This window comes from Epinephelus fuscoguttatus, linkage group LG9, assembly GCF_011397635.1.
Source record: "Epinephelus fuscoguttatus linkage group LG9, E.fuscoguttatus.final_Chr_v1".
In the NCBI taxonomy this organism is placed as follows: Eukaryota; Metazoa; Chordata; class Actinopteri; order Perciformes; family Serranidae; genus Epinephelus; species Epinephelus fuscoguttatus.
This window is the reverse complement of record NC_064760.1, coordinates 3789106-4077463: the sequence shown is the minus strand read 5'-3', so window position 1 is coordinate 4077463 and position 288358 is coordinate 3789106. Positions and strand designations below refer to the sequence as shown.

The window sequence follows — 288358 nt, the reverse complement described above, 5'->3', positions numbered from 1 at the left end:
AGCTCTGCTTCTGGAAGCTCCCTTCACAAGTGCCGAAGGAGGTGAAGAGTGGACTGATGTGTAGGTATTGTGGGTGACTCATGTTGGTGCTCCAGCCACAGCTACACCTATTCGGTTGTGTCTGCGCACCTGGTGTCATAAGACGAGCGTTATCAACTGTTGCAAGAGTGAACGATGCTCACTTTCATGTTCAAAAGTTGCAAACTGAGGCGTTTAGTTCACCATTCAACAAAAGCATGAACACTGATCACTCTCATGTCTGTGTGCTCAATATAAAATAGGAAATTATTGAATGTAAAGCTCAAAAAAACTGGTTACATTTGACCAACAGCTGAAGTTATAATTCTTGTAATCAGAATGACTCCCACAATCAGACTAAGCAAAGATAACTACTATAGTTCATTTAATGTTTAAGTCGAGGCTTAAAACTGCTGCAGTCGTGGTGACATTCACCTGAATAAATCACTGAAAAACATGTGTTGTATTTAAGGTTTTGGTAACTGGTCACTCAAAAACATCTCAAAACAAAGACAAATCTCTAAAAGTGCATGGCGATAACTCAAACGGTGATGTCATGCTTGGAGAGCCTCTGCACTGAACTGAAACTGGATTAGTCATCGAGGACAGCTAGCGAGGCTGGCAATGATACCAGTCTGTGTAAAAGGCTGTTGGTAGTGTGGGATGACTAACGTTTCATATTATTTTCTGGTCAGTGCACAATGTTGTCATCTTCATCTCTGCAGAGAGGCAACACAAACACAGTAAAACATCACTGCCTCACATCTGAATCCACGGTAGAAATCAGCAACAATTTTTTTTTTTTTAAATCAACCATCTCCACGGTTTGTTCCAGGATAAGGACTTTGGGAAACAGACCCTCCATAAGGGTCACGCCAACCCGCTGGCGGAGGTGACGACCAGCCTGAAGACCTACCAGCACTTCACCCTGGAGAAAGCCTACCTGGGGGAGGACTTCTTCTGGGCCTTCACCCCCGTAGCGGGGGACTTCATACGGATACGATTCTTCACACCTGTTCGCATCGAGAGGTGGGTATGAGCGTGTTACAGGGTATAAGGTCTAAGGTTACGAGGGGTCACAGGGTGTTAGGGGTATCAGGTGGTACCAGAACACTGCAGGTTTTTAAGAGTACAGCAGATTCAGTCTCAGCAATACCAGAGTGGACCAAGGGGTGCATCGTGTAAGGGTACCAGAGGACACCAGGGTCCTTTGGGGTCAGTCTTTTTCAGAGAGACCAAAAGGTACAAGAGTAACAAGGTCTTAGACATTACAGGAGATTAGAGGGTGTGAGTGGTACCATGGTATAACAGGCTATTTTACCCTTTTTCTACCAAAATCAGCGCATGTGTACAGGTTTTTTTAAACAATGGAAAATCCAGTGCAGTAGACGAGTATGCCTTGCTGTTGTGTTACTGATACATTACATTTGATATCATGAATGCACCAGAAAACAGGTTATCAAACAGAGGAAATCAGCATGGAGGCCGTGGAAATGGTTGCTTTTTCAATATCTATACTTATTCAGTCTGTACTGACTAAGTTGGAAAGATGTTCAAGCACTGCTCGGACTGACAGGGACGGAAATTGGTGACAGCGTTGCATCATGCTGGAAAAGGAGCACAAATTAGCACATCCACCCAGGTGTCATATTTTGATCGAAGCCGATTGGAGCTGGAGCCGATAAATACCCATGACTACTGCAGAGTTATTGTCTCTGGAATGAAGTGCAGTGAATTTCTCACAGTGGGACTAACACGCCCAGATCATGTGACTCCTACATGTATACAGTCAATCAGACCCAAATGGCCGAGGCGCTCTGAGCATGCTCCACAGTTTCCGCCCCGGGCTTTGACCCTGAAGTCCAGTAGCATTAAATGTGTAAGAGAAGAAGAAGCCGGTAACAACATGGAGAAATCTACATCCAGAGCCGTGACTTTTTGGACGGACCAAATGTACAGAGCTGTAAAGTTGTCCACCATGGTAGCAGTTAGCTGCTAGCTAACCATAGCTAACTTGTTTGTCCATTGTTTGGTGTGTGACGTAATAGGTCAACAGGAAAAAGGTCCAATACTAACAAGCTGAAAGGGGGCATATCTCCACCTATCGTAGAGGAGTCGCACATACTTGGCTCAATAAATGGATTCCCCTCCCGTGCTTGTGTACTGGGACAAGGACAGTAGGCCAGTTAGATGTCCTCGTCCAGCTGGAACTGTAGGTCCACTCAACGTACTGATTGTGAAGACAGCAGCTCCAACGCTAAAATGCCAAGCCTTAGCGTTGACTGCATAGACGCTGCAGGCTCGAATTCCATAGCAGCTGCTGAGGTGACCCTGAGCAACGACCTGCTCACTGATTGTTGCTGTTGTTCCTTTGTTCTGTCCTTTCTTCATTCTTTCCTTTATTTGTCCCGTCATACCTGCCTTCATTTTTGTTTGTTCACTTTTTTGTCCTTTTATTTGTTGCCTTTGTTCCCTCCCTTGTTCCTTTCTTTGTTTGTTCTGTCTGTCCTTTGTTCGTTCCTCTATCTATTTTGTTTGTTTCTTCGTTCCTTTCCTTGTTCATTCATTCCAACGTAAGTCCCCTTCTTTGCTCCTTCCTTTGTTTGTCTCCTAATACGTTCTTTTGATTGTTCCTTTGTTCTGTCCTTTGTACATTCTTTTGTTTGTTTCTTAGTAAGTTTAATTTTTTGGTTCCTTCCTTTGTTCGTCACTTTGACCCTTTGGACATTTATTCATTCACTCCATTATACGTTCCTTCCTTTAATGGCCTTGACTGCTTATTTTGCTCACATGTCCTGTAGCATATTAAGAGCACCATATGGACATGATGACAAGGTTAAATACTTGATTTCAACAGGAGGAGGCCTTACATACTTGTGTGAATGTACAACTACATCTTTGCTGCGCACTAAATATCAAAAACAGTAACGTACTGAAACTCAAAGGTCAGATCAGATTTCTTTATCAGATTACAGACTTTGTGCAACATGTTTAGTCACTGCTTTACTCATTTAACTCATTATCAAATTATTAATTAATATAGTTCAAGTTCTTGTACAGCTAAATGTAGGTCGACAACATGTAACAGTTTTGTTGCATTTCTCAAAGTGAAGAAGAACTGAAACTCAACCCTGATAATTTCCACGAGAACATCTTAAACTCACGTCTCCCGTCTTTGCCCTTCTTCCTCTCAGGTATTTCTTTCGGAGCGGGAACATTGAACATCCGGGAGACAAACTCTTCAACACATCGGTGGAGGTTCTGCCGTTCGACGTGAGTCTTTGAATCCAGTTACTGAACCTCTGACTTTACTTAGAGACTGCATGTGTGTGGCGTCTGTATCAAGTGACCACGTGTCACACCTCATACGACTGAGAACAGACTCAGTTTGTGGTCCCTGAGAATGAAAGCAGAGCGATGGATCACTGCATCCTCCTTCTCTGTGGTCGACTGTAAGACGAAGGCTGATTAAGACTGAGTGTCGCAGCAGGACAGAGTGAGATGTACAGAGAGGAAGAGGAGCTCCTACTGAGATCAACCTCAGCGGAGGGGACAGGGAGGAAGGAAAAAATCAACCGATGCTTAAAGAAGAGGAGAGGGAGATTTCTGTTTTAAATCTGTACTTAGTCTTTTCTCTTTCCGTCCTTTTTTATTCATTCTCTCATCTTTCATTTTTTTCCTTCTATTGCAAGATAGACATTTATTTATTCTGAAGGAAAGTTGGAATGGAAATATTAACTTCAATTCAAGAAGGTGCAAATCCCAAAATATACAAAGTCCCTTTTCTTCTTATTTAATTTGATTATTGAGTAATTGTCTTTACTGTAGTTGTGAAATGAATGTGAGGTTGTGTGTGTGTGTGATTTGCAGAATATTCAGGCAGAGAAAGAGGCCTTGACAGAAGGGAGAGAGAAAACACCAAAGTACCATCGGACAGAAGACGGATTCATCAGAATAGGTGAGTGACGAGACACACGGAGACGCCACAGGTTCAAATCCCACAGCGACTGCCGAGGTGACCCTGAGCAACGACCTGCTCACTGACTGTCACTCCTTTGTTTGTTCCTTTGGTCTTTCCTGTCGTGCCTTCCTTCGTTTTTGTTCCTTTCTTTCTTTGTCTTTGTTTATACGTTCATTCCTTCCTTTGTTCGTTCCTGTATCTACTTTGTTTTTGTTTGTTCCACTGTAAGTTCCTTCCTTTGTCCCTTTATACGTTCGTTTCTTGCCTCTTTACTTTGTTCTTTCCTTTTTTGTCCTTTCTTAATTCCTTCGTTCCTTCGTTCGTTCATTCCTTTGTTTATTCCTTCATACATTCTTTACTTTGTTCCTTTCTGTGTTTGTCTTTGTTTAAATGTTCATTCCTTATTTTGTTCATTTCTTCTTCATCCCTGTATTTATTATTTGTTTTTCGTTCCTTTCTTTGTTTGTTCGTCCCATCTTAAGTTCCTTCCTTTGCTACTTCCTTCTTTTGTTTGTCTCTTTGTCCCTTTCTTCATTCATTTCATCATATGTTCCTTTGTTCATTCCTTTATACGTTCCTTCCTTCCTTCTTTACTTTGTTCTTTTCCTTTGTTTGTCCCTTCATACTTTCCATCCATTGTTCCATTGTTCATTCCATCATGTATTCCTTCATCTTCATCTTTCCTTTGTTTGTCCCTTCGTACCTTCCTTTATTTTTCGTCTTTGTTCCTTCATTACTTCTTTTGTTTGTTTGTTCGTTTCTGTCTTCTTTTTTTCCATCTCTCCTTTGTTTGTGCCAGAATTTATTTTGTTTTTCGTTCCTTTCTTTGTTTGTTCATTTCATCATAAGTTCTATCGTTTGTTACTGTCCCTTTGGACGTTCCTTCAATAATTCCTTGATTCACTCCTTTGTTTACTTCTTCGTATATTCCTTTGTTTTTATTGTTTGTTCCTTCCTTCTTCCGTCCTTTCTTCGTCACTTTGTCTGTCTGTATCATACGTTTCTTCAATTGTTCCTTCATTCCTTTCTTTGATCGTTTCGTAGTCTTCTTCCGTTTTTGTTTGTATGTTCCTTTCGTCATTCCTACCTTTGTTTGTCACTTTATTTGTCCCTTCGTACATTCCTTTATTTGTTCGTCACTTGGTTTGACCATCGTACGTTCCTTCCAATGTTCCTTAGTTCATTCCTTTGAGTGTTTCTTCATACAGTCTTGTCTGTTTTTTCATACGTTCCTTCCTTCATTCCTTCCTTTGTTCATCACTTCTTCTTCAGTTCTTCTTCATTCATTTTTTGTGTGTTCATTCAGTCTTTCTTCAGACTTTCCTTTTTTCCTTCGCCAGTGAGGAACTTGATTGTCCACACTGCGGAAATCTGACGATATGTATGTAATTTTCAAAATGACACAGTAAAACTTAAATTCTTTAGCTACGGTTGAATCAAATGTTTTTTGCTGTTGTGTTCTTACGAGAATGAAGCAAAATGAAACATGACGCCCAGTCTGTTCTCAGGCGTTTGAGATCTCACTGTGCGTCAGAATAATTCAGACTGAGGAGACAGTTTAATATGTGTCCTAACGATCTTAATGAGCTGCATGTTAACAAGAGAAACGTTATTCAGGTCAACATTCCTCAGCTTTTGTTTTCCTGCAGCAATGAGGGCACAAGCACACACACACACACACACACACACACACACATATTTGTGAGGACTCTTATTGACATAACCCTCTAACTCTAACTTTAACCCTAAAACCAAGACGTAACCTTCGAACAGCCTTTAAAGAGGACGAACTCAAGTTCTCACAAAGACCAAAATACACACACACACACACACACACACACACACACACACACACACACACACACACACTCACACACAGTCACTCGTATTGGATTTGTGGGACATTTACATGTTTGGCCGCTGATGTAAAGCTCACTGTTTTTGGAAAAATCTCATTTTATTTTATGACGGTAATAAAAGCAGTAAAAACAGAAGCAGCAGCAGGTCGACTGGGAGCAGAAAGAGTTCTGAAGAGTTTGACTTGTTGACAGTAAATCTGCAGCGGCCAAATAAAACTGAGTACATTTACTCAAGTACTGTACTTTTTAAGGTAATTTGAGGTACTTTTACTTGAGTATTTCCATTTTATGTAACTTTCTACTTCTCCTCCACGTCAGAGGTTAATATTGTACTTCTTTACTGCACTGCGTTTGTCTGACAGCTGTAGTCACTTTTCAGATGACAGTAAAACATTTATTGGTTTGAAAGGCTCCGTACATGGCATACAAATATTATTTTCTGGGCATACAAGAATACAAGGCACATGTTTCTTATAATATGGAGGTGGACTCTAGTACATAAAGGAAAATTAACAAATAAGTCCAGAAGGAAAGAGAAGACATCAAACTAACAAACATTCTGATTATAATACTTTTAAGTAAGTACAGTTTGAAATGCAGGACTTTTACCTGGAGTGCAGTATTTTTACACTGTGATATCAGTGAATGAATTAATTCATTTTGATAATTGTGTCGTGCAAGCACTTGCGCTCAGCCCACATTGGCTTACAGACACTATAACTTTGGTCCAGCAAACACAAATTCAGTCGGCATTAAAAGGAAAGAAAATGGAACGAAGCAGCAAAAGCGTCACACATAATCAAATCATCATTTTTGGAGGACCAAGTTTGTGGCTCACTCACAAAGACATTTATTGTGTGAAACTGAAAATCAAAATAAATACTAATGAAATAAACTTTTTTGCCTTCTCTTTCAGACTTTAGCAACAAAGTTGGAAAACTTAAGCACATCAAAATTAAACAACCATTCTAGCTTTGGCCAAATGTCCACCAGAAAATTCAGACGAGCCATTTCATTGAACGTTATCTCTCTTAAATCATCATAGTTTGTTCAATATAAAAGAAAACTAGAGAATGCAGTTTCTAAAGAAATGAATGCTGCATGTTGAAAAGCTGACGCTACACCACAATGCTGGCTTTAAATGTTGAATTATACCATTAATGTATGAACGCTGTGGACATCTTATCAGAGTTCAGTGGCGTCAGTTTGTGGAGGTTTTTTTTTCACTTTCAGTCTCACTGTGCCAAATGTGTAAGTCAGATTGCTTCCATAGTAACAATGTTGGAAAGAGCATAAATTGTACTCCGCTTTGACCAAAAATGATGTATGTAGAGTGAAAATTGTGGGCGTGACAACAAGTTAAAGAGAAATGTTTAAGAAGCTCTCTCCGCTCCAGCTCTGAACATTCTGTCCAGTACAAACCAATGTAAAAACCTGAGAAGGGCATTTTTACCAAGCTCCACACAAGTCTGAATATTTCAAAATGTTTAAATGGGACTTTAAAGTTGATTACAACCCAGAATGTACAAAAGATGTGCAATATTTTAACGTTTGAATGGAGTTTCTATGTGAATGTATGAATGAAGAAATGGGCTTTGAAAATGATTGAAAAACCTTGAATTTGGTTCGATTTTGAACATTTGAGTGGTGGAAAACTTCCCAGAAAACTATGAATATTTCGGAAAATTTGAAAGATATGAATGATAAAACAGACAAGCACACATGTCCTAATTGAGTTGAATATTGTGATGTTTGAATCAAGATTCTATGTTGAGAAATGTGGAGGGAGTGACATGACAAAAAAGCAGCATTCATTCCTTATGAGATTCATTTTCCACTTCAACCAAATCACACGCTCACAGATTCTGTTTTCCTCCTGAATATTGTTGAATCGTCTGATGTTAGTGGTCAGATGAAGAATATCAGCGTTCAGCTGTGCAGCTAGAGATCGTTGGCTTTTAGATAAACGGGATGTTGCAGATGGTTCAGGACCAAACTTCTCTTTATATGCACGTACGTCCTTAACTAAGGCACTGACAGAATGTTTTCAAACCATTTCTCTTTAAATTTCAGTGACAGCTTTTTCGTAATAGAGTAAACACTGCAGCAGAAGTTATTCCTGTAAATGTACAACATATCGACCTCCTCAGAGATTAAACAAAGCTCTTTCGCCCATGGAGAACTATGAACTTTTACTGCATCATCAAAATAAACAATGAAAAGCAGTGAGAGGAGGAAGTGTTCCAGCAGGGGGCGCTGCCACTGATTATTGAGATATAAAGAATATAAATAAATGAATGAAGAATAACGGCAGTGAAATGGATATGAAATGTAAATAGATACATTTTAAAAAAGCAGAAGAGACATAAATCCATAAAACAGATAAATAAATGACACATCTGATCTTTGTGTAGCTTCAGGGTTCAGTCGTCCATCAGCTGAATGTAGGATTAATGTTTTTCATTAGCTGAACTTAGCTGATTTTATCTGACTTACTGTAACCGTCGATAAATAAATAAATGATGTTCTGATCTGCTGAGTCTCTCTGTCCCTGTAGATGTTATTACAAAGATAACAAAATGAAATAAAACCAGATGTTCTCATATAGAACCACTGGAGTGAATGTGAAAAATCAGATTTACAGGGAAAAGGACTCATTAATAATTGTTTTGCTGATGTAAGAAACATAGAAACAACATTAAGAGTTTTTTTAGACTTACAGTTTTATACACAATCACTAAAAAGCAAATAATGAGCCAAAGAGATACACACCATAGTTTTATTGTAGTTTTTGATTTATTTTGTAATTTATTTTGTTTTGTTCTGTTTCATCTGATAAAAGATATTTTAAAGTTTTTCCTTTTTATTTCCTTTTATTCCAACATATTCGTACCAAATATGTTAAAACTTAATGCACCTTTACATTTAACATTGCTGTGGTTAATGTGTAGTTAAGTTTAGACACAAAAACCACTCAGTTATGGTTAGAGAAAGATCATGTTTTGGCTTAAAATACCTGCTTTTGGTGGCACAAACTCCGCTGGAAACACAGCTAAGGGTCATGAAAATACATCCGTGTCTAGTGGCTAAAAAGCTGCAGGAATATGCACTGATGTCTCGCTAAAGAAACAACCAATTTTTTTTTGTTGGTCTTGAACAGCGGTCTGACGGTTGGCAGGCATCTACCCGAGGTGTCACACCATCCACCATCCCCTCCACCTCCTGTTGACAAAGTCAGCTCACATACTACGTCACTTTAGACACATTGAAATGATAATGTATGAAACGTACAAATGTAACGTAGTCATGGTTTACAGAAACATATGATGCCAACACTTTCTTCTGGTGTGAACATTTGACTGCTCAATACGATGTTTTTTTTTATCTTCTTTCAAAAACTGTTACTATAAATTTAATAGAATTTACTTTAGCACCATATATATCAATACTGTGACATCATATTACATATCACCCAAATCATTTTTTGATCTGGGTCTTGGACTGAGATATGTGGAGTTTCTTGAGGTTTAAACTAAAAAGCTGCTGGTCTCCATTTGTTCACATCACCTTCTGTCCTTTCAGTCCAGTTTTCTCTGCACCATCTCAGGTTTGTTTAAGTATTTAAATCCACCTGGAGAAATTCAGGATTTCAGGATGGAAGAAAAGAAGACATTCGTGCAGTAGAGAAAGTTTTAAGAAACAAAAGATATGAAGGGAAGGATCGCAGGAGGAGAGGAGGACCCCTTTTAATCTGACATCATAAATTACCAGCAGCTCTTTATCCCCTTCATCAATTTTTCAGATGAGTCGGTGGATCGATTCGGCTGGCTCTCCTTCACTCTATTAATTTCAGCGTGCTGCCTTCGGATGTCCGGCAGAGAAACAGTTCAGCGTCTGAGATCTTCTTACACGTCGTTTAATCCGTTAAATTACTTAAATGTTTTCATTAAATACAAATGTTTCTTTAAAAGTGCCTTTAAAAGCTTTATAAATTTCAGGGTTTGTTTCAGGGGTTTAATCATGATTTAAGTCTTAGACTGAGGGATCTTTGAGGACATCTGCAGGTTTACAGGGTTATTTTGTATTTATTTGACTACACATTTTAGGAGACATCATGCCTTTCAAAACTGTATCACAGCCAGAAACTGAAAACAGAAATCATCGTTGGATTTTCACATTTCCAATGGTCCTTGGACACATCATGTGCTTAAAAACCTGAATGAAAGTGATATAAAGTGAATAAGACAAATATTATTGGTAATTAATTTAATATATCACAGTAGGTCTAGGAGAATTAATTATTGTACAGCTTTATACCGATGGGGAGATACATAACCGACGATTAATAATTTATGGAGAAGGTGTAGGAATAAATAAGTTTGTACTTCCTCCCACTCCTTTTTGGACATGTAAATCAAATCATTTTACGTTTTCAGTTTTCATGCTTCCTTTAGTAACTTGTTTTTTATGTCTGTCTACTACTGGATGATTATTTTGTTTATTTGCTACTTATATGTTCAAAATAAACTGCGACTAACTAATTAACTAACTAACTAATATTTCATCAAAATCATTTTATTCTACATCTCATTAAAAATTCGGCAAAGAAATAAAACATTTGCACAAATTAAACAAAAAAACCCTGCTTTTTTCAACTCCAGGATTTCATCTTTAACTTTTAACTTTCAAACAAAAAAGGGTTGAATTTAAAAACTAATAACTCATTCATGGTGGAGGGAGGGTTGTGCATTTTCCGCTTGTCACTCAGCGGAAAATGCACATTTTATTAGTTGTTTGGTTTATAAAATGGAAGAAAATTGTTCAAACTTTCGATCAGTGTTTCCTTAACGCCCAAAATAACGTCTTCAAATGACTTGTTTTGTCCACAACAAAATTATGCCATTTACTATCAGAGAGGGGTAAAGACACCAGAAGATATTCATATTTAAGATGCTGGAATCAGAGAATTTAGATTTTTCTTTTTTTTTTTCCCCTAAAAAACGTACCAATTATAAACTTAGTCTGTGTTTAATTTAAAGGTCCAGTGTGGGATTTTGGGGGATATGTGGGCAGAAATGAAATATAATTGAATACGTATGTTTTCTTTAGTGTATAATCACCTGAAAATAAGAATCATTGTGTTACCTTAGATCGAGACGTTTATATCTACACAGTGAGCAGGTCCTCGTCTACACAGAGCGCCATGTTGTACTGCCATTTTTCTACAGTAGCCCAGAATGGACAAACCAAACACTGGCTCTAAACAGGACCTTTCACATTTTTGTGTTGTGCGTCAACTGTTGTTAGCAGCCCCTCTGCAACAGGACATCTGTTTCATTCAGTGTTTTTACGGGTTAAAATCACCTGATCTATTTGTTCTGGAGAGGAAGAGACTTCTGTGGATAATTTGGTTGCCTGCAAAAACCTCCCGAACAATCAGGAGAAGTTTTCAGCTGGTTATAATCCACAGTCCTTACCACTAGATGCCACTATATCCCATAAATCTTACACACTGGACCTTTAATAGTTGAAGACTAATCGATTCATCCTTGCAGCTCTTTGGTCCAGACGGAAATATCTCAGGAAACACTGGATGGATTTCCATTAAATGTAGTTCACATATTCGTGTTCCCTGGAGGATTAACCCTCTGACTCTGGTGATCTGATGACTTTACCTGTAGCGCCATCATCAGGTCAACATTTGAACTCCAATTCAGTTTTTCATTGTAACCTCCGGGTTTCATTCTCTCCATCATCTGTCTCTGTGTGATCTTTGTTTCTGAGAAAAGCTCTAAGGCAGCCGTGCACAAGTCTCTGGATATTGAATGAAAGCCATAATACCCACAATAATAACAGATAATACCCTGTGATAAACAATAACACACACACGCCCCGGACGCTGCTCTTTGTTGGGATTACAGTCAAACACACGTACCTGGAAGCATCGCTGCCAGCATGATAATCCCAGTAAATAAATCCTCTGAGGGATTATTGCTCTGTTGAGGTGCAGTCACACCGAAACCTTCACTGAGCCGAAGTAAGACTGAACACCGGCTCGAGGCCAGATGGGCTCTGATGGAGATGAATGAATGTCGGGATAACAAAAAAAAAGAAAAGAAAAGCATCAAGGAAATTATCAGAGAACCACAGGGGTCAGTTAATGGACTTTGGATAAATGTTAATGGGTCTCAGTAACCATTAATAACCCTGTAAATCTGCACAAAAAGCATTAAATCCCTTTAATTACTCACCTCCATCAACAAATGGATAAATAAATTATAACCCAAGAACAAATCCCTTAAAAACCCGGACACTAACTCTTACTGTTTTTTTTAGATACGGACGTTTTAAATGACATTTCAGGGTTAAATACGTTTTTGTGTGAATTACACTAAGTTCATGAAAAGTGAGGAGTCTCTGAAAAATGAAGATGACTCCCCTGAAACGCTTTAAAGTTTTGTTTCTGTGGCTTTAATAAAATAAGTGGCAGCAAAATGCATCATTAATGAGAAAAACAAATGATGATGATGAGTGATTAATACAAAAGAACTGCACTAATTAGAATGCAGAATCATTTATAATTACCATATAAATGGAAAACAGTGAGCAAACACAGTGAATATTAATAATACCTGCAAATTACTCACAACCATCAACAAATAATAACGGACGATCTCAGGAACATTACATCATAATGATGAACCAAGTGTAGTTAGTCTCATCGGCAGTGGTAGACGAAGACGAAGTGTTTAGATTCTTTACTGCAGTTAAATTAAGTCCTGCGCTGAAAATATAACTTTAATAACTTTATCTATATATAGTTATTATCATTACAATGACTTTAAAGGGACAGTCTCACAAAATACACATTTTCCCTCTTACCCGTAGTGGTATTTAACACTCTAGATAGTTATGGTGTGAGTTGCAGAGTGCTGGCGCAATGTCTCTTTCCAGAAATCATGACCTGGTTACTCAAGATAATCCACAGACCTTGTTGTGAGCAGTTTCATGTGGGAACTATTTTATTTCTACTCAACTACACCCTCCAATCGCAACATTGGGCAGAAGGAAGCATCTACTGCTAGCTCACATAGCAACACTGAGCTAGCTAACGTTACAGCTTAGCCGAGGCGGACGCCATGACAACACATTCTCACTCCGACCTCGCCACATGTCCACGTTTGGTCATGGACTTTCCACGTCCACATATAACGTCCAAGGTACCCTGGGTGTGTTGGTTGTTGACGTTCTGGGACGCTGTGTCAACTTCAGCCTGTTACATGCATTGTCTGTTTTCAAAATACACTTCTGTTTTCACAGGAAATGAACAGTTTGATACAGTCTCTTCCAAAATAAAAGCACTACGTCGGTACAACACTGTGAATTGACTTTTTTTTTCCTCCAACAACAAAGCAGGTGTTTGGGTTTAGGGGAAAAAAGGAACAGGGTTTGGCTTTACAACATTATGGGACACAAACACGGCTCTCCTGGGTGAAAGTCAGTGGTTGTTGGATCCACCCACCCTACTCAGACTTTCGCTGCCTTAACTTTCATTCTTGTAACGTCACGTTTCCCCCTGACGCCAATGCGCACCGTTAAACTATAACAGCAACCGGCCGTATATCATGCCGACGTTAAAGGATTGCGGGACAGTCAGATAAGCAACTCCAGTAGAGAGAGGCAAAGGACGAAATGTGTCTTTTCATTTTGTCACGTGTTGCGAATTGTGACAACAAATAGAGCAATAAAATTCATCTGAATCACTTGCAAGGGCCCACTCTCTCTACGGGCCCCTCCACCCCAGGGGCCCCAGTGCATCCACACTGCCTGCACTGTCTATATTTACACCCCTGGCTCAAGTGATTCCTCACACACCTTCTCCTTCTTCTCTTTCTTGTGTCAGTAGTCTGTCTTCTCGTGCTTGTCATGTTCGACAGAGCGGGCAGCGCCCCTCATTGTGTTGAGTGCACATGGCGGTCCATGGTGATGACACTGATCTCTGCTGCATGTTCTGCGTATCTCTCTTATTGCTGGGGGAGCAGAGGCAAAATCTGCCAACCAAGTTGCCTGGCCGCTCCTCTGTCTTTCTCTTGTTTCCCATCTCTCTGGTGTGCACGCTCTTTCTCTACCCCATTCGTCACTTTCCCTCTCTCAGTCGCAGTCCCTTGGCTTCTCTCGCTTTTCCTCTTAAATCAGTCCAATAAAACTCCTGCCATTTATGCACAAGAACTGCCAGTTTCATCAGAAATAAATAATTAAATAAAAAATAAAAAACTCCAGTAACTTGGCAAATCCTGACCCGATTTAAACCCGGGGGAAATATGAGAAATTAAAGCCTGGCCCAGCCAAAACCTGGCGGATCAGGTCGGACCAAAATGGACTCAGGCAGAGAATCAGAGTTCTGGAGTGGATACATTCGGTTGGCGGGTGTTGTTCAGTAGAGAGAAAATAGTTCTGACATGAAACTGCTCACAACAAGGTCTGTAGATTATCTGTATGTATGTATTTTTTGGAACTTTGAGCTGCGTGTCATCTAGTTCCATTATATTCAAGAGAAGGCAGACAACTCTACAGCTAATATCTCCAACACTACACAAATAATATTAACTGTTCTAATGGCTCTGTGTTTTTAGACGTGGTCACAAAGCATTCTGGGAAACAGACAGACCTGAAAGTCAGTAAACATCAGTGTTTCTAGTCCATCAGGTTTATTGATGTTATTGACCTCCATCTCTTCCAGGAACGTTCAAGAACGGGATCGCAGAGGGGGAGGTGGACCCCACCTTCGGGCCCCTGGAGGCCATGCGCCTCTCAGTGTTGACGGACTCGCCGGTCTGGGTGATCCTCAGCGAGGTGAGACTGCCTTGACTGGAACCAGATTAAATTCACTGTGACCCACAAGAACTCTTTTTCTCATTTCTGAATGGATTTTAATGAAGAGATTCAAAGTTACTGACTATTCTTGTAGAAAAGGTCCTTGAGGAGGTTTCTCAGGGCACTGAGGGGGTAATGAGTTTCTGAGTCCATGGGTACCTGTTGAGGTTATTGAGGGTTCAAGGACCCTCAAGGGGGTTCAAAGGGTCCATGAGGGGATTCCAATGTCTTAAAGGATTTCCCGGGAGTGGAGGTTCAAGAGGTCACTGAAGAGGTTTCAGGGGTTCTAGAGGAGGTTTGCACAGGTTCAGAGAGGTTTCTGGGATTCTTCAGTTGGTCTTGGATGAGGTTCTGAGCACCCTGGAGAAAGTTCATTAAGTCCCCCAGGTCCCAGTGATATTGTTAAAGGCCCTTGAAGAGGTTCCTGGAACATTGACAAGGTATCTATGTGTGTTACAGAAGCGTCAAGAGTGCTTGATAAGCTTCCAATGTGCCTTGTTTAGGTAGGAGTACAGGAGGATGATGTTGGGGTTCTTTACAGTCTTTCTTGATGTTCCTTGCATCCTTGGTTGGATCTGAGAGGTTTGTGAAAGGGTTCAGTTCTTGAGGAAGGCCCACTGGGTGTTTGGGTGCAGTAGGGGGTTGCTAAAGTGCCTTCAGTAGGTTTCAGGGGGTGCTGGGATGTCCCACAGGTTCAGCCAGAGGTATCAAATGTCAAAAAGTTGTTTATGATGGGGTGTTGGGGGTGTTCCTTTTGCTTGGGTGGATTCACGGGATACTTGTAGAGGCTTTAGTGATTTTGAAGAGGCCCTCAAATCCATGTTCAAGGGCTTGTTATGAATGCCATTCCAGAAGTGCCTAATATTATTTCAAGGATTTTGGGAGAAGGTTACAAGAGTTCTGAAAGGGGTTTCAGAGGACCCAGGCATCCCTAAAAATCCCTGGGCATTATGGAAGATTCTAAGTGTTTGATGGAATTCCAGGCATCCTTGAGGGGGTTTCCAAGATGGCACTTAAAAGAGATGCAGGAGACTGTGGCTGAAGTCAACTAATAAAAAAAAAAAAATCATCTTATGACTTTTCCCAAACACTTTTCCAAGACCTCAGTGGAAAACTTCATGAGGTCAAGGAAAGATGTGAAAGAGAGTTCATAAAGACTTTGGGTGCTTTCAGCCCTAGAGTGGTCTCCTTTGGTCTGAATCAGGGACTCATGTTGTTCCAAAGTTGTATAATTGCCTAGAGTTGGTTCATGTTCTCACGGCAGCATTTACAAGAGGACCAGATCAAATGCCTTGTGTGAGAAAGCTGCTCTTGATTGGTCAGAATTTCCATGTGGGAAAAATCCAGGAAGTAAAGCAAACGTTGAAGAAGAGTACACTTGCAAGATAAATGTGACACTTTCTAATGTCACAATGGAGGGACAACTACGCAGGTTGATTTTAGCGCTGCTCATCGTGGACTATATTGCTGTCATTGAATGGCGCTTCATTTTAAATGGTACTGCCGCAAAGAATTCCAGGACAGCATTATGTCCTTTCCTTGGGCAAAGAAAGATCTAATGTTTCCTGTGCTGAAGGAGATAATAAAGGAAGCATTGAAGCTCCTTTCCTTGGCATTTAGAGAATTTGACCAGCTCCTAACATGGCTGCCACTTTGATTCTTACGGGTCATTTCACTCAGTTAGGAACCTTCATAAGCAAAAAACACTATTAGGCTGTAGCCCAGGAGATGTTTCAGAGGTTATGAAAAATTCTCAGCAGTCTTTCCGGTGTCTTTTAAGGGGCCTTTGATGTAAAGGGTTCTTGAAAAGGTTCCAGGGGATGTAAGATTTAGGAGAATATCAGATAGTTCAGATTTGTCAACTTGGTCACTGAAATGAAAAGTGGAAATAATTTTCAGAGTGGGTTCACGTTCAGACTCTGTCCCAGGTTCAAACAAATACACTTTGGTTATGGTTCGGGAAAAATCTTGATTTTGGTTAGATATTATATACAACAAAGAAAAATGCTGTTGTAACAAGTGATACTGAATTGCAAGATTGGCTGAACATTTTGCTGATTCGTTCAGTATCAACATCAACATAGCATCATTCCCCTCAAAATGTACTTGCTGTTTAAAATTAGTCGTATATAAATGTAATTTTTAGTAAACAGAGCTGCCTGCCAAGCTGCCAAACAAACAACAAAACCTGTTGTGATTTAACAAGTCATTGTTGTGTTTCTAGTGGCTCTGCCGTGCCTAATAAAGTGGACAGTGAGTGTATTTTAACATAAAAGAGTAGACTTCAGACACCAAATGTATTTTTTCACATTTGAAATAGTTGTAGACCAGAAGAAGAAGAATTAAATGAATCAAACCTCCATTTAATCACTGTCTTCACGGTGTCTCTTGACCGGGGAGAATATTATGTGAACTTGAACAGTTTCAGAAATTGTTGTTCAGATCCTCTTTGATTAATTTACAGGGGCACATGGGGTCCAGGTTGGAAAATACTGAAGGTATCCTTTAAGTTGGTCCGTTTTTCTTTTGACCCTCAACAAAACCTGTTGTGATTTAACAAGTCATCGTTCTAGCGGCTCTTTAGCCCCCAACTGTGGGTGATATTTTTAGAGACCTGTCACTGTTTTTCCAGGTGTGATTGTGGTCCCCTATACCGCATATTTTAAGCCAAACGTCATCTTTTCTGAACCATAACCAAATGTTTTCTGTGCCTAAACCCAACCACATGTTAACCACAGTGTTGCACAAATGTAACCTGTCCTTGGTTTGCTGAAACGTGCACTGCACATTTTTAGAAATGCACTCTCGAAAAATAGTTGCAGGTAGTAAACAACTGAAACCTCTGAAACAGCTGGTGTCTCTGCACATTCACAGCAGTCCAACAATGTAACACTGAAGTCCAAATCAACTGTGAGAGTCTCATAATCAAAACTAGTCAGCTTGCTTTCATCTAAGCAGAGCGCCCTCAGAGTGAGGCTGGTGTTAAAGGATTAATTCACCACACCAAAGAGCAGAGCTGTGGCATGTGAATGTTTCACTCCTGACCTCTGACCGTTGAACTCTCTTTGAGGGTTGCTGAGGAGAAAGTGTCTCCATGTTAACCCTTTAAAGAATGCATCCATCTGGGTTCAGAGAGGCGTTTTGATCGTTTACAGACGGAGCGTTTTTAAAGGAAACACTGAATATTTAACAGAGTTTAATACAATTGAATATTAAACTTAAATCCAGAAATCCTGACTCACTATCAGGTCTTAAAAATCAGTATTAGTCAGACTCTAACAGGCTTATAAACCTTCATACTGGATCATTTAACAGTGTGTTTTAATGCTGACTGGTTCACACTGGTTTCTGTGGTCTCTCCTGTCTCAGATCTTCATAAAGAAAGCAGAGTGAAGCCCCTCTCCCCCCTCAGTGATACCTCAACACCTCCGAGCGTTCAGCCGAGCTGACCGGAGGCTCGTCAGCTGCCGTCCTGCTCCTGTCCTGCTCACCAGATTCACACCGCGGTGCCACAGCACCGCCGTCTGGCCGGACCTCGCCACTGCAGGGCTGAACAGATGAGAAACTGAAACACAGATCACACAGACAGACAGACAGGCAGGGGTCTCCTGGGTTTGCACAACACGACATGCAAAAAGAGAAGATGCTCTCAGATGATGCTGTAATTAAGAATCTGTATTTATGTGTACATACAGGAAGGTAGATGTTGAAAACACTGGTAATTGTCGAGGCGGTGGCGACCGCGCCGCGTCCACTGAAACTGCTGCTTCAAAATCAAAGACTCAAAGGCCTCTTTCTATCAGCAGACGGTCGATCCGGACCTTTCTACCAACACTATCCCACCAGTATACCCCCCCACAGTAACCATGTATGTGCATATATGCATAGAGATGTACACACTATCATATGAATGCCCTCTCAGTGTGTTGATATGTGTCTGTAGTTGCTGGTCGGGGTTCAGACCGTTTCCCTCCATCTGAGAGCGATTTGCCTTAACAAAGACGAACAGCAGATTTACTTCAAACAGAAACGAGCCCCGGACTGATGAAATGTAGCCACAATAAGTACCCAGAATCCTTTGCTGCAACCTTGGACCTTCTCTCATCTTTGTGGCTTGAAACTACTGACGACAGCTGGTATTTTACTTTTTTAACGAAGTCTTTTAAAGTTGTTTAATTTTGAGTTTACTGAGGCCTTGTTACTGTCCACTGCTCTCCTCTACTTCACAGTACTCTACTGTAGGTTACAGTACTCTACTGTACTGTACAGTACTTCACAGTACTCTACTGTAGGTTACAGTGCTGTAACATACTCTACAGTATTGTGACATACTGTACAGTACTCTAATGTACCCACAGTACTCTAGTTTCCTCTGCTGTGCTCTGCAGCACTTTAAGGTACTTTACAATACTGTGACATACTCTGCAGTACTCTGACGTACCTTACAGTACTCTAATGTACTTTGCAGTACTTCACAGTAATCTGCTGTACTTTAGAGAGCTGTAACATACTATACAGTACTCTAATGTACTCTACAGTATGCTGGTTTCCTCTGCTGTGCTCTGTAGTACTCTGTAGTACTCTAAGGCACTCTACAGTACTTAAATGTACTTGACAGTACTCTCATGTACTTTACAGTGCTGTAGTTTCCTCTACAGTGCTCTGCAGTACTCTAAAGTACATTACACTACTTTACAGTGCTATGACATACGATACAGTACTCTCGTTTCCTCTGCTGTGCTCTGTTAACTTTACTGTACTGTAGTTTTTCAGTCCAGTGCTGATTCACATCTGAACAGAGATTCACATCTTTTCTTTTTTTCCATTTTCAGTCTCTCATTGACACTTTTGGTAATAAATACTATAAATTATAAAATACGTCAGATGGTTTAATTTTCATTTCTCTGTAAAGACAGTGTCTTGTCTTGTCATATTAATATCACCTGCTTCAGTCCACGTCTCCTGATACTCCCTCAGATTATTAATCTGTGCCCTTTTCACACTTGGTTTGTTCCCTCGGTTCAATAATTGGTGCCTTCAAAATGATGAGTCCACATGTCCTCGTCCTCGTGTTGCTGTTACGATCATGTGTGCAGAGAGATGATTATCCAGGTTTCATATCCTATAGAAAAACCAGGAGAAGACTCAAAATCAGGAAACTAGTGTGCATATAAATGCACTCATATTCAACATGCAAGAAGGACCTGCTTCAAATTGAAATGTAGCCAGTTAAGCCAGGTGTTTTTGTGAATTTCCCCTCAAAAAACATTCACTTTCAACTAAATTTAGCAAGAAATACTGCCACCTTCAAATCAACAATTCATTGTTGTGTTCTCAGCTCTGAAAACGCACCGATTATTAATTTAATGGGAACAAACAAGGTGAGTCAAGAGGACAAAATTACTCTTTTAAGGGATCGATTTAGTAAAACATTTCCCCCCCAGCACCTCCCAGAGTCAGAAACTCAAAACTGGACTTCATTCATTCATTCGGGGGTTCAGATGGAAAACAGACCGAAGAGAAGTTTTCATTTAGTTCAGATTTGAAGTGAACAGAGCGTCTTCAAGCGTCAGGAAACATCCCGAGTTTTCTTTTCTTTGTAAGATGCACTGGAATGCATTGCTATAATCTTGTGTTTGTCTTTTGTATCCTTTAGATAAACTCTATTTAAATGATCTTAAACTTCTATCCAATCTGTGACTTGTAATAAAGACAGAAATTTAAATGATTTGTGTTTTCTGGGACGGAGGTTTGTTGTGAGTGGCTCTCTGGTGTGGCGGCTCGGGGAGGTGTGGGGGAGGATTTCTGTGAGTGTCATCAGGTTTCATCAAAGAGAAAATGATGAAATACCAACATCACTGCACTGGTAAGAAGCTGCTTAATCACAGGAGAAGCTGTGAAGTTGGAATTTCTTTCAATTTCATGCAGGAAAAAAAGTGAGGGGACAGGAAGTGACCCAGAGCGGCCCTTAAAACTGCTCTCCACAATAAAAGTCTTCAATCTTGCATGTTACAGCCAAATTAAGTGTGTAAGTGAGCAGTTTAATCAGCTGTTATATTAATGTTTCTCTTCTTTGCTTCAATAACTACACTCACCAGCCACTTTATTAGGTACACCTTGCCAGTACCAGGTTGGACCCCCTCTTTAATTCTTGGTGTCACAGATTCAACAAGGTGCTGGAAACATTCCTCAGAGATGTTGGTCCATATTGACATGATGACATCACACAGTTGATCCATGATGAGAATCTCCCGTTCCAGCACATCCCAAAGGTGCTCTATTGGACTGAGATCTGGTGACTGTGGAGGCCATTGGAGTACAGTGAACTCATTGTCATGTTTGAGATGATGTGAGCTTTGTGACATGGTGCGTTATCCTGCTGGAAGTAGCCATCAGAAGATGGGTACACTGTGGTCATAAAGGGATGGACACGCTCAGCAACAATACTCAGGTAGGCTGTGGTGTTTAAACCATGCTCAGTTGGTACTAAGAAAATCTCCCCCACACCATTACACCACCAGCAGCAGCAGCCTGAAGTGTTGATACAAGGCAGGATGGATCCATGCTTCCATCTGAATGTGGTTTTTCCAATCTTCTATTGTCCAGTTTTGGTGAGAAAACCCGTGTGAATTGTAGCCTCAGTTTCCTGTTGTTAGCTGACAGGAGTGGCACCTGGTGTGGTCTTCTGCTGCTGTAGCCCATCTGCTTCAAGGTTGGACAAGGTGTTGTTGCTTCAGAGATGCTCTTCTGCACACCTTGGTTGGAACCAGTGCTTATTTGACTTCCTGTTGCCTTTCTATCATCTTGAACCAGTCTGGCCATTCTCCTCTGACCTCTGGCATCAACAAGGCATTTTGGCTCACTGGATATTTTCTCTTTTTGGGACCATGCTCTGTAAACCCTAGAGATGGTTGTGCTGAAAATCCCAGTAAATACTCAGACCAGCCCGCCTGGCACCAACAACCATGCCACGTTCAAAGTCACTTCAATCACCTTTCTTCATCATTCTGATGCTCCGTTTGAACTTCAGCAGGTCAAGAGTTTTATGTGAAAGGAATTTAAGTCCTGTCCCATATATAAGTCTGTTGATTTCAGGGATTTAAGCAAATAATAGCCCACACTACTAATTGCACTACTCATTGCCAGTGAACAGACCTCACTGTAATGTCATATATTTTAAGAGGGGTGGTGAAACAGTGGTAGAATAGGAAACACCCAATGGGGTCTAGATGCTGATGGTGGTGGTGAGATGAAGAAGGAGCTAAAGATCTGGATGTGATGAGGAGCAGACTTTTGATGAGCTCATCCTGGGTCTGGATGTGATGACTGGAGGCGGCGGCGAGGATTCTTCCTGAAATGACAGCTCACAGCATCAGAGAGAAGAATAGATCTTAAGTTTGACAGCAGCGACATGGTTGGCTGATAAAGATCATGGCAAAATTTGATTGGTCCCACTGGAAGGACGAACGCCCATAATCAGCTGACTGGAAGAGGCAGAGGGAGGGAGACAGACAGAGAAATGTGAATGAATGAAACATAGAGATTGTCTTCCTGATTCGCTGAGCTTCATTCAGCTGTGGCTCAGAGGGATCTTTGTCTCTTTCAGTCTGGTCGAAGCGTTGCGTTCGTGAACAAAATAAACCATTCATACTAAATAGCATCTCTTTGTAAAGAAGATTTTCTACAATCTAGAAGCATTAAAGACCGTTCAGACATATAGAGAATTCCTCTCACACATCTGACTGAATGTTTGTGGCTGAAACCTTTCAGTAGTCGTGCACATCCAAACAGAAACTGAGCGTAATGATGGTAAATGTAAATTTTAGGGGTCAAAGACGTTTGACAGCGGCTCCGTGCTTCATCTCAGTGAATTAAAGACATAAAAGCAGCCAGTTGTTCAGCCGGTCCAGTGAGGTGACTGTCACATAGATGAAGGTCACATGACTCTCACAGCTCTGCCCTGACATGCTGAGAGAATTAAAGGAATAGTTCAGCATGTTGGGTTGAACTGAAAGTGTGACTTAGCTTGTAAAGTGCTGCTTCTCCCCTGATTCTCATGATTGTTTGGTTTGTGTGTTTGATGAGCGGAGTTAGCGGTGAGCAGGTAAGCTCCAGCTGCAGGCTGGTGACTGGTGGGCGGGGCTTATCTGTATATTCATAGATCATACATGCATATCTAATTGAGGAAAAGGTGTAGAGTTACATCTGAGCCATTTAAAGCACTGGAAAAAACGTAAAACTGAATTGAGCTCAGTTATAGTGATGGGCAAAGCAGTTCTTTAGATGTTACTGAATCACTAGAATCAGTTCATTAAAAAGATTCGTTCAAAAGATTCGTTCACTGAATTGTTCAGTGCTTGGTGGGAGGAGCCCTGACTGTGTACTGCATAGTCCGACTCACTGGTGAGTCTCATTACTGGCCAGCCTAACGTTTTAAGTTTGTTTATCTGGAAACTAAGTCTGTTAAAACAATGGGGAGGTGTGTGATTGTGTTCATGGGGCTTGACTCCTGGCTACATTAGCCGTTAGCTTGGAGAAAACGGTCCCTATGAAAGTGTATCCCTGAGAAGAAATTATTTGAATCACTCAGGGATCGGGGTTACGTCGTTCACCGAGTGATTCGTTCACCAAGTGATTCGTCACACGGTAGGCAGTCCCTCCCTGCAACCTGGCTGCCTTGTGATGCATCGTTCACACGGACCGAATCAGCAGTTCCCCTCCCGGTCTACACACTTGCTGTTGAGCTCAACTTAACTGAGAAATGAACGAATCAGTTCCGGAAGTGATTGAGTTCAGTATGTTCACTCAACAGATTCGTTCGCCAACGACACAACACTACTCAGTTACCTAATTCACATTTGGTTATTACAAAGCATTTTTCTATATTTTGCATTTAAACTGCTCTGATAGGTATGTAAAAATAAGATAAGAAATGCTTTGATCGATTTCCAGAGGGGAAATATCTGTGTGGCAGCTGCACAAAGACAGAATTGAGTACAGATGCATAGAGAAAGGTAAAGAATTTAATAAATAAATAATTAAAAGTACACAAATAAAGTTTTAAAAAAAAGTTGCATTTACAGTGGAGCAAAAATAAAACATTCTCGCGTACTTAAATGAAGAGTTAGAGCTTTGACACTGTACTTTGTATACAATTTGGACAGCATATTTTATCACCTGTCATGTAAATACAGCATATGAAGTTCACAAGACAAAGAAGTAAAATAGGACAGGCTTTAACTGGTGCTGTAATATATGTATATAGATATATAGAGAGACAGATATAGCCTACCTCAGGATGAATGAAACCACTAAAAACAAGAGTCATATCAGCTCGGACGTCGCCCAGGTTGACAAGGTTCGAGTCAGGTGGGAACAAATGAGCCACTGGAACAAGACATAGATGGACAAGACCAATATGGGACTGTTGGGATGTTACTGTACGTGTAACCCCATTGAGGGGCCACACGCAGAGGATGTAGGATATACGGATGCTTTGAGACCCAACATCCAGGCTGACAAAGAGCCAGCTCATGGCCAAGTGTTCCAACATCCACAAACAGCAACTGCTATCACAACTAGAGATTGATGATATATTGTACTGGGACCCTCTTGTTTAATCTCTGTTTGCTTCCATCAGACTAAATCATACAAAATAATGAGGTAGCCTACCATAATTATGCAGATTATGGACCTGTAGAACGTCCGTGTCACTGCACTGACCAAATCAGTGATTGGATGTGTCAAAATGTTCTCTAACTCAACAGAGATGAGACCGACATCATTGTCTTTGGGCCACGGACAGAAAGACTCATCTCTCACCTTGAGGCCCTCTCTCCTAAACTAAGAGTCACACAGAAACCTTGGTGTTATCTGTAACATCTGCCTACTACCATTTAAAAAACATTGCTAGTGCCTTTATTTCCTGTACATTAGATTATTGCAACAATCTGTTCAACAATCCTTACACTGGCTACCTGTCACTCAGAGAATTAATTTCAAAATCCACTTCCTCTGTGGCCCAGCACCCAGATATATCTCTGACATGCTTGTGACATATGAACCTTCCCGGATTCTGAGGACATCTGAGGCCAGTCTACTGACCATCCCAAGAGTCAGAACAAAACAAGGCGAAGCAGCATTTTGTTATCAAACAGCACAAACCTGGAATAACCTCCCAGATGATGTTTGACAAACCCCGACTCTGAACACCAGTTAAAGCTGAAAACATTCCTATTTTACACTGCCTGCTCCACCCTGTAATGACTGCAAGCTTTTTATTTAAGCACCATCTTAAATCATTCTACTGGTGATTTTTTTTACATTGTAAATCATTTAGTAATTAATTTGACCTTTTATATCTTTTTGTCCTTTTTACTCATTTATTACACATCTGTATCCTTTATTCTGTTTTAGGGGAGACTGGGGTTGGTTGTCACACTTTTTACTCTTGTGTGAATTGCTCATCATCAAAACATCTTTAAATATTTTTTTGTATTTGGGAACTGTTTAGTTGAACTATTAATATTTTATACAGAATCTGAATCTCACTCTGAGTCACTGTTGTTCCCAAACCAAAGAAATTAGAGGTCAGTTTCTTTAGTTTTTAATGAATATTTGAAGGCTATCTGTCAGGTTGACATGTGAAACTACATCACTTATTTTGTTGCAATTCTATTTTCTTAAATCTATCTATCTATCTATCTATCTATCTATCTATCTATCTATATCTATATGTATGTATATCAGAAACACCCTGAAATTTAAGGATATTATTTTAGGGCCATATCGCCCACCCCTACTACTCCTGTGTGTGTTCCACACAAGCGGCAACCTTGCCAGGGATGACGAGTGAAGCCAATGCAGAAGTGCCAAAAACTGCAGTTCGTTGAATGGCCACTTGAAGCAGGCTCCAAAAGCGAGTCAATCCCCGTAGACCCCCATGTTAAAATGCTCAACTTTACAGCAGAAATAAACATGTTTACGGCAGACAGTTCTGGTTTCTATAGCTAATTTCCCCTTTCATTACAACTGGGGGTGAATTTTTTTATAACTCATTCATTTAAATTTCATTAAGGCTTAAAGTTGCACATAATTAAGGGCGTGGTCACTTTGAGTGACAGGGGGCGCCATCACGGGTGGCTAACTAGCCGCTGGGTGTCTGCTAGGCCTCATCTGAGCTAATTTGCAAGTCACTGAACCTGACCTCTCAGTCGTGTTTGTGCCTTTTGTATATTTTGTTTCGTGAAGGAGCTGGCACCAAGCAGGAGCAACCAACACCACAGGACTAGCCAAAGTAGCCTAGCTTGTTAGACTTAGCTAGAGGTGGGCGTGTTTAAGCAACCAGGCTTCATTTGGCCCGCCTCTTTGCCCATTTTTGATTTGCCGGGTTGGGTGGAGTCAGAGCCAGAGCCGCCTACTTTGAGCTTCAAACTCGCTCCTCAGAAACCAATGGGTGACGTCACGGTGACTACGTCCATATTTTTATACAGTCTATGGTTCCACAAAATGACCAGTAGCAAAATTAGCAGGATCTCAGACCATCCACAGCGCCCTCTAGTGTTGCTGTAAGAAGCACTGTGACAACTAAACCCGGTCTCCCCTATATTTTACCCTCCTGAAACCCTGTGTCCTCATATAAGGACATCGCGTTTTGGGTTTACTTGACCTTATACTTCATTCTTCTTCACTCAGACCCATCGTCTCTGTTTGTGGACACTTTGTTGCGCCATCTAGTGGTAATAAAAGCACAATACACTCATCCATGGAAAAACAAGATGGCAGCCGTCTTTGCCAAGTCAGTCTGCAGCTGATCCCGACACAAAAGTGGACAAGGTCCAAAACCTGATCACATTTACTGGTTGAAACTTGTTTATTTATGATTAATAATGTTTATATATTGATATGGCAACAAATTTGACCAAATTTATCGACAGTAACAAGTTAAGACACTGTTAATTAATTAGGTAGTACTCATTTGACATTGGGACTTTATTATCATCTTGTTTGAGGACATTGGGCCTCAGCTATCATTGACAGTGTTTTGTTTTTCTATATCTATTGGGTATGAAATGTGCTATATAAATAAAGCCGCCTTGCCTATATTATGATTACAGCACTTTAATCAGCAGGTATTCTGTATTATATAGTTGATATTCTATTGTAATCTCATTCCAAACCTTTGAATCACGGCCAAAATATCTCATTACTTATAGAAACAGGTTCTGGCATTGTGCGTGAGGTCAGACTAAACAAAATGCATCCCTTTGTGGTCTTTGGGGAACTCGTGATAAGCATTTCATATTATTTTTAACAGTGACTTTTAAGGACGAAATGTTCAGCACCCTGCAGACTTCATTCAAGAGACATTAATGAAGACACTGAGTGAATTAATTGTTAAATCCAGGCCTAAAGTCAACAGTTAGGCCCTGTTTGCCCGAATTTTTAAGGGTCTTGCTTTGTATTTTTCTGAAGAATGAGTCTTCTGTGTTGGCATTATGTTAAATGTATTAGACTTTTAACCATTAATCACTACTTAAATATTACAATTTGAACAAGAAAGTGAAATGATCCTTTATAGCTTCTGAGTTAGAACATTTTATCACTTTAAGTATCTGATATTCTGAATTTGTGTGTTTCAGCACTTCATTAAATGCATGATATTTACAGTAAAATAAAACAGTAGTAGAGAATAAACTATTCAAACAAGGCCATAGTTTGAAGGCTGCATGGTTGAGTCCGAAATAAATATCAAAAATAAATATAAAACTCTATGCTTTATTGGTGTATTATACTGTACTTAGGCTATACTATGTTATATTACTGTGTTTGTTATGTTAAAATACATTACTGCTAAATTAACTGCGCTATTACATCATGTATTATGTCTCTATATCATTAGTGTATTTTACGTTATGATCTAATCTGACATTACAATCATCAGTCTAACAGCTCTTTTCATCAGCCGCGCTCCAACCAATCAGCGCACACCTCTCCTGCCACCCCGACCAATCAGCGCTGTCCACGAGGTTCAGCTCCAGAGGGGGCGGGCACTCTCTAGTCCGGTTGAGATTTCCCTTCGACCAATCAGCGGTTGACAGTTGACAGGACACGTCAAACATTCCTTCTCGCTGGCCAATCAGCGGCCGAGGGGGGAGGTGGTCTCTGCTCCCCAATATCCCATGTGACGCTCCTCAGTAGTTCCCAGGCGGTCACATCCAAGAGCCGGAGGTGAGTAAAGAGACCGATAAACGTCACTTTTTACGGTGAAACACAGCGGGAGAGGAGCGATTTATGAGAAACGCTGATTCATTTGAGCTGATTATTTAAATAGCGTCCGATTTTAGCCGTTAAAAATAAAGCTAGGTGTCTCAGAGCATGCTGTTAGCATTACGCTGAGTGGCTAATTAACTACAGGTGAATTCAGCTAGCCTGTTAGCCTGCTGCCTTGGCCTACACTAACATTTACGTCACATATTTAATAAAATATTAAATGAGACTACTTCTTACGCAGCTCTTTAAAAGTCTACTTGTGTTTACTACATTAGAAGATGAAGTTTATTCAGCTCGAGCTTCGTTTCGTAAGCAGCATCGCAGCTAAGCTAAGCTAGCTGAATTAGACGTGTTCGTAACGGGGGAAAGTTGTTCCTCTAAGGAAACTCACAAGAGATTAATGTGTTTATTAAGAACATAAATGTCGGTAGAAATGTTTTTATAACGTGGTGTAAATGACAGGCTGGTAAAAATAAATGATTAAGTGTGTGAGGAGTCAGTTAGCATGTTAGCTTCATCTCTTCTGCCAAACCTAGTGGTGTTTTGTAATCAAATGACAGTTAAAACACACATCACCTTATTTAAAAAATGTAAAAGAGAAATGTCTAAAGATACCAAATGCGTGAGGATTTCATGGAAACGAGTACAAAATGAAGCTAGTAACTAATAATTATTTACAACCTGACAGTTAGTAATCTTGATTAATCATTCACTTTCAAACCTCCACCACTATTTCACATTTTCCAAAGTGATGTCTTCGATGTCAAGTCAGTCCCCACCCCCCAAAAAATATATTGAGTCACGATGATTTAAAGCTAGAGAACAGAAACAAAAACTGGAAAAGCTGCAATATGAAAAGGGATTTGTGCTTGTTTAGATAATTAAAGAATAACTAGTCATCACTAATAAGAAATAATGATAAGACGATTAATTTATCATTAAAACACTTCACTTTTCTGTCAATCAACTGATTGTTTCAGTTCTAAAATGATGCACAAGACATCTAGAATATTTATTTCGGACTCAACCATGCAGCCTTCAAACTATGGCCTTGTTTAAATAGTTTGTTCTCTACTACTGTTTTATTTTACTTTAATTATGCATTTAAAGAAGTGTCGAAATACACAAATTCAGAATATCAGATACTACTTAAACCGATAAAATGTTGTAACTTAAGAGCTATAAAGGATAGTTTTACTCGCTTGTTCAAATTGAAGTATTTAGTAATTACTAATGGTTAAATGTCTAATATTAATCAAATATCTGATAGCAACACACTTATTTTTTCAAATAATACCCGACTAATTGTGATTCACTAGTTGGTTGCGATCTCTCTGAAGGATGGCACACATAGATGGCCCCTTTTTTAGAAAAATACAAAGCAAGACCCTTAAAAATTCAGAAAACAAGAGGTATTTAAGTGTTGGCATTAGGCCTGGATTTAACAATTAATTCACTCATTGTTTAATGTCTTCATTAATGTCTCTCTAATGAAGTCTGCAGGGTGGAGAACATTTTGTCCTCTTAAAAGTCACTGTTAAAAATAATATGAAATACTTATCACAAGTTCCCCAAAGACCACAAAGGGATGCATTTTGTTTAGTCTGACCTCACGCACAACGCCAGAACCTGTTTCTATAAGTAATGAGAAATTTGGCAGTGATTCAAAAGTCTGGAACGAGGTTATTGAAGGCTGTCAGTCTGCTGTTGCAATAAATCCTCACATTTAAAAAGCTGGAAGCAGCACTTAATCATCACTCGTCTCAACAATTGATAACTAATGAGTGTATTTCCTTTAAAACAGTAAATTAGTTTTATAGGATGGCCTTAGCTGAAGCTCCAGCCCCTTAACAAAGTCAGAACCAGGTTTGTATGTCAGAAATGAGCTTTAGTGAGTTGATTTGTAGCCTCAGGTTGGGACCCAGTATTTCCAGTGAAGGCTGCGGCAGCCTGACTGGTTCATCCTGCTGGTTTCTCTCAGAATTATTCAGGGGCTGTGTCAGGACGCCGCCCGCTTTGATCTGAAGTCATTCAAGTGGAAATTAGCTCCACAGATTACTGTGGGATTACAGTTTTTCACCTGAGTGTCCAGTTGAGCTGCATAGTTAAACATGTCAACACTGGATGGCAGCACTCTGCAGAGTTTCACCCGTTAATTACGTTTTCAGGCTTACGCGCCTAAAATTCGCCGACCTGAAAATGACTTTTAATAAGAGTGATCAAAATCTTTCCCATGAATTAATGTGAAGCCATTTGGATTCCAGTCACTACACCGACACCCAAATAAATCCACAAATTGAGTTGCATTGCTGCTTCTTCTGTAAATTCGCTGAAGTCTGAAGGTACACCTGCAAGTTTGATGACAAGGTCCTAAGATCTCATTTAACTCAATAGATAAGCTGAGAGTGGTAATCAGTTTTGCGAAGTAAATAAGCATTTCGCAACTTGTGTGTCAACATCAGCTTTATAAATGTTTTCATTTGTTTCTATAATTGTCGTGAAACGTATTGTTTTCTGCTCAGTAACAGCACATTCAGTCGTTCTTGTTCTGAAGATACAGTTATTAGAAAATTTATTTAATTTCTTTCTCTATTTTATTGTTTATTGTGACCAGTGCTTGAGAAGAAACACCTTTTTTTCCGGTTGCAAATTGAAAACTGTATGAAACCAACATTTTAAAATGATGTTTAAAGTACAAATGGCAAAAAACGGCAATTACAGGCATCAAAAACTGTGGCTTGATCTCCTCATATTTTCTCATTCAGCCCTGGAAATTAAATGCTGGAGGAGATGAAGAGAACGATTTAAAACATCTTTTAGCACCTAATTGGGATATTTAAATCGAAAACAGTGGTGTTTTCTTAAGCTCCTTAGAAGTTTGTAAAGTAACTGCTAAAGGGAGAGATGAGTGACAGATTTGTGGCCGAGGAGCACAGTCAGTCATTCAGTGTTTATATTCCTCACTTCATGAAGACGAGGGCTCCTCACTGTTTATTTCTGTTTAAATAGTAACCTGCCCGTCCTGTCTGTCTGGCGGTTAACTGATGCAGGCTGATAAAGGCTCACTCCACTGTTTTTAATGAGCTGCTCACAATGCTGGTAGATTTCTGTCAATCATCTCCACGCCCAGAAATTACTCAAACAGGTTGATTTAAGTAAGAAATTTCTCTCTGTTCAAGAAAATAATCAAATTCTCTCAAATGAATCAGACATTAATACAAAACCAGATATGAATTTCACCAGGATAAAATGCAGGAGAGTTTGAGGAAGCTGGTGCATTGTTGGTTATACAGTCAGTAGATATATTGTGACTAATATTGTGGTTCAAACGTCTCAACGTTAGTCTTCCTCTGCATATACACAGAGATACAGAACAAATGTGGCTGTACTAGGGGAGTGATATGATGCTGCTTTTTCATCGGTTTCTAAATATCTCACATTTATAATCATGTCAATAAGAAATAAAATAAAGTCTAGAATCACCAAAAATTCAGGATTTAATTTGGTGAACATCTTTACAGAGAATAAATAAGCCAGAATCAGAGCAAACATTGGTTCGAGTTTGTATTATATTAACGTAGAGATTAAACAATTAAACAATTGAGAGCTTAATAAATTTCAATGTTTTAAATGCAAAAATGGCCAAATATCATGTTGGTTCCAGCTTCTCCTGTGTGAGGATTTTATGTTTTATATCAAAGTGAACTGAATATCTTTTAGTTTTACAGATTTAAAGACGTCTCCTTGAAGTCTAAAAAATGGTTGTATGGACATTTTTAAACTAATTTTATTGAATCATTTTTAATATGTTGATCTGTTCTGTACATACGACAACATTTCCTCCACTTTTTCCCGCCCGTTAAAGAGTTTTTTGGGGGAGTTTGCCCCGTATCGCATGTGAGGGTCAGAGGACAGAGGGTGTCGTGTGCTTTAAAGCCCTCTGAGACAATATATCAATGAAAATAATTGTTGCAGCCTTCATATCAAATGCTGCAGACACATTCGAGTCACTCTTCAGAGAGCACTTTTTCCCTCCCATCAAACCCAGTTAGCAACCAGTTTAGTTATCAGACTGTGAATCAGAGGAGCAGCAGATGTCCTGCAGGCTAAACGCACTCTAATATCAGATTAACTGTAACTCCAGACCTCCATCAGTCTGGGTGGAGAACAGCAACTTCAGCTGGTTTCACTCAGATGATTAAAGACAGGCTGTTGTTTTATCAGCCCGTCACAGAGACTCTAAAAGCCTTTTACTGTAACAGGATGTGGAAAACCATATTTTAATTTATTTCAATCCAACGGGCACCATCCTGCTTCCACAGATACTCACTCTGGCACCAAATGTGGATGAATCTGCTGCTGAAAGTAGTCCCCACAAATGCACCATTTCCTCCTGTGTGTTTGATAAAACCTACAGGGGAAATTACGAAGACATTTTAAAGAGAATCATATTAATCTTTTTCATACTTTAATCACAATTTTAAAAAGTATAATTTTTAAGATAGCTGAATCCCCAATTTCAAATACGGAATCGATAAATAACAGTCAATAGCAGCAGTTTGCCTTTAATATGATAGTTGGACAACAGGTTGTGTGATAAATAAATGAAACACTGCTTTTGAATGTCGTTAATATATATAAATATTATTGAGTAATGACTAGTATACTACTACTTGGTATTTATTTTTATGATGTTTAGTGAGAAGCTTACTTTCATGTGAGAACCTTGACAACAACCAGCTGCATTATTCGCTAAATAAATAAATAAATCTGTGATGATGGTGCAAACATATCTTGTGCAGGATTATCTAAATACAACCCCAAAGTTTAAATTATAGAGGATTTTATTGCAATGTAATCACAATATTGGTCAGAAAATCAAAAGGATTTTCCCAGTTGAGCCTCAAATGAGATTTGTTGATGATAACAAAAAATAAATAACACCAGACTGATCCTTTGAGATGACGCTCACATGAGACTGGGATTGTTTTGTGTCTTGTTGCTTCATGGAGCCGATTCATGGTCAGCAAAACCTAGAATATATATAACCTGCAGCCCAGCAGGGTAAAAGTTGGTCTAGTTAGTTGGTCTTAAATAAGGAAATAATTGATTTTCCTTTTTGAGGATTAGAAAATAGAAATTTTATTTTTCAGTTTGCTTGATTAACAAGATGTTTTATAACAAAGCTTCACAGGCGGATTTATTTGAGCTTCAACTAACAATCATTTAATCATCGTTGAAAATGATTGTTAGTAATCATTGCTCGTAGTTGTTTGGTCAGTAAAATATCAGAAAACACCAATTTAGTTTCCCAAAGCTAAAAGCAACGTCTTTAAATGTCTTGTTTTGTCTGACCAACTGTCCAAAACACAAAGATACAGACTGAATCACAATCTGTATTTACAGTCACTTAGAGCTAGAAAATCCCTGCGTAACGTACATAAAATCCAACTGCGCCGAGCAAACGCTGCCTCAATTAAGTTTTTAGTGACCTAAAATAGGCCCACCAAAACAAAACTCAGTTTAAATGTAAGCTACATTCAGAATATTTTCTTTACCTCGCTGTCAGACAGCCTTTCGACTGGGAATCAAAGCCGTTATCTCAAAGCCACCAACCGTTTTACTTAGTGGAAAACTGAATTGGTGGTAGACTTTTTTAAGGTGGGTTAAAATATTTTTTTTTCTGTGGCCCTGTCCCCAGCTGTACATTGTTTAGTGTCCGTGCCGGTAGATTTGGTTTTTGGACGGTTGCAAAGCAACACAGTACACAAAGTAAGTACAGTAGGAACATCAGATAGGTTAGAACACTGTGTTTAACTTTATGTTTTTAAATGTTAAAGACATCATGGTACTCCAGACTGTACATTTTTAAAGGAGGTGTAACATTTTCACTCTGACGGTTTTCACTGCAGCTAATTCCTTCAAACGGCACGCCGGCACCAGGCCAGATGGCTTTGATGCTAAGCTAACAGCTAGTGCTGGTGGTCAGAGTCATCACTTCACTGCCAGGCGGTTAGCAAGGCATGCTAATCCTGCTGCAGGTTAATCTGATTAGCTGCCAGCAGTCTGCTGAGTGAGATGTGTGGCAAGTTAACACACTCAGACAAAGACCAAAGAACTGCAGGATGATTATCCTTCTTTTATAAATCAAGATAATATTTATCTGCATGTATTCAATGGGTCCTTTTTGTCAGTTTCCTTGAATGAAGTTGTGAGTAATTATTTTCAGGTTATGCTGGGTTGTCCCTGCAGAAATTTGTTGTGCTGTCCATTTTAAATGAGAGTATTTACAACATGTTTTGTGGACTCTGTTTCACTGTTCATGTACATGCACAGGATAACTGATACAAGAAAACACTGGCTCCTAAAACAAGTTAAAATATGTCTTTAATTAGTTTAATTAAGACTGATAGGCTTGAAACTTTTTCAGTATAATAAACCTTTAAAAAGCTAACAACGGAGAGAGGAGGGACACAAACTCAGCACAGCACGTTTGCCGCAGCAGAGGGCATCCATTATAATCAAATGAAGCTGCTACACTGATCACAGGAGCCGCGCTGGCATCGTGTGGCTCTTCTCTATATTTATGTGGCTTGTCTATTATTGTTTTTCTCTGTGCGCGGCTCCGCAGCTCTCCAACAGGTAAAAACTACCCCCAAAAAAAGAAAAATTAATACGTTATTGTACCAAGGGTAAAGTGAAGCAGCAGAGCAACCTTGTGGGTGTTTTTACATTTCACATTAAAATAAATTAAATCAGTACATCCTGTAGTTAAAATGATCCAGCCTATGTGCTTCATAACCCACCATAACCAACTATTTTATCACTTGGCAAAACTCAGTACGCACAGGGAGGATGGCAGCAACCACATGCTGCAAAGACGGAGTCTGTGTAGCAGGTAAAAACCCAGCTCCACCTACAGTGTGTGTCACGTCTATACCCCGTGTATTTTGGCTGTACAGTGGATATCTGCACATCGTTTCTACTTAGGCTAGGTACCAAAAACAGTACTTAAAAGGGTGCTGACCCAATCACGATGGTACGATTGTGTACCGATTCACATTAAATCAATCAGTGCCAAATTTCGTTATTTAAGAGTGCACCTGGGTGAGAATGCGAGGTCCATACAGGATGTGAAGTTACCGCATAGCACCCCAAAGCTCAGAACGCTATTCAGTGAGCTGAAACTACTGTGTCTGGTCTAATTTTTTAATTTTTAATTTTAGTAATAGCCTTGTTTAACTGCTGTCTGTGATTGTGTTCTTTTAAATTATGTTCTTATTCCACATATTTGTTAGTTGTCTACACAGAGAGCGAGAGTCAAGCAAACAAACACATTCACACAGACAATCGGAGACTTAGCTCTACCTGTGATTAGAAAAGAGCAGAGGAGGAAAGAGACAAAGGAAGACAATGTCATCCCTCCATCTTGTTCAGAAATTGCAGTTTTGTTATTACAGAGTGTAAAGTATTAAGAAAAGGGTACTGTTGGGTACTGGATCCGAGTTCTAGGTATTAGTATCTGCTGAAATGTGAATGGTATCCAACCGTAGTTCCCACTGAGCAGATTCTCCCTATTTTGGGCATTTGTTTATGTTTCAGTAGCAGTTACAAGAAAGGTATTCACACATCCAGCTGTGTCAGACTCAGGTGGGAAAATGTACTTTGAGCTGATAATTACAATAATAATGTGGAGCCTTTTCTATAATACCTACAGTTCTTTTATGACTGTGAATTAATATTTCAAATACAATCAAGTTGCCAGCAGTCGAGTGAATGTTTGTTTATTCTGTTGCGGCGTGTTTAAGACACAAAATATAAATGTTTTTCATGTTATTGTGTTAGTTTGTTTACAAAATATGATCGCAGGATAATAAGCAGGTCCGTTATAGTTTACACAGCTCAGGAAGTTATCTGTTGTTGTTATCGAGTCTGAAATTTTCTGTAGATGCATCTTTACTTTATTTACCTGTAAACAAGACGTTTGTGTAAACCTGCCACAGGTGTGTGTGTGTCTGTGTGTGTTGGTGTAATGAGTAACCTGCAGCTTCAACAGTGTTAATGTGCAGAGTAAATTGACCGTGCTCTAAATGTGTGTGTGTGTTGTGGGGCGCTGCAGTAATCCCATGGGGTGTAATCTCATTAAGGTTGCGTGTCCTGTGGGTGCTGGTTGGTCACCGTGGCGATGGATGGTTGCCAGAGAAACGTTAACAGCCTGTGTGTGTTAATGACGGAGGGACAGAAGTTTTTTACTGTCTTTTATGAAGCAGTTATTTATAGAGAAGTCTGTGGAGAGTTCGTCGAGCTCTAAGATGCAGCAGGAGACGTGAGGTGTTGTGCAACATGAAGACAACATGAAGACATCCTGCTGGCTGCTTTGATGCTATTTAACCTGCTGAGAGTAAAAACAAGCAGCTGGAAACAGATGTGCTCACTCCCTCCTCTTCCTCTCTCTCTCTCTGCAGACTATGGATCAGAAGGTCGGGTTGTTCGTTCTTCTGGCAGCGGGCCTCCTCTGCCTCAGTTTGGCCCCTGTCTCTCGGGCCGAGGAGGACCTGATTGAGGACGGTCTGGGTGACGACATGGACGTGGAGGACGAGCTGGATCTGGGTTTGGCCGGAGCTGATGATGAGGAGGAGGAGCTGGAGGGGGACATGCAGGATGAGGCTCCACCTGAGCCTAAAACTCCTCCCACACCAAAGGTAAGACGCACTATGAGAGACCATACACATGCTGCGACTTAAACTGCCTGTGTGCGACTCTTGTGCCCAGTAACAGCCTACTTATCAGAAATCCTGAGTGCAGAGCTGATCATCTTCCAGGAGCTGTTTTGTAAGTGTGTATCGGCCTAAAATGTTCTCCATGGGACTGATGTAAATCTTTTGCAGCCCTGCCCTCCATTTTTATCATGGACTTAGATGCTGCTGTGTTCCCAAAGTTCAACTCTGTTTTTCAGGGTGCAGCTGTTGCACCCTGAAAAACAGACGCTCAGGAACGTGTGCGCATCACAACGGTGTCACTCTGAGCGCGCCTGCTGTGCGAATGTTGTCGGTGAGGCCAGCTGCAGACAGCTGGCGTGAGGTTTTGGTCCTCTTGCCATTGCAAATACGCAAAATCTGTATTGTAGAATAATTTATATGAAACGACAAAAATGCAGATCTTTTAATATCAGTGATTTTTTTTTTTAATCTTGTTGAAGTTTATTTGTGTAGTTTTTCTGAATAAAAGGAGTCGTATGTTGGAACACCCTCTGAGGCAAATGTGTGATTTTGAGGCTGTATAAATAAAATTTCCGTCACTTACTGCTATCAATGGAAAAAATACCGATCTGCCGTAATTTCTGAACATTTCATTTAATCCATGAGGATTTTTTTTATGTTTCCTCAGGAAATGTTTGTTACTCATTAACCAGCCACATCAGGAAGTCAGTTTGATAACACAGCAGTGATCTGACCTGCTGATCTACTGACCCGCATTCACACTGGAAAACACCAAACATACACAACAGACTCCAGTTTGATAACAAACCGGTTTCTTTTTTTAGAAGTAGAATAATTCAGTCTAAAATGACAGCCTGAAACTTTGCTTCCTGAAACTTAAAGACAGTTTAAATAATTTCTGTTTTCTTGACTGAACAGAAACTGCCGTAACAGCAATGTGCCTAAAAACCAAACATTTCTTAAATTATTGAAAAATTGGGTTTTGAAGAAGAAGAGCAGATCGTTTCCAGAAGCCAGAAAAAGATTATTAATGCTAACATCAATAGTAAATGATTTATTCAGAAATTTTGCACATTGGAAGTTACAAATGAACAGTAAATGGAGAGAAAATGCAGTTTGGAACAAGAACAAAGAGCTGACTGTATTTTATAGCATTTATGGTCTTAATTAGGGTCATTTAATTAACAGCAGACGTCAGATTTGCTTCTACGGGAGCAAACAGAACAAAATAAATCTGCTGTTTGTTATTTTAACATCAACTCTGTTCTTTCTTCTTCGTGTGCAGGTGACCTACAAGGCTCCAGAGCCGATGGGGGAACACTTCATCGCTGAGTCTTTCGACCGGGGGACACTGGACGGGTGAGCACATGTTACACAGTCATTAAGTGTTTAGATTTTAAATATGAATGTATGATTTTCTCCTGTGTGTTTTGGAGATGTGAGACCTGCTGCTTGTCTTTGATCCTAAACTCAGCTGTGTGTTGGTTTCAGGTGGGTGCTCTCCAGCGCCAAGAAGGAAGACGCAGATGAGGACATCGCAAAGTATGATGGTAGGTACAAATCTACACTGTCTTAATGACGATGTTTGCATGAACACTGTAGTTTCACTATTATCCACTGTTATGACAATATTCTGAATTTGATGTGGGTCAGGGTTACTAAATTTGGCCAAATGAAGCATTTTCCAGTTGAGACATGGGGTTTTTAGCACAGTTTACAGCACAGTTTACACCTCTTGCCTGTTTACAGTCAGCTCTGTGTGTTGCCATGGATGCACTGTACACAAAGCAACTAGTCGACAGTTTGAAGGCTGGGGTAGAGATACACGCCCACAAAGAGAGCACAGTCTTCTGGTTAGAAGGAGAAACACACCTTCTTGTAAACATTATGAAAGACTTGGAGATGAGCCGTTTTTTGGATATGCACAAATGTGACAACACCGACCTTTTCAAGAGGGTGGATGAAGGAATGGAAGAGGCAGGCTGTGTTTGTATGATCCAGCATGTCGGCCACCTGTGAGAACCCAAACGCAAAGACACAAACTGACCCAAGCGGCTTCGGTTGTTTGACGTGACATTCAACATCTTGGGGTCAAAGTAGTTTTACATTCATTCACATGATGACGATGGTGATGATGTAATTAACAGGTAAATGGGCGGTGGAGGAGATGAAGGACAGCAAGCTGCCCGGTGATAAAGGTCTGGTCCTGAAGTCCCGAGCCAAACATCACGCCATCTCAGCCCAGCTGCTGCGACCTTTCACCTTCGACAACAAGCCCCTCATCGTCCAGTAAGAAGACGACTTTCTCCCTTGTGGTTTTCATAATGATTCATTTTACCTGTCAGGTGTTTGCATCGCTCTCATCTCTCTGTCTGATTGTGTTCAGGTACGAGGTGAACTTCCAGGCGGGAATCGACTGTGGCGGCGCCTACGTCAAGCTGCTGACTCAGACTCCGGAGCTCGACCTGGTCAGTTTGACTCATTACGCACAACACACACACACACCTGTACAGGCTGCTGTTACTGCACTTACAGCTGTGATGTAATGTGAATCCCTCAGAGGGTTACCTCAAACTTCATCTGTCGACTGAGACACTGCTCAACCGTTTGTACACAAGAAACTGTGTAATTAGGTGTTGAAATATGACACAAGATGTGCAACAACATTCAGTAACTGCAGTTTTAAATATAGAAACTTAACAAAAACAAGAACAAGATTTTACTTGTAAAAGAGTATTTACGAACTGTGGTATTGCTTCTTATACTGAAGTAAAAGACCTGAGTACTTCTTCCACCATGGTGACAGAATACTGTTGCATGACTTTGATATTTAAGTTATAATGAGTGAATTAAACATGCAGAGGTATAACACAGACTTTAAACTTCCAAGCAGTTAAATTAAGTGTCTGTGTTTTTGTGTTTCTTCAGCACCAGTTTGTGGACAAGACTCCGTACACCATCATGTTTGGACCTGACAAGTGTGGAGAAGATTACAAACTGCACTTCATCTTCAGACACCAAAACCCCAAAACTGGAGAGTACGAAGAGAAACACGCCAAGAAACCCGACGCCGACCTGAGGACGTACTACACCGACAAGAAAACTCACCTCTACACACTGGGTAATACACACACACACACACACACACCTCTAAAACGCATCTCAGCTCAACTTTAAAGGATAACCTCAGCATTTTTGAACCTGGACTGTATTTCCCCGTGTAAATTGATGGAAGAGACTGATGTTAACAACAGCTTTCAAATTGAGTGACAGTTAAAAAGACACTTTAGCCACTTATGATAATAATCTGAACTTTTCAATAGTTAAAATAACCACTTTAATGGACATACAGTGATGGTTTTTAGTTGCCCCTCGTGCTTCCATTGCAGCTCGTACTGTAGCTACCGGCTGCTGCCAGCTCCATCAATGCTGGACCAATTTCAAAAATTGTCTCTTTGATGAATTAACACGAGGAAGTCGAGTCCAGGTTGATAAATGCCGAAGTTATCCTTCAGTTAAACAGCACCTTTCCTACAAACATGCAGCCTAAAGTGCTTCACAAGGCAAAACTGGCAAAACTGGAATGACAGACACAATTTAAAGGATAACACAAACAACTAGACATAAAGATTGCAAGACAAAAAACAATTAAAACAAAACAGAACAAACCAATAAAATGAGATGATTATACTACTGATTATACTATATATATATATATATATATATATATATATATATATATATATATATATATATAGATATAGATATATAGTAAATAAATAAAATTGAATTAAAAATAAATGGGAGGGATAAAATAAGGTAAAAACCAGTGGTTAAAACTTAAAAATCAAGACTGTAGTGTTGTTCCACATTAAAAAGATAGGTCTTTAATTTACACACTGGGTTAAGACGCTCTGTGGACACACACGTGTGGTTCCATTCATACTACAACCGAGAGTCCGCATCACTTCATCGTTCCAAGGACGTGCATCTTTCCATCCACTCCATTTCAGTTGGTGGCAGTTATTCCTTTAAAGATAAATTATATTAGGCGGATCTTCTTGCACAACCTCTCTTCAAAATAAGCATCCATTATATTATCTGTTTGCTGCCCAGTCGATTTTGTAATTGGAGCATGTGCAGTCGTCGTGCTCACTGCGTACAGTCCGCACAGACATATGAGGATAAAGACATTCATATCACGCGGACCAAAGCCGACCCTCGCAATGCGCAGGCGTGGAAAATATGAAGCTAGCTCAACACCCACTCACATTAATGACCGTCCAGGTGTGTAACTCACCTCTGTGTCGGCCCCCAGTGGTGAACCCTGACAACACCTTCGAGGTGCTGGTGGATCAGACGGTGGTGAACAGCGGCAGCCTGCTGACAGACATGACCCCTCCTGTGAACCCCCCCGCTGAGATTGAGGACCCCGACGACCAGAAACCAGAGGACTGGGACGAGAGGCCCAAGATCCAGGACCCCACCGCTACCAAACCTGAGGACTGGTCAGTGCACGCATGTACACACACACACACACACACACACACGCACACACGCACTTTATCCACCATTCATCATTTTGTCCGTTGATGTTTGATCAATCTTGTCGTGTGTCGTCAGAAAAATTGTTACGAACTGAAGTTTTGGACAAACACGTTTGACACAACATGAAGTCATATTTATTTTTAGACGTGCGACAGTGTGGGACGACAAACAGACTCAGTGTGCAGAGGCCTTGACTGTCAACCTGTTTTTAATTCTCGCATTATTTACATTTAGTTTTTGCACCTTTATTGATAATTTTTTTTATTCGCACTCGTATTTACACTATATACTCTCACTTTGTGCTGCAGCTGCTGCCCAACAGTTTCCCTCAGGATAAATAAAGCATCAGCTTATATATAATACACGATGAAGATGATGTGTTGTTGCTGAAAGCTCCAGAAAGAGATCATTAGTGAAAAGTTTGGTGACCTGTTCGCTTCTCTTCTGCACGAGCACAACATTGTGAAAATAACTGGAGTTAATGAAGTCTCGCTGGAGGGACATTCTTGAGCTCTACATCATGTTTCATCACACAGTAATGTGTATTCATATATTTGTCTGCAGGGACGAAGACGCTCCCGCTCAGATCGCAGATGAAGATGCAGTGAAACCAGACGGCTGGCTGGACGACGAGCCGGAGTACATCGGAGACCCCGACGCCGTCAAACCTGAAGACTGGTGAGTCGTGTTCACCTGGTGTCATATCAAAGTCAGAAAACACTGATGAATAAAAACTCCAGACCCTGCTCACCTGTCTGTCTGTGCTTCCTGTCTGACAGGGACGAGGACATGGATGGCGAATGGGAGGCTCCTCAGATCCCTAACCCCGCCTGTGAGACCGCCCCCGGCTGCGGCGCCTGGAAACGACCAATGATCGACAACCCCAACTACAAGGGCAAGTGGAAGCCGCCTATGATTGACAACCCCAACTACCAGGTGAGTTTGTGAACCCCCTCCTCACAGAGAGGTGTTCAGGTGCAGCTGTATTTGGATCAACAGGTGATAATCACATTATTTCCCTGTGACCTAACCTCGTCTCTGTCCTCAGGGCGTGTGGAAGCCGAGGAAGATCTCCAACCCGGCGTTCTTCGAGGACCTGCAGCCATTCAGAATGAGTCCGTTCAACGCCGTGGGACTTGAGCTCTGGTCCATGACCTCCGACATCTTCTTCGACAACTTCTTCATCACCAACGACCGCAACACTGCCGATCGCTGGGCTGCTGACGGCTGGGGGCTGAAGAAGGCTGCAGAGGGCGCCGCTGAGGTGGGTGCAGGAAGGGAACTACACAGCCACCTGCATAAGACATGAGGTCATCAGTAAATGTGCAGTGAACAGGGAAGGTGGTTTCAGAGAGGGAAAGTGCAGAAGTTATATTCTGTCCTGCCTTGGAACAACGTGCACAAACTGAGGTGTTGAAAAAGCAAACAAAATAAACTTGCAGTTAAGAAAGGGTCAAGGTTCAGCTTTATCGTCCTCCCTGCCGCACACAAACAGCAGCCAATTAGCTTGCAGTGAAGTTCGCTGGTCAAGTCAAAATGACCTTCCTGTCAACGTTACAGATCAGAAGCACAGAGAGTTGTTGACTAGAGATGATACGCCGTCTCATGGTGGTCACTTCCTGTCAACGTTACAGATCAGAAGCACAGAGAGTTGTTGACTAGAGATGATACGCCGTCTCATGGTGGTCACTTCCTGTCAACGTTACAGATCAGAAGCACAGAGAGTTGTTGACTAGAGATGATACGCCGTCTCATGGCGGTCACTTCCTGTCGACGTTACAGATCAGAAGCACAGAGAGTTGTTGACTGGAGACGATACGTCGTCTCATGGTGGTCACTTCCTGTCAACGTTACAGATCAGAAGCACAGAGAGTTGTTGACTAGAGACGATACACCGTCTCATGGTGGTCACTTCCTGTCAACGTTACAGATCAAAAGCACAGAGAGTTGTTGACTAGAGATGATACGCCGTCTCACGGTGGTCACTTCCTGTCAACGTTACAGATCAGAAGTACAGAGAGTTGTTGACTAGAGATGATACGCCGTCTCATGGTGGTCACTTCCTGTCGACGTTACAGATCAGAAGTACAGAGAGTTGTTGACTAGAGACGATACGCCGTCTCATGGTGGTCACTTCCTGTCGACGTTACAGATCAGAAGCACAGAGAGTTGTTGACTAGAGATGATACGCCGTCTCATGGTGGTCACTTCCTGTCAACGTTACAGATCAGAAGAACAGAGAGTCGTTGACTAGAGATGATACGCCGTCTCATGGTGGTCACTTCCTGTCAACGTTACAGATCAGAAGTACAGAGAGTTGTTGACTAGAGATGATACGCCGTCTCATGGTGGTCACTTCCTGTCGACGTTACAGATCAGAAGCACAGAGAGTTGTTGACTAGAGATGATACGCCGTCTCATGGTGGTCACTTCCTGTCAACGTTACAGATCAGAAGCACAGAGAGTTGTTGACTAGAGATGATACGCCGTCTCATGGTGGTCACTTCCTGTCAACGTTACAGATCAGAAGCACAGAGAGTTGTTGATTAGAGATGATACGCCGTCTCATGGCGGTCACTTCCATGTGTTTGTTTTTTTCAACATGTTAAAGACTGGAGGTTTAACTGATCCAGGTTTCTGTCTTCCTCCTATAAAACATGACCGTTAACACTGTGATCTGTTTGTCCTTTGTTGATTAGTATTCATGTGTGTTTATATTTCCTGTTTTTGTGTATTTGTTAATGTTTTTGTATTTATGATGATGTCGTTGTTGTTACAGCCTGGTCTGGCAACTCAGATGATGAACGCAGCAGAGGAGCGTCCATGGCTCTGGATCGTCTACGTCCTCACTGTGGCTTTACCACTCGTCCTCATCATTGTATTCTGCTGCACTGGCAAGGTAACACACACACACACACACACACACACACACACACACACACACAGAACTGTTAGCTCGACAGATGAACCCTTGTATCTTGAGGGCAAGGCAGTGATGACATCACTTAAAGCTTAATGTACCTGGACTGTTCTGTGAAGCATCGTGCAGCCTGCTGTCAGATGTCTCAGCCTTGTGTGTGTGTGTGTGTGTGTGTGTGTGTGTGTGTGTGTGTGTGTGTGTGAGACTGTCCACAGAGGTCCTCAGGATCAGATCAGGGTCAGTTGAGTCTCACCAGCTTACAGGAAGAGTTTAAGGAAGTCGGATGCCCAAACCAACCCAGCACCGCCTCCTCAGGCCTGGTGACTGACGCTGCTGCTGTTGTTAGAGTAGCTTCACGTGTTTGTGTCTCTGTGCTGCTGGAGTCTGTTTGTGTTTCTGTGGTGCTGTAGTGTAGTCAGATATCTGCATTTTTGTCTGGTCATGTGTTTTCCTGGAAAGTCCTCGGTCTCCAGAAACAGTCAGCTGTAGGGCTGGGTTAAATAATCGATTCATCCAGTTCAAATCGATCATTTGTGTGACCTGATATTGATTCATAAAATCTGAGATCTTTTAATATATGTTTGTTACTAAGGATCTGCGAAGCCTTAATCCCATTAATCTCGCTGGAAGTAAACAGGCTGTAGCGTTAAATTATTGATGACCTTAGTATTGAGAGGCTCCGGCGTCACGGGCTCTTATCTGTAACTGTTAGCTTACTGTTTTATATTTTGGTGTCAGTTATTATATTGCTGCAGCAGCCTTCACTCAGTATTGTGATGTCAGGAATATGGTTTATTTTATTTACATTTTAGACTTGTTTCCAGTGAGATATTAAGTTTATATTGTGACTTTGCTGTTTTTTAATATTACTATTGCTGCTCCAGGAACAACATGTAGTTACAAAATATTCAGTTTTAATCCTGTTCTAAATTTATTATTATTTTTTTTTTTAAATAATTCCTTGTAAAATTTACAGTGTTAGTCCTCTGAGAATCTCTTTCACATTTTAGCAATAATTGGTGTTGGAACTGAAATTTCCGTAATCAAATCAAATTGAATCGAATTAGAAATCGAATCAATTCAGGAAAGCAGTGGCGATACCCAGCCCTGGTCAGCTACACGACTTTATTCATTTTTCTGCTACAAGACAAGAAACTGTACAGATTTTAATTTGTTGGAATATAACTGGAAAGTACTTTTACATAAGTACTGTACTCAAGTACAAATTTGAGGTATTTGTACTTTCCATGAGTATTTTCTTATGTTACTTTGTACTTCCACTCCACTGCATCTGTCTGTTGGTGCTGTCACTATCGTCTTAAAAAAACAATATTTAAAAAGTAATCATGTCTGCTACAAAGTTAAGACACAGAAGACGAACATAAAGCAGACTCAGACATGACGTAAAAGATAGAAACAATTTTGTTATATTTCTCATGGAAACATTTCCTGTTAAACAGCTAACTCTGCCACGGCGATGTTCTTTGTGATTTTTCATTTGCACCAAATTAAGTAGTTTCTGCACAACGTGGCTGCTTTAAAGGGCCGTACACATGCTGCATCTTTAACCGTCTGGAAAACGCGAGGTCGGGCGCTGGGTGCTACTCTTGTGCCTTTCTGTGCCAACTTTCAAGGGCGCAGAGGCAGGTTGTGTCTGAGGTTGCGTGCATCTACTGCTAGCTTGCCTAGCAGTAGATGTAGATGCCTAACTGATTTTCAGAATGGACCCGTGACCCACAAATTTGTCAACTGAGACATTGAGTTGCAGATTTCCAAGTGGTTGAAGTAGGACTAAATTGTTTTCTTGTTTTTTTTGTTTTTGTTTTTTGTTTTTTTTTTTGCAGAAGAAGAGCACACCGACACCAGCAGCAGAGTACAAGAAGACAGATGAAGCTCAGCCCGACGTGAAGGAAGAGGAAGAGGAGGAGGAGGAAGAGGAGGAGGAGAAGGCTGAAGAGGCAGAGAAGAGCAGTCCAGGTTACTACTACGTTTAGATTTGAGGAAGCTCTTTGTTTGTTCCTCTCTGTGGTTTCCTGCTGTCTGTCACTGTCGGCCTCACTGATTTACATCTTTGCTCTCAGCTGCAGAAGAGAAGAGTGACGAAGAGGAAAATCCTGCAGAGAAAGAGGAAGAGGAAGCAGCAGCAGCAGCGGAGGAGGAGGAGGAGGAGGAGGAGGAAGAGAAGGAGGGGACAGCTGAAGAGGTGAGGGGATGAGTTTTAATTTATTCCGTGACAGAAGATGTTCAGCGCCAAAACTTAAAAACTTGTGCAGTCTGATATCAGAGTAACGATGCGTTCACGTGCATTTATGTGAAGTTTTCATCTGTCTGTTGGAGTTTAGTTAAAACAAACAGCAGTGATCAAGACTGATTTGATATTTGTAGTGAGGTGATTAAAAAAAACAGCCAATTAAGTGAGTTATTTCCAACACAACAGATCTAACACACAATGACAGAAGCAGCCTGTTTGTTTAGGTGTCTGTGATGTTATGGTTCTGATATCAATAAGAATATTCTCTGATATCTGTCTCTGTCGCAATATGGCTGAAAAATCACATGTAAAGCCATCAAGCTCAACTAACTAGAAACTAATTTTGTTGTATGTTTTTGTTTGTCTTGCCTAGAAGCATTCATTAAAATAAGTATTCAGAACTTTTATGTTAAATTTTATTTTTAGATTCATTCATTCATTCGTAGTTATATAGGTGTCATGCCTTTGGCTCAACTCACGGGGGCACACTAAATTACATATACGAAAAATACAAGTATCAGCAGCAAAGTAAATTGTTCTCTGATTACTCTGTTAACAATAAACTGTTGGGTAGTTCCATATTAAATAATAACACATAATTTATAAATTGTTCATATGTTTGATGTATAAAGTGATGAAATGAAAAGTAATTATAGCTGTTAGATAAATATTGTGGAGTTTTTTCCCTCTGAGGCTTTTCCTCTTTGTCAGACTAAAAAAGCAAAGTAACTTCACAGAATGTCAAGAAAGGAAATAATCTAACACTTATTTTCCTTAATAAACAGAGAAATACAACCTTACACCTTCTGAACTTCTCTTTCACCAAACTCCAATTTGTTTATTCGCCTTGTTAACTTGTAAAACAAACTTCATTCAAACTGGACAGACATCAAATAAAACTCATCAAAACCATCCTGGTTCGTCGTTCCACTGTTTCACCAATCACCAATTCTGGTTTGGTTGAAATAAATCATTAGTTCGATTTATTTATCACCCAGTGATGTACTCAGCCCTTGGTCAGGTCGCCCAACCCCTGTACAGTTCCTCAGTTATGTACTTAATTATTATCATTTTAAATTGTAACAGAGTATTTTGACAGTGTCGTATCAGTACTTTTACTCTACAGGGTTCCCATATCCATAAAAAACCTGGAAAATTTTAACTTTTGTAAAAGCAATGACAAAACAGTTTGGTGTCAGTGTTTCCATGGTCATGGAATACCTTGAAGAGTCATGGATTTGCAGTCACATTTTCCAGGTTTGGAAAAGTCATGTTGTTTGTCAAAATCATATTAAGTTTTGGAAAAGTTTAGTTTAGTTCATTAGGCTCCCCATTAGCTCCTGCATTGCAGCAGCTTTTCTTCCTGAGGTCCACCACAAATATATCTTTGTGACAATGCACAAAAACAACTCACACGTAACACTTAACAAAACGGCAGGACGAGACTCAAACAATGACAAAGACAAACAAGACGGCTCCTGCTAATATAATCATTAAGATGTATACTTATTCGCAATTTCATTTGGTAATTAACCGCCAGTTTGGGGCTAACTTTTGTTCTGATTACGTGATCATGCTCCATTATTGTAATAGTAGACCAAATATTTCCGTAATACTATAAGTCATGGAACTGAGTTATGTATAGTGAAATTGTCACAGTAATCTTCCACGTAATGTAACATAACAGCAGATTCGTTTTCTGCAGCTGTCGACGTAACGTAGCTCTAATATGTGTTGATGTGTGTCAGTGTTTCGTTTACCATTGCATACATTTCATCAGTTTCTCACTGGTCTGTCTCCCCCTTCATGTACGCCAGCTAGCTGAAGTTATGTTTCAGTAGAGTTTGAATCTGATGTGTGTGAAAAACACCGGGCTCATGGGGCAAAAAAACCCCTGTTTATTATGGGTGCTAAAAAGTCAAGGAAAAGTTTGGCAATGTTCATGAAAAAAATGTGGGAACCCTGACTTTAGTAAAAGGATCTGAATGCTTCATCCACCGCTGCAGCTCAGAGCTCATGATTACGATCTGAACAGTATCAGAAGGACTAGAATGAATGTACCTTTGAGAGTCACACAGTGATTAAAACAGCTGCTGGTGTTGATGTCTAGTCAGCAGCAATAAGCAGTGATGTGCAGCACCAGTTATTTTCTAAACCTCTGAAGCTGAAATGTTTGTCTGCAAATTACTGTGTTGTTAAAATCAGCTGTGACCTCATGTTTCCCAGGATGAATGAATTTAACGTCTTCTCTCCTCTGTAGAAGTCTGAGGACGACATTCTGCGGAGATCTCCCAGGAACAGGAGGGTCAGAAAGGACTGATATCTCTGAATCCACAGCCCTGACCTCAAAACCTCCTCCCATCTCCCCCTCCCCTAAAATATCTCCCCCATCTCTTCTCCTCTTCTTCTTCTACTCCTCTGCTCCGAGGCTTTGAAGCCTAAAATGGAACCCGTGAAAGCAGCGAAGCCAACAGGAACGTAATCAAGACCTCCGATATGGACGCCTGCTCATGATGACAATGATGATGATTCCAGTATGAACAGAACTGAGTTAGCGTGATTTAAAGGATTTTTTGTTTCTGAAAGAGATTAACTGAGATCAACTGCAACTTCCTGCATCATTCCTTAACAACACCTGAGCAGACCCAAACCCACAGGACCGTCCTGTCTGCCGCACCGCCGCCGCCACCCGCTCACCGCTCAGCACCACTCTGAGCTACTAAGCCCCGCCCTACCAGCAGCATGCTAAATTAGCTCTCAGCTCCTGACAGATGCACCCACAAGTTAGCCCACAATCATGAATAAACCATCTTCCTGCTTGTGCTACTAAAAGCATGCTAATTAGCCCAGCGATAGCTGATTGGGCTACCAGCCACGTCTTGCTAATGAGCTCACCTACAGGCTGCTAATTAGCTCTCAGCTACCTGCTAACAAGTCTCTTGACAGATGGAAATTTGGCTTTCAACACCCACTTGTTAGCCCAGAAACTGAGGTAGCCTACCATGATCCTGCTTTGGGCTGCTAACAGACTGCTAATTAGCTTAATAATTAAGATACAAACAGTTAGGATTACTCTGCAGATAGTCAGGGAATTAACCCACCAAACATCTTGTTAAATAGCCCACCGACTTGTTGCTATTTAGCCAACTATCAGGCTGCTAATTAGGCTAACAATCCAATATACAATTGGATAATTCACCAACCACAAGCCTGCTAATTAGCTCACTCTTAGGCTGCTGATTAGGCTAACAGTAGTCAGAGTTATCCTACAGTCAGAATTTACCAACCAAAAATCTTGCCAAATAGCCTACCAACAGTCTGCTAATTAGCTCACAATCGGGCTGCTAATTGGGCTAACAGTAGTCCGAATTATCCAACGCACAGTTGGAGAATTCACCAACCAGAAGCATACTGTAATCCCAAGTAATTAGCGTCAACGTTAGTTGCTAACAAGCTCACAAATAATTTAATCTACTTACCAACAATTAGCTAATTAGCTTGCTGAGAAGCTAATTCACCTACTAACAGTTGGCTCATTAGCCTTCCCAGATTTTATAAATTAGCTAGCGTCCTAAATCCTAAAGTGAAATTCACTATGCTAATATTTAAAAAGGAAAATGACACATATTGTTTCTTTTTTTTATGTCTTGTTTTCTTGTCATTTGTTTTGTTGTGAAGCTGTTGGCTCCACACATGGCGCTCATGTTTCCTCAGTATTTCTGCTGTGTGTTATTGTCCTGATGGCGGCAGGGTGGAAGGTCAGAGGTCAAATATGTTGGAGAGAACGTGATAGAGCCGGATTCAACTGTACGGCCCCGTATCCACCAAACTTTTTTGTACCTACTTGAAAACACTAAGCGCTCTTCGGGAAACGCCCAGCTGGGAGCGTCTGAGAGCGCTTTGGAGGCGTAGCGTGTTTTTTTTTGTTTTTTTTCAGTGGAGATAATTTACTTTCGTCTGGTTGCTATGACACGGAATATCCGCGGAAACCTGCTGGTCTGGAAGGTTCATGAGAGGAAATCTATATTAATATGTGTACTGTACGTTATCATATTTGTCCCCCATTATTGATGTTGTTCAGCGATGTGATGGTTTGTATTCACGGTATTCGTCAGTTCTCCACTGTGATTAAACGGATGAAGTGACGGTGACGAGCGCAGCGTTTTTACCTAAAGTTCAACAACCAACTGACGTCTGGTCATGGCGCTGCCGTTTGTAGCTCTGTGTAAATACGTGGTGCTCCCGTTGCAAAGAATTTAAAAAAAAAAACAAAACGCTGGCCCCGGGGGAAAAAAGCATTGGTGGACACGGCCCCTAAATGTCAGTTACAGATGAGTGACAGGTGTGTGATACCTGGCACTGAGGTGGAACTCGTCGGACCGGTTTTGGCAGCAGGTACTGACCACCCCTCGGCTTGTTAAAGACATATTAAAACCTCATATCTTCAGTTGTCGTTTTGGTGACGTTTATGAAACAGGATACTTTGGAGATAGGAGGTCTTCACCCTCTTTAGTCCATTAGCATTATAGATTTTTCCCGTTCGAACAAACATGACAGCAGCTCGTTTAGCTCTCTCTGTCTGAGGTTGGACTCTCACGGATTCAAGACAAGGATCTGAGATTGTTTTTTTTCCCCCGAATCACATCTCAGCTTCTGATTGACATTATTTAATAAGGAAACTCCCTGAACGTTCAGGTGTTTTCCTCTTTCTTTACCTTCTCTTGTTTCTGCTGGTACTGTTGCATTTCAACCTTCAGGGGATTGAAATTATTGGTGATTACCTCTTTTTTTTTTTTTTTTTTTTTATGCATGGTGGTTTTGACTGCACCTGTGCGTTAACCTGGGTTGGAAGTGTACGCCTTTGTTCACGTCCAAACTCACCTCTCGTTGCTTTTGTAAAAATAAATCCTCAGAAACAGTTTGACGTCACAGAGCAGGATGAAGCTCTTGTGTTAAAAGTTCCTTCGGTCTGAAAATGAGCTGCTGTCGTCTTTTGTTTGGACTTTAAACTCGTCACGTCAGCAGGTGGACAGACACCCAGTCCCTCTTTCATCGACCCCATATGAAAAGAAAAAGGCACTAAGGGAAAAACTCAGGCGCTTAACCCTCCCACCTGTCCACCTGCGGCACCGCAACACCTCTGCCAATCACAGACGCTCTCCTACATGAACCCGTGTCGGAGTTTAGCCCCATGTTTAAAAAGAGACGGCACTTGAGCGTCACAAAGTTCCCTCTTGACTTAAGGGAACGTTTGACAAAATAACCTGAACTCAAGGTTCACTTATTGCTTTTCTCCAGAGCTTTTAACTGCATATTGTGGTCTTCATCGAGGGATGGAGTTTGCCGAAAGATCACTTGTGACAGAAGTTTCACACTCTGCAAACTTAATCCCCTGATGAAGCGCAAGAGATGAAGTTGAAAGCTTGTAAGTGAATCTTGAGTCAAGACAAAACTGAAACTCAAAGTTTAAAATATTTTCAACATGTCAAACACATTTTTTAATTCATGGCTGTCCTTTATTCTTCTATAGTTACCTGTTAGCATCTTTAATTTGTTGTGCGTCATTTATGTGCATATGACATGTAATGAAGTCAATCATGGACGTTTTTGAAGAGGAAATAATCCACCAGGTGTCGCCAAAATCAAACCAGACCTGAAATGGTAATTGATTACATCTGCTGCCGGCCGCCTGACGACCACCAAAAAACGGGCAAATGGCCTGAAAGTGTTCACAGAGTTACAGCAAAATATCTGTGTGTAGTTGGTGACCCCCTGACCTTCACTCTAACGCCACCATCAGGACAGTTCCTCTCCACAAGTGGTAAAAACTCTCCAACGAATTTTGTGATCATGAAATAATCTATGAACTTGACATGCAAAGATTCTAAATTATGTTTTTTTACTCATTCTGAAATCATGGAAGGATTATAAATACAGAAGGTAGATCATGAACTGTAAAGAGGCTTTACGACAATGTGACTGAGTGAGCATCATTCTGTGGCGTCAGTGTACAGTTAAAAAAACCTGAAATAAAACTGGTTTTGTGAATCTTGACAATGTGTGGAAACGGAAAAATAACTCCATTAGTCCAGTCTTATATCCATGACGTGACTGTTGATGTGTCCTCTCTGTATGATACTTCATTTTTCAGGACTACACACTAAAAGGGTCTGTCGATGTCGTTCAGGTCAGGAGTCAGTGATGATCGAGCTGTGTAGTGATTGGCTGATGGGCTTTGACAGGCTAGTAAATGGTGGGCAGAAGGGAAGAGAAGCCAGAACTGATGAGTTTTAAGATTCTCTGGCTGTCGGTGAGGTCAGATTTTGGGGATGGAGGTCCCCGCTTCCATAACCTTCCCTCCTTTTTTTTTTTTTTTTTTTTAGGGTAAATGCGAGCTAGTTATGTTTCGGCTGTAAGCTCTGCTGCTTGTAGTCTTTATTTTTTCCAAAAAGTATCAGAATACGATGCTTCCTTCTGACGTCTGGGCGTTAGGACGAATCGCCTCCAGCGGCAGCAGCAGCAGCAGCAGCATTTCATTCCCATCCAGAATGTACGTCTCAGCCTTCATCGTCTCCCTCCTGTATTTTATTTTTTTGTTAGTCTTAGATTATTTTTGTGTCCGGCTGAAGCTGCCTAGCTTAACAGACTGTAGACTGAACACTGTATCTGCTGGTGAAACTTTACTCTGTAACTCTGTACTTTTTACTTTTGTTGACATTGTGTTTTGAACTAAACTTTAATGGTTGGCCCAGCCTGTTTCTGATGTACACACTATGTAGAGAGACGGACCTGCTGACACGCCACACGAAAGGTCCAGCTTTGAATAGAAATACTGTGATGATGGAGCCTGGTGTGTGTGTGTGCGTGTGTGTGTGTGTGTATGGACATGCAGTCAACATTTGTTTTGATGAATAAAAAGGCCAAATGGAAACTGAACAAGTGGTTTTAATACTAATGTATTTGATTCATTTCTCTGAAGGGATAGGTCAGAGTTTTTGAACCGGGGTTCTCGCACATAGTATGTTACATACAGTAGATGTCAGTTGACACACCCCCCAGTTTGGAGAAGCAGGCCGGAGTCTGACACGGAAGCTAAGCAACGTACTGCTGTGGAGGGGTCAGCAACAAAACAAATTTTAGCCACCTTTAAAATAGTCCAAACTAATGAAGTCAGTCATCTCTGCTCTGGTCAAAGCCACCAGACTCCATTAACAAAAACACTAATTTAAGCTCTCTCAACACAGGAGCTGCTGGTCTACTGCTGCTGCCGTCAGTTAGTTAATCTGTGTTATTGTGAGACTTTGGTGAATCCAAATGAACCCTTCTAAAAGCCAAAGTCACACAATAAAACAAACAACCTGATCAAGGCGGCAGTACACCAGCAGCTCCTGTGTTCAGCAACGTTAAATCGCTGTTTTTCCCAATGGAGTCTGGCTTCATTTTCCTGTCAGAAATCAGTCTGACATCGAGGTACAGCGGTGAAAATAACCCTCAGTATAGTGTAAACTTAAACTGATAGTGATTTTTTGAGGTGGAACTTTTTAGGTGGCTGACCCTGCCACACCAGTCATTGCTTAGCTTCCATTTTGGACTCCAGCCTGCTTCTCCAACCTGAGGGCATGCCGACCACCATCTACTGTATGTAATATACTGTTCATGGATAAGTACCTCATACAACCTCACCTCAAAAAGTCTGTACTATTCCCTTTAAGATGGCTACATTACTTAACAGCCAAAATTTTAAAACAAGAGAGCACGTTATGATGGGATGTCACTCCAGCAGCAACACAGCGATTCATGATATAAAACAAAGCGTGGAGCCTTTTCATAAAGAGCAGTGAAAATAAATCAATAAATGGAAAATAAATGGAAAACTGGGGACTTTACTGACTTTTCTTTAACTGATTGACAGCAGGAATTAATATTTTGATCACCATCAATGAAAAACATTCAACTTTTGTTGTTAGTTAATTATTTTTTATGTCTATAATTTTTTTCTGAAAACAAAACAGGTAAAATACAATTAAAGTTCTTGTGTTGGAGTACTAAAAAAAATACTTGAAATAAAACTAACAACAGTATTGCTGAACTGTTGCTTATACATCCCGGCTCAAAACTAAAGGTGACCGAGCTTTTGCAGTCAGGACTCACTGTCTGAGAAGCTGAGACCTACAGAACGCTGTTAACCCCAGTTTACTAACTCAGCTTATAAAAATTTCGGAAACAGCTTTCACTCAAAACTTTCAGTTTAGTACAAAACAGTAACATAAAAGTTCTGAGTACACCAGACACACAATAAATGCGTCACATGTCCCTCTGACAGGAAATTTATGTCAGTTTAACATAACTTTTATGTGGTTTGAGCAATAAATTCTGTTTTTGAATTATAAAAATACATTGTGGCAGGCTTAGGTTTCTCAATTACTAGAAAAATGTAAGAGATTAATTCTGACCTAAGAAATTCTTATATTTACAAAGGCGGGAGGTCACTTACTGTGTACACAACTTGACTCATGGTGCTATATGTCTTTTACTACAGCATTAACTGTCGCCCATTAGAACCACTGCGAAATACATAAACATTAATGACTGTGTAATGGGTAACGTGAGTGATTTACAACACCTTAAAATGCAGTTTTCTTTGGCTTATGGCCTTTAAAATGTTGTCTCCATCCATTTAGCCCCAATATGCCACAATATGTTAAGTGCTCAATGATAGATTTGATTGGCGTGAGACTAATTAGGCAAAATCGACTTTATAAATTTTAGTTAAATTAACTCAAAACTCAAAAATTGTTGGCTTAACATTAAAAAAGTATGTCAAGCTCACAATGGGTGAGTTTTTGTATCAAGTGAACATGAAGTTTTTACATCATTTTGACAACCAGGGCATTTCTGTTGACATTACATTAAAATTTTGTGTCATGGATGGATTGGGGTTTACACTTAATCGATAACATCTTTTAAATCACTTCTTAAAACGTATATCCCCCCAAAAAATTATAGTAATTGTATCATTATTTTTTATTAATATTAATATTCAATTCAATTCAATTCAATTTTATTTATAAAGCCCAATATCACAAATCACAATTTGCCTCACAGGGCTTTACAGCATACGACATCCCTCTGTCCTTATGACCCTCACAGCGGATAAGGAAAAACTCCCCAAAAAAACCCTTTAACGGGAAAAAAAAACGGTAGAAACCTCAGGAAGAGCAACTGAGGAGGGATCCCTCTTCCAGGACGGACAGACGTGCAATAGATGTTGTACAGAACAGATCAGCATAACAAATTAACAGTAATCCGCATGACACAATGAGACAAAGAGAGAGAGAGAGAGAGAGAGATATGCAGGTAATGACAGTATCTTACAACAACATTATTGAAAGTAATAATATTATAGTTATAGTTCTGGCTACTGTGGTACAATATGTTGAAAGTATGTATTAATACCTGGCAGTATACATGTGTGACAATAATCATATGTGTATAATAACAGAAGAAGTATGACTAATGACTAATGATGGCAGCAGCAGCAGGAGGCATCTGGCGGGACCACGGCAGCAGCACAACCACACGTCACGCTGTCCAGGCACCGCTGCGATATGAGTTAATCTGAGAGACAGTGGAGCACAAAGGCTCCGGAGAAGAAGCCGAGTTAGTGACATCCAGAATGGCTGAGTTAGCAAGATGCAGTAATAGGATACGGGAGAGAGAGAGAGAGAGAGAGAGAGAAAGAGAGAGAGAGAGAGAGAGAGAAGAAGAAGAAGAAGAAGAAGGAGAGAAGGTGCCTGGTGTATTATAGGGGGGTCCTCCGGCAGACTAGGCCTAAGTCAGCCTAACTAGGGGCTGGTACAGGGCAAGCCTGAGCCAGCCCTAACTATAAGCTTTATCAAAGAGGAAAGTCTTAAGTCTAGTCTTAAATGTGGAGACGGTGTCTGCCTCCCGGACGTAACAGGAAGATGATTCCACAGGAGAGGAGCCTGATAGCTGAAGGCTCTGGCTCCTGATCTACTTTTGGAGACTTTAGGGACCACGAGTAACCCTGCGTTCTCAGAGCGCAGAGTTCTGGTGGGATAATATGGCACTATGAGCTCTCTAAGATATGACAGCGCTTGACCATTTAGAGCTTTATAAGTTAACAGTAGGATTTTAAAATCAAGCACATCGCTTGATTTAAAAAAAAAAAAAGCCATATCTTTTTAATTTTATTGCCTTCTATTGTTATATTATGGGTATATTATTTCGATTTGAATCGAATAAAAATATTAGAAATTAATAATAAATTTGTTAGTTTAATTATTATCATTACTCATTCTATTGCATTAATTTTATTATATATTTATTATGTTATATCGGTGAATAATAATAATAATGATAATTTTTCATTCCCTGTTGTACGTCACTACTAAGTGTTCCTCGCTCGTCATTGGCTGTCTGTGCCTGTCACTCATCAGATGGGCGGGACCATGGACATTCCTCCTGTCGCTGATGGAAAAAAAAAAAGAGAGAAAGTTTCCAAGATGGCGGAGTAGCCCTGCCTGTCCACTGGAAAACAATAGAAACAGCACAGAAGGGACAGAGTTAGCCTGTTCTTACTGGACGAATCCGCTCTCAAACCGTTCACATCCCGACTCGGGCTCGGCCAGGTGGGGAAGAATATCCGCGCCGGGAACCTCGGGAGAAATAAATCTGAAGCATGATGCTTTATTTAAACGCTTCAGGCTAGCCACCTAGCCTGCTAGTCGAGCTAACGTTAGCCCGTCTATCAGAAAACATAGTGTTAGCAGCTAGCAGCTAACGCTACAAGGAGGCGGAGGATCAGCTGTTTGCTAGACAGATGCTGTAGGAAGGAGCGGACAGCAACGCTTTCACAGTAAGTGAATTTAAAAACTTGTATCATCTGGGAAGTCTTGTCGTTTGTTTTGTCGTAGCGGTTGGTAGAAATAATGGGTTTTTTCACTGGCTGAGTAATTACTGCCAAGTTTGTGTAGCCAGCGCTTAGCCAGCTAACTAGCTCCTGCCCCCCCGCTAACCAAGCTAACTAACAGTTAATACTCGAGCAAAAATAAAAAGTTTCAGACAAGTTGGAGACCCGTTGCGATGCTCCCACGGAGGGTAACACCATCGGTAACAAATACATGTTAGTGAAGCCAGAAGCTAACGCGAGCTAGCTCCAGAAAACACCCAAATTTAATCATAGTTTTTTAAGGAATTTTCGACGCTCCAACTTTGATTTTTTGAGTGGAGGAATGTTGCTAACTTAACTTAGCTCAACGGGAGTTAGTTTGAAAGCGAGACAGCACACTGTTTCATTGATTTGAAACTGCAATGTAATGTGAATTATTTATTTGCAAAAAAAAGTAGCGGGCTTTGGTGTGTTTTCACACCGCAGGGAGAAATCAAGGGTTTGTGTTTTTGATTTGGGGTTAAACGGAGGCGTAATGTGGCTCTAACAGGACTCTGGTAGCTCTGTTTGTTACACAGCAAGTTAAATCAGCTGGTGTATATCATGAGAGATCACAATATACAGTGAGTAGAATCAGGAGGCTGAATGGTATTGCACCCAAAAACCTTAATTTTCCTCTTCGGCAGTGAGTGCCGCTGTGACTGAAGGCCATTAGCAAGACAAAGGTCGCCTCCATGGAGCCAGCACAGGAGTCTTTGTAAAGGGCGAGGGGGGGTGTATATAGACGCCCAGAGTGAAAAAAGAGCCAAATTCAGCATTTTATGGACGAAACCTGAGCCGGGAGCTTTACTATTATTGATGATGGCGGATTTTGTTACACCGCGACACAGCGCGGTGATGGAGAGGCTCCGCCGGAGGATCGAGCTCTTCCGGCAGCATCACAACAGCTGCGAGAACCGCTACGAGAACGCGACGCTGGAGCGGCTGGAGCATGAGAGGCAGCAGACCTTCGCCCTGCACCAGCGCTGCCTGCAGGCCAAAGCCAAGCGGTCCAACAAGCACCGGCAGCCCCAGCCCAGCGGCGACCAGGCCGGACAGAGAGCGCCCGGGAACGGCGGCGGCGGCAGCGCGGAGCTCGGGGAGAGCGGAGGGACGGCGGCGGAGCAGAGCCGGAACAGCACCCTGATAGCGGTGAGTGAGCACCAGACACAGGCGGGATGTTACAGCACACTGCAGACACACTATATCTGTACATAGCACTTAAATGTTTATGTCTTCCGTGCCATGCTTTGCTGTTTTTAGCCGTTATGTCTATTCCTGTGCATGTACATTGAGACTAACAAAACCCGGATTCACATTCCTTCCATGTGCACACACACACTTGCTCGACCAATAAAGCTGATTCTGATTCAGCCTGGTGGAGCATTAATAAACCACCAAGAGGGAGGGTTGTATGTGCTTCAGGCAGCGCTCAGAGTGGTAGCCTGTCTCAGATATTTGGTATTTACAGATTAGATTCAGATTGCTTCATTCACTCTATGACTCTGTCATGTTTCTCGTGATGATGTAGAGACGATTGTGTGCTCTGCTGTATGAGGCCAGACATTAGTGGTGGGTAAGTGGACCAAATAGTGAAGGGTTATTGCACATACCCTTAATTAAGTGGTGTTATCTAAACCGACAAAATCAGCAGTAAGCAGCCAGAGCTCAACTGGTTTACCTCTCATTGTTCAAAGTAGTCTTTTGAAAGTCTCATTTGTGGTATTATCAGTCAACAATGCAGGAGAGTAGCAAGCACAAACACATTTTACATGACTAAATATCGGAAACTCAACACAACAAACACCCCCTAATGATGAATCAGCACCTCTCTTAAACAGTTTCAATGAACTTGTCATCATCTAGCACTGCTAATAAATGTGTAGGTTACTGAGGAGGAAGAGGCTGAGAGGTGGCTGTACTATAATCAGTCAGAAAATGACCTGTATATACCCCATATACCTGCGTAAACCCTCCACTGCACCACTGGGCATTGTAAACTATCTTCAGACGTATACCCAAATGTACAGCAGATGAGAGCAAATCAAGTCAGTGCAAATCAGTTTACTTTGAGCTGAGCATTATGGACAAAATTAATGACATTATATGAATATGGAAGAAAGAATCAAAAAGGCACGTGGTCATATGAGACTTACGCATCTCATTTAGCTAGGTATTGTGTTAGTGTTTTACTGGAGCATTTTATCATTTAAAAGACATACTCTCAAATTTATACTGTGACAAATATTTAACATAACATTTAAGTGTGAGCCACAATTCACACGTCACCTTACATTTATACAGAGAGACTCAATAATCAAATGATATATTTAGCTTTGAACGATGATCTAAATTAAATCAGTATTTGTCTGATGGCATCTGAGGAAATCTTGCACTGTCAGTTTGTGGTTTGACAAAGATGTTAAGAATAAATAATGAAATCTTGAGACTGTTAGTCGACTTAATTTCCTGTGTGAAGATGTTTTTTAAATGCTGCCTATCTGTGGTAGGGGTGAAAATCTGTAGGCACCTCACGATTAAAATCTGATATAGAGGGTTACAATGTGATTATAGAATGATTATTGATGCTAAAACATTTTTGATTCATAAACATGGTTTATTTTTCTCACTGTGTGACTACTTGTTACTTTTAGCGTATTTATAGTGATCCATAAAAAACAGATCCATACAGATGAATTTACTTTCATTATCCTCTATTAATATAGTAGTAGGGAGTTCGAATGTGAGCACACTGCACGTTTTACGTCTAGTAAGTTTCAACTGTAAGGAGCGTACAGCCTGGTTTTACAGACTTGTTAGAGGCGATCGTAATGTTGAGAATTGGGTTTTGAATTTCAGATAATTGACTTTTCTGCATTGAGACAGAATCTTTCAAGAGAGAATCGCAATGCTTCTAAGAATCATATTTTTCCCCGACCCTGTCAAGTTGATGTTTTCGTGTGTTGTCATGTTGGTGAAGGTGTTTCTTTGTTTGCTTGTGTTGTGTCTATTTGCAGTGTTGTCTTTCAGCGCCACAGTAAGAACAGGCCTAAAACAACACTTAGTACCAACATGCAACATGTCCACATCCTCCTCAGTGACACTGTTACAAACACACTGACCTACAGTTTGACAGTGAGCTCTAAACATCAGACATTTGACTGATTGATGATCTGTTTCTGCACTAAAGCATCTGATCATCAAAACCCTTTCACTGCTGTGTGTCTCATGTGTCAGTGATTGACAGAGGAAGTGTTGTTTTGTGGCTGTCAGGTCACATGACCTCTGTGTTTCTGGCTGTGGTTGCTTTCACAGACACAGACTGGATTCGTTCAGCTTCTTCATGACTGTCCTTAAGCACAAAAATCCCAGATACCAAAACCAGACTGGTTTTTAAGGCTTGGGCCTCCCTTTTTGTTTTAATATTTTAGCAGGGTAGGTACAGAACAATAATTAAGTTTGCTGATTTACAGAAAAATAGAAGTCTGTTAATCATTTAACTGATTAGTTTGATTTTTAAAAAGGCACACGTAGGCAATTCTCTGCTTTTCTCCATCATATCATTTAGACTTATTCACTGTGGGGTTTTTAATGGTGTTCAGGTCTGACTGTTGAAATGGACTCTGTGAACTGACATTTTATAGACTCAACAAAAAGCAATTTATCAGTTATACAGCAGCAAATTCATGTATGATTGTAGCCTGACATGTTTGCATATGCATCTGATTAAAGGTGCACTTGCGATCCAAAGATAAACCAAACTGCAGCTCAGCCCAACACCAAAACTGAAACCACAGGATTTAAATCTGCTGTCACTTCCAACCTGATTGCAGAACTTAATGCAGACACTTGCACTAACAACTAAATCTCAAGATAGTAATATGTAGTCATGCTGTTTAAGGTTTGCTTAGATCAGCAGTGTCTTTAAACACACACTAGTATGTTCCCTTCAGTGCCATACAATTCTTAATTTAAAATATATAACTCTTCATTAAGATATGCCTGATTTATTCAGTCAAAACTTAAGCAAAGCAAAGTGTTCCTCAGTTTGGTTTTGTAGTTGTACTCCTCTGCTGTATTACAGTCTGTTAACGTCTCTACTGGTTCTGCATGAATCCAGACAGACTGACAACAGGTGTGTGTGTGTGTGTGTGTGTGTGTGTTAGCAGAAACTCAGCTGTTAGAAAACAGAGGAGTGGAGTGTAGAAGAGTCCAAAGTCCATCTGATAGTTGAGTCTTAAAGCAGGTGAGACTGCCGGTGGGATTTATCAGGTTTAAACCCGCAGCTCAGGACACAGAACAGGCTGCGGGTTTACACCAGGACTTCAGCTATCTGTTGTGAAAGTACAGCTCTAATTTTCTACATTAATCAAACTGCGTTAAAACAATTTGTCAAACTAATGCACAGAGAGAAATTCAGAGAAAATCAAAACTTACAAGTCCTTAAAGATGGTATGAAAGACAGGCCACTAAGACTGTGTTTACTTTCTTTGTTTCCAGGTCAGTTTTTGTAGAGACCTGTGTCCACAGTGAAACACCACAACAATGTGAAAATGGTTAAATCTCTTCTTCTTCATTGTCTTTTTTTAAGTTAACAAACAACAAAACTGCATCAAAGCCAGCAGGAGGTGAGGAGTGGGGCGCACAGCTCAGCTGACACAGTCAATTCATGGTCGCAAAAATATGTAATTACAGAAAAAGTTTAAGGTGACAGAAAGTTGTCCTCTCAACACCTCTTAACAGTCTGTAACTCTGCAGAGATTCAGCTGGTTCCACCTCCATTCATTCTCCTCCTGCTCTCTGATCACCATCACTGTTTTACTTCAGCTCATAAACACTGCATGTTAAACGGCTGCTGTGCTGCAGATAAAATTGTTATTTTAGAATCACATATCCAGGTAATGACATGAGCTCTGATGTGTGTCCGGCTAATATATTTTAATGATCAGTGGCATTTAAAATGATCGATAACAGTGAAAGTTACAGGCACAATTAAACACCAAGCTGGTGTTTTAGGATTTATAAAGCTCCTTTCACTCTGCACAAAACCCACCAGCACCTGCTAACATCTGTCTTTTGTATGTAGTGGAAAAGGTTATAATTGATGTTCACACCTGGGTCAAATGACTGTGCAGTAGTCACAGGTATTTTTCAGCTCCGGCTCCAATCGGCATTGGTAGAAATACAACATGCGGGTGAACATGCTTCTTTTAGCCCCTTTACCATGCGATGACACGCCATCACAAAAAACACCTGTCTCTGTCCAATCAGCACTCAAACATCGTTCCAAATTAGTCTGCACTGAGTTCAAGAGAGGAAAAAGAAGTAACCATGGTAACATTTTCACCAGATCTCCATGCAGCTTTCTGCTGTTTACTAACCTGTTTCCAGTCTGTCCATCATGTCGAACTTGACACACTAGTAAAAGAAAGGCATTCTCATCTGCTGCAGTGCCTTGCACACAGCTCTAGTCTCTTGGTAATGGTAAGGGGGTTATGGCCTATTTTTAGTGGGGTTTCCCATGTTTAAAAAAACGTGTACACACACTAATTGGAAAGGGGGTACAAGATTTACCTTGAGGCTGTTTTGGATCGCCGTTCTTTGGTGAGAAAAATGTTGTTTTAGTGTGGATGAAGGGCTGAAACTGAGAGAAGCAGACGTGTTTACAAATAAAACCAGTTCAATATGGATGTACACAAAGGAGATGCCAGTGGTCCTTCAGGGTGTTTGGTTTCTTTGGGTTTCGTGGTTACTGAGGACTTTTTAGGGGTCCGTAATGCAGTTCTAGTGACCACTGACAATGCACTTGTAGTCATTGCAGAGGTTCTTGGAGTCCTTAAGTAGTTCTTAAGGGTCTTTTTTAAGGGTCTAGTATCTATTAAGGAGGTTTGAGGACCCTTCAAGAGAATGTTGTGGTCACTTGGGTGTTTCTGGGGCTTCTTTAGAAAGTTTTGGTGTCTTTAAAGGAAATTGTAGGGTTCCTTTTAAGAGCTTCCATTAGTGCTGAGAGATATGGACCAAAATTATATCTCCTTATAATCTATATAATACATCCTTGTATTTTCTACATAGTGGGCTAAATATTCAGTTGTAAGTCAAAGCCACATGTGAGATGTCACAAGCACTTTTATTTAAAAGGCAGTGATCAACATAAAACGCAAAAACTGCAGATGTTTAAAATAAATATGGTTATGAAAAAATAAGGACATTGTTATTTTTATATTTATTATTATTTATGCACATAGCAGTGAGACAGAGACTTTGTTTGTCTGTGTTAAATGGGTCTACATCTTGTGTATGAAATGTCTGTTTCTGAAGCTGTTCTGGAGATTCATGTTGTAAGAACACCTCCTCACTAAAGACACCATGTTGGGTTCTACTTCTGTGTTTCACCCTTCTGTGGATGTCCTTAGTGTCATATTAAATCAGACTGGTATCAGGAGCGCTCCACCCTCTGTATCTAGAGTCAGTTTGTTTCTCAGCGTGAATCTGCTCTCAGTAGGAACAGGCTGACAAACTCCGACTGGAGTCCTGAGAGGTGACTCAGTATGAACAGAAACCCCCCACCGCCCCCTCACAGCTGACTCATCACTGTGAGTGTCGCTGTGTGTGTGTGTGTTGGTCCTGAATACTAACACTGTCAGGAAACGCCTCGCTCTGCTCCATGTCGACAACACGCTCTGTATGGCTGCTGCAGGAGACGGGCCCAAATAACCTCAGCAGAGCTGTGATTGGCTTCTCTCAGCAGTGATGTCACCTACTGTAGGTCAAAAATCTAAACTAAACATTGTCCATGATAATTAAGTCCCCGAGTCCTCAAATGAGTACTTCCTAATTAACAGCTTCCTAAATTGTTACTGTTACTAAAGTTAGTCACAGTTGTATTTTTATCAAACTACAAACAATATTAATCACAAATAAACAAGTTTCAGCCATAAAATGTGATCAGGTTTTGGACCTTGTCCACTTTTGTGTCGGAATCAGCTGCTGACTGTACTGGCAGAAGTGGCTGCCATCTTGTTTTTACATGGATTAGAATGTTGTGCAAATTATCCTTCTGCACGTTCACCCACCGAAACCTTGTTATGACTTACTTCCTCTAAATAGTCAAGGTTGATCGTCTACTCACACTCTACCAGGGCCACTAGATGGGACATAAAAGTGTCCATGAAGGAGGACCAGAGGTCTGTGTGAAGTAGAATGAAGGATACGGTCAAGTAAACCCAAAATGGCCCTCTAATGGGCCTTGCCATTGGTCAGAGGGCTACACATACTAACATACTCACATACATATAGAACTGGAGTTACATCCAGGTAACTACTATTTACATACTTCCTGCAGAAATACACACACATGCAAAAACATGACCAATGCACAAGCATTTAATGGCGATATCCGAGTGAGGGTGCTGCCCATGGTCAGACACCCTGAGCAGTTGGGCGTACGTTGTCCTCCTCAAGGGCACCTTGGCAGTGCCCTGGAGGTGAACTGGCACTTCTCCAGCTACCAGTCCACACTCCATACTTGGTCTGGACGGGAACTCAAACCAGTGACCCTCCGGTTCTCAAGCCAAGTCCCTTTGGACTGAGCTACTGAGCTTACAGCACCAGGTGTTCCCAGTCGGTCTCCCATTCAAGCACTGACCCAGCTTGACCCTGCTTAGCTTCAGAGTTGGGATGAGATCAGGCGTATTCAGGATGGTATAAGCAGTAAACAGTACTTCATACATTTACTATGAAAATACATCAGCTTGCATTAAAATACAGCTCAGATACAGACCAGAAAGGCAGCTTAAAAACATTAGTGTCCTCTGATTTCTGTTTACATACCTGGTACAAATTTATCTGTGATGACATTGACCAGTAATATCAGCCAGCAGAGATCTCAGTCTGGTTCTAGCAGTTACTGAGTGTTTACCAGCTCATAGAAGAAGAGACAAAACAAAAAACACTGTAAAAGTCAAATAAACAGCAGTGACTGAAATGTAAAACAACAGATTCAGTGCAAGAAACAAAAGATTCATGCTGGAAAAATGCAATCAAACTATGATAAGCTGACGTAAACACACCAGATATTTTGGATTTTTGTGGCAAAGTGAGAGACAAAACTCTGAGGATGAGTCACTGCGAAGATATTTAGAAGCCTTTATTTATTTCACTGTAATGTTAAATATGCAGACTCGGTTGTTTTAGTCACAACAAAGACTTTCAGTGTCTTCTGAGCACTCATCTTGGCTTTAAACATTGCTCTACAAAATGACTTCATATTTTTACTTTGTCAAAGACTGTTACTGTGCACGTGGAAACTTTAGTGTGTGAGTGACTGTTCTGTCATGTCATTTTAACTTCTGTCTCTAAAAAAAGGTGTTTAATTTATTTTAAATAGACCTTGACATGCCACTTACACAAGAGTGTACATGACACAGTCCAGCTTGGTCTGAAAAGAGACATAATATGTGTCTAATTATTAACTGTATGTTGATCATTTAATTGATCAAAGTTGGGAAAATACTCTCCGAAAAGTTCTCTTTTCAAACTTCCTGTTTTATCTGACCAGCAGTCAGGGATCCCAAAGATACTCACATTTATAAATCTGTTGTCAGGAAAAAGATTACTTACTTTACTTTTGATTTAATTTCTTTTATTTTGAAGTAAAAGCAATTTACTGACTAGTAAAACTGTCATTAAGATAAAATCAACTACTCTTTTGGCATGATTTCTTTTGTCAGTGAATCTGCTCAGACCGGAGATGCACGATAATATCGGCATGTCATTGGTATCGTCTGATATTGGCTATATAATGAATTGGCCAACATGCTTTTTCTTATTTTGCACAATTAATTCTTACTATGCATATTGAAAAGTGTTATATTTCATGTCTCCATCTGCTGGTGGGCCATCACCATAAGAGTATGCATGCATTATATGATGTTAATTCCACTACAGAAGAGACTTGATCACTACAATTAGGTGGGGAAAAAGTGGATTTATCGATATCAGAATTAGGGCTGCCATGATTAGTCGACTAATCGACGACTAATCGACTGTTAAAATAATCGGTGACTATTTTAGTTGTCGACTAATCGGTTTGAGTCATTTTTCATAGTAAAGTACTATAAAAGTATCCCAAAATACTCTTACTGCAGCTTCTTAAGTTCAGATATTGGCAGCTTTACACACTCTCTCGTGACAGTGAACTAAAACCCTTTGGCGTGAGTACAAAACAAGACATTAGATGACGTAATTTTGGGGTTTGGGCAAGACAGACCGACATTTTTCAACATTTTAACACATTTTTCGATGAAGTGCTATGTCGACTAATCGAAGAAATAATCGACAGATTAGTCGACAGTGAAAATAATCGTTAATTGCAGCCCTAATCAGAATCAGTTATCAGCCAAATGAGTTGTTACATATCAGCATATTGGATATCAGCAAAAATCCAATATTGTGCGTCCCCCTTCCAGACTGTAGTTATTCTAATTATAGCACTTTTATTTTGTTTTTTTAATCTTTCTCCTTCATTGTTGCGTAACGCTGCTGTTCCCTCAGGCTGCCAGCTGAAGTATTAAAGGAAACCCCAAATCACAGTTTGAATCACAGTGAAAAAGATCAACAGTTGACTAATTTGTAATACTTTGCAGTAGTTTTGTAAGAGTGAAAACTCAAAATAGACCCTGTACACTAGATTAGTGCTGCTGCAGTGAATTTCATGCCTTAAACATCATCTCAGCTGGTATTTTTAAGAGGACCTTGTTTCTGTCATAATATGGGCTTCAGACCATTGTGAATACTCTGTTTACAACATTTTTATTATACTTTGGCTACAAACTGACATCAGCTCGTGACAGATTTCTTGACAGGGATCGTACTCCTGGACATGCAGAGTACTTGCACTGGCAAATGTTTGTATTGGGTTATAGCAACAAATTTCTATTGTGAAAAATCCCCAATAAAATCTTCTGAACACAAACTGTTACAACAGGACATGTTCGAGCTAGCCTGGAAATCCAGACCAAGTCTAAAAAGCCAAGTCTAACTCGTTCATTGTAGCGGCCAAAGCCGTTTCAAACAACTGGTGTTCATCCGTAGCCATCTTGCAATGTTTACTGACTGATTCCGGACTTTGTCGTCGCAGCGCTGTCGTCATCTGTTTAGCTCGCCTCTGGCCCGCCTATATCAGATACACCGTGTGATTGGTGCAGCTCAGTTTCATGGGCATAGGTAATGAGCTTCATTACTGATTGCCAGAGTGACTTGCTGAGAAAATTCAAATTGTGCTCTTGCGAGATCTCTGGATTTCCAGGCCATGTTCGAGCAAGAATATGTTTTGAAATTGTGGAGTTATTAACATTGGCAACCAAGATAACGTGTTCTCATAGAAACCCAAAATACAAGTACCCTGAAAATTAGCATAATAGGTCCCCTTTAAATGGCTGAAAATGTCCGTGCTTGTAGCAGATTTCTGTACATAGTCATCTGCTCCAAGTGTGTCCATTACATATGCTGCTGCATGTAGCTACATGCTAACATCAGGGAGACAAGTAATCCTTGTTGATGATGTTAACTTCCCCATGATTTCAGATCATATTCCTGCTGGAACATGTCCAGTTGTAAAGACTTTGGTTCAGAAAATTATATTGGGGATTTTTAATGGTAGAAATTGCAGCTATACTCTGTTACAATCATTTGCCGGCTGCAAGTTCACCGCTAACATACATGTAGCTATGTACTAATTAAAGTAAAACCAGTAGTCTTGGTTGCTGATGTTTATTTCCTCCACGATTTCGGATCAGGTTTCTGCTGGAACATGGCCAGTTGTAAAGAATTTGGTTCAGAATTCTTGGGATTTTTCATGGTAGAAAATGCCGCTATACTTTGTCACAGCCATTTGCCTGCTGCAAGTGCACTGCTAACGTACATGTAGCTACATACTAATCTAAAGGAAAGCAGTAATCTTCATTGCAGATGTTTGTTTCTGATTTTGGATCATATTCCTGCTGGAACGTGTCCTCTTTTGGTGATTTTTCACGGTAGAAAGTGCTGCAGTTCTCAGTTACAGTAATTCCCCGGAGGTAAGTACATTGCTAACGTCAGGGAAACATGTCATCCTGGTTGCTGATGATGTTCATTTCTTCTTGATTTTGGCTCCCACTCCCCCAGGATCATGTTCGTTTGTGTTTAGAAGCTTTTATTAGTGATTTTCCATGGTAGAAAGTGCAGCTATTCTTTGTTACAGTAATTCAGCTGCAGAGACGCAGATGTGTAAGACCCCGAAACGGTGACCAATCAGAGCAGACTGGACTTTTTTTAGAAGGGTGGCTTAAAGAGACAGAGTGTTTCAGACAGAGGGTGAATACAGGTGTTCCAGCACAGACAGTATGAGGAAAATAAATGTAAACATGTTTGTAGAAACCCAAAGTACAAGTATAAATGTGAAAGTTTGCATAATAGGTTGCCTTTATTTGATTGAAACTGTTTAGGATGTCTTGAGTGCAGCCAGTGAAGTTCGACTCAAACCCCCCAAACTGCTGAAATGTCCTTTCGCAAAACACTGACCTCGACTGACCTGTAAACTCCCTGTGGAGAGACACAGCTGTACCAGGGGCACAGTGGTTAAATGGTCACATTACTTGCAGTAGTGACAGTAGTAAATGTTGTACTATTAATTATAGTATTAACAGTGGTATCATAGTTTTAGTCGTAGTATCGGATGACCAAACATGACAAGTGAAGCTTGCTACAGTCTCCAGGGACTCAAATTCCCAGAATGCCACAGCACTGCTCTGTGCTTTGTGACCCCCACCCCCAGCTCTGTAACCCTGGTAACGAGGAGGAGGAGTCAGACCAGTATTTCAGGTTTGAGAAGCCCAGTGAGTCACCAGAGTTTCCTTTTCCTCGGGGCAGACACACTGCTCTCTCTTTTTTCTTCTGGTTTCCAGTCATCTTTATTTGCACTCAGGTCACTTCAGCGTTTACTACTTTTTTCCTTCATTAATTCATTAAACATTTGGGCTTTAAAATGTCAGTAAGAAGTGAAAAATGTGAAAAGTGGAAAATGCCACAGGTTCCCAGAGTTCATGGTGACGTCTTCAGATGTTTTAGATTGTTAGTTTACTATCAACCAAAAGAAGGAGCTGGAACCAGGAATTTTCTGCTTTGAATGGTTTGTGAATTATCAAAATTGTTGAAGATTAATTTCCCGTCAATTGACTGATTGATTAGATAGTTTAATAGTAGCAGCTCTAGATCCAGGGACACACACACACTAAAGTCAGTCTGTTTCTGTAGTCGTCACCCTGTAGTTTGTGTTGAAACTTGAGCTTCGTTTCCACTGAGCAGTACGGAACAGATCACTTATACGCTTCTTTCTGTTTCCACTGTGAAAAGTTGTCGATGGTACCAACAGAACTGTTCCTTAGTGTCCCCATGTTTGGTCCCCCCTCTGTTGGGGTACCTAGCACACAGAGCTGGTACTAAAAGGTGGAGCTGTGAACACTGCAGCCTGATTGGTCAGTAGAGGACGGTCACTCTGCTCAGGGCTGAGTTGTGTCTGGTTTTGAGGCTCATGTAACCACTGTTCATAACGTGGAGAGTTTTATTAGTAAACTGTAACTATAAAATGAAAGGATGTTTTGCTGCCTCTCACAGCAGCTGGAGTCTGAGAAAAAATAACTTCATTAACTGGGCCGACTGCCGGCAACTTTTAAGGTGGAACGTTTACTTGTAATGTTACTCAGTGCATGAGTTGATGACGTGAATCCATCAGCACACCTTAAATTTCACTGTGACAACTTTGACCATCACTTTAGTTTTTATTGTCTCTCTTGAATGACATACACTTGAAGTAATTAATTTCTGGTGGAAACATTAGGTTGTAGGTACCATGTCTGAAGGGTTACTGCTGGTTCAGAAGGTACTATACCGAAAGTGTTTGGTGGAAACGGGGCTTTACAGGCGCATTATCGTTCCCTCAAGTGAGACTCACCTTTCTCTCCTTAATCCAGACACAAACAGACTCAGAGCCTCTTTCAGTATCACTTCCAGGTTGTAAATGTTGCCACTGACTCAGGTAAAATGATAAGAGATGAGCAGAGTCATAGCAGTAATGACATCTGTAGAACACAACCACAATGTGTGACTAAAACTGACAAAATAAAGTAAACTCACTCTAAAAGAAGCTTGTTTTTCAATTCTTAAGTTGCAGTTTGATGTTTGTCAGAGGGTATAGGTATTGCAGCATTCCGTAGTGTATTATAATGATTAATATACATCATACTGTATACAACTACTGTATGTTTGTCATGTTGTATTGGGTTTTCTCTGAATCCATATCTACAGCGGTGCCAAAGCCAAACAGCTTATTTCAGCATTTCTAGTTTGATGCTAGAGCTGCAGTGTGCTGGAGGCACATTGAAAGATGAGTTAACTTTAACAGTAAAACAAACACAAAACACAGAGTGTATGTATGTTCACATGCTTCAGAAATCTTCGATGTTTTGGTTGAAACTACAGCTGGAAATTTGATTTTAAAAACCAGAGTGTGTTCACGTGAGTAACTGTATCAGCAGAAACTGAAACACACATTTGAATGAGTGACTGTTTTCGTCTCTGATCTGCTTTTTCCTCTCACTTCACGAAAACGTGCAGTGACTTCAAACAACCAGCAGCTCAGCTTTAACTTTTTTTGTTTTCACAAGTGCCGTCTTTACTATATATCCTGGTGAAATGTCTGGAAGGTATGAAAAAGCTGTACAGTTCAAGCCTACTTGTTAGACACTTCAATGATGTCACTGACCCATCCTCCTTCTTAAGTCTCTGCACACCCACACAGGTGTTTTCTGTGTCACAACATGATAAAAATGCGCCTTTATCACACTTTTCTTTTCCTTTTCAGTCAGTTCCTCAAAGCAGTGCACCACTGCTGCAGAGGTTGGGCCTTCAGTCCTCTCCTTCCTGTGCATGTACTGTGGGTTATGCCCCAGTTAGCCCAGTTAGGGGTTAAAACCAGACCTGCGTCTGCCTCCACACAGTTTCGGCTTTATGCACCTTATAATCCAAACTGTTTTTGCTGGTTTCGGTGCTACTGGGCAACTAACTGTGTCCAAATGTTTTGATTCTACCATTCTGGCACCAGTCGGGCTAATCAGGAAATTCTCAGCATATTTAGAGGAAGACATCACCTTTGTCCACACTTTGACGCCACTCTGCTCATGAGGCTCAACTTTTTATCTCGTTCCTTGTACTGTAGAGACGATCTGATGAGGTTTTCAGGCTGGATTACAGATCAGTGTTTGTACTTAAATTCATTAGCTGTTTATAATCACGTTGGTTATCTGAGGACACATTTCCTTTTGCAATAACAGGCTGCTACAGAGGCAGCAGGTTAGCTACTGTTTGATCCCAAGGATATCACTCTGTCATCAGGTCAGCATCGTAATGTGTCCCTACACTTTGGTTATGACTGAATACTTGAAGAAGTAATGACATTCCTGTCAGGCTCAGCTGTGCTTTATGTTTACTGCAAATTATCAAACCTTAGCATACAATAAGACAGTAAACATGTTCAACATTATACCTGCTAAACATCAGCGTGTTAGTCATTGTCACTGTCAGCTGTAGACTCTGTGTTGTTACATAAAACATCCACAGATTACACACTTCAAAAGCCACAACTTTGCAACGCTTTATTACATCCAAATATAATTCTCCAAACACCTACTTTCATTTGAAATTACCAGTACCCAATGATCTACAGACACCACCCGCCCAAACATACTATCTGCCAATAGCTGCTGTGTTGTTTACAAGAGAAAGTCACGTAAAACAAAAGGTTTCTATGGTCAGGCATCGGTAGTGTCAAGTTTCATGTTATTGTCAGATGCACAACAGTTACAGAGAAGCAGCTGTCAACATCTTAGATCTGTAGATATGTGTAAAAAGAAGAAGTTGTGTATGTGCAGAAGTTGAATTGTAAAAAAATACAATAAGTATTAGTGGTCGACTGTTATTGCAAAGTGAATAAACTGGAGACGGGAATGTATTTCTGCAATGAGAAGTAATAAATATAACGATATAAAGGTGTTTTACATGTGTCAGAGCCCAAAGGAGATTTAAAACCAGGCTGTTTCCATCAGTCTGTTTCTGTTTGTAAACACCAGACCGAGCTTCACCTGGATTCACCTGTCGAGTCTTTTCCGCGAAGACCAAACAGGTGTTGAGATTCTTTGATAATCGCACAGCGAGAGCGTGTGAGGATCAGCTGATGCGGAGGCAGCTCTGAATGTTCCCATCAGATCCGGTGTTGTCCTGCAGAGTGAACAGATCTGATCTGCTGACTGCTCTGAGGAAGCTCTTTGTTATCTGCATTATGTAAGCCTGCCTGCAGCTGATTCTATTATCGGCAGCAGCTCACAAGCTTTTTTCACTCCCGTCGTCTGCTGGCTTCAGCTCTCATAATTCTGTCCATTCAGCTGCAGCGCCCCCTGCAGCTGGAACGCGGCTCCTGCAGGATACTGAAATAGAAATTCTGTCATTATTCAACAGCTGGCTTTGTTACTCAGCACTCCCAAATAACCTCATTTCATGATGCAGATGTCTAAATTAAGACAATTACAGCTGCAATTGTTGCTTAAATAGTTTGGAAATAAAATCATCAGATTAAAATACAACTATTTTCTAATCGATGAATCAGTGGTCATTTCCTTGAAGCAAACATCCACTAGTTAGAACCTTGAAGTGAAGGCTGCACCTTGGGCTCTGGAAATTGTTATGGTTGGACTAAATGATTAAAAAATAAGCAGCCAACGAATTAATTATGAATATAATCGGTAGTTGCACCCTGTAAACAGTTTCAGGAATTAGCCAGTGTCAAAAACAACTAGGATAATAGAGATTCATTGAAAGTAATTTATAGTTTTTGCAACTTGAAACTAAATATGTCAAGTAGAAACTATAAGTACAGGGTTCCCACGGTCATGGAAGACCTGGAAATGTCTTGGAATTTCACAGTTACATTTCCCAGGCCTGGAAAAGTCATTGAATTATTAAAAAAATATTTAAAGTTTTGGAAAAGGCAAGGCATTTTGTTGTGTTTGATTATATTGTGACAGTAATCTTCCGTAGATAACCTTCCATGGAATTTAATATAACCGCAGATTTATTTTCTGAAGCTGTTGACTTAACGTAGCTCCAATATGTGTCAATGTGTGACAGCATTTTGTTTACCGTCACATGCGTTTTCATTTCCCCCCACTTTTCGTGTCTTCCTCCATGTATGCCAACTAACTGAAATTATGTTAAGTGTTTGAGTAAGATATGTGATACGGGCAAGTAGGGCAAGAATTAAATGTTATTACTGGTCCTTGAGAAGGTATGTACAAGTGTTGAAATATTGTCCATGAAAATGTTTTGGAACTCCGTAAATATTTTAACTCTTAATAATTTACAGATTTGTTTCTTAAACATCAGCAAATATCTAAGTCCAGAGCTTCAATGTGTCTGCAACAGGTTTAAATCACTTTTTCTTGTTAATAACATGATTTTTTAAAATATGTTTTTGGACTGTTATTCAGACTTTCTCAGCCCCCCTCACACTGTGCGTGATTCAGTCTGTTGCTCAAAGACACATTAGCAGGGTTGGGGTTTGAACCCTTGTGTTTGTGGTGTGGTGATGGCCGAGTGTTACTGCTTTTACTAATTCTCGATCGTTCTGTTTGGTCCTCCAGCTGCAGGAGACAGTGAAGAGGAAGTTGGAGAGTGCCAGTTCTCCGCTGGGCAGAGATCAGGTCAACGGTTTCAGCGACGGCTTCCCTCCCAACAAGAAGGCCTGTCTGGACAACGGCACCACCAACGGCTCCCCACTGGACTCCAAGCTGGGGATCAGCGACGCTCTGAGCTCTAACGGGACCCACGCGCAGGCTGGGGAGTCGACGGACGGCGGCAGGGAAGCAGGTTCGGACTTCCAGCGGAAAGAGATGAAGCAGGAGCCCGATGACATCCTGCCCATCATGCCGCCGTCGGGAGGAGGCAACAACAGCCTGTTCCCCGACCTCAACCTGAACGAGCAGGAGTGGACGGAGCTGATGGAGGAGCTGAACTGCTCTGTGGCCTACGAGGACATCCAGGACATTCTCAATGATGGGTTTGAGGACCGTAAAGACCCTCTGGAGCTGGTGCCGACTCCAGGTGGTGCTGGGACAGGAGCAGGAGGAGCAGCAGGTGGTGGGGGAGGCCAGTCCTCACAGGGTCTGCTTCCTCCAGATCTGGCCAGCGTTAAGACGGAGTTCTCCCCGGCCTCGGTGGCTTTCGAGCAGGACTCTCGCACTGGCTCCCCCCAGGTCAGGTCCACCTCCTCTGGGCCGCCTCCTCACCCAACCAGCTCGCCAGTCGCCTCCTCCTCTGCCTCTTCCCCAGCTCTGCCACCATCCCAGCCAGCTCCTCCACCTAGGCAGCTTCAGCCTCCCCCCAACCACCTTCTCCCTCCAGGACCCCCGGTGCCCAAAGACCTGTCCCCCGCCCAGCAGCTCCAGCAGCTGGCTGCCCAGCAGCAGAGAGCCCAGCACCTCCACGGCCAGATGCAGCACAAACAGCCACAGCCGGGGACCAAGTTCCACAACCAAGGGCCCCATGCCCACCCCCCGCCTTGGCCCCAGATGGCCAACACCTCTCAGAGCCCACTAGGGGGTGCGTTTGGTATGGACAAACCCACGAGCCCCTCCCTGTACCCACAGGACTTCAACCCCAACGCTCAGAAGCAGCTGCTGATGCCCGGTCAGCCCAACAAAAGCTCTCCCAAGGCGGGGGCCGGCAGCTACATGCCGGGGCCCACTGGACACCCCAACATGATGGGTCACCCGAAGTCAGGGCCGCCCCTCAGTCACCAACCGGCACCAGGGGCTCAGGCCTCAGGCGCCATGCCGAACTACAACAACACCAAACCTCTGACGCACTTTGAGGCGCCGCGGCCCCCCAACACCCAGAGCCAGGACAAGGCGGCCCTGCTGACGCTGCTCAGACAGCAGCAGATCAAACAGAAGAATAGCATGAACTTCCGCCAGCACATACCGCACTCACAGGTAAGAACACAACGAACACCATCACTGCATCACATCAACAGCACTAAAACAGCAAGGTAACATCACCAACATTAACAATAGAGTTAACTTTAGTTACTTGAATATCACAGAATGTATAAAAACAAATATGAGGGTCATCAGAGGTCAAAGTGAGACTGCATCAGCTTCCTGTTATCATGTGAACAAAACTGCTCCTGCCACAGAAACACATTCGTCCAAAAATATACAAGCAGCATGACAATGTTTTGACAGCTAAAATTCTAATTGGAACAAGACTCCATAGAAAATATAGTGAATTTATGTAATTATTTATTATATTTAAGTATTAAGGTTCATTTTAAACCTTACATTGGATAAAATATTTTACAACAAGTGCATCATCTGGTAAAAATGATGAGGACTGCTGAGAAAGAAAACTCACATCTGTGGCTGACAGTGTGACTTCAAAGGTTTTTAATTGTTGAGAGTTTTGGAGTTAAACTTCTCAGCAGCAGATGCTAACTGTAGCATCCGTGCTAATATCACAACACTACAACAGTGACTGTGCCGACTGATCAGAGTGTTTCTGCTCTGCTTTCATAACCAGGCCGGCAGCACATTCCTGGACTGAACCACACACGCACACATACACACACAAAATCCTTCACACTGCAGGTCATTTCTATAATGTCTTAAAAACAGTTTTATAGTGAATCCTTACAATACAGAACAGACTCCCTGGCTTTAATATTAAATGTAACACACACTGAAGGTATCTAATAAATAAACCCAGGTCCCCACTCCCACACAGCTGTGCTGGACTGATGTACGATTGAGTCTGAACAATGAGGGTCTGTTGCAGCAGCAGAGTCTCCTGCTGTCTGATTCAGTTTGGACACAGTCACTACTTAAAAAACTCAATGTACCTAAAGAAAGAAGAGACATTAGCTTTCCTTGAATTCAGCGTGGGTGTACAAGACACATGGGGGGGGGCAGGGCAGCGCTGTAACTCTGTCAGGATTTGTCTTTGTTGTCTCTGTCGGCCACAGAGGCTTCCTTCTTCACTGTGTTTAACTTTGACCTCACTGGACCAAGAGAAGTAACTTTTAAGATTAACAGTGTGAAGTCCTGCTAGCGTCCCCTATGGGCCAGACCGGCTCCAGACCAGATGACTCTTGCCCATCTGAAAAAAACAAGTCAGCCAATCACAGATTAACAAGATGGCGATGTCATCTCCTTGTGCCGCAGCCAGAAAAATATGAAACAGAAATGTGTCGCCAAAAGTGAACAATAATTGTGTATGAGATGGATGGAGCTGTACACGGTGTTCATCCACTAAAAGAAATTAGAAATGGATAAAAAAAAGTTTAGTTTTGCTTAAAATGTTGTAGTTGAAATATTTTAAATAGTAAACGTAGTGAAAGAAGTTGAAGTGGCTTCAAAACAGTTAATGGGAGAAGTAGTAACTGCAGTTGAAATGAAAGGAGTAGTGAAGCAATATAAACGCAGTTAACAGAAGAAGTTGAAGTGACAGTGAAAACTGTGAATGAAAGAAGTTGAAGTGGCAGTAAACACAATTAACGAAATAAGTTGAGGTGTTAGTCAAAATGCAGATAACGAAAGAAATTGAAGTGACTGTAAAACAATAAATGAAATAAGTTGAGTTAGTCAAGATGCAGTCAACAAAAGAAGTTGAAGTGACAGTGAAAACAGTGAATGAAAGAAGTTGAAGTGACTGTCAAAATGTAGTAAACGGAATAAGTTGAAGTTGCAGTTATTTAACAAAGAAAGTAATGTGGCAATGAAAACAAAACAATTAACGAAAATAATGGCAATTTAAAAAGTTAACGAAAGAAGTTGAAGTGACATTAAAAACAATCAACAAAAAAAGTGTAGGTGGGAGTGAAAACGGTTAAAAGACGAAGTGGCTGTCAAAATGCAAATTAAGTTGAAGTAGCAGTAAAAACATTTAACAAAGAAAAATTAAATTGGCAATGAAAACAGTCAATGAAAGAAGTTGAAGTGGCAGTCAAAACACAGTTAATGAAAGAGGTTGAACCAGCAGTAAAACATTTACCCAAAGAAGTTAAAGTGGCAGTCAAAACAGTTCATAAATGGAATCAAAGTGGCAGTGAAACAAATCAACGAAAGAAAATAAGGTGGCAGGGAAAACAGTTCACAAAAGAAATTAAAGTGACAGTTTAAAAAAGAGTTACTGAAAGAACTTGAAGTGGCAGTCATAATGCACATAATGTTAACGAAAGAAGTTGAAGCTGCAGTAAAACAATCAACAAAAGAAATTAAAGTGACAGTTAAAAAAACAGTTAATGTTTTAATTAACTAAAGAAGTTGAAGTGGCATTAAAAACAGTCAACAAAACAAGTGTAAATGGCAGTGAAAACAGTCAAAAGATGAAGTGGCTGTCAAAATGCAATTAATGAATTGAGTTGAAGTAGCAGTAAAAACATTTAACAAAGAAAAATTAAAATGGCAATGAAAACAGTCAATGAAAGAAGTTGAAGTGGCAGTAAAAATGCAGTTAACGAAAAAGGTTGAGGTGGCAGTAAAAACATTTAACAAAAGAAATTATAAAGGAAGTGAAAACAGTCAATGAAAGAAAGTGGCAGTTAAAAAAGAGGTATCAAAAGAAGTTGAAGTGACACTCACAATGCAGTTAATGAAAGAAGTTGAAGCTGCGGTAAAAATATTTAACAAAAGAAATTAAAGTGGCAGTTGAAAAAAAAACAGTTAATGAAAGAAGTTGAAGTGGCAGTGAAAACAGTCAAAGAAATAAATTAACAGAACATGAAATGTAATTTAGTATAATATATATGATGATATTTATTTATAATGTATAACTACATATAAGTCAGTCCAGCACTCAGACTCTGTCACACTGGTATCCACAGTGAGTCACACTGGCCTGTGGTTATACTGGTTTCAGTCTAACAGGTGCAGATGAAGACCAGTACAGAGCAGTTTGTTGAGTGGAGGTGAAGTCGGTCTGCAGCAGGGAGGCCTTTTGTTCAGCTGCTTCAGACCGGCCTGGGCCCCACGCTTTAACGTGCACTGACTGTGTGTGTGTGTGTGTGTGTGTGTGTGTGTGTGTGTGTGTGTGTGTGTGTGTGTTGGTGAAGCAGCTGGTTGCTAAGGCTCACACGGGGGTTGAAGGGAGGCAGTGACAAAGCAGCCTTTCATATTCTCTCTGTATTTAAATATAGCTGCTGCTGCTTGTATTTTTCCTCTGCAGTCGGGACGCTCTGTTCCTGCTCAGCTTCACTTAAAACTTATACTTACCTATATTTGTACAAACTTAAGTTTTTCTCCTCCTCCTCAGGCCTCCACACAGTTCTGTCAGCAGTGATGAAACACACACACACACACACACAGTACACGACAGTACTGTACAAGTACTTCAAAACTGTCCTGTCTCTGCTTCTTTACACTTCTACTACACTTCATTACAGAGGGAGATATTGTACCTTTGACTGCATCACATTTATATGATACATGTAGTACTTAGCAGATTCAGATTTATGACACAAAATGAAATCAGCAAATAAATTATGATATGTTAATATGCAAAGAGATAACTAAATAAAAGCAAGTAAAAAAATGCATTTTACACACAATTAAAAACATTTTAACATGTTCAAAAGTAGCAAGCGAACACTTTAAAATGATAAAATATAATAAATGAAATAGAAATTTGAAGAATTTGAGTAGGATTCAATAAAATAGATGTGTTGTGTTTGGGTTTGTAGTCCTGGAATATCCTGGAATTTGACAGGATGCTGTTCTTTGGAGGAGGTTTGGGAAAACGGTTGAATCATTTTAGAAATATGGAGAATATTTCTGCTAATTATTGTTCATTTGTTGCAAAGAGTAGGCCAATATGTTTGTTGAATAAGAAGAGGAAGAATTTTTTTATTAAGTCTGACTCTAAATGAATGAATGAACTGAATTTTTGTTTGGGTCAGTACACTCCAGTCTGTTATCACAAACCTCCAAACATTGATAACTACATCATATTGATTTATGTTTCTGTCAGGACCAGAACTCCTACCCTGCTCCCCCACACGGCCCGGGCCCCGCCAACACCATGGCGTCTGCGCCCGGAAACAACGCCATGGCAGCCCAGCCTGGGGCGAACGCCATGGCGGGTAACCACAGTAACGCAGCGTACCTGAGCAACCAGGCGGCAGTGGCGGCGGCACTGAAGCAGCAGCAGCAGCATCAGCAGCAGCATCAGCAGCAGATCCTGGAGCAGCAGAAGCAGCAGTACATGCAGAGACAGCAGCTCATGGCCGAACAGGTAAACATGGAGAACAGATATATCTGATTGTGTGAGCACGTTTTTATTCACTGTGGGACGTCATGCTTTATGTTTAAACCTGCTGTAGAAGAAAAAGTGCCAGCCTGTGAACATATTTTGACACTAGAGGGAGCTGATTGTTTATAAAATCATGTCACAGCTTTGAGCCTCCTGATGCAGCTGTGAACAGAGTCAGGACTGCTCTGGGTTTATGTTGTGATCCTTTAAAGTATGACATGTTTTTCCATGTGTTCATACTGTGCCTGAGTATAACGGGACTACAATAATGCAAACCCCAGGAAGCTTTTGGGGAGGCTGTAAATATCAAATATCAAGCTGATAAACATCTTAGCTTAAACTAACTCTGATTAGAAGCTCATTATTGTCAAACTTTAAACTTAATTCTAGGTCAGCGTCAGGACAGTGGGTCCATTTGGGGTCCTCTAGTTACTGACCCATATGCCTCACTCATTAAAATGTACTTTTTGTTTTTGCACCTCTGCTCATTTGCCAGGAACGCTGCTTTTGTTTCATTAAACTAGTCGTTACTGTCCTGTTGTTTCTCAATAGTCTGTCTGTCTGTGTGTCTGTTCTGTGTGTGTGCAGGAGAAGCAGCGGCAGCAGGACCAGCAGCTGCAGAGACACCTGACCCGACCTCCCCCACAGTACCAGGACCAGCCGGGACAACCGGCCAATCATAACCCTTTCCCACAGCAGCCAGTCAACCAGTTTACAGGTAGGAACACGATCAGCGTCAGCCAATTGGAAGGACATCAGGGGAAGTGATCAGTGTATACTGTAGAGTTTGATTTTATAGAGCATTGATGAAGCAAATTTTATAGAAATGAATTTGAGAGAAATCTTACAAATCATGAAATGAGTTTGATTAGCTGCATTGTTTTAACACATCCAGAGATATTTATGGGATAGAAACCTCAGTATAAACAGTATCAGGGCTGCACCAGACTCAGAGTTACGCCAGTCCAATCCAATTTGGCCGTTTAATACAAATATTATTATTATTAATAATAACATTTCTTTTTCTTCCATATAAAGTTTTAAAGTTTGAAGCAGACGTTCAGTGTGACAGCTGCATTCATGTAATATAGTAAACAAGCTAACGGCGCTGGATGGATCAGAAATGTGCAACAACATTTTATGCTAACACTAGATGTCAAACAAAAGTCAGAGAGTGTGTCATATGAAGTACCTGTGAGGTGTAAATTCACCACTTCAAAGCAGAAGAGAGAAGACGATGTTATCTTAGAGCCGCATCACGTCCACAGCTGTCTGCACCAAAGACAAGTGTGAGGGTCGAGCAGATCTAAACAGCACAGACGCATTTGATGCTGAACATGAAACAAACATCTCTCACTCCAGACAGATTCTACCATTTAAATTAGGGCTGCAAAGGTACTTGTGTAACACGCAGACCACATGGTATGTAGACGGATGCATGTTATCCGGAGTTCAGGCGAAAGCTCTGCCCATAAACCTTTAGCAGCATGCGCTTAGGTTAGCACAAGGGGATTGGCGTGCCAGTCAGTCACAATATGGTGAGCTCAAATGAACCACTGGAGCTGGAGGACCTGTCTGTGGGCTCCTCAACAGCTACAGAGAAAGATGAGGGTGGTGTGTCGGTGTGGCTCCACCGTTGAAGGGTTGTGATAGAAGCACATTCAGCACGCTAATGGATATTCACTGGTATGGATGAGTGTTTGGATGTTTTGAATGTTTAAATATTGACTGCAAAGCTTCTGTTCTCATTTTGTTTGAGGCTTGTTGTGACAACTACCACTGGACTTTCTCCATTTATATCTGCCATTTGTTTCAAGGCTCATTAAGCATTTAACCGGCACATTTTCAGTGTCTCTCTGAGAACTTAAAGCTCCACAATCAAACCTATACAGCAGGTGTTTTTAGGAACACAGTCAGTAGGATTGTGTCTGACGCCATTAGGTTACAGGAGTCACTAGTATGGTTCTACTTTAGATAGGACTTAGAGACTTCATAGTGACAGCAGAGATCAGCTGGAAGCTTCAGAGAAACATCTGAATCATCCAGTATGTGCGTGAAAGCTGTGAAATAACCTCACACTGTCAAGTTTACGTTACAATATTACATTCATACGGTCCTATATATTGTGTTATCAACACAGAGAAAACCCACGAACTCTGTGCGTGATTCATCATAATTCACCCGAGAGAAATATTTGATCCATAATTTCTGCTGCTCCGATCACGCCCACATTATAGCTACAAGTCTGAACATTACTCGCCTTTAAGAATAATGCTCATCTTACCTTTTGAGATGATAAAAGCTGGTGTAGCAGGTATTAAGATTCAGGAAACAATGATTCAGTTACTTAATTTGTAATAGTTTTTAAACTGTGCTCTGAGATCACTACAGTATTTTCTAGAGCAATAAAACAAGTAAAACAACACAAATAATTTGAGCTGATTGTTTTAAATTTGAGGTTTTACAGATTTTGGAGTTTATTTCTATGTATTTAACTAATTTAAAACAATTTACTTTGCTTTAGAACAAAAGGAAACATGATATAAATCCAGGAATAAACATTAAACATTTAATGTAAAATCATTTGTAGCACAAAAATATGTTGGTTTTCAGGTCTCACTGAACCTGAGCACAGTTATATGGAAGAAATGATAAACACCAGAGCTGCTGTTTGGTAAAATGAAGTTATATTTTGATCTGTACTGTTGGTGCAGACTCAGTTTTATCAGATCTGTTTGGAGCAGGCAGTCGTTGTTGTTATGACGTTCAGGACAAACATTTCTCTGTGTGTGTAAATGATGCTCACCGCTAATTTGAATGGAAAATAACAGCAGCCGTAGCGTTCTGATGATCTGTTGAGTCTGTTTGTTCTCAACTGTCCTGATTCTGCCACATTAAACATGAAACTACCGTCTGTGTTTAATGATGATAGAGAAATAAAATCATCGTTTACAGCTTCAGCTGCTGCTGGGTAATTAATAACGTTTTATGGCACTTGGTTGAAAGCTGCGTTAACCCAACACCTAACAGCAAGTGTCAACGTTTCATTGAGAATTATTCTGTGTTATGTTTCTCATCAGAGCTAAACGATTGATTGATTTGCTGATCGACAGAAAATTAGGCTGTTTTGACAATTCATTTAAGACATTTATTATTTGGCTAAAATTCCCAACCAGTTTCTTGTTACCGTGTCTGTAACATGATGATTTTCTGGATTAAACTGAAAATCTTTGAATCTGTTGCTCTAAAGAAACCAAAATTTTAAAAACTTGTGATCCGAGGAAACTATGATCAAATTATTTTCTGATATTTACAGACAAAACAACTAAGTGAGAAAATAATTGGCAAATTCACCACTAATGAAAATAATAAAGTTGCTCTTGTTTACACAGATAAATGATGTCATATTTAGTGATGCTGTTTACAAACACTTGTCTCTTTTCTTCACAGCTTCCTCTCAGCCAATGGGCAGTGTTGGCTCCATGGGAGGCCCCTCCCCCAGCTCCCAGCGCATGTTCTCTCAGAACCAAGGCATGATGGGTATGAGCATGGGGCCTGGCGGCGGGCCTACAGGTGGTGTAGCTCCGCCCTCAGCGGGGAATCAAAGTGACATCAACCTGTCGGCCTGCGGGGGTGGAGGAGGCGGGGCCGGTGTGGACGTGCAGCAGGTGCTCTACAACAACATGAACCTTCACACTAATCACCCGGCCCACCCATCTCACCCTCAGCAGCAGCCTGGCCTGCAGCGCCAGCCTCTGGGCCCCATGAGCGCCTCCTACCGGCAGAGCCTTCTGGCTCAGCAGCAGCAGCATCTGAAGGCGCAGCCCAATGCCGCCATGTTGAAGCAGCAGCAGCTGGCTGCTGCCGCCGCCCGCATGCCGGGCTCCATGCAGAACAGTATGGGAGCGAGCCTGCCTGGCTCCATGCCCGGCAGCATGCAGGGCACCCAGAGTGCCGCCTGGCAGCAGCAGCTGGCCAACCAGCCGCCCTCCAGTAACGCCGGCCTGCCCCCCAACGCCTTCAACAACCCCCCTAACGCCTTCCACATGCAGCAGCAGTCTCGCATTCCCAAGATGCCGCCTGGCGCTGCACCCTTTGGTGCAAACCCCGGCGGACGTCCTATGGGAGGTCTGAACCCCGGCCAGCAGATGATGCAAACAAACATGGCAGCTGCCCAACAGAGGGCGCCGCCCAACCCTCAAAGTCTCGGCCAGCCGATGGCCAATCAGCAGCAGACTCAACAGCAACAGGCCAATCAGAACCAGGCTGTCCTCCCTGACCTGGCGGCGTTCGGACAGCCGCAGGGCAACAGCCGCCAGGGACTGCAGTGTAACCAAGGTTACCAGGTGAGCAGAACTGCCAATCAGCAGCAGCAGCAGGTGTCGTTCGGATACAACGTGGCGTCGGGGAGCTTCGCCGGGGAGAGTGAGCTGGTGGACTCCCTGCTGAAGGGTCAGAGCACCCAGGAGTGGATGGCCGACCTGGACGAACTTCTTGCCAGCCACCATTAGTTGAATACACCTGTCTGCACCTGGAGCACCTGAACCCTGCTGAGCTGAGCGGCTGCACTGCTGTACCTGGAAGACGAGCAGCTGACGACTTTCTGCAGCAGCCATGTTGAAAAAGAGTTCTTGTTTCTGACCAGCACTGTTGTAACGTGTTGACAGAGATGCAGTCAGGGGGCCGGCGTGTTAGCATTAGCCACTCTGCTAACATTGAGACCAGCCAGCTGATGGTGAATGTCAGTCCCTCTGTGTTTGAGCTGTAACATCTGGCTGACTGGTAAAGTTATGAAGGTCGTTAGTAAACGTTTCTTCAGATGCTGATCTGTGGACAAGCTGTTCACTGTCCTGATAACGATGAGACTGTGTCACATTTTATCAGGGTAGAATAAATCACTGAGATATGAGCCAGCTGCCAAATCCATTGCAATGCAATGAAGGAACATGAGGATGTTTGGTGTTCCTGCTGGTTAGAGTTCAGTTCCCACAGCAGTCAGAGTGTAGAGTCCTGGTAGTGATTCTTGATCAAAGACCTTTTGGTTCAGCAGACAGTCAGCTGAGCGCTGGAGGTTTGATATCCAACAGCTGGTAGCAGATAAAACCAGCTCAGTCACAGCTGGAGCCCTGATGTGTGTCATCCTCTTGACTGAGAGGAATGACACCAGGCTTCATTCAAAAATCTGGCAATTTAACGATGAGTTGCTGTTTTCAGAGTTACACACCTGGTAGAACAGTAACTTAAAAGCCTTCTCTGATTCACCAGAGTCTGCTGGTAAATTCGGGATACAGGAGATCCACTGAACACTGTTCATCTATACAAAACAGTTTTCAAAAGTGTGTTTGCTGCCATCCATCAAAGTGTAGAAGAAAACAGGCAAAACAGTTACGTGTTGAGCTGCAAGCAGTTTAGTTTAGCTCCTTTTTGTGCTCTTTAACTTCACTATGTTTTATACTCAATTAATCAGTCATTGAGTTTTGATTACGATATTCATAAAGATAGTCACCCTGGTATAAACGGTTTAATAACATCTATGTCAGTGGACCAGAATCTGTTGATTCATGGTCTAATTTGTTGTATCATCCAACGTCAGTCGAATTGCAGTTTCAGAGTGCAGTCACCAGCAACAAAAAAGCATTTCCAAGGTTTTATTATTTTTTTTCTATATTAACAGAGTAACTTTTATTTTATGGGCTGATATCAACCAGTTCTGTTTCTACCTCGTGTGTAAATCTGTAAACGAGCCGCAGACTGATGTCCAGTCTGCAGATAAGGAGTGTGTGTAAATATAATCCTGTTGCACACCGCAGTGTTTATTGATGACTGGAGACTGAACGGAGGAGGAGTCGTATTAAGACTACTGAAGCTATGGCTCAGTGCTAAACCACTGTACCTGCCCCACAGCGCCACCTACAGACCAGCAGCATCATTCGGTCGCAGTTTCAAAAACCTTGACGACGGGTCGACTCTCTTACAGTTTTCGTCACTCAGCGGAGATGAAGTTAAATCACGCTTAAAGTGGAAATGGACAAGTTTTTTGCTTTAACTCATGATGAAGTAAATGCTGATGGCAAAATTGATAACGACACCGTCTGCGTTTAGAGCGGTTCACTTTAAGCCTCACTTCACTATGCAATTCTGTCTGTACTTGGATACAATCTGCGGGAAAACGAAGGCTCAATTTACGACACAATGAAGTGCGTCAGCTTTGTTTTCCCTGAAGCTAACGGTAGCTACCCCCAGTTACCAAAGAGTGTCAGTGTGAGATCTCTGCAGTCACTGTCCCCAGTAGAGGAAGTGGATGTAGAAACACAGTGGAAAACAAAACGCAGCGTGTCCTCTGCTGTTGGTAGTTTCTGGGCTCTGAGGTGATCTGGTTGTCTTTGTAAAAGTGGCGCCAACAATAATACCACTTGGAAATGTCAGGGGGTGAAAGTTTAAAAGTTGTCTGTTTCCACTTTAAAAAAAAAACGCAGCTGATTGTTTCAGAAAATTAACACGTAAGCATTATGTGATTAAGTCATTATAAAGGGCCATACCGCTGTTTTTGCATGTTTGACACCAGTTTGCTGCCAATCACAAATACTTCTTATTACTGTGACCGTTTACCAAAACATCCTGTTGTGTTTTTAAAGAGGTATTTTCCAGCCTCGACCCTGTTTTCTATAACTTTATATCAAAGCAACTAATGGGAAAAAAGTTTTTAAATTGGTCCAGTACTGAGAGAGAGCGCTGCAGCTTGAAGCCGCAAAACAGGATGTAGTGTACCCACTCGGAGAGAAAACGCACTGTCAGTGTCAAGTGCTCGTTTGTCCTTCGACAGGCTCAGTGTCTGACAATGAAAACATTTTCTTAACCTTATGTTGTTTTGAAGTCTCAGACTTTTTCACATTTCCGAAATCTGCTAAAAAAGCAGCCATGACATCGAAATTGTTTAGATAACTCTCACTGGGAATCCCACTGGAAGCGAGACGTGAGTGGTGCATAAAAGTCCTGTCATCCAATCCACTCTTGACGGCGTCTTTGTAAACGTCTCAGCTGTCTGTCAGCAGCAGCTCCTTGAAAGCTGAGTGGAAATATAACTTGCCTTCACCAGGCTGACAGACAGCAGGAATTTACTGAACCAAAACGGTTCTCATGTCAGCTTCACAGAAAGAAATCAAGTTTGCATGTGCCCACCGTAGCCAGTGAGAGGAAATCACAGATCGGGAGCTGATAAATCAATATAGATTTGGTTTGTAAGCAGGGTTTTTGTTCACCTGCCACTGTGACTGGTGCACTGCTCTCCGTCTTCCTGTAACACACCATGTCTCACTGGATTTCAGAATGAGACTTCTCCTTGAGCAAGACTTTATAGGTCACAAGAACAAACGGACCGGATTAAGATGAAGATAAACATTTGATTTCTCTGTCGGGATTCTGTCTGTAATGTTGTCAACAATCTGAGCCTGTCAGTGGCGAAAATAAGCACTGTTAGTAGACGTAAATCGACGGTGTGAACGTGCGTCTGGTGCTCACACTGCAGCCTGTTTCATAGCTGCTCTCTCATTACTGGACCAATTTAAAATAAATAATCATCTCCATAAGTCACTTAGACACAACAATATCAGAAAGGTTGAAAAATAATCTATTTCACTTCAGTATAAAAATTAATCCATCACATCATGTCTGCCCTTTAGTTCTATATTACTGTGGTATCACTTTACCACAACGTGTTACTGTGATGAATTAAAAGCAGGCGTGATGGCTGAGCCAAAATTCAAACAAGTTAATTTTCATACCGTAGGGAAATATCTGGAAACACATGCCGCTATTTAAATATCAACAACAACACAGTGTGTATTGTTTGACCTGCTGTCGTGTAAAGGGATATTTGTTTTAAAGTACTGACTGAGTGGAGCGACTGAATGTCTTTCAGTCAAGTGTTTTTTGTTTGCACCAGAATATCTGCAGTGTGTCATTCACACTTACATTTGCAGAAAATCTTTTTAAAAAACTCCAAGAAGATTCCAGTTTATCTAGATTCACCTGACTGACGTTCCTCCAGTTTTCTGATCACTTTAAGACGACAGATCAATTAACCAGAGGACGCCTGTGACTCAGCTGATCCTCAGTGAACGTAGCTCCAGTAAAACATGCAAAAGCAGCCGTATGTTCCTTTTTATAATCTGAGCTTTTAGAGCTCGTGTGAAGAAAAGAATCGTGACATGAAACGTGCACACCAACCAGCAGAGACACAAAAGACACTGTAGATCCCACTCCGATGTTTTCTGTTTGTTTAGGATGTAAACGTCGTCAGCATTAAACCGAGTCAGAGCTCCACTTCCTCCCGCTGCATTGAGTCCACAGACCAGAGTCCACCTGTGTGTCCAGGTGTCCATGGTCAGACTCTGAGTCTGCGGGACGACTCCAGTTAAACCACATTTCAAATCAGTTCATGTTGACATGTTGACGTTTAGTTGTGTGAAACTTTCTGGCTTTAAACTTCAGTTTTCTGACCTGTAAACTTAAACTGAGCTGATTGGGACGTTTTCCTCCTCACACAAAGACTGACTTTACTTTATGTTTGTTAATCTGAAGATTATTTTCTTGATTAATCGTTTGGTCTATGAGAAAACAGAGAGAAAATCCTGTCACAGTCTCCTGGAGCCCAAAGAGACTTCATCAAATGTCTTGTTTTCTCCAAACAACATCTCCAAATCTAAAAATATTCACGTTATTAAAATGTGAGATAGAGGAAAGCAGTGAATCGTCACGTTTTAGAACCTGGAAATGTCACATTTTTGCTTTAAAGAAACTGAAACAATTTGTCATCAAAATAGTCGCAGATTAATTCTCACTCGATTTAACTGACTAATGGTCGCAGCTCCAGTCGGCACAGAAACATGAAGCATTAACCTCGTCTGGTCACGTTTGAAGTTCTCAGTCATTAGCTCAATATTTCAGTGTTTTGGTAAAACTTTTTAGGACTCGACTTCTTGTAGATTTCATGTAAATGCAGGAAGACACTGTTCAGTCTGTGCTACAGTACTGTAGAGCTGCGTTTCAAGTCGAATTGGAAAATTAAATTAACACCCGGTTGCTCAGAAATTACTTATAACAGGGTTCCCATCATCATGAAAATCCTAAAACATGTCTCGTGTCACCAGCAATGACGTCCTAATAAGACTTATTTAAATCTCGTGTTCGCTGTGCTGCATGATCGTTGAAATGTCACTATTATCGTGTGATACTCAAGAACCAGACCGACATTATCGCTTAGGCCACACCCCATTTTGGGCCACTGATCCACTCGGCGAGGGAGATTGACGGGACATGACTGCGATCAACCTTAAATTATTAAGTTGTTGTTGTTGTTGTGAACGTTCAGGTTCAGACAAGGTCACAAAACAATTATTAGGCATATCAACAAACAAAGAAATTAAGAAACTATGAAATTATGATCCAAACAAGTCAAATTGCACTGAAATCTACAGGAAGTTAGATTTTCTGGCCTCTCCAAAGGGGCGTGGCCTCGATGTTGTGTGACGTAAGTGCATGTGCCGGTCTGGTCTTTTGGTGTACGCAGGTATTTGGTGGTGGTAGTAAAGTTAGCAAGCGCTAGCAGTTTTCTAATCCACAGATGCCTGGGAAATACATATATGACTGTATCACTATACAGGCCCATCTTTAACTGCCTAAATACAAAAATGGAAATGGGGTAAAATATTTGGGCATTATTATCATTATTATTATTATTATTATTATTATTATTAGGAAAATTTATGGCAAAAAATCTGCAGGAACCCTGTTGTGAGTGGGGACTATTTTGCCCTGAACGTAGCCTCCCAGGCTGTGCACCTCCTCTCATCTAATGCTGCATTCTTAGATGGTTAAATTCAACTTTATTTAGCAACTTTCTTACAAACATGCAGCCCAAAGTGCTTCATACAGCAAAACTGAAATAACATGCAAAAAATAAAGATAAATAATTTTTAAAAATTACAAGACTAAAAAAGTGCAACAATAAAATGTTAAAAATCAATAAATTAAAGTCATTAAAATAAAATAAACACTAGGGATAAAAATCGGGTGACAAACAATGATTGAGGCTTTAACATGACTCCAGTTAAAAGCAGATTAAAAAAAATAGATTTGGGGGTTTGAGCAGGTGGAGAAGGTAAAGGGATGGTCTGCCTGGGAGTCTGAATTCAGGCAAAAATGTCACATGAGCCCAAAGAGGCAAACATTAAGCCAGATATCCTTTGAGCATTAATGTTAACGAACTGACAGCAGATACCCAGTTATTGTGATGTAAACAAAAGAACTCAAATTAAATGTCTTACAAAATATAAAAAGTATTTCCAGAGTCGATCAGTAAAGAAAATTTTCCTGCTTGAAATCTGGACGTTTTTTAGCGTTAAAGTTTTGAACGCAGCTTTTAGCTCCTGAAAAGTTTCCCAAATTCAAAATGTGGCCTTTTTGTTTCCTGTTGTGACGGCGGATTAAAAAGCTCAAACATCAAAGTGTTAAAACTACATCCTGTCAGATCGGACGGCAGAAGACGAATTTAACGTTGAACGTGATGTTTAGAGTTGTGTCCTCACGGTTCTCATTATATAAATATAGTCGGACCTTCGCTTCATGTCCGTGTTCATCGTCCGATTCTTCCTCTGCCGTCTGATCTTTTCTCACTGCTAACCGTCAGTCTGTGTCTCCGGCCTTTTTAAGGCGGATCTGTGACCAGGTCGTCCTATTGTTATGTTGTTATTAAGGTGGAACTGTGACCCGGTCCTTCTATCTACTGTACTGTTTTTGACTTCTTCAAAGAAACGTTTGTTGTGTATTTTATTTGTAATGTTATTATTGCTAAACAATAGCTTGGGGCTGGTTTCACGTGTTCATCCAAATCGCTGCCGACCGATCTCCTGCCGAATCTTCAGCTTCCAGCGTCGCTCGGCCTCCCGGGGTTTCTGGGTTTAACTGTGTAAATGTCTATAAATATATTTTTTTGTATGTATGCCTTTCCTAATGATCTGGAGAAGATAGATGTTATTTTTATATATTGCAGCGGATTTTTTGTAAGTATTTTATACTTTTGATATGGTTCTCTGTAAAACAAGAGTATTATGTAAATATAGTTCTTTAGAAACACGTCTGTTGTCCGTGTCTTTCTATGTGTGTGTGTGTGTGTGTGTGTGTGTGTGTTGACATCAGGAGGAATGATCTACGACTCGTCTGACATCACTAGCAGTAAATTTAAAGTGAGCCATCTTTGATAAAACGATGACCACCTCTCGTCAAACCTTTAACGTTTTCAGTAAAATTAAACATTAAACATATTAAAGAGCAGATTAAAGGGACAGATAGGTTTTATAAAGTGAAGTTGTATACAGTGCTTATCCTTAGACAGTGTTACACAGTAGATCAACAGTTTTCAAACTTTTTGTGCCCAAGGAGCGGTGACAAATAGGTTCAATTAAATTACATTTTTTACATTTACATCCATCCATTTTCACCCTCCCATCCGGGGCCATGTCTCGGGGGCAGCAGGCTGAGCTAAGCACTTTAGACGTCTCTCTCCCCGAGGTGTTCCCAGGCCAGATGAGACGTATAATCCCTCCAGCGTGTTCTGTGTCTGCCCTGGAGCCTCCTCCAAGAATGGCCACTTTAACGTGGTGGAGGGGTTCGCATGTCCCCGTGATCCTGGGAGCTGTGTTGCCGGGGCTAACAGCCCCTGGTAGGGTCTCCTGAGGCAAAGTGGTCCCAGAGGAGGGGCTAGACTGATATGGAGACAGGGTCAGTCCGAAAAAATAACATGGAGCTGCTGCCCTGTGGGCCCACCTGGTTATCATGTGACACACCATCTGAGAACCACTGCAGCTGATGTCAGCAGACTGGAGTCTAACATGGAGGCTGAGACATCTGCTGTGGAGGAGTCGGGCACAAAATGTATTTTAAACACCTAAAAAAAAAAAAATGTCCGTTCAAGTGGACACCATAATGAGAGTATTTTCCCCGCTTCACCTTTCCATCAGACCGTCTGTTCCAATGGAAAAGCTGTTAACGGCTTCAGTTCCCCATCTGTGCTCTCGTCAGTCACCAGACTCCACTGACAAAACCAGTGATTTAAGCTCTGTGAACACAGGAGCTGCTGGTCTACTGCTGCTTCAGTCGGTTAGTCAGTTTGTGTTATTGTGTGACTTTGGTGTTTAAAGGGTTCATTTGGATTCACCAAACTAACAATAACAGAAACTAACTGGCTGATGGAGGCAGCAGTCGACCAGCAGCTCCTGTGTTCAGCAACGTAAAATCACTGTTTTTCTCAGTGGAGTCTGGCTGTGAAGAGAGAGATACAACGGCTTAATTTTCCTGTTGGAAATCAGTGTCTGACAATAAAATACTCTCAATGTGGCGAACACTTAAACTGATATTGATTTTTTTTAGGTGACTTAAATACATTTTATACAATTATACATTTATTATATATATAATATTTAATGCATCCCTCTAAATCCTACACACTGGACCTTTCAACAGTATCTACTTTGTTGTCTCTAACAAAAGATTTCAACGAAATATTTTTGATCCAAGAACTTTTATTAATGTTTAAAAGCAGAAATTCTTTGTCCAGAAACATCCACCTCACCTGTGTGGGCTGGTCACTCACCTGGCTTACTGTCAGTCTTTGCCCCGCCCCCCTGCAGGTGTACTCTCTGCCAGTGTTACCTGCCTGTACCCTCAGACTGTGTTTCAGTGCTCAGGTGTGTGTGTGTGTGAGAGTGTGTGTCTGCCTCCTGCCTGTCGCTCTGACTCGCCGTCCCGCTGCAGAGATGTCGGAGGACGCAGTCGGCCTCGGTGCTGTGACCGTGCTGGGCGTCCTGGAGCAAGGTAAGAGGGCATGCTGGGAAATGTGAGAGGAGACTGGGTGGACTGGTTTAATGTGGAGGGAGATGACTGGAGGCTGGTTGTATTTCAAACTGTCCTTAAATGATGCTCAGAGTGTTTGAATTTGTCTTATTTAATTGATTTTATTTTTTTCCAATTGATTTTTATTTTTTTAAATTATTTTAGTATTTTTTTGTGTTCTTATAATCAGCCCGTCTGTCTTCAGCTTTTCTCTGCTTCCATTTTGTCGTATAAGCAATGAGCTCTTTTTATGAATCAACTTTGCATTTACTACAAACACACCGACCTTTGAGCTGCTACTGTAGATGGACTTAACCTGTTTCTGTGTGTGTGTGTGTGTGTGTGCGCAGCCTATTTCTCTCTGCAGGTGATCTACGCCAGGAGGAAGTACTCAGTGTCTCCGCCCGCCACCACTGGACCGCCAGAGTTTGAGAGGGTCTTCAGAGCTCAGTCAGTTTTGCTCTGAATTTATTTTCCCACAGTTCATTAAAATCTGCAGCTCAGTAACAAAACTAACTCAACTACAGTTTAGCCCAGCGTGTGTGTGTGTGTGTGTGTGTGTGTGTGTGTGTGTGTGTGTGTGTGTGTGTGTAATATAATACTTTGACCCACTTGGAGCCAGACTTTTATCTTGGACCCTGCAGGAGAGGATGGAGACTCATGGTGTCAGAAAACAAGGACATGGTGTCCGTGTCATGTTCCCACAGCTACAGTGAAACAGTCAAATAGTAGATCTAATCTTCACACTGAGAAAAGCTGGAACTTAAATATTTGACGTTAAACGAGATTAAACAAAGAAACTGATCATTAAAAATGTCACTGATTACATTTCTGTCAGTTAACCAGACATGACGTCACATACGCATCATGAAACTGGACGTTCAAGTTTCCTCTTTGTGGACTTTAAATCAGAATAGTTTAATCAGAGCAGACGGACTGATCTGGTTTAATATGATAAAAAGAGACTGGAGACGTATTGTTGTATCATAAACTATTCTCTATCTCTGATGTTAATATAGAAAATGACCAAAGTGATTCTGAACTCAGGAAACAAATTTTAATATTTAGTGACATATTTACATATTTTCATTTTACAGTGCCAATATATATGTATTTAGATTATTAGTTTAATTTTTTCCCCATAAAAATCACTTTATCTTCTCACTGGTGATGTTTGTTGAAGTGTTTAAATTATTTTAGCTTGTGTTATATCCTGTGCTTTGGATTTTACTTACTCATCATTATTATTATTATTATTATTATTATTATTATGATTGTATTTAATTTTATATATTTAATAAATAATAGTAATAGAATAATAATTATATATGAATTATATATATTTATATTTTAATATATACATGTATGTGTATATATGTATATAAAATATTTTATTTCATTTTATTTAATGTATTTATTTAATAATATTTTTTAATAATGATAATAATAATTATTTAATAATAAAACAATAATTGTATATATATACATATACATACATATATAATGTGTATTATTTTTATTATTATTATTATGACTAATAATAATAATAAAATTCACTTTTGTTGCTTGCATTTATTTAATTATATTCTTAGTAATGATAATAAATTATTATTATATTATTATAACAACCTCTGTTTGCTGTTGCTGTTAAGTAGTGGAAGAAGTAATCAGATTTAATTCAGAAAAAGTAGAAATACTTTGTTCAAAAATATTCCACTACAAGTAAAAGTCCTGCATTTAAAATGTTACACAAGTATTTCGAGCAAAATACCAAAAAAGTATCAAAAGTAAAAGTATTCAGTATGAAAGTGTCTCTGTCCAAGTGTTTTATTATTATATACGATTATATTTTCTGTTTTTATCACCAATAAATTCATGTGAGAGTATTTTAATAATTTGTGTATTACTGAGTACATTAGTAGTATTAATACTGCATCATATCATATTAATATATATGTAATAATATAATATGTATATAATAATATGTATTAATATATAATATGTATTAATATATATGTAATAATATGTCCTGCATTTAAAATGTTACACAAGTATTTCGAGCAAAATACCAAAAAAGTATCAAAAGTAAAAGTATTCAGTATGAAAGTGTCTCTGTCCAAGTGTTTTATTATTATATACGATTATATTTTCTGTTTTTATCACCAATAAATTCATGTGAGAGTATTTTAATAATTTGTGTATTACTGAGTACATTAGTAGTATTAATACTGCATCATATCATATTAATATATATGTAATAATATAATATGTATATAATAATATGTATTAATATATAATATGTATTAATATATATGTAATAATATTAATGTAAAAAGTAAATATAGGTGTCAATAAATGCAGTGAAGTAAAAACATAAAGTAACATAAAATGGAAATACTAGTTCAAATACCTGAGAACTGTCGCTCCCTGTGAGAACGTCTGTCCTGTAACGTCTTCCTCACCACTTCACTCTGAATGAACACATGAACTCCTGTCTCCTTCTGTGTGTCAGAGCCAACTGTTCAGAGTATTTCCCCATCTTCATCACCGTCCTGTGGACGTCTGGAGTCTTCTTCAGCCAAGGTGACTGTCTCACACACACACACACACACACACACACACACACACACACACACACAGTCTTCAGCTCATGTCTCTGTCTGTGTTGCAGGTGTGTCTTCAGTCTGTGGGCTGCTCTATCTGTACGCACGCTTCAGATACTTTCATGGATACTCACAGTCTGCACAGGGACGGTAAGAGACACCTACACCTGTCTGTCTGTCTGTCTGTCTGTAGGAGACTACACTTGTCTGCCTGTCTGTCTGTCTGTCTGTCCGCCTGTCTGTCTGTCTGTCTGTCTGTCTGTAGGAGACTACACTTGTCTGCCTGTCTGTCTGTCTGTCTGTCTGTAGGAGACTACACCTGTCTGTCTGTCTGTCTGTCTGTCTGTAGGAGACTACACCTGTCTGTCTGTCTGTCTGTCTGTCTGTAGGAGACTACACCTGTCTGTCTGTCTGTCTGTCTGTAAGAGACACCTACACCTGTCTGCCTGTCTGTCTGTCTGTAGGAGACTACACCTGTCTGTCTGTCTGTCTGTCTGTAAGAGACACCTACACCTGTCTGTCTGTCTGTCTGTAGGAGACTACACTTGTCTGCCTGTCTGTCTGCCTATCTGTCTGCCTGTCTGTCTGTCTGTAGGAGACTACACTTGTCTGTCTGTCTGTCTGTAGGAGACTACACTTGTCTGCCTGTCTGTCTGCCTATCTGTCTGCCTGTCTGTCTGTCTGTAGGAGACTACACTTGTCTGTCTGTCTGTCTGTAGGAGACTACACTTGTCTGCCTGTCTGTCTGCCTATCTGTCTGCCTGTCTGTCTGTCTGTAGGAGACTACACTTGTCTGCCTGTCTGTCCGCCTGTCTGTCTGTCTGTCTGTAGGAGACTACACTTGTCTGCCTGTCTGTCTGCCTGTCTGTCTGTCTGTAGGAGACACCTACACCTGTCTGTCTGTCCCTCTCCTCAGGCTGGCTCCTCTGTATCTCAGCGCTAAGGTCCTCTGGGTTCTGATCGGGTTCTCGTGTCTCGGTGTGTTCCTCGCCTTCTGCAGAGTCTACCTGGACGTGGACCTGCTGCAGGCGCTCGGCTCTGCCCTCAGTGTCGTCTGAAAGGAAACTGTGGTTCTCTGAGGTGTGAACTCTCAGGGGTCAAAGGTCAGACATCAGGAGGAAATTCAACTCTTTTTTTAATTTGTGATAATAAAAACATATTAAACTCTTCACAGGAGATGTATTGTGTTTCTCCTCAATAATGAATAATAATGATAAATATTTGTTTCTCTGCTGGACGTTTGGTTTGTTTATTATGTTCCTTTAATAAAGTCGTTCATTCACTCATGTGACGACAGCTTCACTTGTCACCACAAGGTGGCAGCAAAACATGGAGATAAACACTGGAGGGAATATTTTACTTTTTACTGCACTCAGGAGAGGATGGCCCTCCAACAATGTGCTGGGTGGAGACTGGGCCCTTATGAGTGATTGTTACCTTGGAAATCTGCCTGTGTTCAAAGAAGAAGCCTCACTAAATTAAAAACCATTTACTATATACGCCCTTAAAATAGATAAACCCATCTCTGCCTTGTTTATTTTTTCTTTATTTGTAAAATAGTCATCTATAACAAAACTATATCATTATTCTATAACTACAAAGGAGCTACTAAAATTGTAAATTAATATTTTTTTTATTTTCGTTAGTATTTTTTTGTCATATACAGATATGCAGTGATGGTTGCTGGGTAATGTGTATGTTAATGTATGTCAAGTTTCTGACCATGTGGTGGGCCCACAATAATTCTGATGATAATAATAATAATAATAATAATAATAATAACACATTTATTCATAGCCACCTTTCAAAGCACTCAAGGACACCTTATGAGACACAGCTAAAAAAACAAGCAGCGGTGTTTCCGTGGCTCATAAAATCAAACAGTTCAGTAATATACAATAAAAGTTAATAAAATGATCCGACAAAAATCATAATTATAAATATCAGGTATAAAATCATCATAATAGATGATAAAATAAATGAGCTCAGACTTTACCAGCTGCAACAATAACTAGTGCATGAACACGTCAATGCATCAATTACCATAATCCATTATAATCTGCATAATGAGCACTTTTGGCAGTTCTGCTGATGACATGAAAACAGAAACCTGACACAGTAGGGGAAGAAGAATGTGAATGTACTCCACTGCAAGTCGAGCTGAGTAAAGTACACAAGTAGGTTACTATATTTTATTTATTTTTTTGTAAATTCTTAATCTGCAAATCATTATAAATTAAAGGTCAAAGGTTCATTTATTGTCACTCAGTACATGTCTGCACACTGCAGAGCGAGATATTGTGTGGTAAAAAGTAACCTGCAATATTCAGCTTTTCTCTGAACTTCTTTTTAGATGATACAAACCAGGGGGAGGAAGTCCCGCCCACAATCAGGTGTAGCATTTATCTGGGCTCCCATGCAACCAAACCACCCATGAAACCCCGACCAAGTTAGCATCATTAGCAGACTATAGGTAGCCTGGAAATCCAGACCCAAATCTAGATAGCCTCGCGTCACCAGGCTCTTCACGTACGGGGACGAGCCTGGTTTCCATTCACTCTGAATTTTGTCTGGATTCTGGTTCCGGTCCAGAGAGCGGATCCGGAATTCACCAAATTCACCAAAGTAAAACTTTAAATTCTGGCGCACCATCGATTTGGGGTGATGAGGGGTGTAAGAAAATCGATTAGCTTAATGGCTTGGGGCTTTTCTTGTAAATCATATTCTTTAAATTTAAAAGTTTCACCGCATTTTTATTAGCTTGGTGCTTTTATTTTGACGGAAAGGCGCATCCATTGGATTCGGGATCCTGTCTCTCTCGCCCTGGTTCTGGTTCCTTACCAAAACGGCCACTAACGGCCCCAGACTAAAATCTAGAAAGATATAGGGTCTGGCTATGAGTAATGCAAATGGCCCAACTCGAGGGGCGGCACCAAGCATGCATTTGAAAATATCTCTGCACGTAATTGGATAACACTACGACCAATCAGAACAATACACGGGGTGACGTATATGCTTAGCTACCAGCGGAGCTAACTGGTAGATTAGACTCTTGCTGTATCCGGTCGGCAAAACAGCAAAAACATCCTTCTTGCAAAGGAAAGATTCGAGCGCCGTCTTCTGTTCCTCTTTTAGAGAAAAAGCCAAGTCTAACTCGTTCATTGTAGCGGCCAAAGCCGTTTCAAACAACTGGTGTTCATCCGTAGCCATCTTGCAATGTTTACTGACTGATTCCGGACTTTGTCATCGCAGCGCTGTCGTCATCTGTTTAGCTCGCCTCTGGCCCGCCTATATCAGATACACCGATGTGATTGGTGCAGCTCGGCTCCAGCGGCATGGGTAATGAGCATCATTACTGATTGCCAGAGTGACTCGCTGAGCAAATTCAAATTGTGCTCTCGCGAGAACTCTGGATTTCCAGGGTAAGTCACGGCACCAACGAAGAGGAAATTATTGGACCTGGAGCCAGTGTGCTCGGTCGCCAGTAAGCGATCTTGTGGTGGCCATATTGCTCCGCCGTATTCCTGTCTGTGACCCCCATTCAACCCACAACCGGCAGGATTCGCCTTTCGTTTCTGCTGCTGGTTGAAATCTGTACTCGCACAGCGTGCTCCTGAATGATTTCTTTTGCTCGCACAAAACTATTTTTAGTCGCAAATGCGAGTATAATGCTCGCACAGTAGAGCTCTGTGGAAAACAAATCACTGCCGACAAGTTAAAAGAAATAAATAATAACTTCCACTGCTCAAAGATCCTCAATAGCTCAGCTAATACCTGAAATGTCACTGGAAAACAAACCACTGCAGCAGCTCGTTGAGTGCCAGGTGGCCGGCGCACGCCGTTATTGGACGGTGCATGGACACTCACCCTCTTGCGTCTGGACTTTGAACTTATCCCACAGTAGTGGTGCCGTGAGGTACCGTAGTACTACGGTATTCCAACATGATGGTATCATATGTACCGTGGTGTTTAAGTCCCGCGGCCTACCATTAATACCAGTACACCGTGCAACACTACTTTACTCATATGACACCAGAAGACGACACAATGACTTCTGCAGTTGTAACTTTGGGCAAAGATAAAAGTGACTGTGAGAAAATGTGCTGTCCAGGCTTGAGAGCGGCAGTTCAAACAGCAAGAGATTGTTGTGGCGCATACAAAAGTAGTGACCGGAACTGGGGACTCCCTACTTCCAGTCATGGCCACCATTTTGTGAAATAGGTGAATTACAACCGTGCTGATGCACAGCAGAGCAGCACTCCCTCTGCTATGATGTTGCTGAAATGTGTTTTACACAGGATTTCATGGTTTCAGTCAAATTATCTGAACCATTGAATTGTGGAGGATCAAGCAGAGCTTAGTTTTAACATTTATATTTTAATCTTAAAAACAATGATGAAGGCACAACAGATTGAAATGGTATAGCCTAAAATGGTATAATGGTAGCCTATATCTTAAACTTTATTATCTTTGTAGTTCTGGTACAATAAACTAAAATAAAACCAAATCCAGTATAATAAGATGAAATGAAATAACGCTTCTACCTCTTCCACAACAACAGCAAAGTGGTAAACTAATTACAAAACAAACAAAGCAGCAATTAAAATTGTACAATGTAAAAGATAAAATAAATTAAAACATCTGAATTAACATATGAATTAGGCCTAAGAGAGAAGAGGAAAAAAGATTAAAGATTAAAATATTATAATTGGGATGAAGCAATATTACAAACTAACTGAACTCATATTGTTGTCTGTAAAGATTTGTCGTTTTTTATTCGTCTACAGACAGAATTGAGTTTGTCCTCCTCCTCTTCTTCTTCTTCTTCTTCTTCTTCTTCTTCTTCTTCTTCTTGCTTTTCTCCTCCTCCTCTCTTCTTCTTCTTCATCATCTTCTTCTCCTGTGTGTCTGAGCTCATGACAGACACAAAAAGCTGCTGTTACCTGATCTGCTGACCATCAGTCTGACTCCACCCACTGCTCCACCTGAGCAACAGGTATCAGTTACTGCTGATGGTGCATTCAGGGGCCGTCAGAACAAAAATCTAAACTGTTGTTCTGTTTCAGATGTTCAGATAAAGTTAAGGTATTTTTTACTGAAAGTAAAATAAAAACCTGAGTCACATCTAATATGAAAACGCATCATCTCACTTTCCTCTGCTGTTGTTCACAGCAGCCTGGGATGATCATATTTACTATAGCACCTGAAGGCAGCATTCCTCACCTGCAGCCTGTTACCAGAGATGTTCTATTAAGAAGACGAGTCACTCTGTTAACATCTCCAGACACAAACAGCAGATGTTACCATAGTGACACGTGCATTACAAAGGAAGGTTTAACTTAAATTGCACATAACTCTACAATTAAAATGTACGTCATTTAAATAGACACACAGAATGTTTCTTAATCACTGATCAATCTGACCAATATTCTGTTTAACGTAGCTCACTGACAGTTTCATGTGTCACTGTTAACGTGTGTGATGTTCAGAAATATACTCAAATGACTTTTGTGAATGTCTAAATTATTTTCCAGTGACGTTGTGTTGAGAAACATTATTTCTGCCCGGAGTTTGTTCAGAGGCGACGTTTTAAAGACATTTAAAGATCATGGTTTTGGCAAATTGTTGATAATTTCATCAAAGGTCTTAAATCACAAAAAGAAACACACAGATCGGTGTAATAAATAAATTGTACAAAACACAAAGCAATATAATGCGTAAGCAGCAAAAAGAAGCAAAAATATAATGAAGAGACGTCTGATATGACGAACGCTCATTAACGTTTCCTCATTGTATTGATGGAACATACGAACTGGTGTTTCTGAAACAACATGTTTGCTGTAGCTGATTAGTTTTACATACTGTAAGGTATATTCTTATTTAATTAAGAGGAGACAGAGTTTAATTTCTTAAAGTTAGCATATGAGCTAACTACATAATGATGCATTCAGTTTGCACTGGGAAGCTGAAATTTCTGAGTTTCCACTCAGAAAATTCAACTGTAAGCCCCCTGAAGATGAATTTCTGACTCAAAACGTTGGAGCAATCTCACCCTCACCAGCCCAGGCCTCAAATCCAAGATGGTGGTTGCGCAACAACAGTGTGGGTTAGGTAACATAACCATGGTGTAACTCCAGATTCAGAGTTCAGGCGCAGCCGTAGCTGTCGCTATTTCAAGTCAAGTCAAGTCAAGTTTATTTATATAGCACATTTAAAACAACCCGGGTTGACCAAAGTGCTGTATAGTCCCTCCAAATATAAATAAATGAATGAATGAATAGCACAAACAACATAAATTATCAATAAAATCAACAATAGGTTTAGACAATAAAACATCAAAACTAGAGTAAAGGTAAAATACAAATAAAAGCTATAAAAGACATGTCCGTCTCAACTTGAGGTGAAAGCAAGCAAAAAGAGGCAGGTTTTTAAAAGAGATTTAAAGTGTTCCAAAGTTCGGGCTGCCCTTATATGGAATGGTAAAGTATTCCATAAATTTGGCGCCACAACGGAAAAGCCTCTGTCACCTTTGCTTTTCAGTTTTTTATTTCAGTGTTTTCAGTTCATGAAAGTTAATTTCAACATTTTGGCCATCTAAAACAGTCGTGATCCGGCAGTCGTGTGACCTTGGAAGCAGCTGGATATTCGGTTTTTCTGGTAAGTACATTTTGTTTTAAAAAATGTAGCCTACATAAAAAAAAGTCCCAAAGTCCTCAAATGTGTAGCCCACTGTCTAACGGCATCTTAGCTTGCTACTGTTGCTCAGCTTGTTATAGTTTGTATGGCATGTCAAAATCCAAATGTTATTAATCATAAATAAACACGTTTCAACCATGATGTGATCAGGTTTTGAACCTTGTCCACTTTTGTGTCATGGTCGGCTGCAGACTGCATAATGGCTGCATGACAAAGATGGCTGCCATCTTGTTTTTACATAGATTAGTGTATTGTGTTCTTACTACCGTTCTCCTTGTGCTGCTTGTCTTGTCATGGTGGGGAAGCTTGTGTGTCTCTGTGACCCGGGTAGCTATACTGACGGGGGCTTAACCCCCGGCTGGTTCAACCATGTCAGACAGGTATCCCGGGTAGAGTCCAGACAAAAATCAGCAGCTGGTCCTCCAGGTTGGGGGTTGGGCCAACGACCCCACCCTGTAAAAAAACAGAACATGTTACGGAAACTAAGATGATCACTACTACCATCACGGACCCAGCAGTGGACTTGAGCCAACCTACTGGCAGCATGAACTCTCCTGATGAAAGCCTCCAGCAGGAAGTCAGGAGAGGGAAAGATAGTCTGCTCCGGCCCAAAGCTAAGATCCGCCTAGGTGCATGGAATGTCCGCACAATGTTCGAGACATCCAAAACAGCACAGGTCACTGGTGAAATGAGGAGACACAAGCTGGACATACTAGGAATTAGTGAATGCCCATGGACCGGCTCTGGACGCCAAGATCGAATCCCAAAGGTCGCACTGAGATGGACCCCAGCTGGGAAAAGGAGTCAAGGTCGACCCAAAACAACCTGGCGACGAACCGTGACCGCTGAGCTGAAGGAGATGAACCTTACATGGTGCGAGGCACAACATGCAGCGCAAGACAGGTCCCAATGGAGGCAGATTGTCGAAGCCTTATGTCCCACCTGGGACGAAGAGGATTAAGTAAGTAAGTAAGTTCGTACTACCACCTGATCAGTGGTTCCCAGCCGGTGGATCATGGTCCAAAAGTGGGTCGGGGGTCCATTCTGAATGGACCGCAAGTCACTCGCAAACGTGTCAAGTTTGTAAAAACTTTTATTTCTAACTACAGTGAATTTCCAGCACAGAGCTTTTATTTTGAAGTGCAGTTTCCTGCTGTGCAGTTAAATGCATTTTCTGCACTGTTTTTCTTGCTTTTAGCTTTTGTTTTGAATGATCTATTGTTCCTTTAATGTTTCATCTTAACGTATTTCTCTTGTAAAGTACATTGAATTGCCTTGTGTATGAATGGTGCTATGTAAATAAAATTGCCTTGTCTTGCCTAAGGAGAAATCTGGACCCCTGGCTAGACCAGTTTGGAGCCACTGGTCTAGATGGCACAAAAGAGTGTCTACAGATGCGGACAACAGGCCCAAGTTAAGCAGAATGAAGGATAAGGTCCAGTAAACCCAAAATGTAGCATCCTAATACGAGGACACAGGATCTCAGGAGGATATTCACCCTGCCCTCAAAGCAAACAGAGAGGGGAGGTGGTTTGTTTAGTTTGTCTCCTGCAGTGGAGGCGGAGTGAGCGCTCTTTGTTTTCTGTCCTATCTGTGCAGTGATCAGAGGCAGCAGGAGGCAGCAGGAGGCAGAGATCCGCAGCTGAGAGACAGAGGAGACGCTGCTGCAAACATCCCTCTGACTTTATTCATTCTTCATCTTCACTTTCTTCACCATCAAACCCAGTTTAACCAGCAGCAGAGAGGACCGCAGACCCACTGATGTCAGGCTGAACTCTGCTCTGCTCTTTTATTATTTACATCATCATTATAATTTATATCTGAAGTGTTTGTGGTGGTCGCGGAGATGCCGGTGCAGATCCCGGACGACTCGGACTTCTCCTCGTTCAAAGATCAGTGTCTGAGCGGAGACGGATGGATCAGCCGCTACAACAAGGGAGGAGTGACGGTGTGGTGCCGAGAGGAGGAGAGCAAGACGGTGCAGAAACTCAAGGTGAGGACTTACTGCTCTTCATCATCATAATCACGGAGTTACTCCTCTTCATCACCATTACGTTAACTGTCACAGCCTCCTGTGAGGGTCTGACTGCTCCCAGATCAGTTACTGTCACCATGACATCAGCGTGTCCGGGTTAAATTACACTGTGTAAATAAAGTCTAAAAGTCTGTGTGTCAACGAGCTGAGACCAGCTGGTTTTTCAAAGTAAAAGTTTACATTGTTAAGGTGTTTAACAGCTGTATTGAACTCCTGATGATTATAAAAGATGAATGGATCTCCACAGCGACTGAAGCGTTCAGGTGAATTTAATGGAAGGAAGTGAGTAGAGCGGCAATGACTGATCTATTCCTGATGGACAAAAAAAATAAATAGATACAAAAAAATAAAAATAAATTAAAAAACTAAAATAAAATAAATAAATAAATAAAATCTAGTAAAATGAAATACAAATAATGTAAAAATGAATAAAAAGCAAAGGAGAAAAAATAGAAACTTCAAGGAAAAATATGAAAAATAAAATATAATAAATATATCTTGGTTTTGGACTGTGGTTAAATGAAACAAATATTTCTTCAGACTCTGGGAATTGTCGTTTTTTTGTTTTGTTTTTTTTAAAAATACTATGTTCTGACATTTTAAAGACAAAACAGTTACTAGATTAATTGTGAATGATTGACAATGACAAAAATTATTAGTTGTGTAGCCTTAGAAATAAGACACTTCCTACAAAACTCCAAATCTCCAGCAAACAACTGGAAACTGAAGGACTAATTATAATGATACCATCGATTATGAAATAAATCCGGTAAATCTACTTATTATTCCAGTTTAGCACATACAAAATCCTGCTGCACAAACAGGTTCAAAGATAAAATGAGTCGTCTTAAAATCACATCATAAAACCAGGGTGTCTGCAAGTCCTTAAAAAGTTTCCAAATGTCTTAAATTAAACGTCACAACAATAAAGACCTTCAAAGTCATGATATAGCCTTAATTTTGAATTTGTGAGGTCTGAACCTCTACAAACATTTCATCTTTTTTAATTTGATTATCCATTTTTTTAATGTCTTTTGTGAAAATGAGTGAAGCCTTTCTGTGTAAAAATCCACATTTCTAACGTTACAAATCTTTAAAAAACTAAAACACTGTCATTTTACTTCATATTTGGCAAAATGTAGACTGACTTAACTCACTCTAATAACCATATTCCTACATAACACCTTAGCTGAGATGCTTGAATAACGAAAACATGATTTGTCCAAAAATCTGTCCTAAATCGGGTTAAAATGTGTCTTGAACGGGTCGTAAAAAGCATTAAATTTAACTGTCTGATACCTGGAGACACCCTGAAAATGTTTTTCAAAACATTCTCAACTCAAGGTCCACTTACTGTTTATGTGCCAGAGCTTTCAGCAGCATCTGGCAGTCAGTGGATGAAGTTTGTGCAGTTGTCATGGAGATGACTTGGCTGATGTCACGTAACCTCAGTTTGAAAAGTGTGAGAATTAAGCCAAAGTTTTTGTTTGTCTATCTTTTGTTTCCACAGATAGGAGTGACGTTCTCAGACTGTAGCAGAGGAACATAACAGAGACATTATGAATAAAATATGATGAATTCAGTATTAATGAGCTGTTAAACACCACAGACACACTGAAGGGAGATCACAGATAAGACATAAAAATATACTAAAAATGAATAATGTGGATAAACAGATGGTTGACATGAGTGTCAGAGAGCAGTCAGGTCAGACGTGTCGACTTTATTCTTCCTACTTCAGCTCTTCAGAGTGAACAGACCGAGTCGGTTGGTTGAATCAACAGTTCCCCCTTCAGTTAGTCAGAGTCAATATTTAGTGACACAGATCTCTGTGTGAGAACTCGTCTGTGTGGTTAAACCAGTTTTAATGTACTGATGTGTAAATCTGAGTAAATATCAGCTGCAGGAACTGGAAACAAAAACAGACAGTAACTGACCGTAGAGAGCAAACGATCAGCGAGTCAATCAAGGATCACCAAAACCATCAGTTATCCATCAGGTGACAGTCAGCCTCTGGGGACGGTCACGGCCAGTGTTTCAGGAGATCCGGTTGAGCTGGCAGATATCCGGGACAAGAGTCCTTCTGTGAGCCGGACATGTTGGCTAACCTCCTGCAACAGATGTGTGTGTATGAATGAAGATACATTTTTAAAAAGCTGATATAAAGCTAAATCCTAGAGATTAAATTTCAGTCAGTGCATTCCGCCTCTCCTCACTGTACAGCTTGTAGCCATGTAGCCTTGTAGCATGTAGCCAGGGCGCCTGTAGCCCTGCAGTCTGTCGCCCTGAGGCCTGCAGTCCTATAGCCTGGGGGCCTGTAGCTCTGTAGCCCTGCACCTTGTAGCCCTATAGCCGAGTGACCTGTAGCCTTGCAGTCTGTTGCCCTGCAACCTGTAGCCATGAAGCCTGGTGACTTGTAGCCTTGACACCTTGTAACCCTGCAGTCTGTCGCCTGAGGCCTGTAGTCCTATAGCCTGTAGCCTGGTGTCCTGTAGCTCTGCAGCTTGTAGCCGTATAGCCCTGTAGCATGTAGCCTGGGTGCCTGTAGCCCTGCAACTTGTAGCCCTATAGCCGAGTGACCTGTAGCCTTGCAGTCTGTTGCCCTGCAACGTGTAGCCCTGAAGCCTGGTGACTTGTAGCCTTGACACCTTGTAACCCTGCAGTCTGTCGCCTGAGGCCTGTAGTCCTATAGCCTGTAGCCTGGTGTCCTGTAGCTCTGCAGCTTGTAGCCGTATAGCCCCGTAGCATGTAGCCTGGGCGCCTGTAGCCCTGCAACTTGTAGCCCTGCAGCCCGGTGACCTGTGGCCCCATAGCCTGTAGCCTGGGGGCCTGTTGCTCTGTAACCCTGTAGCCATGAAGCCTGGTGACCTGTAGCTTTGCAGCTTGTAGCCCTGTAGCCTAGTGACTTGTAGCCCTGACACCTGTAACCCGATGGCTTGTAGCCCTGCAGTCTGTCGCCTTGAGGCCTGTAGTCCTATAGCCTGTAGCCTGGTGTCCTGTAGCTCTGCAGCTTGTAGCCCTGCAGTCTGTTGCCCTGCAGCCTGTAGCCTGGTGACCTGTAGTTCTGGAGCCCTGCGATCTGTTACCCTAAAGCCTGGTGATCTGTAGCCCTGAGGCCTGTAGCTCGTTGGCCTGTAGACCTGAGGTCTGTAGCTTGGTCACCTGTAGCCCTGTAGCCAGGTGACCTGTAGTCTGTAGCCCTGAGGCCTGTAGCCCGGTGACCTCCTGCAGAGGAAAAGCAAACCGGCGCTCAGCATCAGCGTGCTGAAAAATTCAGAGCGGAAAGGAAAACGTAACGGCTGGAAACTTGAGGATGGAGGTGGAGAGGCGTTCAACCGACAGCAGAGCTGGGAGACGCTCCAACAGAAAGGGGACTGAGACAGAAACAGAAACCAGTTCATGTTCACTTTACAGGTTCTGTTTTCTTTACTGGAGCATTTCCAGTCTGGAGACACACTTTCCCTCCAAATATATCACATATATACACAATCTTCATGTTGTAGCCGTATGTGTTATTTTCACTGGTTAATGGGGGACGTGTCCTCACTTTGATTATTTCAGTTTTTTTTACCTGCAGTCTCTGAACGTTGTCCTCTGACAGTACAGACACCTCAGTGCACAGGAGAGCAGATCTAAGCAGATCAACAGTTATTACTCAGAGCTCAGAGCAGTGAGCTGAGCAGCAGCCAGTGGAGCAGAGAGTCTATCTGACTGCTGAAGGTTGTTGTCGCTGTATTCAGCTGAAAGCACCTGCAGAGACGACTCAGTGTGTCAGGTGGAGAAATTATTGAGAATGTATTTGTATTCATAAAACTGCACTTGAGTTGGACATCATCAAAATGAAATAGTAACAGTAACTTTGCTTTCAACTGGAGATAAATGTGACAGTTATAAAACCATGTGGGAAACTTTTAGACGTTTCCTTCAGGGTGTCTTCAGGTCCTCAAAAAGTCTTAATGTCTTGGATTCAATTTTATAAATATTCGGCCTTAAAAGTCATTAAATAGGCTTAAATTTGAATTTGTGAGGTTTTAAGTGCCACAAACATATTTTTATCCCTATTTGTCAACATGAGTCAAACCTTTAAACCTACCACTGACACTAATACTGTCTTTTTACTTTATACCTGCACTTACCTGTGTTCAAAAATGAGACACCCTGTTCTACTGAAGAGGATCAAATCTGAAGTGAGGTGGACATGAACACCACCTCTAATGAAAGATCATGTTGCTGCAGGATGTGGAAACACTTTGACTGAAAACAAGCCGACGAAAATCTGTAAAAGCAGCTTTAATATCATCAGAAGTGAAGTTTGTTCACTGCAGAGAGAAGTTTGGGCTTTTCCTCTTCACTTCAGTACAGTGAGAGTTTAATCGCAGCATTGTCTAGTGGTCGTCAGAGGTACTGCAGTTGCAGACACTCCTGTTTGGGTGGCGTCTGCTGGCTGGTCAAACCATCAGTTAGTTGAGGCTAACTGATGTGTCTCACAGCTCTTTGGAAAGACGAGACGTTGGCCGTGTCACACTGACCTCCATCTGGAAACAGATCTGTCAGACACACGACAACAACCAGCTGCTCTGTTTACAGACCGCCCAGGAAATCACTGCACACACTGTGGACCTCTTTATACCACACATACACATAGATCTATATATGTATACTTTTAATATCAACCCTTTTAGTTTGAGGCCACAGATAAGAGAGAACTGTTTTCATACTGAGGGAAATTGTTGTGCAGCAGTTGCAGAACAAAGTTAGAAAGAATGCAAATAAACAATAAAGGTTTTCTGCAAGATGAGAAAAACAAACGTAGACAATACAAGAAATGTAAACTGGTGCAAATTCTCAATATCATGAATAAACAGGTTGATGGTAAGGTGAAATTCACAATTGTATTCCCATTTATCTTCCTCTCAAAGTCTCATTAGCTTCAAATATGCATATTGTGCTTTTCCTTTGTTTGTTTGTTTGTTTGTTTTAGATGGTGGAAGTTATGTTTCTTAGACCCTCGTTACCGTAAGGATGCAGGAACTTTATTAATCCAAAACCCCTAAAAACAGTCTCTGGTGTCTGATTCTCCAGTGTGACAATTTGCTGCTTTTCTTTTTCTTTTTCGTTTTGTTTTTTAATCTCCGTAAGTCTGGTCGTGGGTGTGGGTGCGAGCATCCGTCTGTCCGCAGCTAATCCCGCAAACTACTGGACCAATCAGCCTAATATTTTATGTGCATATTTGTGACTGTATGCTCAAGGACTTCTCGTGGTTGCGATGATTCACAGTTACTGAAATTGTTGATTGTCTTACACTGTCATTAGGAGAGTTACTGCCTCAATCAAAGGAGTTCAAGTATCTCGGGGTCTTGTTCACGAGTGAGGGTAAAATGAGGTGTGCGATGGATCGGCTTTTTGGTGCAGCGTCTGCAGTGATGTTGGTGCTGTGTGGGACTATCGTGGTGAAGATGGAGCTGAGCCAGAAGGCAAAGCTTTCGATTTACTGGTCCATCTACGTCCCAACCCTCACCTATGGTCATGAGCTTTGGGTAATGACCGCAAGAATGAGGTCACGGATACAAGCGGCCGAAATGAGTTTCCTCAGCCTTAGAGACAGATCAAGGAGCTCAGACATCCGGAGAGCTGCTGCTTCTTTGTGTTAAAAGGAGTCAGTTGAGGTGGTTCGGACATCTGATCAGGATCCTCCTGGGCGCCTCCTGTTAGAGGTGTTCTAGGCACGTCCCACTGGTAGGAGGCCCCGGGGCAGACCCAGAACATGCTGGAGGGATTGCATATCTCATCTGGCCTGGGAACGCCACGGGGTCCCCCAGGAGGAGCTGGAAAGTGTTGCTGGAGAGAGGGACGTCTGGAATACTTTGACCCGACTTCAAATTAGCGTTTGAAAATGGATGGATACCGTGATTGACTGCTGACTCCTCACTTCTCTTAACCGGCCAGCAGGGGCTGTAAGTTTTTCGGAAATCATCTTGGCTAAAAACAACAAGCCTTACCATCTGTTGCAGGAACATTTTGATCTTCGTCGGGGCTCAAAATCTGAAATCCATAGAGAACATTGGTCTGATTTTGAACCAGAGCATCTGCAGATTAATTCCATACCTGATATGTTATGATCCACTAAAGTTAGGCACCAAACAAGATGAATTAGTCCCTGTTTGTGTTGTCTTTGCCGCGATCTTGACTCTTAAGGGAGCCAGGCGGGACAAGTCCACCAGGCGCAGCTGCGATCTGGTTTTGTTGGACCTGCCGCACGGCGTTTTACCACACTCAAAATGTTTCAGAAGAAGCAGAGCGTCTTTCCTGCCTGATGTCCCGTCAGCTTTTGTTGATTTGGTCGTTTTATCTTGATGTTTGTGCCCCTACTGTAAGAAAGTAAGCAGGCTATTTAGTTAACGGTTTCATTTTTGCCTGTCCTAATTGTGTTTATTGTTTTAATTTCTTACTTTGTTGTGCCGTAGCAGACAGACAAAGTTAATACAATTTAAAGTCCAGTTATGAACAACATGGAACAAAGATTTGTGGCTGTTTCAGTCATTAGAACTACATTAATCCTCATAAGTATGTTGTATCGACAGGTTGTTAGCAGCAAAGTCTGCTTGGTGTGTCGCGCCGTGGCTCCGTCACAAATAGATGAGGTGTGTAGTTTTATTAGCTTCTGAAACATGCTGCGGTATGTCTGCTGCAGTTACAAGAGTTGTCTAGAGTGGCAGCGATCAGCTCAAACGGCCGCCTGGCAGAGATCTGCACTCTGAGTGCACCTCTCCAGTTATAAACTGTAAAACCTGAAAAACATAATTAACAGTTTGATGATGAAGTTTAATGATTTCTCCGCAGTAATAATATGAATACAGAAATATAAGACAGATGAGCTGAGAGAGAAGTCAGACGTGTCGTATGAACAGAGGTGTAATTAGTGCAGAAACGAGAAGCTCATTAATAATTAACGACTCTGATCCATCGCTCCTTCAGGTGCTCAGAGAGTGTTTGACCTGAGGCTGACCACAGGAAGTTAACCACAGGACTACAGGAAGTCACTGTGGACACATGGGAGGGTGTGTGTTACTGAGCAACACACACACACACACACACACACACACACACACACACACACACACACTGATACAAAAGCAGAGCCGATGATGATGACGAGAATGATGGCTCCTGTTTTAATAATTCAGGGAGTCTTTCTGGAGCAGCGAGGCGCTTCTTCTCACACATGAATAATTAAAACTCTCCTGATGATACCTCACACTGAACCAGGAGAGCAGGAACACAGATATTGAACAGTTTTACCTGTGGACAGGTGCTGGTTAAAGACCCTGAAAATATCAAAGGCTGAGATATCAATTGATCAATTAATTTGTCACATGCAGCCATATAAGGTACAGATCTTCAAGGATGTGGCTTCATTTAGGATCCTTGTGTCCTGAGGGTAGGAGCTCCTCCTGAGCCCATCAGTGGTGCTGGCCGTGTGTAACCTTTATCTTGTTCCTGACCTCAGAAAAGGCAGTTATCTGGATGGTTGGGATCTTTAATGAATCTCCTGGCCTTATTCTTGTAGCGCCTGGTGTAAACATCCTTTAGGCAGGGTAGATCAGCACCTATAGTATGTTCACCTTACAGTTCTGTTCAGTGCTGTGTTTGAACCAAGTAGTGATGTTCCCCGTCAGGACGTTCTCGATGGTGCAGTAGTAGAAGTCCCTCAGACATCTGAGGTTAAACAGTCTCCACCTTGCCTTTCTTACCACTGAGTCAGTATGCAGTGCCCAGGTCAGGCTCTCAGCAAGGTGGACAACAAGGTGCTGTCCACGCTCCATGAGATCTGAGTATCACTTAAATAATGACAATAGCCTTACCAATACCAATATCCTTAAAGTGATACCAATACCAGTAGTGTACTTCTTTAATATATTTTCTTCTACTTCATTCAATCCCATCATGTGAAAGGAAGTATTCAGTTGCGTAAACCGCCACCAGACACCACAGGCATTAAGTATAGCCATGCTTTCAATCATTTTGGTGGCATCTCAGCTCACTGAACTGCCAGCTGTGTCCAAGAAACTATGCTCAGCTTCACCACACCACAGGCTATATGGGTTGTAGCTGCTGCAGTAGCGTGCCAATCACACGTCACATTAAAAAGAAGAACCATAAAATGGTCATTCTTTAAGATAAGGGCAGAAAAAAAGATGGACTGGCCAATGGCAGGTATTACTTGACTGGAGAATTTTCAATACTTCTTGGTACTGGGTTATGTTGAATGATACCTTAAAGGTATCAGGTACCAACACCCAACCCTACTCTCTACTGAGGACCTTTTAATATGAAGAAGGATGGAGTTCCTTTGCTGCTTCTTCCTAATGTTCACTATCATCTTAGTTTTGCTGACGTTCAGGGGTAGATTATTGTCCTGACACGAACGGGTCAGGTCCTCTTCTTCCTTCAGGTGGTAGTTATGTGTCATCAGCAAATTTTATGATGGTGTTTGAGTTGGAGGTGGCTACACAGTCGTGTTTGCACGGGGACTACAGTTGGGGACTTAAAACGCAGCCCTGGGGTGCTCCAGTGTTACGGCCTAGACACACCAAACCAAAGGTTGTCCAATGGTGAGTGTCTGTTGCCCTAGTTTTTGTGTTGTGTCCTGCACCGTTTGCCCTTGTCATAATTTTTTTTGCCAATTCAGCATGTCGAATTATCATCAGAGACTGTGTTTACAAGGTCTTTAGTATCCCGGTTTTGAGGCTTATCCCGGCTTTGAGTATATCCAGGATATGATGTTTACATGGGACACAGAGAAACCCGGTTATTCATATCCGTGTATACATGATAAATACCAGTAACCCGTTTTCTGATCCTATCTGCACAGGCGTGTGTTACGTCTTTTACGTCTTTTGTTTACAACAGATTGAGCGGGAAATGTGATATATTTATTATATTTAGAAGTAAGACAAAAATGAGACCTCTGTGGCTTCTAGCGGGCTTAGTGTTAGTAAATACTCACGTTGCATTACAGCTATAGCTCATCCACTTCATCTTCAGCAATGGGAGGAGAGAGCGACAACAAATATTGAATACGTCACTAACTTTGATAGGTATTCGGCTGTCACTGCGACCACGCAGTACAAGGCAACAGTGGATGAAAATATGTAGCCGTGACTGGTGGGATAGGATCGTTCTCATGGAGTTTACAGATTCAGAGTGGAGAGAAAACTTCAGAATGAGCAGGGCATCCTTCAGCCGGCTGCGTGACGTAGTTGAACCATTCATGAAACTGGGATAAGGCGTATACATGCTCCAGTATCCCGGCTTCTATTGGAGTACTCCAGGTGGCAAAACCGGGTTTCTTGAAACCGGGAAAAGGGCATAACCCGGTTTCTGAATTCGGGATATGGTGTTTACATGCACAAACACAAAAACGGGATACTTAAAAAACCCAATAAAAACCGGGATACTAAAGACCTTGCAAACACAGTCAGAGACAGCAGAGCCCATTGATGAATGAAAATCATTCCAAGTGGCCATTCAGCTCAGTGCACGAGAAGAGAGACAGAAGTGAAGAAAGCAAACAAACAGCTAAAGTCAAGAAGGAGTGAGATCAAAACAAACTTCTTATATTAGGTAAGATGTTTTTTTTTTTAGTTATTGAGCTCTTCAGCAGAAGCACTTTGTAGCTGTTTGTGTTCGTAATCATCGGGGTGTTGCTAATATGCTAACTGGCTAACTCTTGTTTGAGTCCGTCCTGTTGGTGTTCTGGTTTCCTTTTTTAACACCAAATACAGACTACTGCCACCTGCTGGTGTGAGAGTTATCTCCTCTCAAGCTGCCGCAGAGCGTATGTACTAGTTGGCCGTCAGCTGTAGTCTTTACAGTGTGTTCAAGTGAAATTTTTTGGCCGAGACGCAGGCAACATGATGTGACGCAACAGTTGGCCTTTATCGCCACTGCTTCTTTCATGTTGGTTTGGTGTGTCCAGGCCTTTAAGGATGAGGGAGGAAGAGGTGTGTCCATCCACTCACTGGGTGCTTGTAATCTGTCATAGTTCTAAGACCTTGCAACACGCTTCTAGGATTGCCCTCCTGGAATTGGACTTCCACTTTCTTCCCGTTGTCCCTTTTCCTTGATTAGTGCTTTTCTTGTAGGGCTTTTCCATAAGCACTTTGGCCATTCCAAGTCAAACCATGCTGCACCAATTTGCATTTCCATTGTCAGTTTTAACATGCCAAGCATCTGTATGGAGTCGTGTTAAGTTACTGCTGCTTCACATTAAAAGCTTATGCATGACAAAATAATGGTGGACTTACATTGTGAAGAATTTTTAGGAAATGAAATGTGTTTATCACCGAATTAGCAGAGCTTGTTAGCAGCTTTTTATAATGAAAACAAGTCTATTAATACCACAGAAAGGAAAGTACGTTCTTACTGCACCTCTGCAAACAGCTCACCTTCTTTTACCTGCCTTGCTGTATGATGGAAAAACATTTAGCTGCAGAAATGGACGTCATCGACTCAAGACAAGCCGTCATCAGTTGAAGACACACCTTCCAGCTGATAGCCCTGTTGTAATGGAGACGCATATCCTTGCTGCGCTGGGCTGTTGCACCAAGTCCAACCAAGACAAGTGCAGCAAGCACATGTTGATAGAATAACGTCATTACTTTGTAGGCTGCTGCTTTTAAATTGTCCATTTTTCCAGACTCCAGCCTGAAGTTGTTGGCTGCAGTGCATGTTTATGGTATCCCGGATGATTCTGGAAATTCATGGTTTCTGGTTGTGGAATATTTCAATTGTAATTTTGGGTACAGATGCTTCTGTGGATCTGTGACTTGTCTGACTATTTGTTGACTAGCAACCACTGTAAGCATTGAACAGCATCTTAAATTCAACAACAGGACAAACAGCTCACAAGCTTATAAGATAACAAGGTGCATAGTGTAAATCAGACAGATTTGAAGTTGTTGGAAGCTTGATTTGTTCTCTTTTAAATAAGCTAGGCTAACAGTTTCCCCCTGTTCCCAGTCTTTGTGCTATGCTAGGCTGAAAATATCTGTACTCTTTTCGTCTGACTGAAGAACGTGGAAAGTTGTTTTCATATTCTTTTATTTGGTCAGTGTCATATTCTTTCACTTTATGTTTTCATAACACACGATATAAAGTAAAATAAAGGCGTGACACGAGCAGTTTGAACTCAGTGCCAACTGCAGGTCACAGCATCATCATTCTTTACTGAAACACTTGACAGAAATGACACAGACTGAGGAAGGAATAGATGTAAAGACCGCTGCTGAGTGACAGACAGACAAAGACATGAAGCTCAGGACTTTATGAATGATTAACACTGCAGCAGATCCGTGCTGATTGAGTTACACGGAGCGTTTTACAGCGTTGACCCTCACAATATCTGATGACTGCAGCTCAGCCAAGCCCAACGCCCCTGTAAGACTACAGCAGTGGAAAAAAGTGACGTCCTACAGTAAGCAGCCGTCTCACATGACGTCCAACGCTCTCAGGGCAGGTCTGTTTTCAACCTGTCTCCTATTAAGGTCTCAAAAGAATAAAAGTAAAGTTTGGCTGAAATCTGGTGGACAAGCAAAATTATAGATGTCCAAAAAAGAGACATTTTGAGCTCTCTGGCAGAAGTTCAAGCACATTTGTTTTGTTTTTACACCCATAGCCAGCAAAATTTACACACCAAACTTTAAATGTTATTCCTGGGGATTCTTGTTGTACCAGAGTTGCTTCTTTAGTTGTAGTTTCTTCAAAAAGAATATGGTTTCACAAATCTGTTGTGCAATTTAAACCAAAATCCGGCAGAAATGTGACAGAAATGCAGCAAATGTGGAAAAAATACAGCAAAACTTGAGCTAAAATATAAAATACAGCAGTAGTAACGGCTATGATGTGGATCATAACAGGATTTCACTAATGTATTTTTGGGCCAGATGTTGTTTAGCCTTGTACATAAGATGTAAACTCTGTATATCATTTCTGAAATTACACAGGGGGCAGTAAAGGGGGGCTGATGTGATAAAGCTTCCTTAAATTTGCTCTTTGAATTTTAGACTCTGGCTCAAGCAGGAACAGATGGAAATATTAGTGTCTAAGCGGGACGAGATAAAAACATGGATACCTGTATCCAAGACGTAATTTTGGATTTAAGTGGAGAAAGCAGGACTATACAGCCTTAATGACTGGAGCATCAACTCAACTCAACTCAACTCAGCTCAACTTTATTTATATAGCGCTTTAAAACAACCACAGTTGAAACAAAGTGCTGTACATAGGAGGTCATAAAACAGCATCAAACAGCACTTCAGATTTACAGGGTGTCATTTCCTGATAAAGGTTATTAGCGATGAGCTGGATCGAATAAGGAGGATTGAACTGAATAATTTCTGATCTATTGTCGTTTAGCAGCTGGATATCCAGTACTTGTCAAGGCTGCTGATGTCACCAGGTGTTATTGGTGCATACAGATGGTTGTCATTAGCATAAAAATTGAAATTAATTTGACATTATACAAAAAAGTCCCCAAGAAGAACCATGTTAACAGAAAAGTATACAGGACCTAAACTGGAGCCCTGTGGAACACCACATGTGAGATGTGCAGCACAGGAAGAAACATGTTCAACAGAAACAGTGGCTTTTGGTTGTTGAGGTCAGATTTGCACCAGTATCAGAAATGTTGACCCACATCTCAAGATGTAAACAAGAAGTAGTGCGTCCTTTGCTAAGGCTAATGAGATATGTTGAGAGGGCACAGGTTCACTCTGCTGTTATAGAGCTGCTGGTTCTCTGCCGACCTGAAGGTTGAACACTGAAATCCCAGACTGCCTGATAAGATCTGAGCAGGGAAAGTGAAGCTGCTTCCGAGCAAGGCATTGTGTGATCCGGTGTCTCCTCTAACAACAGAACCATTGGTTTGGTTCATAAGAAGTTCAGACAACAGGAGAACAATCAGATCCATCCAAATAAATTAACCAATCCCTGCATTATTTTTATTAGTATTTCACAAACAGTCAGTTAATTCAGTTCGAAACTGTAAGAAGAAGGACTGAAATAAAATCAAACCTTAACCAGAACAAAGTAAAATCCTACAGGCTGTCCTCGTGCACTGCTAGTACACATATCTACCAAAAGCAATGCACCAATATTTGTTTATAATCCACGTAATCGGGAAGGCTGCGATCACGCTTCCAATACATTGATGGGTGTAAAGAAGGAAGTAGAATAAGAGAGCAATAGTCCATGTAAGGAGGCAGGTGGGGGGTGATGGATGGGTCAAACAAACAAAGGACTTTCCTCCTGGAGACCAGTGTTTGTGTCCCATACATAATTTCACCTGACTAAAGTTAGCCAATGTAACTTTGCATCAAGTATGTAAGTGGGTTACGTAACGTGACAACACAACACACAACGTTTCTTTTCCTAAACCTAACCTACCTAATTTTACTTGCTTAAACCCTAGCTATTTAACTTTGTGTTAAGTACATAACATGATGACGTCGTTTGTGGGGTGCCAGTTTGTTAGAAATTATTCAAACCATTGTAGGAAGATACGTTGATTCTTGAAAAACTCTCCGTCCGTTCAGCTGCAGAGCTTCAAATTTATTTATTTATTTTTTTAATTTAACTTTAACCAGAAAAAACTCTCTCTTTTTCAAGAGTGTCCTGGCGGAGACAGGCAGCAACATAAAGTTACAGACATAGAGCAAAAATACAGAATAAAAATGTAAAGCTCTAAAACAAGGAATACAAAAGGCAAAATAAGATCGCTACAAAGAAAAGCCAAAAAGTATGTTACTATATACTAGAAATGAATCATAAAAATGCAAAAAACGACAACTACACATAATTACAAAGACCAGCGAAGACACACCGTGACATAGAGAAGATTGTGCACAAAAATCCTGCAACAGTGCTTTGAAACAGCCGTGGGTAATCAGTGAGTGCAACTTTAAGTCCCTCTGCAGAGGATTCCACACATAAGGAGCTGCAGACAAAAATGCTCGCTTGCTAAACTCCGTATGTGACCTTGGTACAGACAATAAAAACATGTTCTGTGAACAGAGCTGAGCCATTTCCAATGTAGTCAAATAGAACTGAGGTTGAGCTGGAAAGCAATGTTGCTGTCCACCAGTGATAAAAACGTCAAAACGAGTATTTAAAAGACAAATGTTCCTCAAAAAGCTGCTGAAAGGTGCAGGTGGGATTTGTTCAGAGAATCAGCAGCAGGTGTGCAGAGGGGGACAGGGTCAGGTGGACCTCTGGTGGACAGGTGGTGAATGACAGTGTCTGCAGGGTCTTGTAGTTTTTATAATGTTTGTTGTTTTCTCTACTTTTGTATTTATCTTGTACATTTATATTTATTAGGTCTTTTTGTGGACCATGTGCATTTATTGTTTGGTTGATTGTTGTTTGTCCAACAAAATAATTGAAGATCAAAAGAAATCTGCCAAGATAAGAGGAGGAGAGATGTTTAACAGTCTTCTAAGAATTTAGTTATTTTTCCTAAAACAGGGAATTATCTTGGAAAGAGCTGCAAAATATAGAGTGAAAAATAACCTGAGCTGTGAACCAGCAGGTTTCTCTGCACCTCTGCATATCTTAGATGGAAGGATGAAGGACCTTGAGCTTCAGATATTACACAACACATCCTACACTGCTGCATTTATAACTCTGAATGCTCTCTGTGTTTCTCTGCAGTTTGTTTCACATTTTTCTCCTCAGCGACTCTCAGGAAAACCATCCAGCTGATTTAGCGCGCAATAAAAAAACTGCAGCTCAGACATTAAATCCTCTTTACCTCCTCACACTGACATGGACATTATCTCAGTGTTTCTCTCCTGGTGATGTGCAGTCAACATCGTTAAACCTACAGAAAAACTGGTTTATAATAACACATGAATATGATATTATCCTGCTCAGGAGAATTAGCTTTGAAGAAACAGTCTGTGCTTGTATGAATTCACACAGGTGTGTAACTCTGCTCTCTGATCCTACACGATGTGGCTAAATGTCCAAGACTGGCAGAAAATGTTGGAGCAGTAGAGAAGTGGTACTTAACATCATAATGTGCTGCGTAATATCCTCATCAGCTGCTTTGTTGAACGGTAAGGTGTTATGTAATGCTCTGCACCCTTTGCAGCACCTTATGTTGGGTTCAGACTACCAGCCTGAAAAACAATCTGATGAAGGACACTAGGGATTAAAATGGGCATCAGACACGACAGTGTCTGGTTTTATACTGTATAGTTTGTCATACAAAACCAACAAGTGCCAAAAACTGCAGTTCCTCTAATGACCACCTGAGGCTGGCTCCAAATCAGTCAGTCCCCACAGACCTCCATGTTTAAATGCCCAACGTAACTCAACGTCTCTAGGAGACATCTGGATGCCGCCAAGGAGTATGGACACGTGTTCGTGAGCTCTGGTGGTAGGCCTCTGTAAGGGTCCACATGCACACAGAGTTTAAAGCCTGTGACTCTGCACCAGTCATTTTGAACTGAAGAAGCTTCTTGGATGGGAGGTGAAACATTTTCAAGGAACGCAAGCAAGTCCAGTTATGATTACTTGGTCATGAACGAATCACGGCAGGAATTTATGACATACAGACAGAAATCTGATGAAGTCTGACCCCAGCATTAGACAAACTATGATGCCTGCATGTCTGTTGGTCACACATGATTGATTCTGATCCAATCAGCAGCCTCAGAGCTGCAGTGCGTCTCACTGCAGTTCCTCAAATGTCCACCAGATGCTGCTGTGATCAGACTGACCACATTGAAAGGAATAGTTCATTATTTTTTTTCAGAGTGACATGAATAAGCATGTAGGATACAGTTGTTAGAAACTACTTTTGACTGTGTCGTAGTTAATATAAAGAAATAAATGAACGCTGAAATTAAAATTAGGTTACTTCCGAACAGCTGGGCCTAAATGATTCTGTAGTGATCATACATGAGCTCCAGTGTTTAGATGGAACATAGAAAAGGAACCTGGTGATTCAGCACCATTACAGTTATATTATTCAGGTTTCTGACTCCTTAGTGTCTCAGCTGCTCTCTGATGTTTCCGTGCAGACTGAGAACAATAATAAGAGGATTATGTGTGATTTTTGCTGATCTAAGCCGTGTGATACATCTGACATCAAGAAAGAACTTTGAAGTTTCAACCAACATGGATGAGAAACTGAAGTGCTTCGGACTGTGGAAAATTCAAACATCTCCATTTTTATGTCAGTTGCAACTGTGCAGATTTCACCTGCTGATGAGTGGACATTACATTTACTGTTTCTGTCTCAGATGAGGATAGTGTGTAAGGACGTGACGCCAGAGACGCTGTACGATGTCCTCCACGACACCAGCTACCGCAGGAAGTGGGACACCAACATGATCGACACGTATGACATCGGCAGGCTGACCGCCAACGCAGACGTCGGATATTACTCCTGTGAGTTCAGCTCTGATGTGAAACTACCTCAGCTAGCATCAATACATCACCTCTCTGTGGATTTATATAATTTCTAATTTCTACAGTTATAGTGTGTTCTAATGTTTTTGTGTTGTTTGAAGGGAAATGTCCGAGCCCTCTGAAGAACAGAGACTTTGTGACGATGAGATCTTGGCTTCCTCTCGGCAACGACTACCTGATCATCAACTACTCCGTCAAACACCCGGTGAGCATTTTTTCTTAGGCTTACCTCCATCTATGCTGTCGTCTTCACAGAGTTTGTTATAAATAGTGTTAGTTCAGGCAGGACGTGATGTCAGCTGATAGATCACATGATTCCTTTCTGCAAATCTCATTCAGGGCGCCCTGTTTAAACTGCTCTGGCCTGCCTACTGTTGCTGCTTCCTCTGCTAGCAGCTTTGCAACCTGCCTCCACCCCAGCTCCTCCTTTTCATGTTGTGTTTGACTTAGCAAAGTCATTTCTGTTTGTCATTGATGCTGCTCTGTTCTGTTCCTGGGGGGTCTTTACTGCTGCTCTCCCTGCCTTAGGCTTTCCATGTAGGCGCATGGAAGGGCAGGGATGTGTGCTCTCTGCCTCAGGCTTTCCCCGATTGCATGTGGAAGGGCAGAGAGGTGTGCTCTCTTTGCTTTAAGGTGCTGACACACCAAAACTGACATCAAAGAACTAGCGGTGACGAAAGCCAACTGTTGCATCGTCTACGTCGCCTCACGTCGCCCTGTGTCAGTTGCATTTGAACACACTACACGGACTACATCCGACGGCCAAGTAGCACGTACATTCTGCGCCTTCGTGAGAGAGAGCGGAGTGAGAGAGTGGTACATCCTGTCAGCCGAGGGGTTTCCTATCTGTGCAGCCGAACACTGCAGCACCTCCACGGACTATTACATCCAGACGGTCCCGGTGTTTCCTCCGCAGGCTCCACTTCACTCAGCTGCCCGATAAACCCACTGCTTCTTCCCACTTATAACAAACCAGGGCTCGGTGCTCCGGTTGGATCCAAACGGAGAGCCGGAGCTAGCTCAGAGACTAGAAGAGGCTAACTGGCTGTGCTTCCCTCGGTCATGCTGCGGCTAACGCTCCGCTAGCCGCTCCCAGCTAGCCCCGGCTCTCCGTTTGGATTCTCTCTGATGCCAAAGTGCCGACAGTGCGGGACACACCACAAAAACTAGGCCAACTGACGCTCACCAATGGCCTGACTTTGGTCGACGGCCGACCATTGGCTTGGTGTGTCAGGACCTTTAGGCTTTCAGCGTAGACCTAGGAAAGTCAGAGAGGCCCCAGAACAGAGCCATACCGCCAAATATAATACTGCAAGTGGAAATAAAGTTTGCTTTGACTAAAGTGGTCCTGACTGAAGTACACTCCAGGCAGAAGTAAAGCCATAGTTTTAAATTAGAATAAATATTATTTAACTAAACTTGTTTTTCTGAAACCCTTGAAGTCTGTGCTGTCTGCCGGACATTAAAGCAGGTTTATAACCTGTTTCACAAACTAACGCTCTGTTTGTTTAACCACGCTGTAACACACACAGTGACTTCTGGTTACCACAATGTGAGATGATAAAAAGCTGGTTTGTTACCAACTAAATCAGCTTTTCCCAAAGGAGGTGCAGTGGGACCCTGGGGAGCCTTAGAGCTGAGAGTGCCCCAAGATTTATGTCAAAACACATAAATGAGCTTTAAACTTGTGTTTTCTGACATTCAGGGTTGCCAGGTTCACAGCCGGCAGAAACAGAAACTGTCAGAGCAGTGATGTAAAGATCTGTCACTTTAACTATCGTGGCCCAAAATACAGTCTGTGACCCCAATACCAGAAACAAGAACAGAAATCAGACTGAAAGATTCCAGATTTTAGAGGAGAGATGACGCTGACTGTCTCATATTGTCGCCTGGTTTTGAGACAAAACACCTCAATTTAACCAGCAAATAAAACATACATACTTGGACAGGATGCAGTGTTACTAAAGGTTTGGGGAGTATGTATCTAAAGCATCCTTTCTGGGGCTAAGACTCCACATTTAGCTGCAGTAGAGATGCATGAAAGGGTTCTGCAGGACTGTCAGTGTGAGTTTTAGTTTGGAGTAAAAGGCGATCACCAGAGAGCTTTAAAGCTTATGGTTCCCTTTGCAGCTGGATTTAGTACTCTCATTTGCATGAAACTAAAATACTTGTCCAGGTTAAACTCTATATGCTCAGGCTCTGAAAAAAAAATAGATGTAAATTCAGCTTAGATACAAAAATATCTTCATGTTCAGCAGATGTTTCCTGGTGTTTAAAATTCTAGGTCGCTCCATTGTTTGTACGCCCTGAAAACTTAAATGTACACAGTTCTGAATCGCATCAAACAGCATCTTAACACAGTGTGAACCAGCCTCTAAGCCAGACCTTTAAAATGAACCGCTCTACTCTGTGTGTCTCCTCAGCAACATCCTCCTAAGAAGGACTACGTCCGAGCCGTGTCCCTGCTGACCGGATACCTGATCCAGTCCAGCGGAGCCAACTGCTCCACCCTCTACTACCTGACCCAGATGGACCCCAGAGGTGAGACAACACAAGAGGCTGACACATCAACGTAACACACTCTTCACACACAGATAGCGCACTAAACATAAAGTCATTTTACTGGTTTACAGTTTGAATGTAGAAAAGATAAGACAGTCAGTTGGTAGATAACCAGTAAAACCAGTATGATGCATCTGTGTGTGTGTGTGTGTGTGTGTGCGTCAACTCTGGCGTTGACGTTCATGTTCGCTGCCACATTCATGGAGAGTTTTTATTTCAGCAACAAAAAGCTGCCGAACATGTTCTGACATGTCACTCACTCATTGGACAGTGTGAGTGATGTCATCCTCTGGTGGATGACAGAACTTCACTGAACCTGACGTGTAGACGTGACAAACAGACGTGACGTGTGTCGAGCTGATCTCCCCGTGTCTGTGTGGGTTTTCTCCGGCTTCCTCCAGCACTCATTTGGAGCCAGAGTCTGCACAATAGTGATCAACAGCTGCCCAACCTAGCTTGAGCAGCGCCACTGTTTGTGAGCACCCTGATTGGCTCACACAGCTGTCAGTGATGAAGTCACATCCCTTTTTCATAGCATCAAATAACTAATTACAACCAAAGTGATCCGAATAACAAACACTTGAACAAATATCAGGGTGAGAAGAACTACATAAAGTGACAGAAACCATCTCTGGGAAAAATGTATTTGATGTTTCACGTTTGGGGAGCTGTCATGTCGACCATCTCAGCCTACAAGGACACACTGTCCTCCACTGTTTGTTCACCTGTGTGTGTGTGTGTGTGTGTGTGTGTGTGTGTGTGTGTGTGTGTGTGTGTGTGTGTGTGTGTTGGAGCAGAAAACAGGAAGTCTGTGTGTTGCCTCCAGCCAGTAAAAACACTGAGAAGCAACTTTTACCAGTTTGCTGATGTCAGCTTTTTGCACACATTAATTATGTCCTGAGGTGTGTGTGTGTGTGTGTGTGTGTGTGTGTGTGTGTTATATAGTGTGAGCAGATGTGTATTAACTAGTACACCATGATTAGACTGAGCTGTGCATAGTGCAGTCACACAAGTACAAACACACGTTAGTCACCCAAACTGTGATTGTAAAGTCCCTTTGTTATAGTGTTAAAGTATCTTTAAACCATTTGTTGTTTAACTTTATCCTGAACTTAACTGAATCTTTACCTTTTAACTAAATCTGATCTCTCAAACGGCCCTTAAGGGAGTGAGGTCAAGACAAAAAGTCCCAAAAAAGTCACCACTTTCCTAAAATGTCCTTACTTTTAAAAAACATCACTTTTTAAATATGTCTATGATTTCTCAAAACATCATAACTTTCTAAAAATGTCATCACTTTATACATTTTGCTTCACTTTCACAAAAAACATAATTTTCTAAAAACATCCTCACTTTCTAAAATTGTCCATAATTTTTAAAGATATCATCACTTGGTAAAAATCACTCATGTTGTCCTCTCTGTCTGCAGGTTCGTTACCAAAGTGGGTCGTGAACAGAGTTTCTCAGTTCGTGGCTCCAAAGGTAAAATCTTTCTTCTGTAAATATGAGATAAATATATTTATCCACCAGAGAAACCACCTGTCTCTTCATCGAGTGTGTCCTCACCGTGTCTTCGTCCTCTCAGGCGATGAGGAAGATCTACAAGGCGTCTCTGAAGTACCCAGAGTGGAAGAGGAAGCACAACCCGAACCTGAAGCCGTGGATGTTTCCGGAGCAGAACTCGCTGCCGTGCATCAACGTGTCGGAGCTGACGGTGCAGCGAGCCGACTCCCTGGAGAACATCGACGAGAGCGGACTGAGCGAGGACAAGACGCACAACAGCGACGACGATGAGACTTAAACAGACTGAAAACACGACGTCTCATTTCCTGTTTGTGGGTTTGTTTGTTTGTCACAGTGATGAGAGCCGGACGAGACTTCAGCGGGACTCTGACTGTTTTTATCTGCACATACGTTTGTTCTTCTGTCGTCACTCTGTTCTGTCACATCAGCTCCAGATCTGCTCCAGTGACGTCTGTAGATGTTCAGTGTTTCACAGATTTACCAGTTTAGACCAATAAAGACACCTGGTTCAGGTGAGGCAAAGATGGTGGTCATGATTTAAGTCTCTGCACGTCCTCACAGGTGTTCACAGGGAATCTGCTCAGGTTAAAGGTGGGCGGAGTTAAAATGTAAATGAGTGAGGTCACTAAACTGCATGTACTAATAGCTGGATTTTTTTCTGTAAAATGGAAGTTGTTGTTAAATTAAATTGGAATAAGAAGATGAGAAGACAGGAACATATAATGTAACGGGGCTGCAAATAATGATTTTTTTATTATCAATGAATCTGCAGATTATCCATTAATTGATCTGTTAAGTGTTACAAACTGTGAAAAATGCAGTTTAAAATTTCCCGTAGTCCACAATGAAGCACAGGATTATCACAGGATCGACTAATCCTTGCAGCTCCGTAGAGGAGCAGTCAGTTAAGACATTACAACTCACAACATGTAGAAACAGGACTTTACATAAGACTAAACACAGTTATTATACTGTATAGTTTTTCAATTAATGTTGACCATGTCAGACAAAAGACCAGAAATATACTTATTTTTTAACCACGTGTTTGCGTGAACAACCTGCTGTGTCGCAGTTGGGAGAAATTTTCCTCGATGGTTTTCTACCAGAAAGGGATCTCTTGGTTAAGGTCGGGAAAAAAGTCATGGTTTGGGTTAAAATGAATGGATTTCTGTCAGACAGGGCTCTCTGGGAGAAAGCCTACAAGGGAAACTTCTGCCATGTGCAGCTCTGTCTTCAACAGAATATTTAACATACTTGTAATGCAGGCTACGACGTGTGTTCCTGGAGGATTCCACCAGAGGGCGCACCAGAGACCTTAGTTTACAGAAAAATAAACATGGCGACTCTTGAGGAGGCTAATTTATTGTTAATTTTGAGATCCCAGCAAAAGTAAGCGACAGAGGCGCCAACGTAGCCTGAGTGTCAGACTGAAGCTCCCAGAACCTTCAGTCTGACATGGCCTCCATTGAAGGTGATTTACAAGGGGGAGGGAATTAGATTTTTTCCCTAACCAATCAGTAGAGATCAACGACTCACTCAGAATCTGACGTCATTAGTATCCATGCCTCGGGGGTGCCGACAACAAGCGAGCATTGCCCGTTTAAAATGTCACCGTCATCGTGCACGCCCAGCTGCATCGCCGTTAAATCCAGTTTAGCAGCTTCCTTAATTTGGTCCTCCATTAACGCGAGTAATGGCGAAATACCTCGATAGCATCGTTAATGTGCTCTGTAGGATTTGTAGCGGTCGCCATTGTTGCTATCCTCACCAGTTACCCACCAGTGTACAGCTTGACATCAGCGTGGCGCTGATTGGCTAATCGCTAGACCCGCCCCCACCCCCGGCGTTCATTGGTCCGTCCATCGTTCAGATGAGATAAATCGCAAATTCGTTGCAGCATGCCAGACCAGTAATGCAAGCCTACTCAGTTGAGTGGGCGGGGTCTATGGTCTATGTTAGCACTCGTATCATTGTTTGTGGTACCAAATCATTACTGACCCAACAAACATTACTACAGCCTTTTTTTTGACAACAGTTTTGGTACTTGGTGTAAAATTCGTGTAGGCTATAACTAACAGACTCTTTGTCGTCCCCAGCCTCCATGTTAAGAGTCGAGAAGTTTGCTTCGTCACTGAAAATATGAAGTGTTTCGTAAAGACGTATGAGATCTGAGACACTGTATGTTTCTCTCGTTCTGGCAACACTGCCCCCTACTGTTCATGTACATACAGTATCACATTCATTTCACTCACGTTTCTGCTGCTAACATCTTGATACCGATGATGGAAGACAGATCTGGAGCTCTGACAGCTCCTCTTTAAAACCCTCTAATGTATTCACGAGACTGATTTATGATGTTGTGAATTTCAGGTTAACCTCTCTAAGTATTATTCTATGATGGGTATTCTATATATTTTAGAGATGATAATCTGACAGACACAGTACAGAAACATAGATATGATTAGATTTTTATTCTTTAAACAGTTTCAGTAAATACTGTTGACTCTCGTCTAAACTTCCCGTGACCTCCTGATCTTTTATTAAAAGTTGAAAATATGATTTGTTCTTGTTGAATATCAGATTAAAACAAGTGTGAATGTTTGTAAAAATCCTCCAGGTCTGAGATTTTATATCAGAAAATCAGCCTCATGTTTTAACCTTAGAGTTGATTGATTATTGATGATTTAATCAAGTATAGAACTGTTCTGTGTGAGTCTGCAGCGCCCTCCAGTGGACAGATGACTTCACTACAGCCTGAACTTTAATGAGAGAAAACAGCCTAAACAAATCTCCTCAGTTCTTCTACTTTAAATTAAGATTTAAATTAATGATGATATATTTTGCTTTAGTTTATTAAACCAGCTTCATGTTCAGATCAGCTGATCTGAATCTGCAGCAGACAGATTGGAGCATCTCTTCTGCACAAACAGTATTTGTCAATCAGTTTCTGCTTTTATCAATAAAGTTGATATTTTCTGTCAAATATTTGTTCAGTAACATCTTACTATCATTCTTATCATTGATTACAGCACGTTCAGACTTTTAAAGATGATTTCATTCCGTTTAGCTTTCACTGTAAATTCGTTTGTGTGAAGAATCTTTGCCAGTATTGGTTTTTAAAGTAACTAAAGTTGCATTATGATTTAATGCAAACAGCGTAATACAAACACTACAAAATACAAAATGTAACTAATTACATTTACTGAAGTACTGTACTTCAGTACAAACATCCCTTAAAAGCTTATAATATCTCAATTTTGGGGGCGGCAGTAGCTCAGTCCATAAGGACCTGGCTTGGGAACAGGAGGGTCTCCACTTCAAGTCGCAATCCAGACCAAATATGGAGTGTGGACTTGTAGCTGGAGAGGTGCCGGTTGGCCTCCTGGGCACTGCGGGAGTACCCCTGAGCAAGGCACTGAACCCCCAACTGTCCTGTTTGTGCATGTGTGTGTATTTCAGGCCTGGGTGTAAATGACAACAGAGTGAAAAAAAAATTAATTTCTCCCTGGGGATTAACAGGGTATATCTTCTTCTTCTTCTTCTTCTTCTTCTTCTTCTTCTTCCCTCAACTTGTCAGATTAGTCCCAACCCCCACTAGGGGTCGCCAAAGCTTCATGGGGAGGTCAAGAGGCCTGCTTGATATAATATAGTATAAGTATAAGAAAACCTTTTAAAAAATATACAATTGACCAAATCTAAAAACTAAATGAAATTGTTGTTCTTCAAGTTTAAAGTGTTAATATTTCAGATATTTAAAAAAAGAAAACTGAATGTCACTGGATAAGAGCTCATGAATACAAGCTATATTCACTGAGCCTTCACTCTCTGCTGAAAGAGCCTCGTCCTGCTTTAGAAAAACAACCGAAAAGCTTAAAGAACAATGTCAGGGAGAAGAAAACACTGAAGTTGTCAAAAAAAGAAAAGGAACCCGTGATATATATGATGCCCATTAAAAAAATACAAAATATAGAGCATTATATAAAAAGTTCCCAAACATTTTTCAGGAAAAATCAACTCTGATTTATTCACAGGAGATACTTTAATTTAAATTAAAATTAATCCAAATGGTTCGCTTTATACAAACGTCCTGCAGTTATTGTGTTCACTATCACGTGTTCTTCATGCCATTGTGTGCACTGAATATAATATGAAATACCCATAAAATATGTCTCTTAGTCAGGGGGTCATCACTTTACTCAGTGATATGAAAGAAAAGGGGTCTCTTGAGGAAAAAGGTTTGGAACCACTGGATTAGAGGACAGCTCACTTAAACTTTAAGTTAAGGTAATTTAAAGTTCCTTAATCATGAATCAAATTCAGCTGATTAACCCTTTAAAGTTTCTGATTTTATGATCATTTCATCTTAATCTGATTATTTAAAGCAGCTTTAGAAGCTTTTACAGAATAAAAGACTGAAATCATAAACAACTCGTAAACTAAATCTACTTTACGCCCTGAAAGAAGCCACAGCAGAGAGAACTGTCTTTACCACGCAGTTCATGAATTATCAGCTGTGTCAGACCACACGATGGCGCTATAGATGTTTGAATATGTCAAAAACAAGGTGAGAGAAAACCTCTGTACCAGTGGAGGCACCTTCACTTCAGTATGTGATGCATTGAAGATGTCTAGATGCTGACGTTTGTGTTATTCTCTGAAGTCTCTAATGATTTATGTGAAACCATGTTGGGTTGTTACTAAAGTCACAGAAAGCCAGATGGATTTTATTTTCTGTGTTGTGTGACAGTGAAAATGTGTAAGAGGATTTATGATCAGTGATCAGTGATAAATAAATGTCTGAGAAGTAAAACCGAGGAGGTCGAAGACGTCTGCAGGTCGATCAGCTCTCTGAATGTGTTGCAGTGAGATCCTGCAGGCGGCTGCTGAGGGTGTTTTTCCTGCGGTGATGAGGAAACTTTATGTGCGACTGCTTCCTTCTTCTTTGGTGCCTGAAAAATGCAGCTGGACTCCGGATCCTCTCTGCGCTGTATTGTCTCAGGCACTTCCTGTTTCCTGTCTGCACTGCTCTGATTGTTGTTTGGGCAGCGAAGAGGAAACTGTCCAGCTTCTTGCTGCTCACAGAGGACAGGACGCAGTGTCCAACTGCTGCTCAGAGTTCTGCGTATTAGTATCAGTACGACACAGGAGTCCTAAGTATGAGCGCATTCATTCAGTCCCTGTGCCTCACCCCCCGCCGCTACAAGACTACTGTGCTAGAAAGTTTGCTGATTGGCGGGGAGTCAGGAGGGTCAGCCCCGGCCCTGGGTCTTACCCTGGCTGTATTTGAGCGGCTACAGCTGCTGACTGAAGGTCCATCCAAAATATGAAAGCACTAAATTTAATGGATTTACTGATATCCGTTCACAAATGAGAAAAGAATTAGCTAGCACACCCTGCGGTCCTTTCACCTCACTTTCACTTGGAGACTACTTTGCAGGAGAGTGGACGACAGCTCAGGAGACAGACCCACAGTCAGTGACTGTAGTAACTCGAATTCAGCCAGCGCATGCCCCATCACTGGGGCCCTGATCCTGGATTGCCCTGACTCCTGCCAGATCTGCAAACTTTCTGTTGCTGCTGTTACACAGGTGGGCCAGGGCTGCCATGGGCCCCCAGCTCGCTGTGACTCTTGGGGTCTCATTTATAAACATTGCATACGTACAAAACAAGGCCCGAAAGAGGCGATCTTTAAAAACAGACTTGATGGGAGACCCACGCTTATGAACACGTTGGACACGGGAAATTGATGATGGTGAGGTGGAAGCCTCTTTGTAGAAACTGTCAAATGTCAATTGGTGTATGCCATTTTATTTTTCACATGGATCCTACGTATTGTTTTACAAATGAAAGCCCTGCTGAGGCTGGGGGAGCACAAGGTGCAATAGCTAGTTAATACGTGTCTCATTTGTGGTCTGATAAACAGTAAATTCAGCTAATTCAGTGCCCCATATTGCTATTTTGCAAGCAAGTTTGGATGCAGCCACAGACTCACAGCAAAGAAGGCTCGCCCCGCCAGCTCTGTGATTGGATATGGAAATGATATTCCTGAAAGAGTGGCCAAATAAAAGGTTACTCTGAGCATCCCCATTGGTTATTAAGGAGGTAGTGTCAAAGGCGGGACAAAAGTTGTACTTGTAGGTTTGATTCGTTGCTGTAAATTTGGGATTAACACACACAGCTGAGTTCTTTTTTAATGTTTTTCACCCACAAGCAGAACAATGTAGTCTGCTGCTACGTGGCAAATATAGTATTTTATAATATTTTAGCTGCAGCTGTAAATATGATGTGTATATGCAAACCTCAGAGATCACTATTTTCCAGTCTGTGATGCCAGGGATCAGCAGCCCGGGCCCCACTCCCTCCTGCCACCCGGCACACAATGCACCAAACCCTGATTCCTGTCCCTGCGGGTGGTGGGCCAACAGGGCAGTAGCTCCGTTATTTCTTCAGGTTGAGCCCGACCGAGCCCCTTGGCCCAAGGCCTGGCCACCAGACGCTTGCTGGTGAGCCCCCCTCCCAGGTCTGGTTCCGGAGGGGCACGAAGTCCAAAAGGTCCGTTTCATCAAGGTCTTCTTGAACCACTCCTAGTCTGACCGCTCTCCTGGGACCACTTTGCCTTGGGAGACCCAGCCCCTGGACAACACAGCTCCCAGGTTCACAGGGACACCCAAAACCCTTCCACCATGTTAAGGGGGCGACTCTTGGAGGAAACCCCGGGGCAGACCCAGAACAAACTGGAGGGATTATATATCTCATCTGGCCTGGGAACACCTCGGGGTCCCCCAGGAGGAGCTGGAAAGCTTTGCTGGGGAGTGGGACACCTGGGGCGGTTTGCTCAGCCTGCTGCCCCTGAGACCCGGCCCTGGATAAGAGGATGAAAATGGATGGATGGATGGACTATTTTCCAGTGACAAAAAATGAGATCAGTTCACCCCAAAACTGTTCTGGTGGGATATCAATCAATCAATCAATCAATCAATCAATCAATCAATCAATCAATCAAGAATGCAGCAGTTCAATTTATTTATTGGTTAGGAGAAGATTGTTCATACAAAAAGTTTTCATACATTCTGATATGTTTATACACACCCAAAATACTTTTGACCATACTTTCTTTCCATACACTCATCAATGTGGATTTTATTTGGGGACAAACCGGAAGCAGTTTGTGGCAGCTCGGCTTTTATTTTGAAACCTCTAACCGGAACGTGTAGCGGTCATTATTGCGTATAGCTTGACGTCATTCAGAGCAGAGCGGAGTTTCTCCTCCCAGAGTTCCCAGTGTGACCGAGAGCGGCTCCGGACTTTACTGGCTTACTCACTGGGACAGAAACCTGCAGAGACCGGAACCCAGAACCAAGGACCCGTAACCCAGGACCCAGAACCAGGACCGGGACCAGAACCAGGACCCAGAGCGGATCAGAGGTGAGTCTCTGTAAATGTTTGGAGTGTGATTGAAGCGGACTGGATGTGAGTCGGTCTGTGAGTGTGGAGGACAGACAGCAGGCTCGTCCTGCTGTCTGTCCTCCTCAGTCCTGACAGGGTCTCTTCTTCTTCTTCTCTGGATCTGAGTTCTGGAGTTTTGGGAGTTTTGGGTTCCTCTGTGTGACAGCGTGAAGTGACAGAGTGACGCAAAGAGGAAGTTTTGGCGCAAACTGGAGCACAGATGCGTCTTTGATGTGAAACATGAATAATTCAGAGACAGAGAGCAGCCGGGTCTTTATCATGATATCTGTCATCGTGTCTTTACAATGAACCTGTGAAGTGTGTGTGTGGTGGGGCTGAGGTGTGTGTGAGCTGCAGGTGTTCCTCTAAACCTTCAGTCTGTCTGAGGAAACTGTGAGACCAGTTGCAGACTGGTTGGGGTGGTCAGATCCAGCAGGGTGGAGCTGGAGGGTCTCTGCAGGACTGAACTGAACATTTATTTTTAGAGTTTGTGTTAATATTTTTTCCATGAATCCAAAAGACAGAGATGACTGTATGTTGACCTAAAACACGCCTGACAGCGTTTTCAATATTTCTTTTTCCCAGCACCTTATGATTTATTCAAACACAGACGTTGGACATTTAATCAAATCAGAATAAATAAAATAAAACTAAGAAGTCATTGAAATCGAAGAGTTATTACAGACTTAACGTTGGGCTGCACATTTATTTTTTTATTTCAGTATTTTGTTAAAAAAAGTGTAAAAAACCTTAGTCACACAGATGCATAAACTGTACATTAATATTAATATAAAGCAGTTCCGATCATTGCTTAAAATAACTGTACACAATAACAGCAGAGACATTAAAGGGACGCTTTGCTGATTTTCAACCAGCTCTGTGTCATTATTAAGTAGGTGATCTGTAGGGAGGGAAGGACAGTGGACCCAGGGTACGATATTTTTGCGATATGCTGAGTATTGCGATAAAATAAATTGCGATATATTATCTTATTTTCCAACTGCAAATAATTTCCCCAAAGGGAAACTTTGTCAGCATCAGTTTTCAGTCTGTTCACCTGAATGTTGACATCCATGTTAGACGTGTTGTCTGTTTCATTCTTGTGCTGCAGGAGGTCTGCAGTGTTTGCTCCGCTGTGACTCTGGTGTCCTGCTGAAGTCCAGGCATCACCAGTTTACGCCACCCTTCCTGCTGCTCTCAAAGATTCCTCCGCTTAATGCTTCACTTGTCAGTAGAGCTTGGGTACGGCTGTTTTGGGGGCGGAGTCACATACCTGGGTTCACATGTTTTTAGCATGTTACCAAAGCCTTGGTTTTTGATGCAGATCTTTTCACAGGAAGTAGGTGATGGACTGTGTTGTTTTCTTCGCAGTCTCACAGTTGATGGTAGCTGTGTCGAGCTAAGTGTGTCCAGTGTTGGTTGATTTGTTGTCAGAGTGGGTTTGGCGTTAGCTAAGCCGTCTGCGGCTAACACTACCTCTGGATGGTGGAGTGTGAGGTGAGCCTTCATGTTCGTAGTATTCCCAGAGTATTTTATCCTCATCTGATACATCTCGTGTCATATCCAAGTCCTCCTTTCCGATATTTGATTTAAACACCGAAGACGCATTTCGGCACATCCAATTTTTTTCTCAGGTGCCTCCATCTTTGTTTTGATGAGGTGTTTACACGAAAACAATCCTCTGAAAATGGAATTGTTTCTCATTTTTGTTTTGAAAAAAGTTCCGCATTCAGACAACAACGTTTAGATAACAATCACCGTGCACACGGATCCGCAAAAATGACTAGCAACACTGTAGTACACATGCCAGGCCAGTAGTTGGTGGTGTGACTTTGTAATGAAACAACACACGCCTGAGAACATGCGCTTCCTTCTACAGAGCAGTGATGGTGGACACACAAAATGGCAACCGCACGAACGTTTGTCTGGACGGACAATGAGGTGGAGCTGCTACAGTAAATAAATAAATAAATTCAACAGGGCGAGCAGCACAAACAGAGCTCGGGAGTCCGCCATTGTTGTTGTGATGGTCGACTTTCTCGTGCATACCTAGTGACTGGAAGCGTAATGAGCATGTGCGAAAAGTCTCCCTTTTCAGAGGAACTGCATATTGCAAGTTTACATGACAACAAAATTGCGCTCTGGAACCCGTTTTTAAAATGTTGCGTTTGCAGGCACCCAAAATGCTGCTGTCGTGTAAACGATCGGCCAGAACGCAACTTAAGTTTACCGTTTCTGGTTGAAATCGCTGTCGTATAAACGGGACATGAGACATCTACTGACCTCACCGGGAAAAAACATCCGCACCATTTAGTGGACCGAAAGTACCAAAAGTTATATTTAAGTGTGTATTTCCAAAAATTGATAACGCATATAATAAAAGATCAATACTTGGCGTCTTTGTCTTGATACAATATCGCCACGCAAAATATCACGATACTGTGGTGTGGCGATTTTTTTTCCCCCACCCCTAATGACAACGGCCCAGCTCCCATTACAGACAACCTCACATTGTGTCACCCACCAGCTGGAGCACGGTGCAGTGCATTCTGGTAGTTGTAGGTTCTCTACCTATTAAGCAAAAGCAAATGCTGCAGCTCTTTTCCTCCGTTGTCTCCAGTCCTGTAGCACCAGTTTTAAAAGTATCTGCATCTTCCTCCTGCACAGACCACCCAGTTCTATGAGAAGACCATCTGTCCGACAGTGAAACACTTCATTGATGCAGCCTATATTGTCTCTGATATATAATTATATCACCAAACATTTATTGATTGTCAGATTAAAACACTGGATAATAATGAGGATGATGATGATAGTGATGAAGAGTTTGCCTGAGCCTCAGAGCAGTAAGACTTTCAGTGAGATATTGAGGCGTTCACATGCAACACAAACATCCTGCAAAGAGGAAACTCTGCTTCCTGTTTAAGCTGAAACTTCACAATAAATCTGAAGTGAGATTCTTCATCTTGTGGCAGAGTGGACGCACTGAGACTGAGAGGAGAACCTGAGTGAGCGGTGAGCTGACTGATTGATTTTAAACTCAGTGAAATAAAAGTTACCTGACGCAGTTCATCCTTCACAGCTGCTCCAAATATGGATGTGTTTTTCCAGAGGTTTGTCAGTAAAGTTTCTTAAACTGATCCAGGGTGATGTCAGTGTGGTGATGTCACTGAGTCTGATGAGTCAGATGGACCAAAAGTCATCAGTGAACAAAAGGAAATCCACAATGACACAAGGTATCACAATGACACAAGGTATCCGAAACAATCTAAATATTATTTTTCATGCTGATACTGCCGTAGTATCACAATGTAAACTCATTAGATCTGTTAACAATCTTTTCTACAAACTTCCCAACACTTTTATTTCTGTCTCCATCAGAAACTCATTAGCCAGAAGAAAATGTTGCCATTCTACGTTTCTGCAAACCACGGATATGTGATATATCATACACAATATCATATCATATTTCTGAAGTGACATATTCTGATTACATGTATATGAGCTGACTTTGTCATCAGGACATCGCAGGGTAGACGGCTGGCCTAGGTGAGACTGCTGCCGAGCTGCAGACCACTATTCAAAACCAACAAAAGACAAAACTGATTGTCATTTAGCAAGACAACACGACTACTGCGGCACCAACTGGATATTTGTAAGCCAAAGCGTGATCTTTTTTCTTACTATAACCAAGTGGTTATACTGCCTAATCATAACCACACGTTCACCACAGTGTTTTTAAAACATAAACATACATTAAGTTTCAACATATTTGTCAAATATCAGTGCGCAGATGTTACATGTCAGTGGTTTTCAGACATGAAAAATGCCAACTTTGATTCAGTTTAAAGGGTAAGTATGGTATTTTACATCCTGGACCTTATTGTCAGATGTTTTTGTGTCTAATTGACTAATAAGAACAATATATATATATTTTAAATCAGCCCAGTACTGAGCAAGAGCACTGCAGCTTGCAGCAGCAAAACAGACTGCAATGTAATCCATATGGGCAATTGAGCACCGTCAGTGTACATCCACTTAAAGTGTGTGTTTTTGTCACTGACTCAGATTGTTATTCAGTGTCTGACAAAATTATGAAAGGATCCTTACAGAGATAGACCTTTTTGTTAAAGAGTGAGATCCTTTTTTGTTTAACTAGAACTCACTATCACCAAACCCACCAGACCCCATTTAAATAAACAGTAATTTTAGTGTGTACAGAAGCAGCATGTTTTCACATCTAACTGGGTGAGTTAAGGTTTAATTAAACTAAACCAGAGTTGGTGATTGTTGGAACAGTGGAGAGGTGAAGCAAGGTGGCTTTTGTGAGTCTTATTTTATTTCTGTTGACTCTGAATGAAATGTGTTTTTTGATGATAAAATTACTGATTATTTAAATGGAGTCTGGTGGGTTTGGTGATGGTGATTTCAGGGCCGTTTCTAGTCAAACAAAATGGATGTTAACTCTTTAAAAAAGGGTCTATCTCTGTAGGGATCTTTCCATAATGTTGTCAGACACTTATTATAACAATCTGAGCCTGTCAGTGACAAAAACAAACACTTTAAATTGATGGTACGAACATGCCCAGAGTGGTTACACCGCAGCTTGTTTTGTGACTGCCGGCTGCTCAATGCTGGATGAATTTCAAAAGATGTTTGTTCCCATTAGTCACGTAAACACAAAAACATTTGAACATAGGGTCCAGGTTGATACTGAGGTTACCCTTTAAGAGTGAAGTCGGTGTGTCTGTGTCGAGTGACTACATGAGGTGTGACTCTGTCCTGTTTGCCCGAGCAGGTGCGTTCGTCATCCTTCAGTCAGCAGCTTTACTGTCAAACACAAAAGTTTTCACATCATTTACAGTGTTAACGACATCAGCTGATTACCACAGCAGTTACATCACACACACACTGTTCAGGAGAACACACACACACTCCATCCTGTGAGTGTGTGTGTGTTCTCCCGAACAGTAACAGGAAGTCGGACCAACATGTCTTCCTCTTCAGAAACTCCCAGAAACAAAGTGCAGTGATGTAATCGTCAGCGCTGCTTCACTTAAAGGAGCAGACCGCAGGTTTGTGTCTGTGCTCATGAAGCTCGGCTGTCTACAGGTGTGTCCATCACCTGAGGACGTCTTTGTCTCAAACATCAGCTTAACTTTGTGTCTCTCCTCAGCGCTCTGAAGGAGGTTGACGTGGAAAAAAACAGACTTTACTGATGTCTGATTATGTCACTGATGATGCTGATTACTCATCTGAATCAGGCAAACACACACACACACACAGTGATGTATCATCGTGTGCGGCTTAGTAATCTGATTAGTAGTTTTACAGATTTAAACGCAAACAGATGTTTTGGACATCACAGAAATAATCTTTAGCAAACGCCTTGCAATACTTTAGCAACCATCTGGTAACACCTTAGCAACAATCTGCTAACACCCTAGCAACCACCCAGAGCACCTCAGTAACTCAGACATTGGAATCAACTCTGAACGTTGTCGTGATCGAAAATTAAAACTGAATTGTGGCATTTTAAAGTTTCTATGCCTCTGTGCCGGTGATAGCCACGGCTGGAGGCATTGTGTTTCTGGTTGTCCGTCCTTCCGTTTGAACGTCTTTCTGTCACATCCTTGTGAACACGATATCTCAAGAACGCCATAGGGTAATTTCTTCAATTTGGCACAGAGGTTGACTTGGACTCGAGAATGAACTGATTCGATTTTGGTGGTCCTAGTCAGAGGTCAAAGTCAAGGTCACTGTGACCTAGTCTGTCTCGTTCTCATGAGCGTGCTATCACAAGAAAGCCTTGAGGGAATATCTTCAGTTTGGCACAGAGGTTGACTTGGACTCGAGGATGAACTGACTTGATTTTGCTGGTCAAAGGTCTCTGTGACCTTGTCTGTCTCATTTTGTGGAAGCGATATCTCCAGAACATCTAAAAAGGAATTTCTTGAAACGTTCACTTGGACTGAAGAAAGAACTGATTAGAATGTTGTGGCTGAAGGTCAAAGGTCAGTGTGACCTCACAGAATGTTTTTGGCCATAACTCAAGAATTCATACACTAATTATGACAAAACTTCACACAACTGTCTAACAGGATAAAATAATGAAGCGATGATATTTTATATCCAAAAGGTCAAACATCAACTTCACGGTGACATCATCATCGTATTCTGAATAAAACACTTCTCTGGCCATAATTTAACGTCGTATCTCAGACGTCCTTTCTCGTGAAGTGGTAGGCTTCTGATTGACTTTGTGTCTGCACATTTGCACTGTGTGAGCACTGCAGCCTGTTACCTGTTCAACAAACACTTGCACATGAATAAAGAGACATGGAATATACAGCCATAGCAACCAGCTGAGTAGATTACGCTCAGTGTGTGCAGCAGTGGTAGTACGAGTGCTGTCAGTGATCACAGTGACACTCTGATGTTTAGGGAGTTGGTTCGTTTGATGCAGCTGATCTGAGTTCTGTGGACTGTTAGCTCGATGCTGGAGGTGTAGAGAAACGGGGATGAAGACTCCACAGTTTGTTCTGAGCAGCTGCTCAGCCTCTGGATGCAGGCTGCGGCTTCACTGTGGCTAATGCTAAGCTAACTGTTGATGATGAGTGAATCCCTCCGAACTGTAGCATCAGACTGACTGTTAAAACACGACATCTCTGTGTTACTGTTTCTGCACGTGTTTAAATACTGACGGTGTGACATGAGGAGAATTAAAGTTGTTTAAATGCTCCTTTCATGACAGTAACTTGTTACTGCTGCTGATGAGCAAATAATAGTTGTTGTTATTGTTGTTGCTGCAGCAGCTGTCTGTTGATGGCTGCTGGTTGGCTGATGTGCATGAGCAAATTTGGATCGGAGCTGCAGCAGATGTGGTGATGTTCTCTTCAGCTTGTTGTGTGGTGTGTTTACGTGATGATGTAAATCTCTGGACATCCCAAACTCAATGCTTAAAAGTCATACGCAAAGAACAAACACTGAGGAACAACCTCTGAAGATCCTACAGCACCTGAACGCACCACAGAAACAACAGTCATTTTGGACTCAGAGCCTTGGTGTGTTCTCACACCGTCAGCGTGCGTCCCAGAGTTCCCAGTGTTCCCAGTGTGTCTCAGTGTGTGGTTCCAGTCACAGCTCTGGAACAATCGACCCTCTGTTCGTCACAATAGAGACTCACTGTTATTACACTGCCCCACACGCCCACCCGCTCTCCCTCTCCTTTATTTGTCCTTCCTCTCCTCTCGCTCCACTTTCTGTTCTTTCGTTCCTACTTTTACGTCTTCGCTTTCTTTTTTCTCTCCTTTTATTCCTCGCTCTCACTTCCTGTCCGTCATCCCCCCTCTGTCTGTCTGTCTGTCTGTCTGTCTGTCTGTTTCTGTCTGTCTGTCTATCCTCTATGGAGGTGAAGACTGAAGGTCACTTTTTTCCTCTCTTCCTTCCTCCCTCTGGTCGTTCAGTCGCTGCTGCTCACAGAGAGCTTTGTTTGGCAGCACGTTCGCTTTGATTGACAGGTCTGTCACCCTATCACAATCATCCAGATTCAGATTTCCTGACAGATGCTGTTGTGACAGTCGATGGTGAAGATGAGTTGAAGTAGACAAATGTAAACATGATGAAGATGTCAAACTGAGTGCCACCGATGCTGCCGTCACTGCAGACACATTGATATAGCTGGAAGGTTCAAGTGTCGTCAGAGAATTCAGAGATGAGGCGTGTTTAACATCTGTGTTCAAACGTCTCTCTGTGGCAGCAAAGTGGAAGTCAGAGTGAAGCACTAACCCTGCTGCTGCTGCTGCTGCTACTGATGAGGATGATGAGGGAGTGGAGGGAGGAAGGACAGACAGGGGGATGGATGAGAAGAGGAAAGGGTGTGTGTGGTGTTTGGGGAGAAGTGGGAAGGCCAGAGGAAAACCAGGGTGTGTTCAGCTCTAATGTCGTTGCTCTTCATAACATCTGTTTCATGTTCAAGTGAAACAGAAACACATTAAATAATCTTTAATAAAACAGAAAGTAGGTTATTCTGTTGTTTCACTAATATGTAGTTTAATTTATGAGTAATAACTCTGAGAGGAGCGGCCAGATCTTGTTTGTCTTCACAAACAGCAGCAGACTCAGAAATTCTTCTGGAAGTTTGTAAAAACAAAGTTACAAAATGATCAATGTGGTCGAACCAGGATTCAAACATAAGAAACAATAATAAAACAGATAAGACAAGTAAAAAATAAAATGACAAAAATACATCTGCAGATCTCTGCCACAGCAGAAAAGCAAAAGCCACGTCTAAAAAGACGGCCAACGTGGAGGCCCGTCTGAGTTGTAACTGATGACTATTTTTCAAGATTAAAATTGTGCAAATTTGCAGGAAAGCCCAATCAGTCTTTTTTCAGCATTGGCAGTTTAAAAACAAAATCGGGGAGTGCAGCAAAATGCCGCCTACCTACTTTTGTTTATACAGAATGTGCCTTTTTCGGGGCAATGGGGGCGTGAGCAAGTAACAAAACGTGTAGCTCAGCGTGTGACGTAAACAGTGACGTGGGAGGGAAGCCGCGGCTGGTCAGTCCTTCGGTGATTCTCTCATAAGTCGGCCCGTTCTTCACCGTCCCCGTCATCTGACGGTTAATGGCCTCTTCGTTTGCGAGGACAAGGAGGGCGCGCAATTCCTTGTCTCCCCAGTTGCTCATCTTTACAGTGTCTGTCAGGTTTGTGTTTCCCTCTTGCTACTAGCTGCTTGCTAATTCCTGCTATCAGCTGTTTCCTGTTTATCCACCGCCAGTGGCTCGCACGTGCAGCGCCATCGACAGCTCCTCCCACAAGTCTTCAACAGCCCCTCCCGTTGTGGAAGGCCGTCTCAGTCTGTTTAAACTAAAAGGGTTCCACCAATATGTCTACCCTACGAGGTGGAAAATTGGGCACCTCGGATCAACTCGCAGCTTGCCGGCAAAATGGCCGAACATTTGCAGAAAATCTGGCAGTGTAAAAGGGGTTATAGTCTCATACCCGGCTGAGTGGAGGTAAATCACCAGTTTCATCATGATACAATATTATATCGGTTCTTTGGACAACAATACGATATTTGCTGATATTACAAAGTCTGCCACGCTACGATTTTGATTCAATGTGATTCAGAGGGCTGTAATCGATGTGAGATGATATCATCTGCCCAGTTGTTACAGAAGACACTTTTTTACCATTGGCCATAAAACATAAAAACAACACATAAATAATAAGTTCAGTAAACCTTACTCTAAAATGACTTCACTAACACATAAAACAGCACATGGGATAAGTTAACCTTTGGGCTTTCTGTCAGAGAGACCTGTCTGAAAGAAATCTTTGAACCCAAACTATCATCTTTTCCCTAAAACGTCAAGGTTACCTGCCTTAAAGCCGCTATGAGGAACTTTTAACTGGATATGCAAAAGTCTCTGGTTTCTGCTGATGTCTGTGCGTGACCTACAACAGCAAATGAGACCATCGGTGTGAAGATAAGCTATTTCTATATAGTGTATATCCATACCTTTAGGAAACTGTCTCCGGGTCCGCCCCAGGTCGCTTCCAGGACGAAGCGATTTACGGCACTCAGACGGCACACGTCATCTTACCTAGCTGCTTACATTTATAGTGACTCTTATAAATAGTTGCTATTCCTCCTCCTCGACCCGACGTCCGCGGGGAGTTAAAATAGCAGCAATCATCGGGTAAAAGTTCTGTGAAAGCACTGGACTCACCAACAGTCAGCCACGTCTCAGTCACACAGAGAAAATCCAATCCTCGGGAAGTCAGGAAATCCTTCAGGATAAACGTTTTGTTCGCTAGCGATCTAGCATTTACCAGCCCAATCCTGGCAGGAGCCGGCGGGTCCACGGCGTTAGCTGTCCGGGGAGCCACACACAGAGGCCGCAGGTTGCACAGATTCACCCCGCGCCAGCGGGGACGAGGAGAGCAGGGGCCGCGGCAGAGGTGAGCTGGGATCCCCGATAGGAGCGGGGGCAAAGTTTTCCCATCTTGTTGTTTCATTCATCCCCAAAACAAACACATGCGCGAGCCAGGTAAGCATCTTTACGACAATACGCGCTAGAGCTCATGGGAAATGTAGGCTTCATTCCAGCAAAACACTACCGCTTTTGTCCACAGGGTCGCCAAAATCAACCCAAAATGAAAGTTCCTTGTTGGGGCTTTAAAGTCCTGAAGACAAACGTCTCCCAACAGAGATAAAACAACAAGATCATTTAACAAAAGTATCAAACTCAGCTCAGTAATAACTGTCATGGTTCATGGACAAAACAATTATTTTTTGCCACTCATTTATTACCATCTTAAGCATGTTTACATTGCATCAGTTAGCCTCGTGGCTAGCTGACATTTTTTTTTTTTGACGTATTGTTTGTACTTTTTCTGACTCACTGTTGATTAAAGTCATGACATCTCCTGACAGAACAGCTCGGTTAAATTTCAGTCTGCGTGCATATTATGTTTTAGGGAACATTGTTAAAACAGAGCAGCTAATGTTGCTGCAGGAAGTTAGCTGGCTGAGACGCCTGACCAGGCAGGTGCAACTGCGTTGTTCACATACGTTATGTGTTCTGTGTGTTTACCCATATATTCTCAGAAATCCAAAATATTTCCACAGCACTGATTTGATCAAAAGTAAATTATGTAACCTCATTGTCTTTCTCTTGGCTGCTTGCCGTTATTTGGCCGCGGCTGTTTGACGGTGACACGGACTTTCAGAACAAAGGCCTAACCTACAGACGATGATATGGATCCATGTTTTCACTTTGCATCGATGATCTTGGATCGTTGATCTGAGTTCTGAGTAGAAATATCGATCCAGATTGCTGGATCGTTACACCCCACTGTGTCGAGCATCTCTAGTGGAGATTGATCATTTTTTAAAAAACAGTTTTATACCGTCCCTGGCTGTTGACTCCTCACCTCTCTTGACCGGTCAGTACAGGCCGTATCAAAGACCGCTTCAGTTTCGAATCTTGTTTCTGTTCGGGTCAACGTACGTGACGGGCACATTAGTGTTGGTGGAGTCTTTTGTTTGTTTTTTCACTTTCAAATTGACATTTTACATTGTTGGTGTTTAGGAATTGTTCCTGTATAGATTTTCTCACCAAGCTGAGACATTTGTGTTTTGTATTAATTCCACTGCTGTCATTAGACACACAGGATGCACAGCCCATCCTCCACTTCCTGTTCCCCACCCACATGCCCCCAGACACACCTGGTGGAGACCTGCACTCACTGAGTGCACTTTTAGAGTTATTTTTAAGTTGCTGTAATGATTTAAATGTGTGCAGACAGATAAACTGGATCTGGACCTGTTTGTGGAGATGTGATGAAAAATCAAATTGTCTGACTGAAGGTGGAAAATCAGAAAAAGTGATATGACTTGTTTGTTTGACTCGAGATGCAGCGAGTGTGTGTGTGTGTGTGTTTGTGTTTCCTCTGCTGCAGTTTGATGGACAGCTGTATCCTGTGTTTTGTTCTGCTGCAGATCCTCAGAGCTGATTACAACAACAGGACAGAGATAAGGAGGGAAGAGGGAGGGGTGAGAAATGTGTAGTGCAGGTTTGTGAGGTCCAGAGGACGAGGATTGTCCTGCAAGTGTCCTCCTGTTAGAGGGGTCAGGGTGGACGGTTGGTCTGCAACCCAATCACCAGAAAACTGTTGGCGTCAAATGTTTCTGCAAATCATAATTATGTTACATTGTGCAGAGTTTGCATGTTCTCCCTGTGTCAGCGTGGGTTTCCTCCAGGTGGTCCAGCTTCCTCCCACAGTCCAAAGACATGCAGGTTAACTGGTGACACTAAATTGTCCGTAGGTGTGAATGTGAGTGTGAATGGTTGTCTGTCTCTATGTGTCAGCCCTGTGATAGTCTGGTGACCTGTCCAGGGTGAACCCTGCCTCTCACCCAGTGTCAGCTGATAGGCTTCCCAGCTACAGTGGGACTTAAACTTCTATGTCGAACCGAGGCTGTACCTTCAGCGTAGGCTTTGTGTCGACGCAGAGCCTACGCCATAACCTGATGTACACCTCCCCAGAAATGTGACAACATTGCAGCAATGCAGACCTGTCTATTTCTGTAAGCTGAAACCATTTCCCTCAGTGGAAACAAAGCTTTTATTTACTTTAATTTCACAGATAAGAAACAATAAATTGTGAAGACAATAAAGCCTCCACAAAAATATAATTTTAAGTCTTATCCTGGCTTCATATGAGTAGAGGAAATCTCTGCTTGTCGCTAGGCTAATTTATACAATGTAAAATGCCATAGGCTTGTGCTAATAACGTTAGCATGTTGTATTTGTGGGGAAAATGTGTCCAGATAAAGACAAGTGTTTGTCTGTGAATGCTGCGAGTTATAGTGAAGCTGATTTGTGTACTTGTGTTTGAAACTGTCTCTATTAAGACATGTTTAATGTGTATTTTGGGTGTATTTTCAAACAAGGAAACTTAAGAGCACTTCAGAAACCCCGCCACCGACTAGTGTTTTGGAGGTGTAACTGCACACAGACACACCGCTGCGCAAGTATAAATGCTCACAGTGGCCTCGGCTCTGCATAGAGCTGATGCACAAGTAAAAATCCACCTTAAAACTCAAAATTTACACAATAACACAAACAAACAAACTGATCGTGGCAGCTGTAAACCACCAACTCCTGTGTTCAGTGATGTAAAATTACTCTTTTTGTCAGTGCAGTTTTGGCTTCGAGCGTAGATAAGTTTGACTTTCAGTTCAGTTTTAAGTACTATGGTTTTAGTGGAAATGCATGTTTGTGAAGGCCTGAGTTTATGACTGCATAAATGAGACTTGCATTATGCTGCATGAGTTTGTGTAAGGGTTTGTAAATGGATGTTGTGACATAGTTTTGCTGTTGTTAAACGTGATCGCATGTGACTTCAGTTCTTTAAGCTTTTTCTCCATTTTTGGATTCTTTGCGCTCCGCGGAGGCATGCTACCAAAATAAACTTTTCTTCACAAAGTCAGTGTAACACAGGGTGAGTAACTGATATAGTCATTTGGAGGATGAAGAATTCCTGTTAAGTCGTCTCTTTAAGTATCAGCTGTATTTGTTCACTGTGCTGCAGCAGCGACTGTCTGCGTCCTGCAGAGAAACAAACACTGAAGCAGCAGTGAGAAATCTGTGGATCAAAGCTGTGAACGCTTCTTTGATCGTTCTCGTTCCCCCTCAAGATGAACTGTAATAACTCTGATCCACTGAGTTTTCATCTGGCGTCATCGTCAGGTCAACATTTTAATGTGTGTGATACTTTGGTTAATGAGCAGGTACCTGTCTGAGGGAGACCTCACAGCTCTGTTTGCTCTGCAGTGTTTTAAAAGTGGAAGTGTGATGGAAGTGTCTGTATCCTCTGGTCTTTATCTGCAGCCTTCACCTTCTTCCTGCTTCACTCACAACCTGCAGCTCTCCCTCTTCCTCCTCTTTTTCCTCTCAGATTAGATTTTCTCGGCAGACTCCTCCCGGCTTCTGTCCCGACTCACTTTTATTCTACGATAGTTTTTGTGCTGCATCTGTATTTAGCATGCTGTAGAAACTGGACGGGCAATTCTTAAGTTACAGTTGTACTCACTGTGTGACAAAACTAAAACATGTCAGAACATGTCCTCAGACAGTTAGATGCATTATATGATCATATCTTTCTTCCCTGCTTGAATGATTTGAAATTATTCGTTGACTCATTGTCGTCGACTGTGACTAACAACAGACTCAACAAACTAATTTTCAGTCTGAGTTCATCCTCTGAGCCGCAGCCGACTTCCTCTGAGTGATGAGGAAAGAGTCTGTTAAACATTGTGTCCTCCCGTCTGTCTGCCCGTCACTTTATGAGAAGTTTCATTTATAAACATTGCGTACGCACAAAACGAGGCCTGAAAGAGGCGTACACCACTTCCCACGCAAAAGTTGACCAACAGTCGTCATCAGGGTCCATCAGTGGACTAGTCTCCTGCATGTTTCTGATATGAATGTAATGATGAAATGATATATTTTGGTGGTTTGAGTTGAAGGTGTGAGAAAGAATAGTATCAGTAACATTGTTAACACTGTGCTACATTACAGAGAAATACAAACCGTACTAATGAACCTTCATTAATATAGGCCTATATTTTATCTCCAAGTGCACGTCACACACTGAGCGAGCCGCCTGTTAATGACGCTGTGGGCTAATGGGCATGTAGCTACTTCCATGTTTCAGATGATACGTCATGTTTGTAGTCGACCAATGAAGATGAGTTTACATATCACCTGGGGTTCGTCCTTCACCTTCTCAAAATGATCCCACACTTTGGATTTCCTGCCCGACATGTTATTAACTAGCCTGTGGAATAACCGCAGGTACCAGCCCTGGAGATTAACCTGACTCCTGTCTGACTGCTGAGCGTGGACACTTCCTGTGTCTGTCCTTTCAAAGTAAAGTCACACATGGCCCAGTCATATAGGTTATGATTTATTTTGACAAGGAGCAGCTCTTAATACAGTTGCACGTTTATTTAATTTTTTCTGCGACTAAGCGACCAATGAAATCTTGCCTCTCTGGTAGACTTTGGTTCGACTGTTAAGGGGCAGCCCCGGGAGACACTTTGACCCACGCTTACGAACATTTTGGAGATGAGAAATTGGCGACACAGATGGTGAGGTGGAGGCCTGATTGTAGAAATTGTTGAATATTTTTTGGGTTGCACCATTTTATTCTTTTGTTAGTATGTAGGTTTTTAGTTATGGATCCTACACATGTTTTATAAATGAGGTCCTCAGCACGTCTCACTTCAGAAGTCTTTGGTTGAAACAGAGCAACTGGATGCGTTAATGTAAAGAATCAGAGCTGGACGTCTTCACCGTAAACTGTTAAAGGTAATATTCTTTATCTTCATTTTTTGTGTCTGTAACATCAGGAACTCAGTTTTCACTGTGTTTGATGTCTGAGCCAATCACAGAGCTCTGATGATGACGATGATGATGTAGGGATACACCTTGTTATGTTTATCTTTTTATAAACAAATTTGACATTTCATGCCCTCAATGTCATTTTTTTCCAGCTGTTATTAAATATTGACAGTAATTTTCAAGGTATTGCATCAAAGTGAGGAGTTTCAGTCGTGTTACGACACAAGTTTGGATATAAATCCTGATCCCGAGGATCTGGGCTGATCTGAGAACAGAAGCTGGTTTCATGTGAAGCAGCTGAAGTCTGTAGGAGGAAAGAGGTCGACAGGAGGAAGCTGCTGTGACTCACTTCCTCCTCCTCCTTTGTCTTCATGCTGGACGCTGCTGACCTTTGTATGTGTGTGTGTGTCCAGCAGTTATTTTTACTCTGCGGTGACATTCGGTGTCAGTTTGGTGTCAGTCGTGTTTTTTATTCTTTCTTCTGTTTCTTTGTGTCACTCATTCTTTTGCAAAAGCTTATTGTTTCGTCATTCGTGCGGAAGTGCTGCTAGTTTTCTATTTGTTTTGAGATACTTGACTTATGTGTGAAGTCTCATCTTCTCACTGACACCTCTGTTCCACCAGATTACCTCTGGATTTTGAAACAGGACAGTTCAGGACTCTTTGAACCTTTGTGCTTTCTAGCAAACCAGCCTGCATTTCCATTGGTCTGAGCAGAGCTGTTGTAATCACAGATGTTTCATCAACAGAGGGTGTTGCACAACGCACAGCGGACGTAATCAGAGGGAGTAAGATGTCAGATGACATTAATTACTTATAAGTTTTTCTTCTGTTATATGAATATTCAAATTTTTTTATGTAGAGTTTCAAAGTTTGAACAGGGTTCAATGGGATGTTCAGTGTTACAGCGGCATTCATGTCATAAAGTAAACAAATTAACGCCACTAGAGACAGATCGGAAATGTCGACACCAGATATCAAACAAAAGACAGAGACTGTGTCGTCTTAAATATCTGTGAGCTGTAAATTCACCACTTCCAAGCAGAGGAGAGAAGAAATTGTAATCTCTGAGCCTTGCGGTGAAAAGTTTCTCCTCCTGTGTGCTGCATCACGTCCACAGAACTGTACCAAAGAGTAGCGTGAAAGTTAAGAACACTCACTCTGCGGCAAAATCTGGGGACCAAATTGTACACTGCACAGCACACCGACTAGTGGCAACAAACAACTGCTCGAGTTGAAGCAGTCTTAGGGCCCGTCCCAATACCCCCCCTTGGCCCTACCCCTACATTTGCACGTTCCTGCGAGGGGTAGTGGTGTCCCAATTCCTCCTTGCGTGTAGGGGTAGGGGGCATAACGAGGGGTAGCGGGTATGAAACTATCCCTTCGGAGTGAGAGATTTCAGATGCTGACTTGCCAGCGAGGGGTAGACGTCGCCATGGCTACCACCGAGCAAGAGACGGGGAAAAAAGTTCATACATAGCTAATGTTACTGTTGTCAGGTTGCTTGTTAGCTAGCTAGCTAGCTCGCACTATCTGGTGTCTGTCATCTGTCCTGTTCTACAAAATTGTTGGACTTTTCACATTACGATAACACGCCAGCTAGCATAACTATGCTGCCTCGTAATGTTAGCTGGTTAGCTAGCTAGCAGAAGTCCCCTGTCATCTGTCGTTCATCAAAGAAGCATGATGAATGCGGCAAACGCGATCGGTGGGATGAACTCAACCGGAGACTCCATTGTAGATGCCGGTTGGAAATGTAGATGGCTCGCAGCTTCCTGTTTAAAATAGTTACGTATGCGTGAATGTAACTGACACGGTGACGTAGTGAGTGGTGTCCCAGTTCCTAGGGAAAGATTTCTACCCCTACCCCTCGTTGCTTCATTTTGAGGGCCAAGGGGTAGTGGACACATGGGGGTATTGGGATTGGGCCTTAGTGGACTGAGGGGTCTCTGACTGATGATTTGAATCTCTGACTTTCAAGGTGCAGCCCTCTGAGAGACCACTGGGTTTTTTGTTTTCCCAACAAATTCTCACTTGCCTGGTGACGTCATGGATCGCACTTTAGTCCAGTTCAGACCAAAGATTTGGGACGAGACGAAACTGTTTTAGAACGTTGCAGAGAGAAGTAGCAGCAGTGTGAACTGGCCGGTCTGAGCTCGACTCAAACCGTCTGATGGTGTCACCTGCAACTCAGCTTGTCGAATTGCCGGCGGCTGGTTTTAAAGCACGTCACCTGTTTCAACAGCCAATCAGCTTGTAGTGAAGTCTGTTGGTCAAGTCAAAATGACCACAGACGGTGTGTTGGCTCGCTGCAGCAGCAGGTGCTCTGTCCCCGTCGAGCACTCTGTTTCCGTCCTAACGGTGTGCCGGTGTTGGAGCTTATGCCCCTTTATTCGTATTTAACAGAAAAATACAACTGTATTTTTTTCTGAATCTAAGTTTCTCTCTTTTAACCATCTAGAACTAATTTAATTTCCCTTGAACTCAACGTAAAACACACTTCATTCAAACTTGACAGAAACAAAAAAGAAACTCACTGAAATGATCTTGCTTTATCTTCTTAGTCACCGAGTTAGTTTGTTCACTGTTCCAACAATCACCAGCTCTGGTTTGGTTAAAATAAACCCTTAATTCACAGAGGTAGATGTGAAAATACGTTGTGTCTCTCTACCGATGCTGGCCGGAGTCCTGTAACGTTATCCCACCACTCCCAGTTGTTTCTCAGCTCAGCTGCTGTTCCACCATTAGAGACTGCCCTCTGGTGGCTTGTGATATATACTACATATAACACATCCTGAATACAGCCTCTCTGTATGAGTACAAAGAGAAACATCTGTATTTTTTTAATTTAAAATCATACCAGTGGGGATTCTAACATCCCTGGTATACTGTGATACTGCGATCCTGCCCCTGCTAGTCAAAATGCTCCAAATGGTTCAACATTAGATGCACAAACTGAAACTGAACTCGTTGCGTGTTGGTGTAAAAAGGGTACGAGACGACCATCGCAGAGATATATTTAGTCTGTGATGAACACTCAGGATGTTAGTGTGTTATTGTGAAGCTACAAACTGGAAACAGATTTGATTCAGAACAGACACGGAGATGATGCAACATGACTCAGGAGCTTCTCCATCTCAGGGTCAGCAGGTTTGACTCATTACATTTCGGAGGGCAGCCCTGCATTTATGACTGTGGAACATAAGCAGTGAAGTGTTGGACACAAAGGCAAACACACTGTAAAGAGAAACATCAGGACGTCTGTAATCTCTGACATGTGACCAGTCCTCATAATGGTCTTAATGTTTCTGTGTGTGTGGTGTCAAACAGCTGCGTCGTGTGTCTTTATGTCGACTTTTATGTTGTTCTGTCATCATCCTGAAACAAAGCCAGTGGGCTTCATATAAATCTTACTCACAGTCTGTCTCTCTCACACACACACACACACACACACACACACACACACACACACACAAGCACACAAATCAGAGTGAGGTAAAACGTAACACATTCCAACCTTTTTCAGGAAATCCAGAGACACACAATCACTGCGGCGCAAGGTCATACACTCACACACCGTACACACACACACTCACACACACACACACACACACACACACACACACACACACACACAGTTTTTCCTTTGAAAGCTCTCCACCCTTCAGCTTGAGGCAGCTTGTGCTGCAGGCACTCCCTGTATCCTGTGTGTGTGTGTGTGTGTGTGTGTGTGTGTGTGTGTGTTTCCTGTGAAGGAGGACATTCAGTTTGATGTCCTCTTTAACGTCAGCGTCCTCTGATCTCCGCGTGAACACTGTGTCGTCTTTATACTGTGAGGTCACAATAGATAAGCCAGACGAGCAGACAGTGATCCTCAGATGGTGAATCTGCTGCTTTTACATTCATTCATTCACTTTCCATGACTGTTTATCCTGGTGCAGGGTCACGAGGTGCTGGAGCCTATCCCAGCTGACACTGGGTGAGAGGCAGGGTTCACCCTGGACAGGTCACCAGACTATCACAGGGCTGACACATAGAGACAGACAACCATTCACACCCACATTCACACCTACGGACAATTTAGAGTCACCAATTAACCTGCATGTCTTTGGACTGTGGGAGGAAGCTGGAGCACCTGGAGGAAACCCACGCTGACACGGGGAGAACATGCAAACTCTGCACATAAGGCCCCCTCACCTCAGGTTTAAACAACCCTCTTGCTGTGAGGCGACAGTGCTAACCACTGCACCACTGTGCCACCTGCTGCTTTTACAGTAAAACAGAAATCTATGTTTTTATATATGATAAATATTCTGTAAGTGATTACGCTGTTAACACACAGAGCTTTTATTAATCTAGCATTATATATCATGAAGTATCAGCTTTCTGTTAAAGGGTAACTTTAACCTGGACCCTATTTATTTATGTTTATCCAGGTGTGTAATGGGAACGAAAACTTTTTAAATCGGTCCAGTATTGAGAGAGAGCGCTGCAGCTGTGTAACAGATTGTGGCATGTTCATCTGTCAATTTACGTCTACTTTAAGTGTTTGTTTTGTTGCTGACAGGCTCAGAGATATATCTTTTTGTGAAAGAGTAAGATCCGGTGGGTTTGGTGATGCCGATTGCATGGCAGTTTGGGGAATTTAGTCCTTCTCAGGCAAGCTCAGGGGTTTAGTGTTGCTGTAGCTCACAGGAACTTTGCTCTGCAATGCAAATATTGACGTTAGTGAAAACATCCATCTATTTTCATCCGCTTCTCCACGGCCGGGTGCAGCAGGCCAATCACAGCAGCCCAGACGTCCCTCTCCCCAGTGACACTTTCCAGCTCCTCCTGGGGGACCCCGAGCCGTTCCCAGGCCAGATGAGATATGTATTCCCACCAGCGTGTTCTGGGTCTGCCCCGGGGCCTCATACCAGTGGGATGTGGCCGGAATACCTCTGACGGGAGGCGCCCAGGAGGATCCTGATCAGATGTCTGAACCACCTCAACTGACCCTTTTTGACATGAAGGAGCAGCGGCTCTACTCCCTCTTAAAACACACCTGGTTATTCTGAAAAAGGCTTCATATTAAAGGATTAATCATCCTGCAGTTATTAAAGAAAGCACAGCAGTTAATTTCAGGTTGATATAAATGTATATTAATGCAGGAAATACAAAGCCTGTGAGCCACAGAGAGGAAGAAGGTGCAGCACTTCCTTTAGTGATTATTTCTCCCACTAAAATAAAACTCTATTTAAGAAAAACAAAGTAACAAAGTTCAGTGTTTTTAATTAATGTCAATTAATGTTCAAGACGTCATGGAGGAAAATAATAAGTTTATTATTCATCACTGAAATAAAGGCGTGTTGATATGTTGCTGTCCAGCGCTGCAGATCCACTCATTGTTCAAAGTTTTCTAAAAATACTCCTGACTTCGACACCCGACACTCGTCACATGGCACATGACAGCCTGCGTGTGTGTGTCCTTCATTAGACTGAGCCCGTCTGTCTATTTCTGAGTCTGCTGATCTCTGCTGGTGTCCTGCAGCAGACTGTCCCCTCTTCATGTCCTCCCCCCCTCTCCTCTGTACAGAGGTCAAAGGTCATCCTGCTGCAGACGCTGGGAGACAATCCTGCGGCTGTGTCCGTCCGCTGACATCATGTTTTGTTCTGCCTCTGTGGTTTTAGTTGGCTGGGAGGGGGGTCGTGACCTGCAGGGGTCAGAGGTCACAGTGATGCCATCTCAGATCTGAGTGCAGTAAAAACAGAACCCAGTTTCACCATTAAGCTTTCATTATATCCCATTATCTGCTGTGAGTGTGTGAAGTGTGTTTGTAGTCCGTTGAACCCATCAAGTTAATAACTAACGACAGGACCTGAAGCATTCACACTGTTGCTATGGTTACAGGGGCCAAAATTTACTTTGTCCTATATCTGCCAGTTGTAAACTGAATAAATGGCCTGTGCATGAGATGAAAATGAACACAAACACACCAGCAGGTTCGGTTTGTCGAGTACCTGCAGCGCTGCAGCTCGTTGTGTCACCAACTCATCTGTGACGTGCTTCTTGTAAACGTTACTTTAACCATACTTCCACTGCGATCTGATCTACTCCTGCAGTGTGCCGCCACAAACTTGTGGACTCTTCTCCGCTCTTCTCCGGCTGTCCGTTATCTAGCTGTGTGTGTGTGTTTGTGCGTGATCAATGTAATTAAAGGTGTAACATCAAATATAATCCGAGGCATCTCTGGGAAGCTGTGGTCTAGAAACTTTATTTTACATTTCCTCCACCTCGTCACCTTTCATCGAGAGCTCCTGTGCGATCACATCCCTTTAAGAAGCTTTGTAAGTGTTTTAGACAGTTTAGAAAACTAATAAATCTAACATTAAATGTCTTCATTAATATTTTATCAATTTGTTTTTAATTTAATTTGAATTTAATTGTATAGACTTTAATAATCACTGAGGGGAAATTAAATTTTAAGTCTAAGTGGAGAGATGTCGGAGTGGGGCTGCTCATGACAGGTGCTCCGAGCGGTTGGGGGGTTCGGTGCCTTGCTCAAGGGCACCTCAGCAGTGCCCAGGAGGTGAACTGGCACCTCTCCAGCTACCAGTCCACGCTCCATATTTTGGTCCGGACGGGGACTTGAACAGGCGACTCTCCGGTTCCCAACCCGAGTCCCTATGGACTGAGCTACTGTGCTGAAAGGAGTTGTTGTTGCTTCATCAGGATTTATCCCATGATGCATTGGGTCGAGCCTGTGAATGAATCAGAGGCTGTGTTGCTGACTGGGCACGTGTGCATAACAGCACTGATTCCAGAGGCCACACCCAACGCAATAAAATGGCTTTACCTCAACAATAATGAATGAATAATTAGGGACTTGTATGGTGGTGGGACCTGTGAACTGCACACTTGGACTACTGATATAAATAAGCTCCTATGCTTTACAGCCTGCCGTGTTTCATCATAGCTTTTCTAGATGCAGCAGACACATGAAGTCATGTCCATTCTGCAGAAGGACATTTTATAAATATTTTAACAGAACTCACAGGTAATTAATAACCTTAGTTGTGGCCTCATTCCGTTTAGTGTTGTCAGCTCCAGGGTCCTGATGATGGCCCACTGTTTGGTCTAATCAAAGGTCGTTGACCACAGACCGAAGAGAAGCTGTTCACCGTGTTTTGTTTGTTACAATCAGACTTCTGTGTTTTTGGTCTAACCGCTGTGTTTGGTTCTTGTCTCCTGCAGATGGACAGCTGCTGTCTGTCCCTGCTGTAGGTCAGTGATGGCCGTGGTGTTTCCTGAATGCGGAGGAGACCAAGTCAGATCCAGACTCCATGTTGGTCGTCATGGCCTCGCTGGATGGAAGCACGCCGGTTGAGACTCTTCTGGCAGCGATCCATCTAGAGAGGTCAGAGGTTCACTTATACAACACAAAGTCTGTATGATGAAGGTCTGTGACTTTGATTCAGGAGTAAAGATAACAGCTGTCTGGTCAGAGTTAACAAACTTCTAAAAACCAATGCTAACACTTAGCATAGCAAACACATTCAATGAGAGCTGAACAGTTTGTGCAGGATGTGCAAAAGTTAAAATGTGCAATGTATAGTGATAATAGTCCATGATCAGCGTTAATTAACAGAGACAAATGTCTTGGAGGTCGTCAGTGGGATTCCTGGGCCTTGTTGATGAGCTCAGCTGCAGATGAGAAGGAGCTGTTTTTATGACGGGAGGTTTTTGACGGACCGCAGCCTCTTTGCCAGAGGGGACTGTTTCAAAGAGTTTGTGACCAGGGTGGGAGGGGTTGGCCACAATCTTTGCTGCCCGCCTCAGGGTCCTGGAGGGACGGTAAATTGCAGTCAGTCACCCCCTCTGCAGAGCAAATGAACACCACAGTCTGTCCTTGTTCTTGGCAGAGACAGCGGCATACCACATGGTGATGGAGGAGGTGAGGATGGATTCAAGGATGGCACTGTAATGAGTGTTTGTTAATGATCAACCCTTGCTAGCACTTACAAAAGAAGACTTCTTTCATCACCAAGCACTTGTACTGAAGCACTGGTTTAGTTGTTTGTTTTAAAGGGATAAACCCCCAATTTTGGATAAAATCAAAATCTTGTTCTGATGTAGTTTGAATGCAGAAAAAAGTATCTGATAATGTAATGTACCAGTGTATGTGAAAGGAATACATAATGATCTTACTATATAATGATGAAAACTCTGTGTGTGTCTGTTCCACGATTTTCTCCACACTGATGTGGTCAATCCATGTGAAATTTGGCACAGTGGTAGAGGGTCATGGGAGGATGCCAATGAAGCAATATTACATCAATTGGCCAAAGGGGGGCGCTATAGCAACCCATTGAAATGTCAAACTTTGAATGGGCATATCTCATGCCCCGTATGTCGTAGAGACATGAAACTCCACAAATCCATTCAGCAGCTCCACCATCCACAGTCAGACACACATGGCTGATTATTTACTGCTGGATTACAGCTCACAACTCGCACCAACGGCTGATGCTGCTCTGTGTTTTTGCTGGCTAGTGAAACATCCTGGTGCAGACTATTTACTGGAGTTTACCAGCCTGTTGCTCATGCAGCATTTGCGGATAATGCACGGCCGTTCTAGGCTTTCAAAGTCCGATAGTCCACCACTAACATTTTCGTCATGTTTCGTCAACGAAAATGAAAAACAGCTTTTGTCTTAGTTTTTCTAAGTTTTTTTGTTTTCAAGATCTATTGTTAGCTCGTCATCGTCTCGTTTTTGTCATGGAAAAAAGGTTGTTGATAAAAAGTTTGTATCAGTGAAATTAACACTGCTGCCAATCCTATTAAGCAACATACACGTTCCAATATATTCTAAAGTAAAGCACTGATAGGTGAGGATAGGTGGAGTTAGCATGTGCTAGCATGTGTTAGCATGGGTCCCGTGTGTATGCTAAAGCTGTGTTTACTCTCTTAATGTTAAATACCATTCACCTTTACTGAAGGCTATTTAACAATGGCAAGAAATTTGGTATTTCCCTGAAAGGTTTGTTAAATCTGACCATCAAAATAAACTATATTAAATGAAGCTCATACAAAGGTGGGAAAATGATGGACTGTAGTGATGCTCCACTTTTCTACCTTCACTCTTGTTGGAGTTGGACATTAATTGCATTTTTTCTGTGCAGGTACCAGGACACCTTCCGTCGAGCTGGTCTCCTGTTGGCTAGAGACTTCACACACCTGGATAATGATGCTTTGGTCAGCCTGGGTATAACCGCCACAGGATACAGGAAGAGAATCCTTCGATTGGTCAGTCACATTCAGAGGACAGAGAGTCAAAGAGCCAATCAGAAAGCTGATCTCCCACGTGATCGCTGTCAGTCTGTGACGGACATTACTTTATCTGGTCACAGCGCTGCATCGCGGCGTCAGTCGTCTGGACCCATTGACTTTGAGGCGCTCAGGAACAGTTCGGCTCCAAACCTTGGCGCCATGTTGACCAACTCTGACAGCAGCAGACCTGCGGTGAAGCCAGTTCCAAAACCCAGAACTGTATTCAACCGCCGCAGGACAACACCCGTCCACTTCTGTCCAACACCAGACCCTGCACCGCCTCCATCCAGGAGGCTTTCCCAGGAGTCCATCTGTTTTACTGTGTTAGAGGGTTTGACCTCAGGGGACACGCCCACACCTGACAACAGGTTGACCTCTGACCTCAACGAGAACTCAGCCACACCCAGCCGAAAACCGAACCAGACGGAAAGGAGGAAGCCGAGTCGTAGCTTGTCTCTGTCAGACGCTGGAGGGTTTTTACCTCCTGTTCCCCCGAGGCTGAACCGTGGGATCCCCCCCGCCACGTTCCAGGGGTCCCCACCATCTTCTTCTTCACCTGTACGGACAGAGCAGAACCAGACGGTTCCTTTGACTTCCTCTCCTGGTAGTCTTGACAACAGCAGGCTCTCTGGATCCTCGCCGACTGGTTCACCCAGAGGTGGCGGGATGGAGATGGTCTCTAATGAGATCTACTGGGGGACGTTACCTAGTTCTACTGCCCCCAGTTTAGGGAGGAGTTACTGCAGCCAGCAGTCAGCACCTCCGACTCCACCCAGACAAACACCTGAGAGGCACCCAGAGAGGAATAGGTAGGTCACTCTGATGGACTTGTTTCCAGGTCAGGATCCACACTAGGTGTATTTACTGTGTTTTTAAATGTGCTAACCAAGATTTTATTTCAGAATGCATCCATGTAATCAGCATAAATAAATCCCACCTACCTTACGATCAACCAACTGACTGAGGCCTCTGAATGACGCACCTACGTATTCGTGTACCTAACCGTCCATAAACAGTGAACATCTTGGTAATAAGGCACTCTGTGTCTGATCCCAATCACATTGTTGGTTTTTGGCCTTGATAAGCATCTTATGTTACGTTGGAAAACTGCATAATTAATTGTCTTGTCTGATATTGTTACTGATTACAGTCTAATAGTAAAGATCGACAGAAGCTTCATACAGGCAATAGTGGACCAAACAGTTCTATTCATTCATGCATTTCTGCTGCTTCTGTGGGTCCAGGTCGTGAATGCATAAAGCCAAGGGGGTCAGTATGTTAGAAATGAAGTGATAGCTGGATCTTCGAACACCATCAGAAACCTCGTTGTCCTAAACCATTCTGACGCTGAGTTGGACAAGTTTTCTGGATCAGATCAGCCTATTTCATCTTTTGGCCTTCACTAGATTCCACATATGTCGCCAGCCTAGATAAAATATATAATCCAGACTAGAAGTCAGGATAAGGTATTGGTGTTACATGACGTATTTGTGTAAAACAAACAAAAGACAAACAACTGGTGCCCCCGTGCGAGTGGCGAGCTCACTATGTTCCACAAGCTCTCTTAGCTTTTTTAGTCTAATAAACTCATAAAATGTCAAAAAAGGAAATTATTCTTAAACCCATTTTTCGTACTGAATACTGTGATACTGCCCAAGTCTAGTCAGGACATCACCACCTATGCTGCACAGATTGTGACCTATCTGTTTGTAATATATCTCTCACAAGTCCAACTACTTCAGTGACACACTGAATCACTGGAGTGTGTCTTTAAATCAATTATTGATTGATAGCTTATTTTTTGTTTGTCTGTGTGTTTTCAGTGGCAGCACTTTAAGTAACAACTCTTCAGGATCAGCCAGAGGTGAGTGCAGACCAGACTCTTGATTACTTATGAAAACATGATGTATGTTTACTGCGAGATTGATTTTACTAAACATCTGCCTTGAAATTACAAAAACAACCATTTAATTCTGGATCCTGTTTATTTTGTCCCGCTTTCATGGACTTTTTTTGGCTTGAACACACTATGTGAGGATTTGCAGCGCTTCAGATTTGAACACAAAAAACAATGTTTGTGTTTATGTGGTTTAAAAGGCAAACACTGATCACGCTGGCTGGGTTCGGGTTTACGTTACCATCCATGCTTCAGTAGAATATTAACTCGAGTTTTCTGTTCAACAGCTTCAACAGACGACCCTGAGGAGGAGATCAGCCCGTACTGTGAAACTGTTTTTCAAACCAGAAGAAATCCGCACATATGTGAGGTGAGACAGCAGCACAAAGGCAAACCTAGTAAAGATCCATCTGTTGTTCCCTGCCTTCTCTCTCTTTCTTTATATCTGTGGCACAAAGATATTAATAAACAGCAATCAGCTCCTTGATGATCACAAATCCAGCGGTTGTTGGGATTAAACTTGTAACATCTCCAGTCTGTGATGATATAAATGTCCTCAGTTAATATTTCATCCTGCAGAGTGAAAGGAGCAGACTGGATGAGAGAGACATGAGGAAAGGGGAGGACAAACATGCAGAGGATCATGGGTAAGCCATCAGCAATTCTGTGAGGTTTATTTTAGCTTTGTGTGGCCAAATATTCAAAACTGTATGACAACATCAAAATAGCTTGACATTACACAAAACCAGGAAATACAAACAGAAAAGATAAAGTCAGACAAACACAAAGTTAAACAATACATTCATGAAAAGAAATAAATGTGATTTGCATTAACAAAAACAAAGGGTTAACATTACTTAATTCTGATTAACGGAAGGCAATAAGGCACTTTCTTCACAAAGTAACAAAGACTACTGTTGTCTGCATTCAACACAAGCTTCAGTTAAATGAGCTGCGGCTGCAAACTATTAAAAACAGACTGATATTTGTAAGACAAATGTATAAAACTGAACTCTCTGGAGTTCCCCAAGGTTTTACACTCGGCCCACTTTTATTTAGTAGATCTTCTTTTTGAATAGACTTCATAAACCTCAGTCTGTGTTAAATATGTTACAGTCTCAACTCTTAACTTAAAGTTGTGTTGAAAGAAGACAAAGCTAAGCTGATAATTTGTTTCTAACCTGTGAAAAATCAGTTGAGAAACATTCGATTGAAAGCTACAGTACAGCTCGTGAGACTTTATGAAATTTGTATTTGTGTATGTAGCCATCAAAATATAAAAAGTGACAATGAACTGAAATTTTTAAATCACATTACAAGGACAAAGAAACAAGCTATTATTTTATTTCTGCTGATTACAAAAAGTAAAAATCTGTCCACAGAATACAGGATGAGTCTGACAACCAGATTGATCTCTCCTGAGCTGTATAAATAAAGTTGTATTTGTACTTCAGGTGTCAGAAGTTCTCCTGGACGAAGCGTTTGTCTCAGGCTCTTCACTCCGGAGACTCTCAGGGTTACAGCACCGTCGGAGAACCTCCACCTCCTGTCCGCTACCTCTCCCTGCCCAACCACACTTTCCCCGCAGACGCTGATGAGGACCTGACCATCTCCCCCTACGCCAGCTACACCTCCCTGACTGAGAGAGCCCCGCCCATCATCAGCGGCTGGCTGGACAAGCTGTCTCCACAGGGGTGCGTTTGATTTAGACACCTGGTTAGACCAGAGAAAACAAAAACGCAGAGATGGGTTTGATTTACACACCTGGTGCATTAGATTTACAGCTGGTTAGACCAGGGGCACATTTAATGATATGTTAGACCAGAGAGAAGAAAACCAGGTTGTGTTTAATTTAAACACCTGGTTCGACCAATAATAACAAAACCATAGGGGGGCATTTGTTTTACACACCTGGTTGTACCAGGGGTGAATTTGATTTACACAGTTAGTTATTCCAGGGGAAGGAAAACCAGAGGGGTGTGTTTGATTTATACAGCTGGTTAAACCAGAGAGAACCAGGATTCTCTCATCACTGGTTTTCATTTAGTTTAGAGTCTGAATATTGCTTGAAGAGGTTTCAGAGGCCCTTGGAGAGGTACCAGCAGTCCTCTAACAAGTTCTTGGGGTTCCTAAAGTTGTTCCAGAGTTTTTAAGGGTGTCTTTGAGTCCTTTGGGAGATTCAGGGGTGCTTGGGGAGGTTTGAGAGGTTTCTGAGGAGGGTGTAACATCCTTGAGTGAATTAAGATGTAGCTTATGTATGTGTTAGCATGTGTAGGCTAATAAAGAGTGAAGATGTGTGTGTGTGGGAACAAGAGGAAGGAATGCGAAGTCTGAGGAGCTCCAAGGTCTCCATGTTCTCACCTGACCAATCACAGCAGTTGATTCAGAATACACTAGTGTCACACACCTTCCTGTTCTTTGTGTCTCTGTGTTTCTGTGTGTGTGTGTGTGTGTGTCAGGGGTCAGAGGTCAGCGCTGGCTGTCGTGCTGCATGTCCTCTTCTCTGCTCCTCCCTGTGTCTCCCCCCTCTTGAGGGGCTGCCTCTGCCTCGTCACCTTCCTCTACTCCTCCTCTTCCTCTTGTTCTTCATCCTCTGCTCGGTGTGTGTTTGTCTTTTCTTCCTTTCCTGTTAATACTGATAAGAAAGTTCTTCAGAGTTTTGGTGTTTCATGAAAATTTGTAAAACAAATATTTTCATTTTGACTCGGCTGAAAGACGCCAGTGTTTTCTGCTCCATATTTAAACGTCCAGAATATTTTAATGTCAAAACTTTGTAGGATTCAGTGTTTACGTGTGTAAAGTACACTGGTCTGATGTCACTATAAACCAGTAGTCTCCTTCTGAATTTTGTTTACCACAGTTGTGATGTGTCTTTGTGTCTTTGTTATGAATGTGATCATGTGACCCTCTCTGGATCTGATGTGTGTTTTTGTTTTTCAGGAATTATGTTTTCCAGAAGCGCTACGTGAAGTTTGATGGCAAAAACCTGATGTACTTTGGCAGTGATAAGGTACGAAGAACAGTCAGAGATTTATAATAATAGAAATATATCTACAAAACAAAGGGAATGAGAGAAGACAACTGTCCAAGGTGTATTTTTTTAACTATCATTGTTTCATAGTTGTTATCCTCTGAACTCCTCAGTTATCTATTGTTTTAAGTGTTTATGGTTCAATGTTTTACAGCATTTAATCAAAGCGGATTTACTGTAATTTGGTTATTTGTCTTTAATGTCAAAGTGCAAACACATCTCTAAAAGTGACCTAAATCAATGTTAAAGAATCGTTTCTGAGTTTATCGATGTTTAAACTCTCATTGCTACAGTCAGCTGTAGTCCAGTGATATTTGTTTACACTTTCAGAGAGCGTCATTGAAGTCCAATTTATTATCTCTTCTGATCTAACAACCTGGGTGGTGGAGGTGTGTGAGGAGGTTAACAGTCCTCCACATCTTTGTATCTCTCGGTATTCAGTAAGCCACGCCCATTTTTAAAAATCCAATCAAATATGGCGACTGATCGATTTAAACTCAGTCAGAAATGCGTCACATCACTGCAGATAAAACCGCTCTGACTGCTCTGATTTGGACCATTTGAAACCTTTCTGTTTCAGGACGTCTACCCTAAAGGAGTGATCCCATTGGCTGCCATCCAGATGGCCCGCCCAGCCAAAGACAACAAATTTGAAATCGTGACAAGTCACAGGATTTTTGTTTTCAGGGCCGATAATGAAGGTAGGAGAAGAAAACACTTGACATGACAGCAAAGTGACACTTTGAGTTACAGGGCAGCAGAGATGTGTTTACATTCTCATCCATTACTGAATTATCTCCAGCTGATCTGATCTGATGTCAGACTGATAATCATGAGAAGCTGCTGTGGACATGTTTCTGTTGATCTGTAACCCTACTGATGTCACTTCCTGAGTAAATGAAACTAAGGTGTAGCAGCCTAAGGTTTGTCCTCTGAAAGTTACTGAACCTTAACAGATATTCCCCCCTGAGAGCAGAGCATGATTTTGGGGCACAGAAACTGAGTCACTGGTTGATGAAATGCAGCTAAAGTTTCTTAAAAGGTTGATGTCCAGACACTGTGATGTATGTCTGTTCTCAAAAGTGTAATATTTCTCTTCTGGTTCAAAGTGTTTCCAGTGAAAAAAACTCCTAATCACATCTGAGAACACTGGGATAAATGTGAGAGGAAGAGGCAGTAATGTGTGTGAAGTACAGCATGTGATGATGATGATGATGATGATGATGGTGATACCTGTATCTCAGTGCTGAGGCGGCGGTGGGTCGGCACGATGCAGGAACACGTAAGAGATCAGCTGGTGTTCGGTCGTCGGCGCTTCGGTCCCGGATCTCACTGTCAGAGACACGGAGTTCTCGAGCTGAAGGGAACCAAGTCCAAAGTGTACGCCGCCATCAACACGGAGCAGATCTGGATCTACAAGAGCGAACAGGTGAGAACGCCGACGGGTGGGACACTCTAATATTACACTGCTGAAATATACAAATTATAAAGTCCTTATGTGTGTTACTGACGTTGAACAGTCTCAGTCCGTCAGTCAGTCAGGTCCGACACACTCCAAACAGGAGCAGTAAACTTCAGCTGCAGACAGGTTTTATAAGAGTTTGAGTGACTTTGTCCCAACATGTTTATTGTTTCATCAGGAGCCCAAAGAGCAGCAACACAGCAGCAGCTCAGTGTGCAGGTTGTTGAACTTTCCTCATGTGTGTCCCTAACTTGTGTGTCTGCAGTGCTTTCGTAACGGAATCGGCATCACAGTGATCGAAGCTCGAGGATCGACGATCAGGGACGGGAAACACAAGAGCTTCGACCTCATCACGCCGTACAAAACCTTCAGGTATCACTGCACCACCGGCCCCTCTGTCACTAACACAGTAAACAGTTTCTGCACCTCAGAGGAGAAAAGGTTTAATAATAAAAATGTGTTTTTTGGGGCGTCGGTGGCTTAGTGGTAGAGCAGGCGCCCCATGTACAAGGCTGTTGCCGCAGTGGCCCGGGTTCGACTCCAGCCTGTGGCCCTTTGCTGCATGTCACTCCCTCTCTCTCTCCCCCTTTCACACTTGTCTGTCCTATCCATTAAAGGCTAAAAATGCCCCAAAAAATATCTTTAAAAATGTATTTTTCGAGGACGTGTCCGTCCTGCAGCAGAGCAGCTTTGAGCAGTTCTGGGATGCTTCATGTTCAGATCTTTAGCTTCCGGCTCTGTAGATGAAACTGGGAACAAAATGTTCGTCCCCTCTGCCAACCTCTGCCAGGCTGTGCCATTTGGTCCCAAAAACCAGGTCACTGAATGAGAAAAAGCTCCTTACAGTTAATTCCCTGCAGCTCTGCAGCGCATCGACTCACAGCTGCTGTTAGAACAACCGAAGTCACTTCACTCTGCTGCTGCTGGAACCAGCACGGATTCTGTGTCGATCTAAACACTCAAAACTTAGTTAGCAGGCTTAAAAAAAAAAAGTGTGGTTTCTGCTTTTCAAAATGCCGTTGCCGTGGCGACCTGCCAACAAGCCTCTGCTCCGTCTCCTCAGCTTCACGGCAGAGTCGGAGCGGGACAAGCGGGACTGGATGGAGGCGCTGCAGGAGGCCATCGCAGAGACTCTGTCGGACTACGAGGTGGCCGAGAAGATCTGGTCCAACCGATCCAACAGGATGTGTGCCGACTGCAAGGCCCTGAACCCCGACTGGGCCTCCATCAACCTGTGTGTGGTCATCTGCAAGAACTGCGCAGGTACCTGGGACTCAGACTCAAGGGTTAGAGTAGACGTTTATAAAGTAATCTATGGAGGTACGATTAGATCAGATCAAAGTTTGTCTTTCTGATGTTGATGATGTTGGATTCGCCTAATTAATGTGATTGGTGAGCGACATTCAGCTGTCCTAATAACCACATGGAACACCCTAATATCCTCCCACAACACCTGATCACCCTGATCATAATATAAACTCAGTGTGTGTTCATGCTGTTCACACACTTTCACAACTTCTACTCTGAGTGTGTCAACCTGTGAAGACATGAATCACTGCAGGTAAAACTGTCGCTGTGCTGGTTCAACTGCATTGTGGGGAGTCTGTGTGTGTGTGTGTGTGTGTGTGTGTCACCATGCTGTCATCCTGGTGTCTCAGTGTCTCTCCTGTCACCCGCAGCCTGTCATCATTCTGTAAGTTTCTGTCTCACCTGAAACTGAACTCTGGCATTGACGTTCATGTTCGCTGCCACATTCATGGAGAGTTTTTATTTCAGCAACAAAAAGCTGCCGAACATGTTCTGACATGTCACTCACTCATTGGACAGTGTGAGTGATGTCATCCTCTGGTGGATGACAGAACTTCACTGAACCTGACGTGTAGATGTGACAAACAGACGTGACGTGTGTCGAGCTGATCTCGCCGTGTCTGTGTGGGTTTTCTCCGGCTTCCTCCAGCACTCATTTGGAGCCAGAGTCTGCACAATAGTGATCAACAGCTGCCCAACCTAGCTTGAGCAGCGCCACTGTTTGTGAGCACCCTGATTGGCTCACACAGCTGTCAGTGATGAAGTCACATCCCTTTTTCATAGCATCAAATAACTAATTACAACCAAAGTGATCCGAATAACAAACACTTGAACAAATATCAGGGTGAGAAGAACTACATTAAGTGACAGAAACCATCTCTGGGAAAAATGTATTTGATGTTTCACGTTTGGGGAGCTGTCATGTCGACCATCTCAGCCTACAGGGACACACTGTCCTCCACTGTTTGTTCACCTGTGTGTGTGTGTGTGTGTGTGTGTGTGTGTGTGTGTGTGTGTCTTTGCAGGGCAGCACAGAGGTCTGGGGACGATGGTCTCTAAAGTTCAGAGTCTCAAACTGGACACCAGCGTGTGGAGCAACGAGATCGTCCAGGTGAGACCAGAACTGCGCTGAATCAAATAGAATTTCAGTTAGTTTTGATTTTATTTTATTTTTGACTTTTGGGTTTCATTTTAGTTCAGTTTTAGGTTGTTGTCAGAGTGCGTTTGCTATTTTTAGTTTGGCTTCAGTTTTTCAGGAATATGGAGATCTGTGTGGGAGTGGCCTTAATGTATAAATCTTTTGATTTGGGGATCAAACTTGTCACCTGCAGTTTAATCCAGACTCCAGCTGGTTAACATCAGACCTGAGTTGAATAGCTGGTTACATGGCATTTGATCTACTACAGTATATAAATTATATTCTACTTATTTGATTCTACAAGACCAGACTGCATGTGAAAAACAGTAGGGATTATTTGTGAAGCCATTGCAACAGAGCGAGATGAGATGTTAAGTCTGTTTAATATCTGTGGTTCAGCGTCATGAGAGTTGACGGACATTCCTGCTGTCTCCTTCTTTTTGTAGTAATACGGCATAGTTTAAAAAAAAAAGAAAAAAAAGATAAAATAGATTATTTTTTAATCAAGCTCTATAGTTTCAGTTTATTTTTCGTTTTTCTTAAAATATATTGTTTTGATTTAGTTCCAGTTTTAGTTTACGCTCTAAACCACCTGGCCTCAGCGCAGTGTGGTCACCCAGAGTTTATGGAACTGTAGTTACATACGTAACTCTTGTCCTCTGAGAATGATAAGAGATCTGGAGCAACATCTGTTTTTGTTTGTTTATTTGTTTGTTTGTGTGCACCAGCTGTTCATCATGCTGGGGAACGACCGTGCCAATGACTTCTGGGGGGCTCGGCTGTCTGTGTCGGAGGAGTTGGACTGTGACGCCTCCCCCGAGCAGAGACGAGACTTCATCACCCAGAAATACAGAGAGGGACGATATCGACTCCCGCACCCGGCGTTCAGCAGCCAGGAGGAGCTGCTCAAGGTCAGAATAACACTTCCTACCTCACACAAAATCAGAGGGGGAGAAACACCACAGTCCGTCTGTACACAGAGTCCAAACCACGAAAAGATTTAAGATTTCAATACCTGAAAGTCACATGAACCAAAATCATGTGAACTTTTTTTTTTTCCTCACATGGACACCAGTATTTATTCCTTGATTTTGATTACAGGCTACTGCTACTAATGATAATAATAATAATGATAACAACAGGAGAGGTTTTCTTCAGCAGCTCTGAGTTCAGAACAGAAGGTTTTTTTTGTTGAAGAAACAGAGTGAGTCTCTGAGAGCTTCAGTAGCTTCAAGGGTTTCAGTTAAAACATAAAAGCTGACCTGAGGTCAGTGAGGATCAGAGAGGTTTTAATGTCGCTCTTCTCTCTGTGACTCTGAGTGCTCATGTTGTCAAATTTAAATTAACTCTTCCTGCATTTAACTTCTTATTTCTTGTTTGCCGTGAACCTTTGAAAAACGTTTCTGCTCTTAAATGTTATTTTCTGAACAATATTCAGAAACACTGATGAGATTTGACTTTGATGACTTTTTGTTTAAAACCTGCACATAATATTTGGATGGAAGCTTTTCCCAGAGTGCACTGGGGCGTCAGCGGGGACAAAGGAAAGAAAAGATAAAAGCAGCTGGAGGCTCAAAGAAGGACTGAGTGTTTTTACTCCGACATGTCTGCTCTCTGTTTGTCTGTCTGTCACATTTACTGAGCTCAGGCTCTTATTGGCCGACAACACGTGAATTCAACAACAAAAACTAAAAGTGAGAGAATCATGTAAATAAATCAGCTTTAATATGATGAACGGCTTCATGTGCTGCATTCACAGACAGTGGGTCTCTCTTCCTGACTGTCTGTCTCTCTGTGTTAATGTCTCCTCTCGTCTCCAGGTCTTGTGCTCGGCCGTCTCTGAACAGACTCTTCTGAAAACTGTCACTCACATTTTCTCGGAGGCGGAGTCAGCTCGCCTTGCAGACGACTCCAGCGACTGCCAACGACATAATCCGCTCCTGGATCGCTGCATCACTTCAGGTCTGTTCTCTACTGTACTCTGTTGGTTTCTACTGGTCTGTGAGCTGCACTTCTTTTAATGTTAAAATTTACAGTAACTGATGTGAGTTCAGGCCATCTTTCATAGTATAAACTGACATCATGGAGACAACAGTTTTATTTCTATGCTGCGAAAACAGAGCTCTCAGGTTTATGAAGGTCAGTGGTGTGTGTGGAGGCAGACTCCAGGTCAGCTGAGGTGGCTCCTGTTTGATGCAGCTGCTGTGTTATCAGCTGTGTTCCTGCAGGGAGGCTTTTATCTTGTTACAGTTTGCTTCACTTAGCAGAGAAACTCTGACTGACACAGACTTTTATTCTACTGACTGACCAGGTCAGCATGTGAGCACAGAGGCAGAACTACGATGAGGACGAGAATGAACAACAAAATCTATTATCTGGACAATCAAACCACGTGTCTTTGTGTGTGTGTGTGTGTGTGTGTGTGTGTGTGTGTGGTTTATTGATTTGATGCTGCGGCTGAAATATTCCTCTGTTCTCCCTTCAGATCCCAGTGTGTACGATGAGATCATGCAGCCCGTCCTTCACTCTGGTTACCTCTACAAGTCCGGCTCCGTCCACAGAGGGACGCTGTCCAGGAAGACTCGAGAAGGTGGGAAGAGGAAGGGAGAGGGGTGGTGCAGGGGTTAAAAAAAGTTAAAAAAGAAAGGACAAAGAAACTTCATTGGACAGAAAAATGTGTGGGGGATACAGGATACTAGATTTTTGCCTATATGCTGGTATCTTTCATACATGCAGATGTATGCACATATTTTCTTCCCACCTAGTTGCAGAGAAGGAATCCACGACAGGAATCTCTCCTGTAGTGCAAGTAAAATAGTTTGCATTCTTGTGTCGTAATGCCGCGCTGTCAGAAGAAGACATAAAATACAATGCTTTTCAAAACTGTCACTGCTCACATACTTCCATGCGGACAGAGACAAAAGTCTGTGACAACAACAAACATGGCGACAGTGGAGGAGGTCATAATAATGTACCTTTTAACGGAGGCAGCGTTGTAGATGGCGATAGTCTGTGAGGTCATTAAATATATCGCGACATGTGGATGGAGAATTTTTTTTCACCATATTTCTTAAGAAGTCTTTGTCGTCTCCTGCAGTCGCGTCTGGCTTGAACTGCGCTACACTGCCTCCATTATTTCCAGAGGTACTGCTCTGTTTCATCTGTGTCTGTAAGCTTTAACAAACCATGTACAAATATGGACGACATGAAAGCAGAGTATGGACAGAAGGCTTTGTCCATGTCCGTGTGTGTATCAAACTTTTGGGCATGAATTTAGTCTTCCCTATATTGGCAGAAATGTTCATTTCAGGCTGATGCTGATCTTTAATTTTAAAGCTTTTATCTGCCAATAACGTAACGATACTATCATGCATCTCTAAAATGTGCAGTTAACTCAAATAAAATATGATAAACACTTTCTACATTTCAGTGATACAGGAGCAGTTTAGTGAGCGGCACAGTGGTGCAGTGGTTAGCATTGTTGCCTCACAGCCAGAGGGTTCCTGGTTTGAACCCCAGGAAGGAGCCCTTCTGTGTGGAGTTTGCATGTTCTCCCTGTGTCAGCGTGGGTTTCCTCCAGGTGCTCCAGCTTCCTCCCACAGTCCAAAGACATGCAGGTTAATTGGTGACTCTAAATTGTCCGTAGGTGTGAATGTGAGTGTGAATGGTTGTCTGTCTCTATGTGTCAGCCCTGTGATAGTCTGGAGACCTGTCCAGGGTGAACCCTGCCTCTCACCCAGTGTCAGCTGGGATAGGCTCCAGCTCCTCTTCCACCCCAAACAGAACCACAGTTATGGAAATGAAATGAAAAAAAGAGCAGTTTAATAAAACCTGTAAAATAAAATATGCCCAAATGTCTCCTTGTCTTGTCGTCAGACTTCCAGAAGTTCTGGTGTTCAGTGGATCAGTCTCTGCTCTTCTACGAGTCGGACCGATCAGGTGATCCCTGCATGCAGATCAGCGTTAAAGACATCGTGTGTTTGGGCGTCAGTCGACCCGACTCCTCCAACAACAACAACGGCTTCATCGACAGGTACGCACTTTATCTTCTACTTGACGTTCAGCCGTGTTAAACTTTATGTCCACATGGAGACACAGCCTCTGTCTCTGTGTCTGTTCTCCTCTCCAGGTTTCGTTACACCTTCGAGTTGTATTTGACTTCAGAGAAACTTTATCAGTTTGGTTTGGAGACGGCCGACGCTCTGCACAGCTGGACCAAATCCATCGGGAAGGTCTGAAACTCTTAGGCTGTCCCCCTGTTTTACTTAACTGTCCTGTGAGATGTGATGTTTCTGGTTGTTACTAACCGTCCTGTCCGTCCCCTCCAGGCTGCGACCCCCCTCAGCTGTCACTGCCTGCTGACTCGGGAGTTTGAGCGGGTCGGCCTGCTGCGGTACAGAGCCATGTTGGATCCTCAGCAGTGGAAGGAGGCGTACTTCGTCCTGCAGAAGTCCAACCTCTTTATCTGTCCCCGAAATGATGGAGCAGCCGAGGACATCATCAACCTGAACCGTCTGCAGGAGCTCAGTCAGTCCTCGTCTACAAACACACCACGTCTGATCGATCCACCCTGTCTGATTTAAACAAAACTGTCTGTGTTTGTGTTGCAGGTATCACCTCTGAGACTGAGAACCACGAGAAGAAAGACATCCTGGTCTTAGTAGAAAAAGGAAGGTGAGATAAGAAGTGTCGCTGCTGGACGCCAGATTGTTTGAACTTGATTTATTTTTGTTTGTCTTCATTGTTTTGCTTCTTCTCTCCGTCAGGACCGTCCACCTGCAGGGCGTCGGCCGCACAGATTTCTCTCTGTGGTACTCTGACATCCAGCGAGCGGCCGGCGGTAAAGGAAACACACTGAGGGAGCAGCAGCTGAGCAGAAATGACATCCCGATCATCGTGGACAGCTGCATCGCCTTCATCACTCAGTATGGTGAGGAAGAAAAATTATATTTATGATCTGAACGTTTAATCAGAGAGAATCATCTGCAGAGCTTTTCATTCTCTCTTAGCTCTGAGTTTAGTTTGTTTCAGTCCAGGTTCAGATTCAGTCCAGACTGTCCCGTGTGCACCTGAGTGACGTTCTGAGCATGCTCTCTGTAGGTCTTGGCCACGAGGGGATCTACAGGAAGAACGGCGCCAAATCCAGAATCAAACTCCTGATGGAAGAGTTTCGTAAAGACGCTCGGAACGTCAAACTGCGGATCGGAGACCACTTCATTGAGGACGTGACGGACGTCCTGAAGAGGTTCTTCAGGGAGATTGAGGACCCCATCTTCATGGCCGAGCTCCACCCACTGTGGCAGGGGGCCGCCAGTGAGTCCAATTTACCTCAGAAAAGAGTTGATGTCAGGGATGTCCTGATCCGATCTCAAAGATTGGCATTAGACCCGATTAAGTCTTTATTGAACAATATAGAGCCCTATCAGCTAATGCACAGGTGTTTTTACTGACAAGGTTCATGCACAGCGACTCACAGTAAAGCCTGATTTATGGTCCTGCGTTAAATCAACGACGTGGCTACGCAGGAGGCTCGCCGTAGCCCCCGGCGTAGCCTGACGTGCACCTCCCAAAAAATGTAACTACATGTCGAGGCGACGCAGACCCAGTGCAGACTGAGAGGGCTGTGATTGGTTTGCTTGGTAGCAATGCATTTCCGGTTCCGTATTTCCAGATTGCGCCATCCCCGCCATCTTTAAACACCTTATGTTGCGATGTAGATGTTGCAGTATTAACATACTTTCTTCGACATCAAACAACTCCAACTCCAGCAAGATTCTCTCTCTCTCTCTGTCGCCATTGTTCACTGTGACCGGAAAAGCCGGAAGCTAAACAAAGAATCGACTAGAGACGACGATAACCATTCAGGAAAGGAACGCAGCCCCCTACCGCTCTGGCGGTGAATTGCACCGCGACGAAATGGAGTGACGGAGAAGTTCGAAGGGTTCACGACGGCGTCACGGCAACGTTCTAGGTACGCCGCAGGACCATAAATCAGGCTTAACGAGTGTAAATGTCGTTCACTTTCCAGCACTCCATCTCTCCTTCACTCCCCTTCTGTGGAGAAACTCCACACACCATAAATGACAGCAAAACACTGTATGAGACTGTTTATTTTTGTCATTTACCGAAGTGATGAGCACTTGCTTCAGCTCAGTGTGAGAACCTCTTGCATTTTGCTGTCGTCTCTGGCACGTGGTGTTTCACCGCAGGCAGCGGAGAGCTGGAGACATCTACACTCAAACTACAGATGCAACAAAACCCTGCAAACAAAAAGTCAATACGAGACCACAAGCTCCCGTGTTCTGTGAGATAAAATGACTGGTTTTGTCAGTGTTATCTGACGGCTTTGACGAGAATAAAGATGGAGAACTGAAGATGTTAGAGATGCACCGGTCAATTCTTCTTTTTGCCTCGATCCGAGTCATTTAATATTGAGCATCTCCACATTTAAAGTCTGTTCTGTTTTTACCCTCAGAAATCCCTCAGAAGAGTCAGAGGTTGGACCGCTACAAAGAGATCATCCGGAGTCTTCCTCGAGTCAACAGGACCACTCTGGCCGCTCTCATCAGTCACCTGTTCAGGTGAGCTCACACTGACACACCTGCAGCTCTGGTACCAGCAGTGGTGTTGTCAGTAGCAGAGGTAATAATAGCTGCTGTTGTTTTTAAACGATTGTATTTCCTTCTTCTGTGTCAGAGTCCAGAAGTGTGCCGATCTGAACCAGATGTGCACAAAGAACCTGTCGCTGCTGTTCGCTCCCAGTCTGTTCCAGACTGACGGGAAAGGAGAGCACGAGGTGAAGATCGTAGAGGATCTGATAGACAACTACCTGTACGTCTTTGATGTGAGTACAGCTCGGAGAGGACGTCGACTCATTTTCCTTTGCGTTATAAAAACTGAGCTCAGTCAACTTCTGATCCTATTTCAGATCGACGAGGAGCATCAGACTCAGATCGAGCTGGAAATTAGCCTCATCACCACCTGGAAGGACACTCAGGTATCCTGTTTCACTAAACACACACACACACACACACACACACACACACAAATACACACGCATACTCTATATAAGAATCCATTATTATTTAATACACAAATATCACAAAATCGGTTTGGTGGACTGACAGCTTTCAGTTACTAAATTTGCTTAATTCTGGTCTGAAAAATGTCAGTAATGAGGTCCTAATAAATATAATATGCTATTAAGTTAGTAAGGACTTGTAATCAGTTCATGATTAATAATATGTTAATATTAAGTTGGTAATAAGTTATTAAGAAAGAGAAGCAGTAAGCTGATAGAAGTTGATAATTATGTTTTTATAATTCTTAAAAAACTTCAAAAAATTGGAAGTAAGTTGATAATAACTTGGTAATAAGTCACTGGTAAGTTAGTAATGACTTGTAATCAGTTATATCTTAGTAATACATTGATATTTATTTGGTAATAATTTAGTAAAAGAGTTGTAGAACCTAGATAATAAGGTGGATAAAAGTCATTAGTAAGTTAGTAATTAGTTAATAATAACTTAGTAATAAGCCACTAATAAGTTAGTAATACACTGTTAATAAGCTGGTGTGTGTGTGTGCAGCTGTCTCAGGCCGGTGATCTGATCATCGAAGTCTATCTGGAGATGAAGATACCAGACTGCTGCATCACTCTCAAGGTGAGTCTGAATATTGATTATCAGTACTGACTACTCCATAGCCATTGGTAGCTATGTCACCTTCTACCTATGCCAGTCCTCAATGCCTATGTGCAGTTTCACATAGATTGACCACGTCAGTGAGTAGAAAAACGTGGGACAGACAGAATGACTGACTGACAGAATGACACACTGACAGTTTCCGTGATTATGTACAGCATACCATACCATGACTTAGTCATACCAAACATTAGAAACAACACCAACATTGGTCCACAGGGGGAGCCACAGCGATCGGTCGCATTTTAGCCATTTTGAAGCATTTTTCTGTTGTTATAGCGCCACCCAGTTGCCAATTAGAGTTAAATTTCTCCAGTCACCTTGAGGCGTCCTGTTCTACATATCTACCAAGTTTAGTAAAAATCCATATGGCGGTTAGGCCTAGATAAGAAATGAGCTCTCTAGCGCCCCCATTTTGTTTGATGGGCTCAATAATGGAGGGGTCCCCTCAGATTATGTGTGGTCATATGCCTACAAAGTTGCGTGGTGATGGGTGAAACCCTTGAGATGTTCTACACCTTTATGTGATGAGCCACGCCCTCCGCAATATTCATTGCCTTATAGAAGCTCAGTTTTAGGAAGTTTTCCAACTTTTGCCAAGAGGGAACTTTAGATATTGCTCCCTAGATTATGTTCACCCAGTTTCATGCAGATCGCTTGAGGCGAGGCAAATGCGTTCCTCATGAGGAGAGGCATCTCTGTGCAAAGTTTCATGTCTCTACAACATACGGGGCATGAGATATGCCCATTCAAAGTTTGACATTTCAATCGGGTGCTATAGCGCCCCCCTTTGGCCAATTGATGTAATATTGCTTCATTGGCATCCTCCCATGACCCTCTACCACTGTGCCAAATTTCACATGGATTGACCAAGTCAGTGAGGAGAAAAACGTGGAACACACACACAGACATTATAATCATTATAATCCCGACACTGCGGGACGTCTTCAGCCTGTTATAACATGATGTGACCTGCAGGTGTCTCCCACCATGTGTGCTGAGGAGCTGACCAATCAGGTTCTGTTCATGAGGAACGTCCCGGCCGGAGACAAAGACGTGTGGATGACGTTTGAGGCCATTGAGGACGGACAGCTGGGTGAGACAATAATCCTGGGTTTTCAGGTTACGACAGTGTTTCACTTCTTACTGGGATACATCGCTATGGTAACACCTTACCTCCTCTGGAGCAGGGTATGTTCGAGATAGTAGATCAAGCACTGCCTGTTGGCCAATAAAGCATTTTGAGTTGCACTTGCTGTATGAAGTGTCCTATACAAATAAAGTTATTATTGTTACAAGCCCAGTAACGTACACATTCACATACGCACACACATATTTTTATCCATCTGGCCCCTGATCTGAGTGCAGAGTGTGTGGGATGTGTTACCTGACAGTTGTTGTTCTTTGTGTGTCAGAGCGTCCGTTACATCCCAAAGAGAAAGTTCTGGAGCAGGCTCTGCAGTGGTGCAAGATGGCCGACCCGAGCTCGGCCTACCTGGTGGTGAAGAGAGTTCCTAAAGGAGAAGGCATCAACATCCTCACCTGTAGGTCCAACACACAACACACAACACACTGAACACAGAGAGAGCTCACAGTGTTAAAAAATGTGTCTGTCTGTCTGTCTGTCTGTTCAGCCTATAAGAGTGAGATCATGAAGGTCGGTCTGCTGAAGTGTCGTGAGGAACCTCCGAAGCTCCTGCAGGGGAACAAGTTCCAGGAGCGAACGTTCCAGATCATAAACCACAAACTGCTGCTGCTCAAAGACAAGAAGGTAACACTCAGTGACAAATGGTTTGTCTCTGACAACCAGTAAGCACTTCCAGTGTCCTGACTGGTCTGTGTCTTTGTTCAGAGCATCAAACCAGAGAAGGAGTGGTCTCTGAAGTCCATGAAGATCTACATTGGCATCCGCAGGAAACTGAAAGCTCCGAGCAGGTAACATGACGCTGAGAGCTCGACACCAAACACTCAGCTCACACACAAAGACATGCTCTGTTCTACAGATACGGTATTAATGCTATTATTATTATCACTATGATTATCATGAAATGTCTGTGGAGGGGTTCTCAGGGGTCAAAGGTCAGCAGCGATGTCAATAAAATAATCTGTGTCTTAAAGAGAATATTTATATTATCTGCAGGTGGGGATTCACAGTGATGTCCGACAAACACCAGCTGTAAGTATCAATGTTCTTATTGACTGACTGAAGTACTTATTTACTTAAGTAAAAAGAAATACTCTGTTACAAAAAAAAGTACTGCATAAATGTTACTCAAGTAAAAGGGTGTCGGCCTCAGCCAGGGTTGTCCCTTGTCGCCGATTCTGTTTGTGATCTTCATGGACAGGATCTCAAGGCACAGCCGGGGGGGAGGAAGGGGTCCGGTTTGGGGACTTGAGAATTGCACGTCTGCTTTTTGCAGATGATGTGGTTCTGTTGGCTTCATCGCACCGTGACCTCCAGCATGCACTGGGGCAGTGTGCAGCTGAGTGTGAAGTGGTCAGGATGAGAGTCCTCCAAATCTGAGGTCATGGTTCTCTGCTGGAAAATGGTGGATTAGGTCCTCTGGATTGGGAGAGAGTTACTGCTGCAAGCGAGGGAGTTCAAGTATCTCAGGGTCTTGTTCGCGAGTGAGGGCAGAATGGAGCGTGAGATGGATCGGTGGTTTGGTGCAGCTTGTCGTGGTGAAGATGGAGCTGAGCCAGAAGGTGAAGCTTTTGATTTACTGGTCCATCTACGTCCCAACCCTCACCTATGGTCATGAGCTCTGGGTAGTGACCGAAAGAATGAGATCATGGATACAAGCAGCCAAAATGAGTTTCCTCCATGGGGTGTCTGGGCTCAGCCTTAGAGATAGGGGGAGGAGCTCAGACATCTGGAGGGAGCTCTGAGTAGAGCTGCTGCTCCTTTGCATCGAAGGGGGGCCGTTGAGATGATTCAGGCACCTCCTGTTAGAGGTGTTTCAGGCACGTCCCACTGGTAGGAGGCCCCGAGGCAGACCCAGAACACACTGGAGGGATTATATATCTCATCTGGTCTGGGAACACCTTGAGGTCCCAAAGAAGGAGCTGGAAAGCATTGCTGGGGAGAGGGATAAAAATAGATGGATGAACAAAAGTATTAGAAGTTGTAGTGAAGTAGAAGTATTAAGTAGCATAAAATGAAAACACTCAAGTAAATTAACTTCAGTACTCTGCTAAGTGTAGTTAGTTACTTTTACCACAGCTTTTTTCTGAATGACTTCTGGTTTAAAACAGAAACTGGAGCAGACAGGACTCAACTGCGATCACTGATTTATTTAGTTTGACGATTTATAATTGAAATAGTTTGCCTGTAAAGTCCCTGATTCCTAGGTTTAACAGTTGAAGTTACATTTAGTTTTGATGATTAATATAAATGTTTATAAAGTCAGGATGATCTCATGACAGGAACAGACTCACTGTATTTATCCTAGAACACTTCAGAGTTTGTATTTATGTTGGTTTTATAACATTAAGATGTAATCCAGCTTCATAGTAGATTTAACCTCAGTGTATATTTGTTTCTGTCAGGTATCTGTGCTGCAGCTCTGAGGCTGAACTGTGGGACTGGATCACCAGCTTCCTCAAAGCTCAGGTCAGACCAGCTCTCCTGCTGCTGTTTCAGTCTGTTTCCGTGGCGCTGAGGAACTGATTTAGGATCAGATTCAGACAGAAGGAGGTTGGAGCAGTTTGTCCGTCAGAGGACTGAAGCTGCTCTGAATCTGATCCTCGTCTCAGCCGATGTGTCTGAAAAGAGACATCTAACAAGAACTACAATGCTTTCAACTCCCAGAGTCCTCAGCTCTCTGCAGGACGTCGTCTCCTGCTGACATTTTGTCTTTGGTTTATCTTTCAGAATGATGACCCGGGCCCTCCGGTCCTGAGGCGTCACTCCTCCGCAGATATCTCCAAGCAGAAGTTCGGCACGATGCCGCTCGTGCCCATCAGAGGAGATGAGAGCAACAACAGCATGCTGGCGGCCAATCAGAAGCTGGTCAGACGACGTTCTTAACATCTTTAACTGTGGTTGGATAAACTAGTTTAGAATACTTTGACTATCTTTTGAGTCCGTTCAACTGGAAATGTTTCACAGAAAAGAAACACAAAACAAACTGTCACCAGGACGCTGCTCTGCTCTGATAGGAAGTCTGGCAGAGGTGGTCACAAAAAAATATTGCTGAACTTCTGTCTGAAAACAGTGTGCACTTTGGGGACAGTAACGTTTTTTTTTTTAAATCTTGAATAATACAAAGTACTTTTCAATAATCTGAAGAGGTTATTTTTAAAAGTGTAAGTAAATAAATAAATGAATAAATATATAATAGCCAGGAGGATGTGATCGCTTTGTGTGTTTCTAATGTGAATCAGCTCTGGAGTTTCTTCTTCTGTGGTGTCATGATGCTGACGGAGCTTTTGTTTCTAGAAAATCCTTTTTAAAATTAGTGAAATTGTGTTTCAGATTTTAGACTGAGTTTGTTTGCAGGGTTCTTCGTTGGTATGCTGATACTGAATAATGTTTCATTTTATTTAAATCTCTGAACTTAGTGCTGTGAAAAAATGACAAACTAGTTCACTGTTCGTTAAGTATTATTAATATATTTCCACTGAAAGTTAAGAATCAGCTATTTTTCTCTTTGGAGAAAGACTCATAAGACTCATATTCATTAGATTTTTTATTTTCTTCTCTCTGCAGAGAAAGTTACACGACAGAAGGACGCTCTCCATGTACTTTGTGAGTATTTAATATTTTTTATTTCTTACATTTTGAGTATTTTGTGTTTATTTTTTGCACTTTGTGACTACTTTTAATTTGTATTTTATTCTTTTACTTTTTAAGTATTTTAGATTTTCATTTTGTGCTTTCTGAGTGTTTTATACTTTAAACTTTTATTTTGTGATTATTTTACACTTTTAATTTCTACTTTGTGAATATTTTTTATTTTCATTTTAAACTTTGTAAGTATTTTATTCTTTGTACTTTTTAAGTATTTTTTTTTAGTACTTAATTTTATACTTTCATTTTGTTCTTAATGAGTAATTTATATTTTGTACTTGGAGTATTTTTTTTTTTATTTTGTACTTTGTGGGTGTTTTTTTTACTTTTATTTTGTACTTAAGGAGTATTTTTTGCTCACTTTTATTTTGTACTTTATGAGTATTTCTTTTATTTATTTTGTACTTAGAGTATTTTTTACTTTTATTTTGTACTTAATGAGTATTTTTCATTTTTATTTTCTACTTTGTATTTTTTTTTTTTTTTCAATTTTGTACTTTGTGGGTATTTTTTTAGTTTTATTTTGTACATTGTGAGAATTTTTTTATTTTGTATTTTGTGAGTATTTAATATTTTGATTTTGTACTTTTAGTATTTTATTCTGGAGGAAAATGAGGTGATGCATCATCGATATACAGTCCAGTATTTATATTTATATATCTGTTTACTTGCAGCCCATGAAGGTGCAGCAGGACTCATTTGAGGAGCGTTCGGAGTCTCCTGACCTTCCTGAGCCGCTCTACGAGGAGGTCGGGGACTTCGGCCTGCAGGTCCTTAAATCTCTGGAGACCAGCTTCCTGTCCAGCAGCGCTGCCGAGACTCAGGAAGTCCCAGACCTCCCGCCGCTCAGACTAATTCCCGTGGAAGCCGGGCACTCGGACCACATAATCATCCCCAAATCGGGGTGTTCCGGCGCCGGCTCTGTGGACAGTCTGGAGCAGAGCGGAGGCAGCAGCGGAGGAGGTGATGGAGAAGACTTGAACGTCCCTCAGCAGCCTGCAGTGAGGAAGAGGCAGCAGCTGCAGGGAGTCTGTACTCCATCACAGGAGCTGCTGCTGCAGGAGCTGTCATCTGCTTTCACCAAGAAGACTGAGGAGGAGGAGGAGGGGGGGGAGAAGGAGGAAGAGGAGGAGGAGAGGCCGTATGATGTCTGAGAGGAAAGAAGGTTTTATCACAGCTCGGTGAAATCTATCAAAGTTTCCACAGAGTCTGGTGAAGTCAGGAAGCAATCAGTTTCATTTCTATAACCCTGAATCGCACATTTGTCCAAGAGCTCCTCACAGCATGTGACCCCCACGATCATTCTGCCCTTTACAGAAACTTTCACTGGAATAAAAGCAGCCGGGAGGACTTTTATAATACCAGCAAAGACACTGAGAAGGACTCATTTAACCCTGTAATATTTGGTCAGTCCCCTCAGATTAATGAATCATGCCTTGGAATTACTCTGATGATTCTGCTGGCACTGCAGCTCCCAGATCTCCTCCTGATTAACTGGTTTAAAAAGATAAGAAAGAGGATTCGGGAGAGCTCAGAGCTCTGATGGAGACGTTCACAAAGACACCTCCAACCTGCTGCTGTTGGTGCCTTGCTCTGCCTCCAGTGAGGAACCAAAACGTCAGCTCTGAGAGACACAGAACCGAAAACTTTCACACAGTCTGATGGTTTCTGATGGAACGTAGGAAGTCAAAACTCAGAGACAGAGGAGCAGCGGACACTGTGATTGGCTGAAGGGTCACGTGACTCACAGTCAGAGTGACAGAACGAGTGAAGTGAAGTAGATGGGAGGAGGAGCAGGTCGTAGACTGAGGTCAAAAGAGTAGAATTAAAAAGATACTGTAAGAACAGACTGAAGCTATTATTTTAAATTATATATTATTAAATTACATATCTGTGTAATCTTTTAATGCCAAATAACAAGCTCATCGTCGTCTGGATTATAGCACAAACTGTATACAGTCTGTATATATTTAAAGGGGTGTTCCGTAGATTTATCATCACACTCCTGTGACTGAAAAAAGGATCTAAATCGATGCAGCACACATTCTCCTTCATTACCCACAGTGCACCTCTCCCTCTGACAGCTGTGTGGGCAATTGTCGTGTGTTATGTCAGTAGCAGCTTATGTAGCCTGAGGCCTCTGACCTGCAGCAGAGATGAGCAGCGGGCTGCAGAGGTCTGGTAAGCTCACTTCTGTTTTTTACTCCACACTCTGATGAGACTTCACACAGCTCCCTCTGGACACACAAAAGGCTTTATATCATGTTTAACACATGTGCAGTAGATCAGTGGTTCCCAACTGGTGCAGCCACAGCGTCCAGATATCTCCTTAGTCATTAAAGGTCCACACAGTTTAATATATTCAGCGTCATACTCGCATTTGGCCATGTCGTCCAGTTAGTTTGCCGTCTCTGTCAAGTAGCTGAAGCTGAAGTTAAAACAGATGAAACAGAAGTTGGGAACCACTGCAGTAGAACGCCTCAACACCAGGAGAGGGAAGGAGGAAATGGCTTCCAGTATTTGATTGATTTGATGCTTAAAGACACAGAACAGACAACAAACACCTGAGTTTGAAAAAGAAAATAAAAGAATACATCACCTGCAAAATGATGATTTGTATGTCAGTTGCTGACGCTGTGTTTCGTGGAATTCGTTCTCGTGATGCCTCAACAGTGAACGGAGAATCTGAAAAAGCCGAACAATCGTCGTAAACTGCAGTAAACGAGGATTATGTTTAACAGCAGCAAAAAACTACATCAAAACATCTGTTAGCAAACTCTGGCTTAACTTGTGCAGTATCATCCAAGTCTCATTTATCTAGTCGTGTGCTCAGTGCTTCCCAGACACATGCATTTTTCCTAAAATCAGGCACGTGCACAGATGCACCTGCACTTTTGCCCTTCTTGCAAGACATGTTTTTCTATTTCTTTTTATGATTTTATATTTTAGCTTTTAAGTTGAGCCCATGGCGTCAGTTTCAAATTAAAAGTGTGTTGTTTGCTCGACAACTGCATTTGAGTCGAGCTCCTGCCTCCACATTTTCTCTCGTGGCAGGTGCACGCAAATCGAGTCAACAGCAGCATCACGTCTTTATGGACAGCCAGATGACGATAGTGTTTGCCCTAAGCGTCAGCGCTGTTTGTCACTGATATAAATTAAACCACTATAAAGACATCTCAATACAGCCAGTCTAACGTGGGCAATAACCCACCATTAAGTTTCAGTCTTGCCTAAAACCACACTGCCTCCCTCCAACTCTTTGCCAGATTCAGGTTCAGCAGCAGCCCAGAGTGAGCAGAGACAGACACTGAAAATCTTCCCCACTTTAACTGATCTTTTTAAACCAAAATCATTTTGAAATCAAGTTTATGTTTCCCACGTCGCAGCTCTGATAAATGATTTCAACAAAAATAACCTGCAGTTTGGGGCTGTGCTGCGTAAAGAGCGCAGAGGAGCAGAGGAGGTGCATGGGGTGTATGCGTCTGTTTTCTGGGAGTGTTTAGGAAAATTTAAATCCTATTTAGAAGATAATTATAACAATTAGAGCAAGACTATTAAAAAAGCAAAGGAGGGGAAGAGAATGAGGAAAGAAGAAGAACAAATTGAGGAGAGAAAAGGAAAGGATTCAAGAATAGAGAGGAGAGAAGTGGAGAATGCACGTAGCCTGATTGTTGCGACTGAAAATAGGCAATGCAGATGGAGAAGTGGAAGCCTGATTGTAGAAATTGTTGAATATTTTTTGGCACATACCATTTCTTACTTTTGTCTGTATGTTTATTTTGAGTATGGATCCTACACATTGTTCTATAAAGAGACCCCTGGTGTCTGGGCTACTGGGCCATGCCTGAGACTGCTAAATGACACTTTGATTATAGTGCACGAGTTGTGTGAGGGTTTGTAAACCGATGTTTTCATATAATTTTGCTGTCGTTAAACATGGTCATCCGTTACTTCAGTTCATGAATAATTGGGGCTGCCCCCCTGACTAAGAATTTTACTAGTCGACTAGTCCTCATCAGGGTCCATCAGTGGACTAGTCTCCTGCATGTTTCTGATATGAATGTAATGATTAAATGATATATTTTGGTGGTTTGAGTTGAAGGTGTGAGAAAGAATAGTATCAGTAACATTGTTAACACTGTGCTACATTACAGAGAAATACAAACCGTACTAATGAACCTTCATTAATATAGGCCTATATTTTATCTCCAAGTGCACGTCACACACTGAGCGAGCCGCCTGTTAATGACGCTGTGGGCTAATGGGCATGTAGCTACTTCCATGTTTCAGATGATACGTCATGTTTGTAGTCGACCAATGAAGATGAGTTTACATATCACCTTGGGTTCGTCCTTCACCTTCTCAAAATGATCCCACACTTTGGATTTCCTGCCCGACATGTTATTAACTAGCCTGTGGAATAACCGCAGGTACCAGCCCTGGAGATTAACCTGACTCCTGTCTGACTGCTGAGCGTGGTCACTTCCTGTGTCTGTCCTTTCAAAGTAAAGTCACACATGGTCCAGTCATATAGGTTTGGAGTTATTTTGACGAGGAGCAGCTCCTGATAGAGTTTCATGTTTGTTTTGCGACTAAGCAAACAATGAAATCTTGCCGCCTAATGACCTTTCTGGTCAACTGTTAAGGGGCAGCTCTGTGACGAATGTTCACCTTTTTTGGATTCTTCGTTCACCGTAGAGACAGGAGATAAAAAACAATTTTTCTTCATGAGTTCAAGGTAACGTGGTGAGTAATCGACATACAAGCGCCCATTTTGGGATTTTAAGTATTCTTTTAAACCTTTACCTACAGTGAATGATGATGACGTGGGCGTCGTCATGTAAAATCCTCAGTTCTGATCCCGTCAGAACAAAACGATCAATCATCAAAATATTCTGTAGACAAACTGTACTGTAAAGTGTAAACATGCATCTTTATAATATGTTCAGATACTTTCTTATCAATAATTTGTACATTTCATGAGCTACATGTTCACGTGCAGTCAAACTGCTGATGTTAGTGTGGATGAACAAACTGGTTCCACTGGTTTTATTGGTGACACACTGTAAAGACTAGTTGTACATATGTAGTGCTGGCGGTTGTCTGTATCGTAACACTGGTGGAGTTTATTTAACCAAACAGTGTAGATTTATTCATGACGAGCCGCTGCGGCTCTGTGACATCACTGGATTTTATCACCTGAATTATATTTCAGCCTCTTTATATGTTAACTTATTTTATAAAACCATAGATGTTTTTAAACTGTGATTGAAACACCCCCCCCCCCCCGACAGGATGTGATGCTCTGAGTGAACAGCAGGTGGCAGCAGATGCTCATGTTTCAACAGGTGATGAGGTTTGACTGCAGCTGAGCGTCTGTAAGTCTGTTCCTCCGACACGTCTGACAGTGAAGAATAAAAGTCATCCTGTAATACTACCATGAAATACTTCATTACAAGTAAAAGTATGCATTCAAAATTTAACTTTATTGAGATTAAATTTAATAAAGAATAAAAAGTGAAGAAGAAATTTGAAGGAAGAGTAGTCCACCAGTCCTCCCATAACACAGTCTAACTGGTCCCAGTGTGACTCTAACAGTGGTCAGACTGGTTTGATGTGTGTGTATATATTCAGTATCTATCTGTTGTACATTATTCTATGTATCAAGCTGTTTGTCTCCTGATTGTTCTGGAAAGTTTCATGTGCATGAAGGATGATATTAAAATATATTTTTGGTTTCATAATCTGTTGTTCAGCTCACTTCTTTATAGAGCGGTGCAGGGACGAGTCCAGGTAGTATTTTTGCCCTTCTGTTCCATCATCTTGAAATCAGTGGGTCTTTGGTTCCATCCATCCATCCATCCATCCATCCATTTTCATCCACTTATCCGGGGGCCGGGTCGCAGGGTTAGCAGGCTAACACATACTCCTCCTGGAGGATCCAGAGGCATTCCCAGGCCAGATGAGATATGTAATCCTTCCAGCGCGTTCTGGGTCTGCCCCAGGGCCTCCTACCAGTGGGACGTGCCTAGGACACAGGGGTGTAGCCATCATTTCAGAAGTGATGGGGACAAATTGTTCAGAGGTCTATTGAGTGATTTATCATCCTCTCGCATTCAATTGCAACTCTCCTTAGCGGCTAAAGAACCACATAACCACAAACAGCCGCAGTACAGCACCATGGGACCAACTTTAGTTATTTAAAATTATATACTATCAAAATCTAAAGTTTTAGCTGCCAAACTCTTGTTGAGTTGACACAGAATGACCCTCAAGCATCTACAGGGTAAGTAGCCAGATACTTAAGAGCCAAATGACAACACTGAACATGAAAAATTCAGTAAAACATCATTCCTGTTAGCACGTTATTAGCAGGAATGGAAGTGACAAGGTAACAGGGTAAAAAGCCACATAATTTAATTTAATGGCATGAAGACAGAAAGTGACACAACACTTAACATATCAACATCAAGATGTATTTTACATTTTAGTCAAATATGACAGCACAGATGTGCAAAATTAATCAAATGTTTTTAAGCCTTCTCCCTGTGCTACCTATTGCAGTACAGACAAAAAACAAAAATAAGAGTAGCTCTGAAATAGCTGTGAAAATTAATCTCAGAGTCACTCTTATCCTATAGACATTTCCTTAGCCAGTTATAATTTCTCCTTACCTGTGAAGCCATGGGCTGATAATTGGTGCTGCTGTCAGGTCCCTGTCCTGATACCTGCCTGGTTTCTCCCTGTCCCTCTTCTATCTATTGCAATAATATAGATAATAAATGTGCAAAGCAAAATTCAGAAATAGAATTAGGAATAGTAGTGGTGACATAGCTGTGGAAATTAACCTCAGTCACTTTTATGCTCTAGATATTTTCTCTCAGCCAGTTATAATCTCTCCTCACCTGTGAAGACCCTGCATGATCATTCTCGCTGGCCTCTGGTCCACTGTCTCCTCCCCGACCCTGCTCTTTATATTGTGGCAATAAAGATTAAAAAATATGTGCAAAGCAATAGTGAGCACAAGTTCTTATTAAGGAGGAGTGGGTTTATTCCTAGCATGAAACTAGCTAGCAAGCAATTTAACTTAGGTAACAATAACATTAGTATTCTTGTTAACTAGCTTATCTTGATATATTAGCATCTATGATGTAATTAGTCATCATTTAGCTAACATTATCTACATGCAACAGCATTACTCAACTTACACGGTTTGTTTGGAAGAAACTGTGCAAGGTTTTTTGCTTCTTGCTGGCTGGTTTGCTGAACATAGTTAACACAGTGCCACTGCTCAGTAACACACGTCTTGTCTGTGCGATTGATTCAGATCACAACATGGCAGCATATGTATGCGCCTATTTTTATACAGTCTATGGTATGCCCTCTACTCATGGTGCATTCAAAGACGGCTTGGAAAAACATGGTACGACATGTTAAAAACGAATTGAACGGTTGTAATGGCTATAAAAAGTGCGGGGGACAGAGGACACAGATACTAGAAGTGCGGGGGACATGTCCCACGCGTATCCCGCGTCCGCTACGCCCATGCTGGAACACCTCTAAAGGAAGGTGCGCAGGAGGATCCTGATCAGATGCCGAACAACCTCAACTGACCCCTTTCGATGTGAAGGAGCAGCGGCTCTACTCCGAGCTCCCGCCGGATGTCCAAGCTCCTCATCCTAACTCTAAGGCTGAGCCCAGACACCCCATGGAGGTGGGGGTTGGGACGTAGATGGACCAGTAAATTGAAAACTTCACCCTCAGCAGCAGGCACTGGGGTTGTTTGCAGCTGTGTGTGAGGCAGTCGGGATGAGAGTCAGCACCTCCAAATATGAGGCCATGGTTTGTCTGCCTGAAACCAGTGGGTTGGGAGAGAGTTACTGCCTCAAGCGAGGGAGTTCAAGTAACTCAGGGTCTTGTTCACAAGTGAGGGTGAAATGGATTAGATGTCTGAAATAAGGTCTGTAGTTAACTCAGGTTTAAAGGTCAAGTGTGTAGGATTTAGGAGGAGCGCATAGAGAGCAGGTCCTCATCTATGAGGTCCACCATGTTGCATCGCTATGTTCCCACAGTGGCCCTGAACAGACAAACTGAACACTGGATCGGAATAGGGACATTTGTGTTTTTGTGTCAGCCATCTTAGTTAGGAGCCAAACTGTGTCAAAAAAACACAAATTATTATGCCTAAACACTGGTGACAGCCATGGAGGCATTACGTTTTTGGGTTGTCCGTCCATCCGCTCATCCATCCCATCCTTGTTAACGCGATATCTCAAGAACGCCTCGAGGGAATTTCTTCAAATGTGGCACAAATGGACTCAACGATTAACTGATTAGTTTTTGGTGGTTAAATTAAGGAACATTTTGGTTAAAACCTGAATTGAAGTGTATTAATCCTTGTTTTCCCAGCTGGTCAATCCCCTCAGTAACATAGTTGCCACAGTTTCCACAGCAAGTGAAACAGAGTTGAGGCCTGTCTGTAGGCAGTTTTGCAGTCATGCGTCCTCGCACACTTGACGTGATGACACTAAACACATTTGATTTGATTGATTGATTTCAAACATTAGAAAAAAAAGGAAAAACCTACAAAGCAGAGACAAACGAGATATTGTGTCACATGCTTATTTGCGAGAGTTGAAAAATTGGAACTTCAGCAACCCATTCACACCGTGATAGCCAATCAGCATTGAGATCCTCCGTGGACATATGACACAGAGGACACACCGGCGGAAGTTCATTCATTGATTCAGCAATTTAAATATTCCACCATTCAAACTCGCACGAGTAACGTGATGCAAAAATTCACATTGGATTTAGTGTGAACACGAAATTAGAATGACGAGTGTGTAAGTTGCCCCGTCCAAACAGAATGTATCCGTGTGTTTGAAGAAACACACAATGCCAACATTTCTTCTGGTGACTGGGTTTGATGAACAAAGATGATCAATTCTGTTCATACAAACATTTGATCCTGTGAATGCAATACAGACTCTGTCCAACCAGTCAGACTGCATACTTTCATTGTTCCTTAAAGACACACCCACACACACACACTCTGATGAAGGATAAGAAGCGATGTTGTTTCACTTCATCTGCTTGATGTTTAAGTTGAAGTGAAGCACAACGTTTCTTTTCTACACAGAGCTGCTGAGGACAGAGGAGAGCTGCACACTGATGAAGTTCATGGCTGAAAGTTTGGTAAGTGGAGCTGTGATCACTTGAAATGAGGTTATGTATCATTGTGTTTGGAGAAACAGTTAAATTGATGGCGAATGTTTGTTTAAAGATACTTTCAAATACAAATGTCAGCTGTGAAACAAGATGGCCGCCTGTTTGGTTGTTGTCGTACGAGAGTTTCCAGATGTAACATACTGACCATAGTGGGTTTTTTTTATAAGCACAGTTACATATCATTTTACTGTTTTGTGTTTTATGTCTGGACTGTGACGCTGAGATCGTGTAGCACAGCTCCATTTGTTGGAAGTTGATAAATAATACTTAACTGTAATACACTGTAAATGTAAAATCACCCCTTCTGGCATGTTCCTAATGGGGTTTAAAAGAAGGTAAAGTTATATTTGTTTCACCTCCAGAAACCTGGATTTTGAATCTAGATTAATTAACTGCTGTCACTCACTTGCCTGATGAAGACCCAATAGGGTCAAAAACTTGCAGCTTTGAGCCAAATAAAAGCGGGAGCTTAAACTCAGTGTGCGGACACTTTCCTACTAATTTGATTTGCATTAGAATATTATGTATTGGGACATACTCAATCTCCCTCTGATCTACTATATAGTATGGTAGTATGGGTACTGGAACACACTGTCAGCATCAGTGGCTTTGACAATAGCCCCTCAAAGCTTGAAATGTTTACTTTAATCAGAATTCTGTGTTTGTCATGTGACTGACAGGAATAATAATAAATAATGTGTGATCTCTCCCCACAGGTTGTTGTGTTTGTGTGAAGGTGTGGACTCTGCTATGGATCAGTGTGAGGAACCAGGGGAGGGAGTCCGCCCCTCTAAAACCACTCTGCGTGGGGACCATGACAGCCGGACTGAAGCTCAGAGGTGAGATGAGGATCTCTAACTGTCCATGGCTCTTCTTCATGTCAGAGCTCAGCGCTCGGATTACTCCACCATCATTACTCACACTGAAAGTTCTGTGTGTGTGTTGTGTTGAAGCCTAGAGCAGAGGCACAGCCCAGACTCTACTGGATCTAAATCAGAACCTGGACCCAGCTGTGTGTCTGGGAGGAGTGACCAGTCAATGGAGCTTCCTCTTTTTTTTAGACAATCTGCTGATGTAAAGTAAGAATTTAAAACTCACACAAAGCATTTGAGATGAAACTTAGTTGTTGTCTGTATTAAAAGATCAGATTTTTAATAGGTTTTACTCCAACATGTGCATTATCTGTACTGATTTTGTTTCAGAGTCCAGCAGCAAAAAACTAATTCAAAACCCAGCTGTGTGTCCTGGAAGAGCGACGGGTCGAATCAACGTTTAATTGACTTTAAAGTTCATCCACCATCTGCTGATCAGATGTAAGCTGTAACTGACAGTAAGAGCTGGGTTAGATGCTGTTCACAGATAAAATGTATGATGTATGCATGACCATGCTCAACCTCCTTCCATGCTGCCAGCGCCCAAGCCTCCCTGCTCATCCGCCAGCAAAAGGCGCCACCCAACGGGCCTCCGTCAGCAGATAAGCAGGGGGCTCTGGGCGCTGGCAACACAGAGGGAAGCCAAACACTGTCCATCCACACACACTACCCACACTACAATGACACAAAGCCGGTAGAAAATCAGCAAAATTTCTCTTTAAAGGAGACATCAACCACAAAATGATTATTTTGTTTCAGAGTCCAGCAGCAGAAACCAGGTTGTTCAAAACCCAGCTGTGTGTCCTGGAAGAGCGACGGGTCGAATCAACGTTTAATTGACTTTAAAGTTCATCCACCATCTGCTGATCAGATGTAAGCTGTAACTGACAGTAAGAGCTGGGTTATGCTTGAAGATGATGTTAGATGCTGTTCATGGATAAAATGTTAGATGTGGGAAAACATATATACTTGATTATGTACAGTACTTAACAACAGGAAATTCCATTATGTCATATTTAATTTTTAATAATCTGACTGTAAAATTACAGTGTGAGGCTAAAACATAGCCCACTCTGTCTGCTGAGACATAGGCGTGTTACTTTGACAGCATTGCCTATTTAGAGTGTGTTTATAATGCATTTTAGAAATGGCTCTGCTGTAAAAAGCACGATGTAAATAAAGATAATTTACTCAGTCGTCCAATCCTCAACCAGCTCTGTATCATTACAACATGGGCAGCACATGCAAATGAACAACAGTCAACTTCCCTCCATGCTGCCAGCACCCAGAGCTCCCCGCTCATCCACCAGCAAAAGGACCTTCAACAACAGATAAGCAGGGGGCTCTGGGCACTGGCAACACAGAGGGAAGCCAAACACTGTCCATCCACACACACTACCCACACTGCAGTGACACAAAGCTGGTTGAAAATTGGCAAAGTTTCTCTTGAAAGGCTACATCAACCACAAAATTATCTTTTTTTTCAGGGTCCAGCAGCAGAGACCACACTATCCTGGATCTGGACCCAGCTGTGTGTCCTGGAAGAGCGACGAGTCGAACCAACGTTCAATTGACTTTAAAGTTCATCCACCATCTGCTGATCAGATGTAAGCTGTGAACTAAGCATAGCGTTAGTTAAGGCAGGACACGATGTTGAGCTCAGCTCACATCCCAGCTACATCAGCTGATCTCAAGCAGCCCAATCATCTGATGGAGCAGCTGATACATCACATGATTCCTTTCTGTGCAACCAAACAGTTCAGGGCATCCTATTTAAACTGCTCTGGCCAGCCTACTGTTGCAGCTTCCTCTACAACCCGCCTCCACCCCAGCTCCTCCTTTTCATGTTGTGTTTGACTTAGCAAAGTCATTTCTGTTTGTCAGTGATGCTGCTCTGTTCTGTTCCTGGGGGGTCTTTGCATGCTGCTCTCCCTGCCTTAGGCTTTCCATGTAAGCACATGGAAGGGCAGAGAGGTGTGCTCTCTCTGCCTAAATGCTTTCCACGTAGGCATGTGGAAGGGCAGGGATGTGTGCTCTCTTTGTCTTAGGCTTTCCACGTAGGCATGTGGAAGGGCAGGGATGTGTGCTCTCTTTGTCTTAGGCTTTCCACGTAGGCATGTGGAAGGGCAAAGAGGTATCCCTTCTCCACTTTAGGCTTTCTGCATAGGCCTGAAGAAAGGCAGAGAGGCCCCAGAACAGAGCCATACCCCCAAATATGACACTACAAATAGAGATAAATGTTTGTTTTTTACTAAAGTGGTCCTGACTGAACTGACAGTAAGAGCTGGGTTAAGCTAGAAAAAAATGTTAGATGTTAGATGCTGTTCACCGAAAAAATGCATGATGTGAAAAAAAAAACATATATATCTGATCATGCTATACAGTATTTTACAACAGGAAATTCGATTACGTCATATTTCATTTAAAATAATCTGATATTTGTTTACATTAATGGTCAATGGCAAAAAATATAAACGCTTTTTAGGACATTTTAAATGGTCAAATCACAGTGTGAGGCTAAAGCATAGCTCACATTGTCTTCATAAGACATATTTGTTATTTACCTGTTTTAGTGTGCGTTGATAATGCATCTTAGAGATGTAATAAAGATAATTCATTCAGTTGTTCATTCTGGAAACTCTGCCAATCCTCAACCAGCTCTGTATCATTACAACCTGGGCAGCACATACAAATGAACAACACCCCTCAGTGTTGCCATCTGCCAGACCTATGCCAGCAAATAATTGGGGATGAGCTACCCATACGGCAATGACACAAAGCCAGTTGAAAATCTTGTTTGTCTTTGTGTGGACACACATATTGTGTAATTCTTTGTGATTCCTCCACAGAGTGTACGAGGAGAGCTCAAAGGTTCCCAGTGGTTGGTCTGCCCAATGGCATCAGACACACCTGGACTCCATATTCATGGTCTGTGCACGTGCATCAGCTACATTTACGTCTATTCTGTTCATAGTCATCTCCATGCTGTACTTTTTAGACCAGTGGATTGTCACTCTGTCCAGCATCTGATGTTTGATTGTGTCATTCATGTTCCAGGCGCTGGAGGAGAACATTGTCGCTTTTGTGAAGGATGAGATGAAAAAATTCCAGAAGATTGTGAGTTCAGATTACTCAAAATGCTTAGAGAGTGAGAGGAAGGATGAGGAAGGATTGGACGGCGAGGATGAAGAGCAGAGGAGGAGCAGCAGAGAGGCATTTCTGAAGATCACACTGCACTTCCTCAGAAGAATGAAACAGGAGAAACTGGCTGACTGTCTGCAGAGCAGTAAGAGGAGTTCTCTAAATAGTTTAGAGGTTGGATGACTGAGACTATCAATGATGAGACATATGTTTAAATTTGCTGACATTTTTACACAATAATTTCTTCATTATCTTGTTTGTTGTGTTTTTATTCAGAAAGTCGCCCTGGAGTTTGTCAACGTAAACTCAAATCTAACCTGAAGAAGAAGTTCCGGTGTGTGTTTGAGGGGATCGCTAAAGCAGGAAACCCAACTCCACTGAATCAGATCTTCACAGAGCTCTACATCACAGAGGGAGGGACTGCAGAGGTCAATGATGAACATGAGGTCAGACATATTGAAACAGCATCCAGGAAACCACACAAACCAGAAACAACAATCAGACAACAAGATATCTTTAAAGCATCATCTGGAAGAGATGAACCAATCAGAACAGTGATGACAAAGGGAGTGGCTGGCATTGGGAAAACAGTCTTAACACAGAAGTTCACTCTGGACTGGGCTGAAGACAAAGCCAACCAGGACATACAGTTGACATTTCCATTCACCTTCAGAGAGCTGAATGTGCTGAAAGAGAAAAAGTACAGCTTGGTGGAGCTTGTCCATCTCTTCTTCACTGAAACCAAAGAAGCAGGAATCTGCAGGTTTGAAGAGTTCCAGGTTGTGTTCATCCTTGACGGTCTGGATGAGTGTCGACTTCCTCTGGACTTCCACAACAATGAGATCCTGACTGATGTTACAGAGTCCACCTCAGTGGATGTGCTGCTGACAAACCTCATCAGGGGGAAACTGCTTCCCTCTGCTCGCCTCTGGATAACCACACGACCTGCAGCAGCCAATCAGATCCCTTCTGAGTGTGTTGACATGGTGACAGAGGTCAGAGGGTTCACTGACCCACAGAAGGAGGAGTACTTCAGGAAGAGATTCAGAGATGAGGAGCAGGCCAGCAGAATCATCTCCCACATCAAGACATCCAGAAGCCTCCGCATCATGTGCCACATCCCAGTCTTCTGCTGGATCACTGCTACAGTTCTGGAGGATGTGATGAAGACCAGAGAGGAAGGAGAGCTGCCCAAGACCCTGACTGAGATGTACATCTACTACTTGGTGGTTCAGTCCAATGTTATGAACATCAAGTTTGATGGAGGATCTGAGACAGATCCACACTGGAGTCCAGACAGCAGGAAGATGATTGAGTCTCTGGGAAAACTGGCTTTTGAGCAGCTGCAGAAAGGCAACCTGATCTTCTACGAGTCAGACCTGACAGAGTGTGGCATCGATATCAGAGCAGCCTCAGTGTACTCAGGAGTGTTCACACAGATCTTTAAAGAGGAGAGAGGACTGTACCAGGACAAGGTGTTCTGCTTTGTCCATTTGAGTGTTCAGGAGTTTCTGGCTGCTCTTCATGTCTATCTGACCTTCATCAACTCTGGAGTCAATCTGATGGCAGAAGAACAATCAACCTTCTGGCGGCCTGTGCCAAGAGCCACACCAATAGGTTTCTACCAGAGTGCTGTGGACAAGTCCTTACAGAGTCCAAATGGACACCTGGACTTGTTCCTTCGCTTCCTCCTGGGTCTTTCACTGAAAAACAATCAGACTCCCCTAAAAGGCCTGCTGACACGGACAGGAAGTAGCTCTCAGACCAATCAGGAAACAGTCCAGTACATCAAGAAGAAGATTGACAAGGGTCTGTCTCCAGAGAAATGCATCAATCTGTTCCACTGTCTGAAAGAATTGAATGATTGTTCTCTGGTGAAGCAGATCCAACAGTACCTGAGATCAGGAAGTCTTTCCACAGATGATCTCTCTCCTGCTCAATGGTCAGCTCTGGTCTTCATCTTACTGTCATCAGAGGAAGATCTGGATGTGTTTGACCTGAAGAAATACTCTGCTTCAGAGGACGCTCTTCTGAGGCTGCTGCCTGTGGTCAAAGCCTCCAACAAAGCACTGTGAGTACAGAGGAAGCTGGATTTGCCATAGATGGAAAACTTGGCTATCTTTTCAGCTTACATTTGTTTTGTCTTCTTCATTGTCTCTTCAGACTGAGTGGCTGTCATCTTTCAAAGAGAGGCTGTGAAGCTCTGTCCTCAATTCTCTGCTCTCAGTCCTCTAGTCTGAGAGAGCTAGACTTGAGTGACAACAACCTGCAGGATTCAGGAGTAAAGCTGCTGTGTGGTGGCCTAAAAAGTCCACACTGTACACTGAAAACTCTGAGGTAAGATCAAATTAATCTAAACTAATTTTCGATGTGATTTCAAAGCATACATTTCATGTAGTTTAAAAACTGCTTATGTCATCATTTCTAAATCTGTGTTTTAAATTCAACAGGGTAGAAAGCCTTTGAGTTTTTCTATCTTGATATTGAGACTTACAACTAAAGGAGACGTGTGTGTATATATATATATATAGAGAGAGAGAGAGAGAGAGAGAGAGTGTCAAAGAATCAATCAAACAATATGACCAAACCAAACAACAACTAAAAACAAGACAACAAACAGACAGATAAAGTAAAATCAAAACAGACAAAGCAAAACTAACAAACAAAAAAAAGTAAAGGTTCACAGCATCACAGTTCTCAGGGGTAGTCAGTATGTTGAAGAGATAGTGGCATCTTGAGCACATAAACCCACACAGAGATGTATTTCGAGACCTCAGTCCATACAGTCCACTCCTAAGGCCCGGGCCCCATCGTTTCCAATAGTCCAGAAAAGGGTCTCAAATGTGAAAAAAGACTTGAATGGCTGGTTCTTGAGCCAAAAGCTTATAGCTTCTAAAGGTATAAGTTCTATAGTGCTCTGGATGCAATATGAAACTGTAGGGACAGTATCTGAAATCCACTGAAGAAGAGCACACCTCCTGCACTAAAACAAATTTATTTTAAATCACTACTAAAAACAAATGTTTATAGACTTGCTTTCCTGTAACTTTGTTCTATATGGTTTGCCATTGTTGCCATTGTTTGTCACTGTGTGATGAATTATATTGTATAATTTGTGAAGCACTTTGTAACACTGTTTTAAAAGATTCGATATAAAAAAGTTATTATTATTATTATTATTATTATTATCATTATGATTAAATCAAGGCTCGTAATCAATTCAAATACCCAAGTACTTGTACGAGGGCATGCTTTTAAGTTAACTTACCATCAGGACATGACAATGCTAAAATCATCAAGCAACTCTAAGCAAAAAAACCATGCACCTCATTTTCTGAGCAATTAAAACCAATTTAAACTCAGCAGAGTTACCATCTAAAGCTCCTCCACTGCCTGAATATAAGCGTGTATATAAATGACAGTGTCATCAGCATATAGGTGTATTTTTGCTTGAATGTATTTACCCAAATTGTTTATAAAGACATAACAAAATGTTTCCCAGAATGGGAATTGGGGAACACCTTTAGTTATCTCAATAAAATTATACTGTGACCCTCTGCATGGATACAGTTAGTTAAGTCTACAAAATTTTAACACAAATTCTTTTTTCATTGTTCATTATTGTCTCCTCAGACTGAGTAGCTGTAACCTCTCAGAGAGAAGCTGTGAAGCTCTGTCCCCAGTTCTCAACTCCCAGTCCCCCAACTTGAGAGAGCTGGACCTGAGTAACAACAACCTGCAGGACTCAGGAATGAAACTTCTGTCTGGTGGACTGGAGAGTCCACAATGTGCACTGGAAACCCTCAGGTCAGGATTTATTAACCTGTTCAACTGATAATATTTTATAATAGTTAGGTTCTGCCTTTGCTGTTGGAAGCTAAAATAACACCAAGGAGAAATTTTAAGATAAAAAAACGAGAGTCAAGAACTAAATTAGAAAAGCTCTTGAACACAGCTTGTAGCAAGAGTCTGTAAGAAGAGGCAGTTCTTTGTCTTGTCAACTTTGAGGCTGTTTCTTCTTTCAGTTACTCTGTTTATAACTCTTCTTATGAAATCGAGAGCAGACAGTCACTAAACCATAACGACTAAGGCTACAGGAAGCTACATTTGATTTACAATACAAATCTTACAGTGACTGGCCATTTGAATCGTTAAGTAGAGACCAGAAGTATCACGTTTAAAGATTACAGAAACATACTGTTGACATCAGTGATGGACATACTTACTTCTAGCTCTGGCAGTACCCTCAGATTATGTGACGTGTGTTGTTTTGTGTATTTGCAGGATGTCAGGCTGTCAGATCTCAAAGGAAGGCTGTGCCTCTCTGGCCTCAGCTTTAAAGTCCAACCCCTCCCATCTGAGAGAGCTGGACCTGAGCTACAATCATCCAGGAAACTCAGGACTTAGGCTGTTGTCTGCTGGACTGATAAATCCATGCTGGAGACTGGAAACTCTCAGGTATGGAGAGGTCTGCTGCAGCCAAAAACAATTAGTCCGATAAAGGAGGTAGAAGCTTATTCTCTGTAACACTGTCAGTCTGGTTCATATGACCCTGAAACACTAATATGACTTCAAAACAACCACAGCTGATAAAAGTTGACTCATTAAACCGTGTTGCCTTATGACACAAAATGTTATAGCACAAAGACTACAGACTCGAGCGGGTCATCAGCAGTAATTATCACTCACAAATTGGTGAAGATTCTCAGTCATCCAGGTCATGGATATCCAAAGAGCTATATTGTAGGCAACTGGACTTGCTTGAGTTTCTTGGAGACGTTTGACCTCTCATCCAAGAAGCTTCTTCAGTTGCGATGGACTGGTGCTGAGTCACAGGCTTTAAACTCTGTGTGGGTGTGAACCCTTACAGAGCCGTTGAGGTCCCATGTGAGCTCTTGGTTTCAGAGTCGTGAAGGTAACAGTGTGAGTCGTTGACCCACCTGGCCATCATGTGTGTCATTAGGGTTAGATGGGTCCAGGTGTGAATGGGTGTTAAGTCATCTGGGAAGGGATCACAAGACTGCATTGTAGGTGGGTGATAAGTGGTGTCGTAAGCCACCCCCTCTGTTTAATGATGGTCGTTCCAGTTTGATGTAGATGGCTTCTTTTATGCCTTTCAAACCATCTTTCTTTTCTGGCCAAGATGTTAACATTGCTGTCCTCGGAGAAGTGTCCCTTCTCAGACATGTGACTTTAAAGACTTTGAAACTCAGAACTCACGTGGCCTCAATGACTCTGTGAGGGTTCATACCCACACAGGGGTTGGAAAAGAGGTGAAATGTCTTCAAGAAACTCAAGCAAGACAAGTTGTGATACAATATGATATAGCACCTAGTATCATGCACAAATATTTCACAACAGAGAATGGCAATCGCCAAGTGTTCTAGGGAGGTACCGCCATTTTTGGAGGACAAGCGTCCATAGCTACAGTAGCTGCCATTATACCTCATAGGTCTAGTCATGTTATCTGTCATTCGTTCATCGTCAGAAGTGTATAAGTACATGTGAATAACAAATGATCATATAAAGAGAAGCACTTGCCAAAGGCACAGAAGCCAAATATTTTAAAATTGAGTTCAGTTAGTAACTGATGTCAGCCCTTATGATTTAACATTAGGGGATACAGAACATTGAAAGGACCTTGACAGCCAGTCAACTATTACGGCCACTGATCTCTATGTATTTGACCTTAGCACCTACACCTGCCAGCTATTCAAAACTTTAAATCTTGTTTCAGCAACCAGGCTTCATCATGCCCACCTTAGCTCCACCCATGCTCTATCTCTTTGCCCATTTTTGGATTAGCTAGGACTTAGGCAGTTCCAGGTACTGCCAAGATGGTGATGGCAGAGCTTCAAAAACACTCTTCAGAAACTTGTGGGTGATGTCACAGAGACTACATCCATTATTTATACAGTCTATGTGTAATGTCCATGTTACCATGCCAACAGAGGATGTGCTGCTCTGACCCCCCTCCTACTTTCAGGGTGGAGCCTGGTGGAGTCCAATGGTTGAGACCAGGTCTGAGGAAGTGTAAGTGTGTTTTGAATTTGATTCATGAGGACAAAGCAGCACACATAAAACTGTCGTCAAAGTGTGACATCACTTATTTAATGTTATAGATACATTAAGTGCAGCTGTGTTGTGTCTTGCTCTCTCCATCAGACTCCTGTGAACTCACACTCGACACAAACACAGTACACAGAAAGATCAAACTGTCTGACAACAACAGGACAGCGACACATGTGAGACAGGAGCAGCCGTATCTTGATCATCCAGAGAGATTTGACTACTGGCCTAAGCTGCTGTGTAGAGATGGTCTGACTGGTCGCTGTTACTGGGAGGTGGAGTGGAGAGGAAGTGTTGATATATCAGTGAGTTACAGAGGAATCAAACGGAGAGGAGACAGAGACGACCCTTCATTTGGAGGAAAGGATCTGTCCTGGAGGCTGAGATGCTCTGATGCAGGGTACTCTGTCTTACACAAAGACAAAGAAACACCCCTCACCTTCTCTTCTTTGTCCTTCTTCTCCTTCTTCTTCTCCTTCTTCTCATCCTTTCTCTCCCCCTTCTTCTCTTCCTCCTCCTCCTCCTCCTCTTCCACCTCCTCCTCTGCCTCTGGTAGAGTAGCAGTGTATGTGGACTGTCCTGCTGGCACTCTGTCTTTCTACAGAGTATCCTCTGACACACTGATCCACCTCCACACCTTCAACACCACATTCACTGAACCTCTGTATCCAGGGTTTAGTTTTATTTCCTGGTCATATGGTTCCTCAGTGTCTCTATGTTCTCTGTAGGAGGGACAGTCTCCTCCTGTTAGAGAAACTTTCACTGCTGACCACATTGTTCAGTCCATGGGCATAGTGGACGTGGGGTACATGTCCCCCACAGTGGCTGTATCTGTCCCATATGTCCCCTGCACTTTTCCGTACTGTTAATAGAGTTTGACAGCCGTTCAATTCATTTTAACAAGTCAGAGCTTGTTCTTCCAAGTTGTCCTGGATGCACTGTGAGTGGAGGGTCAAGGTGCACACTTGTTGCTTCTTTTGTTATCACAGCAGAGAGCCATGCTCCCTCTGTTGCCTCTCTAAGCACAGAGTGGGGAGGATGTACTGTGAGTTTGAACAAAAATGTAAAGCAAACAAGGCAGCAGAGGCAGAGAACCTTGCACTCGTTCTTTATATCAAACCATGTAAGCTGAGTTAGTTTTTTGTAACAGTTAGCTGATGTTAAAAGGTGACCTCTTTTCCTACTCATCAGGTATTTTTGGTTATTTGGTTTGGTTCCGTAGCCGCTATGGAGAGGCGCAGTTGAATAGGAGAGAATACTTATTATTAATGAAACTTAAAAAATATGAAATCAGATGAGAAGCACTTTCTTGGCTAACCAGTTACCTAGAGAATAGGAGTCAATATGTGCAAATTAATCATGTTAAATCACAACTACTGAAGGTTAAGTGTGGGGTTCCCCAAGGCTCTGTGTTGGCACCATTGCTGTTTAATTTGTACATTAATAATATATGTGAGGTTTCCAGAGCACTAAAAACAATTTTATTTGTGGATGATACAAGTTTACTCTGCTGTGGGGATAACTTGCAACAACTTTTGGATACAGTGGGAAATGAACTGAACAAACTGAAGAGTTGGTTTGATTCAAATAAACTAACACTAAATTCAAGCAATACAAAATTTATAATATTTGGGAATCGTTCAACTAACTCATGTAAGAAACTCATGATAAATGATGTACAAATCGAAAAAGTGTCTGAAATCCAATTTGAATTAATAATAGACAATAAATTATGTTGGAAGCCACACATAAATTACATTAAAGGGCCAGTGTGTAATATTTGGCATGGTTTATTATCAAATCTGAATATTCTACCCATTCATATGTTTATATAAGTGTATAATCGCTATAAAATAAAATTCGTTTGTTTTTTTTTATAATTATGCTTTTATATATATATATATATATATATATATATATATATATATATATATATATATATAGCAAGGGCCTTGCTTTAGAGAGATCGCCATCTTGTACCGCCATGTATGTACGGCAGACCGAGCGGACAATCCAGCCAGCCAGAGAACGCGTTTCGCATGTATAAATAAACCAACGAAGACAGCAAAAGGAAGGAAAAAGGAGGAGGAAACAGCAGAGTGTTATTAGTTCGTTGATAGAGAGTAGTGAAAAGTTTTTTTAGTTCTAAAGTTTGTGAATGGACCACACTTACCACGCAACAGGAGAGAATGAACCCGAACTGTCATCTGCGAGGAAAAGAAGACGCAACTTCACTCCTTGTGATGCACTCTCTGTGGCGCTTTTTCTCCTGATGATATATCTCCCCAACGATGGTAGCACCGAATCCCATTCTGTGCACCCAAATGGGAGCAAAGGATTCAGCCTCTCTTCTCGCCCGCTCAGTATCCAAGTTCTTCATCTGTATGCTCCAGCTCAAACAGGTATGGCTCTGGATCTGTGTCCGCTACAAGAAACTCTTCAAAATCGCATTCAGAGTCGTCCATTGCAGCTACTATAGTCCGGAGATATTGCTAGGCTAAATAAACAGCTGAGCTCTGTTTACAGGCTACGCTGTCAGTCAGTGTGAGGGCTGGAGGTTGGTGGAGCAGAGAGGGGAGGGGGTACCCGCTAGGTACTGTAAATGAGTATGTGTGTATGAAGTGTGTGTGTTATACTAGAAGAGTCAGAGTTTGGGACGGAGTCTTTTACACCCTGGAGTGTTACCGGAGTTTTTGGAGTGCTCAAATAAACTGGCCTTTTCCCCAATGCTCCTCTGGTCTCCTGCTCGTGAGGGATTCATTACAATATCGTAACATGGCTTAGATTTCTAAATAAACATTCACCTCGTCACTAGATAGACCTACTCCTGAAAAACTCGTGTCTGCGCAAGGCTTTTTGTCCCTACAAGGCCACCGTCATTTACCCGACGGGAGGGGTGAGCGAGTGAGCCCTGCAATCTAGAATTTGACCACTGATGTCACTGTTTTCAACGGTTTTCAACCCATTTTACACAGTGGCCCTTTAAAGCAAAAATATCAAAGTCAACTGCAATATTATATAAAGCCAAAGATCTCCTAAATCAGCCATCACTAGAAGGAACAGTACAAGGTGTATAGTGATGGCTGATTTATGATATCTTTGACTTTATATAATATTGCAGTTGACTTTGATATTTTTTGCTTTAATGTAATTTATGTGTGGCTTCCAACATAATTTATGGGGACTTTAGATCATCTGTTCCCATCCAAACATGCATCTGGTTTTGAACTTTAAATGATTATTGTCAGATATTCTTTGTTCACTGGCTGTTTAGTTGATTTTATGCCGTTTAAGTTGTTATGCTAAAAACCAATAAATGCATAGTATGGCCTCATCTTTCTGCAAATAAAGACTACTTACAACGTAAACATTATTAGTTGTGTCTCGGTTATTTCCATCAATCATAAAGATCAATCTGATATTAACACTGTGAGAGATACAATAATAACTCATCTGAGACTTATTCCAATGGATGGAAATAAGATTTAAATAATTTCTAGAAAATCTGGAGCAGCTGACAGGTATCAAACTACAGGCCATTTAGTCTTCTACCTGTATTCAACAACAGTTTGGTTAAAGAGAAAAAAAACAGGCAAATCTGCAGTTAATTAAGTATTTCAGTCAGAATAAATATTTTCAGCCATTACAATTTGGTTTCCGTTGTAATTAAGGTTGTCAAGCAAAAAAAAAAAAATCCAATTAATTACATACTCTGTGATTAATTAATCTAAATACAACATACATCAACTTTTATTTTGAAAGTCTTTAAAAATGTTGAGTTCAAATGTATTTTGGCAGATGTGTCATAGTAAAGCTGCTGGATTTTGGACACAGTTGTCCCCCTGTCCACCACCCAAACTGGTCTAAAGTGAGTTTGTCAGTCACAGGTAGAATTACTCAGTTTGCCTCTGAACACCTGGTCAAGTGTAGCTTGACGAGGCTGGCTGCTAGCGCAAGTGTCAGAGACCATGCTAGCTTGGACCTCCAGGTTCCCTGCTAAATGCTTTGTGTTGAGGTGATATTTTTCCGATGGTACGAAAATTCTTTACTGCAGAAACTGCAGATGACAATGCTCCTATCAGCAGTTCCATCTGGGTGTTTTTTAAATGTAATTGTTCCATTCACATGGCCGAGCAGCGTCGTCTCATCTGCCTCCATCAGGTGACAAAGACACTGTGGCCTTCAATGACACACTGGGTCAAAGGGCATGTGTTATTTTTCTGAGATTAATTAATTAAAATTAATGTGTTATTTTGACAGTCCTAATCGTAATTATTCCACAGAGTGTTAAAGAAAAAATATGTTAAACACAGTGTTAACACAACTCCACAGTGGTTCAAACCTTATCTTTGTGACAGTGAACCAGTAAACAGTGTATCTAATATGGAGTTCAACAGGATTCTGCCCTTGGTCCTCTCCTCTTCAGAACATAAAGTGTAAAAATAATGGATGTGGACTCCATTTTGAAGCCTGGAGTTTAGCATTTTGGCTGTCATTTTCCGTAACTGCTTATCCTGTTGGGGATTGCAGGGGTGGGCTGGAGCCTATCCCATCTGACATTGGGCGAGAGGCGGAGTTCACCCTGGACAGGTCACCAGACTATCACAGGGCTGACACATAGAGACAGACAACCATTCACGCTCACATTCACACCTACGGACAATTTAGAGTCACTAATTAACCTGCATGTCTTTGGACTGTGGGAGGAAGCCGGAGCACCTGGAGGAAACCCACACTGACACAGGGAGAACATGCAAACTCTGCACAGTAGGGCTCCCCCACCGTGGGGTTTGCGACCAAGTTCCTCTTCCCCAACATTTCTGTCACCTGCCCACCTGTTTCTGCTTTCCCTCATCCAGTCTGCAGTATTAACATTTCCCTAGACAGCTGCTCGCCAGAATGTCTTTGTTGCCTCCTACCTGCCCCTTTCCTGCTTATCTTCAGATTCTCAGTTCCCTCCCATTTACCCTCATTTTATCATTAACTGTTCCTGTCTGCTCAGGTGTCTGCATCCACGTCCCATTGCTTATCACCTCACACTCACTTGTGTGACAGCGGTCAAAGTTCCTTCTTATAAGGAGCACGAGAAAGAGGAACAGGATCATCATGAGATAAGATATGGCATGTGATGGAGGGAGATTCATTAACTTTTGCTTTTACTTCCTTACTGTTTTTTTGAGAAAGAACAGGAAATGACAGAGACTGCGAGACTGCTTCAAGTATGTTTTCTTTTTGATTCGAAAGCCGGCTACCAGGGAAAAAGAATCCTCCGGGTGAGTTAACAGGGCCCTTATCTATGGTGGTTTGTTAATAGAAATGTATGATATCTGTTACTCAGGGCTGTTGTCAAGACTAACTCAACTGAGTCCAAGTTAAGTCCAAGACCAGGTCCAGTTGAGTCTGGGTCGAGACCATAATAGGCTTATCAATAGGCCTACTACTTATCAGTTTGTTTCTCTGTCAATACTCTTAGCTGGTCTTTTTAATTACTAAACAGTCATTTGAATATTATTTAAAAAAAGACTGAATTAAGAACAGAATTAGAGGTGAATATTTTAAAAATAACTCTGCAGCAACAGTAATGTTTACAACAGTCACTATATAAAGTCAGTGGTATCTCACTGGGAACAAATCTACATGTCAACAAATTTAATTTCCTGACATCACAACACTGAGGGAAGTTTAGAATGGATGAAGAATGCAGTTTGTCTTAGTGATCATCTTTCCCAAATGTTAAGGTTCATATCAAGCTAAGAGAAACAGTTAGACCACACATATACACAGACTGCATCGACTGTTTTGGCTCTTTGCTGTGATATATGTTTGTGACAGTGCAAAACGTGGTGATGATGGATGAGAAACTGCAGATGGAGTTTGAAATAAGGATTGAAATAAAACTTTTTTTTTTTTTATAGTGTTTACACGTTTATGTTTGTTGAACAAAAACAAAATTTAGTATTGGTAGGAGAAGCTCAGCCCTGACACAGAGGAGACCCTGCAGCATTATAATAAGGGCCTGTATCCATCTATGCATCCATCCATCCATCCATCCAAGCAAAGCATCCTAGAAGTCCCTCTCAGCAAAAACTTTCCAGCTCCTCCTGGAGGATCCTGAGTGGCTCTACTCCGAGCTCCCTCCAGATGTCTGAGCTCCTCCCCCTATCTCTAAGGCTGAGCCCAGCCACCCCACAGAGGAAACTCATATCGGCCGCTTGTATCCATGACCTCATTCTTTTGGTCACTACCCAAAGCTCCTGACCATAGGTGAGGGTTGGGAGAGAGATGGACCAGTAAATCCAAAGCTTTGTGGTCTCATAAAGGGCCTTAACATAACTACAACTGATCCCGAATCAGCAGCCAGGACTCGGACTTACATTTGTGTAGCACGTTGCTAGTCTTTCGACCACTCATATCATTTTTACACTCAGCGAGACTGGGCTCGAGCACTACAGCCTTGCTGTGTTTTAAGATTGCATAGACTCACCATTTCACGAGAACTGCCTGTCTACCTGGGTTGGGTCATCTGTGAATCCTTTCAACTGCAAAGGATCAGCATTTTGTAAAATTAAGAGAGTTTCAGAGATGAAAAGGAATCATAGGGGGCATAAGTAGGAAACCAGAAACCAAAGTAAAAACCATCAGACCTTCTTCTCTGGGGGCTGAAAACAGAGGGCTTCTCCAGAACCAGGGGCATAAATATAGACAGTGCAAGCAGTGTAGTTGCACTGGGGCCAGTCGTAACTACCTTACGCCACTGCTCAGAACACGTGTGTAGGGTTGGACCTGTAACGTGAGTGAAGATTGACCTTTGCTCAGGCCTCAAAGATGAGTCTGTCATTCCTGGAGGCTTCGATTACAGGGACACAAGCAACAGCAAGCCCTCTGAGACTGAGAACACAAGACATCTTAGGGGGAAGTAAAAGCCAGCAAGTGTTATATTATTATATGTTATCCATCCATCCATCCAGCAGGGTTCACCCTGGACAGGTCTCCAGACTATCACAGGGCTGACACATAGAGACAGACAACCATTCACACTCACATTCACACCTACGGACAATTTAGAGTCACCAGTTAACCTGCATGTCTTTGGACTGTGGGAGGAAGCTGGAGCACCTGGAGGAAACCCACGCTGACACAGGGAGAACATGCAAACTCTGCACAGTAGGACTCCCTTGTGGGATTGAACCAGGAACCCTCTTGCTGTGAGCTGAGAGTGCTAGTCACTGCACCACCGTGCCGCCCCCATTACATGTTATATCATTTAATAATGATACTGATGCATTCATGTGTAAGCAGCATTTTACTACTGTAGCTGGTCGAGATGGAGCCGATTTGATTTGATGCAGAACCGTAACTACTGATTATTTTCATTATCAATTAATCCGCTGATCATTTTCTCTATTAACTGATTGATTGTGTTTGGTTTGTAAAAAAAAATGTCCGCAATGATCTAAGTTATGATTTCCTGTTGATGCTGGGATCAATATTCAAATCAAGACTCAGGGTGCCTTCTGAATCTGATACTTTTTCTTTTTACCTTTAGTATGTACTACAGCTGTCCTTAAAAAGTATGTACTGTTGCATGTAGTCAGCACACAATCAGGACATAGTACTGTCTCATAATGTCTCATAACATTACGCCATGAATTTTGACCCTCTTGCTTTTAGATCCGTTACCTTGGAGATAAAACAAACGCCACTTATTGAGTCCGCCAGAGACAAAGATCAACGCCAAGAGCTTTGCTGTTGTTTCTTTGCGATGTGTGTAGTTTAACTTTAAAGTTTTAATGGCACAGATTGTAGATTCTAACATACTGTATTAGCGACAGTGAAATTACATCTGCAGTTCTGTGTCATTATTTTTATGGTTCTGTCTTGCTGTTGTTTGTAATAGTTATGACTATTTTGTTCACTTAAACAATCAATATTCCTATTATTGCTATCCGACTGGTCATCAGTTACTTGAATGCACTGTCATCTGTCATTGCGACTTCTCACAGCTATTCGTCAGACGTCAAACAGATGTCAATGAGCTGTCAAGCTGCTGTCTGTTTGCGGTTCAGTTGATGTGACATATCGTCTGCGGTGCAGAGGATTGTGGGTCAGAATAGCCAGAAAAGCATGTTGGCTTGCATACTGCAAAATGTAGATGTAGTAGAACATCCTGGTATTTTTGGCATGGTATTTGCATTTGACATTATGTGTTGGGACATACTCAATCTCCCTCAGACCTACTATATAGTGGCTTTGACAATAGCCCCTCAAAGCTTGAAATGTTTCCTGTAATCAGAATTCTGTGTTTGTCATGTGACTGACAGGAATAATAATAAATAATGTGTGATATCTCCCAGCAGGTTGTTGTGTTTGTGTGAAGGTGTGGACTCTGCTATGGATCAGTGTGAGGAACCAGAGGAGGGAGTCCGTCCCTCTAAAACCACTCTGTGTGGGGACCATGACAGCCGGACCAAAGCTCAGAGGTGAGATGAGGATCTCTAACTGTCCATGGCTCTTCTTCATGTCAGAGCTGAGCACTCGGATTACTCCACCATCATTACTCACACTTAAAGCTGTGTGTGTGTGTGTGTTGTTTTATAGCCCAGAGCAGACGCGCAGCCCAGACTCTACTGGATCTGAGTCAGAACCTGAACCTGAACCTGAACCTGAACCCAGCTGTTTGTCTGTGAAGAGTGACTGGTCAATGGAGCTTCCTCTTTTTTTTAGACAATCTGCTGATGTAAAGTAAGGATTAAAAATGGACAAAAAAGCCTTTGTGACAAAAACATACTAGTTGTCTGTGTTACAAGATTGGACATGTTTTTCATCAGCGTTTCTCCTACATGCACATTTTTGTGTGCTGTTTTATGACAGGATCCATCAGAGACCAGCCTCTCCTGGACCTGAACCCAGCCATGTGTCTGTGAAGAGTGACGGGTCAATGGAGCCTCCTCTTTTTTTTAGACAACGTGCTGATGGAGGGTAAGAATTGTGGACCGGTAAAGAGGCATTTGAGATAACGTTAGTTGTTGTCTGTGTTACAAGATTAAACGTATGTCACATATCAGTTTTTCGCCAAAATGCATATTTATCTGAGCTGATTTTGTTACAGGAACCATCAGAGACCAGCCTCTCCTGGACCTGAACCCAGCCATGTGTCTGTGAAGAGTGACCTGTCAATGGAGCCTCCTCTTTTTTTTAGACGTGTTGTTGGAGGGTAAGAATTTAAAACTGACAGCAAGGCATTTGAGATAAAAGTTAGATGTCTGTTTTAAAAGATTGAGCATGTGTATTTTTCATTAGTTTTTTCCAACATGCACATTTTTATCTGAGCTGCAGCTAGATAAAATTAATGATTCAATATTGATATATTATCTGATTTCTAATTTTTATACTTGTCATATTCATACTGGTTTAAATAAACAGCTTGATTGTATTCCCCATCTTTACTGAGCAACAGTTATGTGTAAAAGTAACTAAAGACCTGTTCCAAATATAGGCCTGTTGATTTCAGTGATTTAAGCAAATAATAGCCTGGGCTATTAAAAGGTTTTATAGTATTAGACAACATGCTGATGTAAAGTAAGAATTTAAAACTGACACTAAGTTAATTGACCTATGGCTAAACCACACCCCCCTCCACTCACTCAGACAAACTATCAACATTCAGTGACCGGCGCTATGGCAGGTGTCACAGTACACAGCATTTCGCAGGAGGCAACTGATGATTTTTGGAGACATAACAATCAGATGTCAGTAGCCATGTTTCCATCAGCCTGTTTAGATGCGCATCTAGAAGTATTGCATTGGAAAATTATGATGGAAACGCCAAAATTCAAATTAAAATCCCCTGATTCGCACAAACTAAAATACACTCACTTTAGCCAGGTTTTGGTTGATTCGAAAAAATGTTGATTCGCAAAATGGGGGATGGAAACAGTTATGTTCGAATTAAGTCTGACGTAGCGCACTTCTCTCCATGGTGATATCCACACTCCGGGTCGGGAAGGCGGTAATGCATTTACAAGCTGGTTGCCAACTGCCAGAAAACGTAGAAGAAGAAGAATGCGAGACTTGTTTTGTTTCCGGTTCTGCGGAAAACTCGCGCGAGTTCATAGATTGCACCAAAGTCCGTACATTTAATGGAAACACACAGGATTCGTATTTCTTTTAATGCACATTTCCCAATGATTTGAATCACTTTTGGATGGAAACATAGCTATTGAGAAGTAACCAAAAGGGCCTAAACTACGCACTGGAGGGATATATTCATCATTTTATTGTTGAGAAGGTCGATGAAAAGCTTAAATTACAAGCCAACATTTACAGGTCACAGTGTACGCTTGTGAACCGCATCTGGTTGCCGTCACCATCAAAGACAACAAGTTAAAGTGCCACTGAAGTTAAGGTTTTTGGCTCAGAATATGAGAAAAGGATAACGGCCTTTTTACCATCTTTACCAAGAGTGTCTCTCCGTTAGTTTGGTGCTACAGTATTTACACTGAATCATTCAGCATAACGTTTGCCAACCTTTGTTATCTCTGCCATTACAGATAAGTTAATGAAGCTAAGCTCCAGAAGTTAACGTTAGCTTAACTAGAGCCCTTTGGACAACAGCTAACAATGATGTACCATCACCAAAGTACAAAACTAGAACAAAATAGGCTAATGAACTCCCAGCAAACAAGGTGACATGATGAACAACGCAGCTAGGAGCTAACGTTAGGCTAACTTTAGCTAACGTTAGCTAGAGATGTTAAAGATAACTTTATATTTCTTTCCAGCAAAGTGACAATATGTTGCCTCAAACACAATGTTGACTTACCTTAGAACAGATGTAGATATCATTGTTAATCTTATTCACGTTGAGTTGATGTTGTGGTCTAACGTTACCACACAACTTTATCCAAAGGAGACACTTTTCTCGCTTGAGATGTGGTTTAAAGTGTAAAAATACACCTGGTCGCCCAGCCTCTCAGGATACCTTGTGTCAGAGTTGCATGTACCCCATGCACACCGTTTGACCATTTTTAAACTCCAAATCTCAGAAAAAGCTCATAAAACCCAACAAACTGACTTTCTGTAATGCATTTCAATGGACGTCCAGGCAGAGAATGTCCCAGTGTATGGGAATGGCTATACGCACTGTGATTGGCTCATCGCGTTTGAGGGTGGGGCTTAGCCATAGGTCAATTGTTGTTCATGTTAAAAGACTGAACTTTTTCCTCATAAGTTTCTCTCGAACAAACACGCTCGAGAAGCTCTATTGGTTTGTTGTATCTTTATTTCATCTGGGAGCTGCCCAGTGCAGCCAGTCTGATACAAGCAGACACTGAGCAGCTCCACTGGAGCAGCTGGAGAGGACTTGTTGCAGGGCAATTCAGCAGTGTACAGTGAGGCAAGGAGAGCTATATGGAGGGGCTGGTGAGACCGGTTGGGTCTAACTTAAGATTTTTATCAAGATTGCCCAATATGATTATTATATTTTATTTATGTCTTATTGCTAGTTGCCACTCTGCATTTCTGCACGCATCAAAAGTAGCTATAATCACTATTGTTTAGCTGTTCTTTGTTGCTTGCTTGCATGGTTTCATGTACTGAATAGTGGATACTGTTGATTTATCACTGTGGTAATTATTGCTGTTTCCTGTTGCTCAGGTTTCAAAACATCACACCAAAGATGAAGGTTAACCAGATTGCTGAGGCCCTGATCACAAATAAAGTGTTTTAGCAGCTGGAGGCACCTTTCTGTAATTGTGAGAGTGAAGCTTTTTTTTCTTGCTGTTTTTGTGTTGGGACGTGCCTCGCATTTCTGCACGCTAAATGCTTGAATGAATGCTTGGCGTATTTGCTGGCGCACTCTGAACTCCTCGAGTTGAAAAAACTCAACTCAAAGCAAAAAAAAAAAAAAAAACGCCCCACGCCATCTCTTTTTTTGTCATCTTTTTTCCCATTGTCCAATCACATGATCTGAGAGGCGGGCCTTCTTTGGTGGTCATGACAACAAGTTTACGTTTGGTAAACAATGGAGGAGAAACTGGTGGTAGAAGTTGTTGGAAAGCAGGTTGTGCTGCCCCTGAGTCATCCTAAAATATGCCTGGAAATGTCCATCGTGGAGAAGCTCCTGGACCAACTGGTGGTACTCCCCATGATCCAGCCTCTTTTTTAGGGTCTCATGTACCCACACAGATCTCTGTGTATCTGCTGACAGCCTCTCACCCTCAACCAGAGCTACAGTACCCTCTGACTCAACATGTCAGCAGCTACACACTGATTACTGTCAAATAAATAAAATGAATAAATAAACAGCACATCAGGCCTATTGAATTAGCGACCCTTGGGCCACATGCGGCCCAGAAGCAACCTCTGATTTGTCCAGGCAGGGATTGGTACGGGGACCCGGTACTAGATGGCCCTTGGTAAAATTAATCAAGACCGTAATAATAATAAGCTCTGCTGTAATTGGCTCTTATCATTTTTTTTTAAGTTTTGGTTTTATGTATCATCATGAAGCAGCCTCTCTTCTGCTCTCTGCATGTCAGGGCTGACCTCCCCCTCACAGCACGCACACACTCAGACACACAGACACAACAGGGTGAAGTCAGACAATAGCATAACCCGCGTGCACCTTGCGTTTTTTTTACCTGCAAAACGCTCTCTGTGTGTTCGGGGCCTAACACTGGCTCATTCACGGTAATGCTGCTTAATGTGTGTTGTCCTAATGAATTAATGCCCTAAATGACATGAAAGAAAACTGAGCTGTCAGCTACAACCAGCCATAGAGTGAGCTCTTGATTCTCAGCGGGATCAGCAGGATAAGTGTACCTTTACCATCACAGGGAGTTATCAGCATTACATGCAAATATCACTTCATGGACCTTTGTCTTGTATCTCTGTGTGGAAACACATAATGTGAGCTAATTCTATGTGATTCCTCCTCAGAGTGGACGAGGAAAGCTCAGACGTTCCCAGTGGTCAGTGTGCCGAACATGAGCCACACCTGGACTCCATATTTATGGTCTGTACATGTACTACAACTGCTTTTACATCTGTTCTGTTCACAATCATCTCTGTGCTGCACTTTTCAGATGAGTGGATTGTCAGTCTGTAAATTAAAGATGTAATATGGTATGGTATGGTTCGACCATTTTAATTTGATTGTTTCATTCATTTAATATTACAACCAAATCAACAGAAAATTTGTTGGTATTGTATGTCTCTGCAAACCACAGATGTGTTACATTCCATTATTCTGTAGTAAATGCGTTGAAACTTTGTGTTTCAGCAAAGCTGTGGTTAACGTGAGGTTTAGGCACAGAAACCACTTGGTTATGGTTTAGGTAAATCATAATGTAGTTCTTGGGGCACAATCCCCACTAAACTGCAGCAATGTCTTGTTAAAAAAACGAATGTTGTTCATGCCACTATCCTGACATGAAATGCAACGGTTTCTCGATGTAAAACACCTTCTCTTTGTGCCACTATCCCCCGCTGGGAAAACAGTGATGGGTCACTACAAAACATTATTTAATGACAAAAATCCATTTGAAAGACAGCAGCAGGTTGCTACAAAACGCCCACGTTTGGTGTCTAAAAATCCACTGGAAATTCAGCAAGGGGTCGCTACAAAAAACCCAGGTTTAGTGCCAAAAAAGCAGCTGGAAATTCAGTGACGGGGTGCTACATAACACCCACTGTAAGTGCCTAAAAAGCAGCTGGAAGTTCAGTCAAGGCTCTCTTTAAATACTCACTGTTGGTGCCTAAAGAGCAGCTGGAAATACAACAACAGTTTACCACAAAATGCTTATGTTTGGTGGCTAAAAAGCTGCTGAAAATTCAGTAACAACTATAAACCACCCAAGTTCGGTGTCCAAAAAGATGCTGGAAATTTAGCAATGACTCCAAAATCACAAACGTTTTGTTGCAGCTCTGCAGCTTGGCTGGCATCTCGCCGAGATGTCACGTCAGGCAGCATTCCCTCCATCTCCTGATGACAGCTCATAAGTCAGCTCATATACTACATCACTTTAGAAACATTAAAATATTACATATGAAATATGCAAATATAATGTATTTGTGGTTTGCAGAAAGGTAATATGTCAACATTTTCTACTGGTGACTGGACTGAATATTCTGTTCCAGGTGCTGGAGGAGAACATTGTCACTTATGTGAAAACTGAGCTGAAGAAAATCCAGAGGGCTCTGAGTTCAGATCATCCGGAATGCTCAGAGAGTCAGGAGGAAGAGGAGGTGTTGGACAGTAAGGCTGAAGCACTGAGGAGGAGCAGCAGAAAGGCATTTCTGAAGATAACACTAGACTTCCTCAGGAGAATGAAACAGGAGGAGCTTGCTGACTGTCTGTTGAGCAGTAAGAGGATTTCTCTGAAGATTTAACATGTTGGATAAATGGGACATTTACTACAGTCTCAAGAGAATAGTCAGTGTGCATAGGCCGGTTTGAACAGGTGGGTTTTGAGATTGGATTTGAAGGATGTTATGCTGTCAGATGTGTGGTGGTAGGGAGTTCCAGAGCCTGGGGCAGTGCAGCTGAAAGTCGTGGCACCCATGGTGCTGAGGCGTGAGGTGGGGATGGTCAGGAGACCAGCAGAGGAAGAGCGCAGGGAGCGGGAGGGGGTGTACTCCTGGAGGAGGCCAGAGAGGTGAGTGGGGGCTAGGTTGTGGAGGGCTTTGAAAGTGAGCAAAAGGTTTTTGTAATCAATCCGGTACTGAACAGGGAGTCAGTGTAGTTGGATGAGAATGGGGGTGATGTGGTTGGATGATTTGGTGATGATCCGGGCAGCCAAATTTTTTAATGATTCGAAGCCTATTGATGAGTTTGGTGGGAAGGCCAGAGTACTGCATTATAATAGTCAATACAAGATGTCAAAGGCATGGACCAGGACTTTAGTGCTGGACTGGGACAGTGATGGGCAGAGTCTGGAAATGTTGCGGAGGTGGAGGAATGCGGCCTGGGTAATATTTTTTAAGTGTGGTTCAAATGAAAGAGTGCTCTCCAGAGTGACACCGAGGCTCTTGACGTGGCTGGAGAAGGGGACAGGGAAGTTATCAATGATGATGTGAGGGACATGGGTGCTTTGGTTTTTGGGCCAGGGTGTTTTTTGAACTGATGAGCAGGGCCTCGGTTTTGCTTCCATTGAGCCTCAGGAAGTTCCTGCTCATCCAACTCCTGATGTCCTGAAGGCAGGTGGTGAGGGAGGTGGGAGGAAGGGCAGTGGAGGGTTTGGTGGAGATATAGACCTGTGAGTCGTATGCATAGTAGTGGAAATGAACACCATGATGACGGAGGATTGTGCCCAGGGGAATGAGGTAGATGATGAATAAAAGTGGACCCAATACTGACCCCTGGGGGACACCCAGTGAAACAACAGAGCACCTTGACCTGTGGTTCCTCATCTGGACAAACTGTTGTCTGTCATGCAGTCTCTTAGTATGGAGTCAGGCTTACACAAGCCTCCAGAACAGCTTTAATGCTCCCTGCCAAATCTGTGGAATTCTACTGGAGAGATGAACACAATTTCTCCAAAGATATTCCCTCATTTATACACCAACCAGCCACAACATTAAAACCACTGACAGATAAGTGAATAACATTGATCCTCTTTGTAGGATTCAATGTTCTGCTGAGAAACCTTGGGTCCTGGCATTCATGACGATGCCACTTGGCATGTCTAACCCACCAAAACACTGTTGTAGATCAAGTACACCACTGTCAAGGCAGTGGCACTCCCCGATGGCAATAGCCCCCTCAGCAGAAAGTGCACCACTCTGCATGACAAAACTGCTCAGGAATGGCTGGATGGATGCAACAAAGAGCTCAAGGCTCAACGTGGCCCCTGTTCCCCAGATTCCACTGCCAGTGGGAAGTGCCATTACCGTGAGGAGGTTTCTTTGCTCTGCAACAGCGTTTGGGTACATGGTAAATGTCAAGTGGCATCCCCATGAATGCCAGGACCCAAGGTTTCCCAGCAGGACATTGCACTGTAACGAGATGATCAATGTTATTCAGTTAACCTGTCAGTGGAGACGTCAAGATAGATTTGACTACAGCAGATAGAAAGAAACACAAACAAAGCTTGAAATAACAATAGGACAAAATACATCAGAGACAATCACAGACATCACTAAATAGATTTGAAGATATATTTTATATGTATATTATATTTCTTCAAATTGTCCCCCATCTGTTTAATCATATACTCATTCTTTTTGTGGAATGAAATGTTGAAATATATAATTTATAAATTGTTCATTGAACTTATTTGTTGTGTGTTCATGCAGGATATGCTGTTGCAGTTTGTCAACATAAACTTAAATCTAACCTGAAAAAGAAGTTCCGGTGTGTGTTTGAGGGGATCGCTAAGGCAGGAAACCCAACGCTTCTGAATCAGATCTACACAGAGCTCTACATCACAGAGGGAGGGGCTGCAGAGGTCAATGATGAACATGAGGTCAGACAGATTGAAACAGCATCCAGGAAACCAGACAGACCAGAAACAACAATCAGACAACAAGATATCTTTAAACCTTCACCTGGAAGAGATGAACCAATCAGAACAGTGATGACAAAGGGAGTGGCTGGCATTGGGAAAACAGTCTTAACACAGAAGTTCACTCTGGACTGGGCTGAAGACAAAGCCAACCAGGACATACTGTTCACATTTCCATTCACTTTCAGAGAGCTGAATGTGCTGAAAGAGAAAAAGTACAGCTTGGTGGAACTTGTGCATCACTTCTTCACTGAAACCAAAGAAGCAGGAATCTGCAGGTTTGAAGAGTTCCAGGTTGTGTTCATCTTTGATGGTCTGGATGAGTGTCGACTTCCTCTGGACTTCTACAACAATGAGATCCTGACTGATGTTACAGAGTCCACCTCAGTGGATGTGCTGCTGACAAACCTCATCAGGGGGAAACTGCTTCCCTCTGCTCGTCTCTGGATAACCACACGGCCTGCAGCAGCCAATCAAATCCCTCCTCAGTGTGTTGACATGGTGACAGAGGTCAGAGGGTTCACTGACCCACAGAAGGAAGAGTACTTCAGGAAGAGATTCAGAGATGAGGAACAGGCCAGCAGAATCATCTCCCACATCAAGACATCACGAAGCCTCCACATCATGTGCCACATCCCAGTCTTCTGCTGGATCACTGCTACAGTTCTGGAGGATGTGATGAAGAGCAGAAAGAGAGGAGAGCTGCCCAAGACCCTGAGTGAGATGTACATCTACTACTTGGTGGTTCAGTCTAAACTGAAGAAGATCAAGTACGATGGAGGATCTGAGACAGATCCACACTGGAGTCCAGACAGCAGGAAGATGATTGAGTCTCTGGGAAAACTGGCTTTTGATCAGCTGCAGAAAGGCAACCTGATCTTCTATGAATCAGACCTGACAGAGTGTGACATTGATATCAGAGCAGCCTCAGTGTACTCAGGAGTGTTCACACAGATCTTTAAAGAGGAGAGAGGACTGTACCAGGACAAGGTGTTCTGCTTTGTCCATTTGAGCGTTCAGGAGTTTCTGGCTGCTCTTCATGTCCATCTGACCTTCATCAACTCTGGAGTCAATCTTATGGCTGAAGAACAAACAACCCCCCAGAAGTCTGAAACAAGACAAGATGAATCTGCAGAGACACAGTTCTACCAAAGTGCTGTGGACAAGGCCTTAGAGAGTCCAAATGGACACCTGGACTTGTTTCTCCGTTTCCTTCTGGGTCTTTCACTGCAGACCAATCAGACTTTACTACAAGGCCTGCTGAGACTTAAAGTAAGTAGCTCACAGACCAGTCAGGAAACAGTCCACTACATCAAGAAGAAGTTTGAGGGAAGTCTTTCTGCAGAAAAAAGCATCAATCTGTTCCACTGTCTGAATGAACTGAATGATTGTTCTCTGGTGAAGCAGATCCAACAGTACCTGAGATCAGGAAGTCTTTCCACAGATGATCTCTCTCCTGCTCAATGGTCAGCTCTTGTCTTTATCTTACTGTCATCAGAGGAAGATCTGGATGTGTTTGACCTGAAGAAATACTCAGCTTCAGAGGAGGCTCTGCTGAGCCTGCTGCCTGTGGTCAAAGCCTCCAACACAGCTCTGTAAGTAAAAAGGTAGAGGGCTATTTACACTTCTAATTACGCTGTCTTTACAAGAGGGTAGATTTCGAGAGGAAGATTGATAACTTCTTTCATTATTCACTAATTGTCTTTTTAGACTGAGTGGCTGTAACCTCTCAGAGAGAAGTTGTGAAGCTCTGTCCACGGTTCTCAGCTCCCAGTCCTCTAGTCTGAGAAAGTTGGACCTGAGTGACAACAACCTGCAGGACTCAGGGGTGAAGATGCTGTCTGCTGGACTGAAGAGTCCACACTGTACACTGGAAACTCTCAGGTGACCCTTTGAATAGCTTTCCATGAAAACATTCTCATTCTAATTTCTTCTGCCTCTGCCTTTGAAGCTTGAAATGCCAGAGAAATTTTAAGAGTCAGAACCTGAGTCATGAACTGTGTAACTGTGCAGATCTAGACACATCCAGCCGGTTGTCCAACAAACATTTTTCTGTAAACTCATATAGTTTCTTTTTAATTTTAGAGCAGTTACTCTGCTGGTCTGAGGGTGATTTTGGTAAATACGTACTCATCATGCTGATATAACAGTGCACTCCAGCTCTTATGTGGTTAACCGTCATTTATTTCTTATTTTCAAACAATCCTTTGGAGGATTATTGCAGCTGAATGAGGGAACAGGAGTGGTTGAAAATAGTTTTTATATTTATTTTCACAACATACTACTCTTATGTGCCACACTGGTTTGGATTCCTGCGCTGTAGATGACTGTGAGCATCTGAAGTGGTGTAATTTACCTTTGTGATGTGCTGAAGGTTTGATATTCGTCCAAACTAGTGAGAGTCTGTAACGTGCAACTCTATCTAATCAGCTCCATCCATTATCTTCCACCTATCTAGGACCTGTTGCAGAGGTAGTAGGCTAAGCAAGGCATTCCAAACTTCACTTTCCCCAGCAACATTTTCCAGCTTCTCCATTCTCGAGCGTTTCCAGATCAGATGAGATATAACACCCTCCAGTGTGTTCACTGGGTTTGCCTAAGGGCTCCTTATAGTGGGATGTGCCAGGAAAGCCTTTAACGGGAGGTGCCCAGAAAGCATACTGACCAGATGCCCGAACCCCCTCAACTGGCCCCTTTTGATGCTGATTCAAAAGGGGAGCAGCAGCTGTAGTCCAAGCTCCTTCTGGATGTCTTAGCCCCTTACCCTATCTGTAAAGCTGAGACCAGCTACTACAGAGGAAACTCATTTTGGCTGCATGTATCCATGAACTCATGCTTTCGGTCACTACCCAAAGCTCATGACCACAGGCTAGAAGGGCTAGAGGAAGGCTAGAAGGCAATCCACCATTTTCTGGCAGAGAGCCATGATCTCAGTCTTGGAGGTGCTGACTTTCATCCTGACTGCTTCACACTCTTCTGCAAATGCGTGTTGGAGATCACGGTCTGATGAAGCCATCAGAACCACATAATCTGCAAAGAACAGGACACAATTTGGAGGTCCCTCAACTGCACACTGTCCTCCATTCCTCAAGATCCTGTCCATGAATACCACAAACAGAATCAGCGACAAGGGATGACCCCCATTGAAAACCTGTTTGAGTTTGTGCCAAGCATACAGACACAGCTCTCACTTTGGTTATACAAGGACTGGATGGCTCAGAGCAACAGTCCTGGTACCCCACACTCCTGCAGTGCCCCCCACAGGACTCCCTGAGGGGACACTGTTGTAAACCTTCTTCAAGTCCGCAAAGCACATAAAGACTGGATGGGGAAATTACCATGACCCCTCTAGCAGCTCTGCAAGGATTAAGAGCTGGTCCATTTTAATGGCCAGGACACAAATCATATTTTCACTTTTGAAACTGAAGGTTGGCGGTTGTTTAGAGCTTCCTTCCTGCAGGGTTATTTCCAGATACATAATTGGAGTTTACCCTTTAGTCCCATTTAAAAAAGAAAAAAAGAAAAAGAAAAATGGGAACCACTACCTCAGTCTGCCATTCCACAGGCACTGTCCCCACCCCTGTCACAACACTGAAGAGGCGTGTCAGCAAATACAGCCCAACAATGTCCAGACCTTAAGCATTTTAGGGTGTATGGCATTCACGCCTGGCACCTTGTCATTGAGGAACATTATGCCTAACTCTGAGACATCTGCCAAGGATATGGATAAGACTCTCCTTCAGTCTTTAAACTCTGCCTCCTGCACAGAGGATGTGTTGGTCGGTTTCAGGAGTTCCTCAGAGAGCTCTTTCCAGCGTTGAACAATATTCCCAATCTGGGTCAGCAGTTCTCGTCCCCTGCTGGACACAGTCTTAGCCAAGCCCTGTTTTTCCCTCCAGAGTTGTCTAATACTTTGCCAGAATTTCCTTGAGGTCAAGTCCTTCTTCATAGCCTCCCTGAAATCTTTCACACTTGGGTTTTGCTTTTGCAATCGTTGTAGCTGCAGCCCTTCTAGCCACCCAGTAAGTTTCTGCTGCTTCAAGAGACCCCTTGTCCAACTAAGCCCAAAAGGCCTGGAAAACATGAGGTTGGGCACTGGGCACTACTCTTGTGCCTACTCAGTGCTAACTTTCAGGGGCGTGGAGGCAGGTTGTGTCTGAGGTTGCCAAGCAACCTTAAAAAGCACCATATCACAGCCTACTTACCAGAAATCCTGAGTGCAGAGTTGATCTTCTTCCAGGCACTGTTTATGTATAGGCTTGTTGTTCGTGGGACAGATGTTAAGCTCTGACAGCTCTGCACTAAAATGCTCCTTAAATGCTTCTACATATTCATCAGACTGACATTTATGGATAAAGGAAAAGATGTCTGTCAGCTGTGATTGGTTGGTCCTTATCACATGTCATGCAGTGCATGCTGCTGCACTTTAAAAGTTGAACTCAGTTTATCTCAGGGTGCAGCCGTCACGCCCTGAAAAATAGGAGCTCGGGAAAGCATTTTTACCGCTGTGGCATCACTGTGGTGTTTTGAGCATGCTTACTGCATGTCTACATTTAAAACAATTCATTTTAGGGCACAAAAATGCAGCATAGCCCCATAGGTTACCATCACAACAGGCACCAACGACCTTCCGACCACAACTCCGAGCGGCAGCCTCCACAGTGGAGGTTTTGAACATGACCCACTCAGATTTTATGTATCCAACCATAATAAAAACCTTACAGTTGTAGGTCATTTGAATTATGAGGTAGTGGAAGTATTAGATTCAAAGATTTTATATTGGTGATGACACTAATAGATACAGTACCTTTTAGCCCTTAGACTACCGTCAGATGATGCAACGTGTGTTGTTTTGTGTATCTGTAGGCTGTCAGACTGTCTGATCACAGAGGAAGGCTGTGTTTCTCTGGCCTCAGCTTTAAAGTCCAACCCCTCCCATCTGAGAGGGCTGGACCTGAGCTACAATCATCCAGGAGACTCAGGAGTCAAGCTGTTGTCTGCTGGACGGGAGGATCCACAATGGAGACTGGAAACGATCAGGTATGAAGAGGCCTGCGGCAGCCAAAGACAATTAGTTTGATAGAGGAGGTAGAAACGTATTCCCTGTAACACTGTCAGGAAATAAGATCAGAGGGAGAGCAGTAGAGTTGAGAAGATGGATTGTTTGCACTCAACCTAAGTAGGATGTAACTTGCTATTACATTTGGAAATTTGGACGACAGTCAGGTTTAGCCTTCATGGCTCCATCTCACTTTGTTAACATGACAACACCCAGTTTAGCCGGGGCTTCTTAGTTTACTAAGGTTGATTGATTTGTTAATCAACCCGTCATTCTAACAGAGTGACTCAACCACTTCACTTTGGTGAATTTTGCTTGCTGGCCAGTTTGATAGCTAACAGTCCAGTCCCATGCATCGGCTTGTTGAGATGCTGTCCATGTTATTTTTATGTAAATATGTATGGCACCTAGGCCATATAACAGCAGGGAAAACCCCAAATATCTCTGGTAGGGCTAACATACAGTACATTTACAGCAAGATTACTTTCGAGAAGCTACAGGCTAGGCTTGTGTCTGCTTCTTACATAACCGCAATCAAAACTTGGATACTCTTTGCAGTGACCTAGCCTGACCTCAAACATTGTTTTGTGGCTAATTTGATTGGTAGAAGTTGACGAAGTAATAGGTTCAGGAAGAGTCTGTCAGCCTTGACGTGCGTTTGTGTGTACCACAGCAGGGACAGCTTATAAGCATTCATTCTATATAGGCAACCAGTGTTGATTTAGTTTACCAAAACTATGATGAAAATTAATCATCAATGACTTTTGTTCCATGATGAAAACAAGATGATGATGACCTAAAAATATATCTTGATAATAAAATCTATGGTCTAAGACAAAATCTATGTTTCATTTTCGTTGAGATGAGATGTGATGAAAATGTTTGTGGTGGACAATCGGACATTGAAAGCAGAGATCAGCCGTGCTTGCAATTATCTTCAAATGCTGCATGAGTGACAGGCTGGTAAACTCCAGTAAGTAGTCTGCACCAGGATGTTATAGTAGCCCGCAGGAACATTTAGAGCGGAGCTTTAATTCAGCAGTAAATAATCAGCCGTGTGTGTCTGACTGTGGATGGTGGAGCTGCTGAATGGATTTGTGGAGTTTGTTAGTTGCAGCGGTGGCTGTTAGCAGCTAGCTCCGCTCGCAGCCTTCACAGCTTCACCCCGCAGGACTCCACTCAGTCCGGACTGGAGAAGGTTTGTGGGTTGATGGTGTTTGACAGGCAGGTAGGAGGCTCAGTTATCTGTGAGTGTAGCTGTGTTGTCAGTTAACAGTCTGAACTCAGATCAGTTTTCTCTGACAGAGATGAAAGTTTAGTTTGAATCACCAACTCTGTGAGAGGACACCAGTTTAAACCTCCAGACTAACATGTTGCACATGAAGACACAAGTTATGTTTCTGCTTCTTAACAGTCACATGGATAAGTCAGAGTTTAAAATGAACCTGGGGACAAATCCTAGTTGGCTCACATTAGTTATTTGTTGAGAGCATAAATAGAGAGATGTTGAGCTTTTCAAATGATGATCATTAAGTGTGTGCTTGTAAATTAGCCCTTAAACCTGTCAAACACTGCTGGAGACATGACAGTTTGGAAGTGTGCAGAAATTATTTGTAGATGTAGGGAAAAAAAATGTCTAAATTAAATTTTTATACAACCTGTCACATTGATTCTAATTTCTGATACATGAGTTAACCCTCACTGGATTAGTTTGAAGATAAAAAAAAAAAAAGCAAAAAACATAATGACTAAAATGTTTTGAGTTTTCATTAACTAAAAGTCTGAAGAATAAAAATGACTAAAATGTGACTAAAAGTATTTTTGTCTCAAGACTTAGACTAAATCTAAAATAGCTGCCAAAATGAACACTTTATGCAACCCTCCAATGCAACAATGGTAAAACTGTTGCCCTTCAGAACATCCTTCATCTTTTCTGGATTGATATTGTGCAGCTCTGATGTCATGTCCATGTTTCCATACTGAGAGAAAATGTGCTGCTCTGACCTCCCTCCTCCTTTCAGGGTGGAGCCTGGTGGAGTCCAGTGGTTGAGACCAGGTCTGAGGAAGTGTAAGTGTGTTTTGAATTTGATTCATGAAAATCATCCATCTTCAAACTGTGACATCACTCAATCAGATCTCTGATGTCATAGATACAATAATAACGGCAGCTGCGTCTTGCTCTTTCCATCAGACTCCTGTGAACTCACACTCGACACAAACACAGTGAACAGAAAGATCAAACTATCGGACAACAACAGGATGGTGACACATGTGAAAGAGGAGCAGCCGTATCCTGATCATCCAGACAGATTTGACTACTGGCCTCAGCTGCTGTGTAGAGACGGTCTGACTGGTCGCTGTTACTGGGAGGTGGAGTGGAGTGGAGAGGTGGATGTATCAGTGAGTTACAGAGGAATCAGACGGAAAGGAGCCAGAGAAGACTGTGTGTTTGGATGGAATGATCAGTCCTGGAGTCTGTTCTGCTCAGATGTTGGTTACTCTGTCTGGCACAACAACAGCAGAACACCCATCACTACTAACTCCTCCACATCCTCCTCGTCTTCTTCCTCCTCCTCCTCTGCCTCTGGTAGAGTAGCAGTGTATGTGGACTGTCCTGCTGGCACTTTGTCTTTCTACAGAGTGTCCTCTGACACACTGATCCACCTCCACACCATCAACACCACATTCACTGAACCTCTGTATCCAGGGTTTAGGTTCTGGTTTGGTTGGTCCGGTTCCTCAGTGTCTCTGTGTTCTCTGCAGGAGGGAGTGCCTCATCCCGTAAGGCCCCGTGTCCACCAAAGCGTTTTTTCCCCTGCCGAAAATGCCAGCTGCTCCTCAGAAAACGCCCAGCTAGGAGCTTTTAAAGTGCTTTGGGGGTACAGTGTTTTTTTACTTGAGACACTTTGGTTGCGTCTGGTTGCTGTACTGCGAAATATCTGCTAAAGTAAAAATGTCAGCATGTCTCACAAGGGAGAGTTTTTCCTTTGGATGGGTGGAAGGGTGAAGCATGCAGGGAGAGAGGATGAACCTACTGGTCTGTGTGGGCTCATTAGAGGAAACACAATATACGTATACAGTATATTATCAGTATATTATCTATTGTTCAGCACTTAACCAACGTATCCTCATACAACGGGTCATACGATGATGAATTGGTGCCCCATCAATGATATTATGTACTTACTGTAAAGTTAAGAAGGTTAGGTTTGGGGAAAATCAAAGACAACAAGATAGAGGATCAGCATTGTTCCACTGAAGTTAAGGTTTTTGGCTCAGAATATGAGAAAAGGATAACGGCCTTTTTACCATCTTTACCAAGAGTGTCTCTCCGTTAGTTTGGTGCTACAGTATTTACACTGAATCATTCAGCATAACGTTTGCCAACCTTTGTTATCTCTGCCATTACAGATAAGTTAATGAAGCTAAGCTCCAGAAGTTAACGTTAGCTTAACTAGAGCCCTTTGGACAACAGCTAACAATGATGTACCATCACCAAAGTACAAAACTAGAACAAAATAGGCTAATGAACTCCCAGCAAACAAGGTGACATGATGAACAACGCAGCTAGGAGCTAACGTTAGGCTATCTTTAGCTAACGTTAGCTAGAGATGTTAAAGATAACTTTATATTTCTTTCCAGCAAAGTGACAATATGTTGCCTCAAACACAATGTTGACTTACCTTAGAACAGATGTAGACATCATTGTTAATCTTATTCACGTTGAGTTGATGTTGTGGTCTAACGTTACCACACAACTTTATCCAAAGGAGACACTTTTCTCGCTTGAGATGTGGTTTAAAGTGTAAAAATACACCTGGTCGCCCAGCCTCTCAGGATACCTTGTGTCAGAGTTGCATGTACCCCATGCACACCGTTTGACCATTGTTAAACTTCAAACCTCAGAAAAAGCTCATAAAACCGAAAGAAACTGACTTTCTGTAATGCATTTCAATGAACGTCCAGGCAGAGAATGTCCAAGTGCACTGTTGCCAACTCCTCAGTAAGAAAAGTAGCTATTGGCTGTCCTAAAAGTCACTAGAAGTCACTAAATGACATCATCGCCTAATTTGCATAATTGTCCATACACATGTAATTGTAATGGCTGCTGTAGGAGAGAGGAATAACGTCATGGGAGAGACAAAAACTGAGTAAAAAAAAAACCCCTGAATATGTTTAGAACTACAAATGAACCTTCTTTCAGTGATTTATATTAGACAAAGAAAATTTTACATTTACATCCTGCCCTGACTGTAAACCAGGTCGGGATCAGCCAGCGGCGGTTCCACGCATGTGCGATTCACTTGCAGTCTGGACGTGGAGGGGTTAACATCTCCTGCTCTGACTGCAGCTGGGAGGGAGGAGTTATACACAAATTATTGCCTGATCATAAAGTGTGCCAGGCCTGACGTCAAAACCCGGAAGTTTAGCATCGTGCTGGTTCCCGGCAGAGAAAGTGAATGTGATTTTTGCATTGCGTTTTGGATTATGTCAGAAAATAAGCTCTGTGGCTAACACAAGTTTATGATACTTACAGGTTTTGTTCAGCGAGATAATCTTCACATATGAACACCTTTCATATCGCATTTGAAGCTTAAATGCGATCGCCAGAAGTAAAAAGCTAACGTTAGGCTTTAACGGACTACATGACTACTCCACGGTCGCATGACTCTTGACGTCACCGCCACTAAGCTTTCAACTGATTTCGGCCGCTTTATTTTAAAAACATTGTATAATGGGGAAATCGGACTGTTTAAGCTAAATAAGAAGCTGTAATGGCGGACTGCCAGCACTCTCGCCTGTTCGGGGGTGATGACGTTTAATGTCCCCGGCAGGGTTTGTAGTCGTATTGAGCAACTTGTTAGCAACCGTCTTTTTTACAACACGTGAAAGCTTCAAAATTCACAAGAAGGGTATTTACTGACGTGTTTTATGTCGTAGAACAAAACCTGAAACTCGCTTAAGCTTTTGTTAACCACAGACCTTATTTGAGGCATTTCACCAAAATCCCATTCAAAAAACGTACTGACTTTTAGACGAGAGAATCGGAAGTGCTAAAAGCGCTAACGGAGTTCTGGGTTTATTGGCACACTCTATTACGTCTGACCTGTACAAATTGTGGTGTATTTCTTTTTGTAGGAAAACATATGAACAATACACGAGAACAGCCTGAAGATGTGATAGTTTGTCTTTGCGGTATTTGTTCCTCCTCCACTGTGATTGAATGGCTGAAGTGACAGTGATGAGCACTGTGTTTTCACACAAAGTTAAACATTTTTCCGTCGGCGCTCAGAAAAAAGAAAACACCCAGCCAACAGCCAACAGCGCTCAGTGCAGAATTCATGCTAATAAAATAGAAAACACAACAAACTTACACAACAACATATTAGCAAATCATGAAACACTGTTGTTGTTGTTGTTGTTGTTGTTGTGTCATTGAAGTAAATGCAGATTTATACTTGTGCATCAGCTCTATGCAGAGCCAATGCCGTTGTGAGGATTTATACTTGTGTGGTGGTGTGTCTGTGTCACTCTGCAGTTACACCTCCAACACACTAGGTGGCGATGGAGTTTGTGTGAAGTGCTGTAAAGTTTAGTTGATTCAAAACACACGTTAAACACACATTAAACATGGCTTAATAGAGACAGTTTCAAGTACACAAACAAAATTCAGCTTCACTATAACTCACAGCATTCACAGACAAACACTTATCTTTATCTGGACACATTTTCCCCACAAATACAACATGCTAACGCTATTAGCACAAGCCTATGGTATTTTACATTGCATAAATTAGCCTTGCGGTTAGCAGAGATTTCCTCTGCTTCAGCCTATATGAAGCCGGGAACAACAGCAACATTTAACAAAGGTGAAGTTACAAAATTCGGCTCCACCGCAGCTCACAGGATTCATTGACAAAACAACTGTCTTATACTAAATATGTTTTCCAAACAAATACAATATACTAACATTATTAGCACAAGCCTGTGGCATTTTATGTTGTACAAATTAGCTTAGTGACTAGCAGAGATGTCCTCTACTCGTATGAAGTCAAGTAAAGTTTCTTTAAATTAAATTCCCAAATTCGCTCATATAATACAAGACAGAGTAATCAGCTCCACCCTCCACAAAATGCCTTCAGATATCGTGTACAAATTTGGAACACCACAGCACATTTTGTCAAGAGCCCTTTTGCTTAGAAAATTTTACAAGGAAATTATCATTACATTCAATTCATGATGTCTTATTATTTCTTGACTTATACATATATTTTTACACCATTTTTTTCTTTTTTCTTTGCACTGTGCTCCCTGTATTTCTTGGTTTATATTGTATTATTTTTCCTGTTGTTATTTATCTTTTGTTGTATTTTTCTGTATAATCTCTTTTTTGGGTCATTGTCTGTTTTCTCCTTCAGTTGAGCAGAGGTCTGTTTGTATAAACCTCCTTAACCTCTCCTGAAACATTTCTTATTTTTTCTATTTTACTATTTGGACTTTATACCATTATAAAACAATTAAATAAATAAATACAAAGTGCATGAGAGTGGACGTTGGGATCAGACCAAACTATCTGTAACTCTTTCACATGCGACACATTTCTGTCTCAATGAGTCGAATGTTTCCATGTAGTACTACTTGATACTTGTACTCCACTACATCTCAAAGGTACATGTTGCACTGCACTACATTTATCTGACAGCTTTAGATATTACAAATTAAAGTGTCTGCACAGCCACACAGGTGTTTTCTATTATTGGGCTCATTATATTTTGAGTCAGGTGAAATCTGGGTGCAGATGTGCTTGAAATTATAGGATGACATCATTTATCTGCAGTAAGGATGGTAAGGGATAATTTGCCTCGCCCCAACAGGTACAGCCAGATTGACAAAGCCAACTCTCTCGGGTCAGTCTCTGTTGTCTTTATGAATGTGTTTACTCAGTTTTTATTTTTACAGTCTATGGTTTGTAGCCAGGAAGTTAAACTCTGCACAGCAACGGCTGCAAAGGTTTCATCAGTTCCACACTACTCTTCATATACAAGAAGACAAGGTGACAGACGGCTGTCAGGGGTCCTCTGAACTATCTGCTCTGAACAGCAGAATTCAAAACTTTGATTTCTTTTAACTTTTCTTTTTCTTTAAATCAAAGTTGGTTAGTTTGTTACACGATGACATGAGATGATGAATTTGCTTGGTTTGAATCAAAGCGACTTTGTACAGGTTCTGTTGACAATAACATTTGATCCTGTCAACACAGCTCAGATTCAGTCCAACCAGTCAGACCGCATACATTAGTCACATGGGGCCACAGAAACACACACACACACACACACACACACACTAATGAAGGATACGATACAGCATCACTTCACTTCGTCTGATAAAAGTTGAAGTTGCAGTGAAGCATTAGGATTCTTTTTTTACACAGAGCTGCTGAGGACAGAAGAGAGCTGCAACCTGATGAAGTCCATGGTGAGAAATTCAGTAAGTAGAGCTTTGATTGATTGAAATGACATCATTTAATGTTGTGGTTGGAGAAACAGCTGAATTGATATTGACTGTGTGATTGTTTAAAGCTGCTTCTAAAAACAAAGGTCAGCTGTGAAACAAGATGGCTGCCTGTGTGAGCAGGTTAAAGGGATAGTGCACCCAAAAATGAAAATTTGATCTACTCACCCATATGCCGAGGGAGGCTCAGGTGAAGTTTTAGAGTCCTCACAACACTTCCGGAGATCCAAGGGGAGAGGGGGTAGCAACACAACTCCACCTAATGGAGGCTGACGGCACCCCAGATTCAAACGTGCAAAAACACATAATTGAAACGCTTGTGCGCGAGACCAGCGAACCATGTCTCACGGTCTTGCGCAAGCGTGCACACGTGAGCATGGTGCGCAGAGAAGCAGTTAGAGCTACAGGCTACAATGAGGCTAAAAACAGAGTTCAAATGACATTTTTCCAAACAACTTTTTATGTCGGGGCTTCAGGACACTTGGATCACTACGGACGAGCAGTATGGAGATATTTTGTGGTTTCAATGATGTGTTTTTGGACGTTTGAATCTGGGGCGCCGTCAGCCTCCATTAGGTGGAGTTGTGTTGCTACCTCCTCTCCCCTTGGATCTCTGCAAGTGATGTGAGGACTCTAAAACTTCACCTGAGCCTCCCTCGGCATATGGGTGAGTAGATAATGGCTGAATTTTCATTTTTGGGTGCACTATCCCTTTAATTTGAATGTCAAAGTCCAGATGAAGTATTGCTTTGACTGATGACAATGACTGTGTTCAGCCCACATGCATGAAATATTTCGTTTTTTGGGGGACAGGGACTTTGCAGCTATATAGTTATATATCTTAAGTTTTTTGGAGTTGTGCACGCTGCTATTTTTCAACATTTCTACTGAGCCATGGAAACAGTCACATGTGTATTAGTATTGAGGTGAATGAGCTGTCCGAAAGCTTGATATGTTTCCTGTAGTCAGAATTCTGTGTGTTTGACATGTGACTGAGAGGAATGATGGGAAATAATGTGTGATCTCTCCCAGCAGGTTGTTGTGTGAAGGTGTGGACTCTGCTATGGATCAGTGTGAGGAACCAGAGGAGGGAGTCCGTCCCTCTAAAACCACTCTGTGTGGGGACCATGACAGCTGGACCGAAGCTCAGAGGTGAGATGAGGATCTCTAACTGTCCATGGCTCTTCTTCATGTCAGAGCTGAGCACTGAGATTATTTGCCATCATTACTCACACTGAAAGTTCTGTGTGTGTTGTTTTATAGCCCAGAGCATCTGCACATACCAGACTCTCCTAGACCTGGACTTGAACCTGGAACTGAACCCAGACCAGAACCTGAAGCTAAACCTGGACCCAAGCCTGTAACTAGACCTGAACCTGAAGCCAAATCTGAACCTGAACGTGAACCTGAACCTGAATCTGAACCTGGACCTGGACCTGAATCTGAACTGAAACCGGAACCGGAGCTTGAACCTGAACCTGAACCAGATCCCAGCTCTGTGTCCATGCAGAACAATGAGTCCATGGGGATTCCTCTTGTTTTTGATGTTGAAAGGTAAAAACTGAAGACATCTGTTGTTTGTGTTAAAAGATTGAACATATTTTCACCAACACTGGAACAAAGTGTTGACCCCAGCTGTTCACGTGAAAAATGACAAATAGTTGTCTGATTCAGGATTTAGTTTGTTGTGATTTTTTTGTGTACCTGCATACAGAAAAAATTAAATGCCCTTCCTCCCAGCCCACAGCAATCCAACAAGAAAGGATAAAAATACATAAATACAAAAAATCCCTTAAAAACGAGAAAACAGAAGCTGTTAGCAGCACATTACATCAAAGTGCATTATAGAGAAAGTGCATGTCTCAGTTTGATACATGTCAGCGGGTGACCGGCACTGATGGATGGGGTTTGCGGCTCAGTGGGGAACTGAGAACGCCGGTGGGGGGGCACAGTGTAGTGATGATCCTGACTGCTTACTGATAAAAGCTATTAAGCATTCTGCTTGATTTGGCCCAGGTGCTCCTGCACCTCCTCCTGGATGGCAGGAGGGAAATCACACTGTGGGAAGGGTGGTGGAGATCCTTAATGATGCTAGAGGCTCTGCAAATGCAACATTAATGGTAAATCTCCAGCTTGAAGGTGAGAGGAGCATCAGTAATCTTGCTTGCTGTCTTTGATAGTTAGTCAGCGCATGCATTGGGGTTGTGATTAACTAGCAGTAGCTTTGTAAAAAAAAAAAAAAAAAGTCATAAACTGACATTTTTATCAAGTTTTTAAGCCAGTTGTTCAGCCACACATTATTGCAGCACTAACCTATTCACAAATCATTCAACTGTGTGTGAACAGCAAGCACTCTCAGCTGAAAGATGACATCAGCTGGCTGAAAATGGAGCTTAGGAAAATGGATGTGCCAACCCTGGGTTTCTCCACTGTTGGCACTATGATGTCACTTTCAAAAGCTTTGGTGACATTAAATTCAATTATGTCCGTCGACTCCACATCTGGCTTGGCTTGTTTTCATTCTTGTATTTTTTTTTACCTGTCTTAGTATATTTTGGCTTGTTTTTATTAAGTGTCTGTGCCTGTGACAGCCATGGCTGGAGTCATTATGTTTTCAGGTTGTCAGCCTGTCCATCTCTGCTGTATTCGTGAATGTGATATCTCAATAACACCTTGTGGGAATTTCTTCAAATTTGGCACAAACATACACTTGAATTCAACAATGAACTAAATAGGTTTTTGTGGTCAAAGGTCAAGGTCAGTCAGTACATTTAAATGTACAGTCGAGTCGAGCTATGGTTGTAGTTTGAGTAGGCCATTTAATTAGACTACTGTCCTTGTCCCAGTATACAAGCACGGGACTCTGCTACAGCAGGTGGTGATATGCCCCCCTTCAGCTTGTTAGTATCGGATCTTTTTCCGGTTAAGGTATTACATCACAGACTAAACAATCGACAAACAAGTTAGCTACAGTTAGCCAGTGGCTAACTGGTGAAACATGAACATGAACTTTGTCTTCTCGTCAGTCCAAAGATGCACAGCTCTGGATGTAGATTTACCCATGTTGTTACCAGATTCTTCTTCTCTAAGACATTTAATGCTATTGGACTTCAGGGTCAAAGACCAGGGCAGAAACTGTGGAGCATGCTCAGAGCGCCTCAGCCAGTTTGGGTCTGATTGACTGTAGGCAGAGGGAATTCAACTGCCAATCACATTATCTGGGTGTGTTAGTCCAACTTTAGAAATTCCATTTAGCACAATTTCAGGCAGACTAACATGTTTACACATGTTTGTGTTGGACTAACACAATAAATACATTTTTTTGACTTTATGACTGCGACCTTGCATCCATCTCATTCTCGTGAATGTGATATCCCAAGAGCACCTTGAGAGAATTTCTTCAAATTGGTGCAAACATCCACTTTGAGTCAAGAATGTACTTATCAGAATTTGGTGGTCAAAGGACAAGGTCACTGTGACCCCATCTGTCTCCTGAATGCAATATCTCAAGAACACCTTGAGGGAATTTTTTCCTTAAATTTGGCACAAATGTCCACTTGGATTCAAGATCTTCAAAATGCCTTGAGATCATAGTGCATACTGAACTACTGATTCTCAGTGGGTTCAGCAGGACTAATAAACTACATGGAGACATCTGATTCGCTGTTCACATTTAAATATTACTTCATGGACCTTTACCTTGTCTTTGTCTCTGTGTGGACACACATAATATGAGCTCATTCTATATGGTTCCTTCACAGTGTGGACGAGGAGAGCTCAGAAGTTCCTGGTGGTCAGTCTGCCCAGCAGCATCAGACACACCTAGACTCCATATTTATGGTCTGTGCATGTGCAACAACTACATTTACATCTCTGCACTGTACTTTTTAGATCAGTGGATTGTCAATCTGTCAATCATGGATCTGATGTTTGGTTCCATGATTGCAGTTTCATTGTGTCATAATATTCTGTTCCAGATGTTGGAGGAGAACATTGTCACATTTGTGAAGAACGAGCTAAAGTTGTTCCAGAAAGTTCTGAGTTCAGATTTCTCAGAATGCTTAGAGAGTGAGAGGGAGGATGAGGAGGTGTAGGACGGTGAGGATGAAGAGCAGAGGAGGAGCAGCAGAGAGGCATTTCTGAAGATCACACTGCACCTCCTCAGAAGAATGAAGCAGGAGGAGCTGGCTGACTGTCTGCAGAGCAGTATGAGGATTTATTTAAAGATTTAACTGGATAAATGGGACATTTACTAATGTTTCAATGAACAATGTTTTATTTACATGATAATTTATTCATTATCTTGTTTGTTGTGTGTTCTTTCAGAAAGTCGCCCTGGAGTTTGTCAACGTAAACTCAAATCTAACCTAAAGAAGAAGTTCCGGTGTGTGTTTGAGGGGATCGCTAAAGCAGGAAACCCAACTCCTCTGAATCAGATCTTCACAGAGCTCTACATCACAGAGGGAGGGACTGCAGAGGTCAGTGATGAACATGAGGTCAGACATATTGAAACAGCATCCAGGAAACCACACAAACCAGAAACAACCATCAGACAAGAAGACATCTTTAAAGCCTCACCTGGAAGAGATGAACCAATCAGAACAGTGATGACAAAGGGAGTGGCTGGCATTGGGAAAACAGTCTTAACACAGAAGTTCACTCTGGACTGGGCTGAAGACAAAGCCAACCAGGACATACAGTTGACATTTCCATTGACTTTCAGAGAGCTGAATGTGCTGAAAGAGAAAAAGTACAGCTTGGTGGAGCTTGTGCATCACTTCTTCACTGAAACCAAAGAAGCAGGAATCTGCAGGTTTGAAGAGTTCCAGGTTGTGTTCATCCTTGACGGTCTGGATGAGTGTCGACTTCCTCTGGACTTCCACAACAATGAGATCCTGACTGATGTTACAGAGTCCACCTCAGTGGATGTGCTGCTGACAAACCTCATCAGGGGGAAACTGCTTCCCTCTGCTCGCCTCTGGATAACCACGCGGCCTGCAGCAGCCAATCAGATCCCTTCTGACTGTGTTGACATGGTGACAGAGGTCAGAGGGTTCACTGATCCACAGAAGGAAGAGTACTTCAGGAAGAGATTCAGAGATGAGGAACAGGCCAGCAAAATCATCTCCCACATCAAGACATCACGAAGCCTCCGCATCATGTGCCACATCCCAGTCTTCTGCTGGATCACTGCTACAGTTCTGGAGGATGTGATGAAGACCAGAGAGGAAGGAGAGCTGCCCAAGACCCTGACTGAGATGTACATCTACTTTCTGGTGGTTCAGACCAAACTGAAGAACATCAAGTTTGATGGAGGATCTGAGACAGACCCACACTGGAGTCCAGACAGCAGGAAGATGATTGAGTCTCTGGGAAAACTGGCTTTTGATCAGCTGCAGAAAGGCAACCTGATCTTCTATGAATCAGACCTGACAGAGTGTGGCATTGATATCAGAGCAGCCTCGTTGTACTCAGGAGTGTTCACACAGATCTTTAAAGAGGAGATAGGGCTGTTCCTGGAAAAGGTGTTCTGCTTTGTCCATCTGAGTGTTCAGGAGTTTCTGGCTGCTCTTCATGTCCATCTGACCTTCATCAACTCTGGAGTCAATCTGATGGCAGAAGTACAAATGCCGCCCTGGTTATCTAAATTATTTAAAGATAAAAAGAATTTAAAATATGTACACCGCAGTGCTGTGGACAAGGCCTTACAGAGTCCAAACGGACACTTGGACTTGTTCCTCCGCTTCCTCCTGGGTCTTTCACTGCAGACCAACCAGAATCTTCTACACGGCCTGCAGGCACAGACAGGAAGTAGCTCACAGACCTTTCAGACCTTCTTACAAGCCCTGCAGACACGGACAGGAAATAGCCCACAGACCAGTCAGGAAACAGTCCACTACATCAAGAAGAAGATTGAGGAGGGTCTGTCTCCAGAGAAATGCATCAATCTGTTCCACTGTCTGAATGAACTGAATGACTGTTCTTTAGTGGAGCAGATCCAGCAGTTCTTGAGATCAGGAAGTCTTTCCACAGATGAACTCTCTCCTGCTCAATGGTCAGCTCTGGTCTTCATCTTACTGTCATCAGAGGAAGATCTGGATGTGTTTGACCTGAAGAAATACTCTGCTTCAGAGGAGGCTCTTCTGAGGCTGCTGCCTGTGGTCAAAGCCTCCAACACAGCTCTGTAAGTACTGAGAGAGCTGGTGTTACAGGTATAGATAGAGGTATAGGTATAGATAGGTGTAGGTATAGTTGGGTATAGATAGAGGTATAGAGGCATAGGTATAGCTAGAGTTATAGGTATAGATGGTTATAGATATAAGTATAGGTACAGATGGGTATAGATGGAGGTATAGGTATAGAAATAGGAATAGCTATAGATGGGTATAGATAGAGGTATAGGTATAGATAGGTATTGGTATAGATGGGTATGGATAGAGGTATAGAGGCATAGGTATAGCTAGAGTTATAGGTATAGATGGTTATAGATTTAGGTATAGGTATAGATAAGTATTGGTATAGATGGGTATGGATAGAGGTATAGAGGCATAGGTATAGCTAGAGTTATAGGTATAGATGGTTATAGATTTAGGTATAGGTATAGATAAGTATTGGTATAGATGGGTATGGATAGAGGTATAGAGACATAGGTATAACTAGAGTTATAGATATAGATCGTTTAAATTTAGGTATAGGTATAGATGGGCATAGATAGAGGTATAGGTATAGAAAGAGGAATAGCTATAGATGGGTATAGATAGACGTATAGATAGGTATAGACAGAGATATAGGTATAGATAGGTATAAATAGAGGTATAGGTATAGATATGGTATGGGTATAGATGTGTCTAGATAGAGGTATAGGTATAGATAGGTATAAAAAGAGATGGGTATAGATAGAGGTATAGGTATATATAGGTATAAAAAGAGGTATAGGTATAGATAGAGGTATACATCAATCAGCCAAAACATTCAAACCACTGACAGGTGAAGTGAATAACTTTGATTATTTTGGTCCAGTGCATTGTTCTGCTGAGAAACCTTTGGTCCTGGCATTCATGTGGATACCACCTGACATGTTCCACCCACTCAAACACTGATGCAGACCAAAGGTTTTCCAGCAGAACAATGCATTGGCTGATCGGTGTAAGTATAAATGGGTATAGATAGAGGTATAGGTATAGATAGATATAGATAGAGGTATATGTATAGATAGATATAGATAGAGGTATATGTATAGATAGGTATAGATAGAGGTATAGGTATAAATAGGTATAGATAGAGGTATAGGTATAGATAGGTATAGATAGAGGTATAGGTATAGATAGGTATAGATAGAGGTATATGTATAGATAGGTATAGATAGAGGTATATGTATAGATAGGTATAGATAGAGGTATAGGTATAGATAGATATAGATAGAGTTATATGTATAGATAGGTATAGATAGAGGTATAGGTATAAATAGGTATAGATAGAGGTATAGGTATAAATAGGTATAGATAGAGGTATATGTATAGATAGGTATAGATAGAGGTGTAGGTATAGATAGATATAGATAGAGTTATATGTATAGATAGGTATAGATAGAGGTATAGGTATAGATAGATATAGATAGAGGTATATGTATAGATAGGTATAGATAGAGGTATAGGTATAAATAGGTATAGATAGAGGTATAGGTATAAATAGGTATAGATAGAGGTATATGTATAGATAGGTATAGATAGAGGTATATGTATAGATAGGTATAGATAGAGGTATAGGTATAGATAGGTATAGATAGAGGTATAGGTATAGATAGATATAGATAGAGGTATATGTATAGATAGGTATAGATAGAGGTATAGGTATAGATAGATATAGATAGAGTTATATGTATAGATAGGTATAGATAGAGGTATAGGTATAAATAGGTATAGATAGAGGTATAGGTATAGATAGGTATAGATAGAGGTATATGTATAGATAGGTATAGATAGAGGTATATGTATAGATAGGTATAGATAGGTATAGATAGAGGTATATGTATAGATAGGTATAGATAGAGGTATAGGTATAGATAGGTATAGATAGAGGTATAGGTATAAATAGGTATAGATAGAGGTACAGGTATAAATAGGTATAGATAGAGGTATATGTATAGATAGGTATAGATAGAGGTATATGTATAGATAGGTATAGATAGGTATAGATAGAGGTATATGTATAGATAGGTATAGATAGAGGTATAGGTATAGATAGGTATAGATAGAGGTATAGGTATAAATAGGTATAGATAGAGGTACAGGTATAGATAGAGGTATACTTACCTGAAGCAAGTTTGATTTACTCATCTGACGCTCATTCAAGTAACTCAACTTGCTGGCTGAGAAAGCCAAGCATTCTGTGATGTTATCAGATCATGGTGGGATAACATGGGTCAATAGGTTTTGTACAAACCAGTGAAGTCCATGCACACTCAAGTGCACTCAAGCAAAAGGAGGGCATACCAAATATTGAAATACTCTGAAAATTCCTGTACATTTTTGAAAGATTCAACTCATCACTCAAATTGTAAAGCTGATATTACTGGAAAAAAATAGTGTGACATTTGAAACAAAAGAAGTGTCTTGGCTAGTGATCTCAGACTTTTGGACCCCGTTGTATTTACATGTTTGACATAGATATTATGCGAATAGTGCAAAATTAAATGTGAATTATCCTGTGAAGTGGTGGTGCAGTTAAGGATCAGATGATTTAGAGGAGATGAAAGGTGTGTGAGTCCAGGGTGCAAATATTTGTATGTCTTTAGTCTGTTAGGGGGAAGCGTGCAGACTATTTACTGAAGTTTGCCAGCCTGTCGCTCATGTGGCATTTGAAGATAAATTCAGCCGTTCTTGCTTTCAGTGTCCTATAGTCCACCATTAACATTTTTGTCCTGTCTTGTCTCATCAATGAAAATAAAGCACAGATTTCAAATTAGTTTTTATTATCCAGATCTATGTTTAGCTCGTCATTGTCATTGTTATAGTTTTAGTCAACAAAATTAACACTGGATACTGAATCCTCGTTGAGAAAGAGTTTTTACACTTGTTGCGGGGACATCTCAGTCAGCAATCCCAAAAAAATAAAAAAGGTAATTCACTGGGTCTTCACATCCTCCGATGGTGGAAGCCAACAACAGAACAAGTACGATGCCTTGCTTGTGTCACCTTTAAAACATCATTATCTTTTAAAGAGAAAAATAAATGACTTTCTTCCTTGTCTCTTTAGATTGAGTGGCTGTAACCTCTCAGAGAGAAGCTGTGAAGTTCTGTCCTCAGTTCTCAAATTGCAGTCCTCCAGTCTGAGAGAGCTGGACCTGAGTGACAAGCCTGTACATGTATAAGGGTAAGATGGGGTATCCGCTGTCGTGGGTGTAAATTTCTGATTCTGATTTCTGATTTCTAATTTACAAAAATGGACGAGATTATTTAGGGAGGAAGAGGCGGAGAAGACGAAAAAAAGAGGCGGAGAAGAAGGGACCGGGAAAAGGAACAATAGAGCTGGCGGACCTAAACGTTAGGACCTGAATATAAAGTAAAAGTAACGAGCTGTGGACATTAAGTAAATTAAAAAGACCATTAAAAAGAAACCCATCAGTGGTTACCTTAAAGACCCGTCTTTTCACGGTATCCCTGCTGGACATCTCGACCTCAGAGGACGGAGCGTGTGCCCAGGACCTAACCGATGGATTACTTTCCCTGATTGACTGCGCGGTCCCTGGGTGAGATCGTTTCTTTTATATATTTTTCCTGGTAGCCTATACCAGAGGTACAGCGATCGATCGCATATTTTTGTTTTTTCACTGGTTTTTGCTGTGTGGATCTGCGCTATTTTTGTTTGACACGCCTGGATGAGTGACTGTTTCGTTTGCGTGCGTCACGGACTCAAAAATAATCAAAAGACACTTAAAAGTTATTGAAAATGGACAGTATTGTATTTTTCGTTAGTTGGGACTGTGAGTTTATTTTGAGGATTGCAAAGACTGAGATTGGTTTTGTGATGTGACCTTTTTTTTTTTATTCATTTAAACCTACGCATGATGTGCGTATAGGCGCTGGGGGGAGGAATTAATTAAACGTGTGTTATTTGAATTTATACACTCTGTTGAGAGTTTCATATATCTTTATTCCTTAATATTTGTTGTTGTTTTTTTGGTGGTGGGGGGGGGGGAATAAACATTTTTTTATTTTTCTCAAAAGTTTTCTATTTTCCTGAAAAGAGCCCCCCTTGTATAGTTAACGCTTACTTGAGAAAAGGTAAAGTGTTACAGTGTGTAAGGTTTATGGTGATTTAGTGGCATCTAGTGGTGAAGATTGCAGATTGCAACCAGCTCAAATTGCTCAAAATTCCTTCAATGTTCATTGTTTAAAATGGACAGTATTGTATTTTTCGTTAGTTGGGACTGTGAGTTTATTTTGAGGATTGCAAAGACTGAGATTGGTTTTGTGATGTGACCTTTTTTTTTTTATTCATTTAAACCTTTATACACTCTGTTGAGAGTTTCATATATCTTTATTCCTTAATATTTCTTGTTGTTTTATTGGTGGTGGGTGGGGGTGAATACACATTTTTTTATTTTTCTCATAAGTTTTCAATTTTACTCAAAAGAGCCCCCCTTGTATAGTTAACGCTTACTTGAGAAAAGGTAAAGTGTTACAGTGTGTAAGGTTTATGGTGATTTAGTGGCATCTAGTGGTGAAGATTGCAGATTGCAACCAGCTCAAATTGCTCAAAATTCCTTCAATGTTCATTGTTTATGAGGTTTTCACTAGGAGCTGAAGCTCTAAATCACCTTGACCGTCTCTTACAAAATGCACATGTCGAAAAGAGACTTTTCTATTAAGCCTGGGAGACAGGGCAATCTCTCTCTCTCTCTTAACCAATGGAGCAAGCTAGGCACCCTCATCTGGACAGTTGAACTTCATGCGAAAGAACTAGAAAACCAAAGGTGGAGGGCGTTCATAACAAGGAGCCTCTTTTAGGCCTTCTGCTGACCTGACTGTTACCTTAAGCATAACTGCCACCCATTTTCTTTACTGACCAAGGCTGAAGGATGCAACGCCACAGAAGTCCTTCACAGTTGTGACTACAAAAAAAAATCGGTAACAATGTTAATGCAACCGCACTCCCAGTCCCTTCAGATCATGCCACCTGTTGGTTTGTGTGTTTGCAGGCTGTCAGGCTGTCTGATCACAGAGGAAGGCTGTGTCTCTCTGGCCTCAGCCTTAAAGTCCAACCCCTCCCATCTGAGAGAGCTGGACCTGAGCTACAATCATCCAGGAGACTCAGGAGTCAAGCTGCTGTCTGCTGGACGGGAGGATCCACACTGGAGACTGGAAACTCTCAGGTCAGAAATTTATATCGAGTGTCAATGTCGTACTGATAACATTATGTCCTGAAGAAGTGGAAATAATGAGCTGTAGTCGTCTGCCAATAAGAAGAAGCGCTACTGAGCTTGAAGACAATCAGGTGATGAATAATTAGTGCTATATGAGCACATTTGTAGAGACTAAATAAACTGTGCATGAGAGCGATGTCATCTCCGTGTTACCATGCTGACAGAGGATGTGCTGCTCTGACCCCCCTCCTCCTTTCAGGGTGGAGCCTGGTGGAGTCCAGTGGTTGAGACCAGGTCTGAGGAAGTGTAAGTGTGTTTTGAATTTCATTCACGAAAACAAAGCAGCACACATTCAACCATCTTCAAACTGTGACATCACTCAATCAGATCTCTGATGTCATAGATACAATAATAACGGCAGCTGTGTCTCATTCTCTCCATCAGACTCCTGTGAACTCACGCTCGACACAAACACAGTGAACAGAGGGATCGAACTGTCGGACAACAACACAAAGATGACACACGTGGAAGAGGAGCAGCCGTATCCTGATCATCCAGACAGATTTGACTACTGGCCTCAGCTGCTGTGTAGCTGAGGCCAGTAGTAAATTTCGCGGAAAAAATCTGCTTTATGGCAGGAAACGCGTCATGTATTGTGAAATTGGTCAGTCAGCCAATCAGGGACTGGAGCTGGTCCTTATGAGGAGTTGGGCACGAGATAGTTGAGTCACGAGCACAATGGCAGACGGACAAAGTTTGGAGACAAGTGAAAAACGGCCTAGCAAAAGAAAAGGAGCTCCTCTGTGTGAGGAGGCAAAGAAGAGCAAAAAGGAGAGTGATAAAAGAAGAGGAAAAACAAGAGTAAACCTCAGTCAGGCGTTCAAGAGATGGAGGGAGCTCCGTGACCAAAGAGGCTTCAAAACCCATGTCCAGCTAGCTTTCTTTCTAATGGATCAGTAAGTAACACGGCTAAATGTTAGCTAGACCAGAGAGGACTGGACTGTACTGGCTGCTAGTTCATTCCTAGCTGGCCAGCATCGCAAATCGCCGCAACCAGGGAGCGGGTAGCGAGTGTTGGTCGGCTGACATCCTGGTTGCCATTCTACGGCAGCCCTCGGACAGTGATACCCCCCTCCCTTCCTTCTGTTCTCTTCTCACGGAGGCAGCTATCCACGGACATCGCCCAGCTAAGTTACACCCAGCTAAGTGAACACTGGACTTTGTTTCCCATTCAATTTGAGTTCCAACCGGCCGCATGGTTTCCATACGGTAGCGTTTATTCTAGAATGGGGACTGTTTACATGTGCATATTGGTATAATTCCACTGTGTCTACTGTTGTTTGTACTGGTACTGTACATATTGGTGTCATTTACTGTGAGCTGTTTGTACTGGTACTGTACATATTGGTATCATTTACTGTGAGCTGTTTGTACTGGTACTGTGCATTCTGCTATAATTATTTGCATTACTATTTGTTTTTTCTTCAGATAAATCTGATAATTGTTGCTCGGTCTCTTTACTCATTTATTTAGTAGAGTGTCCACACACCTTCTCATTCTACATATACATAGAGGTATACTGGTGGCTTTACAGCCTGCATTTTATTCATTATCTCTGATCCCCACGCTCAATTTGGTCGTTGCGACAGCGACAAAATCGCGTTCAAAGTCGTCCATTGCAGCTACTATAGTCCGGAGATACTGCTAGGCTAAATAAACAGCTGAGCTCTGTTTACAGGCTACGCTGTCAGTCAGTGTGCGGGCTGGAGATTGGTGGAGCAGAGAGGGGAGGGGGGACCCACTTGGTGTGGTAAACGAGTATGTGTGTATGAAGTGTGTGTGCTACGTTAGAAGAGTCAGAGTTTGGGACGGAGTCTTTTACCCCCTGGAGTGTTACCGGAGTTTTTGCAGTGCTCAAATAAAAGGGCCTTTTTCCTGAACGCTCCTCTGGTCTCCTGCTCGTGAGTGATTCATTAAAATATCGTAACATGGCTTAGATTTCTAAATAAATATTCACCTCGTCGCTAGATACTAGCTACTCCTGAAAAACTCGTGTCTGTGCAAGGCTTTTTGTCCCTGTGAGGCCACCGTCATTTACCTGACGGGAGGGGTGAGCGAGTGAGCCCTGCAATCTAGAATTTGACCACTGATATCACTGTTTTCAACCCATTTTACACACTGGCCCTTTAAGTCGAGACAAACAATGAAATGAGAGGAATATATATATATGTATATATATAATTCATCCGTTAATTTAATTATGGATTACTACAAATACAGTATTTTGTTTTAAAAGTATCAAACTCACACAGTGAGAAAAATAAATCATGTATTGAAATCAAAGATTTTGATGCATCAAGATGATGCATCAAGATGATGCATCGTCTTGATGACACTGATTGTGTCCAAAGATGACGAAGCTAAATTCAGAGAAAAAGAAAAATCTTTAATGGTGAAAGATTCCAATGAAAAAAGTCATTACAGAGATATGAAAATATATTTAACACAGCATTATAAAACAGATGTTTTTATTATTGTGAGCACATATTGCTGCAGTCGTGTGTGTGCGCATGCATGTGTGTGTGTGTGTGTGTGTGTGTGTGTGTGTGTGTGTGTGCGCGCGCACGCTATGTGCTAACAGCTACATTCAAACAGTAATGACATCATCATTTAGGGAGAAGTGCGATGACGTCATCAGTCTGGGAGGAGTGAGTGAATGATGTCAGCCTCAGCAGGGCCCCTCCGTCACAATCAGGATGTCAGCATTTTTCTCCCTGGACAGAAAAGATTAATAATCAGCCATGAATTGATTATGGGATGCTGCAGACGCTTGCTTAACAGAGGTCAGAATTCAGATATACAGAAACCAATCGATCACATGAATTAAAAGCACTGGTGGTTTTGAACATATGAAACTCCCAGAGTGTGGAGGTATCAGAAGTTCAGTGAATGACTGTTAATGACTTACAGCCTGAAGACACACAGAGAACATTCGTTTGGGTAGGTGATGCCGTTGCTGCCACACACAGGAGAGTAGTTCAGGGGACATGCCATATTTGCGGTCATCCCCTCACAGGAGGGCTGCAGAAACAACAAACAACAAAACACACGTTACCCCTTCTTTCCTCAAACATTTCAGGTCAGACACAGACTGACACGAATCCAGACTCCAGACTGATTTTTAGTATGTTTAGGTTCAGCGTCAGTGTTATTTATGTTCCCTGCCTCCAAACAGAAAACCTAAAAATATACACCACATCAGCTTTTTTCTGTTTACCTGCATGAACTCTTTGTGACTTTATCTGGTTAGAAACAAGTCACAGTTTGACTGTTCAATGCCTGAAGAAGCAGCAAGTGGTGAGTGAGATATCTCAGTTTGGTTTGGTAATCATCACAGTTCGCTGTATTTGACTCTTAGTTTCTGAAGAGTCTTTAAGTAAACATACAGTTTTCAAGGCCAAAATACACTGTCGGCGAACGGCGCACATCAAAAAATAAGCCCCTGTTATTTTTGATGTACGACCCCACATTGGTGGCAGCTAGACACATGTCGGCGCTCCTGGATGTGCTGCACTGCGGTACTTCACACCACTGTCCTATTTCCAGCCTCGTCACCCCCAGAAATAAATGCATTTTCCCCCCACTCGCTCTCTGCTTGCACATACCAGCTCCTGTAGCAGCTCTTTTTCTCTGCTGCTCTAGCAGCTCAACTCCTCACCATGGATGTATAAAGAGAACTCTGTAACTGTTACTGTGTCTCGTGTGTGACGAAGACTGGATGAGAAGTTGTTGAGGTCGAGAAATATCCCGAGCGTAATGACTCACAGTCCTGTCATTATAAAGACAATGGCCTAAAAGATACTCCCTGGTGAGACATAGCTCTGGAGATCGGCTCTTCAGGTGAGAAAACCTTAATTAGTGGCTGTCCACACATGATTTTAAGCTAATGCAGAGGGGGAGGAAGTACAGATCTTTCAGTAAAAGTAGTAATAACTTTGTGTGGTCATCTGTTGATGAGCTGCAGCCTGACTTGTTCGTGGTATGCTGAGGATGGCACTTGGTGCACATCATTTGGAGCGCTGCACCACGGAGGTGCCGGTGTGTTTTCAGCTTCAGAGTCCTGAGGCCTCCCTGAAGGCTAGGGATGAGCGAGTATACATTATCTATATCTGTTCAACCAACTGTTCAACCAAATTATCAATATTTGTGTCTGTACTTGGAATGGGTGGGGTTTTAACCAGAAGTGGGTGTGGTTTAAGATGGAAATGGACCAGAAGTTGTTATTATTTTAAGCCTGAAATCGATCAGAAGTTGCTATATTTATTATATATTAAGTATTTACAGAACAATTTCAGGATTGATCTTCAGATCAGTTTTGATCACAAGAGTAAGAGATTAAATACAGCTACCCAAATGAGGATTTTCCATCATTACCAGTGCAGATATTAACACATTTTACTTTTACATTTTTCTTGAAATTCCTTTTTATGTTTATCTTGTTTAGAAGCGCCATTGAATACAACCCCATTTCCAAAAAAAGCTGGGACGCAGTGTAAAACTCTGATTTCTACTGATACTGTCTGATGTTTAATAACATTAAAGAAACTTAGAGAAATTCAGAAAGGATTAATTCTGTTAAATATACTGTCATTCAGTAAATTTCATTTCTAGAGCTTGTTCAGGTTTTAGAAAACAGTTTGTAGGATGCTTTTGTTTGTTTCTTACCCTCCTGTAGAGCCTGGATTTGTCCTCAGCATCTGAAAAAGAGACAGGAAGGTTTTTAAGGTACATCATAGCTTTAGTATTCACTGTTTTTACATCTGATGCTGACCCTGTGCAGTCTTACCTGGACTGTACACGTGACTCTTTACAGTCTTACCTGGACTGTCCTCTCCATGAATGTCACTATGTCACGGTAGAGAAGTGTATATGTTCCTGAGATCCAGAGAACAACGCTGTTGTGGGGGTCCCTGAAAAGACCAATCCAACCAAGACCTCCAAAGCAGCACAGGTGGAGGAAGATGGCTAACTTTAAAGCCCAGGTCAGACCAAAGATTCACGATGAGATGAGCTGAAACAGGCAGCTACTTACAATGTGCCATTTTGCAACGTTCTAAAAACCTGCTGGTTCAGAAAGACAGAAAAATGAACTTTGAAGCCTGGAATGCAACATTCATGTGATAGACAGTGAACCCAGTGACAGCCAGGAGAGGAGTACCATGGTCATTGCTAGAGAACCGAGAGGATACCGGATTGACCCTAGCTGTCCGATGGGCAGACAAAGGACAACTGAAGAAGAACAAGGGTTGCTGCAATCTCTTCTGGAAAGGAACAGGATCCATGGTATTGGATTTGCCATTGGAAATCAGCTCATCAGTCACCTCTCTGAACTTCCTGTGGGGATCAGTGAGCATTTCATGACCATCCGTCTGGTGCTTGCCAACAACAAGATGGTAATAGCTGTGAGTGCCTATGCCTCTACCTTAGATTCTTAAGAAGAAGTATAAGTGACTTCCTTAGACGAGATGCTGTTAACAATCCCGTGGGAGAATAAGATTAATCTCCAAGGACACCTCAATACCAGGGTCAGCCAGGACCGCTTCTGGAAGGGCACTGTAGGAATGGAAGGCATCGGGAACATCAACTCTGATGGAGTTCTCCATCTCAGCAAATAAGGCACTGTGGAGATACCCCCGCTCCAAACAGCAGCATCTCATTCATTATGTCACTGTTTGAGCCAGGGGTCGCCGTGATGTTAACACTACAAGGGCCATGATCGATGCAGATGATTGCTGGACAGATCATCGCCTCTTTTGCTTCATGACGACCATCAAACTCAAGAGGAAAAGGAAGGTTCAAAACAAGCAGATCCGGCCAAGACTAAGATATTAAAGCCTGGTTGAGACTTTCACTCAGCAGTAACTCCTTCTTGGGGAAAGCCTTAAACAGAAATATCCTGATGAAATTGGAGAGCACTGACACCTTCTCTAAACCACTATCCTCGATATCTGTAGAATCACCCTTGGATACATGGGTGCACAGAGTTTTTTTTTTTGAGTGTTCACATATCTGCAAGTAAGTGCAGACTAATCGCTTGAGTTTGTTTGAGGCTTGAGAGGGACCAAGTGTGAAAAACTCCCAAACAGCAAGAAGACCCAGGTACCCCATCAACCTCCTCCCAACCAGCCATCTACTCAGCCCACCATAAAGGTGGACAACACTAATCTCGAAATCGGTGACCATTTCCCCAACCTCTGCAGTGTTCTTACTCAAAGGCTGACATCGACTCTGAGGTTAACTATTGCCTGAGCTGTGCCGGTGGAGCCCATGCCGGACTCAGGAAAAGAGCCTTTGAAGGTCAAGACCTGCAGGCCCAATCCAAACTCCTGGTCCACAGAGCCATTTCCCCTCCCAACATGTGTGCTGAATCATAGACCACCTACAGGAAGCACCCTGAAACATTATCAACAAAGATCCTTACAGAAGCTCTTGAGGATCAGCTGGAAGAACAGATGCACCAACATCAGAGTTCTGGAGGAAGCCAACATGACCATCATCAACACCACAGTAACGTAGTTCCAATGTGCATGTCCAACACGTCTCCCCAGACAGATCCTGTACTCCCAGGAGTACAGGATCTGAAGCAAAGTCAGGCAGATAAAAGACAATAACACTGGCATTACAATCATTTACTGTCCCTGTTATATGGTGGCTGATCTCGTCCTCTGCTCAGCAGGTAATGAGCTCCCGGACCTCAACATTTTCCCACTTTGCAGACATTTTTGGCTGCTGTTCTTTTTCTTTGAGTTAGCTGCTAACTGCTAGCAGCTACTTTTTAAATCTCCTGGCAGTGGGTTGCACGCACAACATGTCATCACAACGTCATTCCCGTCCTGCTGGCTGTCCAGTTCATGCAGACATTGTTTCGACACCGTTACCACCTCCAATCCTTAAAGGTGAGACAATTCTGTGCCCCCAGTCTGTGATTGTACCTTTCATACGGAACGGCAAGGCGGCATAACTACGTGAGATTCCTGCCATGAGGAGGCAGTGTAAAAGCAGCTTGTATCGCTCATTGGTCGACATTTACTATAGCAACATATTCTCACTCTGACCTCGTCACATATCGACGTTTGGTCATGGACTTTCCCCATGTCTAGATACGACTTGAAAAGCAGTTGTTGACGTTCTGGGACACCGTGTCAAGTTCTGCCTGTTACATGCATTGCCTGTTTTCAAAATACACTACTGTTTTCCCAGAAAATTCAACGTTTACATACAGTCTCTTTCAAAATAAACACGCTACTTTGGTACAACACTGGAATTGACGCTTTTTGTCCTTCTACAACAAAAACATGTGGTGAGATCTAGGGAAAAACAACAGGGTTTGGCTTTAGAATTTTATGGGACGCAAACACCGGTGTCTCGGGTGACAGTCGTGTTTGTTGGACCCATCCACCACCTCTCCTGCCTGCCCCACTTGGACTTTCTCAGCCTTTTGTCCTTGTCCCGCCACATTTCCCCCTGACCCCCTGATGCCGCCGCACACCGTTACACTAAAATGGCAACTGGCTGTGTCTCATGTTGACGTCAAAATAGGCCTTTTGTTTTGTTGGTTTCTGACGCCGCAAGTTTCTGCCCAAGTGCCATATATCCACGACTTCGGAGTGAGACTGGACTCACTATAGAGTGACACCACTCAAAGGAGCTGTGAAAGGGGCTCTTAACTTTATTTCAGACCAACACTCAGAACAAAAACTAGTTCAGACCAGGTTTGGTGTGTTGTATCAGTTACCATGGTGATTTAGTCAGGTTAAAGGAGAACCACATTTTATACTACATGAATTAGACGATATGTTTTGATATCAGTTTGTATTTCACAGTCATTTTATAGTCATTTCATTTCAAATTTTACAACTGTCATATTCACTTATTTATTTTTTACTGTGTCTTTATGAATCCACTATGTCCTGAGTTGAACTGCAGAGTGTTGAACTCCTCTCCTGTTTCTTCACAAAGCTCATCTGCTCTTTTATGGAGATGTTTTGTTCTACTTGCCAAGTATAGCAAATGTTTTATTTGGCAAGACATTGGACATTCGCAAGGTTTCATATTTCAAGTTCTCTTGGACGGGCAGTTCTTGCCAAGTTTACATCTCACATTTACATCGTTAAACCTGCACAAACCCGTGCTCCTACACTACTATACATCCCCGGGCTAACTTATACACATCAGCTCATCAGTACACAAACACACGCATGTCTGAGCACACACTCCCAGCTGCTCTCTACATATACCAAGCCCTATCTTTGTTTAAGTTTCAGATTCACTGATGCGCCTAATGCTCTGTTAATCTACCCATGCGCACTTGCACTACAATTTGCCTTTATCAAGAGTCCTTTTGTTGCCTGATTGATTCATCTTCCTCAGATCTTGGCATCTACCTTCACCCACTGATCTCATCTCGTGGTACAGCCCTCAGCTCTGGTCCAGTCTTACCTGCACAGAAGAAAACCGCAATGCAGATGAGCAGAAGAGTCCTGCTGAACATCTTGGATGAAACCTCAGGAGTCAAATGAAATCAAAACTGCTGAAGTCGTCTGAGGAGGTTGAATCAGTGAGTCGTCTTGGTCTCTGATTGGCCGCCGATGTGTCTGTGGTCAGGTCCTCTGTGGTTGTGATGTTTGGCGCCGGCCTGGTGTTGTCATATAGAGGCTCTGTGTTGTCGTCTGAAACCATGTGAGCTTCTGTTGTTGTGACGGCCGCTGTTCTCTTTTGTTCGGGCTTTAATCTCGGGATCAACATTCTGTCTGCTGTGAAATATCGCTGACCAAGTGAAAACTGTCGGGAAGAGAAGTGACACAGACACCAGAGCAGAAAAACAAGCGTGACTCTGTCACGAGTCTGCACAACAACGCAGTTACACAATTTAATCAATGAGTTAAACACAAACACCACGGCACGAGAACAGGCTCAAAATATTTATCATCATCATCATCATCTTCATCATCTTCATCATTATCAAATTTAATGAGACCGACAGATTTAAAGGTTAAAAACAGATTAAAAACACAAAAACGACGGCACGAGAACAAGCTCAGCATATTTATCATCAATCTAATCCTCATTTTTGTCCTCCTCCTCCTCATCATCATTTCATCGTTTCATTTCCAAAACATTGAAATTATTATACAAACAGATTAAAGCAGATTAAAAAAAACAACACAAACAACAACAGAAATTCACAGTGAGTCTTCACAGCTCTGATGGTAACTGCTGCCTCTGAAGATTATGATTATTTTTTTAACTTGAAATCAGATTTATATTATTGAATTTAATTTACATGGAGCCTTAAATGCCAATAAGGGTGCTTTCTATAATATCATGTAAACACATTAAGACAAATACACACACATTAAAAGGTGGAAAATATAAATAATAGAGTGAATTAAATCAGGGGAAATATTAAATTAAATTAATTTAATTAGGTTAAATTAAATTAAATTAGGGGCAGCACGGTGCTACATTGGTTAGCACTGTTGCGTCACTACAAGGGGGCTCCAAGTTTGAACTTACTGGATGGGGCCCTCCTGCATGGAGTTTACATGTTCCTCCCTCGTCGGCATGGGTTTTCACCGGCTTCTGCTCACAGTCCAAAGAAGTGCATGTTAACTGACCCTTAGCTAAGCCCCGCCCCCTTGTAATGGTCCACGAAGCTTTCGTAGTTGCCTCTTTTTGTATCATTTTGTCATATGGATCACTGAAATTTATTATGTTGACCTGTTCTGTACGAGATCTATTGCACATCTGTCCGTCCTGGAAGAGGGATCCCTCCTCAGTTGCTCTTCCTGAGGTTTCTACCATTTTTTTTTACCATTAAAGGTTTTTTTTTGGGAGTTTTTCCGTATCAGCTGTGAGGGTCTAACCCCTAACCCTAAAAGAACAGAGGGATGTCGTATGCTGTAAAGCCCTCTGAGGCAAAACGTGATTTGTGATATTGGGCTTTATAAATAAAATTGAATTGAGCTAGCATGGACAAGGAAATAAAAACTCTTTAGAGAATTTAGGTGTCATTTCCTTCACATAGAGAGTCGAGGACGGATGGGAAGCATTACAGATAAATGAAATTAAATAAAATATAAAAAATATAAAACTTGGGTTTGGGTTTAAAGAGGTAAAGCCACTGATAATGTTGTCACTTTTTATGACTTTACTGCATATTTTAAATTTAAATTTTCAGTAAACAAACAGCATGTTGATGGGGAGTTAGGTGTGATGGTGAGAGGGAGAAGGATAGAGGGAGAGGAGGATGGGGATAAAGAGGGGGATGGATAGAGGGAGAATGATAGAGGTGGAGGAGGTAGAAGGGGAGGAAGGGGAAATGGGGAGGAGGTGGGAGGAGGATACATATAAATATAGACAGTGCAGGCAGTGCAGTTGCACTGAGGCCTGTGAGGTGGGGGGCCCATACAGAGAGTCAGCCCTCGAACATGTGATGGATGGAGAACGGGCCCTTATGAGTGATTGTTACCTTGGAAATATGGCTGTGTTCAGAGATGAACTCTCATTATTTGTTTTTGTAAAAAAGTTCATAACATCTTTAACAAATTATTTGTTTATTCCAAATAAATTATAATAATCTACGAATGACGTGAATGGAATTACTTGTAAATAGGTTGCACTGCAAAACTAATAAAATCCAGTAGGTGGCGGTGATACAACACATATAGAAGTCAACCGCCTTAAAATTCCACGAGGAAGAAGAAGGGGGCGGAAGTGACGCGCATTTCCCGAGGCGCGTTGTTCGTCGCATCGTCGTGTCGGAGTTTTCACTTTGTTGCATTTTGATATTTTCTGGAGATAAAACATGTACGATCAGGACGAAGGTGAGCTGCTGTCTGTCTACACCTGGAGAAACTTTACCAACACACAGACCGATTAAACTTTATTAACACAACGCCAGTTTACCTCCGTAACCCGTTAGCTCCGTGCTAATGTTAGCCTCTGGTCTCAAAACAGAATACACACATGCTAACACCGGTTAGCTCACATTAACGCCCGAAACCTTTAATAAAACACTCAGGTTAACACCAGTTGGCTCACGTTTACATCTGAAACATTAAATAACACACATGCTAACACCTGTTAGCTCACAATAACGTCTGAAACAGTTAATGAAATCAAATGCTAATCTTAATCTCATTTGATTTGTGAATCTTGTCTGATCGGTATGCTAACAGCAGTTAAAGGTATTAGCGCAGTGTTTTGTTTCATCTAACAGGCTCATTTAGATGCTATTGTAATTACTATTGGTACAGAACCTAATTAAAGTTCACACCATCGTTGTGTGTTTGTGATAGACACGCAATGATCTTTCAGTACAAAGGCCAAAACTACGGTAAAATGTATTTAAAGCCCCCAAATCAATATATATAGCTACATCAACCTTGGAGACTAAGATGACTGCATAAGGGTAACATTTATCTAGTAGTTATTTAATATTCAGTGTATATATTTATAAGTTTAACTAATGATCCCTCTGGTTTCTTCAGGCTTCAGTCTTTATCAGGATACTCCAACAAGCAGCATTATCAAATCATCTGATCAGCACTGATTGATCCAAATTAATCAATAAAAATACAGTGAAAATAAAACATGAATACATTAAAATAAAAACATAGTCTGAGTTGATGGGTCTGCCTACATAAAGGCCTATTGATAGGTGACAATATATATTGTTAAGAGAAAATGTATATTGACTGGCAATGCTATATTTTTTATGTTTGTGTGTTTTTCAGATAACCAGTATGACGAGGACGATGATGAAATCACTCCAGATTTGTGGCAGGAAGCATGCTGGATCGTCATCAGGTAAGCTCACCTGGACCTCACCTCACATGTGTTCATGTGCCGTAGAGACTCGGTTTAGTTAAAAGTAGAGAACCCTGATTATAGTTTTATTCAATGAGAGTCTAAAAACAACCCAGAAATCTGAAACTGCCGATGTTTGTTGGAGCTTTACACTGAAGAGACTCTGATTTCTTAAACTTCTGAATAGTTTTGAATATTAGTGAATCTGACATTTACCTTTCTGTTCAGAACATTTTCTCTTTGACTATTAGAGAAATGCCCAACAAATAAACAAACAGAAGAAGAGATTTTCTTTCAGATAACGTTGGTTTTATTGTCAGAGGTTTTTGTAGCGTCTGTTATTGTGTCCAGGTCATTTATGATGGTATCTTAAAAAAATCTATTTAAAAACTCTGGATTATAATCTTGAGTACTGTGTTATTCATGTACGAAGAACAGAGCCCGGTTACTCTCAGCTCTTATTTTGATAAAAATAACAGTTTCACTTTTGTCTTAAAGTCCTTTTTTTGATGGGACTGTCTTTCTCTTCAGTTCTTATTTTGACTACACTCCTTTTGGCTCCTCCAGCTCTTATTTTGAAGAGACTGTCTTTTACTCTCAGTGCTCTTATTTTGACGAGACTCTCCTTTTCTTTTCCAGCTCTTATTTTGACGAGAAGGGTCTGGTGCGGCAGCAGCTGGATTCATTTGATGAGTTCATCCAGATGTCGGTTCAGAGGATTGTGGAGGACGCTCCGCCCATCGACCTGCAGGCTGAAGCCCAGCACACCTCAGGAGAGGTGGAGGAGCCGGTAAGGAGCGGGGACTGGAGACCTGTACCAGGACCTGGTTTAGGAGGTTTAGAAATATAAAGTGTTTAGACTTTGTATAGCTGCAATCTTCACTTGTTATCTCATTAACACACTCTCTCTCTCCGGAGTAACACAATGCATTTAAAAATTAAATTTAAAAAAGGCTCCAGTGACATCACTCTTTGACTGTTTCAGCCTCGTTACCTGCTGAAGTTCGAACAGATCTACCTGTCCAAGCCCACCCACTGGGAGAGAGACGGAGCGCCATCTCCCATGATGCCCAACGAAGCTCGACTGCGGAACCTCACGTAAGTCTTACCTGTCTTGCCTGCTCTCCCCTGGTCTTGCCTGTTGTCATCTATTCTCACCTGGTCTGTGTGACTGTGTCCCCACCCAGGTACTCGGCCCCTCTGTACGTTGACATCACAAAGACCATCATAAAGGAGGGCGAGGACCAGCTGCAGACTCAGCACCAGAAGACCTTCATTGGTAAAATTCCCATCATGCTTCGCTCCACCTACTGTCTGCTGAGCGGCCTGACAGACAGAGACTTGTGTGAGCTCAACGAGTGTCCGCTTGACCCCGGAGGTTATTTCATCATCAACGGCTCCGAGAAGGTACGCTGTGACATCGTGACGGACCATGTGACATCATTGAGAGTCAATATGTGGTGTGCCCTATCAAAATCAGTTTGTGGTCATTGTTTTTTCCAACATGGACATTTTCAGCTGCTGTTCTTCTTCTTTGAGTTAGCTGCTAACTGGTGGTTCACACACATAACACGTCAAAACGTCACACCTGTGCTGCCCATGATCCCGTCCTGCTGGTTGTCCTGTTTATACAGACCTTGTTTCAGTGCAACTCAGAGGCAAGACAATTCTGGCCCCCCATTCTGTGATCGTAGCTTATATACACCACAGCTAGGTGGCATAACGGTGTGAATTTCCCGTCTTAAAGAGGCAGTGTAAAAGGGGTGTACCGTTTGCACCGTCAGCAGTGTTAGCACAGCTCGTGGTGCTGACACAGTTGATTTGATTTCCATTTTGATCTCTTTTAACTCATTGACTAATCTTCCAAAAGTCCACATTAAAAATACTGAAGCATACAATGATTGATAATCAATTTAACACACAATTGTATACACACACACACACACACACACACACACACACAGAAACTACATACATAAGCACATGTACTACAGACTTATTTTCTGTAGGTCTAATATGTGTCGATGCGTGACCTTTTGTTTACCATCATGTACGTCTCATCATTTTCTTCCCGCGTTCCGTCTTTTCCTCCATGGATGCCACCTAGCTGGTATAATGTTAGAATAGAGTTTGAATCTTTCCACACCACACATGGGAGGCCTAGAGCGTAGACTTGTGACTTGGAGCACCATCTTGCACATTGGCCTGAAGTTTTTCTGATCAGACTGGTTCCCCTCCTGGTTTTCAGGTGCTGATCGCTCAGGAAAAGATGGCCACCAACACAGTGTATGTGTTTGCCAAGAAGGACTCAAAGTACGCCTACACTGGTGAGTGTCGGTCCTGTTTGGAGAACTCGTCCCGTCCCACCAGCACCATCTGGGTCAGCATGATGGCCAGAGGAGGACAGGTGAGTCCTGATGTTCACCTGCATACAGGACTGATTATAAAATGAATTTATATTACCATTGTCTTTTTATACACGTTACTGAGAGATGGATTATTTATTGATTCTCTCAGGGTGTGAAGAAGAGCGCCATTGGTCAGAGGATTGTGTCCACGCTGCCATACATCAGACAGGAAGTTCCTATCATCATCGTGTTCCGAGCGCTGGGCTTCGTGTCAGACAGAGACATCCTGGAACACATCATCTACGACTTCGACGACCCAGAGATGATGGAGATGGTCAGTCTGATTATCAGTTATTGATCATCATTAACAGGGAACATGGTGAACGTACTGAAAGACAATTTACAGGTAGAATCATTGTTAGCTCCACCACCCAGGCTGTGATTTCACCAGTGATGCCACTGTGTTTCCAGGTGAAGCCGTCTCTGGACGAAGCGTTTGTGATCCAGGAGCAGAACGTGGCGTTGAACTTTATCGGCTCCAGAGGAGCGAAACCCGGAGTGACGAAGGAACGGAGAATTAAATACGCAAAAGAAGTTCTGCAGAAAGAGATGCTGCCGCACGTCGGAGTCAGCGACTTCTGTGAGACCAAGAAAGCTTACTTCTTAGGGTGAGTCCCACCTGTCACACACCTGCAGTCTCATTTATAAAACAGTATGTAGGATCCATACTTAAAGTGTACGTACAGACAAAAGCTGAAAATGGTGTGCGCCAAAACATATTCCTATTAATAAATGTGCGTACACCTGACAGTGTGCAGTTTCCCTTCATAAATCCCAAATCATCGTTGAATTGTCCGCACGTGGATCAGCCTCATATCCGTCCTCTACACGCCCACATTCTACCATAAATGATTTATGCAAAGTCTCCTCATAAATGTCGCTCTGGCATTTGAGCGTGCCTGCCGCGTGTCCACACTGAAAAACAGTGAATTTGAGGGTGCAAAGAAAGTGGCATGTGTACGGCCCCTTAGTCAGCATCGGCGAAGGCTCGCTTTCGGAGGGTTTTATAACTGACTTTCACTCCTCACTAGTTGGTTTGGGACGGCGCTCGATGTGGTGGACCCTCTGCGTGAACACGGAAGCTGAGTGGGAGTTGGTAGGGAGAGACATCTGTGTGTAATGCTGTGTATAACAGTGTGTATTTCTGTGTGCTCAGGTACATGGTCCACAGGTTGCTGCTGGCTGCTCTCGGCAGACGTGAGCTGGACGACAGAGATCACTACGGCAACAAGAGACTGGACCTGGCCGGGCCTCTGTTGGCTTTCCTCTTCAGAGGGTGGGGCTTCTTTCATGCATCACGTCTGACCTCTGACCATCACTCATTCACCTTTAACAATAGGAACACTTTAACGCATACAGAAACATATTTTAAAGTAAATGTACTGCAGGTTTAAGTTTAACCAGGTTTTAATTCTGTAAATGAAAATAAATGATGAAACTCTTTCTGTGTTCAGCATGTTTAAGAACCTGCTGAAGGAGATCAGGATTTACGCTCAGAAGTTTATCGACAGAGGAAAAGACTTCAATCTGGAGCTCGCCATTAAAACCCGAATCATCTCAGACGGCCTCAAGTACTCACTGGCCACTGGAAACTGGGGCGACGTGAAGAAGGCTCACCAGGCCCGAGCTGGAGTGTCACAGGTGAGAACACCTGCCTCCATCTGAAACCTGTAAAGGAGTGTGATGTCAGATCAACATGTTTGTGTGTCATGAGCTCAGTGTAGCTGGAAGGACAAAGTTTGCACATGTATCCTCATCGAAACATCTTCCTGTTCTTCTTGTAGGTGTTGAACCGTCTGACATTCGCATCCACTCTGTCCCATCTTCGACGAGTCAACTCTCCAATCGGCAGAGATGGCAAACTGGCAAAACCCCGACAGCTGCACAACACACTGTGGGGGATGGTGTGTCCGGCCGAGACGCCAGAGGTAAAGAAAACACAAATCCTGAGAAACTGAAAACACACAGCCCCCCCTCCAAAGTATCTGAAAATACAAATAATCTGAGGAAGAGGAGGAATTTAAGTGATTAAAACTTGAACTCCACCTCAGCTGTGTTCATTGACCATTGGTAATATTGATCAGTTCACTGGTTAACAAACAGCGGCTGTGTTTCAGGGTCACGCTGTGGGTCTGGTGAAGAACTTGGCCCTCATGGCCTACATCTCTGTGGGCTCTCAGCCGTCTCCCATCCTGGAGTTTTTGGAGGAGTGGAGTATGGAGAACCTGGAGGAGATCTCGCCTGCCGCCATAGCAGAGTCAGTCACTTCAGCTTGATTTCAGATTTCACAGCAGCACTCTCTTTAGATTAGTTTGTTTTATTTTTTACGTCCATCTATCTGAGAGATTCTTTTCTGCAGTAGTTAAGCTCATTCTTCCTGCAGTGTCTTGAACTCACCTGTAGATGGCAGCATCACTTTGTGTCTGTCAGAGCAAAAGCAGGAAGCTCAACCAAACCCCCAGAACATAAAAAGACTTTATCATGAACTACTGCACAGTGTTAAATGGATCTTCATTATCAAAAAATTAACCTTAAATTTAAACCGACACGGTGCTTAAACTCTCTGTGACTTTACATGTGATAACTATTTGATTTATTTGTGTTTAAATGTTTCAGTGCCACTAAGATCTTTGTCAACGGCTGCTGGGTTGGAATCCACAAAGATCCTGAACAGCTGATGAACACACTGAGGAAACTCCGCAGACAGATGGACATCATCGTGTCTGAGGTAAACAAAACCATTTTTTCGAAAGGAAAACTGCAGAGTCCACACTAACAAACAGTGACATCAATCTTACAATCACCAGTTGTGTCCTTGAATATCTCAGCTCATGACTCCAGCTGGTTCTGTGAATGTTTCAGGTGTCAATGATCAGAGACATCAGAGAACGTGAGATCAGAATCTACACAGACGCTGGACGAATCTGCCGACCGCTGCTGATCGTCGAGAAACAGAAGCTGCTGCTGAAGAGGCGACACATTGACCAGCTGAAGGAAAGAGAGTACAACAACTACAGGTGAGAGAGTACAGGTTACAACAACCGTTTATTGAGTGTTCTTGCAGACTTTGATGATTTTGTAGAGATCTTCTTGTAGAGTTTTCAGATTGTTCTGATGAAAATATTTGGCTGTTACCATAGCTTTGTGGATAAAAATAAAACCTATGGAACCAAACAAAAACACAACTCTCAGCTCCCTGATGAGCCACAGAAACAGAAGAGAAGTGGAGCAGATATAAAAGGCAGAGAACGCCCCACAAGACCTCTCAGGTTACCAGCTGGTCAGCATGGACAAAGCTTCAAACAGGCTAAACAGAGCTGTGTCACTAGTTCGTCAAGAAGGCAGAATTTCACCAGAAACAAACAGCTCAGTGGCCAAAGGCAGTGAACGCTGGTCTCAGGGGATGATATACTGTTTCACTGACATTATGATGGATGTAGGTCAGGTATGAGTGATCTAGAGGGGCGTGACAGACCAGTAACACTGTCAAAGAGAATAACACTCTTCCAAATTGAGGTCAGAGGAAAAGTCAGTGGGCGTAACGATCCTGTACAGTTTGCCAGTTGTTCCTGTAAACTTTCCCAGTTGTTCCCAAAAATGTGTATCTTGTTCCCGAAGAGTTTGTGGACTTCTCCAGTAAAGTTTCTGTCACAGTAAAGTTGTTGTTTGTGGTGATCAGCTGGCAGGACTTGGTGGCGAGCGGCGTGGTGGAATACATCGACACCCTGGAGGAAGAGACGGTGATGCTTGCCATGACCCCTGATGACCTCCAGGAGAAGGGTGTGGCTTACTGCTCCACCTACACACACTGTGAGATCCACCCGTCCATGATCCTCGGAGTCTGTGCTTCTATCATCCCCTTCCCCGATCACAACCAGGTACAAAAAATCTAAAACATGCCTCTTTATGACTCCACGCCATCGATAGCTGTCAGTGATCGTTACACCACTTTTGGTGTTTTTGTTGTTGTTTAGTCTCCCAGGAACACGTATCAGTCTGCTATGGGTAAACAGGCCATGGGTGTCTACATCACCAACTTCCATGTACGAATGGACACGCTGGCCCACGTGTTGTACTATCCTCAGAAACCGCTGGTCACCACCCGATCCATGGAGTACCTGCGCTTCAGAGAGCTGCCTGCAGGTAACACACACCTGCACAGTCAGACTGATAATGTATACAGCTGGACAGAAAACACTGCAGGCTCGCTAGATGAGTTCAGAAAAACCCAAATAAATTGAGTAAGTTTCATGTGTCGTAATACAGGTAAAAAACTGTGATGCTCTTCACATGTTTAGATGTAGAAGATGAGCCCATTATTTATTCTCTTAACTCTCAGGTGAGGCTCAATACTTGCCTGAAACCAGGTGAGATGGTTTTTGACCTGTTGACCTGTAACTGAAAGTTTCTTCTTGTTCTTCAGGAATCAACTCCATCGTGGCGATTGCCTCGTACACTGGATACAACCAGGAGGACTCTGTAATCATGAACAGGTCGGCCGTGGACCGAGGCTTCTTCAGGTCAGTTACTAACTTCTACACCCGAGTGTTTGTTACTGGTCTAACCTGTGTATGTTTCGGTCTGTTTTCTTCTTTAAGGCTGTTGTTTTTTCACCCGCAGGTCTGTGTTCTATCGATCCTACAAAGAGCAGGAATCTAAGAAAGGTTTTGATCAAGAGGAGATCTTCGAGAAGCCGACACGTGAAACCTGTCAGGGTAAGAACTGATTAAAACACCTGTCATTCCCCTCAGGTGTATAAGCAGTCGTAGTTGGGGAGAAATCACAGATTGAGAACAATCTAAAATCTTCCTCAGGTATGAGACACGCCATCTACGACAAGCTGGATGATGACGGGCTCATCGCACCCGGTGTTCGTGTCTCCGGTGAGGACGTGATCATCGGAAAGACTGTAACGCTGCCAGAAAATGATGACGAGCTGGACAGCACCAACCGACGCTACACAAAGAGAGACTGCAGCACCTTCCTTAGAACCAGTGAGACTGGCATTGTGGACCAGGTGATGGTGACTCTGAACCAGGAGGGCTACAAGTTCTGCAAGATCAGGGTGAGAGAGACAATCTGATTGGTCAAATTTAGAATGTGATCAAACCAACATGACAGCACAACTTCCTACACCGCCGTTTCCGTGGCAACGGTGTAACTTTCAGACCTGATTAAAAAAACCAAAATGAACCGCTTTGCTGTTAATTTTGTTTTGAATCAACTTTCTTTTATGAGTATAATTTATGGTGCCGTTAGATTTCTGCTACACCGCCCCACTAAACACCACCGCCGTTTTTTTTCTGACGAGTTTCCTGTTTCCTGCAGGTTCGCTCGGTCCGGATTCCTCAGATCGGAGACAAGTTCGCCAGCCGACACGGACAGAAAGGAACCTGTGGAATCCAGTACAGACAGGAGGTAAACAGGAAGTTAACAGACAGGAGGCAAACAGGAAGTCAATAGGCAGGAAATAAACAGGAAGTCTTCAGACAGGAGGTAAACAGGAAGGCTCGTGTATGTGGACGATACAGTCATCGTAAGTGCTCAATCTTAGGCAACGGGACTCGCTTGAGTCTCTTGAAGGCGAAACGTCTTCAAGAAACTCAAGTGAGTCCCGCTGGAGCACTCATGTACTCAGTCATGTACTCTTATGGAAAAACAGCCATTGCAGTTACAGACAAATTGTCGAATGGCCTTGAGGGAATGGCCCGCTGGCTCAAAAACCTGTATTTGACAGTAGTGTTGTCACATTACCAAAATTATGACTTTATGTATTTATTAATATTCTTCATTATGATGGCACTGTGCAAAGTTTTGGTTTACTGGTCCATCTACGTCCCAACCCTCACCTATGGTCATGAGCTCTGGGTAGTTACCGAAAGAATGAAATCACGGATACAAGCGACCGAAATGAGTTTCCTCTGTGGGGCGTCTGGGCTCAGCCTTAGAGATAGGGGGAGGAGCTCAGAGTGGAGCTGCTGCTTCATGTGGAAAGGGGTCGGTTGAGGTGGTTCGGGCATCTGATTAGGATGTTCCCCAGACGCCTCATGTTAGAGGTTTTCTGGGTACATCCAACTGGTAGGAGGCCCCGGGGCAGACCAAGAACATGCCAGAAGAATTATATATCTCGTCTGGCGTGGGAATGCTTTGGGGTCCCCCAGGAGGAGCTGGAAAGTGTTGCTGGAAGGAGGGATGTCTGGAATACTTCGCTCAGCCTGGATGGATGGATGGATGGATGGATGGATGGAATATTCTTCATCAACCTGCAGTTTAATTCTCTGTCTTTATATCTGTAAAGTTTGAAAATGTTGCTGCTGAACACTGATCACTTTTGGATGTTTTGTGTTATAGGACATGCCGTTCACCTGTGAAGGAATCACACCTGACATCATCATCAACCCGCACGCCATCCCGTCCAGAATGACAGTTGGCCATCTTATCGAGTGTCTGCAGGGCAAGGTAGCAATCAAAAATCATATATTGATAGTAGTCAGTAACTAAGAGTCTAAAGACGTATAGAGGGCATTGCCTCAATTTTAGTGATGCTGAGAGAATAGTAAGTAATTACTGAATTTCACTCATTTTAAGTTGTTTTGTATAAAAGTTTCTTGTGATGTTATTTAGTCCTGATCACAAGCTAATCAGTTATTAGCAAATGGAAATTGTCAGGATATCCTAATAATCAATCATTTTAGCACAATGTTAATTATAAAAGTAGAAAGTATATAAATATGAATAGTTTGAGTTTAACAGAGTCAAAACTTCAGGTTCTTTCTGCGGCTGATGATTTAGTCACATTGTTAAACACATTTGTCTGTCTTGTTTCAGGTCTCTGCAAACAAAGGTGAGATCGGTGACGCCACGCCATTTAACGACGCCGTCAACGTGCAGAAAGTGTCAAACCTGCTGTCTGAATATGGCTACCACCTGAGAGGAAATGAGGTCACACACACTTTTTATTTCCTGAGATACATGAACCCTGCGTCCATGTTGGAGTGTGTGATATTAGTGTGACGTTAGTGTGATGTCAGTTAATTGTTCTATGAACAGGTTCTGTATAACGGGTTCACGGGGAGGAAGCTGACATCACAAATCTTCATCGGCCCGACTTATTATCAGCGTCTGAAGCATATGGTGGACGACAAGATCCACTCAAGGGCCCGGGGCCCCGTCCAGATCCTCAACAGACAGCCAATGGAAGGTCGATCACGGTGAGGAAGATGGCTGTCTACCTGTCTGTGTGTGTGTGTGTGTGTGTGTGTGTGTGTGTGTGTGTGACCTATCCTTCTGTCTCACCTGTCTGTCTGTCTGTCTGTCTCTCAGTGATGGCGGCCTGCGTTTCGGAGAGATGGAGCGTGACTGTCAGATCGCTCACGGAGCAGCTCAGTTCCTCAGAGAACGTCTGTTCGAGGCATCTGATCCGTACCAAGTTCACGTGTGCAACCTCTGTGGACTGATGGCCATTGCCAACACACGGACGCACACGTATGAGTGTCGAGGCTGCCGCAACAAGACACAGGTAAACATGATCAATAACCAGTCCCAATAAGACACAGGTAAACATGATCAATAACCAGCCCCAATAAGACACAGGTAAACATGATCAATAACCAGTCCCAATAAGACACAGGTAAACATGATCAATAACCAGCCCCAATAAGACACAGGTAAACATGATCAATAACCAGCCCCAATAAGACACAGGTAAACATGATCAATAACCAGCCCCAATAAGACACAGGTAAACATGATCAATAACCAGTCCCAATAAGACACAGGTAAACATGATCAATAACCAGCCCCAATAAGACACAGGTAAACATGATCAATAACCATATTATTATTGTCTGTCTGTCCATCAGATCTCTCTGGTCCGGATGCCGTACGCCTGTAAGCTTCTCTTCCAGGAGTTGATGTCGATGAGTATTGCTCCTCGTATGATGACATCATAGAGCGGCTCAGCCAATCATGGGCCTCCCTGCGGACTTTAAATGTGACATCAGCAGCAGGAAGTTGAAGTATTAAGTTTTAACAGTTTCATGTCGTCCCAATTTGTTTTTGTAAAAGTAGAATAAATCTGAGTTTCTTCTTATGATGATGATTCTGTGTTCTCATTGGTTTACAAATGTCAGGTGATCAAATGATTTGACTTTATTTGTCAGGTTGTCGTTACTTTGACTAAACTACTCAGTGTCAGTGGTATTATGTTTTTGGGTTGTTCGTCCCTCCTTCCATCTCATTCTCGTGGGCGTGTTGTCTCAAGAACATCTTGAGGGAATGTCTTCAAATTTGGCACAAACGTTCACCTGGACTCAACGATGAATGGATTCATCAAAGGTCACTGTGACCTTGCGTCCGTCTCAGTCTTGTTAATCAAATATCTCAAGAACAGCGTGAGGGAGTTTCTTCAAATTAGGCACAAACATCCACTTTGAGTCAAGAATGACTGATTAGAATGTGGTGGTCATACGCCAAAGGTTAAGGTCACTGTGACCTCATCCGTTGCATTTCTCATCAACAGGATATGTCAAGAACACCTTAAAGGAATTTTCTAAATCTGACACAAGTGGTCACTTGGACTCAACGATGAATTGATTCGTTTTTGTGGTCAAAGGTCAAGGTCACTGTGACCTTACATCCGTCTCAGTCTTCTGAATGCATTATGTCAAAGATATCCTTGGGGAAATTTCTTCAAATTTAGCACAAACGTCCACTTGGATTCAAGAATGAACTGATCAGAATTGGTCTAAGGTCAAGGACACTGTGACCCCACAAAATATGTTTTTAAACGTAACTATGAAGTAATGTTTGCTTGTGTGGACCCCAGGAGGAGTAGTTGCTACCTTGGTTGTGACTAATGGGGATCCAAATAAATAAACATAACAAAAATAAATTCTTACGCTAATTATGACAAAACTTCACACAAATATCAAACAGGATAGAATAATGAAGTGATGACATTTTGAATCCAAAAGGTCAAAGGTCAACTTAACGGTGACATCATAATGTTGTGCATAGAACACTTTTCTGTCCATTATTCAGCTTCATATCTCAGGAACAGAAGGGGAGACATTTGGTCAGATGCTGAACTGGTGACTCTAATCTTGAAACTGTGCTGATTGTGTAGATCTTGCGACTGTGACGACTAAAACCCAGTCAAAAGGGAGACACTTAATAAACACCATCGTGGTGCCTGTAATCTGTGACACAAAGAAAGACTCAAAATGTGGGACAGGGGTCAAAGGTCAGACAGGGAAGTCGTGGGAAAGTCAGAGCCTATAAATTCTAATTATAAACCACCTTCGTAGAAAGAGTTCAAGGAATGTAAGGAAGTGTGGGTTGAACCCGTTGCTAAGGGACTGTTTGTTATTTATGTGTGTGTGTGTGTGTGTGTGTGTGTGTGTGTGTGTGTGTGTGTGGGTTCCCTCAGAAATATAATCAAACTCACTTTATTCTACATATCTCGTTTTAAATTTGGCCAAAAATGAGCATGCACGACAAGAGTGAAAAATGCAGGCTTTTGTTAACTCCAGGATTTCTTCTTCAGCTCTTGGACGAAGGGTCGTGCATTTTCCATCAGTCACTCAGGGAGGCTCAAGGAGAAATATTTGTAGCTTCAGGGAGGGTCAAAATAATTAAAAGCAAAGTCGCACCCCGGCCACCCTCCACCTCTGGTAAAGAACAGTTGCTAAGCAACACATTTTTGTGTCACAGCTCATGCTGGTGTGTTGAGAACAGTTGAAACTGTCTTTATGGAGCATTTTACCACCGAGTTTGTATCGAGTTGCCGTCACTTGTCTCTTAACAGCAGCAGCCCATTCCTGTTGTAGTTTATAGTCTGTAGTATCTATGTAGCACTGTTTACTTCCTGTGATTCTATAGAGAAAGTCAAACTGAAGCAGCCTAACGCTGATATGTTTTATTTTCCCGTCTTTACAACCACACCAACGCACAACAGCAGGGTAAGATGGAGGAAGATGTCCCCACCCTCTTAATTCCTCTCCTAACCAATACATGGCACTAAATATATGTAAATCTACTCTCGACACACGTAGTGAACGGCTCCGCTGTAGTGAACTGTGACATTTCATCTGAACTGCTGCATTCTTGAGATTTATTCTGCTGCAACAGTTTTAGGGTGAACTGGTCTAATTTTTTCTCACTGGAAAATACTGATCTATGTTATTTATATTAACATTCTACATAAAAAGCTTTGATATATGTGATAACAGGGGTTTTGTGGGGAGAGTGAGAGAGGGGCGGGATGCCCCTTTACAAGATTTTAATTTTTGTACTTTAACAACAAATTTGGCTACAGTGCCAATTTTATTCTCCCAGTGGTGTGTTGGTTTGTGCATCATCATCCTGCTCAGGTTAAAATGATGTCCAAATATATATTGTTTTATTTTTCCATTAAGGGGGGAATCTTCCTCCATCTTACTGAACATTAGTAATAGTGCCCATGCATCTATATCTGTATTTCAGTCCACAATAAAAAAAATAAAAAGAAAAAAAAAAGAGAACCGTTTTTACTTATTCAAATGTTTGATATTTCCCAGGGAGTTTTCTAAAAGGAACTCTTAAATAATATCAATAATGGTTGTAATTATAATTATAGGTGACCACGGCAGGTCGTCTAAACATTAAATGTGAAATTTGTCAAAAAACACACAAGGTTTTTTCCTTTTTTCCTCAAAGAAATTCATTATATAACAAAAAAATGTTCTTTAAGACAATTTTATTCTGAATGTTAATAAATGTACACGTTGAAGAAACATCTGAAAACAAATTGGAAACGTTAAAGTCGTAAGTTTATTCAACAGTGAAACAGCAGAAATGTTGATTATTGATCAGTTTCACACAACAAAATAAAAACTACCATTTTTATTAGTTTTATTTGAGAGGAAATGCTGAAAAAGTAATTTCAGCTTCCACCAACAAACTGAAGCTCGGAGAGATAAAAGAGTTCATCAAACACATATAAAACTTTAAAGTTTAATACACAGACCTGAACTGATGATCAATACAGTTTTAATTTTCTGTCAGTCGTCACTGCGAGAGTAATCTGAGAACTCTGCAGAAGAAAATCTGCTTCATTAAACTGAGTTTCTTCAGATATTTGCACAAGAAATAATAAATGATAAAAGCACCATCTGTATCAGTATCATGTTGCCATGGTGACCTGGGTCAGTAGCACTGTTGCCATGGTCACCTAGAGTTTAACTATGGCTGTGATCAGATTCAAGTCTTTCCAAAATAAAAGACTGATTGATTACAGTGTATCTTTGTTCAGAGGAGAAAAGATAATACATGATAAAATATATGAGTATAAAATGTTGAAATAAGAAAAGTTAAACTAAAACTTTGGATCAAGAAAGAAAAAATAAAGAGATTTAAATCTAAGTGCTTTTTTTTTAAACAGAAACTAAATCATTGAACTCAACTAAACAAAATTCAGACTGAAGTCAAAACTAAAGGTGTTTTTTTGTTAAGAAAGACATGAAAAAGAAAGGAAGAGGAAAAATCTGATCATTTCACTGAGAGTTGAAAAAATCCTCTTCAGCTGTTTCCTGTGACGGTCCACTTCACAGCTCGCCTTCCTTCGTCACTGAAAGGAAATGACATCATCAGTCATCAGAGGGGTGAAAGATTTTGACGTGAGTTTCAAACAGTTGTATCACTGCTTCTCTCACGGTGTTTCTATTTTAAACACAAGTGCAGGTAAAGTTTTTTCATTTTAATCTGAGATCAACGTGGAAACATTTTCACAGTTTGGAGTTCAGTTTCGTAAAATTCAGCAGATGTTAAAGGTCTAATTTGTAGGTTTTAGTGCCATCTAGCTGTGAGACTGCAGATTGCAATGACTGAAACTTCTCCTGTGGGCCAAGAGTGAAGGAGTACTACAGTAGCTAACGCAAAAACACAAATGTCCCTTTTTAATGCATCCCGCCATCATTTTAAACTCAACACTTCCTGTATCCATTTGAAATTAAAAGCCTCTTATAATTTTGGTTGAGAGAATTCCTTCATTTTCTAAAAAGGCTTTTCTTGTGAAATATTTGCAGGAACTTGTTGCCTGGTTTAAATCTAATCCCTCTGGCTGCACTCACTTTGTTCAACTCAGAAATGTCAGATCCAACTCTTTGCCAGTTACTAGTGGTGTTCCTCAGGGCTCTGTCTTAGGTCCCCTTTCATTTATTATCTACCTTCTACCTCTTGGCCATATCGTCAGAAAATCTGGCATTCAATTCCACTGCTACGCTGATGACACCCAGCTCTACCTATCCACTCGGCCTACTTCCACTCTTTCACCCAGTTCCCTTTCTTACTGCTCATTGGATGGTAACTCTCAGCTCTGCAAAGGAAAATTCTGGTATCTAAACACCTTTAATCTATAATGTGTTGTATAAGCTTACTTGTTTTGATGAAACTGAACTTCTAACCTAATGATGTGTGTTGCTCATTTAACCCCTACTGTGACAGCAGTGAGAGACACCAAGGTCACGAGCCAGGGAGGCTCAGACACCAAGATTATGAGCCAGGGAGTACAACAAGTGTCCTTGTTAGTCTGAAGAGATGTTGTGTTTTAGGAATGTCAAGGCGCCACATATTTTGACTGTTGATGTGCATGTGTTATGGGAACTATAAAGATAGCAGGGCGAGAAGACTTGCTAGGCATTCTTACTGACTGACTGTTCATGTGGTTGTATGTGTGAGTGTCTCCATTCATGAATGCTTATTAAAACTCCGACATGTGAAGACTTTTTCTTTAAACTGTTCATTAAATAGTAGTTTTGCCACCACAGCTCTTATACAACTGCCTCAAAGTTAACAGTGATAAAACTGAGGTTCTCCTTGTGGGTACTAAATCTACTTGGGTTAAATGGCACAGTTCACTCTGACCACTGACAACTCCTAAGTTCGTCCATTCCCTCAGGTTAAGAGTCTGTGTGTCACCCTGGACAGTACACTGTCCTCTGAGGCCACATCAGTAATGTTACTCATTCTGCATACTTTCATCTATGAAAGATGATTTTATTCTAAATGTTAATAAATGTACACGTTGAAGAAACATCTGAAAACAAAGTGGAAACGTTGAAGTCGCCAGTTTATTCAACAGTGAAACAGCAGAAATGTTGATTATTGATCAGTTTCACACAACAAAATAAAAACTACCATTTTTATTAGTTTTATTTGAGAGGAAACGCTGAAAAAGTAATTTCAGCTTCCACCAACAAACTGAAGCTCGGAGAGATAAAAGAGTTCATCAAACACATATAAAACTTTAAAGTTTAATACACAGACCTGAACTGATGATCAATACAGTTTTAATTATCTGTCAGTCGTCACTGCAAGAGTAATCTGAGAACTCTGCAGAAGAAAATCTGCTTCATTAAACTGAGTTTCTTCAGATATTTGCACAAGAAATAATAAATGATAAAAGCACCATCTGTATCAGTATCATGTTGCCATGGTGACCTGGGTCAGTAGCACTGTTGCCATGGTCACCTAGAGTTTAACTATGGCTGTGATCAGATTCAAGTCTTTCCAAAATAAAAGACTGATTGATTACAGTGTATCTTTGTTCAGAGGAGAAAAGATAATACATGATAAAATATATGAGTATAAAATGTTGAAATAAGAAAAGTTAAACTAAAACTTTGGATCAAGAAAGAAAAAATAAAGAGATTTAAATCTAAGTGCTTTTTTTTAAACAGAAACTAAATCATTGAACTCAACTAAACAAAATTCAGACTGAAGTCAAAACTAAAGGTGTTTTTTTGTTAAGAAATACATGAAAAGGAACGAAGAGGAAAAATCTGATCATTTCACTGAGAGTTGAAAAAAATCCTCTTCAGCTGTTTCCTGTGACGGTCCTCTTCACAGCTCGCCTTCCTTCGTCACTGAAAGGAAATGACATCATCAGTCATCAGAGAGGTGAAAGATTTTGATGTGAGTTTCAAACAGTTGTATCACTGCTTCTCTCACGGTGTTTCTATTTTAAACACAAGTGCAGGTAAAGTGTTTTGAATCTAATCCCTCTGGCTGCACTCACTTTGTTCAACTCAGAAATGTCAGATCCAACTCTTTGCCAGTTACTAGTGGTGTTCCTCAGGGCTCTGTCTTAGGTCCCCTTTCATTTATTATCTACCTTCTACCTCTTGGCCATATCGTCAGAAAATCTGGCATTCAATTCCACTGCTACGCTGACGACACCCAGCTCTACCTATCCACTCGGCCTACTTCCACTCTTTCACCCAGTTCCCTTTCTTACTGCTCATTGGATGGTAACTCTCAGCTCCGTGATGGAAAATTCTGGTATTTAAACACCTTTAATCTATAATGTGTTGTATAAGCTTACTTGTTTTGATGAAACTGAACTTTAACCTAATGATGTGTGTTGCTCATTTAACCCCTACTGTGACAGCAGTGAGAGACACCAAGGTCACGAGCCAGGGAGGCTCAGACACCAAGATTATGAGCCAGGGAATACAACAAGTGTCCTTGTTAGTCTGAAGAGATGTTGTGTTTTAGGAATGTCAAGGCGCCACATATTTTGACTGTTGATGTGCATGTGTTATGGGAACTATAAAGATAGCAGGGCGAGAAGACTTGCTAGGCATTCTTACTGACTGACTGTTCATGTGGTTGTATGTGTGAGTGTCTCCATTCATGAATGCTTATTAAAACTCAGACGCGTGAAGACTTTTTCTTTAAACTGTTCATTAAACAGTAGTTTTGCCACCACAGCTCTTATACAACTGCCTCAAAGTTAACAGTGATAAAACTGAGGTTCTCCTTGTGGGTACTAAATCTACTTGGGTTAAATGGCACAGTTCACTCTGACCATTGACAACTCCTAAGTTCGTCCATCCCCTCAGGTTAAGAGTCTGTGTGTCACCCTGGACAGTACACTGTCCTCTGAGGCCACATCAGTAATGTTGCTCATTCTGCATACTTTCATCTATGAAAAATTAATCGTCTTTGTCTTTTAAAGGTCTTTTTTAAGGCTTTTTAATCATTTGAAATTGTGAATCCTTGTCTGGGAAAAGAGCGTTTTCCAGCACAGGGTAAGTTTAGAAGTTGAAAAAGTTAAAGCAGATCAAATCATATTTATTTCATGTAAATGTTTCACATCAGAAACTGGATCAGTGTGTTGAAAAGTCTGCTTGATTTATTTTTAAATGTTCTTAATGTTTTATATTTTAATCTTTTAGATCCTCTTCATGTGTATTGTGTTTTTATTTGTTTGTGTTGTTGTCGTTACCTTTCTTGACGATGTCATCGAGGGACTCGACCAGGTGAATCGTACCGATAGCTGAAGCCTCTCCTTGAGAGTTGGTGGCGTGACACTCGTACGATCCTTCTTCTTCTTTGGTCAGAGGGGAGATCTGAAATAAAAACACCATCAGTGAAGCTGATTGGTCCAACAGACAGCTGACATCACTTCCTGCTTCTACAGGTCATCACTGTTTCTGGAGTTTATTTTTCCACATTAAATCCTTCGTGATTTTAATAAAATCCAGCTTTCAGTTTCACCGTCATGTAAAACAGATCAGTTCACTGTGATCATCGTTGATTCATCATGTCTCTTTTTCTTTTCTCTTCTTAAAAACACATCTGTGATCCACACTGTGTCACTTTGTGACTTGTTCCTTCATCACCATGAACACACACACACAGTAGTGTATCTTACACACCACCCTGTTAACACAAATACTCACTAGAGCACCAAATGTGGATTCATTCGCCGCTGAAAATAGTCCCAAACAAAATGACTATTTCCTCCTGTTTGTCTGATAAAACCACAGCGAGCAGCAGTTTGAAGAATTACTTTGTGTACAAATTGTGCTCTACATATAAACTTGCCTTGCCTTACTGAGACACAGACGAACATGTTGGTTTGAGTCTGAACATGACATCTGATAATAATAAGAACTATAATTATCACCTCACAGTTTTCTGCCTCCACTAACAAGCCCAGTTGCAGTTTACATCTGTGTCTGTTTGGACTAATGTAATATATGTAGTGTATTAATGTGCACACATTATGTTCCTGTTTACATAATGTATATATACTGTATATATGATGAACCAGCACCCAGCGGGTCACTTAATGGGTCTCATTCATCAAACATGAGCAGAATGAATTTGTGTGTAAACAGTTTACAGAAGAATATTTACATGTGTTTCGGCATTCATAAACATGTTAGTGGCTCCAGTCTTTCCGTAGGTACTAACAAAATCCACACCTGCTTCTGACTGCTCATAGTGCTCGTGTAAATAAGATATTACACATAATACACGTGTTTTCTACATTTGTGGCATCCTGTTACCACTTGATTCAATCAGAAAGAGAACTCTACAAACAAGGCATGTTGCCGTCTACATCAGGAATAGTTCCTGACACAGAGGATTCTCTGATGATGCAAGCACTGTGCTCAACTGCGGCTGTGACTGGAAGCAGCCTTCCACCTGCAGCTGTTGTGGGTTTTTGTGTGTATGTTTTTTTTTTCACAGGGCTGACACACAGAGACAGACAACCATCCATGCTCACAATCTAGAGTCAAAAATTAACCTGCATGTCTTTGGACTGTGGGAGGAAGCTGGAGCACCTGGAGGAAACCCACGGGGACACGGGGAGAACATGCAAACTCCACACAGAAGGGCTCCCTCACCCTGGTCTTCGAACCAGGAACCCTCTTGCTGAGAGGCGACAATGCTAACCACTGCACCCTCGTGTCACCCTTTTTTTTTGTTCCATATGACTCCACGTCACCCAAAATAACTTAAGTCTCTCTTTCTTTTTCTTTGTTTGCTCCATGTCTGCAGGTCGACAGGATGCACCTATCCATAGTGACTATCACCTCCATATATGATGGAATCTACTGTATATATAATGTGTATATACTGTGCACATAATGTAGGCTATATATAGTATACAGTGTTTATATGGTGTATGTTTGACTAACCAGCACCCAGCCGGTCACTTCATGTTTCTCTGGTCCTCCTCTGGTCTGAATTGCAAGGTTGTCTCTGTCTCCAGGAAGAAGCTCCATCCTCTTCCTCCCGCTGAGGACCTGAGGGAAGACACCCGAGCATCATCATCATCTCCTTCTTCATCACTAACGACATCAACGTCATCAAATATCTGCAACATCTTCTGACAGGTTGTAAATCTTTTGACGTAATTAAAACACATTTCAATAAATATTCTGACAGGTCGGAAAACTCTTAATTATTTCACGAGAAAAAAACAGATAGGTGAAAATTCTGTTTCTGGAGGCTGATAATAATCAAACAGAGTCACATACACACTGAGTCTGTGTATTCTCAGTCAGCACACAGTGTTTACTGACTGTATACAGTGTGTACCTCCTGTGTGTGCTCAGACGTTTTCAGTCTAGATGAAACTTTCAGCATCAGTGCAGCTGTAAGGGTTCATGACGATGATGTACAAAACATTTCGCCATCACACGACATAAATGTGTATTTGAGGTTTTAGGTCACTTCACAAACTTGATTGTCTGCAGATGATCTGTCAGTAAATCAGCAGATGCTTCACACAGACACAGATCTGTGTCTGTTGTTTGTTTTCAGTCAGCCTTTATGAAACATTTTGTTGCGTGCAGTCGGTGAATCTGCAAAAACTCATGAGGAACATTTTCTTCTGATTGAGAAACGTGCTGCAGCCTGTTCCTCCCTCTGCAGGAAAATTACGCTCAATTTAAAGTCCACAAACAAAAGAGTCTGAACCTGCAGAGAGGAGCACGCTGCTGACAGACACACTGACACCTGAAGCACCTGAGGCTGCAGGGAACATATGAGCTCATCAGGAGTGTTTGTCTCTGTTTAACCCTCTGAAGTCCTCAACATTCTTATACTTTAATTATTGATCAAAAGTCAGCTAGATTATCCTTTTACAAACAGAGACATAAACATTTGCTCTCTGTTTTATGTCTATAGATCTTCTTCAGGACTCCACACTGATTGTGAGACAGACGCTGATGTTCGTGAGAGAAACTAAGAACAAAAAAAGTCTTTGGTGTTTTAGATACCGAGGCGTCTGATCTCCAACAAAGCCTATTGTTTGTTTATTTTTCTGCATGTATATTTCCATCTTTCACCACATATTCATCATCAAACTGATGTCACACAGTCTGAGACACATTTATTAAACTCACGCGTGTAACCTCCCCTCCATTGTTCTGTTTCTGTAGTTTAAAGTTTGTGAGAAGCAAAGCTGTTAAACTCTGGATTTATTTCCTGTCGTACATTTTCAGGTGGAGCTCGGAAGACTTATTGTTTCTCCAGACAGCAGCAGGAAACAGGAAATCAGCAGAGACAGGAAGACGGATGGAGAGACGAGACGCTGCAGCTCAGAGAGGTCACATCTTTATGTTTCACATTTTATAACTCATCCTGAGGATAATATCATATTTACACATATATTTACATTTAAGATGAACCTGACAGAGAAAGAACATGTTGTAACTGATGAGCAGCTGAGTGCCTGAGTGAGGACAGGGAAACTCACCTTCTTCCAGGTCAGGACAGGTGTGGGCACGCCCACCGCCTCGCAGCTCAGGTACACCTGAGAGCCGCTCACGTTGTAGACCTCACCTGGAGGGGTGACAATGACTGGAGCTGCAGAGAGACAGGGTCAGAGACAGACAGGCCAGTCAGAGATAATTAACATGAAGTTCAGGTACAGAGAATCAGTTTGAAACAGGACAGAGAGAGGTCAGTGAAGTTATACGTTCAACGTTTATCTAACCAGGAAAAAAAACACTTAAGATTAAAAACCTCTTTTTCCAGAGTGTCCTGGCCGAGACAGGCAGCAACATAAAGTCACAGACAACATAGAATAAAAATATACGGCTCTAAAACAAGCAATATGAAACACAAAATGACATTACTACTACGAGCAGCTAAAAAGTGTGTTTGTATTTGCTGAAAGTGAACCATAGAAACAGTCTAGTCAGTCTACAGGAACTTGGCTTGGGAACTGGAGGGTCGCCGGTTCAAGTCCCAGTCCGGAACCAAGTATGCAGCATGAACTGGTAGCTGGAGAGGGGCCAGGTCGCCTTCTGGGCACTGCCAAGGTGCCCTTGAGCAAGGCACTGTACCCCAAACTGCTCGTCTGTCCATGGCAGCCCCCTTACTCTGACATCTCTCCATTTAATACATGTATCGGTCCCGTTTGTGTGTGTGTGTGTTTCAGGCCTGTGTGTGTGTGACAACAGAGTGAAACAACTGAATTTCCCCTCAGGGATTCATAAAGTTTATCTTCTTCTTCTTGTTAAAACAGAGGCAACCACATGATTACAAACACCAGCTAAAATAAGCCCTGACTGCAGATATATGATTGTGCTCAAAAATCCTGCAGCAGTGCTTTGAATCAGCTGAGAGCAGGGTCTGCAACCTGCGGCTCTTTAGCGCCTCTCCAGTGGCTCCCTGAGGCTTTGACAGAAAATTATATGGAAACGACTAATTGTTAGGGTTTTTTTTAAACATTTTAATTTTCATTCATTGTTGTCGGCCTGAAGAGATTTTTACATTCTTCAACTGTAAGGTTAAGCTACCGAGCACCTGCCCTGACACACCCCCACCTGTGGCAAATGCAAAAACAATGATGCCACCCTGATGCATTTGTTCTGGCTGTGCCCTCAAACATTTTAGAAAGATATCTTTCATACCCTGTCTAAAATCCTCCTTAAAAAATTACAGCTAGCTCCTGCTGTAGCCTTGTTTGGCGCTGCTGGGCGAGAAGACCCCCATCTGACACCTGCAGAGCAACGTATGGTGATTTTTGCTTTGCTCATCAAATAGAAGGAGGCTGTCCCGCCCACATCTGGCCAGCAGCTTTGAGACGTAACGTCCTGCCTAAAATTAGAGATGCTGCACTTCTCTGCCAGCGGTTCAGAGACAGTTTTTTGAAGACCTGGGGACCTTTTTTTTTGTCTCATTTTCATAACACTCAAACATCAGCTCTCAGTGCGTTACAAAAGTAAAATCTGGCTCAATGGAGGTTACTGTGCATATTAAACTCTGGACACTGTGCCTTGGATAATTCAAGGAAGGAAAAAACTGAGGACAGGAGGATGGGAGGGAGGGGAGGGTATCACTGGTATCACCTCAGGGTTGTTTCTACTTTTGTTTGTTCTGCTCACTGATGTGTGCTGTGTGGTGCTGTGGAATGTGTCCACCCAACCCTGGTGTTTGTTTTTCTTTTTGAAACCTTAATAAGAAGTATCTTGGAAAAAAAGCTATAAAAATGTGCAGCCCATACACTGACTTAATGTCACAAGCAATGCCTACAGTTGTTTTGAGTCTTCCTTGCTCGGCTAACTGTGGATTCCAAATCCAAAAATGGAAACTAGAGCATGTAAAAGTGCACAGACAAATTTGTTTGCTTTCATTGGCAACGCTGCAAAGTTAAAATACCAAATAATCAGAAACAGCCTGCAGCAGAACAGCTACTTAGTTGTAAAACATATTAATGACTGCTCATTTCGATCTGTTGGTATCGCTGACAGGCTTAATTCAAATTAAAATGCTGTCTCACCTTTGTGATGAGGCTCAGACAAACTTTTTTTTTGGCCCAAAATGGCTCTTTATTATATTTTATTTTGTCATACTGTATATTTTATTAATCCCTGAGGGGAAATTCCTTTTTTCACTCTGTTGTCACACACACACACACGCACACACACACGCCTGAAACACACACACATGCACAAACAGGACCTCTACATGCATTAATGGAGAGATGTCAGAGTCCCTTGGACAGGCGCCCTGAGCAGTTAAGGTTTTGGTGCCTTGTTCAGGGGCACCGCGGTGATGTCCAGGAGGCAAACTGACACCTCTGTAGCTGCCAGTCTGCGCTCCATGTTTGGTGCGGGGCGACCCTCCTGTTCCCAGCCCAGGTCCCTGCGGACTGAGCTACTGCCGCCCCCAACATGAGAGCTTGTAAGAGTTTGACACAGTGAGACTACGTCGCCCCGTCATCGACTCTGAATCTTTTTGATAGTTAAGGTTGCCGACCCCTGATGTAGAGGAACCAGTGAGTGCAACTTTAAATCCTTCTGCAGGAGACTCCACAAACAAGGAGCTGCAGACATAAATGCTCGCTTGCCAAACTCTGTACGTGCCCTCGGTTCACACAATAAAAACACGTTCTGTGAACGGAGAGCAGCCATTTTCAGTTTTTTGCTCAATGCACACATAAATATGCTGTAAGTGGGCCGAGACTAGCTCTGTAAACATGAGAATGCTGATAAAAAGGGACAGAGCCACCTGACCCGAGCACACAGGATACAGTGATGCGTTAGGAGCTTACAGTTGGAAGTAAATCTCAATGCACCATGGTACAGAGTCAAGAGCATGCAATGAGCGTGCATTACATCCATATAATCAAGCACAGTCAAGAATGCAGCAGAGAGAAGCAGTTCCTGTTTCTAAAATAGCAAAGCAGTTCAGCCTTTTAGTAAAATGAGAGATAATCATGAAGCATGAAGTTTGGTTCCAGAGAATCAGAGTGAAGACAGAGAGGGAGAGATGGGTCGTGACAGTCAGTAATATGGAGATAATTATCATGAAGTTTGGTTATGGAGAAGTTTCCACTTCGGTCTGAAACAGGATGAAACAGGTCGCAGGAATCCATCAGAGACAGTAAATCCTCGGTGACCTCAGAGGAATTCAGTTTGCTCTGAGCGTGCTCAGTGAGGGTTTTCATGTAGAAAGGAATTCAGTGTTTTCCGAGGGATGAAGGTGGATTATCATCACTCACTGTCTGTTACTGTCAGAGGGTTATAGGCTGCGACACGCTCACTTCAACCATAAAGACATACACGTCCAATATATGGGACACAACTTTATTAATCCTGAAGGAAACAATTCATTCCTCTGATTAATGCTGCAGATTAATGTGAGATAAATTATTTTCTGCATGAGTGATTTACAGTTTTAAATGTTTGCACCAAACATCATTAAATATTTATTTCTCTATAAATCAGGTTAAATGTTTGTTGTGTCAGTCAGAGAAAAAAATCAACTGAAACTTTATTAGTTTTTTAGGGAACAACAGATATTTGTTAAATTGTGACATTAGTGAGGAACAGGGGCGTCACAGTGGGGGGAAAGTGGGACTGATCGCCCAGGGCCCCGATTGGAGGGGGGCCCTTGAAAAGCCCGGAATGCAAAGTTTGAGTTTGTTTTTATTTCTAAGTAATCAGTGCCAGAACTACATAAAAATGATCTCAATACAGGGCGCTTGGTGGTGTAGTGGGCAGAGCAGGAATCCCATATACAAGGGCAACAAACAGAAAAAAAAAGATTATCTTTAAGGAAAAAAAATGGCTGAATAAATCGGCTGAAAGACTGTACTTTGTTTAAAAATAAATGCAGAATTTTTTAAGGCCCCTCCCGCCCCCTTAAGCCGCAAAATGGTTAAGGGGTCGAACATATGTGGCATTTTTTGCACCCTCAAATTCAGTGTTTTTAATATGGATGCATGGAAGGTGCATGCGCTCACATGCCAGAGCGACGCCATCACAGCGTGTTCCCAAGCGCCTGTTTTTCAGGGCCTGACAGCTGCACCCTGAGATAAACAAAATTCAGCCTTTGAAATGCAGCAGCGTACACCCAGCACATTCCCACTGTGACCTCGTCACATGTCCACGTTTGGTCATGGACTTTCCACGTCCACATATGACGTCCAAGGTACCCTGGGTGTGTTGGTTGTTGACGTTCTGGGACGCCGTGTCAACTTCAGCCTGTTACATGCATTGTCTGTTTTCAAAATACACTTCTGTTTTCACAGGAAATGTACAGTTTGCATACAGTCTCTTTCAAAATACCTGGACTTTCACTGCCTTAACCTTCGTTCTTGATGCCGCCAAGTGCCGTTAAACCATAACAGTGACCAACTGTGTATCACGCTGACATTAAAGGACGGCTTTTTTCACCAGTGTCTGACGCTGCAAGTCACTGCCTAATCGCCAGATTTCAACGACTTTGGAGTGCGACCAAGTTGGTGCACCGCATGTCATGTGACGAGGAACAACCAATCACAGCTGGTAGATATATTTCCCTTCTATCAGTCTGTCATAAATATGGAGGAGAAGTTGATCAGGTGAGCTTTACATCTGTCCCACGGATGATACTTTAGGCCTACACACTGCTCTGCACTCAGGATTTCACGTGAACAGGCTGTGACACTGCCCCACGCTCATGAAAGGAAACTCAGAGTTCCAAAACAGAAAAGAAAGAAAGAAAGAGCAGAGAGGAGAAAGAGAGCGAACTCATGTGTGAGAGAACCATGATCCAGAGAGGAGGGGCGGGGGCCAACAGAGACTACTGGGCCCAGAATTTGGTGCTACGCCCCTGGAGAGCAACAACTGTTTGAGTGATAGTAAAACAATGTTTGTTCATCTGAGCTTGAATTTAAATTAAATGAAGATCAGTGTTTTCTCACCTGAGGCGCAGCGGCCCTTGTTCTGGACGCTGATGGGCTCTTTGCCTTCTTTCTCTGCGCTTGCACTGGCTTTCTTCAGCGCGCACCCGCTCTTGTACGTGACTCCGTCGCTGCCGCAGACCTCATAGTTGCTCTTACACACGCACACTCCCAGCTTCTTCTTATTGTCCTCGTCGCTTTTGACGCACTCCAGCCCGGAGCCGCAGCGGCGCGCTGCCGCGCGGCGCCCACCGCACATCTCTCCCTCCGCGGAGGCGCACACGGTGCAGCAGCCGCAGGCGTCCAGCAGAGAGCCGGCAGCACAGCCGTCCACCGGGACCGGAGCGCACTGAGCTGGGTCACACGGTCCGCAGCTCGGACCCGCTGAGACCCGGACCGAGAGCAGAACCGGAACCAGGGACAGAAGGAAGATGAAGGACTTCATGATGATGAGGTGGAGGTCTGATGTGAACTGTGATGAAGTCTGGACACACTGAGATCTGATCTCAACACCCAAACCCGTTCAATGCTGCTGGCTCCGCCTCACACCGGAGATCAAGACCTGATCTCAGACCCGCTCTCACCCACAGCACAGCGGGAACAGGCAATAATGATAATAATAATATCAGAATTTTAATAAAAACAAGTTAAAAGGAACCAACGCCCATTTTTCAAAATCCATCCATATCATTGGTCTGAGAGAGTCCAACAATTTTATTACACATGAACAACTGTCTCCCATATCCAAAAACTGGAGTGATAGGGGCTGTTCGTTATTTATAAGGGGGTGGTGCAACAAGGGGAGGCAGGTCAAATAAGTTTTTATGGTTTAGTGGAGGGGCATACAACTTTAAATGATTGGATGTTGTATTTATTTTACAGCAGACTCAGGTTGGGAAGTTTCCTTTAAAAAAAAAAAAAAAGATCACCAAATTACACCACTTCCCACAGAAATTATCACTGGATTTTCAAATTTCAAATGTTCCTTGGACACATCGTGTTCAGGACGGTTCGCTTACTGTGTGATTGTAAAGCGAAACCCTGTTCTTTTGTCCTAAACCCAACCATGTGCATGTGTTGTTGGAGGAAAAAAAACGTAGTGCTTTTATTTTGAAAGAGGCTGTATGCAAACTGTACATTTCCTGTGAAAACAGAAGTGTATTTTGAAAACAGACTATGCATGTAACAGGCTGAAGTTGACACGGCGTCCCAGAACGTCAACAACCAACACACCCAGGGTACCTTGGACGTCATATGTGGACGTGGAAAGTCCATGACCAAACGTGGACATGTGACGAGCTCACAGTGAGGATGAGTTGAGGATGGTTGTGGATTTTCTGCCGGTCACTCAGCGAGGCTGAGGGAAAAACATTTGGAGCTTTGGGAGCTCCTCTGATGAGTAAAGCACAGTCCCTTAAAACTCAAATTTGTGATGTCATAAAGTCTGGAGCTGCTGCACAGACAAGAAATGGTGAAGGATAGATGACAGTGAGAGCAGTGAGAGGAATGTTCCGCTTTGGAGCAGCTCCAGACCTTATACTTAGAAGAAGCATGAGATACACGTTATTAATCCCCGAGGGGAACATTTTTCTCTCTGTTTTCATATACACACACCTGAAATACACACACATGCACTAACAGGACCTATACATGTATTAAATGGAGAGATGTCGGGGGGGGCTGCCTCAGACAAGGGCACCTCAACAGTGCCAAGGAGGTGAACGGGCACCTCTCCAGCTGCCAGTCCACGCTGCAGACTTGGTCCATGCGGGGACTTGAGCAAAGTTTTTATTTTCAAGCCTGCTATCCTTTTTTTAAAAAAGATTCCTTGTCAGCTGCTGTTGCGCACATACACTGCAAAACTTTTAAACAAGAAATACAAAAGGACCCATTTAAAGTGCTTATGTTTCAGACGGTCTGTATAGACCATTTCAGGGCCGACGTCACGATGACATCATGTGATCAGCTGGAGGTGCAGCTGCCTCTCCCCCACAGGGCTGTAGGCTCCACAGGAGTGTTAAAATGTGTTTGTCTTGTTGTGTTATTGGGAGCCAGAATAGAAGGAGTCATGGCTCAAAACCAGCCGCCACTGCCCGTCAACAAAAACAAAGACAACTATGGTTAAATGTGATAAGACCAAAGGACTGGACGGAGGCCATCGTCAAAAATGCTCACATGTGCAGCGCACACTTCATATCAGGTTAGGGAAAAAGTATTTCCTGTTGTAGGGATGAATAAGGTTATGTGTATTAAGGGTTATCATGTCCACCTCATCAGAAACTGCGGAGGGATTAAGAGGAAGATTGGATTTCTCTGCAACGCTAACTTTTTAGCACATTAGCTAACGTTAGCTTCCATAGCAAAACAAACAAGTGTGGTCCTCCTTTGTAAGATTGGCTTCCTGTGACATCATCCATCCACTGAGTGAGAGCATACGGGTCGCCAGTCTGGTCCCGTTGGTCAGTGTTTACTTATTCAAGTAACACTGGCGGTCCCGGAGAGTGAGTGACCTGACATGGTGCGTTGGTAAATTCAGTCTGACGCTCTACACTAAAATGAGAGCCCTGTTGGTGGAAGAAACGCAGCGTTATATTTCTACATGAATGAACCAACGGTTAAGTTAATCACACATTCACTCCGCTCGGCGCTCTGCTGCTCCGTCTCCACAGACAGAGTGTCCAGAGTGCGCTCTGCCACTCTGAGAGTGCGCTGCTCTGGATAATCCAACGCTACATTCAGACAGACAATTTATCAACGCTCCAGTTTGTGTCAGAGTGCGCTCCCACACTCAGAATGAGTGTTTCTGAACGCACCACTCACATCATCTTCCTCCACTGTCTAAAACAAGACAACACAACTTGTTAGCTAGCGCTAGCTAATGTCTGTGGAGAGTTGTTTTGCCTCCAGCTAAGCCCCGCCCACCAAAAACATCACACTGTTCAGTAACAGTTAAAGGGTCTATACAGTTGTGTAGTTGTGACATCACAACTTATAGAAATCCTGACAGCTCATTTAACAGCGCAGTTTCTGAACTGTGTACATTTCTCTGTGGACTGAGCGTTTTAATACATTCACAGTATTTATAAATCATCTTCACAGCTTTATTTTTGAAAAGACAGGAAATATGACTTTTCACAATATGGGAGCTTTAATTTCTGTCACTGACATTTATAAAAACATAAATCAAACTTTACTCCTCTGGTTTCTGGCTTGAGAGAAACGCTGTTCACGGATACTGATAACATATTACAGTTATTAATTTAGTTTGTGTGGCCCTTTAATTTTCAGAATGAGTCACTGAGGCTTTAAATCTAATGATTTGAATTTGTAATGTTTCTGCTCTAACATAATTAATAATCAGTAATCATTAAGTTTCCTGCTGCTGATGATCAGTAAAGTCATCAGACAGTTTATCTTTATTACATTTAATATTCATACAGCTGTTTCCTGTTACTGAGTTCTGAGAACCGAAGAAAAACCTTTTACTAACAAGATAAATACTCACTGATAAAAAAAAATAAAATTAAATATTTCAGCCTGTAAGTAAGAACAAAAACAAGTTCAACAAACACATCAGCAGCTTTGAATGTCGACATATAAACTGAAATCTTTAATCTATTAAAATAAACCAACATATAAAAAGTTCCTTTGATTAGATATGGACAGATTGTTTCTGAGCTGGTCGCTGGGAAAACTAATAAACAGGAAATGTTTCAGAGTCAGAGGTCACATTGATTCTTCCTGTCATTGTTCCAACTCTTCAGTTCACACAGATGAAACTGCTCAGACAGAAAGCAGCTCCATCAACACAGATATTTTTATATAAGGATATTTTTATCTATGTTTTATTTTCTCGTCCACACAAACAGAGTTTTAGGTCACTGAAATTCAGTGTTTTCAAGTTTAGTCTTTAAATCAGATGAAGAGACTGATATAGGTGATGTTAATATTCATGTGGACACTGATGATGGTAAAATGGAAATAGATAGAAATAAATGTGGAAATTAAACACATTAGAGCATAAATAAATAAGGTAAAATAATTATGGAAATAAATAGACAAATGCAAAACTACATGATAGAGTTGATAGTTAAACAGGACATTAATAAGTAACTGTCTTTAAAGTTTATTGTTGTTTAAAAAAATACAATGAAATTCTTGTTTTCGTGGAACTATGCTGACACAACGAGGACACATTAACAGACAACAGAAAAAAAGAAACATTACACACAAGATACAAAACAAGCTGTTTCTGAGACAGGTGGGGGAACGTTTCTTTGATGGAAGAACTGAGAGCAGGACGGCCGGTGTCCTTCAGGATGTTCTGTGACGTCTTTACTGTCCTGTGTAACCGTCTGCAGTCAGATCAAACCTCTTAATCCTGCTGAACTGTTTCTGTTTTCTGTTTCTTTCAGCCATAATTTGACAGGACGGACGGAGACAGCAGCTGTTGATGTTTATTGATCAGGAAAAAGTGATCAGATCATGTGAGGCTTTAATTAACCGAGGACTCAGTTGATCAATCGGTGAGAAAAACAATAATTAATGCAGCTCTCGTCTGATGTAAACTACAACTCTACATCATAAGATGTGCTCTTATAATCAAATGTCTGTACGTCTTCTCAAGAGGATGTGATGTCACCTGTCAATCACACAGTGTGGGCGGGACTGAGATCTGTCACAGTAAGTGCCAATTTGTGACAGTTTTTTTTTTACACACATATGTACACACATAAACACACATGTAAATATCTGTGTGTAAATATGACATTTTGGTGCACAAAATTACAACAACAATGATTTCAAATCTTAAATGACTGGTTTCTTCTTCCTGTTAGTGAATCATTTTCTTAGTCTGCATGTTTTCTCATTCAAGTAAAGACCAGTCGGTCCCTGAACATCTTGTCTTTGTCACTTTAAACAAAAAATCCTCAGAGAATACAGAGAATATTTCACATGGAACAAAGTTCAGTGCTCAGAGTCTGAGTGAGTGTTTTGTTGAAACATGCTGCTTCACTTTGATCTGCAAAGCAAATAATGGTGTTTATATATTCAGTCATACATCATTTATCACTTACAGTTTGTTAGACTTTCAATTAAAACTCTCGCTGCTTCAACACACAAAAAAAGAGGGTTTCCTAAAACTTTTTTATTCTTCTCAGAGAAACATCACTCGACAGATAAGGATGGAAAACCAGTTTTTATTATATTGAACAGGATTTGTGGTTCATATAAAAACAGCAGCATCGCCCTTTAAATAATTTGTCTGTAAATTGAGTCGTTAACAGAAACTGTGACGACTGCTTAGTCTCATCATACCGCAGTGATGTTATCAACAAGCCCCCTCTCTCTGTGTGACATCACCAACAGCGATCTGTGTCAGCCTTGTACAACACCTGCACACAAGCACGCACACACACACACACACACACACACACACACACACACACACACCTCTCATCAACAACACAAACACTTAACTCACACAACAATATTAATTCATGTGTGTGTGTGTCTCAACTTGTCCAGAGAGCATGTTGTCAAGGTAACCTGTGTGTCTCCAACTGTGTCCACCTGTGTCCTGTGCCCGAAGGCAGAGCTGTATCTGCATCAGCCAGTCAGGAACAAGACGTCACACAGGTGATTCCAAGAGAGGTTATTTTTATGCTTGATAAAATAATTTGCTGTGTTTCATAATGTCATGTATAACTGGCTCTGACACCTCGTCCCTTTCTCTTGACAAAATGCTGCAGCACGCTCACATGATGCCTCGTCAGCCAATGGGAGAAGGAGAAACACAAGTCACCATGACTCCAGGGCGGGACTATATGGACGAAGAATCTCGCTGCTTCAGCTCTAGGATGGACAAATAATGCCCACCTAAGAGACAGTAGAAATGTGTTGTAGTTAAATTCTTTTTAGGGAGAAACGTCATGGTCTACGTCAAAAATATTTTATAAAAAAGACTAACAGTATAGTATGTGTTGAAAATTTCATTAAAAAAATAGTATAGTATGTGAAAATAAATCATAAAAGACATAGTATAATACACACAGTAATAGACATTCAAAAAACTCATATAGTATGTAAAAAAAATTTTAAAAGTCAAAGAAGTGTGTGTAATTGGAATTCATTAAAAAAGTCATTGTATACGATGTCAAAAATTTTTCACAAGGATTTCACTAAAAAGTCTTAGTATGCTATGTTGTAAACATTTTCTTGAAAAACATCATAGTATAGTGTGTCATAAAAATTTAATCAATAAAGTCATAGTTTAGCATATCATGAAAATTTCATCAAAAAAGTCATAATAAAGCATGACAAAACATTTTAGCAAATATTTTTTAAAAAAATAAGTCTGACTATACTATGTTGTAAATTTATTGTTGAAAAACATCACATTATAGTGTGTAGAAACAATTTCACCAAAAAGTCATAATATAGCATGTCAAAAAAAATTCACACACGTCACATAAAAAAGGCTTAATATACTATCATGTTAAAAAATGTAATGAAAGCAAGTCATTGTAAAGTATGTTAAAAAAAGAAATCACAGTAAAAAAATTAATGGAAAACAGCATAGTGAAGTATGTAGAACATTTCTTGAAAAAAAAAACCAAAAACACGGTATAGTATGTTGAAAAAATTTAGTGAAAAAAGTCATAGAATAGCATGTCGAAAAATTTGATGAAAAAAAATCATGAAAAAACCTCATAGTATAGTATGTCGTCCAAAACCATGAAAAAGTGTCATACTATAATATGGTGACAAAAATCAAAAAACCCCTCATGGTATAGTTTGTCATACCATAGTTTGTCTTAATAGTATTTTTTTTTAATTTTTATGAATAAAAGTCATAAATAAAAATCTTAGTATAGCATGTTGTCCAAAATCACAAAAAAGCCAACATAGTATGTCATCAAAGATAATGAAAAAACGGTTTAGTATATTACGTCATCAAAAAGCATTAAAAAAAAACATCATAGTATAGTACATCGTCCAAAATCACGTAAAAACGTCATAGTATAGTATGTCTTCGAAAATCATGAAAAGACATCATAGTACAGTATGTCGTCCAAAATCATGAAAAAAACATCATAGTATATAGTATGTCGTCAAAAATCACGTAAAAACGACATAGTATGGCATGTCGTTCAAAATCATGAAAAAAAAACATCATAGTATAGTATGTCGTCCAAAATCACGTAAAAACGTCATAGTATAATATGTCTTCGAAAATCATGAAAAAAAGTCATAGTATAGTATGTCGTCCAAAATCATGAAAAAACATCAAAGTATAGTATGTCGTCCAAAATCACGTAAAAACGTCAAAGTATAGTATGTCGTCAAAAATCATGAAAAACATCATAGTATAGTATGTCGTCCAAAATAACCAAAAAACATCACAGCATAGTATGTTGTCCAAAATCATGAAAAAACAGCATGGTATAGCATGTCGTTCAAAATCATGAAAAAAAAAATCATAGTATAGTATGTCGTCCAAAATCACGTCAAAATGTCATAGTATAGTATGTCGTCCAAAATCATGAAAAACATCATAGTATAGTATGTCGTCCAAAATCACGTAAAAATGTCATAGTATAGTATGCCGTCCAAAATAACCAAAAAACATCATAGTATAGTATGTCATCCCTAATCACGAAAAAACCACATAGTACAGTATGCTGTACAAAATCACGTAAAAACATCATAGTATAGAATGTCGTCCAAAATCATGAAAAAACTATATAGTATAGTATGTCGTCGAAAATAACCAAAAACATCGTAGTATAGTATCAGAATCAGAATCAGAAATACTTTATTGATCCCCATGTCGTCCAATATCACGCAAAAAAGTCATAGTATAGTGTGTCGTCCAAAATCATGAAAAACATCATAGTATAATATGTCGTCCAAAAACATGTAAAAATGGGCGGCACGGTGATGTGGTGGTTAGCACTCTCTCCTCACAGCAAGAGGGTTGCTGGTTCGATCCCGGGCGTGGGAGCCCTTTTGTTTGCATGTTCTCCCCGTGTCAGCGTGGGTTCTCTCCGGGCACTCCGACTTCCTCCCACAGTCCAAAGACATGCAGATTGGGGACTAGGTTAATTGGTGACTCTAAATTGTCCATAGGTGTGAATGTGAGCGTGAATGGTTGTCTGTCTCTATGTGTCAGCCCTGCGATAGTCTGGCGACCTGTCCAGGGTGTACCCCGCCTCTCGCCCGATGTCAGCTGGGATAGGCTCCAGCCCCCCCGCGACCCTCAAGAGGATGAAGCGGTTAGAAGATGAATGAATGAAACACGTAAAAATGTCATAGTATAGTATGCCGTCCAAAATAACTAAAAAACATCATAGTATAGTATGTCATCCCTAATTACAAAAAAACCACATAGTACAGTAAGCTGTACAAAATCACATAAAAACGTCATAGTATAGTATGTCGTCCAAAATCATGAAAAAACTACATAGTATAGTATGTTGTCGAAAATAACCAAAAACATTGTAGTATAGTATCAGAATCAGAATCAGAAATGCTTTATCGATACCCATGTTGTCCAATATCACGTAAAAACGTCATAGTATAATATGTCGTCCAAAATCACGAAAAAACGACATAGTATAGTATGTTGTCCAAAATCACGAAAAACATCATAGTATATAGTATGTCGTCCAAAATCATAAAAAAAAATGTCATAGTACAGTATGTCATCCAAAATCACGAACAAAAACGTCATAGTATAGTATGTCATCCAAAAATCACAAAAAAATGTACATGGTATAGTATGCTGTACAAAATAACAAAAAACGTCGTATGTCATCCAAAATAACCAAAAACATCATAGTATAGTATGTCATCCAAAACCATGAAAAAACGTCATGGTTGTACAAAATCACCAAAAAACATCATAGTATAGTATGTCTTCAAAAATCACGAATAAACGTCACAGTATAGTATGTCGTCCAAAATCACGAAAAAAACGACATAGTATGGTATGTCGTTCAAAACAACCAAAAATTATATAGCATACTATGTCGCCCAAAATCAAGAAAACCATCATAGTATAGTATGTCTTCAAAAATCATGAAAAAACAGCATGGTATAGTATGTCGTCCAAAATCATGAAAAAACAGCATGGTATAGTATGTCGTCCAAAATCAGAAAAAACAGCATGGTATAGTATGTCGTCCAAAATCACTAAAAACATCATAGGATAGTATGTCGTCCAAAATCATGAAAAAACATCAAAGTATAGTATGTGCTCCAAAACTCTTGAAAAAACTTAGTAAAAAATTTAGTATAATAAGTCGTCCCAAATCATGAAGAATGGACAAAGTATAGTGAGTTGAAAAATTTCCTTAAAAAAGGTTATAGTAGTGAAAAAAAATCACAATTTATAGAATAGTATGTCATGTACATTCATAAAAAAGTCATAATGTACTAGGTTTTACATTAAAAATACACAAGTTGATAGCTTATGTCTTTAAAACCAACTCTACCAAGAAAGGCTGGAGTAACTTTGGTATTCCCTGTGGCCATACTCATGTATTTTGCGACTGCACGAAAATGCAAACATCTTGGATAAATTTCAAGGAAGAAATGGAGTTCTGGAAGTGGACATACCCCTGGACATGCCACTCATTGGAAGTACCTGAGCACCTCTTTAACACAGACCAGTGTTACATGCTGTAAATTATGATAAGGCCTGAAAAAAATGAATGAAGTCTTGCTGCTCCCTGCCTGCTCAATTGTAACAAGGAATCTTGTATTTTATTGTTTCAGTGTATACTTCTGGTATGCAGATGTGTGTATATGTGTAAGTGTTTGGGTAGATGCAGGTGTGTTCTACACTCGTATTGTATAACTTTATCTAAATCTGCTTGTATGTGAAGTGAAGCCCAATATCAATGTGATTTTGTTTTGCAGTGTTGATTGCCTATTAATGTGTTTTGATGACAATAAAGTGCAAAAAAACAAACAAACATCAAAGTATAGCGTGTCTTAAAATTTCAGTAAAAAATAAAGAATTTCATGAAAATTATAACAAGCCTAACATAACAAGGCCTGGTATAGTATTTTGGAAAAACTTTATTAAAGAAGTTAAAGCATGTAAAACTTTCATTGAAAAGTAGGTTGTAAATATTAAATCAAAAGTCAAAGTACAGCATGTCAAAAAAATTTCACGACTATTTTGCAAAAAAATCTTATTATACTATGTCCTATAAATTATGTTAAAAGCCATCATGGAATACTATGTCAAAAAATGTCTTTTGAAAAAAAAATGTCATAGTATAGCACGTTGTCCAAAACCATGAATAAATGTCCTAGTATAGTATGTAGAAAACTGTCATGAAAAAAGTCATAGTAAAGTATGTCTTCGAAAATCATGAAAAAAGTCATAGTATAGCATGTCTTCCAAAATCACAAAAAAGTCATAGTATAGCATGTCTTCCAAAATCATGAAAAAAAGTCATAGTATAGCATGTCTTCGAAAATCATGAAAAACAGTCATAGTATAGCATGTTGTCCAAAATCATGAAAATCGTCATAGTATAGCATGTCGTCCAAAATCATGAAAAAAAGTCATAGTATAGTATGTTATACAAAATCATGAAAAAAGTCATAGTATAGTATATTGTATAAAATCACAAAAAACGGTCATAGTATAGTATGTCGTACAAAATTATGAAAAAACGTCATCGTATAACTCGTTGTCCAAAATCACGAAAAAACGTCCTAGTATAGTATGTCGTCAAAAATCACAAAAAAAGGTCATAGCATAGTACGTTGTCCAAAATCATGAAAATCGTCATAGTATAGCATGTCGTCCAAAATTATGAAAAAAAGTCATAGTATAGTATGTCGTCCAAAATCATGAAAAAAGGTCAAAGTATAGCATGTCGTCCAAAATTATGAAAAACAGTCATAGTGTAGTATGTCGTCCAAAATCACGAAAAAAGTCAAAGTATAGCATGTTGTCCAAAATCACGAAAAAATGCCATAGTATAGTATGTCGTCCAAAATCATGAAAATCATCATAGTATAGTATGTCGTCCAAAATCATGAAAAAACGTCATAGTATAGTATGTTGTACAAAATCATAAAAAAACGTCATAGTATAGTATGTCGTCCAAAATCACAAAAAAACGTCATAGTATAGTATGTCGTCCAAAATCATGAAAATCGTCATAGTATAGTATGTCGTCCAAAATCACGAAAAAACGTCATAGTATAGTATGTCGTACAAAATCACAAAAAAATCGTCATAGTATAGTATGTCGTCCAAAATCACGAAAAATCGTCATAGTATAGTATGTCGTCCAAAATCACGAAAAAACGTCATAGTATAGTATGTCATCCAAAATCATGAAAATCGTCATAGTATAGTATGTCGTCCAAAACCATGAAAAAACGTCACAGTATGTTGTACAAAATCACAAAAAAACATCATAGTAGTTTGTAGAAAACTTTAATGACAAAACGTCATAGTATAGTATGTCGTCCAAAATCATGAAAAAACGTCATAGTATAGCATGTCTTCAAAAATCATGAAAAACAGTCATAGTATAGCATGTTGTCCAAAATCATGAAAATCGTCATAGTATAGCATGTCGTCCAAAATCATGAAAAAAAGTCATAGTATAGTATGTTATACAAAATCATGAAAAAAGTCATAGTATAGTATATTGTATAAAATCACAAAAAACGGTCATAGTATAGTATGTCGTACAAAATTATGAAAAAACGTCATCGTATAGCTCGTTGTCCAAAATCACGAAAAAACGTCATAGTATAGTATGTCGTCAAAAATCACAAAAAAAGGTCATAGCATAGTACGTTGTCCAAAATCATGAAAATCGTCATAGTATAGCATGTCGTCCAAAATTATGAAAAAAAGTCATAGTATAGTATTTCGTCCAAAATCATGAAAAAAGGTCAAAGTATAGCATGTCGTCCAAAATTATGAAAAACAGTCATAGTGTAGTATGTCGTCCAAAATCACGAAAAAATGCCATAGTATAGTATGTCGTCCAAAATCATGAAAATCATCATAGTATAGTATGTCGTCCAAAATCATGAAAAAACGTCATAGTATAGTATGTTGTACAAAATCACAAAAAAACGTCATAGTATAGTATGTCGTCCAAAATCATGAAAATCGTCATAGTATAGTATGTCGTCCAAAATCACGAAAAAACGTCATAGTATAGTATGTCGTACAAAATCACAAAAAAATCGTCATAGTATAGTATGTCGTCCAAAATCACGAAAAATCGTCATAGTATAGTATGTCGTCCAAAATCACGAAAAAACGTCATAGTATAGTATGTCATCCAAAATCATGAAAATCGTCATAGTATAGTATGTCGTCCAAAACCATGAAAAAACGTCACAGTATGTTGTACAAAATCACAAAAAAACATCATAGTAGTTTGTAGAAAACTTTAATGACAAAACGTCATAGTATAGTATGTCATCCAAAATCATGAAAATCGTCATAGTATAGTATGTCGTCCAAAACCATGAAAAAACGTCACAGTATGTTGTACAAAATCACAAAAAAACATCATAGTAGTTTGTAGAAAACTTTAATGACAAAACGTCATAGTATAGTATGTCGTCCAAAATCATGAAAAAACGTCATAGTGTAGTATGTCGTCCAAAATCATGAAAATCGTCATAGTATAGTATGTCGTCCAAAATCATGAAAATCGTCATAGTATAGTATGTCGTCCAAAACCATGAAAAAACGTCACAGTATGTTGTACAAAATCACAAAAAAACATCATAGTAGTTTGTAGAAAACTTTAATGACAAAACGTCATAGTATAGTATGTCGTCCAAAATCATGAAAAAACGTCATAGTGTAGTATGTCGTCCAAAATCATGAAAATCGTCATAGTATAGTATGTCGTCCAAAATCATGAAAATCGTCATAGTATAGTATGTCGTCCAAAACCATGAAAAAACGTCACAGTATGTTGTACAAAATCACAAAAAAACATCATAGTAGTTTGTAGAAAACTTTAATGACAAAACGTCATAGTATAGTATGTCGTCCAAAACCATGAAAAAACGTCACAGTATGTTGTACAAAATCACAAAAAAACATCATAGTAGTTTGTAGAAAACTTTAATGACAAAACGTCATAGTATAGCATGTCGTCCAAAACAACAAAAAACGTCATAGTGTAGTATGTCGTCCAAAACCATGAAAAAATGTCATAGCATGTCATCCAAAACAACAAAAAACGTCATAGTATGTTGTCCCAAATCATGAAACAACGTCATAGTATACTTGTTGACACTG

At 41.8% G+C, this 288358-nt stretch overlaps 14 protein-coding genes and 1 long non-coding RNA gene across 22 annotated transcripts in view; 12 read left to right on the top strand and 3 right to left on the bottom strand.

The window, feature by feature from the left end:
• The window catches only part of mgat4b (alpha-1,3-mannosyl-glycoprotein 4-beta-N-acetylglucosaminyltransferase B), a 175729-nt gene extending 156141 nt beyond the window's left edge, over nt 1–19588 (top strand). The window contains exons 11-16 of one of the 2 annotated variants that reach the window (XR_007450112.1): nt 854–1047; nt 3213–3291; nt 3889–3976; nt 14579–14691; nt 18082–18954; nt 19005–19588. Coding sequence is in view for 1 of the 2 variants with exons in the window: in XM_049586441.1 (XP_049442398.1) it covers nt 854–1047; nt 3213–3291; nt 3889–3976; nt 14579–14691; nt 18082–18105 (498 nt within the window). In the remaining variant the exon portion in view is untranslated. Of the gene's footprint in view, nt 1–853; nt 1048–3212; nt 3292–3888; nt 3977–14578; nt 14692–18081 lie in introns of both variants that reach the window. The other variant, XM_049586441.1, reaches the window with a different exon arrangement.
• Nucleotides 19589–27862: 8274 nt separating this feature from the next.
• Nucleotides 27863–53362, top strand: canx (calnexin). The gene is made up of 15 exons (XM_049586437.1): nt 27863–27942; nt 36450–36686; nt 37990–38063; nt 38196–38254; nt 38852–38993; nt 39091–39172; nt 39633–39825; nt 41023–41212; nt 41817–41930; nt 42032–42188; nt 42301–42516; nt 44032–44151; nt 46017–46149; nt 46254–46375; nt 48684–53362. Exons 2-15 carry the CDS (start codon nt 36453–36455, stop codon nt 48741–48743), a joined length of 1896 nt encoding a protein of 631 aa, XP_049442394.1. The 5' UTR covers nt 27863–27942; nt 36450–36452; the 3' UTR covers nt 48744–53362.
• Nucleotides 53363–56920: 3558 nt separating this feature from the next.
• On the top strand, nt 56921–90896 carry maml1 (mastermind-like transcriptional coactivator 1). 2 transcript variants are annotated; one of them, XM_049586420.1, is made up of 6 exons: nt 56921–57302; nt 58226–58526; nt 74102–75451; nt 79482–79745; nt 80352–80481; nt 83214–90896. In XM_049586420.1, the coding sequence occupies exons 2-6, from the start codon at nt 58233–58235 to the stop codon at nt 84272–84274; spliced, it is 3099 nt and encodes a 1032-aa protein (XP_049442377.1). In that variant the 5' UTR covers nt 56921–57302; nt 58226–58232; the 3' UTR covers nt 84275–90896. The 2 variants fall into 2 exon arrangements, with proteins under 2 accessions (XP_049442377.1, XP_049442376.1); XM_049586419.1 differs by having other exon boundaries at nt 58022–58526.
• A 1423-nt stretch (nt 90897–92319) lies between these two features.
• On the top strand, nt 92320–96474 carry ltc4s (leukotriene C4 synthase). The gene is made up of 5 exons (XM_049586458.1): nt 92320–92633; nt 93002–93101; nt 95164–95234; nt 95323–95404; nt 96171–96474. Exons 1-5 carry the CDS (start codon nt 92348–92350, stop codon nt 96310–96312), a joined length of 681 nt encoding a protein of 226 aa, XP_049442415.1. The 5' UTR covers nt 92320–92347; the 3' UTR covers nt 96313–96474.
• Nucleotides 96475–101894: 5420 nt separating this feature from the next.
• stard15 (StAR-related lipid transfer (START) domain containing 15) lies at nt 101895–127465 on the top strand. 2 transcript variants are annotated; one of them, XM_049586455.1, is made up of 7 exons: nt 101895–101911; nt 103550–103943; nt 120293–120440; nt 120563–120666; nt 122885–123002; nt 124453–124505; nt 124609–127465. In XM_049586455.1, exons 2-7 carry the CDS (start codon nt 103797–103799, stop codon nt 124822–124824), a joined length of 786 nt encoding a protein of 261 aa, XP_049442412.1. In that variant the 5' UTR covers nt 101895–101911; nt 103550–103796; the 3' UTR covers nt 124825–127465. The 2 variants fall into 2 exon arrangements, with proteins under 2 accessions (XP_049442412.1, XP_049442413.1); XM_049586456.1 differs by lacking the exons at nt 101895–101911; nt 103550–103943 and adding an exon at nt 113547–113609.
• Nucleotides 127466–131815: 4350 nt separating this feature from the next.
• Nucleotides 131816–183224, top strand: arap3 (ArfGAP with RhoGAP domain, ankyrin repeat and PH domain 3). Its single transcript, XM_049586376.1, has 35 exons — nt 131816–131972; nt 154149–154311; nt 156077–157033; nt 158048–158088; nt 158409–158491; nt 158701–158768; nt 159576–159815; nt 161062–161131; nt 161733–161853; nt 162397–162581; nt 162880–162986; nt 163678–163877; nt 164948–165033; nt 165789–165971; nt 166881–167022; nt 167546–167650; nt 168937–169093; nt 169190–169292; nt 169389–169587; nt 169671–169734; nt 169827–169990; nt 170161–170373; nt 171536–171641; nt 171757–171904; nt 171989–172057; nt 172650–172724; nt 173742–173859; nt 174179–174307; nt 174398–174534; nt 174616–174698; nt 174904–174939; nt 176313–176376; nt 176638–176775; nt 177475–177513; nt 178230–183224. Exons 2-35 carry the CDS (start codon nt 154238–154240, stop codon nt 178707–178709), a joined length of 5184 nt encoding a protein of 1727 aa, XP_049442333.1. The 5' UTR covers nt 131816–131972; nt 154149–154237; the 3' UTR covers nt 178710–183224.
• LOC125894830 (uncharacterized) lies at nt 182833–184276 on the bottom strand. Its single transcript, XR_007450119.1, has 2 exons — nt 184230–184276; nt 182833–183583 (listed from the first exon to the last, which is right to left on the bottom strand). It is a non-coding gene; the product is annotated as an uncharacterized LOC125894830 (long non-coding RNA).
• A 2386-nt stretch (nt 184277–186662) lies between these two features.
• LOC125894791 (protein NLRC3-like) lies at nt 186663–224972 on the top strand. 2 transcript variants are annotated; one of them, XM_049586412.1, is made up of 12 exons: nt 186663–186753; nt 205226–205348; nt 205467–205610; nt 205740–205847; nt 205978–206082; nt 209808–209883; nt 211008–211233; nt 213165–214968; nt 215084–215257; nt 218240–218413; nt 220454–220500; nt 220624–224972. In XM_049586412.1, the coding sequence occupies exons 2-12, from the start codon at nt 205260–205262 to the stop codon at nt 221376–221378; spliced, it is 3702 nt and encodes a 1233-aa protein (XP_049442369.1). In that variant the 5' UTR covers nt 186663–186753; nt 205226–205259; the 3' UTR covers nt 221379–224972. The 2 variants fall into 2 exon arrangements, with proteins under 2 accessions (XP_049442369.1, XP_049442370.1); XM_049586413.1 differs by lacking the exons at nt 186663–186753; nt 205226–205348; nt 205467–205610; nt 205740–205847; nt 205978–206082 and adding an exon at nt 208580–208621.
• LOC125894790 (NLR family CARD domain-containing protein 3-like) lies at nt 186681–220656 on the top strand. Of its 3 annotated transcripts, none has more exons than XM_049586411.1 (14): nt 186681–186753; nt 187503–187625; nt 187740–187865; nt 187989–188099; nt 188418–188531; nt 189146–189265; nt 190508–190586; nt 190716–190944; nt 191076–192870; nt 192963–193136; nt 194433–194606; nt 195084–195257; nt 196751–196832; nt 220624–220656. In XM_049586411.1, the coding sequence occupies exons 2-13, from the start codon at nt 187537–187539 to the stop codon at nt 196812–196814; spliced, it is 3249 nt and encodes a 1082-aa protein (XP_049442368.1). In that variant the 5' UTR covers nt 186681–186753; nt 187503–187536; the 3' UTR covers nt 196815–196832; nt 220624–220656. The 3 variants fall into 3 exon arrangements, with proteins under 3 accessions (XP_049442368.1, XP_049442366.1, XP_049442367.1); XM_049586409.1 differs by lacking the exon at nt 220624–220656 and adding an exon at nt 196965–198734 and having other exon boundaries at nt 196786–196832; XM_049586410.1 differs by lacking the exon at nt 220624–220656 and adding an exon at nt 196965–197097.
• A 2023-nt stretch (nt 224973–226995) lies between the features above and the next one.
• Nucleotides 226996–230038, top strand: LOC125895005 (protein TonB-like). The gene is made up of 4 exons (XM_049586773.1): nt 226996–227096; nt 227208–227498; nt 229706–229784; nt 229922–230038. Exons 1-4 carry the CDS (start codon nt 227008–227010, stop codon nt 230036–230038), a joined length of 576 nt encoding a protein of 191 aa, XP_049442730.1. The 5' UTR covers nt 226996–227007.
• LOC125895004 (protein NLRC3-like) lies at nt 229705–235314 on the top strand. Its single transcript, XM_049586772.1, has 4 exons — nt 229705–229784; nt 229922–230150; nt 230271–232128; nt 235200–235314. Exons 2-4 carry the CDS (start codon nt 230114–230116, stop codon nt 235312–235314), a joined length of 2010 nt encoding a protein of 669 aa, XP_049442729.1. The 5' UTR covers nt 229705–229784; nt 229922–230113.
• A 1266-nt stretch (nt 235315–236580) lies between these two features.
• On the top strand, nt 236581–238946 carry LOC125894822 (ribonuclease inhibitor-like). The gene is made up of 3 exons (XM_049586463.1): nt 236581–237318; nt 237569–237615; nt 237754–238946. The coding sequence occupies exons 1-3, from the start codon at nt 237080–237082 to the stop codon at nt 237903–237905; spliced, it is 438 nt and encodes a 145-aa protein (XP_049442420.1). The 5' UTR covers nt 236581–237079; the 3' UTR covers nt 237906–238946.
• A 788-nt stretch (nt 238947–239734) lies between these two features.
• Nucleotides 239735–246080, bottom strand: LOC125894826 (probable pancreatic secretory proteinase inhibitor). The gene is made up of 4 exons (XM_049586466.1): nt 245809–246080; nt 242035–242066; nt 240278–240390; nt 239735–240083 (listed from the first exon to the last, which is right to left on the bottom strand). The coding sequence occupies exons 1-4, from the start codon at nt 245858–245860 to the stop codon at nt 240038–240040; spliced, it is 243 nt and encodes an 80-aa protein (XP_049442423.1). The 5' UTR covers nt 245861–246080; the 3' UTR covers nt 239735–240037.
• A 1985-nt stretch (nt 246081–248065) lies between these two features.
• On the top strand, nt 248066–259680 carry polr2b (RNA polymerase II subunit B). Its single transcript, XM_049586416.1, has 25 exons — nt 248066–248195; nt 249108–249180; nt 249820–249970; nt 250166–250278; nt 250368–250587; nt 251429–251587; nt 251698–251862; nt 252000–252196; nt 252745–252864; nt 253043–253229; nt 253373–253516; nt 253706–253845; nt 254205–254316; nt 254451–254605; nt 255268–255466; nt 255563–255731; nt 256012–256108; nt 256209–256303; nt 256403–256653; nt 256917–257006; nt 257940–258047; nt 258417–258530; nt 258639–258799; nt 258912–259107; nt 259451–259680. The coding sequence occupies exons 1-25, from the start codon at nt 248177–248179 to the stop codon at nt 259538–259540; spliced, it is 3525 nt and encodes a 1174-aa protein (XP_049442373.1). The 5' UTR covers nt 248066–248176; the 3' UTR covers nt 259541–259680.
• A 3446-nt stretch (nt 259681–263126) lies between these two features.
• igfbp7 (insulin-like growth factor binding protein 7) lies at nt 263127–275736 on the bottom strand. Of its 2 annotated transcripts, none has more exons than XM_049586454.1 (5): nt 275068–275736; nt 270127–270236; nt 268562–268669; nt 266857–266980; nt 263127–263196 (listed from the first exon to the last, which is right to left on the bottom strand). In XM_049586454.1, the coding sequence occupies exons 1-5, from the start codon at nt 275489–275491 to the stop codon at nt 263174–263176; spliced, it is 789 nt and encodes a 262-aa protein (XP_049442411.1). In that variant the 5' UTR covers nt 275492–275736; the 3' UTR covers nt 263127–263173. The 2 variants fall into 2 exon arrangements, with proteins under 2 accessions (XP_049442411.1, XP_049442410.1); XM_049586453.1 differs by lacking the exon at nt 263127–263196 and adding an exon at nt 264680–265492 and having other exon boundaries at nt 275068–275720.
• Nucleotides 275737–288358: the final 12622 nt, after the last annotated feature.

Coding starts and splice junctions, on each gene's coding strand:
- canx (XM_049586437.1), top strand. CDS start 36,453: ATGGATCAGAAGGTCGGGTTGTTCGTTCTTCTGGCAGCGGGCCTCCTC. Junction 42,189..42,300: donor TTGACAACCCCAACTACCAG/GTGAGTTTGTGA, acceptor CTCTGTCCTCAG/GGCGTGTGGAAGCCGAGGAA. Junction 42,517..44,031: donor CTGCAGAGGGCGCCGCTGAG/GTGGGTGCAGGA, acceptor TTGTTGTTACAG/CCTGGTCTGGCAACTCAGAT.
- maml1 (XM_049586419.1), top strand. CDS start 58,194: ATGATGGCGGATTTTGTTACACCGCGACACAGCGCGGTGATGGAGAGG. Junction 75,452..79,481: donor AGCACATACCGCACTCACAG/GTAAGAACACAA, acceptor TGTTTCTGTCAG/GACCAGAACTCCTACCCTGC. Junction 80,482..83,213: donor GCCAGTCAACCAGTTTACAG/GTAGGAACACGA, acceptor TTTTCTTCACAG/CTTCCTCTCAGCCAATGGGC.
- ltc4s (XM_049586458.1), top strand. CDS start 92,348: ATGTTTAAAAGCAGAAATTCTTTGTCCAGAAACATCCACCTCACCTGT. Junction 92,634..93,001: donor GCTGGGCGTCCTGGAGCAAG/GTAAGAGGGCAT, acceptor GTGTGTGCGCAG/CCTATTTCTCTCTGCAGGTG. Junction 93,102..95,163: donor GAGAGGGTCTTCAGAGCTCA/GTCAGTTTTGCT, acceptor TCTGTGTGTCAG/AGCCAACTGTTCAGAGTATT.
- stard15 (XM_049586455.1), top strand. CDS start 103,797: ATGCCGGTGCAGATCCCGGACGACTCGGACTTCTCCTCGTTCAAAGAT. Junction 103,944..120,292: donor AGACGGTGCAGAAACTCAAG/GTGAGGACTTAC, acceptor TTTCTGTCTCAG/ATGAGGATAGTGTGTAAGGA. Junction 120,667..122,884: donor ACTACTCCGTCAAACACCCG/GTGAGCATTTTT, acceptor GTGTCTCCTCAG/CAACATCCTCCTAAGAAGGA.
- arap3 (XM_049586376.1), top strand. CDS start 154,238: ATGTTGGTCGTCATGGCCTCGCTGGATGGAAGCACGCCGGTTGAGACT. Junction 176,776..177,474: donor TGGCGGCCAATCAGAAGCTG/GTCAGACGACGT, acceptor TTCTCTCTGCAG/AGAAAGTTACACGACAGAAG. Junction 177,514..178,229: donor GGACGCTCTCCATGTACTTT/GTGAGTATTTAA, acceptor GTTTACTTGCAG/CCCATGAAGGTGCAGCAGGA.
- LOC125894790 (XM_049586409.1), top strand. CDS start 187,537: ATGGATCAGTGTGAGGAACCAGGGGAGGGAGTCCGCCCCTCTAAAACC. Junction 189,266..190,507: donor CCACCATCTGCTGATCAGAT/GTAAGCTGTGAA, acceptor ATTCCTCCACAG/AGTGTACGAGGAGAGCTCAA. Junction 194,607..195,083: donor TGTGCACTGGAAACCCTCAG/GTCAGGATTTAT, acceptor GTGTATTTGCAG/GATGTCAGGCTGTCAGATCT.
- LOC125894791 (XM_049586412.1), top strand. CDS start 205,260: ATGGATCAGTGTGAGGAACCAGAGGAGGGAGTCCGTCCCTCTAAAACC. Junction 205,611..205,739: donor AGACAATCTGCTGATGTAAA/GTAAGGATTAAA, acceptor GTTTTATGACAG/GATCCATCAGAGACCAGCCT. Junction 215,258..218,239: donor TGTACACTGGAAACTCTCAG/GTGACCCTTTGA, acceptor GTGTATCTGTAG/GCTGTCAGACTGTCTGATCA.
- LOC125895005 (XM_049586773.1), top strand. CDS start 227,008: ATGGATCAGTGTGAGGAACCAGAGGAGGGAGTCCGTCCCTCTAAAACC. Junction 227,097..227,207: donor AGCTGGACCGAAGCTCAGAG/GTGAGATGAGGA, acceptor GTTGTTTTATAG/CCCAGAGCATCTGCACATAC. Junction 227,499..229,705: donor CTTGTTTTTGATGTTGAAAG/GTAAAAACTGAA, acceptor GTTCCTTCACAG/TGTGGACGAGGAGAGCTCAG.
- LOC125895004 (XM_049586772.1), top strand. CDS start 230,114: ATGAAGCAGGAGGAGCTGGCTGACTGTCTGCAGAGCA. Junction 230,151..230,270: donor GGCTGACTGTCTGCAGAGCA/GTATGAGGATTT, acceptor GTGTTCTTTCAG/AAAGTCGCCCTGGAGTTTGT. Junction 232,129..235,199: donor AAAGCCTCCAACACAGCTCT/GTAAGTACTGAG, acceptor TTGTCTCTTTAG/ATTGAGTGGCTGTAACCTCT.
- LOC125894822 (XM_049586463.1), top strand. CDS start 237,080: ATGTTAATGCAACCGCACTCCCAGTCCCTTCAGATCATGCCACCTGTT. Junction 237,319..237,568: donor TGGAGACTGGAAACTCTCAG/GTCAGAAATTTA, acceptor TCCTCCTTTCAG/GGTGGAGCCTGGTGGAGTCC. Junction 237,616..237,753: donor GAGACCAGGTCTGAGGAAGT/GTAAGTGTGTTT, acceptor TCTCTCCATCAG/ACTCCTGTGAACTCACGCTC.
- LOC125894826 (XM_049586466.1), bottom strand. CDS start 245,860: ATGTTCAGCAGGACTCTTCTGCTCATCTGCATTGCGGTTTTCTTCTGT. Junction 242,067..245,808: donor TGCGGTTTTCTTCTGTGCAG/GTAAGACTGGAC, acceptor TCTCTTTTTCAG/ATGCTGAGGACAAATCCAGG. Junction 240,391..242,034: donor AATCCAGGCTCTACAGGAGG/GTAAGAAACAAA, acceptor TTGTTTCTGCAG/CCCTCCTGTGAGGGGATGAC.
- polr2b (XM_049586416.1), top strand. Junction 255,467..255,562: donor CCTTCCCCGATCACAACCAG/GTACAAAAAATC, acceptor GTTGTTGTTTAG/TCTCCCAGGAACACGTATCA. Junction 256,109..256,208: donor GTGGACCGAGGCTTCTTCAG/GTCAGTTACTAA, acceptor TTTCACCCGCAG/GTCTGTGTTCTATCGATCCT.
- igfbp7 (XM_049586454.1), bottom strand. CDS start 275,491: ATGAAGTCCTTCATCTTCCTTCTGTCCCTGGTTCCGGTTCTGCTCTCG. Junction 270,237..275,067: donor CAAGGGCCGCTGCGCCTCAG/GTGAGAAAACAC, acceptor GTCTCTCTGCAG/CTCCAGTCATTGTCACCCCT. Junction 268,670..270,126: donor CTGTCCTGACCTGGAAGAAG/GTGAGTTTCCCT, acceptor GTCTTCCCTCAG/GTCCTCAGCGGGAGGAAGAG.